At 38.3% G+C, this 288,358-nt stretch overlaps 1 protein-coding gene across 5 annotated transcripts; it reads left to right on the top strand.

Annotated features, from left to right (window-relative positions):
- The first annotated feature begins 54,170 nt into the window (after positions 1-54,170).
- On the top strand, positions 54,171-220,630 carry ADGRG6 (adhesion G protein-coupled receptor G6). 5 transcript variants are annotated; one of them, XM_063443609.1, is made up of 32 exons: positions 54,171-55,069; positions 80,027-80,127; positions 124,751-125,092; positions 126,493-127,110; positions 139,713-139,781; positions 145,598-145,678; positions 147,462-147,542; positions 149,173-149,250; positions 150,375-150,458; positions 153,182-153,256; positions 154,786-154,860; positions 159,325-159,402; positions 170,451-170,539; positions 171,939-171,991; positions 173,950-174,006; positions 175,652-175,708; positions 176,164-176,306; positions 179,056-179,170; positions 179,364-179,425; positions 181,109-181,313; positions 182,375-182,540; positions 185,241-185,381; positions 188,312-188,443; positions 189,321-189,366; positions 191,475-191,584; positions 193,947-194,074; positions 195,130-195,398; positions 197,905-198,010; positions 200,068-200,351; positions 201,145-201,246; positions 203,895-204,050; positions 217,337-220,630. In XM_063443609.1, coding segments are annotated over exons 1-32 (4,284 nt in total). In that variant the 5' UTR covers positions 54,171-55,067; the 3' UTR covers positions 217,516-220,630. The 5 variants fall into 5 exon arrangements, with proteins under 5 accessions (XP_063299679.1, XP_063299680.1, XP_063299681.1 ...); XM_063443610.1 differs by lacking the exon at positions 153,182-153,256; XM_063443611.1 differs by lacking the exons at positions 153,182-153,256; positions 154,786-154,860.
- The last annotated feature ends 67,728 nt before the right edge of the window (positions 220,631-288,358 follow it).

The following is a 288,358-nucleotide window of genomic DNA, read 5'->3' as shown; positions in this document are numbered from 1 at the left end:
GACATACTGTTGTACATGTTCTATTCTCAATAAAAAATTAAAAAAAAATTCTGTACATGTATTTACATACTTCATCACAGTATACAGTAGACTTTGAAAATATATCAAAAAACATTAAAAGTGACTTCCTACCACCAACAGTTCAAACTTTAAAGTCCAACAGTGATAATAATTAATTACATGATTTTTGTTATGATACCTGGTCAGGTTACTTTCAACTCTAAACTGTTGTTGTTTTGAAGTTGTTCTGTTTTATTGATGTATCCCCCCCCCCCCCAACATTAGAACCCCATTAGCAGATTATGCAGTTACTAATAGCTTGGGCAATGACCTGTACTGGTTGAAAGGCTTAGCTTTGGCAATGACCTGTAATGGTTGCAAGGCTTAGCTTGGGCAATGCCTGTTCTGGTTGCAAGGCTTAGCTTGGGCAATGCATGTTCTGGTTGCAAGGCTTAGCTTGGGCAATGACCTGTAATGGTTGCAAGGCTTAGCTTGGGCAATTACCTGTACTGGTTGCAAGGCTTAGCTTGGGCAATGACCTGTACTGGTTGCAAGGCTTAGCTTGGGCAATGACCTGTACTGGTTGCAAGGCTTAGCTTGGGCAATGACCTGTACTGGTTGCAAGGCTTAGCTTGGGCAATGACCTGTACTGGTTGCAAGGCTAAGCTTGGGCAATGATCTGTACTAGTTGCAAGGCTTAGCTTGGGCAATTACCTGTACTGGTTGCAAGGATTAGCTTGAGCAGTGATCTGTACTGGTTGCAAGGATTAGCTTGGACAATGACCTGTACTGGTTGCAAGGCTTTGCTTGGGCAATGACCTGTACTGGTTGCAAGGATTAGCTTGGGCAATGATCTGTACTGGTTGCAACTTGCAAGGCTTAGACTGCCCCTTCAAATTTGATTGAAATATTAAGTTCCACCAAACAAGCAACCTCATTCTGACAAATGTTCATATCTGATTAATTCTGGAGGAAAACATATTCTAATATGATCCTGGAATTGGACCATATAAAAAAACAACAACAACTCTCAGGTATAGGAGGTACTTATCCCCCTTGTTCCACTTAAACAACTTAAAAAGATAGATAGCCGAGTTATGTAGAGTGCCCAATTCTCATTCTTCAGAGGTGAAGGCTATTGAGTATTAAAAGACCAGCTTAAGCACTCTATGCACCAAATCGGCTCCATCTTAATGGAGTTGTTTTGCTTCATAGATGCTATCCCTTTTCATCTCACAACATAAAATATTGCCATTTTTGTAAAATGCTAGTGTTTACATTTTGCCTAAATCACTCATCTAGCAGGTTTCAGACTGACAGCCTCAAGAAGCATTTCTACATTAATAACCTTCAACTTTGTATCTGACATAATAACGCACAGCATAACGTTGCCAAATGCATCCAGTGTTTCTCTCTGTGGTTGCTGCACATGCTCCCCATGTCCCAATGCATCTCTGTAGGAAGCACTGAACTAGACAAAACACTGATGACATCACCGGGGGTACAGGCTGCAAAAAGGAGTCTATGCTGGTGATTTATAAATAAATTAAAGTTTTTATGACCATTGTGCCAAAATTGGCATATTTATTAGTTATAACTAGATCTGGCGATGTACCAGTTATGTAAAAAGAATACCCACAGATGATATTATTCCTTATCGTCACAGTTATTTATTACTTCTTCTTGAAAACAAGAGACGGCCCTGTTAGTCACCAAAAACAGTAAGGAACACTCGAACGTTACATATAAATATATTTTTTTAAAACAGAGTTTTCTTTTAATGGCATTCGATAGATGTACATATTACACATAGATAGATACATCTTTGAAGTTAAACATGTATGAGAACTGATTTTAAATAGTTACTGCATTAACACAAGAATTGCTTAACATTAGGCATATAAGAATTTGAAAATAATAATTGTAAAATAGAATTGTATTATTAGAAAATAAAAATATGACACTATCTGATGTTAAAAAATCCATATACTGGTGAGATAGCTCAGTGGGCTAATGCATCATCAGTAGAATCTGTTCAACCCTTGGGTTGCTGGTTCTGGACTCAGCCCTTCATTCTTCTGAGGTAGATAAAATAAGTACCATTAAATTGGGTAATAGTAACCACCCCTGGATGTTTGGCTAAGGTAACATTTGCAGGATCTATTTGAAAACCAGAGTAATCTGAATTTACCTTTCCTCTTATTATTTAGCAATGACTTTAGTATTGCACAAAAGCCCTCAAACCCGGCACTCACTAATTTAGCATCCTGTATTTCATTAAAATTGGCTAACTTGAGCGCAGGAAATGTTTAATGCTTAAAACGACACTTAAGACCATACATGTCTAGTTCCGGGAGCAGATAACCCCCACCTGAGCTGTCTCTCCTAAATCAGTCTGTTCTTTCCCTGTCTCTGAACTTATCTGCTATATGTACACGACGTTCATCCCTATGTCTTATCTGTACTCCCTACTTACTACTGTTCTATGAGTATTTGCACGTAAGCACTTACTTTTTAATGTATAAAAACACAACTGACAAAATAAAGGTCAGAGGCTTATTTTGAATACCAACAGGTGTCTGGTGTCTAATTCACGCTCCTCCAAGTGCACTTGAAATAACAATTTGTGCTCCCTTGAATATACCAAAAGATCACATTTGATCTATATCAATGACTGGGCCTTTTGCTTTTTATATCCATGTAACACCTCTTGATCTCTTTTTTTATTGTCATTCTGATTTATCGGATTTTATAAACTTTCTACACATACTGATTGATAGCAAATAACAGGTTTGGAAATGCAAAACAACGATGTGGTGGCATTCGACTGATAGGAACCTGTTATCTCCAACAACAAATGCTTAAAACTGTCATGTGGAGCATAATTAAAAAATAACACTTGGGGGAAAAAAGGATGAATGTGAAACAAGTCATTGTATCACTGAAAGTGTTTGTGGCTTGGACTGTGTCGTTACACAATACTGTTGTTGAATGTTCCTTTTGTTTCTGTTTATTAAATGGCCCTTTGTGTATGGGAGCTCCATAAAATAGACTTTGCTTCTCTACGTCAGGGAAGTTTTAATTATTTTGTAGCATAACAAAACATCAGTTCGAAATGTGTTAACATAGGTTTAGCTTGAGTTACAGTGATCCTTCCAAATTAAAAATTCAGTTCGGCTTATTCACTAAAGTGAGAACTGTCAGGAATCCAAAGTAAATTTGGAATTTAAGACCAAAATAGCTGAATTCGAAAGCATAGTTGATTTCAAAATGTTTTCCTATTCTATTTATGCCTTAAATGTGAAATTCTCTGTAAATTCACTTTGAACTCCTGACAATTCTTGCTTTAGTAAATAACACTGTTAGTCTCTCATATCCACAGATTAGACTCTTAGAAAACAATGTCAGTAGCCTCTTAAGACTCTTAGAAAACAATGAAACAAAGGCAAATAATATAATTGAGGAAAATGCTACCTTTGTTTGTTAGTGTACCTCATCATCGTGATTACTAATGCTATATATGGATTTAAGGGACAATGTTGCGTCACTTCTCTGCAAACTATTTAAAGGATCACTATAGGGTCAGGAACACAAACATGTAATCCTGACCCTATAGTGTTAAAACCACCATCTAGCCCCCCTGGGCCCCTCATGCCTCCCTAAATATAGAAACATCTTACTGTATTCAAGCCAAAAGCTATAGATCTGCATGCTGTTTGCCTAAAAAAAAACAAGCAGTCTGCTGACATCAGCAGAAGTGGTAAAACAGAACATCCAATGGCACAGTGCCATAATACCAATGGCTGATATTAAAGATACTTTGTTTATAAATGTATGTATTTCTTAATAATATATACTGCACCAAGGGGTTATTAAGCGTAGGTACCCTGGAGGCCTTTGATTTGTTATGCATTATTTTTCGGCTAATTTTGTAGTCTCAGCAAGGCTCTGCAAGGTGGGCACCCTCACCCCAGCATAATCTACAGCAGTCTCAACAACTGCACCAAAGAAAAGGCCTGGCCTGCATTAACAGAGGATGATTTACGAGAGATCCTGGAGCCCACACTACTGACCTTCACTGGAAGAGCCTTTGGGGAATTCATCTTCCCGTACCACCTCTACTCCAAAAATGACTACACAGAGATATATGGCTTTAAAGGAACTGTGTCCAATGGACGTCCTGGGCAATTTTATTTATCTGCTGCACCCATGGACTCCAGATTGAGTGCTCTCACCATTTTTTCCTGTTAACTAATCACTTCTGTTTGTTTAGTGGTTATTGTGGCCCACTAAGGTGATTGTAGCACCAGCACTTTATTTACTTTTAGGAAATTTCCCTTGTGTATTGTATTTTATTCATGGACTCCAGATGCCTATCTACGGAGATGTAGGTTTTGCATCTAGATCAGGAATCAGTCAACCTACCTGTGTCTGGAACTGTTCCAGGTACATCCACTGTTCAGAAACTGTGGCCTATGTTGGCCTCCTGCTGATTGTTCTGTTTTATTACATTTTTTTTTATATTTTATATATTTCACTTTTAATTTTTGTTTTTAATAGTCCATTGGGTTTATGTGAAAATATGTTTTAGTTGAAATTATAAGCGCCAGTTGTATAATCTGTACTATGCATTACCATGCATTATCATCAGTACCGCAGTATCATATTTGTCGTATGTGGGGTTATAGCATGTGTTTTATAATGCTACATTCACAGTAGTATGCAATTGTCTATTTTCTTACTATTCTATAAAACAGTAAATCCTTTACTTGCAGACATACTTGCAAGCTGTAATGTGTATACTTTTTGCTGATATTCTGATGTTTTTTAACATTTTTCATCTGTAATATGCTGGCATCTCAATGAAAAAGAATGTACAATAAAAAGTAGACTTATTTATTAATGATTTTCAGCAGGTACGATCAATACAAATTCTTTTTAATCTACACCCGACTAAAATGATCCGTGGAAGATTTACCTGTAAAGTCTGATTCATTGATTCTTTCGGGCAAATATTAAAATGCAACCGATTTGTTTGTATCAGCTGAAAATGAATGTACAAGTCTAATAAATAGCTTTTGATACCAGTTATACTTAGAAGTCATTTGGAAGATCCATGATACTGAGCTCCGACACGTGATCTAGTTTACAACCACAAGCGCTAACAAAGCTCAACGCTAGGAAAACAAGTGGCTTAATCTGTGTAACTATAACTGCATGCAGTGACACTTTCAGGGTTATTCACTACTGTGAGTATGAGAAGTAAATTTAAAGTGAATATTACAGTTTAGGTCCAAGTAGCACAACTGACTTTTTTACCTTGAATTTAAAATTCACTTTGAATTCCCACTTTAGTGAATAACTATTTGCAACTATTATTATTTTTTATTATTACTGGCATTTATAAAGCGCCAACATATTCTGTAGCGCTGTACAATCAGACGATACTGCTATAACAGGCTTATTCACTAAAGTGAGAGTTCAAAGTAAGTTCAAGGTGAATTTCAAATTTAAGGCAAACATAGCTTAAATGGCAGCTCAGCTATTTTGGCCTTAACTTTGAAATTCACTTTGAATTATATATATTTTTTTAAAAAGTAACACTTTAAATTCCAATTTCTCTGCTGCAGCACTGAAAGGGTTGATTTTAATTCTACTGGGGGCACTAGTGAAGTAGTGAGTCCTTATACCTGGTCTCACAGGGTGTAACGTTTTTGCTAGAACAAGGAATTTTCTGAGACCCTAAAACCCCAGCGCTATTTAGTAAAAAGCAAATGGCGTCGTGGTTTGTGTGGTTTACTACAGATTGCTCGCTCTCAGGACGCTCTCAGGACGGAACCCTTTAGTAATTGTCTTGCAGCAAACTTACGTTAGTTAGGTAGCAGCATTTTTGATGAAACTTTGCTTCACTGCCAGAAAGTGCTGTCTGGCTTTAGTGAATTGAGCTGATTGTATCTGTTTCTCCTTCTTAACTTTGTTGAAATACAGGAAATAGCAGAAGTTGGTTGACGGGGTCTAGATGGAGGTACTCCATCCAGGGTGGAGGTAAATATACCATTGGAGATTTCTACATTTTATTTTATCTTTCAGATATAGTTCTCGGGGGAATATGACCACCAGCTGGCACAAATACAAGTTAGAAACTAAGAAGATTCTATTATTATAGAAGGTTCCATTATAGAATGTTGTAGAACAAGCATGTCAAACTTGTGGCCGACCATGAATATATTTTCAGCCCGCTTGCCATGTGACCAGCCGCAAGACAAGAAAGATATTTCCTGTCTGATTCTTGTCTTCAATCCCACAGCCGCAAGAAGGCAAAGTGTCTGTCTGTCTGCAGAGCAGGCCAGTCACTCCCCGTTCCCTCCTGCTCGCAGTGCCAAAGGAGCGCCTCATCTTAAGGAAGAGGAAGAGGGGCTTGGGGGACCTTCCTGTGTAGTGTGTAAATTGGGAAGAGGCTGATGTGTATTAATTTGAGGGAGGGGGGCAATCTAATACATTGGGGGAGGGGCCAGTGTATTAGAGTGGTGGAAGGGGGGCAGTGTGTTAAATTGGGGGGGGGGCAGTGTATTAATTTGGTGAGGGGGCAGTGTATTAAATTGGGGGAGGTAGTGGGCAGTGTATTCATTTGAGGGAGGGGACACTGTATTAATTTAGGGGAGTGAGGGGGCAGTATATTAAATTGTGGAGGGGGCAGTGTATTAATTTGGGTGAGGGAAGGGGCCAGTGTATTAAATTGGGGGAGGGAGGGGAGCAGTGTATTAGAGTGGTGGGGAGGAAAGTGTATTAATTTGGGGAGGGAGGTGGGTAGTGTACTAAATTGGGGGAAGGAGGAGGCAGTGTATTAGAGTGGTGATAGGGAGGGCAGACTAGATGGGCCGAATGGTTCTTATCTTCCGTAACATTCTATGTTTCTATGAGTGCTGGGAGGCGGATCAGTGTGTTTAATTGGGGAGGGAGGAGGGGCAATGTATTAGATTAAGATGTAGTGTATTAGATTAGGTGGAGGGCGCAGTGTATTAGAATGGAGAGAGGGGGCAGTGTGTTGGATTTGTGGGCAGTGTATTATAATTTGGGGGGGGACAGTGTATTAGATTGTGTCTGCATGGAGGTGATGAACGCTCCCCACGGTATTGCTGATTGGCCGCGCATCTTTTTGCCACACATGCACAATAGCCTCCCAATGCTTTCCTATGGGAAAACATTGGATTGGCTGAGATCATCAAGTTTGATGATCTCAGCCAAAGTGAAGAACACACTCATAGAACTTCAAAATCAACAAGATAATGTAATTTGTTTTTTGCAGCTGAACAACAGTTAATACATTTGCTCTTTTTACTTTGAAGGCCTATGCGCGTGACGACATCAAGTGTCAGTTAGGCACCTTTTTATACTGTACTTTTCTAAATAAACCTACGTTTCTATGAAAACTGAAGTTTTAGTTTTTTTGCGGCCCACATAAACTTAACCCCTTAAGGACACATGACATGTGTGGCATGTCATGATTCCCTTTTATTCCAGAAGTTTGGTCCTTAAGGGGTTAAACCTTGTCAATTTGGCCCGTGTTAGCCTTTGAGTTTGACATACTTGTTGTAGAAGATGCAACCTGTGTTGAGAGTGCAGAAATACAAAAGTTGTGAATTTGATTTAACACACTGAAAAGTTAATAAACATACATACAACTTATTCTGCTTCCTCTACAAGTCAAGAATGTAAGCTAGGACAGCTAGTGAGAGTTGCAAGGAGGGAACACATTGCAGTGAATGCAGTATTCACAATGGAGAAAACATCTGGAATTGCAGCTATCGTCAGTAACCATAAAATGCACAGATGGCAACGAATTAATAGCAGCCCCTAGAAAACCATAAAATACATACTTTCTGGAGCAATAAAATAAAAGTAGACACACAGGATAGATAGATAAATGATAGACAGACAGACAGGCAGACAGCTGTCACATGCTTGTGTCTGCATATACTTAAGAAAAGGAAAAATGGTAATAAAAATAAATACATCAATAAACAGTTATTTTGCTATAATGAAAAAAAAGAAGTAGGGACAGGGTTATGTAAAAAAACTTTTTTTTTTTAAATCCAGTAGATACTAAAGTCTGTGCATGTGTGTGTCTGTGTGTCTCTGTGTGTGTCATGGAAATTTGGCAAAATTCACACCGTTTTGCATATGTTTAGTATTTAAAATAATGCAAAACAACTTGTAACAGAAACAAAATGAATCATTGCTGTGTAAAACAAAACTCTTATGGCGATTAGAAAAAAATTAATTGTTAGTTTATGTATATATAAAGAAATCTCATTATGATTATAAACCAAATGGATCATACTGTATACTATGTAACAATGTTATTTTTATGGGCCATTAAAGTCCTGTACATGTGATGAGATTTGGAGAAAATGCTTATCTTTGTTTGTATGTATTAAAGTGAATGAATGATGACTTACCTGACCCTTCCCTCCCGTACTGCTTTTGGCCTTACAGAGGGAGGTGTTACACTTCGGTAACACCCATCTAAAGTCCATCCTGGCTCCTCGATCCAGGGTCAATTCTCCTCATACATGACACCGACACGCTGGCTACATTGCCGTCTGCATTGAGTGATGTGAGTCACTGTGTTCTTATAATAGCTAGCCAGTGCTATTAGCCTTTGCTAGGGAGTTTCCATAGCAACCACGGCGCTGTGGCTGCTATGCATGGAGAAGGACCGTCTGAGAGAGGTCTCTTCTGCTCTCCCTGCCAATCAATACTTTGACTTGCCAAATAATTCATTGTAAGCAGGGAGAAAGACCTGTTTTTAAATAGGGTTTTCTCCAAACTACACATTTTCAGCAAAACTGCTAGCACAATGTATAATGCTCTTTAAAAAGAGCAAACGTAGTTTTGGCCATGACAGGTTTCCTTTATTCAACTTTATAGCAAGGCAATAGTATAAATAAAGGGTTTATCCAATAAACTGTGCAAAGATGTAATTTTGGCCCCAAATAACTGGTTTCTGAACATTTGTCAGGTTTTTTTTTTTCAGTACACCACAATAATTTTTTTAGTGAATAAACCCCAGTGTATATCACTTTAAATATTTTCTAAGAATATTGTTAGCATGAAACAGTACACGCAGATGGATTCTATAAAGGAGCTGCAATACGTCTTTCTATCACTCAAAGCGTTAGTCACTACTGTCTGCCTGACCCTGTACCAAATTGGGAAGGTGGGGGGAATGATGCAGGCTCTAACTGTGACTCAATTTGGTCGAGATTATAGTCGGATCAAAAGCTGCTGGAAATCCAGACCCGGGCATGGATGCTTAAAATCAGGGCTCAGGTTTTAAAAATCTGAACTATGGTCCAGTCATTCTGAAGGTTAATCATGTGCTAGCTGGCCAGTACTTGCTAGCCAGCCTCCACATTTAACCCCTTAAGGACACATGACATGTGTGACATGTCATAATTCCCTTTTATTCCAGAAGTTTGGTCCTTAAGGGGTTAAAAAAAATTACAATAAAATAAAACGCCTGTGGGGTTCAATATGTAAGTCCATCCACTTTGTCTATTGATAGAAAGAGAAACAGGGTGATAGAGAGATAGAGAGAGAGAGAGAGCAAAAAAAGGGAAACAGACTGAGGAGGGAGACGGAGAAAAATTTACAAAAACACAAAAATACACAGAAAGAGAGAGATAAAGCGTATTGCTTATAGAGATATGGAAAAGGAAGAAGTACTGTGATGTTGAAAGCTTGATAGTAAAACCTCCTGTGTTATTGTTTAAAACCTCATGATTCGCTCCAAGAATAACACAGGAGGTTCATTTATCAGTTTTTCATTTGGCAGAAAATAACTCCCCTGGGCAGGGAAGGCCTTGCAAGGGTGTCAGGGGGGATAGGGGGCATTTGTCCACTGGGCCTCTAGGAGACTTGGTTAGGGGGTTATGGGCTGCAGGCTCTCACCATTGTTCGGTAAATTAAAATTTCAGGGAGGTGTATTGGGATATTTGTACAGCTCTGCAGAAGCATGGCAGCAGGGTAGGAATTGTGCAGTGCCTTTGCTAGCTTGGCATTTGCCAGTTTTTGCTTTGGCTGGTGGCCTCTTCTTAACAGACCTGGCCCACTGAGGTATTCACCTGGTGCACTGTGATATCTGAGGCTGACCAGGCTGTCATACTACAATGCGCAGGTATGATGTCCCTGGATGTATTCGCCCGTCTCTTCAGAATGAAATGAGACATTTATAAAAAGGCAAGTTGTCATTGGTAGCCATGGATTCAGTGGAAATCAGAGTCTGTGTCTCCTAAGCATACACAGCCACATCGCACAAGTATTTCTATTTCGAAGGAACAGTCCCAATTTTAGGTCCAAATCCCTCTGTCACACTTTTCTTCCTAATGTTTCTCTTTTTTGTTAGTGTGTCTGAGTGTATAACAGAGCTCTACGTCGATTATACTCACTGTAATGTATCTTTAAACTACAATACATGTGTTTAGAAATAAATCTGTTTAAATGGAATAGATTGTTCTTGTTCTAAATTACATTTTAGTAAGTTATTAGACTCGGGCCACACCTTACTGTGCAGCTTATATGGATGGATGTTCTAGGGATTATATAACGACACTCCTTGAAACTCCAACATCCTTCAAATCTTTATACTGTTATTTTTGTTAAATAAATCGTGACACGGTGTCATATGTCATGTGTTGTTGTTCATTTGAGGTTGCATTTACCTAATTTTAAGACTTGCTAAGGAACATATAATTGTTATGTCCTGGTATGTAAAACCATAGAATTCAAAGACAGTGTACTTTCTTTTTCTCAAAATAAATGTTGCATGATCCATGTGAGAATGACCATCCACACCTGTGAGTTTTACGTAAAATATCTAGCTCAAGCATTACATATGAGGTTAAGCTACATGAAGCGCTCACAAGTTCCCCCTTTTTTTTTTATAACTGGACATTTGTGCTATAGAGGTGATGTGCACTGAATGTATGTTTGTTTGTTTGTTTTTATCACACTACTCATTTTTAAATTCTTCAAATGAAGGAAACGGGGGCGAAAAATCCAGATCACTGATTTTCGAGATGCTTAAACCAACATGTCCGGCATCAATAATTATACCATTGTCAATATTGTTTGGATCATGTCTATTCCCAATAAAAAGAGCTATATCTGACAACAAGACTGTTTCCAAACCCTACATATGCTGTAGGCTTAGTTTAATGTTGGTTCTTGCCTCACCCCTATGATTGCAATCCAGAAGGCAATCTTTAAGGAAGAGATACTTTACAAAAAGAAGCAGGCCAGCTCATATTTGGTACATCTCCTCTATTATGTTAGTTGAAGCCAGATATATCTGGCCATTTTCAGTGTTATTTATTCTCATCTAATCGGTTATTGGGTAAATATTTTTCAACTGGTGCCACTCTGTTACCAGTTTCCATGAGATGAAAAACAATGTGGATATATGATTAAGCAGTTGCTCAGTGATACCAAATAGTAGTTGTACAAAGGCAAGCTTCAACTGGGGAAAAATATTCAACACACTTTTTGTAAACTTTGTCAGTGGCTTTTAAACATCATATTTTCTTTCCTAACTGACCTGCTACTTTCAAACTATTATAGACCTGTAGTCAATATGTTCATGTCACACTTTGAGATGGCTTGTGGCACACCACTGTGCCATGGCTCACTGGCTAAAGCCACTGCGGTATTTGAATGGATTGTGCTAACTCTACACTGAGGCTGGAGAAAATCTTGTTGAATCTCCCCTCATTTTTACAGTGATGATGGGTTTACATTGTGATATATATACTAATAGTAATGACTAAAAATTATATTAAAACCAATTTAACTTGTGAAGCTAAACTTTCATGAACATTTATACTTAGTGCATTCACCCAATGTGTGTAACACAAACGTTCACTTTTTTCTGGTCTCTGCGATGTGTAGCAAGTCTTTGTCCAACTCAAAAATTATTTCAGTATGCACTAAACAAAAATAAACAAATACAAATCTGTATGTATAGGGGGCCATTTAACTCTTTAATGTCCAATAATGTGACAGGCACATCACAGAGCATGGTTCTCAAATAACCAGCGATGTGCATCATGCTTTAAAAAAGATCTTAATCAGTGCGAGCAGAGAGATGCAAGGACACTGATTCCTCCCCACCAGTTCGGTATCCAAATAAAAACCAAAAAATGTCCAGCACTCTTTATAATAAAAATGATATCCCTTTAAATGCAACCCAAAGCAGCAACATTACCACTGTGTGTATTCTAGATACAGAGACACAGACGAACCGTTGCTGCTTGGGTTGCCAATAGAGGAATAGCATTCTTATCATAAGGAGCTCTGGACATGTTTTGTTTTTATTAAAAATATCTCAGACATATATGAAAGCCTTATCAACATGGAAATATTAAGACTAAGCCTCATCAGCATGGAAACAGTGACCACACCATGCCAAGTGTTTCCTGCAGAAAAATGCAACAATTGTTAAAGCTGTATTCCTAACACCATATGACCCCTTGTTCCTCCCCCTCCCCCCGGATCCCCATTGTTTATTTATATGGTTCCAGCACTTATGTCCTTCTGAGCTGGTCGGGCTCCTCCTCCACCAATGTCAGCCGATGGGTGGAACCTAATGACTCAATGCTTCCCTATGGGGTTTTTCAACACACCGGACCTCCTCATGCAAATGCTGTGAAACTCTTGGAAGCATCTCTAGTGGCTGTCTGCTAGACATGGCAGGGTTAAGGGTACAGGACCCTGCACCCAGACCAATTCAAAGAGAGTATTATGGTTGCCTATAGTGTCCTTTTAATGCTATCTAAACCTTAAAATATTGAAAGTATGGAATTATGGTTATAAGTAGGTCTATGGAAACTATAATGGAGGTTTCATCTGCATATCACCCCACGTTGCCCCTTGTACAGAGCATAAATTCCCTGGAATATCCCTGCATAGCAACAGGTGTTTAGTGATGGGAATCAGCTATGCTTATGATGGTTTTTATGGTGGTAAAGCCTTAAAAGACTGGTAAACTTGATTTATCAAGCAAGAAGCAGGCATTTTTCTGCTTGACAATAATAGACTCTCAATCAGGCCAAAAATCCATGTTCTAGGGTTCTGCTGTATCACGTGTTTGGTCTTCCAGATCTTAAAGATGAAACATTTCTGTTCCTCTTAGAAATTCTTCTCACCATTAGTCTTCTGATTCTATGGCAGGGAGAGAATCAAAAAAGAAGAACCACCATTGGTAGGATCCATGTTATGCCACTTTATTTATTAAGATAAAATGTATGCTTACAAGAATATCAGCATCATATCATCAGACACTGCTAGGAGTGGTTCTTTTCCAACATCCACTGAGAAGATGGCCTGCTAAAATTCTCTGCAATTGAGATATACAGCTGGCATTCTCCACTGTCTGTTTGAAACAAGACATATCTGTAATGTACATGAACAAAGTCCTACAGCTTCTTAGCTATTGTCAGAGAAGTATTAAGGTCTCGCAGAGCCCTAGGAAGGTTGCACCCCTCCTTCATTATTCACATAAGGATTGTAAAAGTCTATGAGAGACCTGAACTGAGTGGTCACAGGTATATCCAACAACTTTTAATTCCTAACTTAGCTATGGGTAGAATATACATCTTTAACACTAGGCACCAAAAGCTCTACATCTAATTGACAGTCTGACAAATTTAAACATATGTCCTGTAGTACTCCGATGCTTCTCTTCTTCTTGTCCTGAGGTCATCACCTCTGATAATCTCACAGAAGACAGAGTGGCTTCTGCAGTAGTATTCTATCTTCTTTTTTACATTTCGAAATGGGGGACTCTGAATCTAATTGTTTAAAAAGAACACTCTAACATAGTGGTTCCCAAAAGTCCTCACGACCCAGCAACAGTCCAGGTTTTGTCAGTATCTCCAGTGGAATAAAAAAGTCAAAAATACATAAATTCTGAATTGTTGGTGGGCAATAAGGACTGGTTTGGTTTGGGAATTACTCCTCTAATATTATGAATACATATATTTATTCATAACTTTAGTGTTTTCCTTTAAAAACATGGATTAGTGTGGCGAGATAGCATGAGCACAGGATGTTTCTGTGCACTTTGTTAAAAGAATACTGCTAAAAATGACAAAAACCTGACAATCTTTGTTCTTGTGCATTTTAGGAAGTGACACAAATTCATTTTAAGGAAGTTTTAGAGTTTCTGTGCATGACAAAAGCCTCACTTTGTTGGCAATGCCAAACTAAAAGAAGAAGCATCAGTTGTTCTCACGTGTGTTTAGGACATTGCATTGCTGCTAGTCATAAATCAAGCTTGCCAACATCCATGAATCTGCAATTTTTTTTAAAACAGATTTTATTTAAGCAGTTATTGCTTCCATTGTACCTTTTGAGTGGCATGGTACCTTTCGATAGGTAACAGCATGTCGCCAACTGTACGTTATTTTTTTTAGACACCAACCTCTGTTTCACTGTAGATGCACATCAACGTGGTGTCATTTTTGATGATGGATGCTCTGTACCTGTGCTATTCAGTTTTATACACTCTCAAACCTGCATCAAAATAAAGACGCATGACAACGTACTTGCACGTATTGGGCACACAGAAATTATGCAGAATATCTTGTTGTGGTTCGTTCTTGGTCCCAACATTATCTTGCTTCTAAGCGCAGCCTTCCTAAAAAGCAGTAATAATTTTAAAATGTTCTCATACAGGATAGTTTTGGTTTGGACATTGCATGTTGGGCTATGTATAGTGTGACAACAAGTCAAGTAAATGCAAAGGAAGGAACGTTTACAATTAAATAACCAGTCTAAAACTGACTGGTTATTTAACTCAAGTCTTCATTCGATCTCCACTTGGACCCATTTCATGGCATAGATTCTATGCAGAATACATTTTTGGCTTATTTATAACAAACACATATGTATGTAGTAACCCCTAAGGAAAAAAAAACTGTATAACTTGATCACCTGCTACCATCTAACTAGATATGGATCCTAGGAATTACAAAAAAATCAAATATATCATATAATGTCAAGGTACTACCCCAAAACACAAGTACTTAAATATATACAGCACTCATTACTGGATCTTAGAGTGGCAGGGCTTAACATAAGGTGAATAGAGATATATCCTGATAGAAAATAAGTAAAAAGCTAGAAATAGGGTAAGGTCAAGGATAGAAGAACGTAGGATAATCAAGTACACAAAGCCAAGTTCAGTGATTCCAGAGAAAGAATAGTTGAATAACAGACCCAAGTAAAACCCAGAAACACACTGAATACTATAATGCACTCTTGGGCTACTAACACCACCACAAAGCAACTAAGTGATGTCAGAGAAGCTCCAGTATGTCACGATTGGTTGAGGAACAACTGTGATGTGAGTACAATAATCATCATAGTTGCTTCCTATGTTAAGGCGCATACCCCCTAGTGTGCAAGCGCATACAGAGTCGGCTGAATGCTAAAAATCAGCTGATAAAGATTCGGAGCCGGATAAACGAAGCGGAGCAAGCGTCTAAACGCATAATCTTGTGTCCTATGTAAAATCCTGTTTGTGAAAAGATTTCCACACAATGGTTTGTATTGGCCACGGATATATTTTTATAATGTTATTATATGCCCTCTGAGGCGATGTTTTTCTAAACTAAAGAGGTTTAAATTTGTTAACCTTTTTTCATAGATAAAACGTTACATTCCTTTTTCTTAATTTTGTAGCCCGCCTCTGCACTTTTTCTAGTGCCATAATATCCTTCTTTAGAACAGGTGCCCAAAATTGCACAGCATATTCAAGATGTGGTCTTACCAGTGATTTCTTAAGAGGCAAAATTATATTCTCATCCCGAGAATGAATGCCCTTTTTCATGCATGACAATACCATGCTGGCCTTAGTCACTGTTGATTGACATTGCACATGGTTGCATAGTTTATTGTCGATGACAATTCCCAAGTCCTTCTCGTGTGTGGTTATCTCTAATTCGCTTCCATTAAGGGTATAAGTTGCTTGTGCATTCTTGACGCCAAAGTGCATTTTTCTACATAAAATGTACGCGTGTAAAAAAAAAAGCATTATCATCATTCAAGATAAATTTGCCTCAACAACGTATATATTATGAAGTGTAAGGGTAAGTGAATTAGATGAAGCTAAGGACCCCTGCTGAAAAAAAAATATAGGGTGTTTACACATTTCTATTTGTGTATTTGATGTTTTTTTTACATTTGCCTTTCTGTGTTTCTCCATGTGCAGCTTTTGGAGAATTGCAGTTTGCCAAGCTACATTGCAGCAATGAGAACGTTAAGTCTGTAATAGCTGGAACCGTTGAGAATGAGTGGTGAAGGGTTAGGGCTTGAAAAATTATCTGAGGTTCTGGCGGCTAGAACTGACTAAAACAGGTGGAGAGTTTTGACATACTTTTTATTTTCACGCACCAAACTAAAAAAAAGTGTTTCAAATTGAATCATCATATTTGGTTTTCTGCCCAATAGTTTTTTTTTGTAATGGGTCAGTTATTTATCAGTCTGTGGATGTTTTAAAAATGTAGAAATACTTGTGTATTAACCTTTTATAGATTAACCTTGTTACACCCTGTCGACTGTCAATCTGACAAACAGTTCTGTTACTTCCTGGTTGTTTAAATCCACACTAAATAAATTGGTAGGTCTGTTTTTATAGAATTTATTGCAGAGGGAGTAGGAACCGCTGTGCTTCAGCATTGGAATAGATTTTTTATCTTTTATCTCCTGGACCTTTTACCACTCATCATATTCTGGATGCACTTTTCTTTACATTCTTGATTTTAGACATGCATTGTTTAACAGACAAGTTGATACAGCCGAACAGTGTTACATGAATGTGTATTACAAATTTGAGTTTAAGGTTAACTTGAAATGTCAAGAATATTTAACAATTTTGTATTTATAACAAGGCAACATCGAGTGTAAGTCAGATCAGAGCTGAATAAGTGAAAGAGCTCAAGGCTAGTGTGTTTGGCTAGAAAAGAGTAAAACAATGAATGTGTGTACTTTCTTAGTGGGGAATACATCACTTAAAGCACTGTGGATTGAGCAATCCAGTTTACCCAGTCTCCTGTATGTAGGATTCCTGTTACTAACACATTTTATTCATCACACTGTGCACTATTGTATATATTTTCTCTTTGCTATATCTTCAGTGTGGATTCTACTGACACATATATTCTAGAGTGGGGGTTATACCACTGCACTCTATATATTAGGAGGCACTGACAACTCTTCTGCATGTGAGTGTAAAATTTTCAGAAAAACTCACACTTTTTATTTAAAACATACTACATCATTTTAGCTCTTTATCCCTTCTTCTTTTGAATATCTCATGCCATATGGAGCATTTATAAGGAGGAAGACACTTTTCAACATCCTTAAGAGGGGATTATACCACTCAAGCACACAAGCGAGAACTAAATTTTAGCTCTGAAAAGTGTAATTGTATTTCCTTTTTTCTCCAATCAATATCCTTAAGACATTATCACATTATCACTGTCCCTTGTCCTGTTCCCATTTCTTGTCATTTTATATCACTGATGCTAAGAACTGTGAAGGCGCGACCATCAACCCCATCCTCACACCCCCCCCCCCCCCACCTCTTTTTTTCAAGATTCTCCTACAAGCCAGAGAAGAGAGACTTTCCTGGTTGTGTTGCTACCTACATTAATTTCCAGTGTACATTCAAGTGCTGGACCACTTGTATTGAAAACTGCCATATTGCAAACAGGATAATTGTACTCAATGACCATCACTATTGAGAAACCCTGATCACAATGTTTCCATTTTTGCTGATCATATGTCTGGCATATAATTCACTGAGAAGTTATCATAACGTTTTACAATAGGTAAACCAAATCTATACTGGGAGAAAAAAAGGGAAATGTTTCACCATACCCTGAATACTATTACTTTTATCATTCTCTTCCATCCTGTCTCTTCTACCTCCTTGTCTGTCACGCCTCCTATTTCTGTCTACACTTTTGTTCCCTCAACCTGCCCTTGTCTCCCAATCTGTCTCTCTTTCTTAAGCAAACATCCGGCGTACTGGAAACTGTTGTCTCTTGTGAAATAGAATGTCCATGAGCATGGTGATGACAGTGGAAACAAAACTTTGAAACATAGTATATATTATAAATATACATAGGGTTTGCTTTCTTTTCATCTTTGGAAAAAAGTATTTAATGGTTTATAGTAACAGTATTGAATTACCAGACTTTGAGTGGCGAGAGCAATACAACTCAAAGGAATAATTATTGGCTAAATATACAAGTGGCTGGGGAGAAAAATCTCTAAATATGGAGATCTAATTCTTCATTCACTCCTAATTAAGGTTTTTTGTTTTTATTTACGGTTAATCCGGTTAGAAAAAAATAAAATAAAGGAAGAAACAAAATCATATAAAGAATAAAACTATGTTTTAGAAAAATGAACTGTGAACATTTCTTAAACTGGAATGATTTTCTGTACTGCACACACTGCTCCAAAGTGTTCTCATAACAGTGACAATATTGGCACTTTACCAGTGATGCAAATTTTCTACCCAGTGCCCATCACTCCCCTGTTTTGACCCTGAACTTGTTGAATTGTATCCTCAGACACACTCCAATCAGTGCATGCATGCAGTCATGCAGTGTGTGGTGTATGCATATGTGCAGGTCCGGTGCAAAGATTTTGGGGTATTAAGGCGAAGATGCATTCCCCCCCACCCCCACCCCCCCAAAAAAAATAACATCTTCACCTGTGTGCCTCTTAACCTCCCTTTTGTGTTTCTTATCCCTTCTTTTAAAATGTCTTACTCCCTTTAGTGTATCTTACTCCTATTTTCCCCCATGTCTTACACTTCCCTTGTGTGTCTCTTAAAACCCCCCTTGTGTGTCTCTTATCTCCCCTCTTTGTATGACTTTTATATCCTTCCACATTTTGTGTGTCTTACTCCTCTCAGCCCCTTTGTGTGTCTCCTTCTCTCCCAGCCCCTTTGTGTCTTTTACTCTTCCCAGCTCCTTTGTGTGTGTCTCTTTCACCTCCAGCCCATCTGTCTCCCCCCAGCCCCTCTGTGTATTTTTCCCCTTCTCAAGCCCGCAGTGTGTTTCTTTCACATCAAGCCCCTCTTCCCTCCCTGTCCCTTAGTGGTTCCCTCCCGTTCCTGTCCATTAGTGTTTCTCTCCCCTCCCCCCTCCTTTCCCTGTCCCTTAGTGTCTCTCTCCCCTCCCTGCCCCTCGGTGCACCTCCCACCACCTAAGTGGTCCCCTCCCCTTTCTGGTGTGCCTCCTACCTCTCTTGTAGCATGGCTGAGCGGATACCAGTACAGGAGCTTCAGTTTCCTTTACCTGGCTGAACTGACAGGAAGTGCTCTCTCAGTGAGGACTTCCTATCAGTCCGGCCGGGTACAAGAAACAGAAGCTCCTGTACTGCGGTCCACTCCGCTTGGCCACGCTACACTCAGGGGTGTATACACACTGACAGTCCCACACACTCAATGACGAACACACAGACGTCACTGACAGACACCGACTCACTGATTTGACACACACACATTCCCCAACAGACGCACACTGGCAGATACGGACTGCGGCAGGCTGGTGCGGCTCTGTGCAGCCTCACTGCCGGGTCTATGGGGGCTGCTCAAATCGCTGGGCACACAGGGCAGCTGTTCTGGGGCCCCCATGAGTAACTGGGCCCAGGGAAGCTGCCCCGTTTGCCCCACGTTAAATATGGCCCTGCCTTAACCCTTACTGCCAAAAGACCTGGGTCCGGGGTCCGGTCATTGCGACCTCAAGAGCATGTTTGGCGAGCTACGCACCAACATATCGGCAAATATGGCTCACTTTAAAAAGGCCGTAGAAAATGTGGCAACAAAAATTGCCCAGTGTGAGGCCGTGACCAGCGTCCATGACACTAGTCTCTCTGAACGTGGAGAGGAAGCTGAAGGAACTCCAGCAACAACAAATACGTATGGGGAACAGAGTGGAAACTCTTGAAGATCACAGATATAACCTTAAGATTAGAGGTATACCCGAGTCAATGGGGCTTGACGATTTGCCACACTGCATTAAATGGCTTATCGCTGTTTACCTAACACCAAAACAGGCCAAGAAGGTCAAGTTCGACCCTAATGTTCAGTTTACCCAAACCAATGGGGGCACCCCCTACAGTGACACATGACCTCATCATCCGCTTCCAGTATCTGCAGGACAAAGCCCAACTTCAAGCAGCAGTGAGGGGTAAACCTCTGATATCATTTGAAGGCTTGACACTGCATTTGTACCCCAATCTTACAAGGCATAGATAAAATTGGCGCAGGTCCCTGAGGCCACTAATGCAACTACTACGAGAGAAGAACATCCTATACAGGTGGGGATAACCACAGACCCTCATATTCACAGCACAAGGGGTCACTCATAAGCCTGGAACTTACCAGGAACTCAAGGATCATCTTTGGAAGCTGGGCCTTCAAACAGCGCCAAAAGTAAGCAGGAGTAAGTTGGACCCAATGAAGATCCAAGAAAAACTCTACCTCTGGCCTAGAATGTTCTGTGACTACACGGCTATTACCTGGGAGAATTATCGCATCCCAGGCACGAGTTTTATAATACCCTGAGACCTACTCTTTTCTCACCAAATAGTTCATTTTTATCTTGTTTCTCATTATTGTTTTGTAACTTTCATGATTTTTCCTTCCATTTGTTTGTTTTTTTGTTTATCTTTTACTGCACATTTTAAGACTTCCGCACCTTCATCCTCTGATTTAAATAGACCTCACACATACATGCCTATGGAGCAACACACACCACACACTTATCATACTGAGAAGCAATTTAAAAGATCTGACTCACACTCTATGCAAATAATAGATCTACCAGACCGGTTCCCCATTTTTGGCATAATGGTTATAATAAGCATAGGCATCAGTAACGATGTTATACTCCTCCCTCCCCTAATATCTTTTCCCAAAGCTAAAGAAATATCAATATATTCATTTGCGAGTATTCCCACAGAAGGATAACATAATTTAGTAATCCTTACCCCAAGAGGGTAATATCTTGGACCCCTGTGGTACTCAGCTCCTATAGTACACACTACTAACCTTACTCTAAAAACACAAAATACCCAACCCACACACTCCCTAGGAGTCCAGCAGATTGAACTCTATTGTTCTTTACATTATTATTATTTTACATGTTATGCTGTGCTCCAATTGTTGTATTGTTGCAATGAAAGTGCTTGACTTATCACATTCTCACGAATACCCTTTCTTTACGGGGGTTGAGAAAAATTTAGAATTAAATTTATTTATTTTTTTATCATTTCTGCTTTGTAGATTAGTGACAATACTGACAATGATGAATAAGTGGGTACTGATTGGGGCAATTGTCTTCAGTAATTTTAATAATTAAATATTATTCCGTATTTATAATTTATTGACAGAGTCACTTAAGTACATTTCCACGGTTAAGGCAAATGATTTCATGCTTTATCAGTCGCATAGAAAACATGCTGGGCTTGCTGTATGAGCCATAGCGGCTAAATGCTAAAATATTAATATAAATATTGCTTTGTCTACTAGTCTATACAATTATTGATTTTCTTTAATTATGAAATATAGAACATGTCATGATATCAATATCTTTGGTCTTTACATTTTAAGAAGCTTTGAAAACAAGCCATCAGATAGTGAAAAAAAATCTTATCTTTATCATATGACTGCACATTTAAAAAATGCAAAAGCAGTGTTTCAGTAAATTTTCAGAAGAAAAGTGTTTCACTAAAATCTTAATATGTTATCTTTTACATACTTGAGTAATTTACACAAAATTTTGAAACTTGGTTTCTAATTCACAAAGTTAAACTTTCTGTCCTTTTTTTTAATATATTTTATTTTGTCATAAAATATATATATATGTTTAGGAAAATGTAAGTACCAGAAAATAACAATTGTAACATTAAATATGATATGAATTAAGTTCATATTACTATGTGAATAGTATAGTAATATACAATAGGTTGCTTTAGTTAAATCGTAAAACTGTACCAGTAACAAATGAATCTATCAGCATATAGATTTTCTAACCTTTTTGACAATACCGATAAACACTACTAAATAGGACAATAGTTAAATTCTTTAGTTTTTGATTTAGAGAAACGTGTCTGGAAAGGAAACATTGTGTAAAGGGTTAACGTAATGGAAAGGTTTATGTTAAAACGACCTACTAAATGGGGGGCAAGGGTCAATATACTATGTTGAAATGGAGTATAGGCAAGGTTGGAATATAATATTATTGTTGTTTGAAACTTACTATATTTAAACCGAAATGGGAAGCATGGAATGTAGACTCAAAACAAAAAAAACAATTAAAAGTGAGGGATAGAGTGTGTCACTCTGTTGAATTTGAGGAAAACCATCCTACATGCATTGATTTCCGCTGACAAGCCAACTATGGCTCTATGCAAAGCTAAGTTGTCCCATGTGTTGAAAGGACTGTTTTGAAGCCTTCAAAAATGCACAGTTTTTCTAATACTGTCTGGAAACCTTACATACAAACTTCAGACACTGACAGTAAAGTTCTCATTGATAAAATGTTTCAATGTGCTAGCTAGTACTACTTGATTATACTCTATTGGCAGCCCCCAGTCTGACTTGAACTGCTTAGAGCAGTGGTTCCCAACCCAGTCCTAGTCCCAGTACCCCCTAACAGTCCAGGATTTAGGGATTACACAGTTGAGTCTAAGGTGTTTTTAGAAAGAAAGAAAAAAAAAAACACTTGAGAAACAGGGTAATCCATGTATCCTGGACTGGTAGGTGGTACTTGAGGACTTCGTTGGGAACCCCTGGCATAGAGGGATGGATAAGTTAAATGGGTCTTGACAGATACGCTGTCTCAATTATTTATTCCCAGACAAGGGAAACTACCCTTCTACCTCCATTGTGGAACAGTGGCTTTTGCTCCTTTTCTTTGTTTTGCATATTGTTACCACTTTGTTGTTTTCTCTAGTGTTTCCTTAATGTGGGCCCCCTCTTTTTTTTCTTTCTTGTTATTAAAATTGAATTGGTTTGGGTATGAAACCCCCGACAATCATATTGTTGTTAACTTTATGCTCAATTTCCAATAATAACAACAGCAGATTTTAAGATTTTTTTTTTTAACTCAAATACAAGAAACACATTATACATACTAGTCTTTGAGTACTTGCATCAATACAGCGAGCCCCTGAAAGATTTTTAAACGGCAAACTTTGCAGGGAGCAACATCTTTAACCTGAAACATAGACATTTCTTAGAAATGAAAACTGAGGTCCACAAAACAAGGTTCTCATAGTTTAAGTACGGAATGTAAACACTTTTCTTCTTGAAGACCATGTGGGAATAATACTTTGAAGTGCCTAATTTTTAAGTGGCAGTTTCCAGTAAATTCAATTGATAATTGCCATATGGTACCACTATAAATTTACCACAAAGTCATCAAATGTAACTTAGAGGAAAAGAAAGATCTGATGGTAACTGCATCTTTGACACAATGGAGAATTGTTTGTTTACTGAGTACCATAATTCACTTGATTTAAGACAGTTTCACAGTAAACCATTGATGCTCTGATTTATTTATAGATGGATTTCTGGGTGGTAGGTTTTCGTCTTTGCTTGTTTTTTTTTCTTATTTATGATCCATCAGTTTATTTAACTTCAACGTTTTGCATCATCATCTGCTTTTAAACAAGGAGATGACTAAGTATAGCATTTTCCTTTATGCTTTGAAAATATGTCAATTCAAGAAATTAATTATAGATTAAGAAAGTTACAGGACACAATCATTTCTCCGGGACACCTTAACAAATATTTGTTCCTTGCAGTTGTTGCACTGCAACATATGGTTTTAAACGTTCCGTAAGTTACTAAGTGTATTGAATGCACAGATGTTGAGCTAAGCACAGCACAGAGAAATCTATACCCTTACAATCACCCCCTTGACGGATTACATATCACTGTAACTCTCATTTAAAGGGCTTTCAATAACTTTTGGTCATGGTAATTCTCTCTGCTGTGAGCATTAGAATAAAAGGACATCTTTAAACACTGGAACTTCTACTGACAAAGAATACATGACTTTTAGAACTTAATTTCAACAATAATTAATTTAAAATGTCCTTAAGATCTTGCCAATAAGATTAGTCAACATTCCCCTTGGAAGAGGTGGTGCTTGGAGCCAGTTTTGTATGACTGTACAGACTATAATTTGTCCACTCTAAATGGATTTGAATCTGACAAGGTTCTTAGAGAGGATAACATCATTGTATTAGTTATATTGGTGTGTTTAAAAGATTACTAGTTAGAAATGAATCCACTTAGTTTTAAGTATTTAAAATCTTTAATAACCTACTGCCTCTCCATCCTCCGAGACAAAGATAATATCAAATTCGCAAGCTGCTTCCAGTCTTCCTGGTGCTCACTGCTTTTAAAAGGAAGCCATTAATTGTGAGTTCCTATTAGCCGTGGAGTCATCCAGGGTTTAGTAAGCTGATTCTACAGGTCATGAGGAGGAGAGGATAATACTGGGCTTCATAGAGTGATAGTCTCTATTATTTAAGCTGAGATGATGGTATTCATTGTCCTGAAATTGAGCTAAAACTCAAAACGGATACTGCAGACACTGTAACTACTACAGGATGTTGTTAGGATTATGGTGCCAGAAAGACCCTGGTGCACTAAGATGTTAAACTGTTTTAGCAGAGTTTAACAACTTGCCTGGGTTCCACCAGGTGCATCTTTCACATCAAGTGTTCTCAAGAAGGAGAAACCAAATGTCATGTTAGAGCAAAGTAGGACTAATGACTTGTAATCATTGCCTTGGAGAGCTCGGCTGATGCTCTTAGCCAGTAACTGTCGTCCTACTTTCTTGTTAAGTGACAAGTTCTGGAGAAGATTAATTGCAGCAGATGCAGTATGTGCTTAAATGGTTTGGCATTTTACTGTGGGATGGTGCCAGGGCACTTCTGGTACCATAACCATTACAGCACACTGTAGGGGTTATGGTGTTTATAATGTTCCTTTAAAGGGGGCACTCCAAGCACAGTAACTAATACTCTCTAGTAAATATGGTGCCAGGAGTTGTCTGCAGGTACGGATTTCCCAAAAGGCCACCAAGGACGTGGTCTTCCGGGCGAGAGGGATGGTGGCACAGTAGCCATGGACATTAAAGATCTCCTCTCATGCCAAGCAGGCTCCTGTAGCAGTGTATGCATTGGCCAGCCCACGTGAGGCTGCTGAGCTGCTGTATGAATAGGAGGAGAGCGAGCGGGACTGTGACATCTCTGTCATAGCCTCAGCTCAACCTCCTCCATGCATCTAAGGGAGGGAGAGGGGGCCAAAAAGAAGGCAATTTAACAAGAGCATTTGCCCTTCCCTACTCTACCCAGTCCTTCTAACTCTCCATTCAAGCTAGGGGCCAGTGCCAGCTACCAGCCTGCCCAGCAAGGAACCTGCCAGGCCAGCAGCACCCTGCCTTAACCAGCCCAGTGGCCAGCCACCCATGACCATCAAGATGCCCTGCAAGGGTCACTATGAGTGTGTGTGTCTGCACAGGTCAGTGTTTGTCTGCTTGGGTCAGTGAGTACGCATGAGTCTTTACCAAAACCAATTTTAAATCATGGTAGAGTATTATGCATGTTTATATATGTAGGCATGTATATTAGTATATGTGTATAATATTAATATTTATATGTATTGTGTATATATATATATATATATATATATATATATTTAAAAAGCAGAATATAAAATTACAATAACACACATATACATATATACGTAAAGGGACTGGAGAGGGCATATTGAAGAAACTAGACTTGGGGCAACAAGGACAGTAAGTCCTGCACTTGTTGTCTGTCCCACATACCTACCAAAATATAATATAATTTAAAAAAAGTATCATACTATGTCCAACATGTAACGTCTAATGGTAACTTGTGTTTTCTGTTAATACGTTTTGTAATGCATGAAAACTATATAATGTAATACCTATCCAAAGCAGGTTGTTTAGACCTTTTAATATTTTACAATTGATTAGCTGAGGATCCAAGAACCCGCCACCTTTTCTTTGGTCACCCACCAAAAGCATGATAAAGTGGATTAGATTCTTGTGTAATATTTATTTATTTGTTTTGAACTCTTTTGTGAAAATGAACGGAACCACACAATGCAGTTCAAAACAAATAAATAAATATAGACATATATAGAGTATAAGCTTACATTGTTTTTTTTTTACTTTTACATTGTTTGTTTTTTTTTACATCATCCATTTTTGGAGCCTCAATGCGGTAAAAGGAGTTTTATGTTAAAATCAGATTTTTTATTAACAATAGATGGGCATTTGCTTATGAATCACACTTTTTATTATTTCACTGAGCCCGATATGAGAGTGTACAATCCTGCTAATTACCAACAAATGTGAATACCTATGGATCCACATAGGTTATTACAAATCGATGCTTAGTTTTAGTACATTTTTGGTCCTGAGATCACAGGGTTCATAGACGCAACTCAAATAGTTCCACTGTCTGTCTCCTTTCTGTTCCTCTTGTTAATCGTTTAAGAATGTTGATGGTAAGTTAAAATGTTTACTGTACACCCAGAAGTGAGTAACAGACACACCTTATTTTAAAGTGTTACAAAGTTCACACAAGCAAGAATCACCTTTGTCCACGTTAGTGTGGGACCAGACACATGAATATGTACTGTTTTCCATCAAAACTGAATACAAAGTTCAAGAGGGGTTATATCCCAAAAGTCATTGTAAGAATTCTTGAATGCTGAAAACTGCTATTGGATTTAAAGTACATATACTACTCACACCCTTTCCACTGACACATTTTGTGGCTTAGTAGTGTGATATATCCCCTGGCACAAGGTGGGAATATTTATAAAGGGTGTGAATTGTATTTATGTAATATCTGTAGTTTAAATACGATAACAGTTCATTAAATACAACATCTTTAGATTCACAACTAATTTTTAATTCTGTGCAACATGTGTAATTACTGCACTAAAAATATAAAATGGGTGTAGTTGTCTAGGGTGAAAAAATACTAAAGTCCATCAAGTTCAACCACAAAGCTCTTTCTTTTAGGCTGTTGATCCAAAATAAGGCAAATAAATTGTATCCATTTACAATTATGCCAAAAAAGGGGGGGATGGGGTAGATTCCTTCTTGACTCCACAATCCGATTTCTCATTGGATCAACAACCTGTTTACATACATATCAATTATATCCTTGAATATTCTGCTTATGCAAAACAAAAAAACAAGCTTTCTTTACAATTTGTCTATAGAATCTGCTAACACAAACTCTTTAGGCAGAACATTCTACATCTTTATTGTTATTACTGTAGAGAATCGTTTCCTCTGCTGTAAACAAAACCGCCTTTCTTACAGTCTCAATGGGTGACAGCTTGTCTGTTTTATATTCCTCCTAACGAACAGGTTAGCACATAGTAGTTTGTATTGATCCTGAATATATTTATGTAGTGCTAACATATCTCCTCTGAGGCACCATTTTTCTAAAGAAAACAATTCCAGTTTTTCTATCCTTTTCTTATATGAATGTTTTCCATCCTCCTTAGACGTTTTGTAGGTCACCACATATTTAAGATGGGGTCTTCTCAATGATTTGTAAAGAGGCAAAATTATATTTTTATCTCGTGAAGTAAAAGCCCTTTTTATATTCGAAAGCACCTTACTAACTTTTGCACAGCAGACTGGCATTGCATTCCATTGCCTAGTTTGTGATCAATAATTGAGTTTAGTGTTATCCCTACTCAACCCATTTAATGTATAAGTGGCTTGTGGGTTCCTTATTCTAAAATGCATGACTTTGCATTTATCTGTATCGAATCTCATTCTCATCTGCAACTTGCCTGCCCAGTCACACAATTTATCCAAATGTATCTGTAGAGAAGTTATATCGTGTTCAGACTGTATTTTCTTACCTAGTTTTGTGTCATGTACAAACACAGCAAAATGACTTTCAATGTCCACTTCAGGATAATTAATGAATAGATTAAAGAGAAGTGGACCCAGAACACCACTTACCACATTTATCTGGTTATAAATACTCTCAGCACTCTATCGTTAAGATCAAGAACTCAATTGTTCGTCTAAACCAACTGATTTCAGTTTTACTTGTAACTTTTTGTGAGAACTGTATCAAATGCCTTAGCAAAATCCAAGTAGATCACATCTACTGGAACTTCTTGATCTATATTTCTGCTAACTTCTTCATAGAATGCAATTAAGTCAGTTTGGTATGACCTTTTCTTTTATAAAACCATATTGATTCCTGCTAATGATATTTTTGTTCAAAATTAATTATTGGATATTATCCCTTGACAGCCCTTCAAATAGTTCCCAACCACAGATGTTATGCTCACAGGTATGTAGTTTCTGGATTGAGATTTTGAACCCTTTTTAAAATATAGGCACAGCATCTGCTGTTTTCTATGAATCTGGTACAATTCCTGAAAGAAAAAATTCCTAAAAAATTTAAAACAGTAGTATTGATATTTTTACACTAAGCTCCCTAAGCACACATGGGTGAACACCATCTAGCTCTGGAGCTTTGTTTACATTAATTTTATTTTTTCATTTCTGAAGCACCTTATCCTGTGTTAATCAATCACCTGTTTGCTGTAAGGCTTTTGTAACAGGTGTTTGTAAATCTACAGCCACAGATTCTTCTTCCCTATATACTGAAGAAAAATACTGTATTTTTCCATGTTTTTTGGGGGGTCGTCTTATACATGGAGTGTCACTGCAGGGGTTAAAAAATAACACTTGTGTGCGGGCCTAAGTTAAGATAGCAAAGATAACACCCTACAAGTAAGGTGTATAGAGTCCAGGAGCTAGCTTGTGTAGAGAATTCAAGTTCAATAATTAAGATAAGTGTAATAGGTTAACAGATAAGAAAAGTTATGAAGTGTTAAATATATGTAAAAATATGTAAAAATATGGGTACTGTGTCTTTAAAATTGTATTTTAATACCTAAGCAAGCCTATTAATGTTATGCCTATTTTCCCTGACATACCCATGTAATATCTCGACTTTACGCTTAATAGAAACTAAAATGTGAATGCTCTAGACAAATCGCATACTAACTATAAAATTGTGCAAGTTCTAACATACCCTTACTGTTATAATTGTGTGAAAAAGCATGTGGATTGCCGTCGGGGTACCCCATGTGAGTTGTTCCCGCAAATGCACTACAAAAATAAAGAATTATAAAAAAAAAAAAAAAAAAAAAATTGTATTTTAAAATATAAAATGCAGCATATGTATGCGGTGTTGATATCCTAATCTCTGTAATAATACAGGATAGATGATATAATCACCAAATAATATACTTTGATAACTAAAGATAACAATTACTAACTGTAGAAAAACAGTATATGGAACTGTCTTCTGCAATACAATACAAATAGTGTATTGCTAAAACCACTTTAAAAAATTATGATGTAAAACTGGATAAATTAAAAAACAGTTTATTCAACATAAATAGCTAAAAATAAAAGTCAGGAACAATTCACAGGAATATTACCAGCATAGTAGAGATCAATAGTTGGAATAAACCTGAAGGTCTGGCTAGGATGGATGTGGATGCTGTTATTCAAACTAGTCCTCTGGATACTGGCTGCCTGTGAGGACGGCGTGCGTCTCGGCGTGCGTCTCAGCGTTCCAGCACAGACCTCACTCTGAGCGGCGGACACTGAAGACTGATTCGGTCCAGGGATGTCAAAGGTTTCTGTGTGCGATGATCTTCTGCTGGCTGTTAGTCCGTGTCTGTATCCTGCTTGATCTGATTGGTCTTACGCGTTTCGTGGCTGTAAGACCCACTTCTTCAGAGACTTGATATCATACAGTGTTCAAGTGGTCGTCTTTATACACATTTGGCTAACTGCCAATAAAACTACTCGTTACATTATAATTACAGTTTGTAAAATCGTAAAATTGTAACATACATTTTGATACACTAACAGAAAGATTTGATGTTTAAAAGTAATGGTGAAGAATAAAAACATGAAATTTGTACAATTCATAATAAATTTATATAATGCTGCACATTAAAATCTTATGATTAAAAATGGTATCCCAATTATATTCTGTTACATTGAGTAGGAAGAAATTGTATCGATAAAATATGTGAATAAATATAAAGTGTATTGTTAAAATGTGGTATGAAGGGTAAAAAGATGGGTATGGGAATATGGATGAATAGGTTGCGATTATTTTACGAGAATAAATGGATTGAATCTGCATCGTATAACAACCTTTGATTTCATGTTAATGAGTAAAGATCTAGATCGACTTTATAGATAAATTAATTTCCGAATATATTTGACTAATCAAGTTCTATAGAAAATAACACTGTTTCTCCTTAATTCGTGACATTAATCACATTAAAATTATCTTACACTGACACTTGTTGGTAAAATAAATGCATATTCATAAGAGGGTGATACATAAAAATTGAATGGAACAAATGGTACAGAGGAAATGGATAAAGGTACATTCAATAGTTGAACATAAGTTCACAGTGTTATTACTTATCTAAAGTTACATAGCATTTATGTATGCACATTAAGCACATAATTTTTTATCTTGTTCGTTATTTGTTCTGAAATATAAACACATATGTTAATACAATTCTTGTTTTCAGACCTTTTAGGAAATATTAGAAAATACATAGCTGCTCCACGGTGCTAGGGGTTAACGTGGACATGTGGTTGTTTTATAAAGGTGTTGGACGTGTTGTTATTACTGTGATTCTATCAAAGAAAATGGTGATGGATAATGTCTTAATTATGTGTGAGTGCTTATAGTCTAAAAAGCAGGAGGTGGTGGCATTAACCAAGGGTATGGGTATTAGGATAGATTGTATCACAGAGGGTATGAGGGTGGCAATACTATAGGTGGGTGAAGTTGAAATAGTGGATAATACATGATCCTGATGTAAAGAAAAAAAGAGAAAAGAAAAGAATAAGGGTATAATATAGTTAGGAGTGGGATAAACATAAGTAAAATGAGTATGGTTCTGGACAGAGGATACATGTCCTGTAGAATACATAATATATGAATAAATAATGTAAAAATAATGTATATATAAATCACTTAGACTTAATGGACATAGAACCAGTATGAAGAATATAAATTATTCTAAAAATAAATATATCATTCTAAAAATATATATCATTCTAAAAAATATATAAGGATAAGAATATCTAATGTGTCCATGTAGCTGACGAGCTCTCGGAATATGGGGCTTTTCTGTCAACCACAGGGAAGCCACATACCACGGGGCTTGTCACAGGTATACTGTCTATACAAGCAGAGATTGAAAAAAATGTCTAATGTATGTATATTATTGAGTTTGAAGTGAGAGGACTATGGAGACACAAACCCCACGTGACAAGTCAGTTGCTTAAATGCCCTGCTAGTACATGAACAAAAATTAATTATAAAGGTTGAGAAAACTTTGAACATGGACACATAAATTGTTGTTTGTTACAGTGGAAAATATAGGGCATCCAAAAAACCCTTGAGAACCATTCAACAGTTAGTTATACCCATTTAAGCAAAAAAAGAAAAGATAACGAGAGGGGCTCTACGTAGCCCAAGTGAGCAGAGCCCAAAAGTTTAAACCCCAACGGTACTCACCATAAGTACCAAGCCCACGTCAAGGGCAATATTGTGCATAGTTCAGCCAACAAGCAGGTTGTTATATCCCCTCACATATTCCCTCAACCACTCTTTCCACCCCTCTATTCCCACAAACTCACGCTACCGCCAAATCAAGACACAAAACCTGCTCACAGTTGAGGCCCACCAAGATCAGAATGACCCAAAGTTCAAACGATATTGCAGGTGGACTTTAACAAAGTTAAAACACCAATTCTTCAACCTAAATGCACTAAATACCTCCCTCAAGCTTAGAAGACCAAGACTAAATGCCCCAATTTACACAGGGTTTATACCCAAGATGCTCTTGGGCATAAAAGGGAAAATAAAAATAGCACAAACACAATCCAATTTTGAAACTCTATTCACACAATGTTAAGGGGCTCAATACACCCCCAAAAATAAGCACACTACTCACAGATGTGAAAAGAATGAGGGCAGATATTCTCTGCCTCCAAGAGACACACTTTAAAAGAAACAAAGCACCCACTTTTGGTATACAAGACTTCCCAGTACAATGTATGCCTCCAAGGCAAGAAGAGTATCTATTCTGATCCACCACTTAGTGACCTTTGAACTTCTGAAAGTGGTGACAGACAGCCAAGGCAGATATCTTATTCTCATGTAAACTTAGCAACGTAAGCTACACGGTCATCAGTACGTATGCTCCAAATGACAACCTAAAGCTATTTTTACAAAAACTCCTTTCTAAAATTTTGCATGTGCAACAGGGAGACCTGATTCTGTGGGGAGACATAAACCATGCACCAGACCCAACAGTACACTCTAACAACCACCATAGCGCACACAGTTCCCCCACCCTTAGATCTAGAAGCCAGGGTCTAGCGACACTATTCAAAAAATTAGACATATACGACACATGGTGACTAATGAATCCAAACACCCGAGACTACACCTTTTATTACCATGTTCATAACACACATTCTAGAATAGACCTAATCCTAGTGCAAAGCTCCGCGATCCCAAGGATCAAATGCTGCACTATAGGTAATATAATGTGGTCGGACCACGCTCCAGTAATACTCACGATATTAGATAATTACACATACAGAGGTAAAGAAATGTGGAGACTGAACAACTCATTGCTACAATACAGAGCCTTTACATCAAACATTGAACGGGAGTTAAAGAATTACTTCACGACTAACAAAACACAAGAAATAAAACCATCTACATTGTGGCAAGCATACAAACCAGTAATTTGAGGCCTACCCCTTAGTAAAGCAGCTCACATTAAAAAAAAAAAAGCACACAGCTGAAACATATGCCCCTACTGAAAGAACTAAGAGACAAGACACATAGTTACCACTTAAACCCCTCGGAAAGCATATTGGAAGAAATAAAAAACAATCATGAAGAACATAAATGAGATAAACTTAAAGAAAACAGCATATATGTTGGAAAGACTAAAAATAAGACAATATTCACAAAGTACAAGGCAAGAAAAATATTAGCATCCTTACTATGCAAGCAGCAAGCTAGATCCAAGATACCACATATAATTACAGACAACAACACAAAATTACTAAAACCACAAGATATCAACAATGAGCTAGCTAAATCCTGCAGCAAGTTATATAACTTACATAAAGACCAAAGCACATATAACCCAACTTTCCAAGAAATGAACGCATACCTGGACCCAATAGCACTACCCAGACTTGATGAAGAACAGAGACACATTTTAAGCCAACCCGTAAGTGAACAAGAAATAACAGAAACCATCAAACAACTCCCCCCACGTAAATCGCCAGAAACCAGATGGACTCACAAACCATTACTACTAAACATTCTCACACATACTAGTGTCACACATGAAAAATACCTTTACCCAAATAATGAGCAAAGGAATATCACCAACCGAAATGCAACTGGTACATGCCCTATCTCCCTCCTAAATACAGATATGAAACTTAGTAAAAATATATTCCAATAGAATAGCTCCACTATTACCTACAATCATACACGAAGACCAGGTGGGGTTCATAAAAGGCAGGCAATGGATGACGGAACTCATCCTTAACCTAATGTACAGTCTCCACAAACACGGCATTGGCAGACTTTTTTTTATCCCTGGATGTGGAAAAAGCATTTGACCACCTCAACTGGCAATTCCTGGAGGAGGTCCTCCACAAATTTAATTTCCTCTCTGAATTCCTGACCCTACTAAAAGCCCTATAGAGCTCACCCACAGCGAAAATTACCAATGCTGGGTTTACATTAGACGCATTTCAAATCTCAAATGAGACACACCAGGGATGCACTATCCCCTCTCCTTTATGTCTTGGCATTGGAGCCCCTTACAACACTCATTAGAAACCATCAAACTACAGGAAAAAATCGCTACCACACTTCCAATCCGTCTTAGCTGCATAGAGTAAAATTTCATACTATAAACTTAATGTAGCTAAGTCGCAAGCACTAGATATTGGCATTGATCAAACAACTCTTCGCTCCTTAAAATGGACCACATCACATTCCTAGGGATCGCATGCAAGAAAATTCAGGTAATATATACCAAGCAAACTACGGAAAAACCCAAAGAGAAATCCACTCTTTAGTGCACAAATACAGAAAAGTTAAAAAATTTGTATGAATGGGGAAAAGATTCAGAATAGCACTACAAAGATTACAACGACCACTAGCAGAAGGTGGAATGAGCCTGCCAAACTTTAACCCCTTCAGGACGGAGTCAATAGTGCACGTTCTGATCAAAACAAAACGTAAACAAAAACTGGAATTTGCGTTATATGTCTGTTCACCCGTAGTTCCCCTCTTTCAAATTATATGCACCCACACTTATTATATATCATTTTGTTCAGGAGAAACAGGGCTTTAATCTATCATTAACTATTCATATATGGAACATAATTTATTATGAATAAAATAAAAAAAAAGGTGAGAAAATAAGATTTTTTTTTTAATTTGTATTTCCGTCTGCCATTTTAGCTGTGAATGTCATAATACTGTTAGGTTTTACTGCAAAAAAATGCACATATTTGTAATCAGCGATGTCTCACGAGTACAACAGTACCCCCCATTAACAGGTTTTATGGTGTTTTGGAAAGTTACAGGGTCAAATATAGAATGTTCCATTTTCAAATTGAAATTTTCCAGATTGGTAATGTTACCTTTGAGACGGTGTGGTAGCCCAGGAAAGAGAATTACCCCCATAATGGCATACCATTTGAAAAATTAGACAAGCCAAGGTATTGAAAGTGGGGTATGTTTAGTCTTTTTTAGTAGCCACTTAGTCACAAACACTGGCCAAAATTAGCGTTCATATTTGTTTTTGTGTGAAAAAAGCAAAAAACTAATATTTGGCCAGTGTTTGTGACTAAGTGGCTACTAAGAAAGACTGGACATACCCCACTTGCAATACCTCGGGTTGTCTACTTTTGCAAATGGTATGCCATCATGGGGGTAATTCTCATTCCTGGGCTACCATACGCTCTCAAAGGCAACATAACCAATCTGGCAAATTTCAATGTGAAAAAAATGAAATGCAAGCCTTATATGTGACTCTCTAAATTTCCAAAACACCATAAAACCTGTACATGGGGGGTACTGTTATTCTCGGGAGACTTCACTAAACACAAATATTAGTGTTTTAAAACCGTAAAACATATTACAACAATAATATAGACCATAAAAGTGCCGTTCGCTTGTAAAAAATGCGAAAAACGTCACTTTTACTTAAAATATCATTGTTGTAATACAATTTACCAGTTTGAAACACTAATATTTGAGTTCAGTGAAGTCTCCCGAGTAAAACAGTACCCCCTATGTACAGGTTTTATGGTGTCTTGGAGAGTTACAGGGTCAAATATAGTGCTTGCGAATTAAATTCTCTGCACTTTCTCCCTGTGTTGTCAGGCATGTCAATCAAATTTTAATTAATCAAATCACATAATTACGTTAAAAGATTATTTAAATATACACGTAGAATTTTAATATATATGCATTTATAGGTATTTAAATTCTACGTGTATACTAATGTAATCTTTTATGTAATTATATGTATTTATCTATATATATATATATTTGCGGTTATTTGTATTTTATACATAGATAGATAGATATAGAATGTCATTCTAAGTGTATTTTGTTACCGATATATATATATTAATAACAAAATACAGTTAGAATGAAATTACATATGCATATATAATTTATATTAAATTTTGTTTCAATATTTTATTTATTTATTTTATTATTTTATTTATTTATTATTTTAATTATACGTATTTATATATAATATATATATGTACATCTATTAAATATCTAATATATATACATATTATATATATGTAACGTCATTCTAAGTGTATTTTAATATTAATTTATATACTTATATTAATATTAAAATACACTTTGCATGACGTTACATATATATAATATGTATATATATTATATATATAATATATATACATATTATATATATATTAAAATATATTTAATTTATTTTTAAACATGTTTATTTTATTTTTTTTACACCTCCTACCAGCAGGGGGACTGTCTGATATTTCAAACAGTCCCCCTGCTGGCAGATCCATAGCCAGCTATAGGGGGCCATGTGATCGCTCTTTGAGAGCGATCACATGGCCCCCGGGGTCCTCATTTGCCGGAGGGGGGCTGCCTGGGCTCTCAGGCAGCCCCCCAGAAGAGGATCGCGGCGGAGGTGAGTAGTTGCTGGCTCCTGGGGGCTTAAACCGTTACGGCGTTCCATGCCGCCGCAACGGCTTTAAAGCCCATTTAAAGCGCGACGGCATGGAACGCCGTAACGGCGTTAAGGGGTTAAAGCATATTATCATGCGGCTATAATGTGCATGATCGTACAGGCACAAACAGCAAAACAAGAACTACAATGCAATACTATAGAAAAAAACTGGACCCAAAATGCAGACATAAACTTCCTGGCCTGGTTACCACAGCACCTAAGACCTCTAAAGCTTGATTGGCTAACCTCCACAACCCTCACACTGAATATATGAGATTTGCATGAAAAGAATCTTACAGCTAACACATTGTTGTCTATGGCAACACCCATAAAAACCCTTTCACTGATTATCCATGATTTTAATTACAGAATATGGGAAAGGCACGGGTTGAAATACCTACACCAAATACATAAAGATCACAAACTTGCATCATTTGATTTCTTACAAAAAGAGTCACACTTACCTTCGATAGCCAAATTCTCGTACCTACAAATGCACTCCTGGCTAACAAAGAACAACCAGTGCATACATAAACAAACAGAGAATAACAACTTGACAGACATAGAGCAGGCGTATATGGCTTCTAAAAAACCAACAAAGTTAATATCCAGGATCTACAAATCTATGCTCCCGAAAGAAGACTTACGAAAATACTTGTTCATCCAAGCTTGGGAAAAAGAAATGGGAAAAATGCTCTCAGAAGAACAATGGCTAAATATACTTATGGCTCATCAGAAACTTTCCTTATGCACCTCACACAGAGAAATAGCAAAACAATAAATATACAGATGGTACTTCATACCCACGCGACTGGCTCAAATAAGCCCAATTAACTTTAACAAATGCTGGAGATGCCACAAAGAACCTGGATCAATGATACATATATGGTGGCAATGCACCAAACTCAAAGCCTTTTGGCTGAAAGTAGCTAGGATAATTAAAGGGACATTCCAGGCACCCAGGCCACTTCTGCCCATTGGAGTGGACTGGGTGCCAACTCCCACTACTCTTAACCCTGCAAGTGTAATTATTGCAGTTTTTATAAACTGCAATAATTACCTTGCAGGGTTAAGTCCTCCTCTAGTGGCTGTCTATCAGACAGCCACTAGAGGGACTTCCGTGTTCTTAGAACACGAAAAGTATTTTAAGCGACGCTGGACGTCCTCACGCTATGTGAGGACCTTCAACGATGCTGAAATCCCCATAGGAAAGCATTGAATAATGCTTTCCTATGGGGAGGTCTAACGCACGTGCGCGGCCAATGCCGCGCATGCGCATTAGGTGCCCCCTGATGGCTGACATCGGCGGGGGAGGAGAGTAGGCGGAGCTATACCCAGTGTTGAGGGACATCGGCGTTTGACTCTGGTAAGTCACTGAAGGGGTTTTAACCACTTCAGCAAGTTGTGATGGTGAGTGGGAGGGAGAGGGGCACTGTAATATGTTTTCCTGGCACTGGAGAATCCTTTTCAGAAGAAATAGCCAAATCCGACACTTACTTGATATACCACATTATAATGGAAGCTCTATTAAGCATAGCAAGGAACTGGTCTTCACCAAACATACCCTCTATGACAGACTGCATACAAAACATTACGCAGTCTGGCAAATACGAACAAAGCGTCAGGGGACAAACTGAAGCCTAATATAACACTAACCTAAACACCAAAAAGTTTTGGGGAAAAGCATGGGATAAATGGGAAGTCTATATAACAAGAAGCAGCGAAAAGGGACAATAAATAAAAAAAATAAAAAACGACGCACACCTGCTTTAAACCAGTCTTTTTTGCTCAGTCTCCAAGGTAACACGGAGAGCGCTCCCACTACCTGCAACGACCACGACTAAGTAATATTTATATCACCTGAGTCGAAAACTCAAGCGAAACATGCTTACCAAACACAAAACACCAGCACACACATACTGCACACCTAAAACACTAGCACGTTTGACGAAAGCTACCACGAATGCACGCAGGACAGCGATGATGCATATAACCAGAAATAGAGCAGCAGCACGCCCAATAGCCCATTATTAGTGATGCACCGAACTGTTTGCTGGCGAATAGTTCCTGGCGAACATAGCGTGTTCGCGTTCGCCACGGTGGACGAACACATGCGCGGTTCGATCCGCCCCCTATTCGTCATCATTGACTAAACTTTGACCCTGTGCCTCACAGTCAGCATACACATTCCAGCCAATCAGCAGCAGACCCACCCTTCCAGACCCTCCCACCTCCTGGACAGCATCCATTTTAGATTCATTCTGAAGCTGCATTCTTAGATAGAGGAGGGAAAGTGTAGCTGCTGCTCATTTGATAGGGAAATGTATAGCTAGGCTAGTGTATTCAGTGTCCACTACAGTCCTGAAGGACTCATCTGATCTCTGCTGTAAGGACAGCACCCCAAAAAGCCCTTTTTAGGGCTAGAACATCAGTCTGCTTTTTTTTTTGTGTAATCTAATTGCAGTTGCCTGCCTGCCTGCCAGCTTCTGTGTCAGGCTCAGAGTGGATACTGTGCCCACTTGCCCAGTGCCACCACTCATATCTGGTGTGACAATAGCTTGCATTTAAAAACAAAAAATGCTTTTTCACTGTAATAGATTAATTAGCAGTTAGTTGTCTTCAAGCGTCTGTGTGTCAGGCCAACAGCGTGTAATCTGCCAGTGTGCACAGTGCCACTCATGTCTGGTGGCACAATAGCGTGCATTTAAAAACCCACAAACTTTTTTTCACTGTAACAGATTGAATAGCAGTTGGTTGTCTGCAAGCGTCTTTGTGTCAGGCTCACAGTGGATACTGTGCCCACTTGCCCAGTGCCACCACTCATATCTGGTGTCACAATAGGTTGCATTTAAAAACAAAAAATGCTTTTTCACTGTAATAGATTAATTAGCAGTTAGTTGTCTTCAAGCGTCTGTGTGTCAGGCCAACAGCGTGTACTCTGCCAGTGCACATTGCCACTCATATCTGGTGGCACAATAGCGTGCATTTAAAAACAAAAAACGTTTTCACTGTTATAGATTGAATAGCAGTTACTTGTCTTCAAGCGGGTGTGTCTGGTCTCACAGTAGCTTGCACGCATAGTACCACTAATCCCCCAAAAAATGAGAGGCAGAGGCAGGCCACCCCGCAGGGGCCGTCGTGGTCGTGGTGCTGTGATTCCCTTTTGCACTAGAATAATGTCCAGTTTTCAGAGGCCACGTACCCTGAACTTGAAAAGTTTTGAGGACATAGTTGACTGGCTAACACAGGACACCCAATCTTCTACAGCTTCTGCTCGGAACCTTGACGCACCATCCTCCTCCAGCTTAGCTTCGGGTACCTCTCAAGATACCACTCACCCGTGTGCCGCCACTACCAACACTAGCACCACAGCCGCTTCACTTGGTATGTCAGAGGAGTTATTTACACATCCGTTTGAAGAAATGAGTGATGCGCAACCATTATTGCCAGAGGATGTAGATAACAGGGATATGTCTCAGGCAGGCAGCATTACACACATGGACGTACGGTGTGATGATGATGATGTTGTACCCGCTGCTGCTTCCTTTGCTGAGTTGTCAGATACAAGTGAAGTGTTTGATGATGACGATGTGTCCATGGATGTCACGTGGGTGCCCGCTCGGCAAGAAGAAGAAGAACAGGGCAAAAGTTCAGATGGGGAGACAGAGAGGAGGAAGAGGAGATGAGTTGGAAGCAGGGGGAGGTCGTCGCAAGGAGCTAGTGGCACAGTCAGACAGCATGCATCGGCACCTGGGGTCAGCCCGACAGCAGGCCAATCAACGCATGCTGTGTCCACCACCAGAATGCAGTCATTGCAGAGCTCAGCAGTGTGGCATTTTTTTGTGTGTCTGCCTCTGACAACAGTGATGCCATTTGCAACCTGTGCCAAAAGAAACTGAGTCGTGGGAAGTCCAACACCCACCTAGGTACAACTGCTTTGCGTAGGCACATGATCGCACATCACAAACGCCAGGGATCAACACATGATTACAAGCAGCACACAAACTCAAAGCCGCCATCCTCCTCCTGGTCCAGCATCTTCAGCCACGTCAACCACTGCTGTCCTCCTTGCCCCCTCTCAACCATCCGCCACTCCGTCTCTCGCCTTGAGCAGTTCCTGCTCATCTGCCCACAGTCAGGTGTCTGTCAAGGACATGTTTGAGCGTAAGAAGCCAATGTCAGAAAGTCACCCCCTTGCCCAGCGTCTGACAGCTGGCTTGTCTGAACTATTAGCCCGCCAGCTTTTACCATACAAGCTGGTGGAGTCTGAGGCGTTCAAAAAAATTGTGGCTATTGGGATACCGCAGTGGAAGGTACCCGGACGAAATTTCTTTGCACAAAAGGCAATCCCCAACCTGTACTCGATTTGTGCAAAAGGAAGTAATGGCATGTCTGGCACACAGTGTTGGGGCAAGGGTCCATTTGACCACTGATACCTGGTCTGCAAAGCATGGTCAGGGCAGGTATATCACCTACACTGCGCATTGGGTAAACCTGCTGATGGCTGCCAAGCATGGAATGCGTGGCTCTGCAGAGGAGTTGGTGACACAGCCACGACATGCAGGCAGGCCTGCTGCCACCTCCTCTTCTACTCCTACTCCATCCTCTTCCATAACCTCCTCGGCTGAGTCCTCTTCTGCTGCTGCGTCTTGCTCCACATCAACAGCACCCCCCCAGCTCCCCAGGCACTATTCCACATCCCGGATACGGCAGTGTCACGCCATCTTGGGTTTGACTTGCTTGAAAGCAGAGAGTCAAACCGGACAAGCACTCCTGTCCGCCCTGAACGCACAGGTGGAAAAGTTGCTGACTCCGCAGCAACTGGATATCGGCAAAGTGGTTTGTGACAACGGAACAAATTTGTTGGCGGCATTAAAGTTGGGCAAGTTGACACATGTGCCGTGCATGGCACATGTGTGTAATCTGATCGTACAACGCTTTGTGCATAAGTACACAGGCTTACAGGACGTCCTGAAGCAGGCCAGGAAGGTGTGTAGCCATTTCAGGCGTTCCTTCACGCCCATGGCGCACTTTGCAGATATCCAGCGGCGAAACAACATGCCAGTGAGGCGCTTGATTTGCGACAGCCCGACACGTTGGAATTCAACACTCCTAATGTTTGACCGCCTGCTCCAATAAGAAAAAGCCATTAATGAATGTTTGTATGACCGGGGTGCTAGGACAGCCTCTGGGGAGCTGGGAATTTTTTTGCCATGTTACTGGACGCTCATGCGCAATGCCTGTAGGCTCATGCGTCCTTTTGAGGAGGTGACAAACCTAGTCAGTCGCACCGAAGGCACCATCAGCGACATCATACCATTTGTTTTCTTCCTGGCGCGTGCCCTGCGAAGAGTGCTGGATCAGGCCGTAAATGAGCGTGAAGAGGAAGAGGAAGAGTTGTGGTCACCATCACCACCAGAAACAGCCTTATCAGCATCGCTTGCTGGACCTGCGGCAACGCTGGAAGAGGATTGTGAGGAAGAGGAGTCAGAGGAGGAATGTGGATTTGAGGAGGAGGAGGAAGACCAACCACAACAGGCATCCCAGGGTGCTCGTTGTCACCTATCTGGTACTCGTGGTGTTTTACGTGGCTGGGGGGAAGAACATACCTTCATTGAGATCACTGAGGAGGAGGAACGGGAAATGAGTAGCTTGGCATCCAACCTTGTGCAAATGGGGTCTTTCATGCTGTTGTGCCTGTTGAATATAAAAAAGGCTGAAGGAGAACGACCTGTACTGGGTGTCCACGCTACTAGACCCCTGGTATAAGCAGAAAGTGGCTGAAATGTTACCAAATTACAACAAGTCAGAAAGGATGCAGCATTTGCAAAATAAATTAAAAAGTATGCTTTACACAGCGTATAAGGGTGATGTCACAGCACAACGAGAATCTAACAGGGGAAGAGGTGAAAGTAATCCTCCTCCTCCCACGACCACGCCGGCAAGGACAGGACGCTTTAAAGACGTGTTGTTGATGGAGGACATGCAGAGCTTTTTAAGTCCTACGCATCGCCACAGCCCTTCGGGATCCACCCTCAGAAAACGACTCGACCGACAGGTAGCAGACTACCTCGCCTTAACTGCAGAGATCGAAACTCTGAGGAGCGATGAACCCCTTCACTTCTGGCCTACCTGTGGCCTAAGCTATCCCAATTTGCGATAGAACTTCTGGCCTGCCCCGCTTCAAGTGTCCTGTCAGAAAGGACCTTAAGTGCAGCAGGAGGTATTGTCACTGAGAAGAGAAGTCGCCTAGGTCAAAAAAGTCTAGATTACCTCACCTTTATTAAGATGAATGAGGGATGGATCCCGAAGGGACTGAGTGGGCGATACATTCGACTAAAAAAGGCTTGATGAGATGAGCTGCCTTGGGCTAAAAATTGTGACCCTATGTAGGAGGAACAGTCCCTATTCTGCTCTGTGTCTGTGTGTATCAGGGTCCCTGAGGACAGGTGTCAATCCATATCTGCCAACTGACCCTATGTAGGGGGAACAGTCCCTATTCTGCTCTGTGTCAGTGTGTATCAGGGTCTCTGAGGACAGGTGTCAATCCATATCTGCCAAGTGACCCTATGTAGGAGGAACAGTCCCTATTCTGCTCTGTGTCAGTGTGTATCAGGGTCCCTGAGGACAGGTGTCAATCCATATCTGCCAAGTGAGCCTATGTAGGAGGAACAGTCCCTATTCTGCTCTGTGTCAGTGTGTATCAGGGTCCCTGAGGACAGGTGTCAATCCATATCTGCCAAGTGACCCAATGTAGGGGGAACAGTCCCTATTCTGCTCTGTGTCAGTGTGTATCAGGGTCCCTGAGGACAGGTGTCAATCCATATCTGCCAAGTGACCCTATGTAGGGGGAACAGTCCCTATTCTGCTCTGTGTCAGTGTGTATCAGGGATCCTTAGGATAGGTGTCAATCCATATCTGCCAAGTGACCCTATGTAGGAGGAACAGTCCCTATTCTGCTCTGTGTCAGTGTGTATCAGGGTCCCTGAGGACAGGTGTCAATCCATATCTGCCAAGTAACCCTATGTAGGGGGAACAGTCCCTATTCTGCTCTGTGTCAGTGTGTATCAGGGTCCCTGAGGACAGGTGTTAATCCATATCTGCCAAGTGACCCTATGTAGGGGGAACAGTCCCTATTCTGCTCTGTGTCAGTATGTATCAGGGTCTCTGAGGACAGGTGTCAATCCATATGTCAAGGTGTCAATATGTCATATGTCAGGTGTCAATCCATATCCATTGTGATTTAGGAATGTTAGGTGATTTATGCCCTTTATGGATTAAAACCAGACTCTGCATCAACTGTGTAATTTTCCATGGGAGTTTTGCCATGGATCCCCCTCCGGCATGCCACAGTCCAGGTGTTAGGCCCCTTGAATCAACTTTTCCATCACTATTGTGGCCAGAAAGAGTCCCTGTGGGTTTTAAAATTCGCCTGCCCATTGAAGTCAATGGCGGTTCGCCCGGTTCGCCGGTTCGCAAACGTTTGAGGAAGTTCGCGTTCGCAAACCGAAAATTTTATGTTCGCGACATCACTACCCATTATGGGCCAAAAGCAACAACGCACAAAAAACACAATATATGAGAACCAAGGTATTCGAATATAGCAAAAGTCACATTGAAGATGATGGACACGAAAGGCCATAACAAAGACACCCCAGAAGATGACACATACATTGCAATGCAGTACAAACACATAGGCCATGTCAGCCACAACAAACACATAGGATTCTGCCTCAATAAAGCGTTCATGTAGGCAGGATCCCTTATGAAAATTGGAGAAGATAAAGGTTAAATGCTAAAACTTATGCAATACATACTGTAATTGCTGTAAATGGGATGACATCCATTGTGAGCGAAACTCGATGTACCCCCCGTTCCTTTCTGTAGCCCCTTGTTTATTCTTTTTTGTGTCGCATTATACAAAATAGAAAATACCAATTATAAAAAAAAACAAAGCATAGAAAAGCTGCGATCTTGTGTATGTTTGTGATGGTGGTTTCTGATTGGAATTTTCCCTGGCACACTGAAAATCTGTGCTGGGGAAAGAGGGGAGTGGTTGCAAAGGTTGCAGACAGCAGCTCGGTAGCTTTTCAAGCTGTTTTCATACACCCGCCCCCCTCCAAAAAAAATAATTTCAATGGAGTGTTATTTTAATCCTCTTTTGTATTGTAAAAGTAGCATGTGACAGTTTACTTGGAAATCTGTTAATACTAAATTACTATTTGCTAATAAAACATTGCCAAACACAGAAACTAAATATAAACGGGCAAATTGAACAATGCACTGATAAAAGAAAGCTTAGCAGTAGATTCTTGTATGTACTAACATTATGCCACTGATTACTCCGACAATTTACAATAAAGGCATGCTGTTGTTACTATCCCAAAGAAAGGAATTTATTAAAAAAAAAAATTAATACAGGGACTATACTCAGATGCCAATAAATATCCTCACATGCAAGATAAATGTAAGAGAAATACAGGCACAAAATACAAAATATTGCAATAGGGGGCAGAGTTTTGCATCGAACCCTGCGAGACGCCATACTGTGTAGCTCTGGAAACTTTTGTCTAACTGCCAAATACTTTGGTTAAAAAGCCCGATAGTGATTCTCATCGTATCTCAGCATATTGCTCTACACATCCTCAGCAAAAAACCAATGCCTTTTTTATTCACATCAACAAACAAGAAGAGATGCTGAATCTCTGGGGCCTTACCTACCAGCCTGGTGGAGCCAGATATCCTGCCCGAGATGAGCCCTGCTCACAGTCCTTGCTGATACCATACATAGGCATGCGCAGCCTATTGCATTAGGGTGTGCACCCTCAAGACCAAGCACACGCGGCGTGTGTATATATATATATATATATATATATATATATATATATGTATATGTATGTATATATATATACACATATATACACACACACACAAAGCTGTGTACTGTGTGTACTGGTAGTGTACTATGTGGGTGAGGGTGTTTGTGTGTGCGTGCTTGTGAGGGTGCTGTGAATGTACTGTGTGTCAGGCTGCTGTTTGTGTGTGAGGGTACTGGTAGTGTTTTGTGTGTGTGTGTTTGTTAGGGTCCTGTTTGTGTTTGTGAGGGTGCTGTGTGCAGGGGTGTATCCTGGTTTTGTGCTGCCCTAGGCAGGACAAAACTCAGGCGCCCCCCTCACCCCCACCCAACCCTTCCCCCGCCACCCCCACCCAACCCTTCCCCCGCCACCCCCACCCAACCCTTCCCCCGCCTTCTAAATACACACACACTGACAGATACGCATCCATTAGCTAACTGTTAGCTAATGGATGCGTATCTGTCAGTGTGTGTGTGTGAGTGTATGAGTGTGTCTGTGTGTGAGTGTGTCTGTTAGTGAGTGTGTCTGTTAGTGAGTGTGTCTGTTAGTGAGTGTGTCTGTTAGTGAGTGTGTCTGTTAGTGAGTGTGTCTGTTAGTGAGTGTGTCTGTTAGTGAGTGTGTATGTTAGTGAGTGTGTCTGTTAGTGTGTGTGTCTGTTAGTGTGTGTGTCTGTTAGTGTGTGTATGTCAGTGTGTGTGAGTGTCTGTTAGTGAGTGTGTGAGTGTGTCTGTTAGCTGCTAACAGACACACTCACACACTCACTAACAGACACACTCACACACACCGACATACACACACTAACAGACACACACAGTCAGACACACACACACACTCTAACAGACACACTCTCACACACACACTCTAACAGACAAACAGACACACTCACACACACTAACAGACACACACAGTCAGACACACTCACACACACTCTCACACTCACTGACACACACACACACACACACACACACTAACAGACACACACACACACTAACAGACACACACAGTCAGACACACTCACACACACTAACAGACACACACACACACACACTAACAGACACACTCACTCACATTAACTCATTTTTTTTTTTAAATTTACCCCCCCAGCCTCCTTACCTTTGGGAATGCTGGGGGGGTTCTCCCTCTCCCTGGGGTCTAGTGGGGCTGCCGGTCGGGCTGCTGGGCTGGTTGCTGGGCGGGCGGCTGGCGAGGGAGCACTTCCTCTGAGCTGTCTGCTCAGCTCCCTCGCGCGCCGCAGAGTGAGGCTGGGAGGCGGAGCCGGAATATGACGTCATATTCCGGCTCCCAGCCTCACTCTGCGGCGCGCGAGGGAGCTGAGCAGACAGCTCAGAGGAAGTGCTCCCTCGCCAGCCGCCCGCCCGCCCGCCCAGGAACCAGCCCAGGATGTCTGTTAGCCGCAAGGCTAACAAGGCATTTGCCCTGGGCGTTTGGGGGCGGCTTTTTTTGCCGCCCCCTGGAAAATGCCGCCCAAGGCAAATGCCTTGTTTGCCTCGCGGCAAATACGCCCCTGGCTGTGTGTGTGGGTGCTGTATGTGTGTGTGGGTGCTGTATGTGTGTGTGGGTGCTGTATGTGTGTGGGTGCTGTATGTGTGTGGGTGCTGTGTGTCTGTGGGTGCTGTATGTGTGTAGGTGCTGTATGTCTGTGGGTGCTGTGTATGTCTGTGGGTGATGTGTATGTCTGTGGGTGCTGCGCATGTCTGTGGGTGCTGTGTATGTCTGTGGGTGCTGTGTATGTCTGTGGGTGCTGTGTATGTCTGTGGATGTGCTGTGTATGTCTGTGGGTGTGCTGTGTATGTCTGTGGGTGTGCTGTGTATGTGTGGGTGTGCTGTGTATGTGTGTGGGTGCTGTGTATGTGTGTGGGTGCTGTGTATGTATGTGGGTGCTGTGTGTGGGTGCTGTGTATGTCTGTGGGTGCTGTGTGTGGGTGCTGTGTATGTCTGTGGGTGCTGTGTATGTCTGTGGGTGCTGTGTATGTGTGTGCTGTGTATGTGTGTGTGTGTGTGTGTGTGTGTGCTGTGTATGTGTGTATGTGTGTGGGTGATTGTGGGGGGTGGAGGTGGGGGTACATTACTTAATATCCCCCCTCCCTTCTTACTTTATGTGGGGAGGGGGGATTATTGTTCCTTGTCCCTGGTGGTCCAGTGGAGGTGGGGGCAGATCAGTTATCCCCCCTCCCTTCTTACCTTATGCCTGGGAGGGGGGATCCTGCTGCTGCTGCCATCCCTGGTGGTCCAGAGGAGAGTGAACTCTACCCCCAATTTCACTAGTGAAATGTAGATTTAAGTCATTATCGTTAAGCAGTTGTACGAACTTGTTAAAGTCTTCTGTAGACCCCAGCCACACTACCAGCACGTCGTCAATGTAGCGTTTCCAACAATATACCAGAGTCATATATTGGGTCAGACGAACATCTATTGACAGTCTGTGCTCCCAGGTGCCCAGGTATAAATTGGCATAAGATGGAGCACAAGATGTGCCCATAGCTGTGCCAACGATTTGATGGTAGATGGTCCCATTGAACAAAAATATGTTTTTGGTAAGTACAAAATTCAAAATAGCACATACAAAATCGATATATTCTTGAGCAAATTTGGACTGTTGTTGTAAAATAAGTCTCAAGTTCTTAATACCCAAGTTATGTGGGATGGAGCTGTAGAGAGCCTCCACGTCCAGACTGCATAGTACTGCATCTTTGGGTACTACGAGACTCTCCACAGTTTGAAGCATCTGTTTGGTGTCCCTTACGTACGAAGGAAGTGCTAAAACAAAGGGACTCATTACTTTATCAAGATAGATACTCATATTTTGAGTTAAGTTTCCTGTACCAGAGACTATTGGTCGTCCCGTAGGGTTTGTCATGGATTTATGGATTTTTGGCAAACTATAAAAAGTTGATATCGTAGGGTGCCTAGTAAACATAAAATCAAGCTCATCTTTAGTGATAAGTTTATTGTCAAATGCCAGGGACAAAAGGCCCTTCGCCTCAAGGATATATTCCCCCGTGGGGTCCGTCTGTAAAGTGCGATAAGTTTTAGTATCGCTCAATAGTCGGTTAACCATAGTTATATAATAAGGGCGGTCCATTATTACAATGTTACCGCCCTTATCCGAGGGTTTAATGATAATATGCGGATTATCACGAAGAGATTTAAGGGCATTCATTTCGGCATATGTTAAATTACCGTTTGTTTTAAAGTCCAAATCGTTAGGGTTAATACATTCAATGTCCCTGCATACCATTTCCAGAAAAACCTCTATGCTTTTATAATCCTTAAAATGGGGAGTAAAAGTGCTCCTGGGTTTCAAACCAGTCTGGGGTACGTCAGGCTGTCCACCTTCCTCGTTGCATTGCAACAAATCGACCAGAGTAAAAGTGCTCCTGGGTTTCAAACCAGTCTGGGGTACGTCAGGCTGTCCACCTTCCTCGTTGCATTGCAACAAATCGACCAGAGTGTCTAGGCATTCTAAGTCTTTCACCGTTAGCCCTAAATTCTGTGCCTTATGCTCTTTCCTAGTGGTGTGATATTTAAATAAGGCTAATTTACGGGCAAACAAATTCAAATCTTTAGTCCAAATAAATTTATTGAACGAAGGGGTAGGTACAAACGTGAGGCCTTTCTGTAAGACAAAAAGTTCTATTGCTGTTAAAGGGATAGAGGACAAATTGACCACTTTAAGATCATCGGAAGCTAGTTTCGGTACTTCCGTTGGCCCCTGCCCCTTTGAGATTGTCTGGTGTTTGGACCTTTGAATTCCTCGGCCTGTCTTAGGCCTAAAAAATCCACACCTTTGCGTAATTAAAAAATAATCTTGATAAGTTCTCATATCAAATTAAGATCAAGAAACATCAGAAATTCTTAAGAGATACTAATGATTTCGATACCGGTAGAATATACCGTCATTTCAATAAAAGAATAAGAACGGATTCTGACAGATTTAGTACCTCAGAATATGAATCAACTGATAATGAGTCAGACCCGTCCACCTCCTCTAGCCAGACATCACAAACCCAGTTCCCAAAAAGTATATTACGCAAAGGTGTGGATTTTTTAGGCCTAAGACAGTGACATGACAATGCAGCACTGCAATGCTCCGAATCTCGCGAGATTGAAATCAAAGGTAAGCAGGGAGGGGGGATATTAAAATAAGAATTATTTATTTTGTATTAAAATTGAAAAACTTTTTATTAATTAAAATAAAAAATAAATAAAAGTATGTATTTATCTGCCCTCCTACCCCCACAGACCCACAATAACTCCCCCGATACACACAATTACCCCCATACACATACACTGCCCCCATACACACACACACATTACCCCCCATACACACACACTGCCCATCCATACACACTGTACCCCTCACACACACACTGTACCCCTCATGCAACCTGCCCCCACACATACTGTACCCCTCACGCACAAACTGGCCCACCTACACACACACTGCAGCCCTCACACACACACATACTGCATTCTTCACACACAAACTACATGCTTCACAATGCACCCCATACACTCACTGCACCCCACACACACACACACACACACACACACACACACACTGCACCCCTCACATACACACACTGCACCCCTCACACACTGTGACTTTCACACACACACACACACACACACAAACTCACTCCACCCCTCACACACACACATATTGCACCCCTCAGACAAACACAAATTGCACCCCTCAGAAACACTACTGACCCTATCCGATACTACAGTCCCTATCCGGCAGATCCCAGGTAAGTTGGCAAACTGTTCTTAAACAGTTTGACTACTTACTCTGGGAGGGCACTACGGCATTACTGGCACCATTACCACTACAACGTGCTGTAGTGGTTATTGTGCCTGGATTGTTTATTTAAATAATCTACCAGTGCCCCTCCCTAGATTAGATTCTGGACCTGCGCTTGAACAACAAACATTTCTGCCGAACAGGGGCCCAGTATATGTTGCTACGCTGTACATATATACAACCTAAGAAATTATTTTAACTTGGGGCACCTTGGAAAAATATTGATATATTAAGTGCGCCTTGAATCTAAAAAATGTGGGAACCACTGATCTAGAGAGAAGCACTGATGGATTATTATGTGGTCGTGGGAGGGATTTTTTTTTTAAAAGCTATGCACTTATCAATTTTAAAAAAACATTTTTGTTGTGAAGCTTTTACGAACAGATTGTGGAGCTTTGCAATATATTCATACATGTTTTTATTACTGTGAAACTCTGTAATACTTATACATAATGCACATTACTTTCTGTTTTTGCCATACTTGTGACAAAAATGCAGATTTTGCTGCTATGTTAATATTTTGCCTAAAATTCTATATATTGTAACTTTTTATGTAAAGGATTAATTAAAAATTGCAATTTCAATTTGTGTAATTAGTTTTTTTTTCTGATATTTTACAAACCTTAATTTGAGAAAATAGTATTGTAGTACTGTAGTTAGGCATCCCAGCTTTTCAAATAAATGTCATGCTATTTTGGGGAAAAATAGATGGTAAGTTGAGAAATAAAGACCCACAGATCCCATGGCACCGGCAAGAGAGCCTTTATTTATGGTGTGTATTTATGCCTATGTGCATACATGTCTGTCTAAGCAAGCATGTGTATACATGTCTGTACCTGTGTGTACATGTGTACCTGTGTGTGTGCCTCTCTGAGTCTGTTTTTGCATGTCTGTGCCTGTATCTGCCCATCTGTGTCTGTTAGCCTGTCTGTGGCTGCCTTTGTTACCTGTTACCTGTTTGTACCTGTCTATGCCTGTCTGAACCTGTTTGTCTGTCTGTGCCGGTGTACTTCTGTCTCTGCCCGTCTACCCATCTGTTTGCACCTGTGCCTGTTTATGCCTGTTTGTGTTTGCATGTGTCTATCTGTGCCTGTATTACTGTGTATATGTCTGTGTTTGTACATGTATGTCTGTGCCTGCTCGTCTGTGTGTATCTCTGTGTGCTTGTAATTAACTATAAATGTGCTAAAATACATATTAAGGGGTGAGGTTAAGGAGAGGAAGAGGTCTCTGAATGGTCAAGCAGTAGAAATGTAGGAAGAAGTCTCCAAGTTATTTTGGGGCCCAGACAATGCCCCTGCCCTGGGACCTCGGTGGCCACACAATGTCACATTAGGGTTATTCCTTAGGAAAAAAAGCTGTGGAGGAATATAGTTGGTGAAGGAGAAATATACAAATGATAGGTTAATTAAAGTAAATTTGCCATGTGGAATTAAAGTAAATTTGCCATGGAATTAAATAAATTTGCCATGTTTTTATGTATTTATTTCTATTGTTGACTCAATCCACAAGCGTAGGATATACAAAAATGATGCCATGCTTATAGAAAAATGCAAAATAGCATAGAAATACATTAAACTCAATTGCATTGGACAGAAGGGTTTTTGTGTTGTATGAGTAAAATAGTGCCCATAGATTAAAGCATAAGGAGGTAGACATTATAGTATGCACAGATATTAGCAATAAAGCTGAACAACAATAAGTAGTAAGAAACATAAAGCTGCAGCAATGTAGCAGAGGCAAAGCAAACAAATATGTATATATAGAAAAATATAAATTGCCTAAAGCACATAACATAAAGAAAACAACAAGGAGCATAAGCAAATCTAGGTGACAAGGTTAATGTAGTCCAGTGCAAGCAGGATCAGGCAGAGGTATGCCTGAAATATAGTAAACCGATTCCCTCTAAAGGCAGAACATTGTCCCACACAAAATCATGAACCGTGGTCCTCTTGTGAGAGGGCTAACTATTTTTGTGGCATCCAGGGTCATGATGGAGTATGCTTCTTCACCCTCCTGTGGATAAACCTCTATTAGATGGAACCACTGGGTTCTCAGGGAAGGTAGGTATCAGCTGTTTTCATACAAGGAGTTCAGAAATCCCAGACAAAATCTGCGAACAACCAGTCCAGGTTAGTCAGAACTTGAGACGATTGGCCTCTGGAATTGAGTGAGCACTCTGTGTCCGCCATTTTAGAGGAGACACCACTCTCGCTGCTTGCTCGGTAAGTTGTATCGCTGGACACAATAGCAGTATGTGCTGGGATAAACCACACGGGCGGTGGTGAAGGAGTCTAGTCTCGAACAGATTCTGCTAAGTCTGAAAGCAGAGCGATTGGCCACCTCCCTTTCACTCACGTTGAGTAGGCCGCAGACCTGCCGCAATCAAGATCTGTCAAATGTGATCAAAGCTGCTTCCAGAGTGCCATTTATCAGCACTTAGTGGTAAGACAATATATGCAGTAAAAAGGTTGATAAAGGTGTAAATTAGAGAGTGTTTCTTCCTGAGCACTTTCGAGATGTGTCCGATCAGCTTGGCGGTTTGGCCCCACTCACCAATTTGCCATATTTTTTATATGACACACATAAATCTTCTTATTAGTCTTATCCATCAGCTCCAGATGGCGTGATCCAGGAGGGGTAATATTTCTATTGTGTATTAACACATTTGCAAGAGTGCAAAATGGGGCATTATGGATCCACCGGATCTTGCAAAGATGTTTTTGGTTATGTGCAGTGGTATGTCCTAGGCATCTGTTGAGCATCAGATACCACTTTTTATCACAAAATCTTCTTATATATAATCCATAATACTGTCCTCTGATATATTTTGATTGCATTGGAATTACAGTTAAATCCCAACGCAGTCTTTGCAAGAGTTTCTTAAATTCTTTTATTTTTTACGAAGAATTACAGTGCAGCTTTCACAGCGAGAAAAAGTGGTAGGTGATCCTGGAAAACATGGTGAATCTGGAAACACTGTGGTAAGGGGAGGAGTAAAAACTGGATTCTCTGTTAGAAAGAGATCTCAGCATTCCAGCGGTAGTCATTCTACTGGATCAAAATGGATTTTATATGACAGATAAGCAAAGCAAGTCCTGAATGGGCTCTCAGTTTTGTAAATGAACATGCTTAGTTTTGCATTTTATTCAGCCTACTTTACATGTGTGCAGTGCGTTAACTGAATGCCGCAGAAGAGCCACATTGATAATTTATTAGCAATTACTTAAGAAATAAATGCAATACTTTAGTGGTTTCTAACAGTTCAATAATTAAGAGCTGTTTTAATTTCATTTATTAACATATGGTAATTGACTAGAAAAGGATCACAGAAAGCTAGTGCTCTAAAAAGACACGTTTGTTGGTAAACAGTTGCTAAAGCTTTAACCCTTAATTGCTGGTGTGACGAGTTGGCAGCAAAAAGCTTAGAAATCATCTACAATGAGAAATGAAATGCTGTTTTGTACCTTACCAATATATTAGAAGCAAAACACGAATAGGTCAGTTCGAAAAGATGAAAAAAAGCCAAACAAAAACAAACAAAAATTCTTGCACCAAAAAGCTTCTCAACCAATGAGTTAAATAAAATGTAAAAAAATGTACCTTAACAATGCATCACACACACCAAAAATAAACTTTTTTTTTTTTGTTAAGGCATAAAATGAAAGATGTGTGCTTGCAATATGTAAAAATAAACTTTTTTTTCTCGATGAGGCATATAAATATGTGTGTTTGGAATATGTAAAAATACACTTTTTTTCCCCTTGATATGGCATAAAATGAAATATGTGTGTAATATGTATTATGTTGTGCAAGGAGTAAAAGGGGGTTAATAGGAATTGAAACTAGGAAATGTGGACGTGCTGTCTACTCTGACACAGAGTTACAAGTTGCTGGAGGGGTTACTTTGAAGGGTGGGGCAGAACTGTACAGTGTCTCCTAGAAAAACTCTTAGCAGCCCTATTCAGCAGTCACTCATACACACACACACTCACACACACATACAGTAAAAAGAAACAACTGTATGGTGGGAGGTGCAATCTCTAAAGTTCTGAACGTGAGGAAAGCTTTCAGAGAAAAGGCTTATAGAAGGGAGAAAAGTTTGTGGGCGTAAAGTACTGGGAAAAAAAAGAAACAGAGGTACAATATTGGGGGTAAAAAAATCTACTGTCTGAGAACAGAGGAAATAATGTTACATTGACAGATTACACACAGAGCAGGGAGAAAGAGAGTGAGACTCTTCTTCAAGGAAAAGAAACCTGATCGGATTATTGAAAGAGAAGCACAATAAACAATGAGACAGATACCCTTCAGGAGGAAGAGATAAGCCAATGAGGAGGAGGCACTGACTGTCCCAGTAAGAACCTGCTTGGACCAAAGAGTAAGTACTTGGCAGGGATCTGAGAGCGACTGGCACTCTACCCCCCCAGCTCCCCTCCTCCCTCACAGCATTTAGGGGGTCAGTCTAACAGTGGATCTACCTTGCGTTCAGATAAGGAAGTTCCATTCAATTATTATTCATTAACCTTCGCTGATCATTGGACTCCTGGGCTGCACTTGCTGTGTGAGTCAGCCGGAGCCAGGAGCAGGTTTTACTCTGACTGAGCTGCACTTGTTGTGGAAGGCTGCAGGCAGTGAGCTGTAATACCGTGCGGGATCTCCTCCACAGCAGGACATTCCAGGCAACTTGTCCTTGTATCAGTGGACACCCAGAGCTGGACAGCGACTAGTTCACAAACTTCACACCAGTGATCCTCTCTCCTGCCAGGTCAGATGATTGAACAGCTAATCACCCAGAGGATTTAACTTTGTAAAAGCACCAGGTTCCTAGTGAAGAATGGTCTCTTGGACCTGAAGAAACCAGCCTTGAGATGCCAACATGTGAGTATGTCTTTTCACACACATTAATACGGAAATAAATGCATGTTTTATGGTAGTGAGTGAAACTACTGTTTGTACTGTAGTTAGAAAATGCCAGATGTTTTTCATACAACTGTGTGAGCCCTGTGAAATCAACACCCACCACTCACAGCCAGCTTTGCGCTGCTGACTGAGTTTGATGGTGGAGGCGATCAGCAACAGCTGGCGTTCTAGAACGCTGTGACCGAACGCACGTTGGATAGGAATGGAATGTGGGTTCCAGACAGAATAAGCCGATATGGCTGAGATTGGTGGGTGTTGCTGCTTAGAGGAACGGAGTAAGTTTTTGTGCCATGTACTCGATAACCTTTTAGGTTTGGTTTGAACGGGGCGCCCGCCATTATTCATGTAAAGAAACACATTTTAGCCAAATGAATAGTCAAGTACAACTTGTTTCCAACTTGCATTATCCCTCAAGGGAATGCAGCCCAGCTCTTAAAGCTCACAAATGGCTTGATCACACAGAGTGCAGGTTAGGTGGATTCATGCAAAGGCTTGTAGGTACGTTATAATAAAATAAAAAAAAAACGTGTCGTTGTAGAAGCAGGAAATTAACAGGAAGGATCTCATTAAATGTGCCATGCTGTACAAGTTTTGAAACAAACAAAAAAAAATATATTATGTGTTCTGCCATCTAGACTAAGGCAGACAGCATCCAGATCAAATATTGACATTTTATTCCTCTTCGGTATAGAGCTTGAAATTATTCTTGGATGGTGCAAAGTGCAACATTTTAACCTCAAAAATGCTTCTGTTTGTTTTATTAAAGGGGGCCCTCACAAAGTGTTGATACATTTAACCCCCTTAAGTACACATGACATGTGTGACATGTCATGATTCCCTTTTATTCCAGAAGTTTGGTCCTCAAGGGGTTAAAGAGGGTATCTGGGATTATGGAGTCCAACATATTAATAGAGTCGACAAACAGCACACGCGTCAATGGCTTTAATAAGAACACGTCCAGACCTATATAAGCCCCTTTATAATAGATGGATACTAACATTATATGACATGGTTATCAAATGTAACCTCAACTGAGTGCAGGATACCAGAAAACAGTCTCTGCTTTAACCTGTGATGATCAGTGACCAAATGTTCAGGCTAACCCCTCCACTATTACTGAGCGTCGATTTCCATCACTCTAAACCAGCCTTTGAGCAAGACTGTTTGAAGATCAGTAACATCTGGTGGGTCACATTGCCACAATACACATCTGCAGAAGGGTTAATTTATCATCCAACTTAAATTCAGTTTATCCCAACTTTCTCTTAATCTTATGTTTGAGTATTTTATATATATATTCTCATTCCCCCCCTTCCTTCCCCCATCCCCCTGTTCTTGTGACTTACAATTCTACAGGGATTCTTAAGGAGGAAGACTGAGTTTTTCGTTTCTGGATTTAATTGATAATAGGTTTATGAGCTCTGTTGGTGGCCCAGATTAGAAGCCAATCTGGACCTATAAAAAGGGACAAACATACCATATCGCCTATCTACTACCCAGGCAAGGATCTTACACACCAAATTACATCGATATGATTATTTTATCTTCTACTTTGTCTTTGTTTCAGAGGGTTAACATAATACATCAACATACTTTTAATATTCCTTATCCTAAGTCACTTGTTGGCTTATGACATATATGATGTAATGTATGATTATTGTATATGAAATATTTGAAAGTCCTCTGATAAACTGAGTAATTCTAATGTGGTCACTCTCTTAATATTCATAGAATCTGGATAAAGGCTATCAGAATCTATTTTGAGATTATGTGACATTTAATGTTATAAGAGAACTGATTAACACTTGCACTGCTATGTAGAATTCTTTGGGAGAGGTGAAATTGCAAAATATACCACAAACAAGTATTGCATGTTAACAAGCATTCATACATATGAATAATAATTATGACAGCATAAAGGAAGTATTGTTATGGAGAAAATGAGTTTCTTTCTGAAATACAAGATGAATTTAACATTTAAACAGCTGTCCGTTCTTAAAAAAGTTTGATGTACAGAACATTTTTTGGTTGGAAATATTTATTGGCCAAATTAAAGTTTATATTGGAATAAATATGTTTTGTAGTTAAAATCTGAAAATGTGATTAATATTATTATTTTTTAAAAAACATCAAATGGATTACCGTATGTAATTTTTAGTCATAATCTTGCAAAATTTAGGCAATAAAAGCAGATGTGAAAAAAATGTGATTGGTTAAAATAAGAGAGAGTTTATCTAATTCATGACCTGCAAACCAACTTGCGTAATATATTTAATCATAGCTTGCTGTTTAGTAAACCAACCAACCTCCTATAATTTGTGGTAAATCGAAGATGAGCTTAACATGTAAAACAGCTGTCCTTCCTGAAATGTTTTATGTACAGGAAGAATTTTAGTTGGAAAGTGGTTGTTAGCCAAGGTAATGTTTGTATTGGAATAAGTACGTTTTGTAGTTATTGTTTGGCCTCTTTTTTAACCAAAACTTTTTAGTGTCAGGAACTCAGAACAAATATATAACAATATGATTCTGGTTTGCAAACAGTAAATGGATTGTGTAATTTTCACGTGAAATGTTGGTCATAATCTTGAGAACTAGCTTGCAAAATGTAGGTGATGAAAATACATGTGAAAAATATGCGATTGGTTATAATTAGAGAGTTTATCAAATTCTTGGTCTGCAAATCCACTTGTGTAATGCATGTAATCATAGCGTGCTGTTTAGAAAGCCAACCTCTTATAATTTGTGGTAAATCGAAGATGAGCTTAACATGTAAAACAGCTGTCCTTCCTGAAATGTTTTATGTACAGGAAGAATTTTAGTTGGAAAGTGGTTGTTAGCCAAGGTAATGTTTGTATTGGAATAAGTACGTTTTGTAGTTATTGTTTGGCCTCTTTTTTAACCAAAACTTTTTAGTGTCAGGAACTCAGAACAAATATATAACAATATGATTCTGGTTTGCAAACAGTAAATGGATTGTGTAATTTTCACGTGAAATGTTGGTCATAATCTTGAGAACTAGCTTGCAAAATGTAGGTGATGAAAATACATGTGAAAAATATGCGATTGGTTATAATTAGAGAGTTTATCAAATTCTTGGTCTGCAAATCCACTTGTGTAATGCATGTAATCATAGCGTGCTGTTTAGAAAGCCAACCTCTTATAATTTGTGGTGAAATAAAAAAGAACTGTCATTATTATTCAATGTGTGAAATGTCAGGGATGTTAGCTCAAAATATCTGAATTAAAAACACAAATTAATTTGAGAACTTGGCTATTTTGGCCTTGAGTACTTTGATTTTCTGGCTATTCGCTCTTTATTGAATAAGCTTTGTTTTGTCACATGTGTGCTAAAATAGAATTGTGTTAGATTGATAAAGGAATTGCACATTTGAGCCAAAACAGCTGACAGGGAAGTGCCTAAAATTGAACTATTCTTCTGACTCTGCAAGCTTGACTCCAATTTTGTGAACAACCTATAATTTACTATAGTTAAATATTTATTGTTTAAACCACACTGGTTATATAATCTTGATAGGACAATAATTCATCTTATGGCTAAAATATTAAAATAAAAAAATAATAATTTGAGGGTCTTAGACAATTGATATACGTAACTAGTTATTTTATTAGCAATTATAAACACTGTTATTTTTAATTTAAACATTCATTAATTGTGACATTTATCAGAATGAAAAACAATTTAGGAAAAACTTTGGTTCTTTGACTTGGGCTGCAGCTCATGATTCAAATTCCCCTCAAAATATAATAAATTATGCTTGAGGCTTTATCTATGTGACATAGATCTACGTAACATTAAGCCCAAATCAAATAACCAAAGTTTTTCCTCAAATGTTTTTCATTGTGGAAAATGTCATGAAATTTTAAATGTCACGTATTAAACAGTAAACTGAGGTGCGTTATAAACTGAATTAGGGGAATTAAAGTGAAAATAATTGTGGTGCAAATTTACTTTCAATTTAACTATATTTGCAAGTTGGCTATTTTGGCCTATACTGTACAGACAACGTTTCCATCACTAAATCATTTTCTGCTTACTGTATAAACACATTATGTAGTATAGCATGAGATTAATCTTATCAGAGTATAAGCAACTGTTATTGATTCCTCAAATGGATTTCTAGGCAATGGAAAGATTTTTGCAAATTGAATTTTCTGTTGAGAACCTCCAAGTTCCACTAAAATTGCCAACTTTACATTGTTGAAGCATCTCTCCAAGGACAACACAAAAACCCACTTGTTGTGGAAAAAGCAAAATTTAACTTTTCAGATTTGGCCAGACTACAGCTACCATAAAACTCTGCAAACCACACTTTGGCTGTGAATGATAAGAGCTGTAATTCAAACAGCTCATAAATGGGATTTATTTAGGATTTGCTGTGAAATGGCTCCCGAATTGCATAGCGTGATCTCAAACAGACAAATTGATAAAACGGCTCATTTTGAGAATCTTAAAAACAAACAAAAAACTGTAGTCAATTTACTATTTTAGACAATACATCTTTATGTCTTCAGTGCTTGTCTATATAACTTTGTGTAGTACTGAAATATAGTTATATTCATTAAAATAAATAATCATATGGATATAGATGATTGATTCAAGCAGTGTACAAGTTACATGGTTATATATTTGTTTATCTTTATTGACCTAATGGTCTCGATAGACAGGAATTTCAAATAAAGTTTTGTCTGGCGTGAGCCTATAAAACACTTTTTTTTTCCGTACAACTCTACATAGCAGTGTGTTTAAGTTCAATAGCAAAGGCTGTGTTTTCTTTAAAATTAGTGACATTGGATTCTAGTTCCTTACCAGAATTATTAAGAAATCATTAGGGAAAGGTTCTGAGCTTTAAGCAATGTTTAACTCTTTGCTCACTGAAAAAAGTTACGAACGAGAACCTCTTGACACCATTTACTAAAACAGCTGAGACTGTTTTGCAAGCCAACTGTGGAGTTAAGATTCTTTGCCACCTCTGCATTGGCGGAGGAACCTAGTGAATACAGAGGCGCTTTGTGCACCTTTTCAGAAAATACATCGAACGCCAGACTTCCTGTCGCAGGTGTCATGTCAGAGAGTCTCGAAATGCTGTGTTTTGGTACTCAAAAGATCAGGAATGAACTTTATAATTTAACCATTTGCTTCATTTTCCAGCTTAGAACACTCACATACATTTGTTTCTTTTTAGTTTTTGCAAAACAAGTGTTTGCATCTAATCTCATTACAGCTTGGCCTGTTCTTGATTGATTGATTTATTTGTATTTTGATGGCTTACAGATAACTTGTATTTTATGTCATGATAAGAAAATGATATTGTGTGGGGTTTGCAAGACTGATTGTATGGATACTAACAGACTTCCTTTGTTTAGCCTTAAGCTATTCAGAGATATTTCACACCATGATAGGAAACCAATGTCGCTTTTCCCTACAATATACTATATACAATAGAGTAACTAAACAAGTCTATTTCAAGAGAAGGATATTGGGACAAGGCATTGTTTTATGCCTTTTTTGTATGTATTGTGTATTAATATTGTTTTTGTATTTTATTGTACCCTATTGTATCAATGCAATGTTTTGTAGGCCCAGGACATACTTGAAAACAAGAGAAATCTCAATGTAACCTTTCTGGTAAAATATTTTATAAATAAATAAATAAATATTCAATATTTTAACAAGATAGAAGATAAAATTAAAATGTTTTTTTTTTTTTTTTTTACATATCTTAAAAACGTCGACACAGGTTTCAAATATACACGTTTTTATGTTTTATAGTTTTAATATACATATATATTTTGACATTCCAATAATAAGTTGTTTTGATGTAGAGTTTTCATTGCCAGGGCAACTCAAAGTACTTTAGGGTTCACACTCAGGTTTTACCCATCTAAGCAGCTTGATGATGCATGGCATTAGAAGGAACGGTCCGGTTTAATATGACTTTTATTTATACGTATTATAAGACAATTCAAACTATATTGCATCATACTGTGGCGGTAATAATTAAAAAACAGATGCACGTTTCATGCACAACTAGTCAAAGGATCCTTATTGTACTAGGCTAAACATTTTTCTGCATATCTAAACACAAATTCAACGAAGGAGTAAAATAAATGATATGGGTTAATTATTTTTGTAGATCAGAAATTTACTAATTAATAATTAATGAGTTGACAATCAATTTGGATTCCATTTAACGTTTTCTTTTCAATAGTCAATATAAAAAGAAATCTTCAACCAAGCTATTTTAACAATTCTTCACTAACTCGCTGTTAAGTGGATCAACATCTAAAGAATTGCTTAGATTTTAACTTTTAAAAGTAGCCTATAGCCACTCTCCCATTACCTATCACATGCCCTGATACTAATGTAAGATCATGTGATCTGGTGTGTATGGCTTTCTATCGGACTATGTCCTACATATAATCTGTCCAATTATCTGCAGTTATTGTGTATAAGTAGCCCCAGTTTTTTCCTAGTAATGATATGTTTCGGGATTTAGCATTACTCTTGCCGATGATTTCTTTGCCAATCATACTGCATATGAAAACGTACAGGTGTGTATGGGAAAGCACAGATTGGTTAAATGTTTTTCATAATGCATTAAGAAATAGTACATCAATCCTAATCTCATCTCCTCCCCTGGCTCTTTAAATCTCTCCACTCATACCTTTTCAATCTTCAATAGTTAATATCCTTCAGATTCTAACTTTCACACCTCCTTGCTTCTTTATTATCTCATGTCTCTGATCTCATTTTTAAATGTTATGACTACTGACTTAATATATATTTACATATATTATTTAGGGTTACCATATCAACCATGGTTTCTGGGACAGCTTTAATTTTGTCTTATGTATTAAAATGCAAGAAAAGGGTTGCCCTGCAGTATGTCTAATGCATATTCTGCAGGATTCTTTTTTTTTAAAAATTCTTTATATTTTTGTGCAATTGAGTAACAGACAATCTTGCAATGCCCCGACAGCAATGTTAAAACTATTAACTTGACAAGACATAACAGTTGCAAGGCATTCGATTGTACTGCACAATTTTTGAATGGTTTAAGGTACAGGCTAGGCAGAACATGTCTAGAGTAGGTTGTGAGAAAACACAGAGTTAGAATACTAGAGTTGTCAGTAGTTAGGAGCACTAGATAATGCAACACTTCGCTATACAGGCTATCCGCTTGGTTTATCTCAGTGACTGAGCTAAGTATTCTAAGTGGACATGAATAGTGCAAATGAAGGGGAACCTGGCTGACTATGTGCATGAATCTCACAGATACACATAAACATAAACAGCCATTTGCTTTCCCTATAACTTGCTGTGTGTACCGGATTCTAGAGGGGCTAGCTGTGACCTGGGTTGCGTTGTTACAGTCCCACACCGGATCTAGCCAATTCCCCGCTGGGGCAGCACCGAGTCCAGCTGTGTGAGTCCCAGTGTCAGGCCTATCCGCCCACTGCAGTGGAGACTGGCATTGTAATTAAAAGGGGATGGTGCGTCCATTGGGGTCTGTTAGGTTCTCTGTGGCTTTATCAGGGTCCGGTACCATAAAGGATGGTGACCTCTCGGCAGCTTATTACGGGTCTTGGCTGTAAGCTGGGGTTCGAGAGGACCTGCATTGAGTTGCGTTTTGGCATAGCTGCCTGATTCAGTCGTGTGAGTTTATGTGAAAGCGGGAAAGATCTGTGTCTGTGGGAGTGTTACGCAGGCATCTTTCTCTGTGAGTTTACTTGTGCTGTAGACTGCTGCCCTCTGCTTGCTATTTTGGCCCAGAAGGCATTGTATATGGCATTAAGCCTTGTTAAGGTGTCAGACCTTTCTCCGCAGCATTTGGAAGGGCATGTGGTGTCCGCCGTTGTGCAGGTTTTTGCCTCTGGAAGCTGCACGTGTAGCCTGTGACCATTGCAGCCGGGTTGCCTCGAGGTAGTGGACCGGGGGGGGGGGGGGTGAGGGGGCTTGAAATCAGTGGCTCTGAACATTCGTTGTTATGGCGAGGAGAGCGGCCGCCTCTCCCCGGCTCCATCCATCGCAGACCGCAGAGTGCCATTTCAGGTTCACATTCGTGGAAATCCCTCAATTATGGTGTCAGGTGATTCACCAGGGCGCCCCCAACTTGGGTAGCGTACCCTGGTATATTGTCAAGCTTTGTGTTGAGAAGAATTCCCATAAAATCAGTATGTATATTGTTAGCCCCTCTAACATGTGACTGCTCAGCTTGCAGATCAGGCTCTGCCCCTATTCTGCAGGATTCTTTATGGCTTAATTACTTAATCTGATACATCTTCTTCTTAATTCTACATACTACTGGAAAACCTTTTTCATGTGCTGCTTATCAATATGTATACCTCATATGTAACATGGTGGGTAGGATAAACCAATATATACCTTCCCCCGTGGACCACAAAACACAGACATAAGTAAAAAGACAAGGGCAACTGCCACAGCTTTATTGAAAATATTTAACATGCGAGTCATAAGCTATGTAACGACCTGTCAGCTTTTGGAGGTGAGTTACCCTACAGACAGTTCTATTTCCTGATTACAAAAGTCCCTGGCTCCTGCCATCAGCCCTTAGCAGGCTGCCACTCCCCAAGCCGACTTGGCAACCACCTCTTTTTTTTTGACTGAGCTAGCCAGTACAATGTAACCCCTCTATCCCAGCCCCCTACCCATGGGTAGCAGTCATGTTCTCCTTCCCTATCTGTCCAGGGGAGTTTTTTTTTTACTAAAATAAGAATTATCAGAAATTCAAGGTGAATTTTAAAATTGTAGACCAAAATAGACAGACTGGAAGCATAATTGAGAACTTTTGCCTGAAACTTGAAAATCACTTTGAGTTACTGACAATACTCTGTTCCCTCACTATGCATTTATTCTCCATATTGTTTTAAACTCCTGTCTTAATTGAGTCTCCTATTCGTCCCCAAAGCTGCTTCTCTATGCTTGAGAAGGTTGCTCGATAGGAACGCATGTAGATGGAAGGTATACTCTCTGTGTCTGTTAACAGAGTCAGGGTTATTCACCAAACTATGAACTGTCAGGGATTCACCGTAGAATGAAAATGGCATGTGTTGGGCTTTAGGGAAGGATTGATAAACTCTAGCTCAGAAAATTAATGTTCATTCTCTGCATTTTGGGGTGAAGAAATTTGGAACCGAACTCCAATTAATAGGTGCCTCTGCAACCCCTGCTTTTTGTTTTTCATTATTTCCTCCCTTACCTCCACTACCTTGGATACAGTGAGACAATTTCAGTTTCGGTGGCTACTACTTTCTTACTTTCTCTCTCTCTCTCTCTCTCTCTCTCTCTCTCTCTCTCTCTCTCTCTCTCTCTCTCTCTCTCTCTCTCTCTCTCTCTCTCTCTCTCTCTCTCTCTGTTTCTTTCTTTTTCTCTTAAACAGTGTATTAATTTTCAGGTAATGTAGCACCAAAGCCAAGAAATGGGATAAAGAGCACCAACACATACATAATGCCAACACATAGTTTATTAAAATCATAAAATAAGAAATGCTGCTCATTTTGAAGACCCTTTGAGGGATCTTTCTTTTCTTTCTATCTTTCATTTTTGATGGAGTTCTAAGCACCCCTTCTAACTTGGGAGTCCAGATGTCATATTGTGTGAACACTGAAGTCTTTCATTTAACAGTTCTATCTCAGATTTATTCTGAATGAATCTATCTTCAATAACCATCCTATAATAAGGAGTCTTGTGAACAGTGAGAAAACGTAGTCCGGTTAAAAATTTACTTACTATATAATTTTTTCGGTCATGAAAAACTGATATGGGAAACAATCTGAGAAACCAAAGGGGCACGAAAATGGGCCAATCATATATAAATAGAATGTCAATAATTTGCAGTACACTTATAGGAGCATTATCATACCATTTGGTTCACAGATCGATGTGAAATTGTAACCAATAGAGAGAAAAATAGAAGGAGCAATAAAAAACAATATATATATATATATATATATATATATACATATATATATATATATATATTACATAGTTAAATAGTTACATAGCTGAAAAGAGACTTGCGTCCTTCAAGTTCAGCCTTACTCACATTTGTTTTTTGCTGTTGATCCAAAAGAAGGCAAAAAAAACCCAGTTCGAAGCACAATTTTGCAACAAGCTAGGAAAAAAATTCCTTCTTGACCCCAGAATGGCAGTCAGATTTATCCTTGGATCAAGCAGTTATTACCCTACATTGAAAGATTATATCCTTTAATATATATATAAAATTATATCCTTGAATATATATATATATATATATATATATATATATATATATATAAAAATCCTTGATATCCTTGAATATATATATATATAAAAATTATATACTGGATTTCAATGTTATATTTTTAATATATATATAGTATATATATATATATATATATATATATATATACTATATATATATTAAAAATATAACATTGAAATACAGTATATAATTTTTTCTTCTTTTTACTGCTACCCCATTTTTGTCATTTCTCGCTATATCACTAAATTAACATTTTGTAGCCATGAGTGGAACTCAGAAACACAAATCAAAGTAAACATGCTCAGCCATTGCGCATTTTCTTTGGTTCTTCATTTGGCTACATTATGGCTTGGAGTTCAGGAATTCGACTGATCACCCAATCAGCCCAAATTTGGCTGACTTGTAATTCAGAATAAAATTGGCCCAGTTGCGATTTTGGAAATTAAAAATGGGTTATAAGATATATGTTTGACATTGATATTTGGAGTGCAGACAGCTAGTTCAATAGAGTCACTTCTCAAGTTTTTTTAATATTAACTTTACTTATCTCTTATATTTAACAAATATGTATTTTTGAGATGTGTAAAATACAATTAAATCTAGAAATCTGCAGCTGGGTGCTTCCATCTTGGCTGTCTGTCAGTCACTGTCATAAATTCTTCCCTTTGCATCAAGTACTTAAAAGAGACAGCTTGCAGAAAACATGAGAAATTAAATTTTTATTTTTCTCTTGACAATTCGAATGCGTGCCCTGGCTGTGCCTGGACTGAACTGAATTTTGATGTAACTTGGTAAATCTTGAGTGTAAATTTTAAAAGAAAATCAGATGTCACTATAAAAGTTATAGATGACTTTTAATGTTTTATTCAATGGTGCACTATCCAGAAAAGTGACAGTTTCTCTTTAAATAAGTTGGTATATCTACTACAAATCAGAGATTCTTACTGCAAGCATAAAAGTAACATAAAAGTAACTACCCAATATTTTACTAGTATTGTAACATCTGGCATATTTTTCAAGACAGCACCTGTAATTTTGTGCAAGAAAGATGTTCATTTTTCCATGGCTGTTTTTTAGGAAAATTCTGGATTTCAAGAATGAGACTGAACGATGAGTTGATTTCCATAATGAATAGATAGACTGATGCAAACTCTAAAAATAAGAATATGGTTAGAAAAGAGAGTGAGAGAGATAGAGATTTCTTCTTTTGGAGAACAGTACATGGAGCAGATCGTCAGTAGAAGGGAGATGTGTGCTCCTAATATGGACAAATCAGGGGGCAAAGCCATCACATGTACATATGGAGCAATCGGTTTTTGAACATCAGTCAAATATGACAGTGGATTTATCAGTAAACTTAGGCTTTGGTTTACTATTGTTGGATAAGTTTTTCAAATTATATAATTTTAATATTCTAAAATATATTAAAAACATTTAATAGTTAGATTTTTTTTCATTTGTTGATATTTTTTTATATAACTTTTGATATTTTGAAAAAAAAGTTTTAAATGTTTAGCCAAAAATATAAAGGGCTTAAGGCCTTGATTTAATATTGTTGGATACACTTTTCAAATATATATATATATATATATATATATATATTTAAAAATAATATATATTTAAAAATATATTTAAAAAATAAATCTATATATATACTATATATATATATATATATATATTTTTTTTTTTTTAAAGGAACTTTTAAAATGATTTTAAATTCTAAAATATATTAAAATTTTTGAATAATTAGATTTTTTAAAATATATAATATATTATGTGGTATTTTAATATTTAAAAAAAAAATAATTTTAAAAGTTTATCCCAAAAATATTAAATAATTTGAAAAGCCTTAATGGGGGTATATATACTGTATGGGAACAACCCTGAAAGTTATACTTATTTAAGAGTATTCTTACTCGTGAGAAAGTCACAATGTGTTAGATTTTTTTTTGGTAAAAGTGTCCTTGGCAGACTGAATTAAAATATATTGTTTCAAATACCTTATATTCCTGAAAAACTAAATCTGTACATGTAGTGGGAGATTTATACAAGTGTTCTGTTCTTAAAATGGTGCAAAAACAGAGGATGAATCACAACTTGTGTCTGACGGTTCTTTTGGTGATTTACCCAGTTGTAGTACTTAACACTTTGATAAATTCTCCCACTGATAATCTTATGCTCTAAAAAATAATAAACCATTTTTATGTAGTGTCCTTACTTAAGGCGGTCAATATAGCTAGTAAAGTGTTTAAGAACTATGAAATCTATGTCCTTGACATCTAACCTTGCACTCCACCAGCATCTGTTGGACTATTACTTATAGAATTTATAGGACTATAACTTATAGAATAAACTATAGCTGACGGAGGACTATGAGACTTTTAGTTCAAACACAGTTAGGAGTGGCAGTTAGTCTTCCTAAATTTCAGTGAACACATATTTCTAAAAAGAAGACTAACAAAATTCTTTAAGATAAGCTGGATTCTGCCTTGATTAGTGAAAGCTGCCTTCTAAATGCAATACTTCAGACTCTCATTTGTCTTTTTAGGAACTGTTTTCATCCAAATGTAAAAAGCTTAGTACTGAATGTATAAGAGGGTCTTGTAACTTGGTTCTCTACAACAACCGCAACCTCCTTGTGGGCAATAAAACCCTGGTACATAGAGTTTTGGCAGATGCAGGATACTGTATATTACTGTCATGTCACTTGTTTCCCCTCTGCCCATTAACACCCAGAGAAACAGCCAACAGGATAGCCCTACCCACAATGTTGGCACCATCACTGTGAATCAGAGGGAGGTCGAGAACATCAGGGTCTGGCAGACGACACCATGAATAAATTTAAGCTTGAAGAAGTGGTGTTTAAAAAGGGAGCACCCAACTTGGTCGTTCTTTACCCCACTGCTTGTTGACTTTATGGAAGATGTACAAAACATTAAGTTCTGCTTTAACAAAAAATTACAGTCCACAAATGATTTGTGTTTAGCATAACATGTGCAACTGGCAGTTGAGTTGGCACCACCAGAAGCTGCAAATGTATGACTTCTTTCATGGAAGACTTGCAGTTTTGGTTTTGCCTCACAAGTGAATAGCAAGCACTGTGTTCCGTCTCAGAATCTATTATCTCCTGCGTCATAAGAGCTGGTGCCAACCATATGATATAAAGACACATTAGCTGCTTAATCTGCTTTGGCATTTAGCAACCCTGTCTAACAGAAAAAGGTCAGCAAACCTCAAAAAAGAACTCATGCTTAACAAACTTAACTTGCTTTAAAGTCAGGTATAAAACTTAATATATTTATTGGTCTTTCAGATTATCTGGTTTATGATTGTGTTGTCAGATTGAGGTCATGAGTTCAGGGCTCCCAGTTTTAAGTCCTAAGCTGTTAGCCGGGCCTAAAAATTACTAGCCAGTATGAGTCTGAAAGTCCATCGCATAGTTGACCAGTTCAACCCCGATGAGATTATAGGAACGATTTCAATTCTGCTATCAGAGGCCTATGCATTCTTTACATTTTAAAACAGAAGAATGCAACAATTAAGGCCTGGCTATGGTTCCTTTAAATTCCCAATTTAAGGGTAATTTACTAAATAAATATTTCATTAGACAAACAAAGGCATAAATAAACAAACAAATAGCTTGTAAGGCTATAAGATCAACAAATATCTTATTTGACTATGTCAAAAACATTAACATGAGACAGAGCCGGACTGGCCCACCAGGATACCGGGAAATTTCCCGGTTGGCCGGTGGACTTGGGGCCAGCAGTGCAGCATTTGACACGTTTATTTTTTGTTTGGCGGCTGGGGCAGACAAGTACTGAGGTGGCTGCTAGAGGCTGGTACGCTGACAGAGGTGGCAGCCAGCTGCAGCAGTGAGGAGTGAGAGTCTCTCACACATTGCCAGCTTCTCTGCAGGCCAATCTGGTAGGGTTAGGGTCCAGCCCCTGCACTGGAGCTCCGCCCCCCAGCCTCAGCCTGGTGAACTTTCACACAGGAAGAGGAAGCAAAGGAAGCACCTCATTAAGGATCCACACTGCCAGTGACAGGTAATTGTATGATTGATACTGAAAGAGTATGAGAGAGAGAGAGAGAGAGTGTGTATGTGAGAGAGAGAGATATAGCTTGTCTTTAGTGTGCTTCTGTTTGTCAGTGAGCTTGTAGTAAGCTTGTGTGTTATCAGTGAGTTTGTAGTAAGCTTGTGTGTTTGTCAGTGAGCTTGTAGTGTGCTTGTGTGTATCAGTGAGCTTGTAGTAAGCGTGTGTGTGTCAGTAAACTTGTATGTTGTGAGCTTGTGTATGGGGCAGGGAGCTTGTGTGTGTTGGTGTGCTTGTCTGTAGTGAGCTTTTGTGTGTCAGTGAGCTTTCCTGTAGTAAGCTTGTGTGGGTCAGAGTGTTCTGTGTTTGTCATTAGTGAGCTTGTGTGGGTCAGAGAGGTTGTGTGTGTATTGAGCTTGTCTGTAGTCAGTTTGTGTTTGCCACTGTGTTAACCTGTAGTGTGCTTGAGTGAATGTTTGTCAGTGAACTTGTGTGCAGCAGTAAGCTTGTCTGTAGTGAGCTTGTGCATGAGTCAGATAGCATTTGTGTGTATCTTTGAGCTTGTCTGTAGTGAGCTTGTTTGTGTCAGTGAGCCTGTCCGCAGTGAGCGTGTGTGTGTCAGTGAGCTTTTCTGAAGTCAGTGTGTGTGTGTGCCATTGAACTAGTGTGATTTATTAATGTGGAACATCCTTTTAATATATATATTTGCTGAAATTATACAATTGACACACTGATGCCGATATGCTGATATCGGCATGGAGTATTTCCCTGCTTAAAGAATTGTCCCCAAGCAGAGCCAATCACAACAGACAGGGGGGGGCCTGGAGGATGGGGGTTACAGCACTGTAACACCAATGGATTATCTGGAGTGAGGGGCTGCAGATAAGATAACATTCTTCCAAAGCACATAAATATAAACAATACAAGCATACTATGTGACACAAAAAGTTAAAGGGGTGGAATTATTTTTTCCAGGGCTGCTTTCTGTTCCCAGCCCGGCCCTGTTCTCATGCAGAATATTAAAAACAAGTAGGAAAGTATTGGACTGGCTGAGATTGTCAATTCTGATGATCTCAGCTAAAAAGGCGGGGCATAGGGCTGAGCCAACTTGCTCAGGCCAATCAGCATCTTCTCATAGAGATGCATTGAATCAATAAATTTATATGGGGAAAGTTCAGTTTCTCCACGAGGAGTGGCTACTATAGGTGTTCCTCGGCTGTAATGTAAACACTAGGAAGTAGTAAGGGGTCAGCGCTCTAGAATATTGCAGGAAAAACAGCAAATAACAAGGCAGCACACCTAAATAGTAAGGCTCCCTCACAGGCCTTACAAGTAGACAAAGCAGTAGAAAAAAAGAGGTGGGAGGTAGGCGTCGCCAATAAATAAGTACTATAAACAGATAAAGCACATATATAGTATATAGGAATATAAAACGTAAAAGGTAAAATTAAAACAGAGTGTTTCAAAGATAGAGTTCAGGAAAGTCTTTTGAAGACTGGACGTAAAGTCAGCGATAGTTCTATGAATGGGAAGCCGCTCTATGAGGTAGGGGTGTTCTTAAAATCTGTATGTGGAAAGAAAATAAATAACTAATGGTGCAATATATTCAACAAGCAGGTAGCAGCTGGTAAAACATGTTGTCAATATATCTAAGATAGGTAGCCAGGTTTGCCCTCCAGGGGTGGTCACCCCAGATTGCCAAAGACTCCCAGTCATCCATAAAAAGATTAGCATAACTGGGGGCAAACCTGGTTCCCATCGCACTACCTTGTTTTTGTATATAAAAAGAATCTAAAAACCAGAAGTAATTGTTTGTTAAAATTATAGTTATGCCTTAATTAGTTTGTTCATCTGGGATGTTTTTGTCTATTTTTAATCTATTTTGTACCGCTGTGCAACCTTTTTCATGGTGAATAATAGTGTATAAGGATTGAACAACGCAGGTGACTAAAAAAATTTGGATGCCAGTTAAAAAACGTAAAAGGATAATTGAGTCTTTCAGATAGGATGGTTGAAGTAAAATATCAATGTACTCTGATAAATTAGATAGTAAAGACTTTATACCAGATACAATGGGTCTACCTGTGGGGGTTGTCTATGTTTTTGTGGATTTTAGGTAGGCAGTAAATGACTGGAATTTTAGGGTGATGAACATTTAAGTATTAATACTCTTTTTTTTGTTTAGAAATTTAGATTCTAGATTCTAGATTCTTTTTACGAGGAATTGGGGTAGTGTGTTTTTGATGGTGTGGTAATTTTGTATATACATTAGGGTCATTCAATTGCTTCGTTTATATACACAGTTTTTTAAAAAAAAAGTACAACTAGGCCTCCTCTTTTGTCAGCTGGTTTAATGACAATGCTTTCATCTTTTTGGAGTTCTTTTAGTGCAGTTTGTTCTAAGTATGTAAGCTTATGTTATTTATATTTGTGCTTCTTCTGTTGTTTATGTTTGATTTTGTTGAGGTCTTGTAGTACCAGTTTTTCAAATGCTGTTATGGGGCCTGACTTAAAACCTGATGGGAAAAATTATATTATTATATTAAAAAACATATTAATGTTAGATGTGTTTGATTTATTGATAACAAATTTGTTCACATCTAAAAATGCCTGAAATGGGTTAATAGGGTTTGTCGAGGCAAATTTGAGGCCTTTGCTTAAAAGTGAAATTTGAGTGGAAGTTAAAACTTTTTGTGATAAATTAAAAATTCCATGTTCTTTTTCATTAAGGGTAGTTAATGTCTTTCTAGTCTTTCTCATTTGTATTCTTCTTCCACTTCTCTTTCCTCTACACTTGGACTTCTCTGTTTTGCTCTTGATGGATAGGGAGTTTGGATAGTAGGGTTTTTGAGGGTTCTGATCTCTAAAAAATGGTCATCAATGTCAGTTTCAGAGTCTATGGATAGTAACTGATATCTATTCGGGTGAAAGTAATTCATAGGAAGGGATTGGTGGGACTGTGGTTTTTATAAAAAATATCTGTGCCTTTGACTTTAAGAACACCCCTACCTCATAGAGCAGATTCCCATTCATAGAACTATCTTTGACCTTATGTCCAGTCTTCAAAAGATTTTCCTGAACTCTATCTTTGGAACTCTCTATTTTTATTTTTATTTTACCTTTTACTTTTTATATTCCAATATACTATATATGTGCTTTATCTGTTTATGGTACTTCTTTATTGGCACCGCCTACTACCCACCTCTTTCTTTTCTACTGTAATGTAAACACTGCCTTTTCTCTGAAAATGCAGTTTTTAGATGAAAATGCCTGCAGGGATTGTCTATATTTACCAGAACAGCTACATTAAGTTGTAGTTGTTCTGGTAACTATAGTGTTGCTTTAATGCACAAAGAACTAAAGTACTCTCTAATTAAAATTTAAATAACTCTTCTTTTGTATATTAACTTTCCACCTGTTGGCAAAATGTGTAGTTTAAAACAACAAACAAAGAAAGGGATTATTATGCTGATCGGCTCCACAAACAATATGTATGACTTTATTATAATATGCCACATTACATAATGTTATGTTATGTATGTATATAAATTCATTATATCTAATTTTAACTAATACATTATTTTAAAACATTTGTATTATTTATATATGAAACAATATAAACACTGAAATATTTGTGTAGGATACCAAGCAATAATAAATTATAAGCCTGAAAAATAAACATTGGCCTTTGCAATTAAGTGAATAGTTATCGAACATAAGATAAGTTGTGTGTTGCAAAATTCAAAAAAAAAATATATATTTTGGCACAATCATAAGTTGTTGACTAAAATGATTTCCATAACTCTTAGGGATCAACCGATATTGATTTTTTAGAGCCGATATCGATACCGATAATCTGTGAACTTTCAGGCCGATAGCCGATAACTTGCCTATATTCTGTACATTTACCATTTTGAAAAAAATAAACTAATTTTAAAGGTAAATGCACAAAATATACATGCCACATGTAGTGGATGAAGTGTGTTTAGACAGGGAAGCTGTGTGTGTTTGTGTAGTGTGTGTGTAGTTGATGCAGTGTGTATTTGTGTAGTGTGTATAGTGAATGCAGAATGTGTTTGTGTAGTGTGTATAGTGAATGCAGTGAGTATTTGTGTGGTGTGTATATATAGTGAATGCAGTGTGTGTTTGTGTGGTATGTGTATAGTGAATGCAGTGTGTGTGTTTGTGTAATGTGTGTATAGTGAATGCAGTGTGTGTGTGTTTGTGTAGTGTGTGTATAGTGAATGCAGAGTGTTTGTTTGTGTAGTGTGTATAGTGAATGCAGTGTGTGTGTGGTGTGGGTAAAGTGAATGCATTGTGTGTGTGAAGATAATGCAGTGTGTGTGTTTGTGTAGTGTGTATATAATGCACTGTGTGTGTTTGTGTGTAGTGTGTGTATATAATGCAGTGTGTGTGTGTGTTTGTGTAGTGTATGTATATAATGCAGTGTGTGTGTGTGTGTGTGTGTGTGTTTGTGTAGTGTGTGTGTATATAATGCAGTGTGTGTGTGTGTTTGTGTAGTGTGTGTGTATATAATGCAGTGTGTTTGTGTAGTGTGTGTGTGTGTGTGTGTGTTTGTGTAGTGTTTGTGTATATAATGCAGTGTGTGTGTGTTTGTGTAGTGTGTGTATATAATGCAGTGTGTGTGTGTGTGTTTGTGTAGTGTTTGTGTGTGTGTGTTTGTGTAGTGTTTGTGTATATAATGCAGTGTGTGTGTGTGTTTGTGTAGTCATGCAATTTGTGTAAAATGGGGGGGGGGGCATTTTTTTATTTTAGTTATTTTTTTTTAATATTTAAATGTTTTTAGTTTTTTGTTTAGTCCCCCCTCCCTGCTTCTTACCAGGGAGGGGGGGTTATAGTATTCCCTGGTGGTCCGGTGGCTTGTTAAGTACTGGGGGGGCTGCAGGAAGCTGTTTCTTACCTTTCTTGCAGCTCCTCCAGCTCTCCAGTGTAAATCTCGCGGTCCTTAGTGCCGCGCGGAGCGTTGCCATGGTAACCTGTGGCAACGCTCTGCGGCCGCGGGACTCGCGATATTTGCACTGGGGAGCTGGAGGAGCTGCAAGAAAGGTAAGAAACAGCTTCCTGCGCCTCACCCCAGGATCGCCGGGCTTGTAATGAGCCTGGCGGTCCTAGTTGGTATTATCGGCAATATCTGTATCTATATTGGCCGATACAATATTGTTGAAAATACCGAATATCGGCCGATAGTATATGTACAACCGATAATCGGTCGATCCCTAATAACTCTTATTTATTTGACATTTTATTTTCTAGTTGCATAATGTTTTAGTGCAAAGATGTTTCAGATATATAGGCTAATAACAGAAAACTGTCTATAGGTCGATTTCGGTTCCGATTGGTAACCCAAAATCAAAAAATGGCAAGTCACCAGGTTGTACTGATACACAGGGGGTAACCCTAATTGATTAATTGAAAGGAAGAGAAGAAAAAAATACTAATTCACCGACACATATACCCAAACAGGGATATAGTGCCAGGGAAAAAGTAGTACAACCCTTTAAAGCGAGCTAAATCATTAAAAGAAAAAATATTTATTAATAAAGCTTAAAAACACTAAGTCTCCTATCAAATAGATGCTAGAGTTAGGTGGACCTCAAGGCCATAGCACAGCTGCAGGTAATTCTCAGGAGTAACCCAGAAATGCGGATAGAGAGAGGTAGATATAAACCCTGTGTGTGTATATCTTTAAGCGCCGAGGCGCTCAGTCTAAGTCTGAAACACACAATCTACGGTAATCAAATCTCACTGTCTGTACCTCATACTGACTACTAGATTCCTACCAAGGATCCCTGATTACCTCAGCAATGCAAAATGCCAATGCCTACCATATTACTCCATCTAACGAGGGACTAAAGAGAATACAAAATTCCAAAAGTGCTACCACCCACAACCCCAGTGCATGGTGAGAGAAATCAATTAAATTAAATTAAATTAAATAAGAAAGCCCGACGCGCGTTTCAGCGTATCTAGACGCCGTCGTCAGGGGCAAAATGCAAACAATCATAGGGCTGCCTCCAACTCCTTAAGTAGCCGGTACAAAATTAAGCCGACCCATATCAGCTGGTTCGTATCCTCAGTGCTTACTTGCCATTGGTCCGGACGGGAAAAGCCCGCCCAGCTGTCAGCAACTCTGCCGACCAATCCACTTTCCTGCAACCCACGTGGTAATTACGTCATCCTTGAGTCACGTGAGCGGGGAGGGAGATGGGCGGGGAGTAACCACCGCAACACCCCCTACGTTACTCGCCATTTACAATGCATCCAATAGGACGTCACAAGATGGGCGGGACTTACTCATACACCACTGACAGTATCAAGCAAAAATTGCGAGGATGTCACTAAGTGGGTGGAGTGTCAAATCCCGTTATAATGTTTAAGGATAGTGAGAAGACAAGGACGAATAAGTCTCTCATAAATATATATATATACACTTGTCCCATCGAGATCTTTATCGCCGATATATATCCAAGGTGATGTAAAATCCTACTGGAAGGTGGGATTATAATGAAAAAGTGACAAGTAAGAGGGTTCAATTACGGGTAACCCAATAGGTAACGCATGGTTTGTACGGACCAACCGGAGTTATCAATAGAGATATGCCCTATGATTTGATTAAATGACCCCTAAATAATATGCACAAATGAAACAAGAAAGGAAAAAATTCAATTAAAACTTTAAAAATAAAAAATCAATAAATCATAATTTAGCATTTGATAGCCCACATAATTACTAAATATGGATCATTAGTTAAATAAACGGGGTATATGAAAACCCCTCATTAAGACCGTTTGGTGATAAAGTCTGGAGTTTAAAGATCCAGTATGCCTCCCTCTGACGGAGTTTAGTATCCCAACCGCCTTTCCGTGGGGGTTGAGGGATATGTTCTATCCCCATAAAGCGTATCCCCATAAAGATGTAGATGTCTTGATATGGGGGTTTCCAACCGTCTCCTTACCGAATTTACATGCTCCCTAATTCTGAGTTTAAAAGGTCGGAATGTCTTGCCCACATACATTAAGCCGCATGAACATGTGAGTAAATAAATCACCCCAGTGGTACGGCAATTAATGAATGAGCGAAGATTAAATGTCTCCGACTTAGTACTGTTAGTACAGACCCTGGAATTCTTGTTGATATATGGACAGGCACTACAGTGGCCACATCGATATGTGCCCATAGGTAGGTAGTTACCAAAGGGTCCTGACTTAGTTGGTAAGGAAAGGTGACTTGGAACAAGTAAGTCTCGCAGATTCCGTCCCCTACGTGCCGTAATGGAGGGGTATGTGGGCACTACCTCCTTAAGGTGTTTATCCGAAGATATGATGGGCCAATATTTCTTAAAGATTCCCATCATCTTAGCCCAGCCTGCATCAAATGTTCCTATGCACCTTATTGTTTGACCCTCCTGTTTCGCGGTGTTATCGTAAATAAGAACTTGGCGTTCTGTTGAGAGGGCTCTAGCGTAAGCTCTTTTAAGGACCCTATTAGGATAACCTTTTTCCCTGAATGACAGCCTTAACGTTCTTGCTTTGGATTTAAAGTCATCCAGAGTTGAACAATTGCGCCGTAACCTCAAATACTGGCCGATCGGAATTCCAGCTTTCAGTGGGGTAGGGTGGTGACTAGACCAGTCTAAAAGACTGTTAGTAGCTGTCTTTTTACGAAAAAGGGTAGTGTGTATTTCATTCGTGACTCCTATTTCTAAAGACACATCCAAGAAGCTTAAGCTAGAGCCCCCTATCTCACTTGTAAAGCGTAGATTTTGAGTATTATCGTTAAGGGCTGTAACGAAATCCCCAAAGAGCTCCGAGGTACCCATCCAGACAATAATGACTTTAAATCCAAAGCAAGAACGTTAAGGCTGTCATTCAGGGAAAAAGGTTATCCTAATAGGGTCCTTAAAAGAGCTTACGCTAGAGCCCTCTCAACAGAACGCCAAGTTCTTATTTACGATAACACCGCGAAACAGGAGGGTCAAACAATAAGGTGCATAGGAACATTTGATGCAGGCTGGGCTAAGATGATGGGAATCTTTAAGAAATATTGGCCCATCATATCTTCGGATAAACACCTTAAGGAGGTAGTGCCCACATACCCCTCCATTACGGCACGTAGGGGACGGAATCTGCGAGACTTACTTGTTCCAAGTCACCTTTCCTTACCAACTAAGTCAGGACCCTTTGGTAACTACCTACCTATGGGCACATATCGATGTGGCCACTGTAGTGCCTGTCCATATATCAACAAGAATTCCAGGGTCTGTACTAACAGTACTAAGTCGGAGACATTTAATCTTCGCTCATTCATTAATTGCCGTACCACTGGGGTGATTTATTTACTCACATGTTCATGCGGCTTAATGTATGTGGGCAAGACATTCCGACCTTTTAAACTCAGAATTAGGGAGCATGTAAATTCGGTAAGGAGACGGTTGGAAACCCCCATATCAAGACATCTACATCTTTTCCACAACCACTCCTCAGAGGGAATACGCTTTATGGGGATAGAACATATCCCTCAACCCCCACGGAAAGGCGGTTGGGATACTAAACTCCGTCAGAGGGAGGCATACTGGATCTTTAAACTCCAGACTTTATCACCAAACGGTCTTAATGAGGGGTTTTCATATACCCCGTTTATTTAACTAATGATCCATATTTAGTAATTATGTGGGCTATCAAATGCTAAATTATGATTTATTGATTTTTTATTTTTAAAGTTTTAATTGAATTTTTTCCTTTCTTGTTTCATTTGTGCATATTATTTAGGGGTCATTTAATCAAATCATAGGGCATATCTCTATTGATAACTCCGGTTGGTCCGTACAAACCATGCGTTACCTATTGGGTTACCCGTAATTGAACCCTCTTACTTGTCACTTTTTCATTATAATCCCACCTTCCAGTAGGATTTTACATCACCTTGGATATATATCGGCGATAAAGATCTCGATGGGACAAGTGTATATATATATATTTATGAGAGACTTATTCGTCCTTGTCTTCTCACTATCCTTAAACATTATAACGGGATTTGACACTCCACCCACTTAGTGACATCCTCGCAATTTTTGCTTGATACTGTCAGTGGTGTATGAGTAAGTCCCGCCCATCTTGTGATGTCCTATTGGATGCATTGTAAATGGCGAGTAACGTAGGGGGTGTTGCGGTGGTTACTCCCCGCCCATCTCCCTCCCCGCTCACGTGACTCAAGGATGACGTAATTACCACGTGGGTTGCAGGGAAGTGGATTGGTCGGCAGAGTTGCTGACAGCTGGGCGGGCTTTTCCCGTCCGGACCAATGGCAAGTAAGCACTGAGGATACGAACCAGCTGATATGGGTCGGCTTAATTTTGTACCGGCTACTTAAGGAGTTGGAGGCAGCCCTATGATTGTTTGCATTTTGCCCCTGACGACGGCGTCTAGATACGCTGAAACGCGCGTCGGGCTTTCTTATTTAATTTAATTTAATTTAATTGATTTCTCTCACCATGCACTGGGGTTGTGGGTGGTAGCACTTTTGGAATTTTGTATTCTCTTTAGTCCCTCGTTAGATGGAGTAATATGGTAGGCATTGGCATTTTGCATTGCTGAGGTAATCAGGGATCCTTGGTAGGAATCTAGTAGTCAGTATGAGGTACAGACAGTGAGATTTGATTACCGTAGATTGTGTGTTTCAGACTTAGACTGAGCGCCTCGGCGCTTAAAGATATACACACACAGGGTTTATATCTACCTCTCTCTATCCGCATTTCTGGGTTACTCCTGAGAATTACCTGCAGCTGTGCTATGGCCTTGAAGTCCACCTAACTCTAGCATCTATTTGATAGGAGACTTAGTGTTTTTAAGCTTTATTAATAAATATTTTTTCTTTTAATGATTTAGCTCGCTTTAAAGGGTTGTACTACTTTTTCCCTGGCACTATATCCCTGTTTGGGTATATGTGTCGGTGAATTAGTATTTTTTTCTTCTCTTCCTTTTAATAACAGAAAACTCTCTGTAAATGTAGCTTGAGAAATCTTACTGCTTTAAAGCCAGTGAATTTGGATGAATTTATCATGACGCTAAGGCTGATTTCTGAGATGAAATACGCATCGCAAAATCCTTATTACGTGCAATAAAAATCACATTTTTTTATTCAAATGCTAATGGTACTCAACTTCGTATGAACATTTTTTAAAACATCTTAATTTTGTTTCTACAATAAGTTCTTGTTAAATTCTATAATTTTTAGGAAATATATAATTATGTAGATTACAATTAAATAAACATGGCACCGTACATAAATGCATTATAAATCTAACAAAACTAATGCAAAAAACACTATCCCCATTTTTGTTTTTGCCTGTAGTGGAGTAATAAATAATTAAACAAATCTTATTTGTTTAGATCAAGCGCTGTCTCCTTGGTTTTCAATGAGTATATAGTAAAACAGAGTTCCAGCGGAGTGAATGAGCAGCTGACAGAGTGTTAATAGACCTTCATAAACACCTTATTTAAGTAATGACAAGATGTGCGATTCTGGTGAGAGAAATGTTCTGTAAACAGTCTATGTTTTTTTTCACTCCACAGGACACCCCCCATGAATGAAATGTGGTGTAAACACTGGAAAAGGAAGATGCAGAAGGTTCTGTGTTTTATAGTCGTGTACTTAGCTTGCACACAGCATTCGGGTAAGTAACTTTATACTTCATTTACAGACTTTTATTTTTTTGTTTTGTTGTCTCATGGTGTATATGAAGTGTTATAAAATAGTTTTAACACAATAAGCTGCTTGCCTGCTTTAGTTTGGCATGTACATAATTATTGTGTTAAATAATTCTAACCAAATAAGTTATAAGCCTTCTTTGGGTTACATGTATATGCATATGAGCAATACATGTCTGTCTTCTATATAGCCATCATCTGCAGTAATTCCCTACTTTGCTGGACCTTCAGTGACTCAAACCTATATATCCCTTCTGTTTAAACTCCACCTTAAACTACTTGAATCATTCATACATTTGAAGTATTCTTTATCTGTAACTCTTATGTTTCCTGGAATGTCACTACTCTGGTTTTTCCTGAGTCAGTTTTCCTTTACACTTATTCAAGTTTAGTTCAAAGTCATTGTGTAAGTGGCTAACATGTTAACCTCTAGTTATGAGTCCAGAATACACTATTGTTACCCGAAACTATCATCTCCAGGTATACACTCAGCGGCTGTCTCCTAGCCATCAATCATCTATTTTTTTTTGGGTGGAATTCTGAATCACAAATCAAAATGAACATGCTTGACCAGTGCACATTTTAGTTGGTTCCTGATTCGGCTACATGTTGGCTCAGAGTTAAAAAATGCAAACGATTACCCGATTGGTCCAAATTCGGACAAATTTTTGTTCTTTGCATTTTTCACACAAACGGCACTTACACTAATTGTTGTGATACGTTTTACTGTTTTGAGTCCGTGTAATTACATTGCCAATCTAGAAACTTGGAATAACCTAGTTATGAAAGTTGGGTGTGAGAAATCTGCATCTTCAATGCATACGACCCATTTACGTTTTCAATTTAAATTCCTTAAGCAATACCTCTAAACCATTCCATTACAATGTTTTAAGAACTACAGACAAAAGTAGCGTTCTCATAATCCTATATCAGAGCATGTGACATAAAAGCAAAACACCGGGCTAAGGAAATCCTGTCTGAGATAGCTTACATTCTAGAATGAAAAGGACTTCCAGATCGCATGTCTACTTTCACCTTAGATAAAATTACATGAACTAAAAGTATGAATTGTTTGACACATATACAAAGAATTTCTCCCAGACTCCAGAACAGGACATGCCATATTATGTTCTCACCCTTAAATAGTGAATCACAAATGGAATTATAACATGATAATTTAGCATTTTCTTATTAAAACACAGCCTTAAGTAATATAATATAAATTCCTTAGTCCGATAGGTAACTAACTGTACATAGCAGTAATTATTTTTGGTTGTTGTAGTTACTTTGTTGTGTGGTTAACAATTCTCATTTCCGCATTTCCTCAACCTCCCTAATTAAGTGTCACTTGCCAAGATAACTACTGTGTCTAGAACACGTTATTTTCCTTGGCCCCACTTTTGACAACATAGTTTCTGGATTGTAAAATTGCTTAATTTTCACTCTTCATTGTCTCCTTATTAAATATAGATTACCTATTTATCATTTTTATTTATATTTATATTTGTGCTGGCTGTTTTGTTTTGTGTAAACTAGAAAACTATTAACATGTAAGAATTTGCTGGATTTCAGATCAGAGTTAGTACAAGGCTATTTATTGCCCATTTTATCAATTGTAACAATTTAGTGAGTTTTTTATTTTTAAAATAAAAGTTTGTGTACAAGTGTGTTTTCTAATAAGATTTGATATTCATTTATAATTATGATAGGGATCTTTAAAAGGGACACTATAGGCACCAAAACAACTTTAGCTTAATGAAGCCGTTTTGGTGTATAGATCATGCCCCTGCAGTCTCGCGTTTCAATTTGCTGCCAATTAGGAGTTAAATCACTTTGTTTACACAGCTCTAGTCACACAACTCTAGTCTTGCACGGCCTTCCTAAATCATTCCTGAAAAGGAACCTAGATATTTTAGGTTCCTGTAGTGCACAATCTGCATAACCTAGAATTTTTTTTTTCTCAATCTGTTTTTTTTAGGCATGAGTACAAAAAAGAAACAGTGCAAAGGTGATGCTTGTAAAGCATGAGGAAGACTTAGCATACATATGCAACTTCGTATGACAACAGAAATACAGGATCAGATATTGTAGCATGTGTCTATCACCCATGGAATGAAGGCTCTAGCCTGCATCTTTTGAATATAGAATTTCTTACCTCCTACACTGTTAATAGCTTCCTAGATCCTGCAGGAGATGTCTGATTAAAAATGAAACATTTTGTTAATGTAGGCTGTATTAGTCACAGGAAGCTAAGGTGTGGCTAGGACTGTAAAAACAGGACCAAAAGTAATTTAACATCAGAATGGCAGATAATTGAGCAGTGAGACTGCAGGGTCATGATCTGTACACCAAAACGGCTTCATTAAGCTAAAGTTGTATTGATGCCTATAGTATCCCTTTAACACAATTTTGTATTTCCCTTTATTACATTTGGTGTATGTGTTTGAACTATTCCAGTAGATTAAATTGTCTCTCTCTATATATATCTTATGGATTATAATAAAAATGTGATGTGTGCATCACAAAAAAAGAAAAAGAAAAATAACTTGAGTTTCATTTACAAATGCATCACAAATAATGTAATGGTTAAGACATAATAAAGTAAGCCCTGCACTCAAACTCCTATTCCTGGGTGGCAGCAATTGCTCTGAGCGACACAATTCTAACTGGATATGTAGCTCTAACCATTAGCTGCCACCTCTGTATACTTGGCTGTCCACAACTTTTTTCAGATATCCCCATCCAAATTAATGGGCAGTGTGTCTCCTTACAGTACCTGTTGGGGGAGTCCTCCAAGTATTGGGAACTAAACCACCCAAATTCGCATAGAATTAATGTAATTTGTTTTACTCACTCATTTGATTAAACGTCTCGCACGGAGAGGTTTAAAAGCACTATATGCACTTTTTGACAGGAGAGATTTTTTTGTTTCACACCATAAGTCCAAATTCCAGTAAGTAAGATACATCTCCTTTTTTGTTTCGGAAATGTGGAAAATATTGAAATATGTCAGGCTTTTTTTGCCTGTTCTAATATCTCTAACTGATACTGGCTAAGAGACAAAAAATGGATACATTATAATTTAAAGTAAGTAGCTTTCAATGAATGATACATGTATAAACCCTTTTACCAAATGCAATTTAAATAAAGTACAATGATAAGTTACCTTTAGCCAATATCACATAAAGAGATTCTGAGGGATCCTAAATACAATTAGCTTTTCCTTTTATTCTTTGAGGTTTTCTTGATTCCATGTTGCTTAGATAGCTTTGGTCTGCACAGGACTGCCATCAGAAATTGTGGGGCCTCTGACAGCAGCTCAAGGTCTGGGCCCATAGGGCCTGCCCCCGAGTCCACCCAACAGGGCCTTCCCCCGAGTCTCACCCACAAGGCTGTCCACAAGGATAAAGTGTGTGTGTACTGAATGTGGGGTGTGTACAGTGGATGTAGAATATGTGTAATGGATGCAGTGTGTATAGTCGATGCAGATTGTATGTTTGTGTAATGTATGTAGTGTTTGTGTGTATTAGATGCAGATTGTGTGTTTGTGTAGTGGATGTAGTGTGTGTATAGTGACTGCAGAGTGTATTTTTGTTGCATGTGTATAGTGACCGCAGAGTGGGTATTGTGAATGTAGTGTGTGTAGTTAATTCAGAGTGTATATAGTGACTGCAGAATGTATTTGTGTAGTGAATGTAGTGTGTGTGTGTGTGTGTAGTGAATGCAGAGTGTGTAGATATGTAGTGTGTGTATAGTAACTGCAGAGTATGTGTATAGTGAATGTGTGTATAGGGGGAATGTAGTTTGTGTTTGTATGGGGAATGTAGTGTGTATAGTGACTACATAGTTTGTAGTGACTGCAGAGTGTGTTAAGGCATGTCATGTGTATGTGTAGGGGGGAATGTAGTGTGTGTAGTGACTGCAGAGTGTGTGTTTGTGTAAGAATGCAGTGTGTGAGTAGTGAATGTAGTATCTGTATTTACAGTCATAACATACACACTACATCCTTACACAGAGAGAGAGAAAAAGAGAAAGCGAGAGAGAGAGTGTGTGTGTGTGTGTGTGCGTGCGTGCGTGTAAAATAGGGGCTGCATTCTGTGGGGAATAAAGAGCATTTTGGGGTTTTGTTTCTACATTTATTTGATTATTTTTTATTTTATTCCCCCCTCCCTACTTCTTACCTGTCTAAGGAGGTGGGAGATGTCCCTGGTGGTCCAGTGGTATGGTGGAGGGAGCCAGCACACACCGTCTTAACACTCTAGCAGCTCCTCTGACTATCGCGGGTCTTGCCTGCGTGCCGCGCAGAGCTTTGCCATGGTAACCCATGGCAACACTCTGACTCCCGTGGAATTTGCGAGATCACGTGGAAGGTTAACACAGTGGGTGCTGGGCCCCCTCTTCTGTGTACAGCTAGCTGGGGGCCTGCAGTGCACATATAGATAGCGATAATCGCTATCTATATGTGCATATAGAGAATGTGGGGCCCGGGACTCCCAGAGCCACCGGGCCCATGACAACCATAAACATATTTAGTACCTGTTCAAGGCTAGAGAGCAGATAAAGGATGTAAAATAAATTTGAAGGCATTCCATATATTGTTGGGCAAAAGCTCATTATTAAGGCATAGATTAAAAAAGTACTGCAAGGGCATTGCAGATATTAGGACCTTTCTCCTGTTCTTACTGTGCAAGTACAAAGCTCAGAAAATAAAAAAGCCAACAGGTCCTAAAATTATAAATTCAACCTGTTTTGGAGGTTGCATATCTACCTATCTGGAATTGGCACTCCGTATTTCACAGGGCAAGTCCTCAGGAAAATAAACAAAATGTGTTCTAGACATGGATGCTCTAATGAAGCATATAACTATAAATATATTTCCACATAATTGTTTATATCTAGCAATACATAAACAGTAAACTACCAAAAGGAAATTCAGGGGTGGTCTTGAGTGGATGGACAGAGGAGGTAGTGGTGGATATTCACCACTATTGATATTGTGATATTCACGTTGAACCTCACTTGATTGTCAACTATTCACTTTAAGCACATTAGTAAGGAAGATTCAAGTTACATCATATATCCTATCCACCACTACCTCCTCTGTCCATCCACTCAAGATCAACCACAGCGTATCTATTCTTTATATTGACCAGGGTAAGTCCAGTAGACATGCCCAGAGGCTTCTTATGATACCTGCCAGTGGGCTTCATGCAGTGTGTATACAGAAAGCTAAGTGCAGCCCTCTTGAGTGGGTAAATTTGACTTTTCTACTTACCAGCATCAGGACCGCTACTTTGCTCTCAGGGCCTATTTGGTGTTAGTCTCCATCGAGGGGCTGTCATTAGACCAGTTGAGTTGAGGTTCAGATGGTGTCAGAATGGGATAAACAGACAAGGAACAGAGCCTGTAAATTCTATTGCGAAAAAAATATGCTAGCTTTTTTTTTTTTTTTTTAATTAATGAATTCACTATAATTGTATATTATAAAGTTTATATGTTGACACGAGTCAAAATTAAATATATGTTATAGCATGTGCCAAAATGGTTAATCTGAAAAAAATAAAATAAGAAATACAGTTACTCTGTATTATACTCTGTTACAGTTAACAAAACTATATTTTTTTAGGACACATTTCTGTTTAAATACTTAATATTCATAACTGACCTCATAGAATCTGGGAAATATCTGGAGCTTATTTTTTGGTATTTAGTTTTTTTCCCCCTAGAATCTATATTTCATTTATTACAATAAATGCGCAATTGAATTTAACAATCAAAAGTTCCAACAACTCCTAATGTACTCAATGCGGATACATGAAAGAGAAATCGTATTATCTATCTATTGTTTATGTGTTCAGTAATATGCCACTCCTATAGAAATTAAGTCAGAGAGTGTTTCCATAGACAAACTCTGCTAAATGTGTCATTCATTTTGCTTCTGTTTTGACTCATCAGCGTCACACAATTGAATGAAGCCGTGTAAGTTACTAAATCAATCCCTGCATCTTGTATGTGTAAGTAGGGATTGGCAGGAACTCCCTTTTCCTTTATATATTTTTGTTAAAATAAATGGAATGTTTAAACTATGAGAATTGTTTTATGGTACTGTTAATGGGAAGGCTTGGCCTCGTTTGCCCCCATTCACTGTGCTCTTTGATTCTTCTTTTGTGATCATATAATGTATGTAAAGTGGCCAATACCTTTGTGCTGTGTTTTTGTGCCTGAAAAGGGACATAATGTAACATTGCACACATGTAATAGCTACAGTAACCTTTTGCTTACACGGGCACAAAGTAGAACAGGGGGATGTAATTGTATCCATTAAAAACATTGCAATAAAAATGGCTCATTAAAATTATTGAGTATAGTTTGAGTGACACTGTAATGCTGGCACAGTCAGAGCACACTGTCCTTACAGTGTTGCTTTTAATGCCACTGTTAGCATTAGGTGTTTTTTAGGGTTAAGCTGAACATAGGACTACTCATTGTTTAGAAGGTACCCGCATATCTACTTTCTAAGTTTAATTTCTTTTTAAACGATTTGCTAACGTATGCTGGAAGAGAGCAAAAATCCTTGCATGCCTCGTTGCAGAAGAATAAGTGAAATATAGCTCAAATGTTCTCACTGGGACAGACAAGACAAGTTTAATTACTGGAAAGTGAGTCGTGACAATTACACAACTAAATTACAAAGCAAGCTGAGTTCTACTGACAACCAACTTACTGGATAATACCATTATGTAAAGGGAGCTATTATTAACTTTATTAACTGGTACTATTTAAAATAAAAGATTGCATGCATTATAGCCTCCATGTATATTATTTTGTAATGCATTCATATAAGAAAACCCTTCTTTTCAATGCATTTCTTGTTTAAGCGAGCTCAATAGGGCAGAAGGTCTCTTTGGTCAGAAGCAGAGGTTATCTGATCATAGACTGTGATAATGATGAGCTAGTGGATGTTCATGAATCCTTACATCATGGACAAATGCTGGCCTGTTGTGCATTTAAAGGAACACTCCACTGATTAAGTAGATAAACCCCTGAAAGAAATCATGAAAGTATTTTTTTTCCCAGAATGTTTAATTTGGGGACTATGAAAAAAAATGACATGCAAATGCTGCAGATATTTACAATCGAACCAGTTCAGTGGATAAGAACAGACAGGCAGTCATCAACGTGGCACATGCATAACAGACCGATAGTTGCATTATTAAGAGCAGTGCTTTCTCTCAGGAAAAATAAGTTAATATTTAAAATGCAGGAAGCGACTGGGTCCTCAGACTATGCATTTCAGGAGTGCTACATCCATTGTCTGTCTTGAGGGGCAGACTGTCATTCAGCCTGATGACTCTCTATGGGGCAGACCCGCCCCTTTAACAGGTGAGCCCGCCCCTTGCACAGTGCCCTGTGGAGCCTGCTCTTTTCCCTGCCCAGTGCCCACCACTGTACTGGTTTGAATGTGACTACATATTTTCTAGGTTCCAGGGAGACATATTTGTGAATGACAAGCTCCCAATGAATGTGTTTTTTTTTTTTAACTCTTTGCCGTTTGTTTACTAAAACCGGAGTTTCAGGTCCCTAGTTATTCAAGAAACATTAGTAAGAGCACAAATTCATCATATATAAGTACCATGAACTGTGCAAATGCATGTCAGCATTTTCAGAATGCTCCGTTCAATCTGTAGAAAAAAACAAAATACCGCAAATTTTTTTTACAGTAATGATCCTTTAAGGAATGCCCCATTAATTCCACACCTATGCATACTAAAAGCTAGTTCTCAACTGATTTAAGGAGAATTGCTATGTCCTAACATTTGTAATATCGCATATACTTACTGTGACGGACCCGCTGGTACTCCGACTGAGTACCTCCGCCAATCGATGCTCCTAGTGCTTGCCGAGGACTCCATTTAGCTCTATCCTGGAACTAACTGTATCACTCCATATTAGCTCCATGTCAGTCACTTTTATAAGCTCTGCTTTTTTCGTTTCTTTATTTCATTCAATAAAGCACGGGGCGGTGGAGAAGCATAAACTATACTTATTTTCCTATTCCTCCAATGCCTTGTTTGCCCTGGCTCTGCCTGCACTTTAATCGATTGCAATATAATTTGATAAATGTTTAATATACATTTAACATGAAATGCAGGATCTTTAAATACACATCACAATAAAATGCAGCATTGCATAGAAGAAGTCAACACAAATTATAGACAATTTTCAATATTTTATTTAATTATGTGATTTCCACCTCTAATTGTGCATAGCTAATATGTTTCAGGATATGTTTTTACTACACATAGTGCAACTAAATGAAAAATAGCAGAATCCTATAAACAAGTGACCTAATTATGACTTTATTAATTCAAATAAAAAATATATATATATATGTATGTTACAATGTGGGAACAATAAAACGAGATGGATTAAGTCTATTTATTACTACTTCAAATTAATTCAGTTTTAACATATTTGGTTGTTGGCCTTTACTTTTTGTTACATCATAACATGTTCTCATGTCTCGGGTGTAGCTGGTACAAGAATCTCATATTACATACCATTATAACTACATTCCTCATAAATAATAATAACAAAATATTTTACCAAGAAAGGTACTTTCAAATTACTTAGGTTTTTCAAGTACGTCCTGGGGATGTTACCTTAGCCCAACATCCAGTTGATGTTACCATTACCCAATTTAATAGCACTCATTTTATCTACCTTGGAAGGCTCAGTCAGCCCTGGCAGGATTTGAACCTGCGACCCAAGGGTACAACAGATTCTCCGGATGGTGCATTAGCCCAATGAGCTATCTCACCAGCAAATATCACAAAGCAATGAAGCATGCATAAAAACAGCAATGTTGTACATTATAGACAGGATTTGTTTGCAGTGTGTACTTACATAGAACTGTAATGTGGCCCATCCAAAAATAGCAGTGGGTGGGCCACCCAAAGGACCCGCCCCTTAATAGGGTGGCCAGCCTGCAAACCTTGCTTCTGAAGAAATTCTGGACTATTGATACCTATGCTAAGCCCATCCATCCTTCTGTAGTCAATTGCAAGATAAACATTGAGTTCAGTGATAATATCTATACCTCAGGGCATAGTTGATATTAAAGGACCACTATAGTGCCAGGAAAACAAACTCGTTTTCCTGGCATCATAGTGTTAATAGGTCCCCCCCACCCTCATGGCTCCCCTCTCGCCAGGATCTAGGGGGAGGAAGGGGTTAAACACTTATCATTCTCCAGCGCCGGGCTCCCTCGGCGCAGGGGACTCTCCTCCCTCTTCCGACGAATGCGCATGTGTGGCAAGAGCCGCGCGCGCATTCAATCAGTCCATAGGAAAGCATTTCTCAATGCTTTCCTATGGACGGAAGCATCTTCTCATTGTGAAAATTACAGTGAGAAGCGCGGAAGCGCCTCTAGTGGCTGTCAATGAGGCAGCCACTAGAGGCTGGATTAACCCTAATGTAAACATAGCAGTTTCTCTGAAACTGCTATGTTTACAGCTGTAGAGTTAACCCTAGATGGACCTGGCACCCAGACCACTTCATTGAGCTGAAGTGGTCTGGGTGCCTATAGCGGTCCTTTAAGTATCATTCCTGGTCAAATAACTTCTGTTATTTAAATAGCAATTCTCTCTATTGCTCCAACCACACCTTGAATCCAAGAACTGAAGCAAAGTCTTAATTTTCTTTCACCTTATGAACATAGAATATTTACAAATGTCTCCCAACTTAGTTTATCACTCAAACTCTCCTATTATTCCAACATGGCTAGCCTAATTCACCCGCTACATTGTTGTGCCATATTGGCACAGGGGAACTGCTTTCTGTATCCACTGTAATTGGATTAACTATTGACTCCTTAATGAATAACTACCAATGTTTTGTTGATGGCAGTTCTGTTTTTGTGCAGTGTAGACTATGTATAAACGCACAATCCGTTCTTTCATAACTAGTTAGTATATGACCCTTTCTTCATCTTCCCATAATGCCTGCTTGCATATTGTACTTCCCATTATACCAGATAATGCCTTTTCTTCCTTTCTTCAATATTGTGCGCATGGGACTTCAGTAATTTGCACTGATTGAATATGAAAAAACCTTAAACTTTTTTTGTTAAAGGTACACTTCAAGCACCATAACCTCCTCAGCTTGTTGTAGTTGTTTTAGTGCCACCAATGCCCTTGCTCCCACTATTCTAATTAGTCACAGTTTTTTTGAAGGACTTTTTGCCAGAGGTCTGGTGGTCTGCACCTCCACTACTAATGCCAGAAAGCTCCCTTGTGCTAAGCAGGGTTAGTTCACTGGCTGAGAGCAAACATGGTTTGTCTACTTACAATGGTAGAGCACCAGGGCACTTCTGGCACAATAATCACTACATTAAACTAAAGTGGTTATGGTGTCTACATTTTTTTATCAGCTTATCTGGCATGCATTATTCATTTTGACGGTCTGCTTCACCATTTATTATTTACCCGAATTTTACACCTTTTGTAGAACTCATCCATTAGGTAATATTTAAGGTTTTTCCTTCTAATAAAGACAACATAAAGGTTGAAACGCAAAAAGCTGTTCTAATATACAAAGAGGAAAGGTGATACTTTTCACATTACTTTTAAAACACTTCATACCCTTAATACCCCTTCTGGTACAATGAGCTGAAGTGTTCTGGGTGCCTTCAGTGTCCCTTTAAATAAATTGGAATATAATTTTAAACCCTCAGAAAAGACACCTTTCAGCACATGATAAATCTCCCCAACTGAATTAACTCAATTGAATTATATACTGCTGACATTCAATAAGGAACATGGAGAGATTTGTGGTTGTCGGGCAATCCACTTGTGACATCTCCACCAGATGTCTGTCTGCTAAAACCAGGGAACCAAGTGCTCAGTTTCTAACAATATTTTACTACCCTACCCAATGATAAAGAGATAATTAAAAAAACAAAACTAAATAACAATTTTCACAAATGTTCGACTACAGAATGTCTAAATGTTAGTTCAACTACAAACTTTACTAAATTTTTAGGAGACGATGCCTGAATCCCACAGCTAACATTTGTGATGGCTGCTGAGATTGGACAAAAATTAATGATGAAACTCAACCTTTTCTTAATTTATGTCAACCTCCGACTTGCCCATAACATAATGTAGTCCCTAATCTGGTATCTTTCAATTGCGTTGGAATTTCATTGAACTTGGTATCTTTGGGTTGCGTTTAACCCCCTAAGGACCAAACTTCTAGAATAAAAGGGAATCATGACATGTCACACATGTCATGTGCCCTTAAGGGGTTACATTTCATAATTAAATTTTTATGTAATGTTTAGAAGTCACAGAACTGCTTGCTTTAAATGTTTCAGATTATACAAAGCTGAAATCTAGGAAATATGAGAAATCGCAGAAAATGTTCCACATGAACTGTTTCAATACATATGATTTGTGGCATCATATATCCTAACATCAATTCAATATTTATATCTATGCTTGTGGCTACTCTAGTAAAGTCCCTTTCTCTGTATAAATATGCAGAGATACCATGTTGTTTAGGAACAATAATCCCTTGTCAGGAAAATTCTAAACTCCATAGCTACATATGGTTAGAATGAGTCAGTAATGTGCTGGTTATCTGGGTTTCAATGAAATTGCTTTGTCCTATTGCACGATGACACTATACTGATCTTTTAATGAATGATTCAATGGCCTGTGGGTAATGGAATATATCCAAGCTGCAATCTTTTTCAGTAAAGATATACAAAAAAAGGAAAATAATTCACAAAAGGCAGTTCCATTCATCCATCTTTTTTTCTGCATACTTCCTAATCAAGAGGTCTATTCACAAAAGATGGGGGTTGTGAGCCTTGAGAACCAACTTTTTAAGCAAAATAGCTGAGTTGGGAAAAAGCTGCAAATTGCCCGAGGTGAAAAATTAAATCTAAAGCAGCTATTTCCACCTAAATTTTACAATAAGTTTATAACTAACCTCAACCCCCAAGAGCAATTATATATAGATAAATAGATTGCTGAGCAAAAGTAAGGCATTGGCATTTAGACAGAAAAAGGATGAATTAAATAGGGAACCTGACTTGTGTGTGCCATCAAAATCGTATGCTATGTTTTTAGTGTATGCTCTTTTAAATGTTTTGTTGTATTCTTGTAAAGGTTTTAAATACTAAACTTGCGCATTGTGAGACAATTCGGCTTGGCCAAACATTTTATTGAAAAATAGAAACATTTCTAGGACTACTGAATTTAAGTCAAATGTTGGTTTGGCTTGGCAGAATCTCGGTATCGAAAAACTGATTTGGGAAACTAAGTGGACAAACCAAAATGGCGCAGAAATTAGCCAATTAGTGTACTGCTAAATATATGCATCATATAATGTTCTTATTTTCTAAAAAAAAAAAAGCTTAATATTTTGCAGTATACTGAGATAAGAATGTTCCCACCATTTGGTTAACAGATCAAGTGAGGAAAAAGTAACCAAAGAGGTAAAAAGAAGTAGAAGCAGTAAAAAAACAAAACAGTATATATTATATATTTATTAAATATATACCATGTAAATGTAGGTATATTTTTTTTACTGATTTTATTCCCTATATTGTTAATTTCTCACATGATTTGTAAATAAAACATAATTTAGTGACTGTCACCTAGTTTTATTATCCCATCGATGATCTCTTTTTTGGGGGGCATCCAGAATCACAAATCAAAATGAACATGCTCAACCACCCACATGTTCTAGTGGTCCTAGACTGACTAATTTCAGTTGTTTTTTAAAATATTTTTTTTAACAGTGGAATAATTGTAAATAACATCATCCGATGCTATAAAATAGACACATGTACATATATACATACACACATACATACACACACACACATACACACATATACACATAGACATACATACATACATAACAAAGTAATAGAATGAACAACTAAAAAGTAATGGTTAAGAAAGCCTTGTATATATAAAAATTAAAATAAAAAATAAACAATTTCAATGCTCTTATATATGAATCACTTTATGATTTGGATATAGTACTGTTTGGTTGGATGTGGTTTAGATGATACTTATAAGCCAAAATGGCCTTTGACGTCCCTTTGCCAGCTCATCCAATCTTGTATCAACAATACTAAACACACAGAGGGAGTCTTAAAGGCTAGTTTACAACACTTTGACTCGAATAGGCTACGCAAGACCTCTGTCATGGATGGAATGGTGTCAGACTTCCAGTACCTGGGAATAGCTGAATAAGCTGATATTAATAGATGACTTAACATAATAAATTTAACTTTAGGTAAACCCTCTGGGAATTTATTTTGTTCTATGCATACGTCATGTTTGTCAGTTGTGAATTGCAGATATACCTGACACTCCACTGCCCAAAAACAAAATAAATACAAATCACTGTTTAATAGATATACGCCAAATAAAATCTTGCATGCATTTAATTTACGCATTTTTTTTAATTGGGGTATATCTAAAAACAGCTTGTAAAACCTGCAGTTCTCTTGTCTGCTGCTTTTTCAATCCTCCCCTTTTAACCTCACCCAGACTTTATGTGGCTGTCCAATCACAGACGTCCCAATGCAGCTCAATGAGAACTCTTTGCAAGGCAGGTGCTCTGAGCAATTGCTGCTTCTTGGGTTTAGCTCCACTGAGCAAACAAAACCAGGAACTAACATTACCTGTTCTCTGCTTGAAAGACAGGGAGGAGTAACCAGGTTAATTTATAAAAGTATAAATTTCTATTGAAATCTGCACTTTTTGCAAAATGAAAAAAGATGACACTCTTCACGCATAAAGCATTCCAGCAAGCTGGAGTGATTTAGGTTCTAGGTTCTTTTTGCCTAAAATGTTAAACTCACTTTGAATTCCTGATTGTGTACACTTTGATAATTAACATTGTAAATGTAACTTCCAGGCTACTACACCTTTCGTATCATTAAAATCACATATGATAGATAGACCAATGATAAATAACATGAAACACACTAGTAAAGGTATGTCTTATTAGTCTGTACATTTTGTAAGTGGTGTTTGCTTATTGCATGTGAAAGGATGTTTTGTAACATTCAACTGACATATTGCTAGGAAGTCTGGGTTAAGTGTTGCTGACACTTTTCTGGCATCATCTATTACATTTTATTGCTGATACCTCTTTGGAGGTTGCCTGTGGTCGAAGTGTTTACTCATAATCAGAAGCTGTAACCTATTTAAATGTAGCACAGTGGGGCATCATTTACATATGAGGTCAGTCTGTGATTTCAGATGCTCTAAAAAAATAAATAAAAAATAAATAAAAATAATAAAAAATAATAAATATATTATATATATAGAGAGAGAGAGTTATAAAATAAATTTGCACATTCATATATGACATTAAAAGTCACATCTGCATGGTATTGGTTCTGGTCTGGAGGATAAAGTCTCTCTGGGAGCATTTAGTTATGTGCCAATAAGATTGTGGTGAGGCCAAACACAATATACCCTCCATAGTGCAAATTAATGAATTAAGAAACTACTTTTGTACATCACCTGCATATCTCAAGCTGGATTTTGGAAAGTCTTCCTTGGGCAGATAATCTCAAGAAATCATATTTCTACAACTACCCCACAATTCTCAGCTTGACATGCAAATGAATACTGACAAACGGAGCTAGGTGCCATGAATATTGTGGTGACACCAAGCACAACAACATTTGAGTTTCTGTTTTGCACTCACTGCAATCTTTGTGACACCTTGCTATGTGCTAAATAATTTGTGATGTCATGTGTGTAGCATTGTATTGCGCATACATTTATAGGCCTCACATCTATCCTTAATCCGTTAATGACCTCTGATTTGCCCTAGAAGCAGTCAATGATCCCCACCACCCTCATTAAATGTCCCCAAGTAAACTATGGTTCTCTCATCATTGTCCCCCAGTTATGACCACTACTTAAAGAGCTCAGCCAAGTGGAATCACATTAAATGCCTGTCTGTGCAGCAGGTACTCATTGAGATTCCGGCACTCGTCAGTGTTACTCTGTTTGTTAGCGGACAGACAGGAATATGTCAAGAAAATCTTCCACTAATATCCTGACACATACACTACTACTACTACTACGCATACACTACTAAATGTAGGAATCTACTAAAGAGCAGTATGTAAGTTGTTCCCCCAAATGGGAGCAGAAATAGATTAAAAGGTCCATATTAGAATTATAAATGAATATCACATTTTTATAGAAATAAAATGTGTAGCTCATAGGACCAGGGAATTTTTTCTTGGCAGTTACTTGATATTAGGCTTAACCCTCCTAAGCAAGTGCCAAATTAGGAGTCTCCTCAAGGTGATAATGCTTGAACCTCTCAATATCCTAATGTCACATTAAAGTATCTACTGAAAACTTGATACCTTGAAGAAAGAGCTCCCTAAAGCGTAAAAACAGGAAAAACAAAACAAAACACTAAACAGTGTTTAGACCAGGCTTTCCCAAACTCCGGCCCCCCAGATGTTGCTGAACTACTGAACTCCCATGATTCTCAGCTTATATATTTAATTTATAGAATCATGGGAGTTGTAGTTCAGCAACATCTGGAGGGCCGGAGTTTGGGGAAGTCTGGTTTAGACCATATGTCTCGTTTGTCATGCACCCATCCTGCAGCAGGCTGCAATCAACTTTTAATTCCCAGTATAATTGATTTCTGAGTTTTAGACAGGTAGATAGACACTGACTTTGTATTAACGCAGAAAGGGGAAGAATCGCTGCAAAAGCAAATTAAAACTACCTTACCGATAAGAGATCTTAGCGCTGCCTGATTTGTCATATGCTATTTAAATAGCTGTCGTTACGCAGTAACACATTTAAAGAAATAATGTATCCTGGTCGATCACAATAGAGGACTTTGAAGGATAAGGAGTACAGAGGGATAACCTCAGATAAGCAATGTGCCTTCATCTGGGGCTAAATGTGAATGATTTACCATTCGATGTTTATAAGGGGAAGAGGAGTGCTCGATATCTCCCACGGGACTCTTAATTCAGCACTTGCGTAACAAAACCCTTTAATCAAGGGTTAAGCCTAATATCACATAATTGTTCCCCTAGTCAGGGGATAGGCAACCTTCTGCTCTGCAGATGTTTTGGACTACACCTCCCATGATGCTTTGCCAGCATTATGTGTGTAAGAGCATTATGGGGGATGTAGTCCACAACATCTGGAGAGCCGAAGGTTGCCTATCCCTGCCCTAGTCCTACCAGCCTACACTTTGATTTGTAATCAGTGTTTTCTGTTAATGTTTGTATAGAAGTATATTTTCTAATAACATTTGATATTCACTTATAATTCTAATAGGGACTTTTAAATCTATTTCTGCTCCCATTTGTGGGTATGTTACATACTGGTGTTTTTCTTCAATTTTTTGGGTTAACCCCAGTTCCCTTTCGCATTACCTTATCGGCTCCCTTTTAAGTGATTAAGAGCTTCCAGCTTCTAAAACCTACTCTAGCAAAGCCTATGTAACTACATTCATAAAAAATACTAGGTAAAATACAAAAAAAAAAAAAAAAACACACAATTGCTGTAACTACATAGTATTTGTTGTTATAGGGAAATTCTATGTCATATTGCAATGATATGTTGCAATATGGATTATGTAAAAATATAATTTTCCTCTTTAGTTTTAGTATATGTATTTATTACACAACTTTTGCACAATGATCCTCTTTTTATACAACAACACCAATCTGACGCCCCCTTTTTTTTAAAGTTGTATGACTGACAATTTATCTGGTGTCATTAATACTTACACTAAAGTCATGAGAGGCAGACACTGCATTTTTCGAAATACAACACTTCCAAAAAAACAAAACACAAAAAGAAACCTGTAGAGACCATTGGGTCTAATCTTATTGAGTTAAGAAGGCCACATTCCCATGGGGCAGGAAGTCTGTGATAATGTGCTACTGTTTCTAAAGCATACTTGTGATATATGAAACTCTCAGCAAAGTTCACTATTATTTGTTAGGCTTTTTAACTGGAAGGAACAAGGAGGGGACATATAATAACTGCCAAGCAATCCAAAACATTTTTTTATGTGTGTGAGATTTTTAAAACAAGAGAAAAATGATTGTGATGCAGAGAAATGCTTTTGTTGAATGCAGTTTCATATACTTGGACAAATTATCATGAACAAGTTCATTTAAAGTTTGATAAGAAAAACAAATAATACAAAATATGGGTTATCAAAGGCATTGTTTTATTTTATGACATTGATATCAGTTTGAGGAAGAAGGTTTGCAAGGGTGTGATCAGACAAAGGAAATACGGTAGTGTTTTTATGAATTACTAGCACAGATTGTAATTAGGAAAATTACCACTAGTACTTAGGTGCCATTTAAAATTGAAAACATTCAAACTACATGGTAAATTGTTAGTTCAATTATTGGCTCAGCTCATAAATAATGCACCCTTGTAGGAGTCAACACCAGCATGTGAATTGTGATTTTCAACATAGAGAGTCAATAGTAACATCCTTGGCTTAGGAAATGTCTATATTCAAATATACGTACTGCAACATGTTTAAAGGGACACTATATAGCAAAAATAATCATAGGAACCGCACTCACTCCCAGCGGCCACTGGTGCTCTGGATCAGGACCAGCAATCCCAACACGTTAAGGCAGCAAGAAATATTTCCTTTCAAAGTGTGAAAGCCGCAGGCAGATTTATTAAAAAAATGGAAAACAGCAACGTTTCGACCTACTAAGAGGTCTTTAGTAGGTCGAAACGTTGCTGTTCTCCTTTTTGTTTCAATAAATATGCCTGCGGCTTTCACACTTTGAGTGCCTGGGAATCTTTCTTGCTGCCCTAAAGGAATACTATAGTCACAAACATAACTTTAGCCTAATTAAGAAGTTTTGGTGTATAGATCATGCGCATGCAGTCTCCCTGTCCAATTCTCTGCCATTTAGGAGTTAAATCACTTTTGTATCTGTCCATGTTGCCCTAGTCACACCTCTTTTGGCTGTGAGTCAGCATAAAAAAAAAATGGTTTAATTTTCAATCAGATGTAATTTACTTTAAAAGTTTTTGTCTCCTGCTCTGTAAATTGAACTTTAATTACATGCAAGAGGCTCCTGAGTGGTCTAGCAAGCTATTAACAGAGCAGATGATAAGAAAGTCTAAATTAAATTAAAGTAAGTATAAACATTAGATCTCACTTTGCAGGAAGTGTTAAGGAAGACTGTGTAAGTCACATGCAGGGAGGTGTGCGTAGGGCTGCATAAATACAGTTATTTAACGCCTAAATGACAGAGAATTGAATGGTGACACTGCAGGAGCATGATTTATACGCCAAAACTGCTTCATTAAGCTAAAGTTGTTTTGGTGACTGTAGTGTCCCTTTAATAAAACAGAAATGGTGGTAGCTTTTTTTTTTGTACACAAAATATCACATGAATATATATAGAAAGCACATACACATTTTCAAGTTGTTTTCACTTTGGAAGTTTACAAAAGCAACTAATGGTAGATTGGAGCAAATTATGTATTTATTTACACATGTGTAAAATGAATGCCAATCCATCCATTAGAATCCTACCAACATATTTTAAACATGAGGAAATTATATGTTTGCATTACTCATCAGCACACATGAATGAGAATGAATTCCCCTACTTGAGATTTATTGGAAAGTTCTTTGTTGGCACGATCCAGATTCTTTCATTCGCAAAATGCAAAAGTACTTATTAAAGTATTTAAAACATGTCCATTCAAATACGTTCGAGCTGCACACAAGTGGTACCATTAGGATGGGGGATAGGGATTATGCCCAGGGAGTTTATGGTAAGGTTTAAAGTTACGAGCATGTAAAAGGGACTTAGAGTTACTGTGGTTTGAAGTTAAAGGGGACATTTGACTATTGGGCACCAATATGATTTCCAGCCACATGAAACCATTCAAACAATCGCCATATGCCTTATTTATGCTACCTAAAATATGCCAGCCCAGGCACATACCTATAGGCATTAAGCAATTTGAATCTCACCACATCTAGAATATTATCAGCATTTTAGTCTGCGATGCTCTCTGCTCTAACTGGAAACTGAAATGCAGGGTAGTATTAGAAATTATATTTATCATTAGCACATTTTTATAGACTTCTGCTAAACAGCACCTTCATGGCCTGGTGCACCCACAACTCCGAGCTATAATAATGCGGTTTATTGGAAGTACAGCTGCATATGCAAATGTGATTCAAATACTAACATACAATAATAAGTACACCCAAAGACCTTGCCAACACAAACAGCTATAGGAATAGGGGGGCATGCCTCAACCATGTCACACAAACACAGGGAGTTACAATTCCCTTCCACTGGATCATAGACATCCCTCCATGTGGTGACAAGGATGACAGACCACCACCCCCTTTCCCCACTCCCCCTCCCCCATTTTGCTGCTCGCCAGGCTGTGCAACTGGTGGTGGTTTCTCTATCCTGTACCCCAGACAGACCTTTCTCCCCCTGCATGCTGAACTGAAATGCGGGTGAGGGGCAGGTGGTGCAGGGAGCTCCACCTAAATTTATGATTACAACTGACATTTCAGTTTACAGTTACAACTGAAAAGGTTTTTTTTTAATCATAAATCCCTCTTCGGGAATTCACCAAATAGTGAATTCACAGGCTTGTGAACAAACACACAATAGCGGGGGAAGAAATTTTTCCATTTAGTAGACATGTGCAGGAAGACAAACATATTCAAACGTACAGAACAGACAAAGATACAGTGATGTATTTATCTGTCTGCCTGGGTATCATTTTCAAAACAAACTGCTTATCTCCCTGCAGCTCAGCACCTGGTCCATGCTGTCCATGGCTGACTCTGAGCTGAGGCCGGATATGTGTTAGGTGGGTTGTGTGTCTAAGGAGGCACCCTTGTAGTGCAAAAAGCAGAAAAACATTTACTTTAGCCCTATTTGAGCATGCAAAAATAATTAAAGTTGTTTTAGTGCCCATAGTGCCCCTTTAACTCACTGTAGCAGAATTAGGAAAAATGATTTTGAGATGATAAATGGATGTGTTTACATTTAAAATATATCTATAGCATTACATCAAGGCAAGAATTCAAGAACTGTACTAATAAAAGAGTACATTTTACTAGATTTACTATTGTTTCACATTATTTAATCTGTAATAGAAAGTTCCACCATGATAAGCAAAGAAAATATAACACTTTTTTTCATTTTACTCATCACATTTACGTATATTCATGAGCGGAAGACTTTAAGAAGCATTTTAGTCAGCTAAGGCAATAAAACATTCCAACTAAATGGCTCGTAAAAATGGCAGCTTGTCTCCCATGGGCCTTATAAAAGTTTGAAGCCTTCAATTCTTCCTTTAGACTGATCCTTAATCTTGCAGCATCTTCTGCTCTTTTTCTTCAAACTGTGTTGCATACAAACACACCGTATTCTAGGTATTTTTGTATTTTGAGTAATTCCATTTAGGATATTATGACTACATTATTGCATGGGTTGGCAGGAGGCTGCCACATAAATTAATTTTGTTTGTTATTTATATATTACAATTATATTCTTTGCATTTGTAATTATGCGTTTGGATGCCATTCTAAGCCTGTAAATTTAGACATTTTAAAGTAAGTTGCTATTGTTTCAATATTTACATTTTGTTGTGTGTTCTCTGTTTAACTATAACCACATAACAGTTTATTCCTGTATGAAGAAGTTACATGCTTACTTATGTATGCATGTTTATATATATATATATATATATATATATATATATATATATATATAATGTTGATACACACCTTGGTCAAAACATATTTAATATGTTATCATATATTAACCCCTGAGGCAGTTGTACAAATCTAGCATGTTACATTTTTCTATATATACACACTTTCAAATTTGCCAGATTGGATATGTTACCTTTGATACTATATGGTAGACCAGGAATGAAAATTACCCCAATGATAGCATATCATTTGCAAAAGTAGACAACCCAAGGTATGTCCAGACTTTTTTAGTAGCCACTTCGTCACAAACACTGGCCAATGTCAGCGTTCAAATTTGTTTGTGTGAAAAATGCAAAGAACTAAATTGAACGCTAATTTTGGCAAGTGTTTGTGACTACGTGGCTACTAAAAAAGACTTAACATACCCCATTTGCAATACCTTAGGTTGTCTACTTTTGCAAATGATATGCTATCATTTTCATTCCTGGGCTACCATATGGTCTCAAACGTAACATAACCAATCTGGCAAACTTCAATGTGAAAAAAAGAAATGCAAGCTTTATATTTGACCCTGTAATTTTTTAAAACACCATAAAATCTGTACATGGAGGTATTGTTATACTCAGGAGACATCGCTGAATACAAATATCAAAACTGTAAAACGTATCACAACAACTATGTTTTACTGCTGTGAAACGCTAATATTTATGTTCAGCGAGTCTCCCGAGTAAATCAGTAGCCCCCATGAACAGGTGTTATAGTGTCTTGGAAAGTTACAGGGTTAAATATAGGGCTTGCGAACCAAATTCTCTGGACTTTCTGCCTGGGTTGTCAGGCAAGTCTCTTAAATTATAATTAATTAAATGACTTTATTATGTAAAAATCTTATATACATATATATGTAGAATTTAAATATATATATAATATATATATATATATATATGTATATATATATAATTTTTACAAAATATTATTTATGTATAGCTATATGTATATATATAGATAGATAGACACATATATGCATTTATAACGTCATTCTAAATGTATTTTGATTTAAATATATATGTATATTATTATCAGAATATAGTTGGAAAAAATTAAACAGTTATATAATTAAAAATATATATTTTTTTTTATTTAATTTTTTTTCATTTTTAAAATTTATTTATTCATTATTTTTATAAGTAACATTTTATATATATATATATATAACATAATTCTAAGTGTATTTTAATATTAATATATGTAATTATATATATATATATTATATATATTAATATTAAAATACACTTAAAATAATAGTTTAAGTACTTTTATATGCACATACACATACACAAGTTCTCATTTATATGATCTTATTACTTTTATTTACTTTTTGAAACTTTCGTTTAAGTTTTACAAACTTTTTAAAACTTTTCTGCAGGCATTAGGGGGACTGCCTGAGAGTTCAGGCAGTCCCCCTGCAGGCACTGCACAAGCCGGCTATTCCGGCCATGTGATCGCGAGGACCCTGCAATCACATGGCCCAGGAGGGTCGGATCGGGCAAAGGGGTATGCCTGAGCTCCCAGACAGACCCCAGGATCACGACCACCGGTGTGGGATCGGCGGGGACCTCGTGAGTATGAAGGACGGTGGGGACGTTCTATGCAGCCCTCAGGTGTTTAGAGTCTTCCTAAAAAGGACAGCATTGACCGCCCGCTGTCCTTAAAGGGGTTAATCATATCTTTGACTGTGTTGTCTAGCTGAATAATTTGTGTATACTGTAAAACTGTTATGAGTGTAATATTAATGGGCATCGATAGATATATAACAAAGGTTATTAATGTTTGTGGTAGAACATTGTGAAAGTTATTCATGAAAACATAATGTTCTTCTGCGAAAGTCTGCTGCTTCGTTTCCTGTTCTTGGGGTTTTTCGTGATAGTTGCTGTATTTCCTTAATGTTTTATGTAACTGCGTGTATCTTGGTTTTAACATGGCTAACCTCAGACAGAACATCAACTATAGTAACTCAAAATATGTCTAAGCTGCATTGCCAAACACCAGTGGTAGGCAAACTTAGTGATGTTGTGCCAAAGTAAAAGTAACATTAAAGGGACACTACAGGCATCCATACCATTTAATCTCATTGAAGTGGTCTGGGTGCAGAGTGAGAAACTGTAATGTTTACATTACTGGTTTCAGAATGCCTAGTGGCTGTCTCCCAGAAAGTTTAACTCTGTGAAATGGTGCTGGATATCCCCACGCTTTGCATAAGAACATCCATCGTCTTAAAATCTCCTTAAGAAAAGCACTCTGATGTTGATGCTTTCCTATGAAGAAGGCCTACTGTGCGCAATATGTACCCTTATTGTGACATCGTATGAGGCAGGACCTTTTATAACCCTTTATTCACCAAGGGCGGGCTGTGGGGGCAGAGGGAAACTACAGTGTTAGGAATAGAGTTTTGTATTACCAACACTTTAACATATGTTGGGGAATTCTGCTTGTATTAGGTATGGGTACGGTGGCTGCTTTATAAGGTTGTATGTATGTAGATCTGGGATCTGCATGATTTTAATGTATGTGTGTGAGGGCTGTATACATTGTGCTTGTTATGTATGTATGTATGTATGATGCCTTTGGTGTTATGTAGACTGTGTGTAATATGTTGTTGTTTTTGGTATTGTGTGTGGAAGGGTTTGTTTGAATGTGATTTAATTACACTTGAAACTAATTATTAAATTAGTAAATACTAACGTAATTATCATAGTTTAATGGCTATTTGGAAAATCTATAAATCTAATTAAAAACCTATTTATCTAAAACACTTATGTTCTTTTTTAAATCGGTGTTCTAAAGCGCTAAAAGTCGGGCAATCATCATGGAAACCACCGAAGCCAGCAGTCACATTTCATTGGTGATATCTCTGCTTTTAAATTTTTGCTCAAGTCTTTAGAACAGAACACTTTGATAAATCGTCCTCATTGTATCCAAGCCAATGGTAATTAGTAGTATTACTGAGTCATAATATCACTGTGAGATCCCATGAAATCACACAGAATTAAAGGATCACTATAGGGTCAGGAACACGAAAATGTATTCCTGACTCTATAGTGAAAACCCACCAGAACGGCAGAGCTGCTTACTGTGCAGCCCTGAGTCTGGAAGCCCTTCCAGTGGCCATCTAAGGAGTGGCTACTTGGAGGTGTCCCTAGAGGCAATGTAAACACTGCCTTTTCTCTGAAAAGAAAGTGTTTCCATTAAAATGCCTGAAGGGAGCTATTATACTGATCAGAACAACTACATTAAGCTGTCCCTTTAAGCAAACAAGTTTGAGCCCAGAAGGATAACATTGGATTTCAAACTCATTTTTATCATCATGGGTCTAGTTACGTGAGAACTTTGAAATTTTATACACTTTGGCAGTGTACAGTAAAAATGATGCAGTGAAGGAAGCCGGCCACATTATTGTATCACATGGAATATACTGGGTGCTATGAAATTGAGGTCACATGTCATTACAAAATTGATGAAATCACCATAGAAACCTAGAAACAAATGATTTATTTTGGCTTATTGCTCAATTGGAATGTTCCTGCTGGCTGCTACACTTTTAGAACAGCACTCTAGAATTCCCTCCCCCCCACTTTACTCCCATGTTATCTCTGAAATATTCTCTAAGGGTTCATCTACAAAGAGATCTATAAACTATTGTCATACCATTACATTGCAAATATGCAGATGATGCAGACATACTTGAGAGTTCTTTTCTTTTTATAGAATAAACTTGGTGGGAAGGCAGGTGACATTCCATACATTCTTACTAATTATGTTTAGTCAAATGCATTCTTTATATTCTTTTTTTTTTTTTTTAAACACCATGAGAATCCTTTTCTTCTTGACCGTAAAATTTTTAGATTATTATTAGCGCAGTACAGCCTTAGGCAGAATAGGCACCTGCCCACAGGCATGTCTTTCCTCCATGTTATTAGGTTTGAGTCTGCTAACTCCGTAACTGGTGCACTAAGGTCATCGTTTCACTGTGTAATGGGAGAATGTAGATTAGTACTTTCTGGTTACCCTCCTCTCACCAGTATTAAAAAAGTAGCCATTTGCTTGGTAGTAAATCAATGCTTAAGTCAAGTAAACCCTGCCACGTGTGAATGTTTCTACTAGGGCTCCACATTGACAAAACTAGCCACAGAGTTACATTAACTAACAAGTTTTGTTTTTCATATTCTTATGTTCACACACATGACACTTGCATATTGTGCTCTGCATTCACACACACACATAGCCCCCAACACTGGCATCCAATGAAGCAGAATGCTGATGGGCAGGGTAAAAGGGGACAGGCAAGTGACGCAAATCTCGTCACTTGTGCTGGTCCTGCTCAGAAAGGGGGCAGAACAGCCTGAAGAATAGGCTGCTAAGTCTGTTGTGAATGCACACCAGGCTGCCTGCCAATCACACAGGCCAACAAAGGGCAGATCATGCTAATAGAGCTGTGTCCGCACTCTCTTCATGGAACTGGTGCCCAAAACGTAATGTCTAATGATACTACGCCTTCAGGGGATAGTTCCCCAGCGGTGCCAAAAGTGGGACACCAGAAAGCGAAGTTGTGATGGTAGGACAGAGCTCTGAAATAGGGACTGTTCCACTGAAATTGGGACTCTTGGGGGGCCTACATACATAAACATACACACATACCATTTCTACTGTGCATTTTGCATTCACACACATCATTCACATCATACACTCTGCATGCTCACAATGCACCCATACCCTATTCTTAACACACATCATTTGCTCTATGGCATCTGCATTCACTTTCTGCCCAATGATATGTATATATATATATATATATATATATATATATATATATATATATATATATATATACATACAAAAATTGGATATACCAGCACTCCGACTATGGTTGCAAATATTGCCTGGTGCTCAGTCAAAATACAATACATAGAAAAAAGAAAAATAATACCGGCACTCTAGGTCTTCTAAATATTCGTTGGTTTATTATAGGTCAATCCAGAGGGTCAACGTTTCAGCTCCCATTTGGAGCTTTCATCAGGACACATATATATAAAGTTTACACCCTGCATTCACACTGTCACATTCTCACTGAGGTACCGCGAAAGAACTCCACATACATTCATTTCACTCAGCATTCAGTCACGGCTTCATGCGTACACGCTCTGCACACATCATTCATATATTGTATATAGCATTCACATATTAACAGATCAACACGCTATAACATTTTGGCACACTTTACACAGTTATTCATTCATTCACTGCAAAACACAGCAGTTACACACAGCCTGCTGCATCCACACACTACATTGCTAGAAATTTATATGCACTCAAACACTACACGCACAGATATTCGCGTATGCTTTCACACACACGGTACGTAATGCATTCAAACAATTCACATGATGAAATACTACAAACACTGACACAATTATTTGTCATGTTACTATTTATCTTTTTAACTTTCCAGTACAATTTTATCTTTTTTGGGTGGTGGTGGGTGGACTAAGGATGTGTGAGATTTTTCATTCTACAGCTGCCCGAGATGTAATTTTATCTCCAAGAGGCTCACAGTTATATTTGTTGGCTCACTAATATCTGAACAGTGTCACTTAGAAACATCTTAATATAACATGGTAACATAACAAAAAACAAACTATGTGCTAACATACCAAAAAAAATTATTATATATATATAATATTTAGTCAAATAACTGTTTCATATATGACCTGTAAGAAATACGTACTAATATCCTTTTAAGTTTTATGACCCTTGATATTTATTATTTAATTTTAAATTTTGTGTATTGTTAATAAGTTTAAGTTTGATTATGCATACCAAAGAAAAAAAAATCACGTTTTTTAAGATTGACCCAGCCTTCAAATGCCAATAAAAATAATATGTAGTCACAATGGGTGTAACACAGGATTTTCACCTTGCCCTCTCCCTACGAGGAAGTCCATAAGTTTATCTACTGGCGGTGCACATTGTACCAAATGAACAGTGTTGAAGGGGTCAGAAAAGGTTTATCCAGTTGATATGTTTATTTCCACTACTATTTCTACTGGCAGTATCCCAAATAATCAGGAGAAAGCCCCCGACTTGGCTCCAATAATATTATTTTTGTACTTTATTTTCCAAGCACTAATAGTAAGCCACTTTGTTATCTGTGCCAATGCTGTCACTTAAACACATATATATAAAATAGTTTACTCTGGTTTCACTAATACCATTTTCAAGCATGTTGCAAAGTTCTATCACCTACAAAGAAGACATTAAAGAAAGATTAAATGTCTTAAAAATGCATTCAGTGCTCCATATTACACCATTTGCAATTTTTTTTTACTTGCCCTCTGTCTGTTAGATAATGGATTATCAAAATGCTAAATAGGTTCTTCTTTAATGATGATATTCCATTAGGAGAATGAACGGTCAAAACCGTAGATATTTTTCTTTCCGCTATACATTCCACTATTTGTTTTTGTTTTGTTTTTTACATTTTTTATTTTTGTTGTGCATAGGCATTTAACATGCGCTTGTGATGGTACCCCAAAGGCAATCCTCTAGCGTTTCACATGTAGGTTCTACATTGGGTTACATGAGAGACATGCACATTTTTGTCATTATTAAGATATATGATGTGTTACAACAGCATAATCATATATACAAACAAGTTTACCAATGGCACGAGTGTTTGCACAATTTTACATTTTAACAGGACAGTAGTATCAGGCTTAACATATCAGTTGGGTGCTGCCAAATGATTAGGTATGTATGCAGGTAAGATTGTGTTGTCTCAAGCTAGTACCGGCTAAAACATTTATATTCACATGGGGGACATAGCAGGGGATTTAAATGCAATAAGCATCAGGCATCATACCCCTCATATTATGGAAGCAGATGGCCTATAGACAACCTAAGAGTCGTATTAGACATCCCTCGCATTTCAGCATGATGTCATTGTTTGTTTTTTGGATGGGTTAGATAATGTCGGGTGGGCTAGCCCTTGTTAACATATCGGGCGTAACTACTCAGGGTTAGGGTTAAAGATTGTGGAGCCAACGTAGTATGTCTGAGCACTAGCATGTGTGTATGTTAACAGTGTAAGGAACCAACGTTATGCATGTGTAAGCTCGGGTACATTATTCCCAAGTTTTCATGGTGTGGTACCGTGTTAGTTAGGCATGTGTCCCAGTCTAGCAGTTATATGGTTTCAATAGCGTCAGTCCGAAACTGCGAGCCCTTCTGGTGCTGAAGTTGAAGCATCAGCCTACCCCCACTATCGGCAGACGTGATATGAGATACAGCAGGGCAGTCCAGATCATGCCACTCCAGTGGCCCAAGTCCTCTGCGAGAGCACCTTTGCATTTCCCAGCACTTCGGTCCCGCTTGATTCTGCGAGGGGTATCCCAGCTGGTAGTATGCTTGGTTTGAGAGCGAGGTTGTTCCCGCCTGTGGCGTGTAGCTTGTTTCCAGGGTGCCTTCCGATTAGGCGTACAGGACGGGGTACTGTGTTTCCCAGGACGTGGACGGGCCGTGGTTTGGTGGGCTTTCTTACCTGGATGCGCTGAGCGGGCTGTGGAGAGCTGAGCTTTGCAGGGCTGGAACCTCCGTGCTCCTTCTTCCCTGCTCTCCTCTGCGGTCTTAGCCTGTCTGAGTTCAAGCTTCAGCCAGAAGGCACGAAAGAGCTTGTCTAGCCGTTTTTCAAGCGGCTCCAGTGGGCCTCCGGTAGTTTCTGTAGGTACTATGTTCGCCATTGTAGCTAGTCTGCTTGTCGTGTGCCTCTTGCTGCCCGCCGCCATCTTGGACTCACCATGCGAGGAGCTATCTCTTTGAGGTATTGGTCTAGGCTTGGTAGGCTGTGTCAGTTGGCAGCCCTGGTGTCTAGTGTGGACCGGGATGACCCCCGCCGGTCCTGGGGGGGAGAGAGGCAGGTGCGCCGAGGATTCTATGCGTGGCTTTGTCTTTGAGGAGAGTGGCCGCCTCTCCCCGGCTCAGTCTCTGGTAGGCCTCAGGTGCTTTTTGTGGGATTCCGGGCTGTGGGGTACTCGAGTTTGGTATCATTTTGTGCCCCCGGGTGTCCCCACTCTGTCTCATACCCTCCGGCTGGTGGACACGCCGATTTTCGGGGTATTTACCCTTGTTTTTGTTGCGTTCAGTCAGGAGCTGTTGTTCAGCACGTCCTTCCAGCTCGGCGGTTAGGCTCCGCCCCCCACTATTTGTTTTATATTGTGAATCCAATAGGATGTATCCATCTCAAGCATTATAATGGGTTCAGCACCATCTTTTTCCTTGACTACTGGTTTAGTTCCAGAGTACAGCCTCCAAGCTTTTTTTTGCATGACCCTCATCATTTATTAACACTGTGGTGTCACAATGGGCATTAGAGAAATCTACCATAACATAGTAGTCAGTGATAAGTGAATGGAATTCTGATTTGTCTCATTAATACACTCTTTAAGCCACAAATGCCGCAGTGGGACTGATTGCTCTTGAATTGAACTATTACCCATGTTGTTGCACATAAGGATAATAAATGCACAGCAATGTACTGTGATATACTGTAATACATTGGTGAAAAAGGAAGACTTTAAATGTGTTTTTTGGTGATTGCTATCCTGTAAATGCATGCTTTTTGGAAAATATGATACATGTTCAAAGCCATATTTATGTCTTGTGCCACTGGCCATAGGACTTTTGGTAGCCTGCCTCCTATTATTAAAACATGAATATTTTAACACACATAAAGAAAAGGCAAATATTGCTGTATGAGAGAGGTGCAGGCTGATTTCTAGGTGTCCACCATTTTGTTTTACTTCCCATCACCCCATTGAACACTGAGTGGAGAAGGGACAGTTGCTAGACTAGTTGTTAGTGATAAGTGAAGGTGTCAGTCTAGTCAAGTTTGTAATAGTTTATAATTGTTTTTGATTTGATGTATATGACAAGTGCTAATTAATGCCAGTAAAGCTATAGCTATCATCAGCGGTTTAGAGCAGTGGTAACAAGTAAGTGAACACCTCACCAACAAGTGGTGTTGGACAAAACACCTAACATATGTCCATCTATCTCAAATCCTCTTAGATTGTAAACTAATTTGAGCAGGGCCCACTTCACGTCTAAACATCCCCTCTCTACAACTGTAAATCAGTGTGGCGTGACATAAGTGCTACTACTAGTATTAATAATCGTGAAAGGTGGTTATCACACAATAGATATTAACCATACCTTGTGACACATATTAATCTTTCCTGGAGTATAAACGTTAAATGCTACAAACTAAATATGAAAAATTTGTGGTTGGCAAGAAAATGTAAATACATAAAAAAAAAACCTCAGTTTTTTTCTATGCTGATAATTAATTACCCCCAAATAAAGGAATTGCAGTCTTCCTACGTGCATACTGGGATATCAACAGCAACTAAAGTCAATTCAAAACACTAAAATGGAGATAGGACAGAAAGGAGATGGGCTTTAGAACAGTATAAGGAGGGTGGAGACGGGGGGAGGGGCAAGCTCAGAACAGAGAAGCTATGTAATGTTGGTAATTCACAAAATAAACAAGAGACGCATGATATTAAATGTATGCTTACTAATGCAAGGAGCCTAAATAACAAAATGGGGGAACTAGAGGCATTAGCATACACTAAACAATATGATATAATAGGCATAACTGAAACATGGTGGGATGAGACACATGACTGGGCAGTTAACTTAAATGGGTACACATTATTTAGGAAGGATAGGAAAAACAAGAAGGGTGGTGGGGTATGTTTGTATGTCAACCATGATTTAAAGCCAAATCTTAAGCAAATTGAATGCGATGAGGAAAATGTGGAAGCTTTATGGGTAAATATCTGCTTGGGGGAAAAGAAGGGAAACCAACTATTGGTTGGGATATGTTATAAACCACCTAATGTTAATATTGACGAGGAACAACAGCTGTTTGAGCAAATTGAGAAAGCTGCAAATCTTGGTAACACTTTAATTATTGGAGATTTTAATTACCCAGACATAAATTGGGACATAGGGACTAGTAGCTCAGCAAAGGGAATTAGGTTTTTAAACTTGTTAAATGACAACTTCATGTCACAACTTGTACAAGCACCAACTAGAATGGACGCTTGTCTGGACCTGGTTTTAACAAACAACGTTGATCTTTTGACCAACATTCAAGTAGGTGAGCACTTGGGAAATAGTGATCACAATATAGTGTCCTTTGAAATAAACTCAAAAAAACAAAAGCACATGGGGTATACTAAAACATATAATTTTAAAAAGGCCAATTTCAATAAGATAAGGGAAGCTTTACAATATATTGACTGGCATAAACTCTTTAGTGAAAAGAACACTGAGGATAAATGGATCATCTTCCAACAAATATTAGAAAGGTACATTTCTCAGTATGTACCATTGGGAAATAAGTATAAAAGAAACAAATTAAAACCAATGTGGCTTAGTAGAGAAGTAAAACAAGAGATTAAAAATAAGAAAAGGGCATTTAAAGCATTTAAATCAGACAAATCAGATGCATCTTATAAAAGATATAAGAAAGCAAATAATGCGTGCAAAAAGGCAATTAAACTTGCTAAACTTCAAAATGAAAAAATGATAGCTAAAGAGAGCAAAACCAACCCCAAAGCATTTTTTAAGTACATAAATTCCAAAAAACCCAAAAATGAAAGTATAGGTACACTTAAAACTGAAACGGGGGTGATGGTTAATGAAGACCAAGAAAAGGCAGGAATTCTAAATAACTATTTCTCCTCCGTATATATTAAAGAAGAACCCATGGCAATAGATGTGCAAATGATTGCTACTAAAAACTTGCAGAATAATTGTAATTGGTTAACTCAAGACAATGTGCTGCAGCAACTAAAGAAAGTTAATATAAACAAAGCTCCAGGGCCTGACGGTATCCATCCACGTGTACTTAAGGAACTAAGTGTAGAAATAAGTGAACCTCTGTTTTTAATCTTTCAAGATTCTTTTCTTTCAGGAAGTGTTCCGGAGGATTGGAGGAAGGCAGATGTGGTTCCTATATTCAAAAAGGGTTCAAAATCCTTGCCTGGAAATTATAGACCTGTGAGCTTAACTTCTGTGGCTGGTAAAATATTTGAAAGGTTATTAAGGGATAATATTCAAGAATTCCTTGAGAAGAATATGGTTATCAGCAAAAATCAGCACGGTTTTATGAAGCACAGGTCATGTCAAACTAACTTGATTGCTTTCTACGAAGAAGTAAGTAGAAGTATAGATCAGGGTGTTGCAGTGGATGTGATCTATTTGGATTTTGCCAAGGCATTTGATACAGTTCCACACAAAAGATTAGTGTTCAAACTCAAGGAAATCGGTCTCGATGAAAATGCTTGTTCTTGGGTAGAACATTGGCTTAAAAACAGAATACAAAGAGTTGTCGTTAATGGTAAATTTTCAAGCTGGACAGAGGTGGCAAGTGGTGTCCCTCAGGGGTCTGTTCTGGGACCCCTTCTATTTAACATTTTTATAAATGATCTTGAAGACAGCATTGAAAGTCATGTTTCAGTGTTTGCAGATGACACAAAACTTTGTAAAATAATACAATGTGAGCAAGATATTACTTTGCTGCAGAAGGATTTAGATAGACTGGGGGACTGGGCACTCAAATGGCAGATGAAATTTAATGTTGAAAAATGCAAAGTTATGCACTTCGGCGTAAAGAATACACAAGCAACGTATACCCTTAATGGAAGCGAATTAGGGATAACAACACACGAAAAGGACTTGGGAATTGTTATAGACAACAAACTATGCAACAATGTGCAATGTCAATCAGCAGTGGCCAAGGCCAGTAAGGTATTGTCATGCATGAAAAAGGGCATTCATTCTCGGGACGAGAATATCATTTTGCCTCTCTATAAATCACTGGTAAGACCACATATTGAATATGCTGTGCAATTTTGGGCACCTGTTCTAAAGAAGGATATCATGGCACTAGAAAAAGTGCAGAGGCGGGCTACAAAATTAATAAAAGGAATGGAACATATCAGCTATGAAGAAAGGTTAACAAATTTAAACCTATTTAGTTTAGAAAAACGTCGCCTGAGAGGGGATATGATAACATTATACAAATATATTCGGGGCCAATACAAACCATTGTGTGGAAATCTATTCACAAACCGGACTTTACATAGGACACGAGGCCATGCGTTTAGACTGGAAGAAAGAAGATTTCGTCTAAGGCAAAGGAAAGGTTTTTTTACTGTAAGAACAATCAGGATGTGGAATTCTCTGCCTGAAGAAGTGGTTTTATCAGAGTCCATACAGATGTTCAAACAGCTACTAGATGCATACTTGCAAAGACAGAATATTCAAGGATATAATCTTTCAATGTAGGGTAATAACTGCTTGATTCAAGGATAAATCTGACTGCCATTCTGGGGTCAAGAAGGAATTTTTTGTCCTAGCTTGTTGCAAAATTGTGCTTCAAACTGGGTTTTTTTCTTTTCTTTTGGATCAACAGCAAAAAACAGGTGTGAGGAAGGCTGAACTTGATGGACGCAAGTCTCTTTTCAGCTATCTAACTATGTAACTATGTAACTATGTAGTCATATGCTAACAGCACAGAAGGAGGGAAGGGTTACATGAAGGAAGCTAAAAGAATGGTGACATAATATGCGCAGGCGCCTTGACCGGGGCTTTCAATAGGGCTCCCTTTGTCCTCTACTTTCAGAATGTAAAGACCACTAGATTAATATGTGGAGAAATACAATACCACCATTGAGCCATCTGGCAATTCCTCATTGCAATTCAAAAACACACTCACAGTCATCTAATGCTAATGATGTGATGGGAACAAGCTTGAAATTATATTTAAGTTGGAAACTATTGTCCGTTTGATAGAAATAGTGCTATGTGATGTTATTAATGTTAGACATACAGCAAATTACTTTTGACTGTTGTCATGCGGCATAATAAAAATTAACTTTGTATATGTTTAACTCAAGTGGGAGCAAGTTTTATATTATTGCATGCTGGGACGTAATAGTAATTTAAAATTGTACTTTTTTTTAAAGGGACACTGTAGGCACCCAGTGGTCTGGGTGCAGAAGTGGTCTGGGTGCAGTGTCCCTTTTGCACTTAGTACACTAACACACTTAGTGTACATTGCAGCTCTAAGTCTGCCCTCAGTGGCTGTCTACCAGACAGCCACTAGAGGGCTTCCTGAATGAGGGCTTCCTGAAATCAGCCTGCACCTCTCTCTACATTCCCAAGTCTGTAGGGTGGAGCTTTATAATCAAGGTAAAAAAATAAAAGCCAGAACACACACACACACACACTTAACTTTTTTCAACACCAAGGTTCCTTCAGGGCTCCTTAACTCTCCTCCCACATTGTCTAGGAGGAGGCATGGCCTTCTCCGGAGGCAGTCCAATCCAATGCTTCTCCTAGAGGAGTATTGAGGGAACCGATGCTTGGTGGACATCAATTTTCCTCATAGGAAAGGATAAAATCAATGCTTTTCTATTGGGGCTTCTATTAGTCATGTGACTGAGTTTTACTTACTTACTGAAGCAGGAAACTCTTCTAGTGGCTGTCAGTATGACACCCTTTGTCACTCCGGCCCCAGCATCTCTAAACAGTGTGCGAGGGAGCAGAGCAAGAAGACCACGAAGATGACAGCCGCCACTAAGGTAGAGGATTCCCACTGGACTCTTGGGAAAGGATGCACTCCAGCCCTCCCAAAGGTAGGGAGGCTGGGTGGACTTCAATAAAATAATTAAATAATTTGTTAGTCTGTGTGGGAAAATGTCTATGTGTCTGTCAGTGAGTGTTTGCCAGTAAACGTGTGTAGGTCAGTAAGTGTGTGTCAAATCAGTGAGAGCACGGGTCAGTAAGTGTATGTTAAATCAGTGAGAGCATGGGTCAGTAAGTGTGTCTGTCAGTGTGTGTCATATCAGTGAGTGAGTTTATGTGTCTGTCTTACAGTGAGTGTCTGTGTATGTGTGTGTGTATGTGTGTAAGTGTCCTCTTTGTGTAAAATGTGTGTGCCAGTGTCCTTTGCATATAAATGTGTTTGCCAGTATCCTCTGTGTGCAACTATTAAGTGTGTATGATATTTTCATTTTATGACTTTTATACTTCAGATTATTAGTTCATGCACTCCTCCTTACATACACAATATTCACATTATGTCATGTTTATTTAAAAAATATTATTTACTTCTTTTAATCAGGCTTGTTCTCCAATATGGGATTAACTCATATATCAGTGTCTACAGGTTCAATTTGGAATTTAAATCAATAGAAATTACTTTCTCGAGACAGGGGTACTTATGATTTTCTTTAGACCTGCAGAGGTATTTTTCCATAAATAAAATGTAGAGAAACAATGTTTTAAGGGTTAGGTTAGGCACTTAATTGGTAGTACATTATTAAACACTTTTTGGCATCACTCACGGACTTCACATTAAGAGCCATTAATGGATCGAATTTATACCTTCTTGAAAGTCAAATAGTCACATATACAACTTGTGGATGACAGATTCTCTTTAATTCTTAGAATTGTACAAATACTAAATAGCAGGTTAATCTTATCAGATGAATGAACCTGACATTTTTTTTCTGGTACATTTTATAAAATGGCTGATCTTAATGCTTTGCACACAAACTCTGGAGTAATAACCTGTCATATCTGTCCTTTACTCAGTTTTTCCAATTTAATTAGGAGATGACTGTGACCGATGCATGTTGCCAACAGTAATGACGTAAGAACCCCCAGGGTAGTAATGTTACAATGTCTCAGAACAAGTGTTTCCCAGCAAGTGTTGCGTTTGATTTTATGCATGTCATGGCTAAAGGCTGTTTTTTCACCGCTGCAACAATGACACAGGTAGACACAGTAGTCAAAAAGATATATTGATTGAGAGCATGTACAAGTTGTGCTTCAAGGTGATAGAGTGCTTAATTCACCTTATATTTAATGGAATAATAATGGAATACAATCAATCACAGTAGGTAAGCCTATTATATTTTGACCCAACCCTAGGTTTGTCAGGTTACAAATTTTAGCATGTAATCAACATTACCGTGTTTCTAAACTAACATTTGATGCAGTTTTATTGTAGTTATATAAACAAAATATAAATTGTTTTGGGAAATTTTGATAGAACAATGTCATTTTTTTTTTTTAAATTATCAAAAATTGCACTAAAGTCGATTGTAAGACAGAACCAACCCCCCATTAATCAGTTAAGGGCCCATATTGTTTGGTGTGTGTGCATGTATGTGTGCATGTGTGTATGTATTTCAACTAGAACACAAACATACTATCTGCTAAATCGTATTAAGTTGTGTGTTTGAAGCCGCTCTGTCATTTTAAGTTCACGTTTGCTCCATTTATTATTCTCCCTGCCTCTCAATCCTTCTTTTCTGTTTTATTTTTCTAAAAATACATCAGGAAAAGTAGGGACTAAATAAAGATAAGGATAAGACACACTTTACCAGAATACTTACCTGCTCACGTCTCGTAAGTACCATTGGAGTAGAGAGGCAAGTGGGCATGCGCGAGATCCGTCATGTATGGTAGAGCAAGGCAGAGAATTAACAACACTGCCAGACTGGCAAGAAGATCTGCCATTAAAATAAATTGGAAAATAAAAGGTGAAAAGGGGTTCACTGGGTGCACAAAAAAATAAATTGGGGGGACATTGTGGCCACAGGGAGTTAGAAAAAAAACAGACAGAGGTACTTTAAAATGTGCTGGCATAACATTTTAAATTAGTTTTGAATTTATTTTGACTTCCTGACAATTCACACTTTTGTCAATAACCCTGTGAAACTATGAATTTACAGTACATTGTTGTATTTTTTATCTTACTAATAACCACACAAGCCTGTGAAATACAAGAAAGTATGATTCTGCAACAGGCCTTTGGCTCACTGGTTCATTCTCTATCCCCCTAGAGGTAATTGTTTAATTAGTTAAGCTTCTTATACTGCTTCTAGATATAGGGTACTGTATGTTCTAAACACACGGAAGGCACAAATTTGATTGCCAGGAAAAATATTTGCCTGTGTGTTTATGTCGCCACGTGTTTATGCATGTTATTACTCCCAGTCAAGGCAGCTACTGAAATGAAAATTTAACAGTAGAAATCTATGAAAAGAGATTAAAAAATACTGTTTAATTGATATAACTTGACTGAAGCATTTTAATTGGGCTTGGCAAAAAAATATTTATGTAAAACTTTGATTTCTTTATTCGCAATAGACGTTTTTGCTGGCGGGCAAGGCAGTTAAAAAAAATAATAATTAGACGGGCAAGGAATAGTTAATATTAACGAAGCTCGATGAAGAGTTCCATTTACACAAAAATATGCGATTTAGCGAGTCTCTATTGCTAAAATAGGATTATAATTTCTATCATAAAAGAATGGCGACGTGATCTTTAGAATAAAAACAAAGAGAACGTTACCTGCGCTCTGGCCTAAATCCCCATGTACATTTAAACAAAATGGAGCCTCTTTAGTTTTATTCCAATGGCCATTTGAATATATAAGCTCACCTGCCACGTCAAGGCATACCGCAATAGGGGAGTTCCTACACTAGCCATTAGATATGCTAATATCAGCCAAGAATCTCCAGTGAGACAGGAAGGGGTATTTTATAAACCCTTTCACATTTAACCGTTTATAGGGCTTCTACACATACAATAAACTTTGCTGGTATCAGACAAAGCTGTTGGATACTAAGCTACTGCTGCTGTAAGCGCGGTGCTTTATCTTTGTATTTGTATATGATGTTTGTATCACACAGCTATGTTACATTGCTGCCAGCCTCCCCATGTTTGTCTTATTTTTTTTTTTTTTTTATTTATTTTTTTTTTTTTTAATTTTTTTTTTTTTTTGTCTTATTAAGAGTTTATAAGTATGTAGGGGCATCACTCCATCCTGTGTCAACAGAGAAATTTGCCTTTTAGCTGACACCAGCAAGGTGATTTGTATGTGTTATAGCCCTATGTAGGGTTAATAAGTATGTAGGGATTTATAAAACACCCCTTCATGTCTCATTACAGATGTTTACAATGTGTCTGATACCAGCAAAGTTTATTGTATGTGTAGAAGCCCTATAAAGGGTTAAATGTGAAAGGGTTTATAAAATACCCCTTCCTGTCTCACTGGAGATTCTTGGCTGATATCAGCATACCTAATGGCTAGTGTAGGAACTCGCCTATTGAGGCTTGCCTTGACGTGGCAGGTGAGCTTATACATTCAAATGGCCATTGGAATAAAACTAAAGAGGCTCCATTTTGTTTAAATGTACATGGGGATTTAGGCCAGAGCGCAAGTAACGTTCTCTTTGTTTTTACTATGCATTTTAAGCTGTTGGATACTAAGCTACTGCTGCTGTAAGTGCGGTGCTTTATCTTTGTGTTTGTATGTGATCTTTATAATATTAGCAATATTTAAGGGGATAAGGGAGTGAGAGCATTTAGCAGCTGTTCCAATGACCTGCTGACAGGTAGCTTCTTTCATGCTTTTGTAAATAAAGATGTAGATAGGCGCTGTTTCTTTTTAGAAAACTGAGGAGCAGTCCTTAATTTGAGTTGGCAGCTTATTATTTAGACAAGTATGGGGAGCCATGTTGTCCTGCTGTGATTTCACTGAGTGAGCCGGTGAGCTTATATATGCAGTAATTTACATAATTCCTGTTTACGGGGACAGGGCAACAGTGGGGACCTTTTTGAACTAAAAGTTATGCAAGGACCATATGTGTGACTTTAAATGGCTCATAGAGAAGAATTAGATAATTTAAAGGGAAAGTGCCATTTCTCTGAAAAACACAATACATAATAATTAAATCTAACATTGAAACTCACCTGTAAGTTGAGCTAACGTTTTTTTTCACAAGATGCTCTGTTTTCTTTTAAACTTATAATAAAGACTTAACAAATTGCATCATAACACGGCTCAGACAAGGCAAAGCCAAGGCAAACAATGCTAATGAATCGGAGACATAGAAACGCTATTTAATATCTCCTCTTCTCTGTCTGATTTTCCTATTCTGACTTCCAGGAGCAAAGGACAGAGCTTTTAAGAATGATTGACAGGGAGCTAAGACGGAGAAGCATTGTTGAGGCTAAAGAGGTTGAGGTTAAGATTGCTTAGGTGCTTAGGTATAAGTAAATATAATATTGTGGGAAGTGACAGTACCAAGTAAAATGTGGTAGGGAGTGCCAAAAGTGCTAATAACCTGCCTATTTTCTTCCACGAATGCCTTCTAGTACCTTTGTGTATAGAATCGATTTAGTGATTACTGTATGCTTTGATAACTAATGCCAATATTTATAGGCGTTGAGGGGATACAGCATAGTATGAGCCCAACTCCCTAGAGGACTGGCTATTGCTATCTCAAACATCCTCATGTTCCCCTTCAATTGTGTGAAATATTACAATATTTCCTACCAGATAGGACACTTTCGCTTTCATGTTCCATGCTGTCTGTGCTCACAGCACAGGTTTCATTGCATATTTAAAGCTGGTGGATATCTACGTTCCCATAACTTATATATATGCAATCAATGCCTATTGGGAAATATAGCTGGGGAAAATAGCCCATTGCAAACAAAAAGTGAAATATACCTTTCCATGCTAATATGTACAGTATTATGTCTGACAATTCAACAGGAGCCAAGAATGTAAAGTTTTCATCTTTGCTTTTTGTAGAGCGGAAACCACCTCCTCGACCCCAAACGGCTCCCAAAAGAGCATGGGGTCGAGAAGTAAGGGAGTTAGATTTTTGGACAAAGAAAAAAAGGAGATAACACCTATAGGAGTTTTTAATCTTTCCAACAAAGTTTTAACACAAAATCAAGTGGAAGTCCTTAATAAAGGTTTAAAATTTGCTCCTACCTGCCATAATAAAACTTTTAACACTTTTATTGACATTCACAGATTTAGAAAGTTATGTTTAACAAAATATATATATATATTTAATTTCCATTTCCTAATGAAAAAAAAATGATGAAAGTAAGTTTTATACATACTAATTTCAAAGATAAGTCAACATTCTTTCCTAAACAACAGATCAGTGGGGCCATGAAGGTCTTCAAGAATTTAGAAAGAGGGACTGTCTAAAACTCAAAAATCTATAGATTTTTTTTAATTTATTTTTTAAAAAGGCCCTTTGTGAATGACAGAAAGATGATGATATCATAATTAAACCTGCTGATAAAGGTGGAGGCATCAAGAGTTTTATGTGTTGCATTGACTGTGCAGTGCAAATAGTTTTTTTTTACCACTACTTATTTGTACAGTCTTTTATTTTACTCTTTGCTGTAATAAATAGTTTGCTTTATTTATCGGATTCCTGCTGACCTCATCCCATTTGAATATTCACTTGCCTGTTTAAGACACCCTTGGGCACACTATATAGAGCCTGCGAAGGCTCTATAATATGTGAGTTCCTTTTTTGCTGCATACTATAATCTACTATATATACAGTGTACACTATGTGTTATCTGTTTTTTTCTTTTTAGATTTGCCACGAGGACAACATTGTCACACTGGTCTACATCTTTATAAAGTTTCTGTTAATGAATAATTTTGTGTTTTATTGCACGTTTTAGGGTGTTATATCACTGTGTGTGCTAACACGTTTTGTTTGTTTAGATTTTTATATACACAAGCTATACCTATAGAGAAAAATAACTGGGTGGAATATACCATCGCTCACTTCTGATGAGAGGTGAAGAGGAGATAAAAAGAATGCTTTGTTTATAAACCTAAGTTTAGCTATGTGTTCACTGCTCCATGGTAAACCGTACAGCGTATAGCAGTTTTAAAAGAACTTTATCACATGGCAGAGGAGAGATTAAGTGTTACTCCAAGAGCCATGAACATATCAGTTCATTGAAATGGGTTATGGTGCCTGACGTCTGCAGGTACAGTGTTTTACTATGAAACATTGTACAAACGGAGATTAACCCCTCCGATGTGGAGGTGTAACTCCCCCTCTGGCAGCATCAGTTTGCTAAATAATAATGTAACTTATTACAGCTTATTGTGTTCTCAGTCAGGCAATCACATAGAACACTATAGATAGACAGCTCTAGTATTATTAGATATAACTAAACCAATCATAAAGACATTTGCATGGGGTGTAAGGGTGCCACGTTTTTTTTTTTTGTGTGAAGATTCTATCCAAATAAGCAAGTTTGTTATATGTTGGTTGTCTGTTATAGGGTGTCTGAGTTTTCTAAATGTTGCATAAATTGAAATATAGAAACATTTCCTGGAACAGGGTTCTGAAACTTGGGTTTTGGATTTATTCATTTTACAATGCTGCTGGGTTAACTATGATCATGTTAGTAAGATGAGATTAGATTCTAAGAATATTCACAAAACGTACTGGCATACTATGGCATTTTTTTTTTTATGTAATTGGAAATCGAAATGACTGTATATATATTACAATCTAAATATTATCATTATAAATAATATTTATTAATTATATTTCTACTTGGTCGGATACCATATTCACAAACATGTACACAATGTAAATTTGCTAAATAAAAAATGTAGTCAAATGTTTTATTTTTATTAAAAGCAGTTTATAACATTCTGGCCGACAGTTATTACATTCCGTAGCAGATTTTTGAAACTTTTATATTCTATGGTTATTATTATAATTTAATTTTGGGCAAAAACTGTGCCAAGTACACAATCGGAAAAAAGCATTGTTCCAGAAACAGATTCTCAGTATTACTTTCTCACTTATTCACACTACGTTAATACATATTTTTATTTCATGAACCATATGTTCCCAAAAATGTACATACTGTTACATTTGTGGGGACATTTGATCACAACTGAAGGGGAATCACATGTCACTTAATTGGAACATTCTGTATAAGAAAGATTGGTATTAGTTAAGACTGAGCATTTATTTGAGAAAACACATTGTTTTACAAGTTGACCAGAACATAGCAATGGAACTACACTAAATATATTGTAAATGGTTACTGAATACTTTACAAGGGGTTCAGCAAATTGCATGGATATAGTAATTATCTAAATAAAGTTTAGAATAAAGCAAACAATAGGTATAAATCACTGCTGAGTTGTAAATGTTGAATATTTCTCAAACACGTAAGTTTTAATACATTTTATTGAAAAGGAAATTCTATACTTCTCTTTGAGCTTAGAATTCACAACGTGCAAGACAGACTGTAACGTGTATATCAAGAATACATTATTTAATTCTAAAAGGGTTGTGTGTTAAACATGAAATTGAGGTCTGTTCTGATTTGTTGCATTGTAGTATAATTTCCACCTAAACGTAGCAAATTCATTGGAGTGTACGTCGAAAACAAAGGGTGTAACTACCAGCCTTAATGAATCGAAACATGACAAAAAGATGTCAACAGTGAATGACGGTTCTTGTTTGTTTTCCTATATGAATTGTACAATGCTGCAATATTGCTTATTATTGACCCACCACTTTATGACGTACAGCCATATCCCCTTTTAATGATCTTCTCACTGAGAGCTGGAGAACACCACGTTATCTACCAGACTTTCCCTTCTCCTTCTTTCTTTATCACTCAGTCTATTAAAGCGTAGTGTTCTGTTTTCAGAGCAACACTAAAAACTCCCTAAAACTCCCTAAAACTGTGTTTGTAACAGCAGGGATTGACAGGAGGTACAGATTGGAACGTAACGCTCATTTGTAAGAAGAGCAGGAATATATTATAATTCTTTATTCTGTTAGAAAAAATTGGGGAATTTTTCTGAGATAAAGAGTACAACTTTTCACCCATTTTTGATGCCGTTGTTTTAATACTAAAGCTTTAGCTTCAAATGCATAATTATCCCACTGTGTTAAAGGGACATGCATCACTTGACAATTATTTTTTGAAACCAGCAAGTAAAGACTTTTAAACAAATATGCAAACCAAAATTAAGCAAGAATAACTTTGAAAAGTATGTACTAAACATATATACACTTACTATAAGTTCAGATTTCCTTAGTGGTCCTCCCCCCATTACCAAACCAGCTTAGTTTCAGACAAGTCCACTAATGACAGAAACAGGGCATCATTGTGCAGACGCAGGAGAGAGAAATCCAACACAGGATCCTGCTCTACATGATCGCACTGATCGGATTCCCACTCTTCTCACCTAGTCAGGATGTTGCAAGGTGAAGAGATCTTCTACTTGCACATGTGTAAATCTGTCTGGCATGCCCAATGTTTTTTTTACAGCATTCCTGGGGATAGGAAACTGATTTGTTAGATCAGTACCCCCCTTTAGTCGGTGTGGAAATCATAAGAAAGGAGAAGCAGGTAAGCTTTTGAATGAAACAATTGCCTCATAATGGTGCATGTCCCTTTTTAACAATGTGTTGTCCCTTTAATTTTTTTCTAACTTTCTTTAAAGGAACACTACAGTATTAGGAATGCAAATCTGTTTTCCTAACTCGATAGTGTCCCTCTGCCACAGCACCCCCACCATGGAAATGTAAGTGATAAATAAATCTGCTTCCTCCAACATCACTGCAAGGGGGAAATCTAATGTACATGTGCGGCACTCGCATTAGGCTTTCCCCATAGTAATGCATTGAATCAATGCTTTCATTTGGGTTTTTGTAAGATATTTAATCAAATGTTAATCTGAGGTGCTTTTCCTTTAAGAAATGTATATAATAGATTTTATCTCTTTAATTAATATATAACCTGTGCCGCTATCCTCCACTTCCTCCCAAATACACACTCATACATAAACACACACACACACACACTCATACATACACACACTCATACATACATATACACACACACACTCACACATACACACACACACACACACACTCATACATACATACATACATACACACACACAAGTGATATTTTTAATATCTCCAGCCACCCGCCTGTTAACTTACCCTGTGTGTCCAAGAGGGTGGCTTGGAGTCCTGTTGCTGCTGGTGGGAGTGAGGGTTCTGAAGCTGTTCGTGCTCCTCTCCCCTCATAATGCGGCTGCCTCCACTCCCTCCACTGCGCTGTCTCCCTGCATGACGCTGGGAGGAAGTGACAGGCTGTCACTTCCTCCCAGCAAGCCGATATTACAGGTGTCTGGTCATGGTCTTAAAGAACCGTGGCACCCGACCGGGCCCCTGTTCAGCAGTAATGTTTCCCCGGTGCTATAATCACAGTTTTGGAACCGCTGGTCTAGACCACTTTTTAGAACAGAAAACCCCACCGTCCTAAACCTCTGATTTTACAGCAGGAGCACAAAAAGATCTCCACATCACCTGATCTCTTAACGTTTGTGATAGTTGGTGTATTTTTTCCCTACATACTACTAAACTAAGTTGTAATGATGAAAAATAATACTTTTAAATCAAATTTAAATACTATCTAAACACTGACACAAATCGTAAAAAAAAGAAATCACAGATTGTGTAGTCATTTATATTTTTTTTATAATTTTTAATTTCACACTGAAAAAAGGAATAACATAACTGAATTCAGCAGACAGAAATAGCACATTTTTTTGAAAGAAATATTCTTTTTAACGATATACATAAGGATACTTCATGCTATTTAAATATCAATACATTTATACAGTTTGCTCCAGAAGATAAAAACTTAAGACTGCTTTAATTTTCCTTTGATGCTTTTAAGTAAATACTATTATAATTGCTATTATTGTCAGTCTAAGCATTTCATATGCTCTGCTTTTTTCTTTGTGAAAACTCTCTTTATATTTTGGCATTTAATCACTATTTTTCCTTCTTCCAACAGTGTTATGTTGTTCAAATTGCAAGGTAACATTGACATCTCCCTCGGGATCCTTCACCTCTCCATGCTACCCCAATGTGTACCCCAACAGTCAGGACTGCAAGTGGACTATACGTGCTCCAACAGGATTTATCATCCAAGTGACTTTTGTTGATTTTGAAATAGAAGAAGCTCAGAACTGCATGTATGATTCACTATCGATAAACAATGGGGAAACCACCTCAAAATTTTGTGGTATTACAGCAAAGGGGCTGTCATTTAGTTCAATTGGGAATGAAATGATTATAACTTTTGTTAGTGACTTTAGCATCCAGAAGAAAGGATTCAATCTAACCTATAACCAAGGTAAGCAAGATCATTTTAAATATGTTAAATAAAAAATAAAAAAAATGTCAAAATAATGATTTTGTCCGAAAACGTGTATGTACCTATTATGAATTATGATTGAAGGTGCAAAAGTTATGAATTATTGTCATGAAAGGGTGCATAAATGTATGTAGCTCCAGATTAATTATAGCTCCAGATTTAAACATAAAAGTTGGTGTCAAAATGCAGACGACATTTGACTTTGGAAGTATGTTCAGTGAAAGATTTCCAGCACAAAGCTTGTTTATCATCTATATCTTACTATCCATGTCTTCTACTATTTATTTAAAAAAAAATCTTACACAGATATATACTAGATTTAGATCTATAATTAAGATAGTAAAATGGAGAACAGAAATATTTACGTTTGTACAATTTAATATATATATAGTGTATATAGTCCACAACATGTAAAATGTCATGGTTGTCTACCCTTGACCCAAAATGTCTCCGCAATGCAGTGATGGGTGTTAAATAAATGATATAATACACCAATAAACACAACACTCAAAAGTATCCTAAAATGCTCTTGATTAGGGTGGCCAAATACTAGATCGGAAACTGTTGTAGTGTTACAACCTAATGTACTGCAAGCCTTACTGTTGATAAAATATTGTAGGTTGAAGGATCTACCTCCTGGACACCACTGCTCTGTGTTGTATAAACTTTCATACACTTCATAAACTTTCATACTTTCAGAAAAAGAAAAACAAGGATGTCTGGAAACAAAACTAGACCTGCTTGCACATTTATAATATCTCTAACATTTATAATATCTCTAACATAACATTTATAATATCTCACTCCAGGCAATATAACCAATTCAGAGAGATTAAATGGTTATAGTGACTACAGTGTCCCTTTATTTTTGGACACCTGTCCAGCTGTCCCAGGTTTATACATTGGTGTCCTACTTTTGTCAACCCCCCCCCCCCCAATAAAACTATATTAAATTATAATGGGTCTATTATGCCAATCTCTTGTCTGTGCCTTCTTTTATATACCTCCTCTCACATATTCCTGTTTCCATCTACGTGTGATCCATAACTGAACTGACATAAAAGTTACATGTTGGAATTTTGTTTTTGAAAATGTTGATACTTCATGGAGTGTTGAAAAGAACACACAAAGACAGGCCAGAGGCTGAGCCTGATGACTTGTCTCTTGTCCTTGAAAATTTGTTCTGTACAAGGTGCCACACTGACTGTAACACATGAATGCTGTGTAACATTGCTATTTACTGTGTGCGTATATATGAAGCAATTGTATGTACCTGCTTTAAAAAAAGCATAACAATTGTGAAGAAAACAATGCATTTTTACCTATTTGTTTTGTAATTTTCTATCACCTTCACTTTTTCTTTTACCTTTCTTTAATAGTTGCAGTATCACTTAGAAATCAAAAAGTCACTGTACCGCAGAACCGAAGTTCCATTATTTCACTCTCATCCAAAGTGTCCATACCTACTCTAAACAAATTAACTGTATGCTTTGAGGCTAGAAAAACCCAAAACACCACAGAGGAATGGAAAGCATTTTCATATTGGATTTCCTCAACAGATCATTTCAGTTTTGGTAAAAACTTGAAAGGACATTTCATCTTAATTTCAGGCGTGCTGTGCACGCTTGACTCTGTTTTACCGTTACTTTCCAATCGGGAATTTTTTAAAGAGTCATTTCAACAGCTTTGTATCGTCTGGAACAGCAAATCAGAGGTCCTTGGAGTAAGAACTAAAAATAAATATCAGAATATTTCTTGTCCAGAACTAAAGGGCCTAACTATCCCAGAAAATGGAAACTTCGTACTAGGATCCTATAACAATAAAATGGGGCCACTCCAAGGGGATATTTATAATTTTCGTCTGTGGAACACTGCAATGGATTCCGACTCGCTCTCAAATCTCAGCTGTGATGTGAAAGGGAACATTATAAACTGGGAAAATGATTTTTGGAACATCCCATTATGGGCAAGAAAAGCTGAAAGCAACCTCAGTTGTGGTAAGTTGGCCTTGCAGATGTTTTTCTGGTATTGTCTAAAATGTTGTTGGTTTTTATGCAACAAAGGTAGAGCATATGTGTTTTTATTGGCAACATATGTCTGAATTGCAGTGAAACAAAATAAGGATGTAATATATTCAATCTGCGTATTTAGTTTTTGTAAAATAAAACCAGAGAGCTACAAAAACATCTGAACAGAATAGATGAAGGTATTGACTAAATCATGGATTTCATCAGGCTGCAAGACTGGCCTGTTTTTGCGACTGGCCTGTTTTTGCTTTTGTATTTTGCTTTTAAGGAATAGGCAATCATACATATTTTTAAAAAAATACACAGATAGGATAAGCGCTAGAGTGTCAACTGAGTATAGGTATGATAGTAGGCAGAAAAAAATAATAGTAAGGGTCACCCTCGATACCTTACAGAAAAATATAGAAAAAACAATATATACAAAATATAGGTTGCACCAATATAAAGTCCAATTAGTCCACAATTGCTGAGTCTGTTTTCAAATGGTAACCGTCCAGACTTCAAATGGTGGGAGTATATGAAATTAAAGTAGAAAATAACCAGCGATGGTGCATAGTGTATTGAACTAGGTGCAGGACATACAACTATAATGTATATGGTATATCACTCACATTTGAGACATCTATAACACCAGCTCTGAGTTTAGCAACATGCAACGGTACAATCCCCACTGATGGATATGTAGATCTGGGGGCTGGTCTCTCAATGTGTGGTTTGATATGTAAAATATTAAAATGGCAAACAATAGTACTCACAGTAATCAATATAATGATGGTTGTAAAAGTAAGAATATTTTCTCACATGTGGTGGAGCAGTAGATCCTGCTCAGATGGTAGCGCTTGGGTGGTATAATCCCCATCAGGGATATGATGTTAACTAGAGTCTGTATGTCCATTTATAATGCTTTTTATGCTTTTAGCTGTTTTTATTATTTTACTACTCCTTGGAGAATCTACTTATTATATCCCTGTTGGGGATTATACCACCCAAGCTGCACCCTATTTTGTATATATAGTCATATATATTTAATGTAGGGAGCTGTGTTACGAGCATATACTCTGTCACTATGACTGTGCATTTGTCTATGTTGTGTGTTTACTCTGTGATCATTTTGGATTAAGGGGGAGGCTATTTTTGGCTCTTCCATTATATCCCCTCTGAAATGAGCAGTAAGCAGCAGTTTGATGGGCATTGAATAAACATGCAAAGTATTAGACCTGGCAAATGGAGCAACAGTGTGCCTTTGTGAACCTGTAGCAAGTGGAGTTACTTAAAGGAGCACTATAGTGCCAGGAAAACAAACTCGTTTTCCTGGCACTATAGGATCTTTAGGCCCCCCCCCACCCTCAAGGTCCCACTCCCGCTGGGCTGAAGGGGGCTGAAGGGGTTAAACACTTACATTTCTCCAGCGCCGGGCTCTCTCGGTGCTGGGGAACTCTCCTCCCTCTGCCGACATCAGTGCCGAATGCGTATGCACAGCAAGAGCCACGTGCGCATTCAAACAGTCCATAGGAAAGCATTACTCAATGCTTTCCTATGGACGTCCAGCGTCTTCTTACTGATTTTAACAGTGGGAAGCACCTCTAGTGGCTGTCAGTGAGACAGCCACTAGAGGCTGGATTAACCCTAGTGTAAACATAGCAGGTTCTCTGAAACTGCTATGTTTAAAGCTGCAGGGTTAACACTAGCTGGACCTGGCACTCAGACCACTTCATTGAGCTGAAGTGGTCTGGGTGCCCATAGTGGTCCTTTAAGGGCAGATGACATGCTTTTGCATAAATTAATTCTGCTGCTTGTATAGTGCCAAGGCCAGGGTGTTACCTCCTTTCTTATACTTCTGGTTTCTTAAATGAAAACTGTGACCAAAAAATAACTTCACAGAAAATGAATCCTTGACATGTATTGAAACATTCTATGAAAACATCTAAACCAAGTATATTGAAAATTACCAACCTCTGCTACTCTGCATGTGTCAGCCCTCCAGCCCTCTGTGTCTGCTACACCTCTTATTACTATCCTCATATTTGGCCTGTCAGTCATAGTTTTATATTATTATTATTATGTATTATTGTAACGAATGCTGGTAAAACCTATCCCTGTTCGTCTGTTTCCTCCCGAACTGCCAGAGCACGAATGATTATAGCTTGCAGTTCGGGAATTGAAGTGAATGATTCTCCATACGAAATAACAGCCTCCCAAGTAGACAGGTACCCAGACATCAGCCGAAACTAGATGAGGGGTATAACAGAACGAAATTTTAATGGTGCCACACTGGCTTTTATGCAAGTCCCCATGCAAGGGGACCTCCCACGTGGATTGTGGGGGATAGAGACACAAAGCATACAGCCAATAATAATGCAGGGGAAAACTGTGACACTCCCAGTACAAACATACAATCCCCTCATCTCTGCCTGGAGATAATTGGGTCAGATCAAGTAGTAACTTAATTATCTCCAGGCAGAAAATTAAATTTCCCCAAAACTTGAAATGTACCCTAAAACACACAATATTCTCACAAATGTCATATCTACTGATAGCCCTGATCTGGGTGACCAACATATCCAAAAATCACCCAGATCAGTTCAGGGGTTTTCGAATTCTATGGAAGTCTTAGGTTACTGACCGCACACGAGGCTCCTGCCCAAAAAAGTTCCATAAGTTTTGGTGGTTTGGCCGGTCTATTTCGTGAAGTCTGAAAAACCGAATAAATGCACAAATTTCTCCCCCTGGCTCATAGTAGCAATTGTTTCCGTAGTTCGTGAGAACAAAACTACCGAACAGCGCTCTCCTAGCTGTTTGGGAAAAGGAAGCAGCCGTTCGTACAGTTTGGATCGGTGTTCGTGAAGGCGAGTGTCCGATTTTAGTTCCAGAGACTCGAAGACCAAGTCCCGCTGCCTCCTTTCGTGCAAACAAGATGGCCACACAGGGAGAGTGCTTAAACGACTGTTCTCTTTGAAGTTAATGAGCCAGGGGGGTGGTCGGTGTTCGGTAGTTACAGCTACCGAATGGGACAAAGTAAAATAAACAAAATAACTTGCTGATTTCTCCACAATTATTATTATGTATATTATTATGACTACTAAAAACTATAATTCCATACATATCGTTAACCTCTTAACACCAGGATGCAGGCCTGTCAGCATTTTTCATTTAATGACAGCCACTAATGAGTAGCGATAGTGTTGAAAACCAGTTAGAAACCAGTCTCCATATTGGGAGCCATTAGCCACTACTTTGAAGTCAGGAAATAGCTGCTTACATGCTAGAGGGAGTGACAGACACACTGCCAAGTAATATCTGGTCACTAAACAGTAATGATACGATTGTAAATAAGCCCTTAGTCTTTGTTATTGTCACGTGATACACAGAGACATGCAATGTGCAAACAAATAAAGTAAAAAACGTATAGCAGACCATAGAGTGGTCGGGCTACCATTGCAAGGACATAGAATAGTTAGGGACAAGCCGAGGTCAAGGAAGTCAGAGATCAGAATAAGCGAGTATACACAAACCGAGTCACAGGGAAGAAGATAGGAGAATTGTCAAAACACAGCTAAAGTTAAAAAAAAAGATATAACCAATAATACAACGTGCTATAGGGAACAAAGTAACTTTGAACCACACCAGGGCAATGATCTAAGCTCTATGAGCCCCTTTTATATTGTGGCTCTTCAAATTTGTAGCAACGCCTCCAAACCGGTTGAATTCCTGTTGGAACACCGCTTCATAAAAAGGGACGGAGATACAGTGGCCAGTGTTGGAACCACTGAGTAGAGGCGGTGGGCCTTGAAGAAAGTTCCCCTTCACATGGATGAGGTCCCCAGGCTGTGCCCAGCCTGGCAACTAAGAACAGGTACCCTTACAGTTATATATCTATGTCAGTATCCGATTCCTATCTTGTTTTATGTGCAATACTTTACTTCCTAAGGGAGGTGAAAGAGCTGGTGATATATATAAAACAGCGTGCCTCTGCCTCATACAGTGTAGTTGGCTGCAGACTTGGCACATCACACAAGATAGGTGTCATTAGTTAGGGTTTCAGCAAAGCCCAACATTAAGCAACATTTTAGTCTCTGACTAACACCTAGAACCTGTTTTTCATTCCTTGTCTGGCTATAGATATTTCCATGATTATTTTTTTGCCTTCCATGACTGGCATATGTATGTTCATTATTTGCATATAATGTCATGCTGAGGCTGTAATCCCAAAGGGTTATTTTACATACATAATCATTTCCTTGTAACATTAATATGAAATTGGAAACCCTTTTGCTATGCTAATATACTAGTTCCGGTTACTGGTATATGTAAATATATTATATATACATATTATTATATACATATTATTGCAGTTTACTTCCTTAAATTTGGCAAGAAATTATTTACTATATCCATAGTACCTGCAAATGATAAAAAAAAAAAAAAAAAAACAGGGGGCGGGGCCTGAGCTTAATGGCGGCTGGACGCGTTTCAATAGAGCTCCACGCTAAACTGGAGAATTAACTGACAATACTGCGTCCCAGCAAGCCAAAAAGATAAAGTATGCAACTAATCTCAGCCAGGAACCTGCCGGGGCACCCTGACTCCCGAGACGCTCAGCCTACCTATAACGGAGGTCCCGACGAGGCCTGGAGAAATAGCCGGGCGGGCGAGGCGGCCGCTCTCCCGCACGGCATGCAGCACCTCACTGACATACATCTGCTGACCCGTTCCCCCCCCTCTGGACCGGTGGGGGTTATCCCGGTCCCCAAAGGCCAGCCACAAACCTCACAGAGAAACGAGGACAATGCACCCAGTCCTGCCCGGCACGCAGCACCCCCTTTCAAGATGGCGGCTGCACTCCCACCTAGTGGCACTGAACCTATACTGCCCGAGAGAAAATACTCTGTCAGCGTCCAGCAGACCTTGAAGAACCTGGACAAGATATTCGCCCACTTCTGGGCCTCTCTAGAGGAGAGACATGCAATAAGGGCATTTCAGCTCCCAGCAGCAAAAGGGGAGACGGAGAGAGTGGAGGAGGGTGGGCCTACTCAGGGCCTCAACCTTAAACACGCACGTGCACCTCCGACAACCAGAACCCCTAGACCACGGGTCAAAAGGGGCAAGACCATGCAACGTCGTTCACGCCACCAGCGAGGCACCCGCAGGCAGCGGCATCACCGCACCACGACCACCTGTCCCCCTCCATGCTGGAAGGACAACCTCAGCCAGGTCAGCAACACAGCAAAACGGGCACACTTGCCGACACCAGGCTGGAGAGAAGCTCTACACTGCACCTTCCCTGCTACGGTGTTACTGGACTCTTACACCCAACACGAGCAGATAGACACCGCAGGCATCGGCTGACTTCTGGCGGTCCAACAGGCTCCAGGCGATAACTGATTGGCTTTATCCTTAATTGCCTCTTATGCTTTTACTCTTCTCATAAATTACTCCATGAGACATATTAATATAATTTCTCCCACCTGTTATTTGCTCCTGCCAAAAACGTGCTGTTTATTTCTCGTTTGTTTATGTTCAGTTATGCATTGCCCTGATAGGCACGCTATTCTTGCCTGTTATGCAGCATTTTTACTTAGGGGCAACCACAGTAGTAGTTCTAGCTCGTTTTTATATATCTAGCCTGATATGCAGCAACCTATTCATATCACCTGTATGGCAGTCCTGGTAGGTCAGCATAGACTGTAAATTTCTGTTAGCTTACTTACTAAATGACACAGAATCCCCACATCATATGTGCTCATCCCTGCCATTAGGACATCTATATATTGTAACATTAACAAGCTTAATCCTGTACCTAAGCTTGTTAATGTTAGAATATATAGATGTCCTAATGTCTAGATGCATGAACCTGGCTTGTGGTTTATAAAACACCCCTCTTGTCGGACATACTCTACCAATAGGAAAGTTTTCATTTTGATCAAACAATCAGATACGCATACCTAGCCTATCTCTGATACACTCTGTTTACTAACCTTGTTTTACAAAAATGTGCAAAGTTCTTGATGCCACACTAATGCACTCATATGTTTAACACTGTTTGCACCAGCTACTGTGGCGGCGCAAACTTGCCTGTATACCATATGCACAAATAAAATAAAGAATAATAAAAAAATAAAAAAAAAACTGTGAAATTCAAGAAATGAAACGCAATCACATTAAAAAAATATTTCTTCTGATACAATTGTAGTAAACATACATTGGTTTGATATTCTTGTAAAAGCTTATAAATTGGTTATGAAAAATCTTATGAAAAATAGAAAAATAGAAATTATTTATAACTATCTCCTGTTTCTTATACTGCCTATGCTAAAATGGGATTCCTTGACAGCAGTGCTATAGTTATATTATATAGTGTGTTGCAGTTTTCAAACAGATTTTAATCCTCTAGCTAACTACAGCTGCCAGAGCTCTCTTCTGAATTAGACAGAATTCTCACTTATTGGGTGATTTTGCACTAGAGATTTGGACACTTGCATCCAAAGTTACATGGAATAATGAATATCTAGTGGCTGCCTATACTAATGGTCTATCTGGTGTAATACAAGATGGGGTAGCGGCAGGTCCATCTTTAATTACGATTGGACCCTGGGCAAGCGTTAGCTTGGGACCCCTGGGCCCTGCCGCCCTTGCTCCCCACTCCCTAGCATGCAATCATGCAGTGGCGGTACTAAAGTAGAAAGAATGTTATTGGGACCCACAATTGCAAGGTTGGACTAAAGGTAGAACCCCATCTGTCGTGCAACTCCAACAATGCTTTGACAGCTGGGGCTCTACCAATTTCCCATGTTTGCAGGGTTGTATGTAGCACTGAACCATGTTTGTGTGTTTGAATGTAAGCATGTGTTTGTATAGAGTATGTTTGTGAGGATGTGTTTGTATGTGGTACTGGAGTTTGAATGCAAGTGTACATTTATGTGTAGTGTTTGTTTTTGAATGTAGGGGTGTGTTTATATATAATTCTGGTGTTCAACACAGATGTGTGTTTGTATGTAGTGTTAAAGTTTGAATGGAGGGGTGTATTTGTATTTAAAGGACCACTCTAGGCACCCAGACCACTTCAGCTTAATGAGGTGGTCTGGGTGCCAGGTCCCTCTAGGATTAACCCTTTTTTTTATAAACATAGCAGTTTCAGAGAACTGAAAATCACAGTGAGAGCACGCAAGCGTCCATAGGAAAGCATTGTAAATGCTTTCCTATGCGACCGGCTGAATGCGCGCGCGGCTCCTGCCGCGCATGCGCATTCAGCCGATGACGTCGCAAGGAAGAAGGAGAGGAGGAGGAAAGCTCCCCGCCCGGCGCTGGAGAAAGAGGTAAGATTAACCCCTTCCTCCCCACAGAGCCCGGCGGGAGTGGGTCCCTGAGGGTGGGGGCACCCTCAGGGCACTCTAGTGCCAGGAAAACGAGTATGTTTTCCTGGCACTAGAGTGGTCCTTTAAAGTTGGTGCTCAGGCACACAAGTACACACTCTGACACACAAGCAGATACATGGATACATACATTGACTACATACAGATAAACAGGCACATACACTGACAGACATACTGACACACACACATACACTGACAAGCATACTGACACACAGGCACATACACTGACAGACATACTGACACACAAACACATACACTGACAAACATACTGACACACACAGGCACATACACTGACAGACATACTGACACACACATACATACACTGACAAACATACTGACACACACAGGCACATACATTGACAGACATACTGACACACACATACACACACTGACAGACATACTGACACACACAGATACATATACTGACACACACACAGACACATACACTGGTAGACGTACTGACAGACACACACAGGCACATATACAGACATACTGACACAAAGACACAGACACATACACGGATCAACATACTGACACACATACACTGACAGACATACTGACACCAACACACAGGCACATACACTGACAGACATACTGACACACACACACTGACAGACACACTAACACCCACATACACTGAGAGAAATACTGACACACACACAGGCACATACACTGACACACACAGATACAAACACTGACACACACAGACTGATATACTGACACACACACACACACACACACATACATACTGGCACATACACAGAGAGACATACTGACACACGCATGCACATGCACTGACAGACATACTGACACACACACAGATATACTGACACACAGACAGACATACTGACACACATGTAAAATGTACATTTTTAAACCCACCCTCCAGTTTCCTACCTTTTACTGGAAGGTGGCTTCCCTGGGGTCCAGTGTGGTGCCTGAGACTAATGGGAGTGAGGATCCTCCATCCTCACTGCAGCCTCGTCCTCCCTCCCTCGCGACTCCTCCTGCCAGATTCCGTGCAGCTCCTCTCTTTATGGGAGGAAGTGACTTACGGCTGTCACATCCTCCCAGCCGGCTGCCGGAAAGCAAGGGGCCCCGTCGCGGTGTTAAAAGGAAACAGCGCCCGACCGGGCCCCTGCTGATACAAGCCCACTGGGTGGCCCTAAGTGCATGGGCAGAGGATGGGGAAAAAAAGAAATTGATGAGGGCAGCGGGGCTCACGGGGCAGGTGCCTCGGGCCCCCCAGGCGAAACAGGGCCGGGGCAGCTGCCCCTTTGCCCTGCGTTAAAGACGGCCCTGGGTAGCGGCTAGGGACCATACCTGCTTACCTAAGGACCTAGAAGATCTCAAGACACAGATTAATAAGAGGTTTAGATATAGAAAGATTAGGCAAAACTACATGTTTTTCTGGTCAAATTGGCTCTGATATTTCCTAGTACTGGAAAATATGATGCCTCTGCCATCTTCCAGATATATGATATCCAAGTGTATTCTCTGGATGTACAAGCGCATCACAAACATATCCGAAAGGTGCTATTCAGAAAGTTAGTATATGGGTTATTTTTTAAATTGGTGCTCATCTTCTGCATGAGTCGTTCATTAGATTATATATGACACGTTGGCATTATTGCATTGAGATGACCTGCCAATCTAACTAAATTTGGACAAAGTGCAATTTGGCACGTAAACTAATACACAAGTCGATTCTGGTGGCATTATCTGACATCAAGCTGCCAACCTGGACTTTTCACGCACACTTGTGCCTCACTTGGCATCCTTTTTAATCTGACCCATATCTAAATCCCTTTGAGGGAACACTCTGGAACTTTAGAGCACAAACATGTACTTCTAATTTTAGAGCGCTTTCTACCAGTTTAGATTATTTGTCACCCCAAAAATAGATGGGATGCATTTGGCGTCTGCATGCAGAGTGTGAAGATGCCGAACGTTAATAGGACCATACCAAGAAGGACTTCTAGTGGCTGTCTGAAAACTACATTGCTGAGACTACAGGGACATTCTCTTTGCTGCAGAACTATTACATTAAGTTGTGATCTGAGTGTTCCTTTATTTGCATATAGTTTTTGCCTATCTAAAAACCTTCAGACATTACAAAATCCTTCATATTTTATTTTACGTAACATTACCAAATCCTTTTTGTTTTTTTTGCACATAAGGGCCCTTTTACTAAATTATGAAATGGGTTCACCAGGAAATAGCAAATTTAAGACCAAACTAGCTGAATTAGAAACACAGCTTACTTGCATGTACTTTCCAGTTCAGCTACTTTAGAATAAAATATACAGTTTTCTAGGACAATCTCTCAACAATTCACAGTTAAGTGCATATCATTAGCCAATATAAATACATTTTTTGCTAGAGTAAGCATAAAAAGTACGACATATTTTATAGATGTACATATAATTATGGCAGCATTTACAATTGTGACACACCTAAAAAAAACTAAAATTTTGCCAGTTTATTTATATATTTATATATTTTATTGTCAAGTCAGTGAATAACATTATTTTTATTTTAGGTTGATTTACTGAATGCAAGATTTGATGCCAAGAGCACCATGTCATGCATAAACCATGACAAATGTCAATATATTTTTATAGCAGTACTGGGTTTGGTTCCAAATTACTAAATAAAAACATGGCAACCATGACATTTATTTATTTTGCATATACATGCAAGCTGAACAATGAAGAGTTTGTGATTACTTATTATTTCCCTCTTCGAGTCTGTACACCCTCTTGCAAAATAAGTTTATCCATGACAGCCAAATATATGTAAGCAATTATTATTTGTAATAATATATTATAAATAACCTTTGTTTTGCCAAAGGGTGTGAGCAATGCCTTGTAACCATGTATGTTCCTCTGCACTCAAAGGTGTTATATTTTAATTACATGCAAATTCAACAGACTGAAACAAATCAAGACCTTTATTACTACTCGGAGATTGTGAGTTCAGAGTTTTTGATACCGGTAATTAACTCATTTCCTTACTGACACGTTCCAGTACAGGCACTGATTTATTAAACGAATCAATCATCAAAAATCAAAATGTTCGGCCAGTGTCCACATGCACTTCAATATACATGCATGTTCACGCATCATGTATGTCCTTTTGCATTCTGTATGTAGAGTGAGTTCAGCTCTGGATCAGTGCACGAGCCTGCCCATTGCAAGTGGCAGGGAGGACTGTTAGTGAGGGCTAGGTTATAACACAAAAAAAATATTTATACCTTATAAGCCATTTCATTTAAATGGCATATAATGCAGTGCAAACCATTGACTCCTACAATGTGATATGCTCCTTCTCTAAAAAAAAATAACTCCATAAAACTATGTACCGGTAATTTAGTATAGAATTTGCAGATTTTATTTAGGAAAAATAAAATAGGTTTCTTCAGTCTAACTCTACCCAAAAACCATTCTCAAAACATAAATGTTTTTAGAAGTATTAGTTCCCTTTTTATAAAGCACATTAGCAAACATAATTTTATTGGGCAGACTAGATGGGCCGAATGGTTCTTATCTGCCGTCACATTCTATTTTTCTATGTTTCTATCACAGTATCTCACAGAAAATATAAAGCAGTTTGTTGCAAATGACAACTGACTTACCAAATCTTGCCGCACCCTCAGTTTAAAAATCATACAAAAGCAAGTAGCTGAATATTACCTGAGAGGGATTAGAAGCACTGTAATATTCACAAATAAAATATTTATTGCTATTGTGTCTTCCAAACAGGTTTTTGCTTTGTGTCTGTTAGACGCCTAACAGGTTATAGCACATTCGTGTTTTGTCATGTTTTTTGTTATTTTTAGAAAACGTTAAAAAAACATGTTACCAAGATGTACACCTGTGTATACAAAATAGAGCAGTAAATCATAGCAAAAAAATAATTAAGTGTTTTTGGAATGTGCACAAGGATACCCTAAATTAGAAATAAGTACAATAATTGGTAAATTAAATTTGTGACTGTATATTGAGAAAGGGCTGTTGCCCAAAACGTCTGTGTAAGATAGCTTTCTCTGCATGTAATAAATGTAGGATGACTTTTTTGCACCCATTCAGCAAACTTATCTGCCTCAATCAGAGCCGGTGTAATATGATTTTTTGGCTACACAGGTGAAGATGCATTTTGCCACCCTCTGGAAAAAAATGCATCTTTACCTGTGTGTCTCTTAAAGAACCACTCCACACCCCAAAAGCACTTCAGCTTGCTGAAGTGCTTTACGGGTGAGGAGTACCCTCATTTAACCCCAGTTGATAAAAATGCTGATTTCTATGAGCAATCAGTACTTTTATAAATTAACTGGGGAACTCCCCCCTGACTGTCAACCAAACAGCCAGGGAGGATTCCTTCCTACTTAGCTCCCCTGAGCTAACGGAAGTGCCTGCCTCCCCCTCCTCCCCTAACAGATCTCAGACCAGCTTCAGCAGTGCACAAGCCACTTGGCGAGTGTTCATGAACATTGCAGGCATAAAAATAAAATCTCGAAACCATACATTTGTTCAACTTCATATGTATATTTCTGCTTGTGAGTGTGTGCAGCTGTGTAAATGCATGCTGGGTTAAAACTAATGTTAGAAGTGATTAGGGTAAAGGGGGTTAAGGGTGGAGTTAAGGTCAGACTTAGATTTTATAGTATATAAATATGATTCATCTCCAGTAGGAGAAAGTGTGCCCAATATTTGCCGCCTAAAGTGATAAATATTGTAATAACAGCTCTAAAATACACGTGTGGGAATACACTCTTCCTCACACACCAACATAATACTCTACAGGTGATAAGTGGTAAACTCATACATAGTAGTGGAGCTCACCTTATTTGATGTGAGATAAATCAGCTTGGTGCCAATTTGGAAGGGTGGCACTTAACTCTTTTGTAATGGTTCCTGGAATTTCACAGGACACAGAAAAGTGCTATGCATGTAATTGTTAAACTACAATAAAACAAACAACAGCTATATAAAAGGTATAGCTGAAATAACATGCTGCACTCGTTTAAAAATGCCCTTTAATTGTCAAAACATGTTTCACTTAAGCAATGAGCTTCCAGCTACCTACTTATAATATCACTTATAAGTAATTGTTTATATGTTTAAATCATAACTCAGGTACACTATATTATATGATATGATACATAGATACTTAAAATAATTCTCAACTTTTTTTCCGTAGGTACCTCTTTACCAACCACACCATCGACAGAGCCAACTACCTGTGAAAAGCTGGCAGGTTTATGTCAAGGTAGAAATTAAAAATGAGTTTGGTTCTCTACTTTAATAATATATACATCTGGTGTTTCATGATAATTTTGTACAAATAATGAATGCAGTAGATTGTTTATAACACTTACCTCTCTCCCACTTCTGGGAAGGGGTCATTGCTTTGGAGATAATGCTGTAGTTATAACATCTGTAGGTAACGGTTAACGAAATGGGAAATAATTTTTGTATTAAGCTTCACATATGAACCAGTGGGTATAAAGAACAGATTTAAAGAAGTTCCCTAATTTTGTAAATGTATCTGTGCTTAACTGGATGCTAACTACAACTTAGATCGTCTGCAGTTATAGTTATGTATCTGACATATATAGAGTTTATCCTTAAATGTCAGACTTTTAAATGAATGTCAGTTGAAAACAAAGGCAAAATTAATCTGATACAAATAAGATGCTCCAAGATAGCCCACAATCACCTTTAGAAAAACAAATTAATGCAATTTTAAAGGGTTACTTTAGGCACCAAAACAACTTTAGCTTAATAGATCATGCCCCTGCAGTCTCACTGGTCAATTCACTACCATTGTTGATACAGCCCTAGTCACACCTCCCTGCGTGTGACTTGCACAGCCTTCCTAAACATTTCCTGAAATGGAACCTAGATATTCTAGGTTCCTTTATTGTACAGTTTGTTTAATATAAAATGTCTTATCTCCTGCTCTTTTAATTGCCTTTTAGAGGTTGTGGGTACCCCATTTGTTTTATTAAAATGTTATTTTACAAAGCAGGAAATAAAAACTTCTAAAGCAGGTTAACATCTGATTAAAATGAAACCTTTCTTTTTTTCATGCAGGCTGTCACAGCCAGGGGTGAGGTGGAGGGAGAGAGGGTAGTAGGGCTGAGGTCTGCACAAACAGAAGCAAAAGTAATAAAGTTATTTATTAAGTGAGAATTGAACAGTGAGATTGCAATGGCATGATCTGTACACAAAAAAAAGGTCTCGTTAGGCTAAAGTTGTTTTGTTGCCTATAGTATCCCTTGAAATTAAGTTTAATAAATCCATCTTGTTATAGTTTTGTTGATGCCGACTGGTTGTAAACATGACTGATGAAATTTTCATATGTATCAATGTCCAGTTCTATATTGTAAGGTTGTTGAAATCTGGAATTCAGAGGTACCCAGAAATGACTCCATCAAATGATTGTTCTGCTTCATCAGATGTTTTAGATTGGATATTTTTTTTTTCCAACTTGCTCTGTAAATGTCAGCTTTGTTTGTAACTGAATTATGACTAGTGAAAGAGAGCTCATAGAGAGCTTATACTTGTTATCGGTAGCTATTAACACCTATAAAAAGGTCTGTATACAGTCAAACCGTTATGGGTTGACCACTTTATTTAAAACTTTGAACCTTTCAGAAAAATGTTGGTTTTCATAGTTCCTTTTAAGTAGTCTTTCTGCATCTTTCTGTGCAAGCAGTGATATTTATGACAATGAGATTATAGCTAAACTAATGAATGAATTACCATTTTTAATGACCAGGGAAGAGCATCAACATTTTACATAAACATATTTTTAGGGCAACATATGTCTACCAAGAAATCCTGTTTTTCTTTAACGTGATTGGTTGTCTATAGAATCATTTAGAAGGTTGGAATATAGATATTACTAACTTACAAACTTTTCAGAAAACCAAAATAAAAAAGCACCTAGTTTATGGATGCATTTATGTACTGTGTATGTGTATAGACTACTGTAGTTAGGTGATCCCCCCCCCCCCCCCCCCACCAAAAACTAATGACAAGTTCCCCTATCACACTGGGCTTGTCATTTTGTCCATTGCATATTAATCAATAAATGTTATGATTCAATGTTGCATAAGAATCCAATCAGAGAGGCAGGAAGGAATTAACTGCTGATTGTGTAGATTGTATACAGTCACCAATGGGATGTTGAAAACTGAACATTTTAGGCTGAAATCGCTAGATGGACGAAATAGCTCAATTAGCGGATTTTCCTCGTCTAAAATGTTCAGTTCATTTAGCAAATAAAACCATATGTTTAAAACAAATAAGAAATACAGGGTATTACAGGTAGAGAGAATTTTACTTAACATTCAATTGTATTTCTTCTCGAGAAAAGGCTGTCACGTGCTAAACATATGCGCATTGTATATGTTTACTAAATGATGCCAGAGATATTTTTTTTACAATATCAAAAATCCTTTTACACAATGTGTCTTTGACCTTTTATAAATATTTGTATCCTTCTTTTCTTTTGAATTTCTTCTGAATTATCGTAATACATTTTTTTCAGCTGAATATTTTTCTGCATTGACATAGTTGTTTTTCAAGACTGTTTGGTTTTCATAGGATATTAGGAAACCATGATAACTAGAATGCTATGTTCATGGCAGTAGATAATGAATCTGGCATGATACATTTCTGGGTACCAACAAAAAAGACCCAATTTACGTGGTAACCATAATAAAAGGCATCGTATCCACTATGGAACACATTGGCATTGGGGGGATAAGAAAAATTAATTAATTTATTTATTTCTTTTATATTGAGCTTAGAAGGAATATGAAACAGTAGCAAACTTTGTTGAGGATTGACTAGCTGTCCCATCTGATGAATAGGAGAAAGTTTTTCCTCAATCCCTCTGAATGAAATGCGTCTCATTTGTGTTTAGTTGGCATCATAGCATAACAGGGTTCAATGCGATGGTGGTACCAACAGGCATTTCTAAAATAATTTACGTAAATGTGATAGCCCAGTGGATTATGCCTTGACATATAGTGTTTTGCAGCTGCTGATGTGAAGCTTTGCAGGGTCGACATAGCTTTTAATTCTTTCAAGGTTAATAATAAACTTTTTAGTTGGTAATAATAACATCTGGACCCCCCAGTATGTACTTACTAGGAAAATTAACGTTCCTGGTTGTATAATTTAATTAATCCTTAAACACAATTTGTATGAGTTTTGTTTTTATATATTTTTTTGTTACCAGTAAGCACGTTCTTGCTTTCCAGTGATATGGTGCAATTGTTTCCCATGTATATGTGTGAATATATGCATCAATATCATACAAACAAATGTCACAGTAAAAAAACAAATAACAAATCTCCATGCAACACCCACAGTTCTAAAAATGTGTTCTGTTATTGATAGCCAATATTCTAATTACCGTGGTGAAATCCATAACATTATAGATTTGAGCATACAGAAATCCTATATGTTTCGTCATTTCTGTTTAGTATTTGCTTCCTAACAATCATGTGTTTCTGCTGCACAAATGTATTTTTGTTTGTGCTGTTTTTGTGCCTGTTATAAAGTGCTGGCATGTTTCACTGCATGCAGCTGCTTTTAACTATACCAAAGTAGCTTTATTTGAGCTTAGAGCACGCAAAATGAAATATAGAACATACATTTGCAAAGTGCTATTATATGATGCATGTTCACTGTTTCAATGTTTAGAGAATTTAAAGTTTAAAATATATATATCTATATTAGCTATTGGAGATATTTAAAGCGGCACTCTCATGGCCGAATCCCTTTTTTTTTTGTAACCTCCTTCCCGACTCCACTATATCTAATTGACCCCCTAATCACCCCCAAATGCCCCTAAGCACCCCATATTACCTAGTTTTTAAACTTTATCTTCTGCCCAGACCTAGGTTCAGGGCGCCGCCATCTTTGTGTGGGTAGATGAAGTCCCTGTGGGACACGTCATCTGCCCCCACTAGATAGCGCTGTGAGATTCCCGCACATGCACAGTTAAACACCTGGGCATGCAAACGGGAATTTAATCTATTCATTCATCCATTCGTCAGAAAGACGAATGAATAGAAATGTCAGATGAACAAACAAACACTGAATATCAGTGTTCGTTTGTTCGTTCAGTTTATTACAAGGAGGGAGTTACCGGCGCGCAACTCCCTTCTTGTAAAATTTAAAAATAGAAGCGACAGGGAGCAGTGCTCCCCACTACTTCCTAAGCCCCCCATGTCCTCCCTCACTCTATGGGGGTCAATAATACCGCAAGAAGGGTATGTCTACTAAACAGTGAGCAACCTGTGGCTGCTCACTGTTAAAAAAAAAACCCCACAAAAAACCCTAGTACCCCCCCACCCCTGAGCGGTGGGTGGGGGCCATAAATAACAATAAGGGTCGGGATCTATTTTCCTCCACCCCTGCCCCCACCCCTGAACTGTGAGTGGGGGCAATAAAGGAACATGGGGGGGGGACCTATTGTCCTCCCCCTGGCCCACACCCCTGAGCGGTAGGTGTGGGCCATAAAGGAAAATGAGGGGACACACACCTATTTTCCTCCCCCGGCTCCCACCCCTGAGCGGTGGGTGGGGGCCATAAATAACAATAAATAACAATAAGGGGGAGGGACCTATTGTCCTTCCTCCCCGGCCTCCACCCCTATTGTCCTCCCCCCCCCCCCAGCTCCCAACCCTCAATGTTGGGTAGGGGCCATAAATAACAATAAGGGGGGGGGAACCTAGTGTCCTCCCCCCTCGGCCTCAACCCCTATTGTCCTCCCCTCCCCCAGATAGCTCCCTGATACCGTGCAGCCGTGGCACGAATAGGATCGGAGTTTCATTCATTATAAGGAAAGTTCAATACGAAAAAAGTCCTGAATTGTGTCCTAACATGAATGAACAAAATGTTCTCATTCTGTTAGGACTCAATTCAGCAGTTTTGCCGGCATTTTGTCTTAGTGACAGGACGTTCGGCAATACTGACAGGAAACACCGCGGGATCATGGAGGAAAACTTAGAATTGTGGGAAAATTTCTCTGACCACCGGAAATGAAACACACTTTGTTCCTTCCCTGGTCAGAGATGGTCAGGCGTAGGAAACCTCCATAAGACAAATAGTCTACTTTGTCTTATGTTTTAAAGAAAACTAGAGCAGACATGAAGAAATTAAGAACAGATCCTGAGAAAGGGAGAGTAGATGAATCAATTAAAGAAAGGAAAGTTCGGCATGGCAGTGCCGCTTTAAGGGAAAATGTAGATTGTAGTTGTGCTATTCATTTCATATAGTCAGTTCCATTTCTCATATCTGAATTTACATGTAGGTGACTGTAGCCACATAATTCCTTGCTCCCCCTCCAGAAAAGGCAGATAAAGTGAGTTTAATATACGGTATTTATTAATTGGACATTGCAGGCATAAAACATTATACTCTACACATATTTGGCTTCAGGGATGTTAATTAATATTGGGTTCAGAGTTAGATTAAATATAGTACTGGGGTACATGGGGTGTTTAGTTTTTTGAGATTTTTAGGTTTTAAGAATTTAATTCAATGAATCTAGGATTAAGATAAGGAGTGTTTTTTTCAGGTTAAACTTCGAATGCTTACGTTTTGGAATAAGGAAAATAGTTTGTTTAGATCTGACAGGGGATACAATTAGGGTTAGGGAAAAGGGGTGTTTATTGCACGTGGAGTTTAAAGGGTTACTCACAAAGTACTGAGCCTCCTATGTATTCCAGTGAGGTTAGAATTTCCAGTTGAATTACAATTTCCAGAAAATCTGCACTCCTAAAGCACTGCATGTGTGGTAAACTCAACAGTGCTAAAGAAAGTGAGCATGAATATCTGAAACACTTCCTGGTTTAGTGAGTGTTTACTGCACAAGCTTGCAGTTTGTCAGCAAATGCATGAACTTCAAATATGAGTATCTATTTTATTTTCTATTATTTTAAATGTATAGTTTTACATAGTATTACTGAATAATCTATATAATGCACAAAATAATATATGTATTCCCATTCAAAGTGATTGCACAGTATTCATTCTTACAACTCTCATTTCTATCATCAGCTACAGTAAGATCTACTGTAACTCCATCAACCATTGTCACCACTAACACGACAGCTTTGCATGCCACCAGTGTCACATATGGTAAGAATTTATGTCTTCCATATACTAAATAATAATTCCTTAGCATATTTTATATTTATCACAAAAACGCTTTGCAACATATTTTTGGGTGCAAATGTTTAATCCATGAATGAAATGCTGGTTACTTTGTTACCTGTTCAAATTTTTTTTTTGATTAATGTCTTCAATACAAACGTATCAATCAATTATTTAAGACGCTAAATTAAACATATTTTGTATTGTGTTAAGCTGTGCAATAATTTGTGCGACATTTGTCTCTTTTTGCTGTTTAATACTCTCCACTATTAAGAAATGCATGCCTCGATATGAATTTTATTTATGGATTTCTTTTGCATATAACATTAAAGGGACACTGTCAGTTTTTTTTTAATAATTGGAACACGATTTGAAAGTGGGAAGTTTCAGTTAAGAAAATAAAAATATAAAAAACGGTTTGGTGTCAATTAGCTTTAGTTAGCGCCGTGATAAATGTGTAATTTTAATAATTAGCCATGTGTGAATAAAAATGATAGAGTATTTATTTATATTTTAATGTGATATTTGAAGGAGCACTCTTAGCAACATATCCGTAGTGGTTATGGTGTCAGGAGTACCCTGTCATTGTGCCCCAGTAAGAGGTCTGACCGTTTATGAATGTTTTTACGCTTTTCTGGTCCCCCTCCCCGGTGCTCACATTGTTTCTCGTCTTCACAATAGAGCTGGAGTTTTCATTCTGCTTTAGCTGTATCAATTTTGTGCACATTTCCAGATCATTGGCTTAGAGTGTCAGCTGACACTACAAGTAACATATATGGTAAAGATTTATGTTTTCCATGGTAGTCAGGGGCCTATGGGTAGCAGGGCGACCCAGGTAGGTGTCAATCCATTAAAAAATGAAGGGAATGATGCCGGTAGGCTTCTAGTACCATAACTACTTCAATGGTTGGGGTGCTTAGAGTGCACCTTTAAGTTAAAACATAGTGCAAAGTAAAACTTTTGAGGCTCTAATAAATAATAAAAAAAAAGTATTTGCTACAAAAATTTTACTGGATATGAGGGCAATATGTTTTTCAAGTTTTTAGATTTGCTGGCCATTTGGCTTGCAAATTGCATACTTTTTTTTTGTGGACTTTGCTATATTGTGACTGACAGAGTCCATTTAAGTTGTCAAGGTTTTTAAGAAGGGTATGATGTCAGGGTAATATTATAATTTTAAATAATAATTATGATTTATATCAGTTATAATAGGCAACTATAAATAACTCATGATAGTTATAATAATAATAATAATAATAATAATAATAATAATAATAATAATAATAATATTATTAATGATAATAATAAAATAACTTCAATATAAATTTAAAATTAAGTAAATGCAATATAAAATAATAACACAAATAATTTCATGTTTTATATAGGTTTGAAATATTCTATTTTCCCAAATCTTGTAAATCCTCCATAAGTGTGCCGAAGAAAAACAACTAACTAAAGTGAACATATGAGTCTTTGTACTACATCTATCCTCCTAACCAGGCATTGTGTTTATTTTGTTAATTATTTCTACACGCTTGTTAAATGTTTACAGGATAAACACTATGCAGCACTGATAGCACTAAAATTGGAAAGTTTTATTGAAGCGTCTACATTTAGAATATATATATAGGTGTTCATTTGTTGTACACTAAAAAAATCATTTCCTGACAGTGTTCCTTTAAAGCTTTGAATGCCCAACTCATTGCAAAGTATAGTCAAGGGTTATCTTTGCATTGCCATGCATGTTCACATTTTCATTATCTTTCAGCAACTCTAGTTTCTTCTTTATCACCTACCTTGAGCACTGTTAACACCACCGATAACATAACCACCTATAGTGTGCAAAATGGTAAGAATCCTATCATTCTTTATATTAAGAGTGCCCTGTAAACATCTATAGATGAACATGATAGTACTATAGAAGGGGGTTTAACTATAATATCGTTAGTAATAAATGTTTAATGATACATTTTTTATTAAGATTTTCATCTACTACAATTTTGCAAGATAATTACCTCCAGAATCCATTTTCTGGGTTTTTGTTTTGTGTTTTGCATAACATCTTGTGAATACCTTATAAACTAAATTAAAAACAAAATATACAGTACAAGTATAGAATAAAACAGAATGTTAAGTAAAGCTATTGTATATGTGATATTTGACTTTGTTCCTAATGTATTCTACAAGTCACTCTATGTGACACATATTATCGCACCTATCCTATAATTCACTAAATGATCAGCACTTTATTGAGACTATATTATCCTATTCCTAAAAATGTCAAATTTGACAACGTTGCCTCCTAGGCAAACAGGCCAGATATGCTACGTCGCACTCCTCATCTTTACCTACCATCCAAAGTACTGTCAGTAGGATCTCTGTTGGTGCATGTACTTGCAGCTCAATGTGTCTGTTATTGGATATCCCTACTCATGGGCTGGATACAGAGAGCCTCTCTGTATTCCGTGCGCTACTGGAGATCCAGCAATGCACTGTGGGTAAGATATCCAGCAATGTGCTAAACAAAGAGTGATAGTCTCTCTGTATCCAGCCCTTGATCAAGGGGTCTTACACAAGGCACTGCTTTTGGGTGAATGCTTTCAGTGTAACGACAACTTCTGCTGTGAGCCACCGAGATACAGTACGGGCATATGTTGCAAAGGAAATTAATTTGCAATGAACAAACTTCATTCACAGCTTTAGAGAATGGGTTTGTATGTAGCTTGCATGCAAGTTGAAAGTACATCAGTGGTAACAGACAACTATAGTAATGTTATAATGACACTGCAGGGTATGGTCCTCTTTCTAGCTTGGATACAGAATATGCTGTGGACCATAACACCCACCACTCTCAGCCAAGCAAAGGAATGCCTTGTCCACAGCATCTTTATAGTGATTATACTTATTTACCACAGAGAAGTTTTAATAAACACTTTATTTATCAAAGTTGGGTTGTAGCTTTATCATATTAACAACATTTTATACGCACATGGCCATTAACATGAGCATTTATGATTGATTTACTGTTAATCATTTTCATCATTAACCTTTGTGAATGGAAAGTCAGTTATTTGAATCAATCATTATTAGTGTCATTTAAAGTTTTAAGGTAAATACATAAAACATGACATTACAGTACGAGTCAATAACAGTAGTATAAACCAGGATTAGCCTGCATACTATTACTTAACTCTACTGAATAGTAACATAGTAGAGCGATTCAAAAATTGCTACACTAAATAAAAATTATAAACAATTAAAAAAATAACATCTTAGTGAATAAAAGGTGATTAAAGCAGCCCATTGTTTGTTTTGCTGTCAGGACTTATTTCAGTTCATTAGATTTATTTAAAAGTAATAGTATTTTTCCTTCCAGTGTTCTTTACCTGTGTGCTGTGTTTGAATGCAGAGTTCATTGCATTCAAATGCCTACCTTTCTTTGCCAAACATGCTCTCATTTTCATTATGTCTTTTACCAGAAGTAACTACTTCTTTACCACCTGCCTCGAGCACTGTGACCACCACCGATAGCATTACCACCTATAGCTCACAACCTGGTAAGAATCCCATAATATGTCCTTGTGTGGAGCCAGAGCCAAATTAAGACTTCATAAACATACACAGCATGTTATGCAAAAATAAAGAAAAAAATTAAAAGCATGCTATATAAAATCCAAGATCAAGAGGCGTAATATAGATAGATGCAGTACAGGTATAGATTAAGAAATGAAATTACAGTAATCACATCTATTGCAAAATATTCTTACCCATGAGCAATCAAATCAAAATCAAAATGCTTGCATGATGTAACATTTGCTTTGGTGTACATAGTATAAAGTGCAAACCTTTAAGCTAGTTACAAGAAAAAAAAAGAACACACTAGCATAGGAAAATACTATCCCAAGTTTTTTTTTTAACATTTTACAACAAATGGTTTGCATCAAATTGCAATTAGATAAAAGCCACCTCGCTCAGCCAGAGCTAATACAAAGCAGGGAGTATGGAAATGCATACTATTAACCACCGCTAGCTTGTTAAAATGGGGACCACACACACAATTGACTAATTAACATCACCTTACAATATTTTACCAACATGATAGCAATCAAAACACAGCAAACAAAATACAAAAAATAGCCACATATATACCCACCAGCAAACCTAATATCTGTACTCAAATATGCAGCCTCACTGTAATCAGTCTTACAGAACATAATATAGTGATAGAACTGAGTGATGGGTTGCTTACTCTTCTGACATTTTAGTATTTTAGTATAATTTACAAATGGGTATATAAGATGTTTTGCAAATATACCAAATACCAAATGACTGCTTATATTTTACTGGCAATTCCTTATTTTTCTTTCTTTGCTTTTGTTTTTATTTTTTTATTTTATTTTTCACATATCTGTGTGCTTTTTTTTTTTTTTTTGGTCTACCTCTGTTTTAACTCCTTTATTCCATCCATCTTGGTCTATAGCCACGATGTGGCTTTTCTTGACCTGTATATTCCTTCCTGAGTCGATAGGTTATGGTATAGTAGTTGTATAGTAAACAGTTATTTTGTTTTGTCTCTTAGCATGGTGCTTTTCTGTCTTCCCATGCACGATTTATTGCAAAGCATTCACGAGGTTATCTTTGCTTTTGCATGCATGTTCACATTTTCATTGTCTTTTTTTAGCAGCCACTGTAACTTCTTCTTTATCACCTGCCTTGAGCACTATTAACACGACTGGTAGTATGTCCACCTTTAGCTCTTTACCCGGTAAGAATCCCATAATTCACCTGTTCATTAACTGTAGACAACAATCGATCATAGCCGAAGACAAGTGATTATGCTTCTATGGAATCAATATGTACTTGTAATGTATTAATTAAAGTGAAGGTTTAGTTTATTTGCAAGTTTTTAAGTAGCGTTTAAATGCAAATCTATAAACTTTGCACATAAGTGTACAATCCCTGCTCCCTGAGGCCTTAGTTTGGTAGTTTTCTGAAGCACTGTGAATGGTTAGTATTTAAATGTATGCAAAGTTAAAAAATCTTCAAATGTTTAATAGTTTATATCAATATAATGTACCTATCAGTATTGTGTAGATAATAAGGAGAAGCTGCCCCAATAACATAAATTGTGTATAGCTTTTAGAAGTTTGTTAGAGCTTTCAGATGGAACAGTGTTTCAACAAGTAACAAATGTAACCACTATGAGGTAACCAGATTGTAATATATAGCAGATGTAACTGATGTCAAATAAAATCATTTTTTTTTAGGAAAGATTTGATTATTATATGAAAATTTTCATTATATGAAAATGGATACTACATCAAGTGGCTCAGAAAGTCTTCTAACCTTTATTATAAATTAACCATGTCATACTCCCACCCTCCCCCTCCCCCCCCCCACCTCCCCCCTCCGGCTGTCAATCAGGCAACCGGTCCTGTTACTTCCTGGATGTTTAGCTCAGTGGAGTAATACAAGAGGCAGAAATTGCTAACAGCACCTGACTTCTCATTGATATGCATTGGGAAGCGTGTGATTGGACAGCCACAAAAAGTATGGCCTTGTGAAGTAGGGGAGTGCTTGCAAAGGCTGTAGACGGCAGATCTTCTTCTTTATCTCCTGCCTTGAGCACTAATACTATGGCTGATAGCACCTATAGCTCTTTATGCATGCATGATTTAATTGGGGGTATAGTTACTAAGTTGTTAAAAAAATAAAATAAAAATCCATTGGAGTCGCAAGAACATGGCCATTAGCATACACAGTTATTATGTTTTGCTATTTAACTATTGATAATGTTGAGGTATTAACAATTTAAATTGCAAAGTCATGTATTTGAATAAGATAGTATTATTTGGAGTTCAAAGGTTGAAGACGTTAATGTGTAAACTATGGCATTACACCATGGGTAGTAGAAACCAGGATTAGCTGAACGTACTTAACACTGTGAAGGAATTTCCGAGGTGTACATATATGGAAATAATGAATAAAAACATATAAAATAACCGTACTGTGGCAAGAAAAAGTATGTGACCCCTTTGGAATAAGTTGGTTATCTGCATGAATTGCTATAGAATGTCATCTCATCTTCATCAAAGTTAGAAGTATAGATAACACAATGTGCTAACAACACACAAATAATTATGATCTGTCATGTCCTTATTGAACATATCACATTAAACATTCACAGTCCTGTGGATAATGGAAGGGAACACTTGGATTAATAGCTAGGTGATTCTCCCAACCAAGAATTTCCATTAGCTGCTGAATGGAACTGCACAACGTTCAGGAATAGTTTTGGAATACTCTTCCTTACGGAACTGTTTCAGCTCAGTTATATTCTTAGGATGTCTGGTATGAACAGCTCTCTTGAGGTCATTCCGCAGAATCTCTATGAGGTTAAAGTCTGGACTCTGATTGGACCACTCCAAAAGGCACATTTTGTTTTCTCTAATGGATTTACTTTACCATGTTTTTAATCATTGTTCTGCTGTATCACCCAACTTCTACTAAACACCACTTGGCTACAGTCACTCTGATATTATTATTCATTTTATTCTTGGTAATGACAAGTGGTCCAGGCCCTAAAACAGCAGAGCTCCCTACATCGTGCTTAATCATTGGTATGATGTTTTTAGGTTGGTATGTAGTGCCCTAATAATGCCATACATCGTGTTGCATGTTTTTTAGGAAGCAACTAAATCATCAGTCCACAATTTTTTTTTGCTAAATATTTTACTACACATATATATGTGTATGTGATCGTTGTCAAACTTCAGGCTTGCAGACATGTTTTTATTTTGAAAAGCAGTGGCTTTCTTTATGGTGTCCTAGTATGGACACCATGTCAGTTCAATGATTTACGTGTAGTAGACTAACGGAAATGTTTGCCAATTCCAATGCTGTCTTCAAGTCTTTAGTTATCAGTTTAGGGTTCTTTCTTAATTAATTGAGAATCGTGGGTAGTGCCATTTGAATCCTCGTGGATTGACAGCCACTTCTAGGGATAGTAGCCCCAGTACTAAATTATCTTCATTTATAGACAATTTGTCTAACAGTAGACAGATGATTATCTAAGGTCTTTCGGGTGACTTGGCAACCCTTTCAAGCTTTATGCAGCGCAACAATTCTTGATCACAGGTCTTTTTTTGCAAAGAATGGTTCACGTTAAAAGATGCTTTTTGTGACTTTTTATAAGTGAATGTAGCTCTAACCACAGCTCCAATGTTTTATTAACTGAAAACCAGGTTTGCCAATTTCAAACTCTAGCTTAATTTTTCAAACCTTCACTGTGCATATATGTACAGGAACAATAGAATAATGTGCGTGTTATTAGTTAAAACAGACAGTAGTTGTTGATCACTGTAGCTTTCTTTGTATAACACTTGTTATTTATATTTGATAGTGTTTTTTTCCTAGCAGTGTTCTGTTTGAATGCAGAGTTTGTTTCTATCCCACACATGCTCTCATTTCCATTATCTCTTTTACCAGAAGTAACTTTACCACCTGCCTCGAGCACTGTTACCACCACCACCAATAGCATCACCACCTATAGCTCACAACCTGGTAAGAATCCCATAATATCTCCTTGTATGGAACCAGAGCCAAGTTAAGACTTCATAAATATGAACTGAGTTGTGAAAAAGTAAACAAAAAATTAATAATGCAGTAATGAACATTAAAATGAGAGATGAAAAAGCAGGAGTTGCATAGAAGCAAAATGAGCAGCATAGGTCAGGATATTAAATTACAATAATCACATGTTATAGAAACACTATAGTGTTAGGAATACACAAAACTGTATTCTGAATGCTATAGTGTCCATCTGCCCATAGATAAATGTCCAGTGTCCCCCCCACGCAGAAAGGGTTAAAAAGGCTTTTATCACTTGCCTCTTTCCAGTGCTGAGGTTTCTCGGTTCTGTCTCCATCCCCACGTTCTCCGTTAAGGGATATGAAGACGCTGCATCTCCTCATGAAAAGCATGAGGACATCCAGCATCGATTCACAGAGTTAAATTCCATAAAGCGTCAGGAAGCACCTATAGTGGCTGTCTGAAGTATTGCTAAGGCTATACCAATTCATACCAGCAATTAGCACTGTGATGCTAAAAGCGGTCAGATGACACTCTTAGACAATCTCAGCTGTCAATTGCTGCTCAGGCTAATGTTTCCTCATTAATACAAACACAAAGGGCTGCTGGGGACACTTCTCTAGCATCAAATCATTAAAAACAGTCTAACATTGAATGGAAGATTGGCAGCATGGAGCTCCAGGCACTATAACCACTTCAATGAGATGTAGCAGTTACAGTTTCTACAGTGTCACTTTAACCCCTTAAGGACACATGACATGTGTGACATGTCATGATTCCCTTTTATTCCAGAAGTTTGGTCCTTAAGGGGTTAAACATCAAGGGGAAATTTAGACAACACATTGTCTAAATTGCAAATTTGAGTGCAAAATACTAAATGTTGAGAGACATTCTATACATCTCATTTGCGATGACTTCATTTTTAGCTATTTTTCACAGAATTGAAACTCGTTTTGGAACGGGTTTTGGAAAGGGGTTTACTCACTAACTACTGAATTGTAGCAAATTGAAAAATAACTTACAAAATTCAGGCAAAAATTTCCATTGTGACTTAAGCTGAGAATGAGAATATTTCCAAATTATTACTGTTTGCATATAATTGTTCTAGTCCTCCTTCTCAGTTTTTTCCATTTAACCTCCATTCTAGTTGTGTCCTTCAGCCCGTATGTGGCTTTTCTTGAGCTGTATCTCAGTTGTGGCTTTTCCTCACCACTTATGTCTGTATGTTTCAGTTGTGGTCTATAGCCCCTCTGTGGCCTTTTTTTGTGGCATGTCGGACACCCTTTCAAATTCTTTCACTTGCAATGGCCTGCGTAGATGAGATGATAGCTTAGGTTATGAAATGCAGTGTTTCTGTATAATACTTGTATAGTAAACAGCTGTTTTGTTTTGTGTGTATCATTGTGCTTTAGTCTCTTTCCATATACAATTTATTACAAAGCATTCATACGGTTTTATTTGCCTTGGCATGCATGTTCACATTTTCATTGTCTTTTTACCAGCAACTGTAACTTCTTCTTTATCTCCTGCCTTGAGCACTATTAACATGGCTGATAGCACCTATAGCTCTTTACCCGGTAAGAATCCCATAATTTACCTCTTTATTAACTTTAGACATCAATCAATCATAGCTGAAGATAAGTGATTATACTTCTATGGAATCAATATGTCTTAATGAATTGCTGTTCACCGACAACCTGGGTTGTATGTAATATTGATTATACATAATAAAGTTTAAATATGCGTAAAAATGCAGGATTTTTATGCAAGTGCATAGCTGGATATAGTTGGATATTTGGAGGTTTTAGTACATAACAACCAAATCGTAATAACATTAAAGGGACACTATAGTCACCAGAACAGATACAGCTTAATGTAGGAGGCACTGAACTTTCCTCATAGAGATGCTTTGATTCAATGCATCTCTATGAGGATATACTGACTGGATATCGCAGAGTTTGGATCCGCCCCTGGCTCAGCCAACGACTGATGATGTCAGCCATGGAGGCGGATCAGGGGCAGAACCAACACCAGCAGACTGGAATTAAGGTAAGATTTTAATATATCTAGAGGGCAAGGAGGGTCAGGGGGAATAGTTAGTGTTTTAACACTGTAGGGTCAGGAAAACATGTTTGTGTTCCTGACCCTACAATGTTCCATTAAGTAATTTGCATATTTGCAATTCTTCTATTTTAGGCATGCATTTTATTCTATATTTAAACATTGTTGATTTAGATGGATACATTACTACTAAAACCTATATCCAAATATCATGCAGTAAAGGATGTATAGCATGTGTACTACTCGTTACAAGCTTAGTTTGAACATATTCCCTGATGGACTGTAGTTTGTTAATGCCATATTTAGACGCAACACATGACAGCTTTATAGATGAGTGATGTCTTATTTTGTGGTTGTATTACTTGAAATATGTAGCTTGAACTGCATTTTAGTGATATTACAGTTTATGCACCACCTCCGATTCACCACCAGTTGAAGTTGTGCACATAAATTTAAAATGGTCTGAAACCTTCGTTTTTTTTAGTTTTGTATTCGATTTTAGATGTTTTATATTAAAACAAGTTGTTACTTCAGAGAAAAGGGGGTTCTCAGGTACACACACCTCTATCTAGCTTGCTGTGTGCACTGATAATAAAGAGAAGTTTATTATCTAATACAAATGAGCTGCAAGTCGTTTTTGGGATGAACAGCTTTCAGACGAACAGTGGTGCAATAGGATGCCAAAGATGAGCCATCAGTATTTAACCAGAATGCAAAACTTATGCAAACTTATGTTTTAAACGTTCACTCAACTTACTTTTTACTTTTTGACTTAAATAGGATGGACATATTCTGACCTGAGCTAAATAAACAAATAAATACCTTAAAGGGACACCATCAGCACCCAGACCGCTTCAGCTCGTTGAAGTGGTCTGGGTGCATTGTCCCTGTCAAACTTACTGCTGCAGTGTAAAACATTGCAGTTTTAGAGAAACTACAATGTTCACATTATAGTACTACAACAGCCTTTAGTGGAAGTCTACCAGACCAGACTAGAGGCACTTCCAGGATTGTATCAGAGAAAATCATTCAGGAAATAATTAAGTCAATGCTTTTCTGTGGTGAGTGTCTAATGCGCCTGCAAAGCTTGCTGCGCATTTGCCTCTTCAGGTGACAATGGGGAAGGCAGAGTGCTGACCCAGCGCCAAGGGACATCCGAGCTGAAATCAGGTAAGTGTTACAAGTCTTAGTCCTTGCCATGTCGTGGGGGATTTGGGAGTGTGGGGAGGGTTGTTGCAAGGTGGGCAGAGAGAGCTATAGTGCTAGGACTACAATTTTGTATTCCGAGCACTATAGTATCCCTTTAAGGTCTACTGCACTTTAATTCCTTAAAATAATACAATTATTGCAAAGGCATATCCTTACATACTAAGTATAACTACTTAAGCAGCGCACTGAGATATTAACAGATATTGACTTGCAGACAGTTTTGTAAGGCAAAACCATTCTGTGTTTTATATATTAATATCTCTGCTGAAAACCTTAAGCAAACAATCTAACTCACGAAAACGCAGGCGAATGTTGACTATAAAATTAACCTTTTCCTTGGAAACCCTAGTGCGTTTGCCTCCATTTACTAGAATCCTGACATTGCTATAGACAATTTAAACCAAGACGAATAATAAAAAGAAAATACAATATTTATAGTTATAAGGATAGAAATAATAAAAGCAATACACTACTATATGATATATATGTGGGAATATGTTTACTCACTGGGGTGTGGTGTTAATATCTGTCAGCATAGTTTAGGCTGAACTAGATGTTTGGCTATAATTTAGGTTTTAGTTTTAGTTTTTTTTTTTTTTTTACTTTTCAAGTCTTTTGCCAGTTTCCCATAGCTGATTGTTTAAAGAATAGACAACATATTTTAATAGACAAGATTTTGATATGTAATATTTATTGTAATACGTGATATTTCTCACATTTGTATAATTTTATAATAACATCATATTTGCAATATGTTTTTTAACATGACTATGCTTTTTAAACAAAATTTCTGAACTGTTAGAGGATTTTCTAAATAGTTTCCACAAAATCTCTCCCTCCCAAGCTCTGTGTACACAGGCTAGATTTTATTTTGGATTACAATGCAATGAAAACCCACCATCACATACTTTCCTGTATACATATTCCCACATCCTATATTCCGCAAAAGGTGAATGACTGCTTGTTAAAAGCCAGAGGATTGTGGAAACAGGGCCCTATGCACACTACAGGACATATACACATGCTGCAATAACTGCCTACAATGCCCTTATGGTAGAAAAGTCTGGATTTTTCAGAGCCTATTTACTGTATTTTAACATTTGCATCATTACAGGGACTCTTTTTACTTACTTGGTGGCATAGACACTGCATTTTATACCTATGAACTTTATTTGTTTAATTTTAATAATTTTAGTCACATATACTATATAAACTGTATTTGTCTTTATGTGAAGAAAACATGAAACCAGTTTTAAATCATTACCAGATAAAGAATACAATAGCTGTCAACGAACAGATATTTATAAACAAACACGTCTGATTTTTAATAGGTTTTAGTGTTAGTTATTAACACCTTGTTTAAAAAAAAACAAAAAAACATGTAGGAGTGAAGGGATTAATTATATGGCCGCCTGTTTCTGCTGGAGTATATAAAACCCATTTTTCTGCCTCAACCCACACCATAAATGTCACCTTGCAATGGTCACTCAGTTAGCAGACACCTTTTATTTTATTATATGTTTTACTCTTGCCTATATTTGTTCTTCCTACATTAGATATCCATAACGTGTGTTTTTTATGTTTTACACCAGCAATTAGTGGGAGTGGATAACCTGTTTTTATGGGAACTTCTAGTGCTCACACCTTCATAAAATACAATAAATTGCTCTTTAAAACATGAGTGTTGCTCACTCTCTATAACAACATTATTCATGTAATACAGAATCACATTACGGTCAAGTACATTTGCGTACTTGATTTTTTTATGTTAGGATTTATAGTTCAAAGAAGAATGTCAAATTGAAGTGGATACACCTTACCATCTGTAATGAAGAGGATGAAAAGCATTATATGCATCTTTTATATAATATTGTGTTTAATATAATTTCTCTAGTTTTTTTTTTTCTTTCTGTAACACACTTTTATTTTTGGTGCATCATTTTCTGTTTTGGATAATGGCAAATATACTACTGATTAATGCAATAATTAAAGTGATACTGTAGTATTTTTAGTCATCGTTTATTTTAAAGAAATAGTAAACACACCATAAACACTACAACCTGCTATAGTGTTTATGGAGCCTGACGCTATCCTACAGTTATCTGTCAAAACATATTATCAGGCCTCTCCTGAGTCAGCATAGTTTGACAGATTATTTTTGGATAGCACCAAATTACACCTGGCACCAGTGGGCTGTAGTGGTGATTGTAAATGAAATGTTTAAATAATTTTAAATAAATATACCATATTTAAGATTTTTCTGATTGTCAGTCATATGAGTCTGTGTTACATAGCCATCATTTTATATTCTTCTGAATAATATGCATGAATTATACTGTTCCGTAAATTTGTGTCATATCTTAAAATGCTTATTTCTTGCAATAAACCTGTCACATGCAAAAGGATATTTAAATGTCCATGAATATGTCCCTGTGGATAATGCATACATGTGAAGAATTGTGATTTTATTGGGATTTAAATTGAAAATGGTTTTGAAAGATATTCCGGTCTTATTCACTGTTCATAGGGAAATATAAAGTTGTTTTTTGACAAAATCAAGTAAGATATGCCATATACCTTGGTTGAGATGAAACAAATTCTTGGTGCTTCCTGCACAAGAATTTGGTAAAAGGGATAAACCATTTTTATCTCCAACCAAGCAGCGCATGTTGATTGCATGACTTAGTGATAACAATTTCCCCAGCAAGTTTTTAACTCTAACATTTAAAGTGGTGCCATTTAAATTATCTATTTATTATTTTTTTTACCAGTTACTGTAACCTCTACAACAACTACCATGATAACCACTAACATGACTGATACTAACAGCACCGATACCCCAAAACCTGGTAAGAAATGTAATTTTTAATCTCTGTTCAATAACAATGCTCTGAAATATAGTATAATATACAATATAGCCTAATAGTCTCACAATGTTTTGCTATGATATCCACAAGTGGTTTTGTACTATTTAACTATTCAACCAAAAAAGCTAAAAAATATATATTAAAAAAAAATCTAAAAGTTAATTATATACTATGTACTAAAGTATTTATTTAAGAAAATGGAACCTCAAATCATGTGTATTAACAGAATTCCTCTGTAGCATGCCGTGAACTCTGATAAGTTCAATTTTAAGTCTTTGTTTAGATGAAGGAGTCAGGTAGACTTGGTATGAACTTGCCAAGCAACTGCCAGGCTTAATTGGAAACCAAATGTCACAATATATTGAATGAATATCTTATAAGGCCCATGTTTGTAGTCCCTTTTGGTAATTCATTGAATGTTGAGTTATATTCCATAGATTTCATGTGAAACCCAGATTGCACTAAGCTGAAGAGTTTGACTTTCACTGGATCTTCCCGTTTACTGTTGGCAGTGATATCCTGAACATCTAGCCCACAGGTGCCCAAAAAGTAATTCCCCAGATGTTGTATGACTACAGCTTCCATGATGCTTTTTCATTCTACAGCATTATAAAGGCATGAAAAGTATCATGGGAGTTTTAGTTTTTTGAGCACCCCTGATCTAGCCACTGATCGCTTATTTAGATAGAAATTCTCAAAATATGTATCAACTGAATAAAAAGGAAACCTTAGTTTAATTGAAAAGCAGAGTTGTCATAGCAGGTCATTGATGTGTCCTAGAGTATTATATCAATTGAGTTAATGCAGTAGTATTTACTACATATACTCATCAAATGAGCTTAAAAGTAATTTCCAAAGTAATAAGACTGGATTCTAGGCTCTTGCAATTAAGAAGCCATTTATATACAGAATACTGTTTTGGAATATTTCAATATCTACGAGTATATTTCTTTTGTATTCGTAACTGGAAACATCTATTGAAATGTGTAATGACTTTATTTATTTAATTGAAAAACTGAAAAATGCAATGCTTATAATTTAGTGATTTTATTTGTATTTAACATAAATAAAATTCAATATCATCTTACAGGAAACCACTTGATGTTTTTAATTACAGAACAAATGTATATCAAGGAAAACCTATTGTCTGCAAAATAACAGTCACTTACTCCCAGTGATTTAGTAACAAAACATATAGATGTGTGTGTGTATAAACATCTAAAGTTCAGTTTGATAAACTATTCTAAATAAGTACAGGCATGGAATATTTTGCTTTTCCATTGGCTATATGTATTTTTCCAGAACGTATCTCTGGCACTTATATGTTTATAAATACTAGTTCTTTCCACTTTATGTATTAATGCAAAATCAGATAAGTCATGATTTAGGTGCTGTAACTTTATGCAAGTTAATACAATAGAGAACTTTGTTCATTTGGTATTATTCATTGATGTCATTTTCTCATAAGTAACTGCTTTTTTTTCAATCCACTTACTTTATGGCATAACACATGCAGATTTGCAGGAACTCAAAGTTCCTGCTACATTTCCCATCAGAATGAAGAGAAACCCAGTGACACACTCCTGGACAAATCTCCAGATGCAAATACAGGGCTCAAAAATAAAAGGTGTGAAAAGCATAGGAATAATCTCCACACCAATTGTTTGGCCAGTGAAACAAAGACCTATGGTTTCGGAAAAGGATACCAAAGTGAAAGGACAGGAAGAAATGAAAAACATAGACGATTTTGTGTTTATACCCACACAGCCTTCAATTTCCTCTTCAACAAATCATAGAACAACTTTGCAAACTAATAACAGTGACACCTTTAATGACCAATTCAACCGAACAGTTGTCCCAAGCCATAATCATGTTTCACCTCTTTCCTTAAATAGTTCAAGATTGCTGTTAACAGTCACAAATAAGGAAGACAAATTCTTACATCTAGAAACAGAAGGGTCTGGAACTGAAAACAGTCAATCTTTTCTTTCACGTTTAAAATTGTCCAATGGTTCTCTAAACAGTACACCACATAGCAATAGGAACAGGACATGGTTGTTACAGTGGAATTCACATTTCCACAATGCGTCTACCTTAGAGCATCCTAAGGAAAACATTATTACTGAAATTGAAAGTGGGCAAAGTGAAAAACAGACTTCTGACATAGTGCATGTTCTTCAGAGTGGAAATTCCATTGTTCCTCCCAAATCTTCTAATGGATTTCTTCATCATCAGTTGTTATCAGCCAAAGAGGAACTTTCCACAACTAGTTTATTCACTGGTTTAACCAATAATGAAATGACAACTGTTGGAGATACAGCTTCCTCTGAGGACTTTACATCATTTAAACCAAATACAGATGAAACAGTCAAAATTGTTGAAAGACATGATCATATTGTACCACCAACAATTTATGGACATGGGACATATAGTTTGGAAAATGCCAAAGAAGCCAACAACTTTCCCGATCTCTCCACTAATTTAGCCTCCATTATGCTAAGACATAAACATATACATTCAGCATCCCCACAAGAAAAACATGCAGCATTGATACATTCTCACAACTGTGAAAAGCACACCAGTTGTACTTTTGTGAAATCTGAATTTGAGGCTAGTAAATCCATTCCCATATTGCTAACCCCTCTACCAGTAAGTTTACCAGCTCATCGAGCAAATATGCAGCACCACAGTGCCAAGTTTATGCAGGCACTTCTAAATCCTTCTCAAACTGTTGAGGATCAAATGCAGGGACCAGCAAAAAACTCACAAGAGTCAGAACAAGAAATCCTTAATAACGAATTTTTAATACCACTTGATTTTTCTAATAACTTGCAAAGTACAGCAGTTTCACATTCACTGATAGTAAGCACTGATACACTAAATTCACGTTTGCATGGCCACTCTTCACATTATGATTTTTTCTATAATAACTTACATTCAAGTTTTGAGGTGATACCCCAACAAAGCACACCACTGACATCTGAATTAAAACTGGACCATCTGAATTTTCCTTTTGATGGCCCAAATTTCACACCAACTGCAAAGTTGCCATTTGACAGCTCCTCTATGAAAATTCTTTATAGCCCCTATCCTTCTTCTGTTGCTAATAGTGAAGAAAATAATGTGGCAGATGTACAGTTTTCAGGTGAGGATGACTTTTTGAAGGAAGAAAAGCTGTATTTGGTTTCTGTAAGATCTGTAGATGTAGAAAGCATAACGAGCTATTCAGAGAATTTAAATACAGGCATGAACATTTTCCCAACTAAGACAATTTCTTTAAATTCACCTGCAGTATTTAGTTCAAATGACCCACCAGACATACTCTACGGTGGGTTTTCCTCTTGGCCACAGATAATTCCATCTCCCCTCACCAAAGCATATGCATCGACTGTAATTAAAAGTTTTGAATACACAGAAAAATCAAGCCTTTCTAGTGAATTAACTAATGGTGAGGTAGATTCTTCTCCTGATTATGTGTCCTTTGAAAAATGGAACACCCGTTCCTATGTGCCATGCTCTTTAGAAAAGTTATTTAATCTAGGAAAAAATCATGAAAGAGATAACTATGGAGCAACTGCTAGTCAAGAGATTATACAATCTCAAAGTAACTTAAAGAATCCTCAAATGTCTTACTTGGAGCACAATACAGGTCTTCTGACTGAAAGCACTGATAATCACCACTGGGGTTCATTAAAACCAACACAAATATTTTTCAGCAATTCTGATAACACAGATTTGGACCTCAGCAGATATGTTGGAACTCCACCACTAACACAACCCTTCAGTAGTTCATTATCATTTACCTCTGAAATGGATTTCGTGCCAGTAGCAGAGAATGTAGCACTTAAACAAACTCAAGAGGACATTACGAATCCAAGTAGGACATCGCCTGAGTACATTGGCAGTAGTAAAACAAGTATGAGCCAAGGACAGATTTTCTTGGAACTTGGGTCTAATTCCAAACATCACAAAGGAAATGTCAACAATTTTAGGATGTCTGTTGTAAGTACTAGCTCATTTGTAAGCTCTGAGTGGTATTACTGGATGATCACAACATCAGTTTTTCAAATGGATAATTCCGCTAGCTATACACAAGCCTATCCTTTTGTTTCACTAGTTGGGTACTCAGATACCTTAGAAACTCACTCTTCTAGTATTAATAAATCAACTGAAGAAAACATAAAAAACAGTCTTCATGGGGATAGCTATCTGCCATTGCATGCACCTGAAATAAAGGAAGAGTCATTCAACAAGACTGCGTCTCAACATGACATTGACCATCAGCTACTGAATGCAAATATTTGGCCTCCTGTAGTCCTGAATTGTTCCTGTGGTTCAACCATTTCTATGGTCTGTTGGTGCGGAGAGGAGGTTAACAGCAGTATGTGAAAATATGCAACTAGTGTTAGACAGTAGTGAATAGTTGGGCAGCTGGTGACTTTACAGCTCTTTTTGGACTTCGACCTCTATCATTCTTCAAGCAAATCAGTTGGAGTTTGATGGATGTTTTAGTTCAACAGCCGTTGGAAGCCTTGCCCTTCAATAGTGCTTTAGAACAAAAGTATTTAGATACTGACTATGCAATATCATATTGCTTCTGATAGATATTTATATAGCTGCAATGTTGATTATAACTTAATATGTCTAACAATAATCATTAGTTTGTTGGTGGATTTATATGGGGCATTTATCTAAGTGATTTATTTTATTTTATTTTTATTTGGAACACCAAAACATTTTCCCCACCCACTTCTATTTTTTCAAGCTGCATAAATTAGTTGGATAATATTAGAGTTTTCACAAGAACTCAAATAAATCCCCCAACTTCAAGAATAAACATTTCTAACTGTTTTTTTTTTATTAGACTCTTAAGAGACTGCAGAAACTTGAGATGATTTATTTTAAATATGCGTTCTGTTTAAATTAGCTATTGTTTGCAAATAAGCAGAGGCCTACCCAGGTGTTAAACATTCCTAGTGGGTGGTGATTTTAGGAGTATATAAGGGTTGTTGTCATTAGCTTGGTTGCTTCATCTAAGTGTTGCTTCTAAGTGTGTGTGGTTGGAGATATTCTGGAGATAAACTGGAGGTAATCTGAGGTATTCAGAAGGATAAATTAAAAGTTAAGATTTGTTTGATTTAAATTATTCGCCTTATTGGAATGGCAGACTTAGTTCAGTGTAATAGTTGCTATGCATTTGTTTCACGTTCCACTTTTTGGAGGTTTGGTTGTTGTCTAATCTGTAGACAGTTCTCTATCTTGCGGCAGGAGATTGTATTTTTGAAGTCTGAGATTTGTAAATGATCTGGTAAACAAACTCAGGCTGGAACTGCTGCAAAGCCACTGCCGCAAAGACATAATAGGAATGGCAGATGGATCACTGTAGGATCTGGTAGACTTAGAGTTGTGGATAAAAGGCATATTGCACAGTCTGTTGCTCTACATATTTCATTTTCTGCACTTTCAGAGTGTAATGGTGTTATGGAGACAGGCACTGAGGGTAGTGGTGTTGTGGAGAGAGGCACTGAGGCTAGTGGTGTTGTGGAGAGAGGAACTGAGGCTAGTGTTGTGGAGAGAGGCACTGAGGATAGTGGTGTTGTGGAGAGAGGAACTGAGGCTAGTGGTGTTGTGGAGAGAGGCACTGAGGCTAGTGGTGTTGTGGAGAGAGGCTTGGAGACTATGGTGAGGCCCAATAGAAAGCAGTTGTTGTTGGGGGATTCCATCATAAGAGGTGTGGAGATGGACAATGGTGGTCTTGTGAGGTGTCTTCCCGGAGCTACTGCTCACAGAGACAGGAGACGTATCTGTAATATTGTTAAGCGAGCAAAGCAGGAAGGGGAGTTGGATGTACTTGTCCATCTAGGGACAAATGACTTGGCTTGCAATGAGGTTTCAGAGGTTAAGGAAGCTTTTAGTGTTTTTGCCAATGATATACGGCAGGTTGCTTCCACACTGTCATTCTCTGAAGTTCTGCCTGTGCATAACACTCAGAATGACAGGCGGATGCGTATTAGGGACTTTAACTTGAGGCTTGGTGAATGGTGTCGGGAGCAAGGATTTGGCTTTATTTCTCATGGTAGCTCTGTTTGGAATGGAAATAAACTGTACAAAAAAAGATGGTTTGCATCTTTCTCAAAAGGGAACAAATGTTCTCAGTGAGCAGTTAAGAGGTTTTGCTAGGATGTATTTAAACGAGGAGGGGGAGGGCAAAAGGGTGATAAAACATCAATCCAATTGTCCACCAAAACAAGGACAGAAGGAGCCTGTAGCAAATGTGTTAAAAAATGATAAGCTTAGAGTCATGTCTACAAATGCTCGCAGTTTAGGGAATAAGAACTATGAACTTGTATCAATAATGGCAACTGATAGTGTAGATTTAGTCGCTGTTACTGAGACATGGTATAATGAGAAAAATGACTGGGACATAGCAATACCAGGGTACTCTTTATATAGTAAAGACAGGGAATGCAGAAAAGGGGGAGGGGTGGCCCTGTATGTGAAGGATAGCATAAAATCTAGCCTAATAAAAGTTAGTGAGGTGAACATAGAGTCCGTTTGGGTTACATTGGAATTTGGTAATCACACAGTAATTCGTGTAGGTGTGATTTATAGGCCCCTAGGACAAGTTGAAGAGTTAGATAATCTACTAGTTGAGTAAATAGCTAAAATGACAATGAAGGGGGAAGTTATCATCATGGGTGACTTTAATCTTCCTGATGTGAATTGGAAAACAAAAATAGCTGCTTGTGCCAGGAGCACACATATTCTAAACTCCCTACTGGGATTGTCTCTAAAACAAGTCGTTGAGGAGCCAACTCGTAAAGAGGCCATACTAGATTTAGTGTTAACAAATGGAGATTTGGTATCCGATATTACTGTAGGTGAAAGTTTAGGATCCAGTGATCATCAATCAGTGTGGTTTATTATAAGAACAGTGACTGAGTCACACCACACAAAAACAAAAGTTTTAGACTTTAGAAAAACAGACTTTTCTAAAATTAGAATGTGTAAAGAAGTCATTATCAGACTGGAGCAATTTAAATGGCGTCCAAGAGAAATGGGATTATTTAAAAGTTGCACTACTGAAGGCAACAGAAAATTGCAGTAAAAAAATGTCAGTAAAAGCAAAAAATTCAAGAAACCACTGTGGTACTCCGCAGATGTGGCCAAAATAATAAAAAACAAAAAGTTAGCATTTAGTAATTATAAAAAAAAAAAACAGAGTGAGGAAGACAGAATGATCTATAAGATTAGGCAGAAAGAGGCTAAGCAAGTTATAAGAGCTTCCAAATCACACACAGAAGAGAAAATAGCACAGTCAGTAAAAAAAGGGGACAAAACTTTTTTTAGATACATAAATGAGAAAAAAAAAGTAAAACAAGGATTAGTTATATTAAAAACAAAAGAAGGAAGGTATGTAGAAGAGGATAAAGGTCTAGCTGACTGCCTCAATTAATATTTTTGTTCGGTATTTACAGATGAAAATGAAGGAGAGGGACCTCAGTTAAGAAAAGGGATAAATGAGTTATACAGAGGAAGAGGTTCTATTTCAACTGTCAAAAGTAAAGACAAATAAGTCAATGGGACCTGATGGAATACACCCAAAGCTATTAAAAGAGCTTAGTGGTGTACTAGCAAAACTATTAACAGATTTATTTAACCAATCATTGATAACAGGAGTAGTCCCAGAAGATTGGAAGTTGGCGAATGTTTTGCCCATTCACAAGAAAGGTAATAGGGAGGAGTCGGGCAACTATAGGCCAGTAAGCCTTACTTCAGTAGTGGTGAAAGGTATGGAAACCATGTTAAAGGATAGGAATGTTGAACATCTAAAAACACATGGATTTCAAGATCAGAGACAACATGGGTTTACTTCAGGGAGATCGTGCCAAACTAATCTTATTGATTTTTTTGATTGGGTAACTAAAATTATAGATCAGGGTGGTGCAGTAGACATTGCTTACCTAGATTTCAGTAAGGCTTTTGACACTGTTGCACATAGAAGGCTTATTAATAAACTGCAATCTTTAAGTTTGGATTCCAATATTGTTGAATGGGTGAGGCAGTGGCTGAGTGACAGGCAACAGAGGGTTGTAGTCAATGGAGTATATTCGAAGCTTGGGCTTGTCACCAGTGGGGTACCTCAGGGATCTGTACTTGGACCCATCCTCTTTAATATTTTTATTAGTGATATTGCAGAAGGTCTTGATGGTAAGGTATGTCTTTTTGCTGATTATACTAAGATATGTAGCAGGGTTGATGTTCCAGGAGGGATAAGCCAAATAGCTAATGATTTAGGTAAACTAGAAAAATGGTCAGAGATGTGGCAACTGACATTTAATGTGGATAAGTGCAAGATAATGCATCTTGGACGTAAAAACACAAGGGCAGAGTACAGAATATTTGATAGAGTCCTAACCTCAACATCTGAGGAAAGGGATGTAGGGGTGATTATTTCTGATGACTTAAAGGTCGGCAGACAATGTAATAGAGCAGCAGGAAATGCTAGCAGAATGCTTGGTTGTATAGGGAGAGGTATTAGCAGTAGAAAGAGGGAAGTACTCATGCCATTATACAGAACACTGGTGAGACCTCACTTGGAGTATTGTACGCAGTACTGGAGACCGTAGGATATTGATACCTTAAAGAGAGTTCAGAGAAGGGCTACTAAACTGGTTCATGGATTGCAGGATAAAACTTACCAGGAAAGGTTAAAGGATCTTAACATGTATAGCTTGGAGGAAAGACGAGACAGGGGGGATATGATAGAAACATTTAAATACATAAAGGGAATCAACACAGTAAAGGAGGAGACTATATTTAAAAGAAGAAAAACTACCACAACAAGAGTACATAGTCTTAAATTAGAGGGACAAAGGTTTAAAAATAATATCAGGACTAGATGGGCCAAATGGTTCTTATCTGCCGTCACATTCTATGTTTCTATGTTTCTTCCAGAAGAATTCCATAGGTTTTACTCGCATTTGCTCTGCAAAACTGATTTTTAATGTACATAATTAAACATTACTTAACATTTATAAACAAGTGAATTTGTTTTCACCCATGTTTCATTTATGACTTTCTGTTTACAATTTTTGGAGCCATAATGAGCAAGAATATAATAATTTGCTGTGCTCCGTTGCAGTGGCACACGTCTAAATGACTTTTGCATAATTTAAACATACAATTTTTTCTACAGTAAGAGTTGTAAATGAAGTTGTTTCTACATTGTGTGAGAAATCAGGTCATGTAGACCGGGGTTGATACATGTAAGCGTAGAACTGGCGTCAATTTTTGTGATGTCTTAACATACTCAGTAAACATGCGTGACTTAATGTCATTTTAAGCCTTGAGGTAACATTCTGAATTGAGAACTTAATTTAACATAATTACAACCACAATTTAAATTTTACTTTACAGAAGAGGGAGAGGGTTCTCGCTTAACTCTTTAGTTACTTCTGAATTAGAAAGATAAAAAGTAAATACACAAAGGAAGGATAATTTGAAAATCTCTTCAGTTCTTCAAATAATACTAATCATTAAAAAAACTAGACTTTACTCCCAAGATGAGAGGCAGAAGGTGTTGACAAGTTATAGGAAAGAAGATACTTAATTATTATTTTAACTGTGGGATCAAAACATTTGATGGATGTGTTGGACAGAATTTAAACAATGTTTATGGTATAGATAGCATTAATTGTCCATTGATTGGTATATGTATATGATAATCACATAAACATTTTCTATTAAACAGTGAATGAAAAAATATGCATATTGGGACACTGGCACATTCATACACATTTTTTATATTTTATTTTTGTACGCAGCCTCCTGAGCTTGTAAAATTGTAAAAAGTAGTCTAGTCTCTTGATAATATTCACAATATGATTTTGTTAGTGCCACCTAGTGGTAGGTTTCAAGCCTAATCATATTGACCAATTTGAAACACAAGTGAGATTATTTGCCAACGTCTAGTGCACCTCACCATTGTGCAGTTTAGGAAAAATCTCTAAACTCAATTTGGCCAAAGATTGCAACTCAAACTTTCATTAATGACAATTTGCGGTTAAAGAAATAAACCTCAAATGTGGATATGTATCGACCATTGTATTGATACAGAATTGTCCTGGAATTGCTCAAGCAGCAATGAGGAAAACACCTAAAATGAAATAAATAACTATATATGTTTAAAAATAAATATTTTAATATTCAGGGATAGTAGGATGCCCCCCAGTAAATCCCATGTGCAACATTTGAGGTTAGTAAAAATAAGTTTATTTTTCTATACCTTTATTGAATCCAGTAGATGCACTGTTTAGTTAACCTGTCCGCAGTTCCCAGTAATTCACTCACCTGGGACAGATGCTCTACTCAGGTGGATATTTATTCTGGTGTATGGGATTTATTCTTATCCCAGACGCATAGGGCAGTACCTGTGATGGCATGGATGTTAAGTTGCATAAATTAGTTGACCCACATCTTGGTTTAGTTACTTGTTTAGCAGCAATCGACAGAGTTCCATCTGTTTAGTCTGCAGCTTAGCTCTTTCTCGGGAAGTTCTGCTGAAAATGCTTGTGTAGCTTGTATGCATCCCATATGGATTGGTCAAAATTGATATCAGGAACAGCGGCATATTTGAAGAGCTGAGTTAGAGCTGCTCTACTAGGACACTCTGAGAGCTGAGAACGTATGCAGTGTTCTCTCTGCACCATCAACGTAATAGAGTTATAGAGTTGTTATGGTCATTTAGGTGTATCTGTTTAGTACCACCACTTCCATGAATGAAAATCTCTAAAATAATACGTTAGACTGAGCTTTTTACTGTCACCCAAACAATGCAATGATATATATTAAAGACAACCAGCATTCAGGACATTATTTATGTTAACTGAAGGTCGGCTACAGTGAGAACTGTAATACTCCATGGTGGCGGGTCCTACTTACATAGGAACCAATCGTAGAAATAACACTAACTGTTTTTTTTTTCTGAACTCACAATATTTTAATATTTGTTTTGTTCTCCTATGCAGCTGGGACATTTTATAGGATTTCCATTCAAATTGAGAAAAACAGTAATGCCAATAATGAAACATCAGTGCAGAATCTTGTATACAGTTGGGTAAGTACTATTTGTATTTATATTTATTCACAGTCTAATTGAGGAGCATCTTTAAGACAATAATGCAAATAATCTTAGAACATTAGTGTTTGAAATAAGCTACAGACAAAGTAGCACTTTCACCATTACAAACTACCCACCCTGTGTTGATCGTTTTAAGCTTTTTGAGCATGTTTTTGTTTTATACAATTAAAAATGTTTGTGGATTGCAGGAATATTTGATGTGATTACTATGAAACCCCTATCTTTGGTGCCATTTTTACTTCAATCATTACATAAATAAATTTATGTCCATTTGTGTACAATTAAAGCATTATATGATCTCAACATAAATACACCTGTTTCTAGAAGGCAATCCGAAGTATTCATCCACAAAGTGCTGCTTAATTATAAAGGCCCACTAGTGCAGCCCAAATTTATTAAAAGAGCATTCAAAGTACAGACGTTTTGGGACCCCTATCCTTATATCAATGATAAATGCCCCTGTCCCTTTATCAATTACAAATGCCCTCCATTATAAATGCCCTTGCAGGGCATTTATCATTGATAAGGGGACAGGGTCCCGAAACATATGTACTTTGAACGCTCTTTGAATAAATTTGGGCTGCACTAGTGGGCCTCTAAAACTAAGCCGTGCTTTGTGGATGAAACCTTTGGATTTCTATATTTTGCTTGCTGTTGGGGCTACATCAGCTTATACACAATAGCTGCACTAGGTTAGACTATTTGCCTTTTGGTATTGTGCTATACCACACTCCTAGATCATATTTTTGTTTCTAGAAGGCCCAGAAGTTTTAGAGAGTCTATATCAATAAATTGCATCATGAAGACCATGAGGTTATAAAGTTATATTCGGTATAAAGTTCTGGAGAAGCACCAATCAAAAACTTAAAAAACTTAAAAACTTAAAAATAAAGAACTGTGATGCTAAATAGAGAAGGCCTTCCACCAGTAAAGGGCAAAGGAAGACATTAATCCAAGATGCAGCCGAGAGACCAAATAGAACGGTAAGGGAGCTGGGGGGATCTTGTCCAAGGGGTGAATACCTGTGCACTGTAAATTCCAAACTACATTATTTAATATGTTTTTTTGAGTCAGCCTAATACACGTGATACAAGTTACTGAGTTTCTTCTCACCGATACTTTATAATGATCCCTAGTGATTGTGCAAATGCAGACAGCTTTGGAGTGAACAGACAATACGTTTGGAGGTCAAAATATCCACAATTGAAATCCACAATTATTTTAATATTTAGTATTTAGTATTATGTTAACATGTATTGCTTTCCAACAATTTCAAAATATATATTTGTTGTACAAATGTGAAAAGTGCACCATTTAATAATTAATGTCATTACATTTGCTAATAATATCATTTATTTATTTATTTATTTTTAAGTTAAACCGAACATTCCAAAACTGGAACTATACAGTCTTTGTAGTGAATATAAGGTAAGTAGTTCTCTTGAACAAATAGTCAATAGTGAGCATATTTGTTACTTGATTAGAACTTGTTACTAATAGCTTACTTTGCAGCAAGATATTTGTAAGATAAATATAAAGCAATTTGGTAGACCAAGATAAAGGGACACTATAATCACCAGAACAACTGCAGCTTATTACATTTGTTCTGGTGAGTATAATCAGTCCCTTCGGGCATTTTGCAATAAACTCTTCCTTTTCAGAAAAAATGCAGTATTTACATTACAGCCTAGGGATAACTCCACTGGCCACTCCTCAGATAGCTACTAGATGTGTTTCCTAGGGCAGTGCTGCACACTGTACAGCACTGCCATTCAGTGTATCTACCCTCTGCATAGAGACAATGAACTTTCCTCATAGAGATGCATTGATTTAATGCCTCTCTATGAGGAGATACTGATTTGCCAGGGCTGTGTTTGGCTCTGCCCCTTATCTACCTCCTTGACAGTTTCAGCCACTCCTATGAGAAAGCATTGTGATTGGCTCAGAACAACACTTCTGATGATGTCAGCAAAGCAGGCAGGCATCAGGGGCAGAGCCAGCAGCTGCAGACTTGCAAAAAGTAAGATTTTACTATATTCAGGGGGTAAGTGGAGCCAGGGAGGCTAGATGGTGGTTTTAACACTATGGGGTCAGGAATACATGTTTGTGTACCTGACCCTATAGTGTTCCCTTAAAATAAAATGTACTGAATATCACCTGAATGGCGCAAAGCATACTTTGAATTCATGTAAATTGAAATCCTCTCATAATTGATACAAATTACTCCCAAATTAGTTTAGACTTAAGTCTGAATAATTTAGGAATTAACTTCTGAACTAGCCTCAGAATGATAACTAGGTCTGATATCTGCTTGTCCAGCCAAGAGGTGCATAGTTAAAGATAAATACATTTTAGGAATAGACAAGGAATTATCAGGACACCATTTCCATCCATATGGGTATTGCTTCAAATGGACCAAGTATGTGATAGATCACAACCAAAGAATAACACCAATGTTATGCAGTAATATTGATTTTTTCTTGAACGTGGCCCTAATTCTGAAGGCCCCAACTTGATATGTTTTGATACATTTTTTTAATAATATTGGATACACTTTTAATATTATTTAATATATTGAAAAATATTGATATGTTTGATATATATATATATATACATTTTTATCTATATAATATATATTTTTTGATCTTTTAAATTTATTTTTTCAAAATATTAAACTCTTATCCAAAAATATTAAATTGAGGCCTCAGTTGGCTTCCTGGGCATGTTAGAATGAACTGTTTTTATTGGCAAATCCATTGACACATGGCTGAACTTGCCATCAACCTGGTTGTGGTGAATTGAATTGTATTCAGTTTCAGTAAAGAGTTCCTGAGAACTTCATAGTCCCGTGAACACCCAGTAAAGGCCTCAATTTAATAAGCTTTCCTACTGATTCAATATCATTGGAAACGTTTTGAAATTATTTATCCAGAAAAATTCCCAAAGACTTTAATGGTGACTTTTGCAGATTAATAATTTGGGAGCTTTTTATAACAGTTGTGAGTTATTTGTAAATCTTGTTATGGCCTTGATTTAATGTATAAGCTATATATCGTTATTTGATATTTTGAATACAAATAATTTTACATTTGTAACCAAAAATATTGCAACTTTTGAAAAGATTATCCAAAGGTATTAAATTGAAGCCCAAATCAAGACCAACAATTCAGCAAGTGTTTAACCCTTCAAGGACGCATTCCCTTTTATTCCAGAAGTTTGGTCCTTAAGGGGTTAAAGTAGGGGGCAAGACTGGAGCTGAGCTTTAGCAAACTTCTATAGCAACAATTGGAGCTACAACTGTAACTAGTAAACTGATTGTACAGAGCTGACATTTCTGTGCTTTTAGTCACAATTTAGGAACGGTAATATATATTTTCCTGTTCCAGCATTCAGCAGATTAACGACAGACATGCTCGAGATGTTGAAAATTTCATTATCAAAAGGTAAAGAGGAGCATTCTGTTTGGATAAAGTTAGAAGCTACAATATTATCTAGTTTATAAATTGCAATCTCCGTTGCTATGATTTGCTACTTATTGGTTTTGCCCTTGTTGAAGACTATGTTTTTCATTTTAGAAAGATGTAGAGTCTCTACTTTGTCAATTGATCATACTGTGTTAAAATACAGTAAGATATGCTAAAGTACACAAAAACAGAGAGATCTTTCCTATTACATGTAAAATGAAATACAATGTTTATTTTGCACATTGATTCATTCTGTTCAAAGGCCAAAGAGTTAAAAAGATTTACCATGGAGGATAATTTCATATTATATATTAGGGTATTTTCTCTCATATTTGTATTATTGATTTGATTACACCTGACTGTTAGAAATAGACACATTTACGTACTACAAATAATCTGCATCTATACTACTAAAGGGCAATTGTTGGCACATTTTAATGTCTTACTTTTTAAAACTTTATTACATTTAATGATTTTAAAAAAAAATGATATTATTATATATAAATATTATTATTATACATAAATAATTATATTATTTTTTTGGAGAATATTTCACATTTTGTTTGACTGACTAGCCATGTTGGGTCAGATTCTACTGTTCTTTGACCAACTGCTGCTCAACTTAACTTGCCTGCTGCTGCAAGTCCACACGCTACAATTACGGCAGCAGGCAAGTGAGGTTAAGCAGCAGTTGGTCAAATAACAGCAGAATCTGATCCAAAATGGCTGCTGAAGCAGAGAAATAAATGAACATTTCTCAGAAATATGTAAATACATCATTAAAAAAAATAATAATAAAGTAAAAGGAACACTATAGTCACCAGAACTGCAACAGCTTAATGTAGTGGTCCTGGGTAATATAGCCTGCCCCCGCAGTCTGAACACTTTAAATGCTGCCTTTTCAGTCATCTAATCCTGCATTCCAGCACTATAGTGTCAGGAATACATGTTTGTATCCTGACACTATAGTGTTCATTTTAGGGGACACTCCACTGCCAAAATACATAAATCAAAATCTATGTTTTTAGATATACCCCAAATGAAAATTTGCTTGCATTTAATTATACATTTTTATCATTGAAGTTATATCTCAAAATAGTTTGCAAAAACTACAGTTCTGTTGTCTGTCGCTTTTGCAAGCCTTCCTTCTTGAACCCCACCCAGACTTTGTGTGTCTGTCCAATAACATACTTCCTACTGCAGCTCAATGAGAGGTATTTGCAAAGCAGGTGCTCTGGGCAATTGCTGTCTCTTGAGTTCAGTATAACTAAGCTAAGCAAACCAGGAAGTATCAGGATCTGTTTTTTGCTTTAAAAGCCAGGGGGTGTAACCAGTATGAGTTATAAAAAAAAAGTGTCAATTTCTATTGATATCTGCACTATTTCCAAACTGAAAATAAGAGGACACACTCTTCACATATAAAGCTTTTCGACAAGATCAAATGTTTTAGGGGTCTGGAGTGTCCCTTTAAGTTACCCTAGATGTAACAAACGTAACAAAAAAGTTGAATTAAAAATTTGATAGCAGTTGTCCTTTAATAAATATATTAGATAATGGGCATAAATCATACAGAATACCTGCATCATTATTTCTGGTCTTCTAATTATGTTCTACTATTTTCTAGCATTCAGCAGAATCGGAGAAGGTTCTCCAGGGATGTGTCAAGTAGCAACAGTCAACGGTAAACATATAGAAAACATGTTTAATGTGGAGAGTCCTATATATAAATCCTCAGTGACTTTCTGTTCACCAATTAGTTAAATCACTGGAATAATTATCATAATATACCAATTAGGAACCACACTCAATCCACAGAAGCTAAGGGTGCTAAACCAGGCCATGGGCCAGCACAACCCCAACAATGGTGCACCCTGTACTTGCATTCCATGAATAATGTGTAGCTCAGCCAATATCTGGATATTCTATCCTTATCTTCTCAATGTATGTATTTGAAAGGATGCCAAACTCCAAATAGATTGAACAATTTGTAGTTACAAGTCTAAAAACATGTTGAATTTCTTCTTCATGGTTTGAGTAGTAATAACAGACAAATTGTGTCATATATTTGGGATGTACATTATTTTTATTTGGGTATAAAGTCCTGCTAGTGTGACTCTACATTTGTTTTTATTGCAGATTTTCTGTTTGGGCACTTTTAGTGTACAACAATACTAATAACATCACGTTACAAAATGAGACAATTTACCAAAAACTTACAGAACAAAATACAACATTGGGAGATGAACTTCAAGTGATGCAAGTAACAGTTTACCAAGTTGGTAAGTTTACTAATACTTCCAATAAAGAAAAAGAAAGTCACGATTTATTATAACCCAGGATTAAGCAACAGAGCAAAGTCTCATTGTTTTTAACCACTATATTCTAGGACTTGGGGAGAGTTATAAGTAAAACTGAAATTGAGAATGGTAATATTTTTGGTACTTCTTTACATAGCTCCCAATTGGCCCTATTTAGAAGGAAAAGTCCCTATTTTGGGCCCAAATCCCTCTTTGCCTCTTTTCCATGCCAATGGCTCTCTGTTCTAGAAGCTCCATATTGCTTATGTGTTTCTGTGTATACCAGAGCTCCACAGCAATAATCACAATAATGTGTCTGTAAACTACAATACATGTGTTAAGAAAATAATCTGTTCAAATAAGATACATTGACCTTGTTCTATATTACATTTGTATTGCATAGATTGTTATTAGTAAGTCCCCTACAATCTGTTTTTTTGTCCATTGGAAATGTTTGGAGGTATGTCCTTAACCTCCCAACATGTGTCAATATAATTTTGTGTGTATACTGTAAAACAGACTCTATTATCTATTGATTTTAATGAGCCTAAAAGTGGTAGAAACCAAATCTTAAACAATAAAACAACCAAATCTTAAACAATAAAACTATTAAACACCTACTAAACTTTGGTGACAGTGTTTGATCACTGCACTGTTTCAGTTGCCCGCAGGCATAGGGGTCCCACCATGATACCCATGGGCTCTTTTCAAATCCCCTGCTGGCCCATGTGGAGCTGGCCTTACTATCTGCCTTCTTGAGCCTTTAGGAATATCAAAGATCTTCCTCACTGGCCTCCAGGTAGTTCCCTCCATGAGAGGAGAGAGCTGGAGGACCTGGGAGGATGTGTGTTCCTCCCGCGAGTAGGCCGGTCGGCGCCTTGCCGCACAGCCAAAGGAGCTGAAGGCTGACGTTCACTACTCACCACTGGACCACCAGGGCTTTCAGCGTTAGAAAAAAATAAAAATACCTTTGCTCCCTTATCATCTCCCACACACAATATAGACCCTTTGCACCCCTCACACACACACACACACACACTGCACCCCTCACACACACACACACTGCACCCCTCACAAACACACACACTGCAGTCTGTGAATGTATTCAGCATTCTGCTTGTATGTATTGTGTATATATATATATATATATATATATGTATATATATATATATATATGTATATATGTATATATATATATATGTATTTATATATATACAGTTGGGGGCCCAGGACCCTCCATGTTACACCTCCAGCAGCAGGTCCTTTCTCCTGCGGTCCATGTCAGTGTTGCCACGGTTGCTATATCAATGTTGTACGCGGCATGCAATGCATGCTGGAGCATTGGCAACCTGCAGCAGCATTCTCTGCTGTGCCACTTGACCACCAGAAATGTGGTACCTCTGTGTCTGTATATGTGTATCTGTATGTGTGTCTGTGTGTGTAACTGTGTGTGTGTATCTGTTTGTGTGTTTGTATCTGTGTGTATGTGTGTCTGTGTATCTATACCTGTGTGTCTGTGTATCTGTATATGTGTTTGTATCTTAGTGTCAGTGTTTGTATCTGCATGTCTGTGTATTTTTTATGTGTGCGAGTGTTTGTATCTCTGTGTCAATGTGTCTGTATATGTGTTTGTATCTGTGTACCTTTGTGTGACTGTTTCTATGTATCTGCATGTGTGTACCTGTGTATTTGTATGTATGTATGTCTGTGTATCTGTATATGTGTATCTGTAGGTGTGTCAATGTGTGTATCTGTGTGTCTGTACCTGTATGTGTGTCAGTGTTTGTGTCTGTATGTGTGTTTGTACCTTTGTGTCTGTGAATCTGTATATGTGAGTGTGTATCTGTGTGTCTGTATGTGTGTCAGTGTGTGTAGCTGTGCTTCTGCATGTGTGTAAGTGTGTGTGTCTGTGTATCTGTCTGTCAGTGGGCACCTGTGTGTCTATTTATCTGTATGTGTTAGTGTGTGTATATGTGCATACATCTCAGCATCTCACCAACACTACAAATACACCCCTGCATTCAAATGTCAACACTATATACAAACACACCTCTGTATTAAAACACCACCATTATATATAAACACACCACTGTATTAAAAAACCACCATTATATATAAACACACCACTGTATTAAAAAACCACACTGCACAGAAATGCACGCCTGCATTCAAATGCCAACACTACATACAAACACATCCCTACATACTCCATACAAAAACATGCTTACATTGAAACACACAAACACTGCTCAGTGCTAAATACATTATAAAGACATAAAACAATATACAAACATTGCTCAGTGCTAAATACATTAAAACATTTTGCGGGTGGTTTTTACATTTAAAATTTTGGAGGGAAAAGGGGAGTCAAACATATGATCCGCCCGGTGCCAAATGTTCTAGCTTTGCCCCTGCATGGGCTCTATTACGTTTGTATAAACAAGCAAAAATAGTTGCTTTCTATTTGTCTAAATAGTTAAATATGACTAAATACTAATGAATTCAATAATAATGATCGCATAATGTTAGATATAAAGGATATTTGTATTTGCTACAATAGGGAGACATTTAATTGTGAAATCTTTAGATTAAACAAATAATAATCGTACAGTGAGATAAGCAGTGAGATAATTTTTTTCAGTTCTCACTAGGACTCTGTCTTTCTGAGGAAATAATTCTTGGTTTCAGTTTGTTATCATACTCAATGATTCTATATCTGTATCCATTTAAGAACAATGTCAAGCTGAGGAAAGTCCGTCAACTTATTTCTGGCCTGCTACAAGACCAACAGTACTTCAGAGTATACCTTGCCCTACAAGTACAGGAAACTTTGCCTCAAGGATGTGGTAAGTTATATCCAATTTGACAATTTGCAATCTCTCTCTTTCTCTCTCTTAAACATTGCTTCATAAAATACAAAACTCACAACCAAAATGAACAGTTTATTATTAACTTGATGAGCTTTTCCCTAATATTTTTATATTATCTATGTATGAAAATGTAGCCCGTTTGTGCTCTAAAATATTTTTTTTTCTGTAGCTTTTTAGGCTCATCAAACTATAATTCTTATTGGGGCACTCCTGATCTCTCAAACTGCACAGGTATGTATAGGAAAACCTTCATGTTTTGGTTTAGTTAAATGAAACATTGATAATTAGACAATGCTACACCTTTAGGCACCCCTGACAAATTCACGTGGTTTGTTGATTTTTGTAAGTGGAGAGCAGTTAAGAGAAGAGATAAGTTAAACTACATATTTCTTCTGATTTTAATCCAGTTAAACACAGTTGCTATTTATTTGCTAAATCTAACTGTTTAAAAATGTTTTTTTTTTTTTAATCTGTAAATGTGACATGCAAACGTTTGGCCCTGCTGTCAGTCAGTATTTAGTAACAATGCATTTGGCAGATTTATAGCCTACAAACACTTCCTGTAGTCACCAGAAGTATTTATATTCTTTCTTTCGGAAAATTCCCCTCTCTTTTTTAGCAGAATAAAGCCAGTTCAGAAGGGTTGTCTTTCATGCACTGTATGCTGGTTTTCAGTAATATTCAAGCCCAGAAGCTGCAAAGGCCATTCTAAAATCGTAATGTTTTCTTCCTTGAACAAACGTATAGTTTATTTAGAGGTGTGCTTTGGATGATTGTCTTGCTAGATTTAGAATATCGAACCATTTTGAGGTTCAGTATCTGCACTGACTGTATACATTAGAACCCATGATTTGTTGATGTGTAGTACTACTTTTACTATATTCCACTCAATCTCGATTCCACTCAATCCCAAGGAAAAACAAATTCACTAAATAGATGCAAGGTTCATATGCTTTTTTCTCCAGATATACCTTTAGTGATTGCAGCTAAAGAACTACATAGTTCACTGGTATCTAAATCTTCATGTAGGTCAATTTCAGTGATATCGGGGTATTTATTTGCTTTCCTGAACAGTCCATTTGTTCTATTTGATACTTTTCTGGGTCTGTCAGATCTTTCTGCGAGTTCAACAATTTCTTTTAAAGGAACACTGCAAGCACCACTGTAGTGGTTATGGTGTTCGGAGTGACTTGGTGTGCCATCTGTTTAAGTAGCCAAAACATTGTTAAATGCCCTTAGTCGGGAGCTCAGAGGAGCTGATAGTATTTGTCCACTACAGAGGTTGTGGTGACTTTGTTTCACTTAGAACAAAATATGTTATTTGGTCAGGATGCCAAAATATTTGTATGTAATTGTGAATGCACTGAATTTCCTAGTAAAAATAAAAAACATAATAAACTATGGCATAAGAATGATTTTTCCAACAGTGTTCTTTAGGTCCCACTTTAGGTCCCACACTACCCATGAAAATAAAGCCCTCATACAGCACTACGGAACTTGTTGGTGCTTTATAAATAATAATAATAATAATAATAATAATAATAATCATAATAATCTTCATATACATGTTTTTTTTTTTTTTTGCTGGAAGGTGACCCTTCATCACTGTTGATCTAGTGAGTTAGCTAATGTGTTGTTTATGTTAGTATACTGTGCTGTGTTTTCAACATTACTATCTGCAGAATGAGCAAAACATGATGGATCATTTGCCATACTCATTCTATAAACATTCTCACCATGTCACAGATTAAAAAAGACATTTGTGCTGTTTTAATCACAGTTCTTGGATCCTTTGTAGTTTTGAAGGCTTTTGGCACACATATCTGCTATACCATTGAAATCTCAAAAGAATAATGATTGTAAAATAAATAAATGATTCACATTTTTTTTTTCTTATGTTATTTTTCTGTGCAGAAACTGCAGGCCAGTTAGCAAATGAACTCCTAAATTTAACTGCTCACGGTGAGATGACGCAAGCAAAAGTTGATGATGTCGTACAGAAACTAAAAAAAATTGTCAACGGCCCCGACATTGATATCTCTCTTGGTTCAACTGTTGTTCTTGTCTTTTCCAACATCTTAAATAGTTCCGACAATGCTTTATCAAAATCATCTTCTGAGTAAGTAAGCTGCCAAGATTTATGTCTGTAAAAATTTTAAACAATTTATTGTTAAGAAATTCATTGTTTGCTTCTCTACTATCCATCCCATAATTTACAAGGAGGGAAGAGGTGTTCGTTCATCCATATGAAATTTCTATTAATTTATGACGAATGAATGAATAGATGAAATTCCCGTTTGAATGCCCAAGTGTTTAACTGGGCATGCACAGGAATTTCACAGTGTTATCTAGTGTGGGCAGATGACGTGTCCCACAGGGACTTCATCAACCCACTTAAAGATGGCGGCGCCCAGGACCTAGGTCCGGGCAGAAAATAAAGATTAAATAATATGTAATATGTGGGACTTATGGGGCATTTGGGGGTGACTAGGGGGACAATTAGATGTAGTGGAGTTGGGAGGGGGGTTAAAAAACAAACTGGATTCGGCCATGACAATGCCGCTTTAAGAGATCGAAGCACTGAAAGCTATATTTATCTTAAATGGCTTAGTTCTCATTGACAAAAGAGGAAACATTTTTTTTTTTACTTAAGAAATAAATTTAAAATGTAAATAACTAAAAAAGAAAAAAGGAGAGCCTAGATATAAATATGAGGCACGAATATAGGTAGAAAAAAATGGGGGGTAACCCCTAAATGGTGAATTTATATGAATACAGAAAAGAAAAGAAAAAAACTACCATAAGGTGTCTCAACATTTTGGTAAATATAGTCACAATGAAATGAGCATAAAAATTAACTAGTTATTTTTTATGCTCATTTTTTTGTGACTATATTTACCAAAATGTTCAGATACCTTATGGTAGTTTTTTTCTTTTCTTTTCTGTATTCATATACATTTAAAATGTAATACAAGTGGTAAAAAAACGAATAAAAAACACAATATATCGTCAGATATTAGTAAAAATGATTTAAAAAATAAAATATGCCAAATCTTACCTAAATGCCATATATGCGAAAAGGAATTATTACAAGTTTGATAAAAATGCTGTCTATACAAGTTAGAAAAAAAAACATTTTGTACTATTTCTGTTTTACATGACCATTCTTGTTCTTTTCAGGGCCTTAAAAACAATTGAAGCTTTGGCACTGAAGCTTCAATTCACAGGACCGTCTTTCAGTATTGTGTCACCTAACTTGGCTCTCGGGATTTCTAGAGTAAACTCTACATCATATCATGGCTCCTCATTCAGCGTGGGTTCACAGAGCAATAGTTCTGATTTTGAGGTAAATATTAAAATTCTGTCTGTCTGTCTTCCTGTATATTTGTGCGTCTGTCTGTGTCTGTCCACATCAGAGTGATAGTTGTAGTCTGAAATTACGTTCCCAATTTGCCAACAGCCTCGAGAGCATGTGCTGTGATTTATAGCAATACATAAATATACATTTTAAAACTATTTAATATCGATAATCATATTCCTAACACGAATTTTACTTATTAAACATGTACACTATTGTAAGGCCAAATGTTTAAAATTCATGAATAGACTATAAAATTTACCCATGTGGCCTCATAACTGAATGTAGACTACAATGTTGATAATCTAGTGTAAATCCCTCCTGTGAATTGTACGAAATCACAATGTGCAAGAAGAAAAAGAAACTGTTTATGCTGGATATCAAGAGTACACAAAAGACATTTGTATTTAAATCCATGCTTTGAGTTTTTACTTGCAGTTTTCTATCCTTCTATTGTTCTTACTGAAACTGAACATGCCGATAAGACCTTTACTACTCATGAGAACGAGAATAGAAGATTACAGAAGAATAGGGTGCTTGAATTCAATAAAATGTTACCAATGGATCTAAAGAAATTCTTTAACTCTGTTACTGGTTCGTTATCAGGGCCGGAGCAACCGTTAGACATTCGCAGCGCTGTAAGAACAATTAGACATTCGCAGCGCTGTAAGAACAACTCTTGAGCCGCCCCCAATGCAGGGCCGATCCTCAAGGCACCCGAATGTGGGGGTGCCGAGCGGAGCCCTGTAACAGGGGGGCCAGGAGGTGACCATCTGACCACCTCAGGGCACCCCAAAAGCTGTGCTAGGTAAGGCAGAGTGGGCACCTGCTTACCTTGATGGCAGGTGCCTGCTCTGCCAACAAATGCCGGTGACCAGAGCAGAGGGAGATGGAAAAGCCCGGTGGCGAGGGAGTCTGTCTGTCTGTCCTCGAATCCCTTCCTTCCTCCCTCTCGCACCCTCTGTGATGCCGGGAGACGGAATATGATGTAATTCGGGCCCCGGTATAATAAACAGCGGGCGGGAGGAGTGAAGAGCTGCCCCACACTGGACCCCAGGGAGGTGAGTGTTTGACTGTCAGTGAGTGTGTGTGTGTCAGTAAGTGTGTGTGTTTGACTGTCAGTGTGTGTGTGTGTCTGTCAGTGAGTGAGTGTCTGTCTGTCTGTCAGTAAGTGTCTGTGTGTGTGTGTGTGTGTGTCAGTGAGTGAATGAGTGTATGTCTGTCTTTCAGTGAGTTTCTGTGTGTGTGTGTGTCAGTGAGTGAGTGTATGTCTGACAGTAATTGTCTGTATGTGTGTGTGTGTCTGTCAGTAAGTGAGTGTATGTCTGTCAGTGAGTTTCTGTGTGTGTGTCAGTGAGTTTCTGTGTGTGTGTCAGTGAGTTTCTGTGTGTGTGTCAGTGAGTGAGTGTATGTCTGTCATTGAGTGAGTGTATGTCTGGCAGTAAGTGAGTGAATGTCTGTCAGTGAGTCTGTGTTTGTGTGTCTGTCAGTGAGTGAGTATATGTCAGTGAGTGAGCGACATGAGGGGGCGGCAAAATGAATCTTTGCCTAGAGCGGCAGAAATCCTTGCACCAACCCTGTACGTAATGTAGTGCAAAAGACTGAAATGTGATGTTTTAATTTAGCCTCAATTTGTAAAATGAGTTTTACTTTTTAAATGCAGCATTTATTAATACATTTTGTAATCATAAATTGTACAGAAATCTTATACAATTCAAGCTGAACTGATCAAGATGTCCAGGTTGAAACCTTGGGCTCTTCCTCTACAAGAAGACCTACTGGTTCAAGGGGTCGTTCATATGGGTGGTATACCCTAAACCCAGAATAAACTCAACGCAAAAACACACAAACCACCCAAACATGGAGGACATGCACAGATTAAGAGAGCTAAAATGTTTACAGCTCACTTTGAAACTGTGGGCGCCCACCACTTTGGGGTGGTTTGTGTGTTTTTGTATTGAGTTTATAGTTGTTATGGTTTTATGAGTCTTTAGGTACCATCCTTTTTTCTGTGGAACTAATTTTGAGTGTTTTGTCAAATACGTAGCATTAACCACTCAAAACCTGGCACTTCTTAATTAACTTTTGCATCATCCATCCGAAGCATATGCTGATGACAGATTAACGCGGCACTAACAGCCTATCACTGTAGTCTAAGGTTGGACTGTTAATGCAGAATATAAATGAGTTTATTTATAAATGATATTGTTTGTTTGTGTTACACATATCAGTGGTACCAGGTTTGCAATGAAATAAAAAGATGTGCAGTGTTTCAATGAGTAGGGTTAGCTTACGTGCAAGTATAATCTTGTGAAATTCATAATAATTAGATGTATACTGAATATTTTGATGTGTGTCTCTTGAAATCCTTGTATGTTAACTTTAATGTTAATATGCCGGACTGGAATAAGCATACAGCTGTAAAAAAATGTCAACATTTCAAGAGGGTCCATATAATCAGTGATTTGTGGTCTTTTATCTGTAACTAGTACTGGTTATAACTTGTGCTGTGATAATGATCTCTACTGCATATAGCTAAAAGAAAGATAAGAGTGGTAAGAACTGATTTTAGTTATCAGCAGAATAAAAACTGTGCACTTTAAAAAAAAAAATATGCACTTCAAGCTGCTTTACCTGGAAGGCATTTTTTAATGGTTTGGTAAATATTTTTTTTAAATTTATCAACAGATTGATATGGAGAAAAATCAGGGAAACCATCTGGCGTCTGTTGTGTTGCCTTCAAGCCTATTGTCCAGCTTAAGTCCCAGTGACTTCTACGCGATTTCAAGAGCTCAGTTTACATTCTTTAATAAAGTTGGTCTTTTTCAGGCAAGTCACTTGTATGCTAATGCACTGTTACTTTTCATATAAATGTTCATCATTATTATCACATGCCTAAATCAAAACATCTTAATTATGAAGTGTCCTGATTTTAAGTATAAATAATGTGATCTTGAAATATTTCGTTTGGGAAACTGAGATATTATGAGATATTAATAATCAAACTGGGAATTTTGTAGAATTTTCAAAGGAATGGCATATTTTAAGACACCATGCCCCAAATAGAAAATGTATGCATTCAAGGTCAGATATTTTTTCCTGAAGTTTGCTATTCTATTATCAATTTCTACATTTTGTGGTTTCGTGAACTACACCCGACTATCTACTGAGTGAATCTCAGTAACTAGTATTGTTAATGAGTTGATATTTTATTATTTATTTCATATGTAAGTGAAGTTGTTTAGATTGATTTTTATGGAATTTATAAATATGAATTATCTTTTACCAGTATGTATGCTCATGTTATTTTTTAATATTACCTTTTTGTTCGTTGTTTTTTTTTTTTTTATTGTGCATTTTTTAAATCAAATAAATCATATGCAATTTTCTTGGTAGTGAAAGGGTTAAACAAAGTTTCACATGACGTTCTAGCCTTCTTAAATGAACCTTAAAGTATTAGGAATACAAATGAGTACTCCTAACGCTTTAGTGTCCTGATGGCTGTTAAGGTGCCATACCCCCACCTGTAAGATGTTAAAGGGGTATCTTACTTACCTTTTCTTCATCGCCGGTCTCTGTGGTGAAGCTCTGCCTCCTAGCGCTACGGAATCTGTTGGCGCTATATAAATTGCAATAATAATAATAATAATAATAGACTGAGATTATCGAGATCAATGATCTATGACAGTCTGATTGGGAGACTATTGCACATGCATAGCAAAACGCTGCTCTGTGCCAATCAGATATAAATAACAAAGTTTTACTCTATTCTATACTCGCTATTTCATCAGAAGCGCCACTGGTAGCTGTCTGGCAGCCACTAGAGGCATTTAAACCCTGCAATGAAAACATTGCCATTCTACGGAATGGCAATGTTTTTTTTACTTGTAGGGTTGAAATGGGGGTCACATGGCACCAATACCACTTCATTGATATGAAGAGTTCTGGATGTCTATAGCTTCCCTTTAAGAAATGTACAACATTTTAAGCACAGCAACTTCTCATAAACACACTAACTTTCCTGTACAGCTAAGTTTACTTTAAGATTCTTAAAAAAAATGTTGCTGCCTTTGCAGTTCCAAATGTTTTTGGAAGTAGGACAGGCTGGAAGTGTTATAAATTAGAGTACAGTAAATATATTTTTTTTACGGGCATCCGTTTTAGCAGAGAAAATATTCGCTTTCCCATTTCATCCATGCACTTTTTTTCCCATAGCCCATCAGATTAGAGAAGTTATTCTTCATAGGAAGTGATCTAACACTATTGTAGTATGTTTGCACCAAGTATTGTTTAGACTACAGCTTGTGATATCGTTAGGATGATTAGCTGGAGGAAGTGCAAGGAATTTATCTGTTTTGATTCGCTCACACTTTCTATGTGTATTTTATTAAAGGAAGTAAAACATATGCTGACCAAAACACACTCTCGGTGCTCCTAAATTATAAACAGGACATTGAATTTTTAAAGTAGCAAGTGTTTTCTACATTAAAACTCCCATTTGACAGTTAGAATGAGAACAACACATGTATGAATTTGAGCTGTGAGAAACTGTTAAAAAGGAGTAACACAAGTTACAAGTCACCAACGCCCAAAAGCAGATTTGTAATGGAGGGTTATGCCTAATGCGGTTCTCCACTTCTGATTGAATTTCTTTTTTTAACTATTATGAATTTGTTGTGCCCTAGCTCCGTTCCTGGTAGGTGGGCAAACCCTTTTAGCAATTGTTTGTCATCTTACCAGGGTTCCCACAAGGCTCAGAAGTAATCTGGTGGTCACGTGACATGCTTTTGGCTTCTGCAGAGCTGCAGTACCCCAAAGCTGCGGTCGTTACCATGAGTTGGCTACGAGCGTCAGTTGACCGCTGGCAGCCAATGACTGACATTCTGTGTAATTAAATTTGTACAGAATTGACATTAGCAGCTGATGACACCTCAATGATGCTGCTTCACGTGGAGTTACACATTACTGAATGGAATACTTACAGAAATTAAAAATACACTTACAAATGTGTACAAAATCACATTTTTGCAGATTGTTAGGCTTCACTCAAGTGGGAATTTAAGGTAAATTCCACATTTTAGGCTAAAGTAACTGAACTGATTCAGATATTTTTCACAGTTTGGCTATTTTGACCTTAAATTTGAAATTCACTTTTAATTTACTTTAAATTCATAGTTTAGTGAATAGCCATGAGACATTCTTGCCATGTAGGATGAATGAAAGTGCTGAGAATGGTTTTAGTTCATACTATTTAATATACCTAATTCTTCATATTGGTTCTATAGAAATAAAATGTGGATTAAATCACAAACTTTTCAACATGTTACTCTATATATTTATGTAATGATTAATTATGGTGACATTATGCATATTTAAAGGAACACTAAAGTGTTAGGAATACAAACATGTATTTCTAACACAATGGTGCTGGGCTGGCTGCTCTTTGGTGACAGCCTCCTTCCCCCACCTCTGTGCAGTAAAAGGTATTTCAACTCACTTTTTTTCCACTTACGTGCCGGTCTGGCTGCTACTGGCCCTACCTCTATGGCTGAGATTATCAGTCTTGATGATCTCAACAAATCCAATGCTTTCCTGCAGGAAAGCATTGAGAGGCTATTGCTCATGTGCGGCAAAACACTATGTAGCGCCAGTCAGCATTTCCTCTGTGTGTGTTTATAGAGACCATTAAAGAAAAAGGACATTGTTACATAAAAGGCTTATACTGTATTTAAAACATTCTATATTATTGTTATATACAGGACCCACAACTAAGTAGTTCAGCTGCAGAACAGAAACTTGGTAGCTACATTGTAGCATGCAGCATTGGAAATCTTTCTATTAACAATCTCACAGATCCAGTTAAGATTACCGTAAAACACACAACACCACTGGTAAGTAAATATATCTAAAGTATATAATGACCTTATTTTATGTATTATTTGTCTTTTAAAAACGAACATGCAATGAATGGTGGGTAAGATTTTTATTTTTTTTTACTTGTTTTGTTATTTGGTTTTTCAACAGCACTTAATGCAAATGGAAGCATGTAGAAAAGATTATTTGCCAACTATTACAATAATATAATTTTTTTTTCCAATTTGATAACAATCTTCGACAGACTGTTACCCCACTGCAATTAAGTACATGTGATTACGCATAAATTGCCTATTAAATTATATTATTACATAGTTATATGTTTAAACCTCAGGCTGTTTGACAGCTATTTATATCATGGGTTCTAAAAATCTTTGCTCACGCAAGACAGTTTTTATTCATTGATTTTTTTTAAACATGGGGATAGCTTTCAATCATAAATCCGCTCCCCTCGATTCCCACCTATATAACTCGACTGTTTCAATATTTTATTTTTAATATATCATTCCAAACCATACAAATTTTATGTGTTATAAATATATTTTATGTGCAAATTATGGTTTGCCATACTACAGCTGGACTATTCCTAAGAACTGGCTTACACAAAGCCGAGCACTGTATGGTATGTTCCAATCCAAAATAACATTCAATGTTTTTTTTAATAGGCCTATCCTCACAAAAAAACTATTTCCATCTGTGTTCTTGGCAGATCAGTGCTAAGACCTACCTCAGTCAGTTATGGTGATTGAATTAACCATATTTAAATCATAATGCAGGGACCTTCAAGATAATTGATTTAGGAATTCTCAACATAAAACATAAAACCATTCAGTTTTGGTGTATGCTTTTGAAACTCTTTATATTTCAACCATCATTTATTTGTGGTTCCTTTAGAACACATCTCAACCGACATGTGTCTTCTGGGATATCAATAAGAACTGTAAGTATATTGACAAGTATTGTTAAATTACTGATTGGCCATTGTAATCTCTATTCTATTTTGTTTTCAAGTTATATGTTGTATCACCCGTACGGCCAACTCACGCTTGCAGGACTTCTCGCAGGCGGCTCCCTTCCTATGGAATAGCCTTCCTACCGCCATCAGACTCTCCCCTAGTCTTGCATCTTTTAAGAAGTGCCTTAAAACCCATCTCTTTAGGAAAGCTTATGGCCTCCCAGAGTAACCTCTACCTTACATATCTGTCTCTTGCTCTCTCCTAAAGGGCAGCACTCTACTCTCTCCTCCAGCTCTGCTTCACTCCCACCTTATTTAATTGCTATTTCCTGCCCTAATGTGTTTTATACCCCACCTCCTATAAACTGTAAGCTCGTTTGAGCAGGGTCCTTTCCAACATATCATTCCTGTAAGTTTTCTTGTAATTGTCCTATTTATAGTTAAATCCCCCCCTCTCATAATATTGTAAAGTGCTGCAGAATCCGTTGGTGCTATATAAATGGCAATAATAATAACAATAATCCTGATTTAGTTATCAATTAACCTTTTTTAGGAAACAAACTAACAAATGTAATAGAACAAATAAGTAATAAAAGATTAATCAATAAGAAGAAGCAATTCTTTAAATAATTAGGCATATACACTGAACAAAATTATAAATGCAACACTTGTTTTTGCCCCAATTTTTCATGAGCTGAACTCAAAGATCTAAGACTTTTAGTATGTACACAAAAGGCCTATTTCTCTCAAACATTGTTCACAAATCTGACTAAATCTGTGTTAGTGAGCACTTCTCCTTTACCGAGATAATCCATCCACCTCACAGGTGTGGCATATCAAGATATTTGAGAGAAATAGGCCTTTTGTGTACATAGAAAACGTCTTAGATCTTTGAGTTCAGCTCATGAAAAACGGGGGCAAAAACAAAAGTGCTGCGTTTATAATTTTGTCCAGTGTAGTTTGGGTATGTTGCTTTCTCTGTTAATCACGTTGCATTATGTTATGCTGCATTGCAACTGCAATCAACATCTCATCTAAAATGTTAGGCTCCTATATTGATGGCAATAAAGACTTTATCATAATTGGAGCGTGTCTGGAGGAGGATTCATGCATTGGTGAAAAGATGTAGTGGTAGAGTGGCTAGGCTAAAAGCAGCATGTACCAGGTAATGCAACAAAGCTATAGACTAGATGGCATAATGATCCATTCAAAACCATCTTGGAAATTGGAAGTGCCACAGAATCACCATAACAAACTCTTTACCCAGAGCCATATTGGACACAAACTCCATTCTTCTGGGAATGCACAAAAATGCGTCATCGTTTATTTTTCAAGTAACGTGGCACATGGCTGCTTGCTTTATTTAAAATAAAAAATATAGTAAATGGTGCAGTGGCCTATGTGGAAATAATGGGCTTGTGTTAGGTCAAATAATTAATGATCCCTTATGTATTTTGTGCTGTAGCAGCTCAACTACAATAGCCTGACACAGCAAATCTTTGTATACTTATGAAAAATAAATACACATGAAAACAACTAGATGATCACTTCCACTTTAGCCAAGTCAAAGCAGAACCGCAGTGCTTTAGACAAGGAGTAAACAACCTTAGGCACTCCAGATGTAATGGACTACATGTTCCATAATGGTCTTACAGTCATATTTTCGGCAAAGCATCAGGGGAGATGTAATCCACAACATCTGGAGTGCCGACTGTTGCCCACCCCTGCTTTAGACACTGTGAGAGTCCTTGTTTTTGTCAAACCATGGCCTTAAGATTATTTGCACCAGAACCACTTCTATGCTTTACAGTAGTTGGAAGGAGTTACTTAGAGCCTCCTATCAACCAATACATATCCTATTTTATCTTTAGTCTAATTTTGCAATATCCCCCTATTTACAGACAGCTTTTTTAAGCTCACACACAGGGTCCTCCATTTTTTTTGCATTTATTTTTTTTTTTGTATTGAATTCTGCATATATTCCCTAAATTGTACAGCACTTGGACAATGTTAATGCTACACACTACTTTGTTTGGCAATATTGTATTTTATTTTCTGTTAATGGTTGTTAATTTTCTGCTTTGTTCTTGCAGTAGGAAATGGTGGCTGGAGTGACAAGGGCTGTATGGTATTAACAAATGAATCCAATGCTAATGAGACAGTTTGTCTATGTAATCATCTCACGCATTTTGGTATACTGATGGTAAGTCCCAAATTAATATGAATACGTACACTGCAGACCCATGAGAACGGCGTATCTTTGTGTATTTTAATGTATGCTCAAATCAATAGTGATGGACGATAATCACTTAATAAATCCGTTGATCAATCTTCAAGATTTATACATGTATCCATAAAACCAATAATGTATTTGTTCGAAATAGTTAAGATATGGGTACTCTCAATAAGGCATTACTCGAGAGAGCTATCACCAGCTCTCACATTGTTTTTTTTCATAAAGTTATATTCTTACCAAATGTCCACTAATCACCCATATTTAGGAGTGAATTCTGTTTTGTTGTTGTTGCTGTTTTTTTCTCCATTACTTAATTTGGGCTGTACCCGACTAATGGAAACTTTGGGGTTTTAATCAATAGAACTCCTTAGCAAGTTCTCAGATTCATATGTTCCTTTGATTTCTATTATTTTAGCAATAAATAATAAACTATATGCTTCTGAACCTTCCACCACTCACAATATCCTGCTCATCTCCAGGATATAATGCAGATAGCCCAAACAGATAAAGCTTGCCTGTATTGTGCATCCATGACAATATAATGTAATGCGTATGACTGGTAAAAATGTAAAAGCATCCACGTGTTTCTAATGGGAATGGGTATGGGGTCATTAGGGAACTATTTTACACTTAACTCTGAATTTGGGTTCCTCTGCCATTGTATATATTTTTATTTAATAATTTGTTTCAAGGTAGTCTCTAGTTCATATATGTGACTTTTAGGAAATGATAAAAGATATTTTAATATTTGATAAACAGTGCAGAACTAAAGTCATTAGTGTTTTACATGTAGCAGTTATTAATATGGCTTAGCTGATTTAGCCCTTTGAGTTTACAAGGCTATGTAATGCAAATTTTACTGGATATTAAATCTGTTAAATTGTGCAAGTGGAAATCTAAAAAGATTATGAGCCAGAAAAGTAAACAAGTCACTGCTATTAGATAAAGGATAATACACTGTACAGAGCTGTCCCAGAATTATATATAGTCTATCGTTAATTTCTTTCTTCTTTCTTCTGTTGTAACAATGCAATGTTTTGTGGACCCAGGACATACTTGAAAACAAGAGAAATCTCAATGTATCCATCCTGGTAAAATATTTTATAAATACATAAATCACAGATTGGATAGTGATATTTATTGGTTATCCCTCATATGTTACATTATCCCTTCAAGGATAGAGGAAGATGTCTAAGTTCTGAACCACATATTCATATTATTATTGTTTTTAAACGACAGAAATGCTTTTTTAAACTATCCTTTATATATATAAAACATGAAGTGTGAATAGAATGTTAAAAAACACATTTTTTGGTTCTAAAAACGTTTTACACATCTACTGCAACAAAATAAAACACTTTTAAAATAGATCTACATATCAGTCCAGACTGTTAAATGTCTCATATGTTTAGGATCTAAATTAATTTTAGGTAGTTAACCTAACCCTATAACGCCCACCAAATGCTATACCCACCCTACCCCTAACCCAACACTTACACTAACGCTAACCATATACCTGCCCTAACCTTACCTCTAACCTCTATCCTACACTATCTACATTAATACATTCATGTAGTGTGGATGGACTTTCCTTACTGCCATTACCAAAATTTTTTACTTTTGTTTAAAAAACAAACAAAACAAAACAAAAAAAACTTTAACAATTCCTTATTAAGACGGGATTTTATCAAGGTCGCCGAGTCACCGGAAGTTTATTATTTGTGTCAGAACAGTAATAGATTAAAGCTGTGGAGCAATAGTCCAATTTTTGTATTAATGCCTATGAAAGCAAAACGTAGATTTTTTCTAATCATGACTTGTTATTGAAACAATGTGTCTGACAATTTGCCTGACAAATATTCATATCTTCCATTACTAAATGCAGACCAGTCCTGAATTGCATTAAGCTATTCTGGCTCAATGTGTGACACAACTGCTCTTTCTTAATAAAGTGATATTGGTGCATAGATCTTACTACTGCACTGTCACAATTGACAACTGTCACTTCCAAGAAACAGCACTGCTTATTGACCTGTTGCAATGTCTATGTCTCTAGTTGCTGTCATTCAGACAGCCACTAGGGGCATTATACTAAAAGGAATTCAATCATTAAGTCTATTTTACATCCAGTGCCAGCATGCACTATTTTCATTATTACATATGTAAAACAAGGTCAGTTTCTACAGTATGTACCTTATGAATAGTTAGTTATATTTATATCATATAGAAAGCATTGTGTTGCCGTGCACAGATCAGACATTTACAAAGAAAAACTTATGAGTGATATACCAAAGCATTTTACTAAAGCACAACACTTTTTATTTTGTAGGACCTTCAAAGAAATGGGAACTATCTTGATAGTAGAGACACAAAAATCCTTACCTTTATAACATACATTGGCTGTGGAATATCGGCAATTTGTACAGCTGCAACTCTGTTAACATATATTGCATTTGAGTAAGTATGATACGTTACTATAATGTTTTAAAGCGCTTTTATTTGGTTACCATCAGTTGGAAACATCTGTCTGGTGATGCCGCTTATTAATAGTGCACATCTTTGATTTCCGTAGGGTAGGGTAAAAAGGAACCCTCATCCCTCTGCAATTTAGTTCCCAGCAATGCTGATATAAATATAGTAGATATTGGGGCATCATATGGAAGCCCAGAGAGGCCATGTATTTTTTTTTTTTTATAATTTTCTGACTTCTTACCTCTTGAATACAACTTGTTTTCTCACGATAGCAATTTGTAATCGTGCACGTTGTTATCTAGAAAAAACAAGCGGTTTCCTCAAGATAACGGTCAGAAACAATTTAAACGTACATGGCCTCCGTAGCATCATATGTTTATGGTACTGGTTTTAGTGAGCCTGTCTATTAATTTTATTCAGCCTGTAATATTTTGGACATCATTGCAGAAAACATTGAGTGGATCCCCTTAGTGTTGGTAACCTGCGTAGCGTAGAAACAATGAAGAGTTACTGTTACAGAGTTAACAAAATTCATGGTAAAATCAGAATTAAAACCAGATCATACATAGTTTAAAAACGAGTTGGAGAAGCATCTATTAACCTTTCAAAAGCAATGATTGGATTCTATATCTTGATAATGTCAGAGAACAGCAGGGTAGTGATACTTGTATACGTACAATATTCAAGGTTCTAGAGTGTCAAAGCTCTTCTCAGTCTATTTGAATAAAATTACTATAATAGACTGAATATTTGTTTCTATCAAAAATGCTGCAACTAAAGTAATAAAAGGGGACAATATAGTAAGAATATAAAAAAAGCTGCAAGCCACTCGTCATGGGGAATCTCATTCTCTTTAGAAAATACGCTTTGACTAGAGGTCACACCTGGGGCTTTCATAGAGAGAACGTTTCTGGGTACGCCCATTCTTCTTTAGTGTCAGTTGCCTATTATGTACCTATAGTTTTTTTGCTACCTAGAATAAAGAAGTCCTATATTTTGAAATACATATATTTATATATTTTTTATTTATTTTATTTCAGGAAAATAAGGCGCGATTACCCTTCGAAAATCTTAATGAACTTGAGCACTGCCTTGCTTTTCCTCAACCTTTTCTTCCTTCTGGATGGCTGGCTGGCTTCGTTTGATATTAATGGACTGTGCATTGCAGTTGCTGCCTTGCTACATTTCTTTCTTCTGTCGACATTCACGTGGATGGGGTTGGAGGCAGTCCACATGTATATTGCACTTGTCAAGGTTTTCAACACATACATCAGGAGATACATTCTGAAATTCTGCATAATTGGTTGGGGTGAGTTGTTATAGAAATCTACAGGTTTTTACATATATAGATACATTTTATTGATTATAGTGGGTTTGCAAAATGATACATTTTCTTCCTATCCAATTCACATAAAATTAGACTGGAAATCCTAGCAAATTTAACAGAGAAATGCCATTTTGAGTCAGTTATTTTGAAATTTGGGACAGTGTACATTTAAAAATACATTTGAAAATGTAGAAAAACAAAGCTTTTCTTTTTTTCATGTTTTTTCTTTTTAATTTTCTGGTTAGTATCCGCTGTCTTTTGTAACTGTTTATTTTGGATTTATTCCATATAGGTGGTCTCAATAACTTGCACCCTTAAAAAAGTGATTTTTGAAAAATATAAGGTGTAAGATTCATTTTAAACATGGGATGGCAAAATTTTTTGCAGGGTTTTTTTCATTCGTAATTTGCAGAAAGATTATAGAGAATTATTAACATTTGGTGCTTATTTACATGGTGTGCCTGGTACTCATACTTTATAACGGGCCAGAAAAATGGGCATCTGTAGGTGACAAGCTAAATATCTTATGTACTTTCTCATCAGATAAGACAGGGGTAGGCAACCTTTTAGCAGCACTGTGCCGATATAGGATTGTGATGTCCCGTAGCGTGCCGATCCTATTTTTGTAAATTGAGGTGTGTATGCTGCCGTATTCTGCTTGTTATTTTTACTGTAATTGCTTTGTATCGTGGTATTTGTGCATATGTGAGCTATTATATTGTATATGTTCATTAGCAGTTTATGGTATCGTGTATGATACATATGAATGTGGGCTGTGTATGAGGGCTGCTTGTGGAATTGTGTGTTGATGGATATGTCACATTGTGTGTTTAGTAGTGTCTGGGGGCTGTTTGGGGTATTGCGTGTGAGAGGCTGCATGTGGGGTTGTGTGCATGTGTGTGGATTGTTTGTGGTGTTGCGTTTGTGGGGATTGTGTGTATGTTTGTGTGTGGGCTGTTCTGCATTTCTGTGTATATCTAGCAGTGTGGGTGACTTCCCTGGGTTCCAGTGGGGACCAGGCTGGCCAGGTACAGGTCAAGGACAGGAGCTGCAACACCAGCTGCGGGCTGCTCTACTACAGTGTGGATTCCCATTCACAAGTGCTGGGAGGAAGTGATCTCAGATGTGCTGTGAAGTGATCTCTATGTGCTGCCATGCATAAATTGAGGATTGTCCTTCACCACCTCTTCGTATTAGCAGATATCTGAAGTTTTACTGGGACTCCTGATAGGCCAGAGCGTGTTTGGTTCTAGCAGCCTCGAGTGCTGTGCAAAGACACCTCGAGTGCCGTGCATGGCACTAGTGCCGTAGGTTGCCTACCCCTGAGATAAGATATGCTTACAGTATAATGGGTTTATCATCCTGTCTATCCAATGTAATAATAATTATAATCTCCAATGCATAGATAGGCAGACTGACAGACAAATGTTTTGTCTACTTTTACTCATTTATTGATATACAGTTGCAATAAAAAGTATGTGAACCCTTTGGAATGATATGGATTTCTGCACAAATTGTCATAAAATGTGATCTGATCATCATCTAAGTCACAACAATAGACAATCACACAGTCTGCTTAAACTAATAACACACAAAGAATGAAATGTTGCCATGTTTTTATTGAACACACCATGTAAACATTCACAGTGCAGGTGGAAAAAGTATGTGAACCCTTGGATTTAATAACTGGTTGAACCTCCTTTGGCAGCAATAACTTCAACCAAACATTTCCTGTAGTTGCAGATCAGACGTGCACAACGGTCAGGAGTAATTCTTAACCATTCCTCTTTACAGAACTGTTTCAGTTCAGCAATATTCTTGGGATGTCTGGTGTGAATCGCTTTCTTGAGGTCATGCCACAGCATCTCAATCGGGTTGAGGTCAGGACTCTGACTGGGCCACTTCAGAAGGCGTATTTTCTTCTGTTTAAGCCATTCTGTTGTTGATTTACTTCTATGCATTGTCCTGTTGCAAAACCCATCTTCTGTTGAGCTTCAGCTGGTAGACAGATGGCCTTAAGTTCTCCTGCAAAATGGTGTGTTCAATAAAAACATGGCAACATTTCATTCTTTGTGTGTTATTAGTTTAAGCAGACTGTGATTGTCTATTGTTGTGACTTAGATGATGATCAGATCACATTTTATGACCAATTTGTGCAGAAATCCATATCATTCCAAAGGGTTCACTTACTTTTTCTTGCAACTGTAGATTGATATAGTTCTCTGTTCTTATCAAACATCCCTTACTACTTCAGTTGGGGACATTTGCTAACACAAGGCAGTATCAGTGCAACAACCAAATTCATGCGTGTCTTTCCATTGTGTATAAAATTCAGTACATGGTCATTTTCTTTTCTTCTGTTTAGAATTAATGTAAATGTATCAGATATGGTTCTTATTTTTGCTGTATTTAAAAATCACACGGCCGTTCTTATACTAGATACTAGCTTACTTTGAAAGTTCTCTTTAAATTGATTTATCTATTATAGGTGTACCTGCTGTAGTGGTGTCTATTGTTCTTATCAGTACACACAGCAATAGTGCATACGGAAGTGCAACTTATGGGCAAGATGATTCATATGAAGGTGACACTTTGTGAGTAATGCAACCTTGTTTTTTTTTATTCTAATAATATATAATCTATATTATGTTTATTGTGCATTAAAATATGTAGAATACAATCAATTTGTATGTATCTTACCTTTAATGTATAGTATTACAAGTTTACATTGCTTATAATTTCAGTTTATACAGTAAAATAAAAAGTTATGGAAAGCATTGGTAAACTTTAAACCCACACACATACCCATACACATGACATGTTGCAACCTGTGCATTTAACTTCATAAATGTTTTATAAATATTCAGTTTCACAGAAAACACACAGTTTGTCTAATACATTATATGTGTCAAAAACAAATCCCATTCTGCTTGAGTTTAAAAAAAAAAAAAAAAAAAAAAAGAACAAACAAACTGCTAGTTTTTTGGGGTTTTCAACTTCCTTACAATGACCCAACAATGAAAAACATGTCCGTGTGTGGGCATAATGTTCCCATTAGTAAGTATAGTTCACCAAGTATTTAAAGGGCAGCTACAGTGCTCAAAACTACTGTTGCTCATTTTAAGAGCATGCAATTCCATCTCCATATTGTGCTGGCAGATTTGCTAGCAAATGTTTAGATTGGTAGAAAAACCTATTTAAAGATATATTCCCCCCTCCCCCGTCAATACATTTCTCCCCTCTTCCTCCCCCTAACCCCCTGCAATCAATTCTTCCGCATGGACTTAATGCTGAAAAATCAATTGATAAAGGAGAGCAGGAGAGACCACTCACAGGCAGTATAGATTAACACAGTGAGGGAGTTTAAGCATGCGTGGGATAGACATAAGGCTATCCTAGACTTAAGATAAGGCCAGGGACTAATTAAAAGTATTTCAAAATATTGGGCAGACTAGATGGGCCGAATGGTTCTTATCTGCCATCACATTCTATGTTTCTATGTTTCTATTCCCTTAACACTGTTGCAGCCTGAAAAAGTATTCTTTAGCCTGAAGCCTTGATTTAATAAGTTTTCAAATGATTTAATAAGAGAAACAAAATTAAGCCAATATTTTTTTTTCTGGTGAAAACCAGCACCAACACAAATACCCAGGTAAATGGTAAATTAATCTTGATAGGTCAGATTTGTTTTTGCTTTACCATACAATGCGAAATGAAAGTATGTGTACACATGTGTTGGGAAGAAATGGGCTATAAAAGCTGAGCTAATTGCAATTAGAAAAAAACATGTTTCATAATCAAGTATGCATTGGGATTGTGTATTGCTGGCTCAACTAAACGAATTGCTGAAAGTTACTTATTTGGAATAAAGAACAAAAAAATGATATGCCTCCACATTTGAAGTCAGTCCTGAATTGCTAGGTCAATTGATAAATCTGAGTAAAACTGCTGAGTATTTTTACAATGCAAAGTGTGTTTTTCCCTGACTTTTAAACGTCTTTATTTCTGTGAATTGATTTAAAATAGCTGCTAAAATATGATGGCTCATTAAACGCTGTAAAGTGTTGAACCTTGTATTTGAGGGACTGTTACTTCTTATTCAATAACTTTTTTTTTAATAATAATAATTACTTTCACTAAAAAGGCCACCAGAATGTACACATAATCTTTTCATGCAATAAGTGCACCAAGCATTGTAGGATGTTTTTGCACCCTGTAAAACAAACCCTTAGCCATGAAACTATAGATGGCAAGGTGAACCCTACTGAGATGTAGACGGCCATAATGGAGCTCTGGTAGACAAATTAGCTTCTGAAAGCCAGCATTGGAAAAGGGGGCAAACGTTATTAATAAAACTATTTAATTTCTTCACAATTTGTAGATGCAGTTTACAAACAATTAGTACTTTTATATAATCAAGAACATATTCACAGAAACAAAGTTTTATTTAAGGAAACACATTATTCCTTACTTTTGTTACTTATCTATGTACTTCCTAAAGAATTGTTTAAAAAATGTTCTTGTGTTCCAATGTTGAATTCCTTTGTTTCTAAATGTGTACATTATACGTCAATAAAAATGTCAAACTAAATAACTAAATGGTGCCTGCTGTGAAGAATTTAGTAACAATGGTACATTCTCTTTTTTTCAGCTGTTGGATAACAAACAACACTGTTTTCTATGTGACCTGTGTTGCCTACTTTGTGATTATGTTCTTGATGAATGTCGCAATGTTCATCGTTGTGATGGTTCAGATCTGCGGACGAAATGGGAAGAGGACCAATCGCAGCATACGAGAAGAGGTTCTAAGAAACTTGCGCAGTGTCCTCAGTCTCACTTTCCTATTGGGAATGACTTGGGGTTTTGCCTTTTTTGCCTGGGGTGCAGTGACTCGTGCATTTATGTACCTCTTTACTATTTTCAACTCCCTACAAGGTAAATTATTTGAAATAGTTAACAATAGTTCACTCTTTTATTTCAGTGCAAAGATTGGGAACGTGGAACTTTCTATTTTATGTATAACATGACGGAACATTTCAGTCACAATTCCCTTTTAGTTCTAAAGCAGTCCCATGTAGACTTTATATTCAACCAGACAAAGTTTGTTGAATTCTAAAAAAACAGATCAAAGATATTTACTCAATAAACTCAATAATTGTAGGGCCTAAAAGAGAAAGTTGAGTGTCACTTGAGTACAACTTGAGTAGGTACATTTTCCTATTAATGCTTGTGGAACTTTATGTTTTCGTATTTAGACAAACAACTTCCCTGTTAGCACTAAAGGGGATATTATGCGTTTACAGTAGTTTTAGGATTTTTTAAAAAATGTAGTGGATCAACTAAAAATATGAACAGATTTCTTAATATAAATGGCAACATTTAAAATAAATCAGATAATGATTGCAATTCTGCATGGTCCCTCTTTGCTCGAAAGGAACATTCCGCTTCTCCTTCTGGAGAAAACCAGATGAGTCAGATGTGAAGAGGGCATCTACCAGCTCAAATTGCATCATAATGTGGAACTAGGACCCTCATGGCACAAAAACTGCTACAGCAGTCTGTAGTGGTTATATTGCACTAAGTGTTCCTTTAAAAACTGTGTCATTTCATAAGCATCTTGAAATAATAAACCCATGATTAAAAAAAAAAAAAAAAAAAAAAACATGAGAAATTATGATTACGGTATATTCACAGTTTTGGACACTAATTCTGTCTGTCTGTCTTGCAGGCTTATTTATATTTGTTTTCCACTGTGCATTGAAAGAAAATGTTCAAAAACAATGGAGGCGTCATCTCTGCTGCGGAAAACTCAGGCTGCCTGATAATTCAGGTAATTTACAATCTGCAATTTGAAGAGCTTAGAAATTTTTGTTAAAGTTATTTTCTATAACTACAGACTATGGCAAAGCGTGGACCATGGGCAGAACCATAGGAACCACTGAGATAGCTTAAGCTGCTCTATCAGGTGTACAGTTTAATAAAATTGTTGTGAAATCTGGATACATGTCATTTAACTTTTTTAATACAGATAGGGAGGGTAACATTTTATTTGTCCTTTTTTTAGTGCAACCGAGGAAATAAGGGGCTTACTCCAGCCATAGAGAAATAAAGTCTGCTGTAACTCTAAATGAATAAATGAATGTAGACTTTCTTAAAGGACCACTCTAGGCACCCAGACCACTTCAGCTTAATGAAGTGGTCTGGGTGCCAGGTCCAGCTAGCTTTTACCCTTTTTTTTTATAAACATAGCAGTTCCAGAGAAACTGTTATGTTTATACTGAGGGTTAAGCCAGCCTCCAGAGCCTCTAGTGGCTGTCTCATTGACAGCCGCTAGAGGCGCTTGCGTGCTTCTCACTGTGAAAATCACAGTGAGAGCACGCAAGCGTCCATAGGAAAGCATTATGAATGCTTTCCTATGCGACGGGCTGAATGCGAGCGCGGCTACTGCCGCGCATGCGCATTCAGCCGATGACGTCGCGAGGAAGAAGAAGGGGGAGGAGGAAAACTCCCCGCCCGGCGCTGGAGAAAGAGGTAAGTTTAACCCCTTCCTCCCCCCAGAGCCCGGCGGGAGTGGGTCCCTGAGGGTGGGGGCACCCTCAGGGCACTCTAGTGCCAGGAAAACGAGTATGTTTTCCTGGCACTAGAGTGGTCCTTTAAGAATAAGGAGCTAAAGTATTCTGATAGGGCTCGCTACCTTGTCAGAAATATCTCCATTAATCTCCTTATACTTTACTGCACAAGTCTAGAACTGTATGCCTTTTTATTTGTTATTCTATGTATTCACTAGGGAAGAAAATTGCATTTTTTAATGACGACTGTAAACTATAAATAAAATGTTTCAGACATTCAGATACCAACATTTATATGCAGGAGTATCTCATTCACTTTCAGGCAGTTTTAAATTCAGTTTACACTATAGTAATTTGCATAGTCTTTCATGCCAGTCATGCCAGTTGGCACCTGCTTGATTTCTTCTCCAGCACTTATTATTAAATTAATTCCATGGTAGTCATGCCTGAATTATATATGCACAAGCAGACAGTTATTGATTTGTATAAGGCCTTAGATCAGGGTCTCTCATTTCCTCTCTAATGAACGTCCCTTCTTCACAGCAAAAGGGGGATCACTAGAGGTTATCATAGAGCTGAGGTCTCTGGGAAATAGAAATTTCTCAGCTTCTCCCTCTCTTCCGAATGTAAGCAAGTGTCGAGGGTAAAGGTTCTATGGTTTAGTTGTTTTTCTGGTTGCTGTAAAAATGAAGTTATTTCATAAAAATCATTCCACCATCATATTCATCACAAAAAACAATAATACAAAAAAAGAAAATAATTTGGATGTTTGTAAATCTAATGCATTCTTACACTTGAAGGCTGATAGCTATGTTATTTTATCATCAGTTTTAATATTCATCAAAATTGCTTGCTATAATGAGTTCGTTGTTAGTTTATGTGTAAAAGGACACTGTGCTACATTTTATTCAGCCTTTGATAAAGTGTTTAGACACACAAAACATGCCAGGCTGCTAGTGCCCATGCTATTTTAGCTGTTATTTTGATTTTTTTGGTGTGTTTTTGACTGTATGCATGATATTTTTAATGTGATGAAAATAAGCATCTTATTTTTTTAAACCTTTGCAGTGCTGAGCTCTTAGTACCCGGATATATCATTAGTAAGCATACACCTGGGGATATCAGTTCAAGTTGTCCAAGTGTCCAAAGTTCCTTTTTAATGGTGTTTATCACTATGGAATAACTGTTAAAGGGATACTGTACTGCCAGGAATACAAAGTTGTATTCCTGGCACTACCAATCCCTCTCCTTCCCATCCGCCCCTCCTACCCAGTAAATAAAGGGTTAAAAACTCTTTATTTACTTACCTGATCCCAGCACTGATGTCCCTTGGCGCTGGGTTAAAGCTCCGCTCCCTCCTACATGCCGCAATGAGTGGGGTCTAATCTGGATGCGCGGCAAATGTATTGTTATGGGAAAAAAATCTGACGCTGGAGGTCCTCATGCAGAAAAAGTCTGTTTGGATTCCGTAAGTGCCCCTGACAGCCACTGAGGGCAGACTTAGTGCTGCAATGTAAACTTTGCAGTTCTGTGGAACTGCAATGTTTAACATTGCAGCACTAAGTGCAAAAGGGACACATTACCCAGACCACTTTAACCCCTTAAGGACACATGACGTGTGTGACATGTCATGATTCCCTTTTATTCCAGAAGTTTGGTCCTTAAGGGGTTAATTAGCTGAAGTGGTCTGGGTGCCTACAGTGTCCCTTTAATAAGCACATAACAGTTCATTGGTCCAAACCGTATACAAATAAATACAAAATGTTTAGCATATACAATTGATACAATTCTGTCTTTATGGAAATACAGTCCTAAAATAAAAGTCATGTTTTCGAGGTCTTGGCAATGCTTTCAAATAATAACTTGTTATCTGTTGTGTTCTGCAATTAATAATGACTTTGTTTTTCAGACTGGAGCAAAACAGCAACTAACAATACTAAAAAGGTCAGCTCAGATAATCTTGGGAAATCCCTTTCCTCCAGCTCGATCGGCTCAAACTCCACTTATTGGACATCTAAATCCAAATCCAGCAGTAACCCTTTCTTTAAGAGAAACAGCAGCACAGGTAAATAATGTATTTTCTTTAATCACTTAGTGCCATTTGAAGTTAAACAAATGTTTCCCTTTTTAAATCACAACATTATTAACACATACAGGGGCACACAAACGGTGCACATCCTTCACAAATATACTTATGTTACTGTAGAATTGTTATATGTATTTATGAATACAAAGTGGCATGAAATGTAGGTAGGCTATATTTCTAAGTAACATAACATTTTTATCACTTTCTGTAAAACGTGGTTTAATGTACCTGTTGTCATGGAAGCCAAATAAATATTTTTCAGACCTGGGGAACGAATGTCCTAATGCTTGGAAAGCAAGAGAAATTAGCAATATATTTTCTAGAAAGCAAACTAATAAAACATGCCTTATAGTGCCTTAAAGACAGGGGGCCATGCATTTTCTGCATGCAGTAATTATTTTGCTTTGAATTATTCCAAGTAATCATATGTTGTTAAGTTGATATATTCTGTTATAAACCTTAACAACCTTACCTAAATCTCATTGTTTAAAAAATTCCATGCTTACGTTGAGTCCATTACCTTTTAGCACCAGCAAGGCTCTGTGGAGTTTTTGTTAGTAAATATGCAGAGTGACCAAGATGTTAGTTTCTCTCTAAAATTCTGAACATCAGTAATCCCTGATGTGTTAAACAAACATGCTATGAATATGAGGGTTGTATGCCAAGATTGAGGTAAAGTGGAAATTGAATTTATACAATTTAAGCCAACATAACTAAGTTGTAAAAATATCTGATTTGAGATACTTTTTGACCTTTGAAATCTGAGTTTCGGTTCACCACAATTTGCTGTTCAGTTAATATGTTGTTCCATTACTGATATTTTGTTGTTATTCTCCTCATTGGTCCTTTCAGAGTTAAATACACATTTAATCATCTTATTGTGTGTAATAAATGTTGTGGTAAATGTTTCTATTTTATGCTGCTTCTACAATTGACCAGACATTCATGTTTATGGTATATATAGATAATGGCTTCTAAGAGCATTCCTTAAGCAGAGATGGAGACTTCCAGGTAATGTTCAATTAAGGTTTGTCGAATGCATGATCTTTCAGGCAATGGGTTGGGTGCTCTTGCATGGTCATGCCAATGAAACAAGAAATGATGCTCATCAGACATTTCCAATAAGAAAACTCTATTCATCCTGTTCTTCACTTTTGGGCTGTGGTTCTCCTTGCTATCGGGTGATAATGGTTTTGCACCTGCTTTTCCTGCTGTACTGCATCAAAACAAGCTTTTTTTCCTCCAAAACATAACTTCACCAGTTTATTGCTGCTATATATATTCATTATGTGATAGCAAGAAGACTGAGCACCATCTCACAGCAACCATATAACAGAAATTCTGTGCACCATATATTTCATCATGTATAGAAAACATTCAAAATAACCAATGGTTCTGAAAAATGTTGCATGCAAGTAGCTCTTTGCATTTCCGTTATGTATAAAACATACGTATTAAACCTGTGCTGTATTTAAAACAACCACAAATGTAAAAGTGTATGTGAGTTACACAAAAGTGCATAATTGTAACATTCTAATGGTACTTTCCATCTATGCCATAGTTAGATTTACAATGTTAAGGCTGTGGAAAGAAAACCTGGTATTATCTAAATACAGGGTGGGCCATAATTCAGAGAAGGATGTGACAGGTAAATAACTTATTTGTTAGTAGTTAAATTGTTTGTTGTCAGTACATATTAGAACGAAATCTTGGGAGATTCATCATGGGTAATTTCATGAAGGAATAACGAGCAAAAATTGTGGATTTTTATTTTTAAAAGGGCAGGTCCACTATATTGATGCAAAGAGCTTACCTCCGTCCCCTTAATGAAATAAATTTACCCTCAGTGACTATGATTTGGAAACTAATGCAACAAAGCCCCCTTTTTATTTAAATGGCTTCATCAGTAAGCAAAACTATCATTTCTGGGGTATAGAAAATCCATGGATCCCCCCTACGAAATGAGCCATCTGGTGCCGACTTTGTGGGGGGGCGGGCAAGGGGAGTTCAATTAAAAGATTTCAACTTCTGTACCTGGTCAACTAATTCTCCGTACTTTAAGCATTCATTGTATGTAATATCATTGACTGATTGAACCCTACTCTGAATTGTGGCCCACCCTGTATATAGATAACATTGATAACCAGTATTCATCACAAGATTGCATAAGAGAACACACGCATAGCTCCCAGAGATAGGAAGAAAAAAGCTGATTATTAAAATGTTAATTACAATAATACATGATAAACAATTATTGATTAGGTATGACATAAGCCCAAGCCTGGACAAGCTGTATAATGATTACCTATAAAAAGAAGCAATGTGGAATGCTTACATAAAATACATACAATGTAGGAGATGATTCACACTTCTAGAATGGTTCTGTAATATAAAAAGCAATATAGTGTAATATGCTAGTACAATTGTATCAATCGAAATGAGCGTCAGGTACTCACAAGCCTAGAGCCAAATTTCTGCATATGGCTCTCATGGATAGCGCTGTGGGACTTTTCAGGATGTCCCTCTCCTATTCCCAGATCACTTATATGATGCTCCGGTTGGGTAATAATCCAGGTTCCACAACTTGACTTGAATTAATCAGGAGAAAACTTTATTGCTCCCCAATGTGGAGTAAAACATGGATAAAATTAAAATTTCGATAAAATAAATAAAAAATAGAGTAACTATATATAGTCCTGCCAATTGGCAAAATGTCCAAATGTCCGAAACGCGTTTCGCCCCGTACCAGGGGCTTTTTCAATCGGTGTATGGGCTTCCTTCTCTGTTTGGCGTCTTCTTAATCCCCTTGTGTCTTTTCACTTCCGGGTTCCCGCTATCGCACGTATGGAATGCAACGTGCGTTCCACCGCTGACGGCATGCGTTCCACTTTCAGATGGCGCCGTCGCTATCAACTGACGTCACTGGAACGCATGTCGAGCGTATCGTGCGTTCCATTTCGGAATTAATGGGAATTTAGATAGTATTAGAGACATAACATAAAAGTGCTCAATTAATAAGAATTTAAATAGCATTAGTAGCATTAAAATGCTGGTGTTATTAGCATAGCATAAAAGTGCTGGTGTTATTAATGGGAACCTAAATAGCATTAATAGCATAACAATAAAGTGCTTAATTAAAATGTTGTTGTTGTGCAAAAAGTGATAATAGCCTTTGACTTTGATAATATTAATCACCTTGAAAAAAACATCATATGCTGACATCTTATATTAAAGTGCTAGTGTTGTGCCAATGGTGATAATCCTTCTTAATCTTAATACTGATATCTTTAAGGTGCTTATAGTTGTAGGGTATTGTTAACTTTCATTATAATATTAAATGTATATCACGCAGGTGTCTCTAGGTGGATAACAAAGTTCTTTCCGTTTTAGAGGATTGCAAGTATATCAAATACTTTTAAAAGCCTGCTCTATATAGTAGGAGGTTGCAGCATTTTCTTGATATTATTCTATTTTATTCTAGCATAAAGATGTTTCTTACAAATAGGCATTTAGAAGAAATGACAGACCTCAAAGTCTGAATTTAGTCCGTGGGGTATTAAAGTGTTAAAGTTGTAGATGAATTTCATTTCCTCTATTCCGATTTTTTTGTTAAAGTCACCTCCCCTCCAATCTTTTTCTACAAGTTTAAGTGGGCAAAAAAATAGGTTCTCAGATTCCTGGTTATGGTGGGTTTTAAAGTGCTTTGATAAACTGTGTGTCTCTAGACCTTTCTTTATGTTGCGCACGTGTTCCGAAATTCTTATGTGCAGGCATCTTATGGTTCTGCCTATGTATAATAGGCCACAGGGGCATTTTATTACATAAATGACTCCTTTTGAGAAGCATGTAAGTTGTTCCTTAATGGTAAATTCCTTATTTATGAAATCTTTAATATCAGTCAAGTGTCTCTTTTTGCTTTTGGTGGTCCTGCACGCCAGGCAGGTCCCACAACCATAGAAACCTTTATTATAGTTTAGAAAATGTTTTATTTTAGCTGGGCCTTCACTACTTCGAACTAGGGTTTTTTTCATATTAGTGGCACCTATATAAAATATACGTGGTTGGGTCGGTAAAATAGTTTTTAAAACAGGATCTTCTTGTAAGATATACCAGTATTTCCTGATGGCTCTATTTATTTGTTTGTGGTTACCATTAAAATTACAAATAAAAGGAATATTCTGGGTATACGTAGATTGTGTGTTTTTGGGTTTGTAGGTTAGTAAATCTTTCCTTGATGTATTCATTACTTCTTCCATAGCTATGTTCAATTCAGTTTCTTCGTATCCTTTTTCTTTAAATTGTTCTCTTATTCTCCCTGCTTGTGTCTTAAAGTCTTCGTCATTGGTGCAGTTTCGCCTTATCCTCAAAAATTGTCCTTTAGGTGCGTTCTTGAGCCATGGTTTATGGTGGCAACTGGATTTCTCGATGTACCCGTTTGCATCTACTGTTTTGAAGAAATTTTTTGTTTTAATTTGCTCATTTTGTACAAAGATGTGGAGATCTAAAAAATGGATTTCCTTCTGACTTTGAGAGGTGGTGAGGATAATCCCCCAGTCATTGTCGTTTAAAAAGTGTTTGAACATCTCTAAAAGGTCTGTCGTGCCTTCCCAAATTAAAAAGATGTCGTCTATGTATCGGTGGTAGGACACCAAATTCGACACCCAGGGATGGATTGAATAGATGAAATGTTCCTCCCAATACGCCATAAAAAGATTTGCGTAACTGGGTGCGAATTTGGTGCCCATCGCCGTCCCTCTAATTTGTAGATAAAAAGTATCGTGATACCAAAAAAAGTTGTTCGTTAAAATGAGGTGGATCCCTTCTAAAATGAACTCTATTTGCTCATCTTTAAAATTCGCTTTAACTAAAAAATATTTCACCGCTCTTATTCCTATTTCGTGTGGGATAATACTGTACAAGGATGTAACATCACTTGTAACCAAATGATAACTGTGTTTCCATTGGATCGAGTCTAGAACTTGTAAGATATGAATTGTATCTTTCAAGTGTGATAATGTCTTAGCAACTATCGGCTGTAGTAGTATATCGATGTACTCTGAAATTCTGGAGGAAATGGAGTCTATTCCTGATATAATTGGGCGTCCTGGTGGGTTTAGTGGGTTCTTGTGTACTTTAGGTAAATAATAAAAAACCGGTAATTTCGGGTGTGCTGTCTGTAAATATTTACCTTCTTTTTCTGTGAGTATTTCTTTTTCCAATCCCTTCTTAATATATTCTTCAAAGAGTTCCTTCACTTTGTTAGTGGGATTAGAATTAAGTTTTTGGTAAGTGCTGGAGTCTGAAAGGATTCTTTCAGATTCTTCCATGTATTTCAGTTTCGATAATACCACTATCCCACCCCCTTTGTCGGCTGGTTTTATAATCAGGTCTTTGTTTTTTTTTTTTTTTTTTAATTTTGTTAAAGTATTTTTTTCTTTTCTAGACATGTTTTTTTGAAATTTATTTAGTTTTTTAATTTTGTTTATTTCCCCCATCACCATGGTCTCAAATGTTTTCATTCCATCAGAGATCATGTGTCTGGGAAAAAAAGTTGATTTCTCTTTCAATTGTGTTTGAACAAAATTTTGTTCGCTTTCCGGGGGTTCATTCGTCGGGCAATCTTTGTCATTAAAAAACTTTTTTAAGCATAGATTTCTCATGAATTTATTCATGTCAATAAAAAAGTTGAATTTATCTATTTCGGCTGTAGGGGCGAACTTGAGGCCTTTTTTCAGGACTTGTATATCTCCATCAGTAAGTGGGCAATCAGTAAGGTTAAAGATTCCATTGGAGTCTATAACCTTCCCTTCTTTTCTTTGTTTCCCCTTTCTTCCTCTTCTGATTCTTGTTCTCTGGATCTCTGGCGTTTGCCCGGGGATTCCCATGATGTCGGTTTCTCTTGCCATTTGAGTTTCCCTGTTGTGGGTTCCCTCCGAAAATCCACAGGAGTGTCTCGATATTTTTCTGTGTGTAGTGGTTCTAGATTCACAGTTTTTCTCTCTTCATATCTTTCTTGAGACTTGATGTCTCTTCTGGATTCCTTTTGTTGTCTTGAGGGATCTCTTTCTCTCACATCTTCTGGTCTGAGGGCTTTCCGGCTGTTCCTTCCATATTCTCTTGGCGTAATTTCTCTTCTTATGTTTAGATCTGGCGAGGGGTTCCTCTTTTCTCCATATCTTTGGATATTCCTTCTATATTGTGGGGACTCTCTCCTTATGCCTTCTTTCACGACGTCTCTATAGCTCCTATTTGGGTCCCTATAGCTCCTATTGGGATGTTGGTATACTGAAGTTGATGCCTTTGGTGACCAATTGGTTTTTGGGGGATTGTTGTCAAGTGTTTTTTTAGATTGCCTATTCCCTCTCTGATCTTGTCTTATTCTCTGAGGGGAATCTTTGAGATATAACTCTTTATTGTTCCAATTATTTGTTCTATGGCTCGGGGAGTGACAATCTCTGTGATTTCTGTACTTTACAAACTCTTTTTGTGGTCTGTACCTTTCAATCTGATTTCTCTGATTTTGCTTTCTCATTCTTTTTGGATACCTGATGTTACCTGTTTTATAATCGTTAGTGTCTCTCAGGTATTTCTTTTTTTTAATTGCAATGGTTTCTTTTTCTATTTTTTCTACTTTTATTCTGACCTCTTTTATTATTTGATTAAATATTTCTGGGCTGGAGGTGTCGCTGAGTTTTTGTTTCCATTTATTTATCTCTTCATCTATTTGTACTAGGGTTTCTTCCCTTCTAGATACTATGTACCCAATCACGCTAAAAGAGAAACCTTCAAGCAGCTTATTCCACCCTAACATAAAGCTGGGGTCTTCTCTATCAAAAGTAGGATCTTTTTCAAATCTGAGACCTCTCGGTGTTATTTGTTCTTTAACGTATTTTTTTAGGGTAGCTACTTCCCATTTTATTTTCATTTCACGGGTCAGTGTTTTTTCCAGATTATTTTTACATTTGTCAGTGTTGGTGTATTCTATATTATTTGTTGAATCTTCAATTTCTACAAACATATGGTCAGCCGAAATAGATAAATTCAACTTTTTTATTGACATGAATAAATTCATGAGAAATCTATGCTTAAAAAAGTTTTTTAATGACAAAGATTGCCCGACGAATGAACCCCCGGAAAGCGAACAAAATTTTGTTCAAACACAATTGAAAGAGAAATCAACTTTTTTTCCCAGACACATGATCTCTGATGGAATGAAAACATTTGAGACCATGGTGATGGGGGAAATAAACAAAATTAAAAAACTAAATAAATTTCAAAAAAACATGTCTAGAAAAGAAAAAAATACTTTAACAAAATTACAAAAAAACAAAGACCTGATTATAAAACCAGCCGACAAAGGGGGTGGGATAGTGGTATTATCGAAACTGAAATACATGGAAGAATCTGAAAGAATCCTTTCAGACTCCAGCACTTACCAAAAACTTAATTCTAATCCCACTAACAAAGTGAAGGAACTCTTTGAAGAATATATTAAGAAGGGATTGGAAAAAGAAATACTCACAGAAAAAGAAGGTAAATATTTACAGACAGCACACCCGAAATTACCGGTTTTTTATTATTTACCTAAAGTACACAAGAACCCACTAAACCCACCAGGACGCCCAATTATATCAGGAATAGACTCCATTTCCTCCAGAATTTCAGAGTACATCGATATACTACTACAGCCGATAGTTGCTAAGACATTATCACACTTGAAAGATACAATTCATATCTTACAAGTTCTAGACTCGATCCAATGGAAACACAGTTATCATTTGGTTACAAGTGATGTTACATCCTTGTACAGTATTATCCCACACGAAATAGGAATAAGAGCGGTGAAATATTTTTTAGTTAAAGCGAATTTTAAAGATGAGCAAATAGAGTTCATTTTAGAAGGGATCCACCTCATTTTAACGAACAACTTTTTTTGGTATCACGATACTTTTTATCTACAAATTAGAGGGACGGCGATGGGCACCAAATTCGCACCCAGTTACGCAAATCTTTTTATGGCGTATTGGGAGGAACATTTCATCTATTCAATCCATCCCTGGGTGTCGAATTTGGTGTCCTACCACCGATACATAGACGACATCTTTTTAATTTGGGAAGGCACGACAGACCTTTTAGAGATGTTCAAACACTTTTTAAACGACAATGACTGGGGGATTATCCTCACCACCTCTCAAAGTCAGAAGGAAATCCATTTTTTAGATCTCCACATCTTTGTACAAAATGAGCAAATTAAAGCAAAAAATTTCTTCAAAACAGTAGATGCAAACGGGTACATCGAGAAATCCAGTTGCCACCATAAACCATGGCTCAAGAACGCACCTAAAGGACAATTTTTGAGGATAAGGCGAAACTGCACCAATGACGAAGACTTTAAGACACAAGCAGGGAGAATAAGAGAACAATTTAAAGAAAAAGGATACGAAGAAACTGAATTGAACATAGCTATGGAAGAAGTAATGAATACATCAAGGAAAGATTTACTAACCTACAAACCCAAAAACACACAATCTACGTATACCCAGAATATTCCTTTTATTTGTAATTTTAATGGTAACCACAAACAAATAAATAGAGCCATCAGGAAATACTGGTATATCTTACAAGAAGATCCTGTTTTAAAAACTATTTTACCGACCCAACCACGTATAATTTATAGAGGTGCCACTAATATGAAAAAAACCCTAGTTCGAAGTAGTGAAGGCCCAGCTAAAATAAAACATTTTCTAAACTATAATAAAGGTTTCTATGGTTGTGGGACCTGACTGGCGTGCAGGACCACCAAAAGCAAAAAGAGACACTTGACTGATATTAAAGATTTCATAAATAAGGAATTTACCATTAAGGAACAACTTACATGCTTCTCAAAAGGAGTCATTTATGTAATAAAATGCCCCTGTGGCCTATTATACATAGGCAGAACCATAAGATGCCTGCACATAAGAATTTCGGAACACGTGCGCAACATAAAGAAAGGTCTAGAGACACACAGTTTATCAAAGCACTTTAAAACCCACCATAACCAGGAATCTGAGAACCTATTTTTTTGCCCACTTAAACTTGTAGAAAAAGATTGGAGGGGAGGTGACTTTAACAAAAAAATCGGAATAGAGGAAATGAAATTCATCTACAACTTTAACACTTTAATACCCCACGGACTAAATTCAGACTTTGAGGTCTGTCATTTCTTCTAAATGCCTATTTGTAAGAAACATCTTTATGCTAGAATAAAATAGAATAATATCAAGAAAATGCTGCAACCTCCTACTATATATAGCAGGCTTTTAAAAGTATTTGATATACTTGCAATCCTCTAAAACGGAAAGAACTTTGTTATCCACCTAGAGACACCTGCGTGATATACATTTAATATTATAATGAAAGTTAACAATACCCTACAACTATAAGCACCTTAAAGATATCAGTATTAAGATTAAGAAGGATTATCACCATTGGCACAACACTAGCACTTTAATATAAGATGTCAGCATATGATGTTTTTTTCAAGGTGATTAATATTATCAAAGTCAAAGGCTATTATCACTTTTTGCACAACAACAACATTTTAATTAAGCACTTTATTGTTATGCTATTAATGCTATTTAGGTTCCCATTAATAACACCAGCACTTTTATGCTATGCTAATAACACCAGCATTTTAATGCTACTAATGCTATTTAAATTCTTATTAATTGAGCACTTTTATGTTATGTCTCTAATACTATCTAAATTCCCATTAATTCCGAAATGGAACGCACGATACGCTCGACATGCGTTCCAGTGACGTCAGTTGATAGCGACGGCGCCATCTGAAAGTGGAACGCATGCCGTCAGCGGTGGAACGCAGGTTGCGTTCCATACGTGCGATAGCCGGAACCCGGAAGTGAAAAGACACAAGGGGATTAAGAAGACGCCAAACAGAGAAGGAAGCCCATACACCGATTGAAAAAGCCCCTGGTACGGGGCGAAACGCGTTCCGGACATTTGGACATTTTGCCAATTGGCAGGACTATATATAGTTACTCTATTTTTTATTTATTTTATCGAAATTTTAATTTTATCCATGTTTTACTCCACATTGGGGAGCAATAAAGTTTTCTCCTGATTAATTCAAGTCAAGTTGTGGAACCTGGATTATTACCCAACCGGAGCATCATATAAGTGATCTGGGAATAGGAGAGGGACATCCTGAAAAGTCCCACAGCGCTATCCATGAGAGCCATATGCAGAAATTTGGCTCTAGGCTTGTGAGTACCTGACGCTCATTTTGATTGATACAATTGTACTAGCATATTACACTATATTGCTTTTTATATTACAGAACCATTCTAGAAGTGTGAATCATCTCCTACATTGTATGTATTTTATGTTTGTATTTTATAGAGTGGTGTAAGGGGTTTCCACTCAGGTGATCTGTGGCATTTATTGCCACCACACTTAATCCCACTTTGTTTGTATATTTTTGTGTTTCACTTACTAATGTGGAATGCTTAGTAGTGAACAGAACTTTTTATCCAAGACATTCATAAAGGCCTTCTTATTAGATTGATGTCGTAAAAAAACAAACAAATTGAAGATGGTCAGGAAGGTCTTTAGACAGGATCAGCAAATATGCACTATTCTCTTTTATGTAGTTTGGAGGCATATGGCAGAAGCTAAATGGGAATGAGAAGCTGAGAGAATGGAGGGCCCAGAGAAGGTTTCTTAAAGATAGGTTTCAAGTTCAAAAGCAGTGATAGAAAAAGTTAAGATTTGGGTTAAGTTAAAGTTTCATTGAGGAAGTAAAGCAGATGTGCATTATATGTGTTGACTGATTTAATGAAGCATACACCCAACTGCCAAATATTCCCAGCTGTGAAAATAGTTTATGCTCTTCTAATAAGCACTGTAGGGTAATTGACAGTGGTCGATCTGTGTTACGATTGACAGGTCTTTCTGTGAAACTCCCTCTTTTCAGGATGAGGAAAGAGCCATTTAAAACAACATATTCACCTTCTTCCTAAAACTAGTAATAACTATGCAGAGCTACACATTTCTCATCAGCACCGTTCTATGTGAGTCCCACTTTATATTGACAAAGTCTGTATATTCTCGGATCCAAATGTCAATGTTTATAAGCATGGGGATCTGAATGTTATCCAGCTATCAGAGACTGTTGCCATTGCACAGTTAGAAATACATGTCAACTTAGTAAAGTTTAGTAAACAAATTGGTTTAGATAAAGAAAAATGCGCAAGTGAAACAATTTCGGCAGTTCACTTTTCACTGAGTTGCCCAAATCTCGTTTGAGTTCTTTTTCACATGTCTGCTATTCACCTCAATTTGCCTTCAGGGACTAAGTGAAGATGGTAGCAATTCCTGAGCAATCTTGATATAGGTGAACTTTGCAACTCCTTTTATCCATGAAACTGCGCTTCATAAGGTTCAGAGTGGTGAGGGATTGTACAGATACATTCTACAGACCTTAAGGCTTGACAGTCCACTTATACAGGACAAAAGGCTGATAACCAATATTAGTAGCGTTTGATTTTACAAATATCATTATAGATAGACTAATCTCCCACCATGAGAAGTGTATAATAATATGATAAAAAAGCAACAACTTGCAAGACATAGTAAGAGTGGTTTAATCAAAGGGCCGGGGAATCTTCTATGAAACTTTGTTTGGAAAAACACCATCTCTGCTTGTCTGTCAATGTTTTTACATTAATTGTACATTGGATTTTTCTTCGATTCAACCTTTACTTCACACCTCACATTTTGTCAGTTTCCAAGTCCTGCGACTTCTATCTTAAAAATACAGCTCGCATCTGTTCTATTGACACCAGATGCTACTAAGTCGCATGTCCATGCCACAATTACATGAAGTCTTCCAGCTACTGCAGTGCTCTCCTCACTAGTCTTACACATTCCCAGATCACTCCATTACTGTTCATGATGAATGCTGCAGCCAGACTTATCTTCCTGTCCTCTTGCATGTCTCACCCCCCACACTCCCCCTGTCAATGGTTAAGTTTAAAGTCACAGCCTATACTTGGAAATTACTTCATACCACTGCCCTATCGACTGGTCTTCCCTGTTAAATAAGTATGTCCCATCCAGACACTTGCACTCTGCAAAAGACCTGCGGCTGTTCTCTGCTCACATTTGAACATTCTGCTATCACCTTGAATACATCTCTAGAACCGCACCATTCCTAGAAAAACACACTCTTTTGTAAATAAGGATATAGCTTACTCTTCTATAACTGTGTGGTATGACATTTGCGTTGTCATTTTATTGTTGACTTTCCTAGCAACCAATGTTTGCATTGCATGAAGTCCATTTTATCTTTACATTTTGTGTAATTATACCCCAATCCTTTAGAATGTAAGTTCATTTGAGCAGGTCCCTCAACACTCTGTTTCTTTTTGTCCAACTTGAATTGTTGCAACAACTGGTTTGTTAGTCCACCAGTAATACAGTACTCCTGAATATGTTGGTGTTTAAAGCACAAAATAATATTGGGACAACTGGTCATTGTGAAAAACGTTTCTCAGCCTCAGCACTGGAAATAGATAGATATTGGACCTGATGACTTCTGGCTGCACGTATTGAACAACTCCCTGGAATGGCCCAAGTGCATTGGAATTTATAATGTTTATTCTGTACAAAAAAAATTGTCATCTGATTCTCGCTGCCATCAAAACCATTACTTCTACTATCAACAAACTGCTTTCTGATTTTATTTGCACGTGCTATGTCCTTAAAGCTATACAGTTATATACATATGTATATATCTATACATGCATAAAAACATGCATATATTTATACTATGTATATAATCTATATATAAATAGCTATATATTGTATTGCATGCGCTCATTTCACACTGTGGCTTTACAATATAAATGGTATCTTTCTAATACAAATTTGCAGCCTTTTTAAGACACAATATTTTAGCAATATTAAGCAAACAAGTTGTGTAATACCGTTGTGATTTAATAATAATATTAAGACACTTTTTTTTTTTTTTATATTTTAATTTTCAGACGGTGTAATACCTTAAAAATTACACCAAATACATGGCATGGTATATATTCTTATAAAATAATATATAGTTATATCAAAATATTATGGCCAACTGTTAAGTCTAAAAACAATTCAGTCCTTTACTAAATATATATGTTTAGCTACCGAGTTCAACCATAAAATGCAATTCTGAATTATGTGATGTAAATAAAATTATACATATTTTGTTTTAACAGGTTACATTTTTGGCGATAGACCTTCTGTCAAATTTGCTCCGGTGGATGGTGAACAGACATCAATTCTTCAAGTTCATCATGTAATTGACAAGGTCAAAGGATACTGCCATTCCCATTCTGACAATTTTTACAAAAATATCATTATGTCAGATTCCTTCAGTCACAGTACCAAGTTTTAGTCATATTGGGAGCAAGCATCGGTTGAACTTATGTAAGAAGATGCTGCTTAATAAAGCTAAAAGGGAACATGCTCAGATAATCCCATGGTTAACTGGATGCTTGGATTTTCTCCTACAAAAACTATACTTTAATCATGGAACCTTCACAACTTTCGCAATCAACCACCGAATGACTGCAAAGAAAAACATACAGATTTTATTTTGGTGCATTTGTAACTTTCAGGCCAGTCTCATGCTTCCTTGTGTTGTATGTCACTGGGAATTGAAATTGAGAGCAATTTACTTTGTCATTAATCCTTCATCTGCACCTGTGTTAAAAAGAAAATCTCTCTGTTTTAATCTGGCACATCCGAAGAATTTACTTGTGTCCATAAATCTGGGTCCCAATATAAATAATCCACATTCTATAAATTCTTTAAATACATGTAATCCTGCAAATGGGAATTGTTTGAGCCAATACACTTCATTTTGAATGTGTAAGTGAACTATGTGTCTAAATAATTTATTGTTGAAAATTGTAAACATTTGTTTTTACTGTCCTGTAGCTGTCCACAATATCCCATGTTGGAAACCAATGCCGCTATCCTTTTTACTTGTAGAATTTATAAGTGTTGCTAAATTTCACACTCAACCTTACCTTAGCAACTTGCATGTTATTTATATTCTTTTCTTTCTTTAAATTCTTTTTGTAAATAATTTAGATACTTGTCTACATAAAACCATTGTAAACAAAAACAGAAAGCACTATTTCTGATTGTTCTGTATTTATAAGGGAATCGTGTCACTTTGTGAATTATATTTTATTTTGGCTGTTATCTTTTAACAAAGGCATACTTATAACCTTATTAGTATTTCTGAAAAGGGAAATTCTGCATGTAGACATCCAATTTATAGGAAACCCGAGGGAAATAAAAGACAAGTCCATGTCCCCAACATGTAAGCATGTTTTCCTGGTATGATGGAGCACTACCAATACTATATTCCCATAACATTTGTGTTAATTCTCCTTCATTATTTTTTACGAACTAAATTTTCCTTTGAAAGGGTTTCAGCAATAGAGGAAAAAAACACATTTTAACAAATGTTGCAGGTTCTTGAAAGGGGTTTATCATAGTATTTGAACTGCTAAAGCGGCAAGTAATGAGAAAACAATATATTAATAAACATCCGCACATGCACACAAACACACACATAAACACATATAACATGTTAAATTGTAAAAATATTAATCCTCTAATCCTGCTGCACAACACAACTCTACAACACTATGTTACTAAAATATGCATTAGGCATACACTAGTGATTATTAAATAAATACCTTATTTTATTTCACTATTTTATAATGTATTACATTGATTTTGAAAATTTTAAATCACAGCGTTTGTAATCTACTTTAGATTTATTCATATGGATTCTCATCTATTTATTTAAATATTTTCAGCTCAAAATATCAAGTATTAAGCTATTAGCCAGACCTACAACTCCTCATAGTAGGGCTAACCAGCTGATAGTGTTTTGCCCATGACCCAGCCCTGACTACATTTCCACTAGTTGTTTGTGCGGAGTGAGTGGAAATTGCTAAACTCTGCTATAACTGTGAAGCACCACATTCATTAACAGTGCTATGTAAAAAAGATATATACAGCATAAATACATACTTTATTATAATTTTGTCTACAAGTTCCAGTTGATAATGCTGATGATTACACATAAATACATTTAATGAAAATACATCTGGCAGTCTCTTGCCTCAATACATTACATTGATTGTATTTACAATCGTCTTATCTCAATAACTTTAGTTAGTAAAGTTATCTTTGCCACCAGAAGCCATCTAGCTTGTATAGAAATCGTGAGCATGCTTACTGCAATGCACAGAAAGAGAAACAGACCACATAAGCAGGGTATTCATCTTAATGAAGTGGTTATTGTGTCTGGAGTCCCCGAGCACTTTTTCTCCATTTAAAGTTAAACAGTTTTTAGCAATTGACATACAACTAAGGCACAAGTTACAATCTGCTTCAGTCATATCAATTCATAAAAGCAGTAAACAGCTCTGATTCGCTTTGAGTGGTAAGCTGATAATCATGGCAAATCACTGCCACCAATTGCGGAAGAATAAGTCCGAGTGGCACAAAAAAGCCAGGTCATGGACTGTTGGGGCCCCTTATGCAGTGTTAAAGCATTCAACAACAGTTTCAAAAGTTAGTCCAAACACTATGACCACTTCAGTGATTTGATATGGTCATGGTGCCTGGAGTCTGTATATGCAACTCCACCTGTGGCAGGGTAATTAGGCCATCATCAGCCAACCCAGAACAATATTCTGTGCAGATTTTGATGCATTGATTGGCTGAGAGCAGTCAGTTGACACCCACCCAATCAGTGAGCAGAAGGATCAGCATTTGACAGAGCGTGAATCTTCCTACAAAGAAGATAAGGAGCCCTGATGGACCCTAGTAAGAGGGTCAACCATTAGAAACCGTTTTTCTCCATTACTGGAGAATAGGGCCAGGGTATTCCTGGCATCATAATCAGTACAGCTGGCTGTAGTGATTACTATGGTTGGAGTAAGCCCCTGACACTGAACAGAGAGACGGAACCAGGGAGCCCCAGCCATTATAACCACTTTTTTCCCGCTGAATGTCAGATTTGTCTTTTTTTAAAAGACATGTTGGAGAACACACTTATTTTTGGCATGTAATTTCCTTTACAGAAGTCGTTATCTACGCAAATCCATTGATATTCACTATTTGTGTGAAATATAAAAAATGTCAGATTTTTATAATTTTATATATTGGGGAGCAATAGATAGAGCTCTCATTGCCACCAACTAATCTTTCAGTTTTAGAAATCAGATTGTTGCGTAAATATCTGCATTCTGGGACATATCTACTAGAAAACAATCAATATATTAATCCATAAGAATAACATGGATCTATGTACACTGCCTGGGTACGTCTCACTTTACTCTTAAAATGAGTCGAGAGATTGATACCACTTTACATTAAAACAAAGAATACAATTCAATTTACTGTTATTTTTTAAGTATTAAAGACATATAAATAAATATTAACACGGGGATTAAAAGACACCTCCTAAATTCTGGAAAATGTTACATGTTCGTTACATATATGGAGGTACGTCTGTGAATTATCTGCATTTGAAATGATAAATTTAATTTTTACTCTGTTGTAGAAAAGATGGTTCTATTTAGAAAAAGCAATTAGATCTATGACCGATAAAACTGTTAAGGAAAGGCTCGATAGTGTACAATAGTAATATATAGTATTGATTGCATGTCGTAAACATACTGTTGTATGGGTTTAATACTGCTGTTTCATGAAGTGAATTATGCGAGAGCTGCCAAAATACAAATAGAGTCAGTTTTTCCGTTACCTATGCAATCGTCTTCACCGTGCTTCTTCTAAACATGTCATTTCAAAGTCAGTTGAGGAAAAGTTGCAGAATAATACAAATTTTACTTGTTAGCTTTGACAGTGTTTGACATGTACGCCTTAGGCACAGGACTGCGTATCCTGGTTTTAAATCCAGCTCTATGCCTGTTGAATTTATTGTAAGAAATGTTGACTTAATTCTAAAACTATGGAATTATTATTACAATATGTATGTCACTCAGACACAACGCCTGTCTTACCTGTATATTTTTTAAAACGTATGTTTTTGTTTGTTTGGTTGTTTGTTTGTTTACTACCATGTAGTAGAATTTTAATCTATTAATGTCCATTATTTGGTTTTCAACCTTTATGCCCGTGCAACTCTCAGCACTCATTGTCAGGTATTTTTCAAGCTCCTTAACACTGATTTTATTAATGTGTATCAATTCAGTGTACAGTATCATTTATTTTCAGAATATTGCTTTCATGGCAACCGCAGTTCAACTTTAACTGGGGTCAGCATTGCGTTCCATGTATATATTTATTTATTTGTCTGAATGTCTTAAATCATGTTGGATTCTCTAATCTTTGCAATATTCATCATATAAAACACTCGTCATCATTTGAAGAAGTGTAGTTTTTGTGTGGTATTCTGTTACGTTGTTGAGAGAATTGTGAGCAATTTATACTGAGTGTGCCTTTCACTGTAGTACAATTACTGTGTGAAATATAGTCAGTAGAACTTAGAGCGGTGGATGTATCATTTGCTCTAAGCAGAAATGCTATTTTTAAATAAAATATGAATTTCTTTAGTTTACTTTGGCTTTAATTCTATTTGTTTAACACATATGCATTCATTCTTATTATGAAAATAGTGATAGTTAATTTGGAATATTTCCTTTAGGAAGATTGTACCTTAATGTTAGAGGGTATAATATTCTGTGCTTAAATCTATGGGCTTATTTATTTAAAAATGTGTGTTATTTATTTATTTATTTATTTCTACATATATTTTTCCAAGCAGAGTCTTTATGCTTCCTGTATAATGTTTTTCTTATGCTAATATTATACCTTACACCAGGGGTTCCCAATTAATTATTCCCGTGGAACCCTTTGACATAGTGTATCAACATCGTGGAACCCCCACTCATCCATTGCATAAACCTTTTATTTTGTATGTGCTGGTGTGTCTGTGTGTCAACATGTGTCAATGTGTATCTGTGTGTGTGTGTGTGTATGTATCTGATACACCGATACACACAGACTGGCACATACTGACACACAGATACACAAACCTTGACACACAGATACACACACCTTGACACACAGTGTGTATCTGTGTGCGTGTATGTATGTATATATGTGTCAAAGTGTGTGTATCTGTGTTTGTATGTGCCGGTGTGTGTCTGTGTATCAAGGCGTGTGTATCTGTGTTTGTATGTGCCAGTGTGTGTGTGTGTATCTGTGTATCAGTGCATATGCATCTGACACACAGATACACATAGTGGCACACAGATACACACACCTTGACACACAATTACACACACCTTGACACATGGTATGTATGTATGTGTGTGTGTGTGTGTATCTGTGTGTCAAAGTGTGTGTCTGTGTTTGTATCTGCCAGTGTGTGTCAAGGTGTGTGTGTCTGTGGTTATATGTGCCAGTGTGTGTTTCTGTGTGTTAATGTGTGTGTGTGTGTGTATGTATCTGACATACAGATACACACACTGACACATAGTGGCACACAGATACACATACACTGTGACACACAGATGCATACACCTTGACACACAGTGTGTATCTGTGTGTGTGTATGCATCTGTGTGTCAAGGTGTGAGTATATATGTGTCAAAGTGTGTGTAACTGTGTTTGTATGTGCCAGTGTGGGTATATATATGTGTCTCAGTGTGTATCTGTGTGTGCGTAAGTATCTGACACACAGCTACACACACTTGCACACAGTGGCACAAAGATACACACACTGACTCACAGATGCACACACCTTGATACACAGATATACACATCTCAACACACAGTTTGTATACTATGTGTGTGTGTATGTATCACGGTGTGTGTATCTATGTGTCACAGTGTGTGTATGTGCCAGTGTTTGTATCTGTGTGTCAGTGTGTATCTGTGCGTGTATGTATTTGACAAACAGATACACACATACACTGGCACATAGTGGCACACAGATACACACAGATACACACACTGACACACAGATACACATACTGACAGATACACACACCTTGACACACAGATAAACACACACTGGCATATACACACACTGACAGATACACAACATACACAGACACTGACACACACAGACACCGACACACATTTATACACACCCAGTGACACATACACACACCTTGACACACAGATATACAAACTGGCACATACACACACACATTCACACATATTGGAAGATGCACACACTACCACAGGTACACACACCAACACTTACAAACACACACACATGTTTACATTTGTTGTTCACTTACTTTGCTGGCTGAGGTCAACAGCTGCTCACACCCCACTGCTCCTTCTCCCTCCAGCCAGCGTGCTATGTCTCCGAGGAAGTGCTGACACTTCCTGCCAGCATCCAATACTCCAGAGGTCATCTTAGATGACCGCAGTGCCTGACCGGACCCCTGTTTAGTGATACCTATTGGGTGGCCCTAAATGCTTGGGCGACCCGACGAGCAAATCACTGCGGAACCCCAAATTTGTTCTCTGCAGAATACTAATTGGGAAACACTGCCTTACACCCATTTCATCCGAATGAACAAGTCTTCTTGTTTTACTTACTTCAACTCTTGGGAGGGGGGTTACCTTTCATGTGTAAAATTCCCTATTGGGCACTATGGAAAATGCTCCCTCCCTTGTCTGTCAGGGAAAAGCTTAGCTCATCTGTTGTCATTACACTGTGTGCACTAATGACATATGCTAAATATGCACAGAATTGACATGGCAACCCGGGACAGAGTTCTGGGCTGCCAATGCCATGTGTGCTGGGGCTGCAACTTGCCCACAGCATCCCACTAAAACATATCTCAATATGTGCAGTTTTTCAAGCTTAAACCCTGCACATACATACTTCTACGACCATGATCACTTCAATTGACTAAAGTGGTCATGGTGACTGTAGACTAATCTATAAGACTATCATTATTAATCATTTTTACCATATCATAGATACCAAACATATTTCACCACCTAGAAGCAAAACAGGACCATATATAAAAGTTAGAACAATTTGTATGATAAAATGCAAAAAAATTGTATTTTACAGAATTTCAGATTGACAGACCTACACATACATGCAAACACACACATATATCCATACATACACATACATATATAATGACACATACATACTGAGACACACACACATGCAGCTAATTTTTCAGCCACCCTTCTGTTTGTTACCTTTTGGGTGCAGGAGTGTGGCTGGGGCTGATGGGAGTAGGCTGGCTCTCCCCTCCTCATGGTTTCCACTCTGTCTCCTCCCTCCCACAGGGAGTAAGCTAGAAGTGACCAGCTGTCACTTCCTTCCAGCACTAAATCCAGCTGCCTTTTTTAAAAGGGGCCAGGCTGCGCTATTAAATGGGCGCAGCGCTCACCGGGCCCCTGAAACCATATGGGTCCTGTCAGCATGCGGGTAGTCGACCAGTGTGAGGTGCACAGTAGTCAGGTGACTGTCAGGGGGGGACCTCACAGCGCACCCATCCTGCCAGTCACTGAATGTAGTGTTGCCAAACGGACCACAGTCTGACAGGAAAAACTCACTGAGAGAGCACTTCCTGTCAGACTGGGTACTTTGGTCCGCTTGACCATGGAGTTAGCATGTACAGGAGGAAAGGGAGATGGGAGAGAGACACATGGAGGGACTTGGGGGTGAGAAAGACACAAGTAGGGGCTGGGGAGTGGGAGAGACACGGAGTGGCTGAGGGAGAGAAACATGGAGGTGATGGAGGGGTGGGAAAGACGGATTGTGGGGATGGAGTAGCAGAGAGACATGGACACGCTGTGAGGAGAGGTAGAGACACTTGAAGGGGCTGGAGGGGATGGAAGAGAGACACATGGAGGGGCTGGGGTTGGGAGAAGCTCATGGACGGGCTGGGGTGATGGGGAGAGACACATGGAGGGGCTGGGGGGATGGGAGAGACATATGGAGGGGCTGGGATGGTGTGAGAGACACTTGGGGGGCTGGGGAGGGAATGAGACACGGGGTGGGGAAGAGACAAATGGAGGGGATGGGGAGAGACACATGGAAGGCTGGGGGAATGAAACACATGGAGGGGCTAAGGGTGGGGGAATGAGACACATAGATGGGATGGGAGAGACACATGTAGGGGCTCGGGGGGTCAATAAGACACATGTGGGGAATGAGATACATGGAGGGGATTGGGGGGATTAAATACATGGAAGAAATGGGGGTATGAGACACGTGGATTGACTGGGAGGGAACTGGAGAGGGAGAATAAGACACATGGAGGGAATGTGAAGGGGAGAATGAGAGGGACTGGGGAGAATGAGATGCATTGGGGAGCTGTGTGGGAATGAGACACATTGGAGGGCCCAAGGGCAATTTCGCACTGGTGCCCAGTGGTTTTTAGTTACACTTCTATATAGGGGAATATAGTCTAGCACAGGTGTCAGCAACCATGGCTGCTAGCGCCAAACATATTCTGGCCTATCATAGATCTGCTAGTGCAACCTGAGTGGTGATGGCAGCTGGTGAGAGACAATCCTCAATTTACGTATTGCAGCACTTAAATTCCTCCCAGAATTTGAGAACAGGAATCTGCACTAGAGGAGAACAGCCAATAGCAGCTTTCGCAGCCCATGCTATTGACCTGTCCATGGCCAGTCCGGTCCCAACTGGAGCCAGGGGAACACACTGCTAGTTGTACACAGAGCTGCAGAATCAGTCTCCCTCTCCCCCAAATAATTCAAAAAGCCCTCACGCACAACACCACTGAAAATCCACATACATGCTCACATACATGCTCACAACCCCACAAGCAACCTCTCACATGTACACCTGTCACCAAACAAACAATGTGACATATTGTGACAAACTGCCATTTGCCACTGGGCATTGGAGAGGACTTATTGCTAGCCTCCTGCCCTGCAACTATGGCCCTGGAAGGTATTGCCCTTTGAGACTTGCATTTGGGCCTAATGGATCTTGGTATACTGTTTCTGGCCCTTTAACTGTGTTGTACAAAGAAAGGGTTTGTACTTTTAAACTGGCACTTCGAATGCAGTCAAAGTGCCAAAGCCATCGAAGTGCCGAAGCCGTCGAAGTGCCGAAGTCGTCGAAGTGGCCGCCATTAGACAGTCGAACACGTGGCGACGGCCATTTTAATCCAGTCGAACGCGGTGACCTGTACCTTCCCCTACCCTTCGACACTGCGGCTGGAGGCTAAGTCCCGTTCGAAGATTCGAACACCCGTTCGAACTGGACTTTGTCATTTTGGTGTAAGATAGACCTCCATTATACTATTGAACATGGCTGGAACGCAACCCCGGTTCCACTTCGACACTTCGACAAAAGTCGAAGTGAGTTCGACGATTCGAACGCCGCCTTCGGATGGGACTTTGTTACTTTTCAGGGCAGAAATAGACCGACCGCACAGCCTGAATCTGTGGAACTGTTTTGGGCAGGAAAATGTGCTTGCGGTCGGTCATAAAGGACTTCCAGCGAACTCTTTAACCCCTGGATGGAATTGACTGCATTTTGGATATGTGTGTAAGTAAAGTATGCTGATTAATAATATGTGGTTTTTATGAAGATTGAATGTATAGTTTTAAAGTTATAAAAATGTATAAAAATGTATGTTTAAATTGTATGTTATAATTGGATTACCTCTCAGGCTAAGGGGAGGGAATCTGTGGGATGTAACCATTGTGTGATTGGGTAATGTTTAATTGGATGTGGGCATCTTCCTTGCAGGGGAGAATTGCATAAAAGCAGAGTGTGTGTAATTAAACACCAGAGATCTTCTTGACCCTCAACACGTAGTCTTGTCTCGTGATTGGAGGGGACAGCTATATTCACAATGGGGATGGCTATGCGCTGCATACTCCCTTGAGCTTTAATCACTTAGCTCTTTTGAGAGTTGTTCCGGTTACGCTCTCCTTGGAGGAGAGGTCTTCCCCACACGGTCCTGGATGCTGGCGGTTCATACAGGGTGGAAGGAAGACGATGAGACTCCAGTCAAGCTACGGCGGTTGCAGAATCTGCGGTAGTTGTTGTGTCGGGTGGAGCACTTGGAGCCCCCTGTAAGCGCTAGGAGCATCCTTCAATGGAGGTACCCAGTCGGGGTGCCAGGTGATCCGTTACACATATCATCCACACAATTCCATAAGCAACCTCCTTATACAGCCCACATTCATATCTAACATGCACAATACTACAAACTACCCGTGACGATATACAATATAATAGCCCATACACACAAATACAACTCTACAACGCAACTGCAGCACCCAGAAATAACACAAGCAACATGCACACCGCAATTTAAAATAATAGGACAGGCATGCCAAGGGACTTCAAGATCGTGTTTTGGCACAGTACTTCTAAAAGGTTGCATACCCCTGGTCTAGCATAAAATCAAAAGAGAGAACACACAAAACATTATACATGATGTTTTAGAATCAATGTTCTTTCACAAAATAACAAAGTATTGTCTGTGAAGCTCTGAAACGTTGATAAAAGTAATTTACATTTAATGGGTTACTCCAACCACCATGAAAACATCTGCATGTAGAAGTGGCCATGATAGGTAGAATCTGTATGTGCAATGTTTCTGCTTGAAATGCTGCAGATACGTAGAAATATCCACTTTTGAGCTGGGGGCTAGTTCCAACCTTGGCAAACATGAATTAGGCAACCAGGAGCTTAGTTCTAGGTTTTCTTATGTTAAATCTGTGTGTAAAAATGTCTGTTGTCAGTAAGTACAGAACCCTGGTGACAGAGCATGCTTGTAAGGTGAAAATTCTATCTCCCCTCCCTCTTTCATTTGGGCCCTCTCTGCCATCGCCGCCTCCCTATATTTCTAATATAATTTCTAACCCCTAATTTCTTTCTTTATATTCCCCTTTATAAAAGGGCTTTTTTTTCTTAATGTTGACCCATCAGCTGTTTAGAAGGTTGTCTAACTTTTATTTTTCAAGAAGCTTTTTAGTAGATATCACCTTAATTTGGTAACCTTATATGTAATTACTATGTAATTACTATTTGTAAGGTTAGCAATTAGCGAGCTATCTGCTAAACAGCATCCTTATTTGTTAACCTATTTATAAATCGCTGGTAAGACCACACCTTGAATATGCTGTGCAATTTTGGGCACCTGTTCTAAAGAAGGATATCATGGCACTAGAAAAAGTCCAGAGACGAGCTACAAAATTGATAAAAGGAATGGAGCATTTTAGTTATGAAGAAAGGTTAAAAAATTTAAATCTCTTCAGTTTGGAAAAACGGCGCCTTAGAGGGGATATGATAACATTATACAAATATATTCGGGGCCAGTACAAACCATTATCTGGAAATCTATTCATAAACAGGGCTATACATAGGACACGAGGTCACACATTTAGGCTTGAAGAAAGGAGATTTCATCTAAGGCAAAGAAAAGGTTTTTTTTTACAGTAAGAGCAATAAGGATATGGAATTCATTGCCGGAAGAGGTGGTTTTGTCAGAGTCTATACAGATGTTTAAATTGCAATTGGATAAATACTTGCAAAAACATAACATACAGGGATACAATTTCTAATTAGTGGGCTAATAGCTGCTTGATCCAAGGAGACATCTGACTGCTATTTTGGGGTCAAGAAGGAATTTTTTCCTAGTTTGTTGCAAAATTGGAAGCGCTTCAGACTGGGTTTTTTGCCTTCTTTTGGATCAACAGCAAAAGCATATGTGAGGAAGGCTGAACTTGATGGACACAAGTCTCTTTTCAGCTATGTAACTATGTAACTATGTAACCTTTGAAATAATTGGGAATAATGCTGTCCAAATTTGGTTGGTGCATTTTTATGAATTTCGTTTCAATTCAAATCAATAGTTCCCAAATTTCTGACTAGACAAAATTAGAAAATTAACAAATTGAAATGAAACAATGTTTTGGCCATGCTCATCTCTAATTTGTAACTTTTTGGCTAGTCACTGTCTCCACTTCCCACTGCTGCCACCTGCTGTGCATGAACAGATAGCAAAAATACACATCCTAATATTGTATATTTTAAGTGGGGCTTTCTCTTGGATTCATTGTTTATGTATTCATTACATTTTGTTTTCTAATTTCCTTTAATATAACATTTCTAATAACCAAAATGGATGCCCCTACTTCTCAATAATTGATCATTGAATGCCAATTACGTAAGTAGTGTCCTTTGTAAGTTAGTTCCTTGTACTAGGCCAGTTGAAAATTACCACAAATGATGTTGCAGTAGAATCTAGAAGTATAATACAAAGAGAGAGACCATAGTGTAATACAGTACAATGATAAGTAAAAGCACTCTGCTGGTCCCTCTCACATGCTTCTAAGCCACTTAAAAAAAAGCTGGCTCAGACTAGATACATGAAAGGAGAATAGAGTGGATCTTGTTTTAGGATCTGGATGTTGTTGCTCCCACTTGGTATTTCAGTATTCCACTACATGCAGCCAGGATGCAAGTTATAGGTGATAAAATGCAATTTATTGGAACAAACAAAATAAAACCAGACTGAATAAAATAAAGAAAAGTCCACTTGCCACTTGACGCATTTCAGCTTATTTGCCTTCATCAGAAGTGGTTGTGTTCTGCTATCCTCCATAGTTCCATTTATAAATAATAAAGTTTGGTGTCCTTTTTTTAATTGGTGTCACGGGTGGCAGTCCGTAGACTGAGACCCCTGTGCCTGATTTAGTTGATGAGGAGTCTTCAGCGTGGCAGTGGATAAGTAGGGCCTGGTGCAGGGTAACCACACACACCCTGGTGTTGAGCACCAGCGTTTGTGCGGCCACAAACCGGAACCCTGTTGCAGCTTATACGGAAGCCAGAGCAGATGAATGCCGAGATGTATCCAGTACTAGAAACAAGGTAAGACTAGAATAGGCAACAAACAAGAAAACAAGACAAAATTAGTAGAACCCAGATCCAGAGAAGGATAGAAAGCAAAACCCAGAACATGTACACAATACATAAGGGAAACATTAACAGAACAGAGGCAGGACAGGACTGTACATGGACTGGGAATACAAAATAAAACAAGACAAGATATATAAGGCAAAACAAGAGGAGAAATAATTAAGTACTATATATGTAAAACATTGGAGATTTAGACATACATATATGGCCAAGATGTATGCAGCCCACCACTGCGCCAAAGTACTCCAAGTACGGTGGGTCCTAACTGCCTAGATATGCATGACTAAATAAACAATAATAAAACACACACATCACTTACCTGCAAGAAAGGACAGAGGACTTGGAGCAACTGCCTGCAGGAACCAACTGAAACAAAAGGATTAATGGAAAAAGAACGGGTGTGGCAACATAAAAACAAACATTTAAAGGAATCCAGGAGACTGGGAATTCCAGGAACAGAATAAAGTAATGAACCCAGAAAACCCAGCATAAAGAAAACCAGACATAGAATAGGAAACCAGAAAAAGCTAAACAAGAATTGTAAGAAGAGTACTGGATACCAGAAGCCATGGTCAGACATCAGAACAGAGCAGCGCAGGTCCTAACAATTGGTTCCCATTGTGCCGATGTATACTTACGTTTTCGTCATCATCCAGTTTCCGGCGCTTACGTAGTTGTGCATTATCGGGCCATGACGATATTGGCGTGATGACGTCAGCCCAGAAGTATGTGCACCATTCCCTTTTCCAACTTTCACAGTTGTAAATACTTTCATAATGTTATTGAAACCGCCATTTTATTGAAGTCCGTTTTTACATCGATAAGGCTACATTATAAAGGCAAAAGTAAAAGTTTATCGATAATGTATCAAAATATAATAATATTAATCCCCAAATAAGTACAAAAAACTATTTACCATCCCAAAACAATATCTGAATGCAGAAAAAAGGGAAGGGGAGCGAAAAAAGATATTAAAACATCTATATAACTTAGCAAAGGTAGCTTATAAAACCTGTATAAAAAAAGAGAGAATAAAATAGGGTAAGACATTCAAAATAATTCTTGTCAAATTTCCTAAAAGTCATTAAAAACATTTTATAAACAGGAGTTTATTTCAAAATCGTCATTCAAGCCGTGAGCTAGTAAGGTGTCTATATTAAAAATCCACCTAATTTCAGATTTACTGAGGAGATGTTCAATGTCCCCTCGTTTCCAATGTATCTTCCAATGGTGTACCTTTTATACCCATACAATCCAGTCCACTAGCATCACCGTTATGGGCCTCCAAAAAGTTTTTGGATACACTACGTTGGAGAAATTTCCCTAATGTTCCCTATTAAATATCTTTAGAGGCCTCAATGTTTTCCCTATGTACTGGAAACCACAGGGACATGTTAACATATATATGACATTCTTAAAGTTACAGGTTATAAAGGGTTTGATATTAAATTATTTTTGATTCTTAAATGAGATAAACTGTTTACATTTCTACTTTTGTTTGTTCTTAAATTGCACCCTATACAATTCCTGCAAAAATAAAAACATTTTCTCCTGTAAGAAAAGAATTATGAACCCTATTATTGTCCTCTTTATCTAAAAAACTCTTAGTTAAAACACATCTAAAATTATTACCCCCTCTAAAAATGAACTTGGGTTTCTTTACCATAAATTTCTGAATATCTATATCTTCTTCTAAAATATGCCCATTTTTTTGGGATGATTTTTCGCAAAACAAAATTATTAGAACAGAAGTTAAAAATCTGAGGAATTTCTCTATCTTCATGTGGTGGAACCAACCTCGCCACTGTGCACTGGAGAAGCCTGGTTGCTCGCCTGATCCCTTTAGACTGCGGCCCGGCAGTTAAAACCTTTTATTTTCCCTGCTGGAAGGCTTATTCGTGCCTTTCTGCCGGGGTGTTCGGTAGATTCAATCTACCGAACAAAGGACCGATCGATGGACCACCTGGGAACTGGAGTGTGCCGTCAATTGACCGCCCAGAAACTGCGGTTAATCGCAGCTTAATTGACGAACTCTGGGTGGCCTTTGTTCGTTTGCCGAACACGTGGCAGCGGTCATTTTAGCTCCCGAATGGCCAGCGGTGTTCAGCGCTCAAATTATGGAACGGAAAACGGACACTTAATTGCGCGAACACCGCTGAGCCGCCAGCCTCCTTACCTCTGCATTCAGTAGTAGAACCGACTGACTGTTCATTCGGTAGTTTGACCGTATGAACAGCATCACCCCAGATAGCCATGCCATGGAGCCTATTTGTGTAACGAAAAACTATGGGAAAGACTTTGGCTCCATGGCGATTGAACTGTATGTATGTGATCTGAGCGCTATTCGGTAGTAATGTGCGCTCAGATCTAAGCTTCCTGGGGATATGTAGAATGTATGGGTTTTATGTGATAAAAGCAACCGTGTGTAATTTTATGTCTTTTTTTTTGTAATTCTTTATTTGTAATCGACATGAGTAATGTATAATCGGTCATCAAGGGTTACATACGTGTTATGATACAGATAATAAGTTTGTGTACATTAACATATTACAGCTTTTGGCTCAAACAACATGGTATTACCGAGTACATATGTCTGCTGCGTCAACTGATCGTTAGGTTTTAGCAATAGGTGGTTCCCAGGTTCGTTTGATCTTATTGTCTACCGTTCCTGCCATCTATTCTCAGTGATCGCCTGTGGGCATGGTTAGTGCGTGGTAGATTACTGGGTTCATTAATCGTGTTATTTGTTCACCCTGTGGGACCGTCCCTGTGGGTAAGATGGCCCCGCTGTCTCAATGTGTCAAAAGAAATAATCTCTGTCCCCTCGTAGATGTGGCAGATGCGTTGTAAGCCTATCCTCTCTAGATTTCTGAAATCTCTAGCTGACATCCTGGGGGTGAAGGCCTTGTTGCGTAGGTATGGTGTGAGGGGGGACGGGTCTGCTGCTAAATGGAATTTTAGTTTTAAAGTGTCCCATATCTTCAGGGAGTTTATGTGGGCATGTGATCCTGATAGGTAGCCTGTGCTCCCTAGGAACCCACATTAGTAGCTGCGGTAGGTCCGCACCTGTCATTAAGGATTCTACGTCTGCCCATTTTCTGTCGCCGGGGGGTGAGTGCCACATTGCTACTTGTGCCAATTGAGTTGCTATATAATAGTAATATATGTTTATCAGTCCCAGTCCCCCTCTCATCTTTGACCGGTATAGGATACATCTAGAGACTCTATGTCTTTTATTTTGCCACACAAAGGACCCCACCGCTCTCTGTAGGGGCTATAGGGAAGATCTGGGGAAGTGGATGGGCAGCGCTTGGAACAGGAACAAAATTCTTGGCAAAATATTAATTTTAACGGCGTGTAGTCTCCCTATCCACGAGATAGGCATGTCCACCCACGTCTCCATCTCCCTCATCAGTTGTTTCAGCATTGGGGTGCAGTTCTGTTCATATAGGTTTTCTGGGTTTGCTGTCAGGCGGATACCTAAATATTTGAGTGTTTGGTGCCCTATTTTTATCTGATGTGTGTTGTGTATTTGATTTGTTGTCGTTGCCGGTACCCCTATTGGGAGAACGCTAGACTTTGTCATGTTTACCCTATATCCTGAAAAGGTCCCAAATTCATTTAACACTTCTCGTAGGGCCCCCATTGAGTTCACCGGGTCGGTGAGCGCTAGGAGCACATCATCCGCATAGGCTGATACTAAGAAATCTCTACCCCCCACCTTGATACCCTTCACTCCTGGGTGCTTCCTCAGAGCTTGTAGTAGAGGCTCTAGCTATAGGACAAATAAGAGGGGGGAGAGGGGACACCCTTGTCTGGTACCGTTGGAAAGCTGGAAAGGCCGGAGTGGGGCTCCTGATATTTTCACCTGAACTCTGACATTGCTGTACATGGCTCTTAGTAAAGTCATAAACTGTTCGGGGAAGCCTAAATGAGTTAGGAGCGTGAACAGGTAGGGCCACTTCACTCTGTCAAACGCTTTTTCAGCATTGAGTGATACGAACATCGTCGGGTTCTATGGTTATCGGGTGCCAGGGGGTCCCTATCAGGCTTTGGTGTTAGCACAATGGTGGCTAATGACATATCAGGGTTCGGGGTGCCTCCCATCCGGAACCTGTTGAATACCGTCGTTAAGTGTGGCACTAGTTCCTCGCGAAAGGTCTTAAAATAGCTACCATCGTAACCAATGGGTCCTGGGGCTTTATTTCCTTTTAAGGTTGTTATCGCTCGATCTAGTTCGTCGGGGGTGATTTCTGTAGCCAGGATCTCTACTGCCTCTCGTGGGAGCTTCGGTAGTCCTAGATCCCTAATAAACCTGAGGGTTGCGTCTTCGTCCCTTGTCGTCGTCGTCTCCATGGTTGGGGACTGATTGTAAAGGGATTTATAGTATTCAGTAAATACCTCGGCTATGTCCTTAGGTATGGTTTTAATTGATTTATCTGGGTGTCGAATGGCTTCATGGGATGTTCGGAATGTGTGGTCTTTTAGCTGGAGTGGGGCCTGTTTCGGTAAGTGGGTCTCCTGCATTCTTTTCAGTTCCCTGAATAGAAGGCGTCTCTTGGTCGGCGTATTAATAACCCCTTTACGTTTAAAGAAGATAATTTCAGTGACAAGTGTTTGGATTATGAGTACTGCCTTCTGGTATGCCCACCTCTGTCCACATCAGCAGCATTGTGTCCCGTAGTGCAGGTCTCCACCCCCAGGATGTGAGGGGGGGAGGAAAACCGGGAGAGGTTAAGACGGGGTGAGGAGGGATAGAGAAAGGAGGAGAGGAAAAGTGAGAAAGAGAACAGTAGGTGAGTACGCAAGGTGTTCGTCTGGACTTATCTTTTGCCAGACTGGTGTGGGGTGTACATTTCCCCATCTCGTCTGTGCACCGCGCTAGAGAGAGGTGGGAATGTATGGATTTCTGACCATTTTGCGCTGTTTGAGATATGGTTCTGACATGAACGATTTTGCATTAAAGAACATAAAATCTAGAACATTTAAAAAAGTAGAAAAATGAAAACTACTCCTGACCGGTTTGTGTGCCTAGTGTGAGTAAGGAAGTATGCCTGGTTACTTTTAACTGTGTGTGACACAGGCGGATATAACACTTCGCGAATTCCTGTATAAGAAACAAGATGCTAGCAACTTACACATAACAGTAAATTCTTAACTTTAAAACTTGGTGGTTGGGAAGGGGGATCCCCTTCTGACCCTATATATCAAGGCGGGGACCTACAGCACTCGAAGCAGGGTGGAGGGGGGATTCCCTCTAGGCTGGGTGTGAGTGAGACAGGTCTATACACCAGAGGGTGGGCTCCGCAGGCATGGTCCACGACCGCCATAAAGCATGGGGTGTCCGCTTCTCGGTAAACTAACGTGTAATCTCAGGGGTTAATTTTCCTTCTTCAGCTCTCCTCTCCCTCCCCTAGCTCTCTGCTCTTCCTTCTTTCCTTCTTTTGTCCCTTTTTTTGGGGGGGGGGGGTGGGTGGGGAGGTCTCTACCCTTGTGGTCTTCCATACCACAAGCTTTTTTTTTTGCCCCTCTGAATATACCACCTTTGTTGGTTGCTGTTTGGGGTGTTATGCTTTAACTGTACATTTGCCGCTTCCCGCCATCTAAAGTCACCCTCCCCTCTCACCTTTGGTATGCTATATAATGACCATTATTTTTCTTATGTTTGCCTCCCGCCTCTGTCAACTACCCCTCGTGGCCTGTGGCCATAGTTCTATAGGTCGGTGTGGCGACCAAGCCCGTGGCTCCGTGCATGGCCATCTCTGGTCACGGAGGACAGTTCGGCACTCCGTGGTCGTGTACTTTGTGGTGCATAGCCTCCGGCCATCGGTGCACCATCATAATACATAGAAAAATGCATCCAAATACATAAAAAATGACCCAAAGAAATAAAAAATAAAAAATATATATAAAAAATATAATGATAAAAATGAAAATAAATACAAAATCAGAAAGTGGTGGCAAAAGGACCCATACATATCAAAGTTGATAAAAAAGTGATAAAAAATGACCCATATATACTGGAAAGAGAGAAAAGGTAGACGATGATCTTATAGGGTCCCAAAGGTTTCTCAAGCTTGATTAACATCTCGTCCTTCACTTCGACAACCGGGACCAAATGGAGAAACAGAACACAGTGGGTTAATATAAACATAAACAACATGCCAATTTAATCGATAAAAACAAGTATATCAGTGTTAAGGCCAGAGGGAACTGATGACTTCATTTTATAAATCCATTCGGTTTCCCTCATGGCTAGCATCTTCTCAGTATTTCCCCCTCTCCAGTGTGGTATAACCAAATCAATCCCGATACATTTTTTATGTATTTGGATGCATTTTTCTATGTATTATGCACCTTATCTATATCTCTCTCTCTTTTTGAAATTTTTGAAATGCTTTAGAGTCTTTAAATTTTATGGTTCAAAGTTTGGAATACTAAATATTAAAATATGTTGTCTTCAAATACTTACATTTTTTAATGTAATAATCGTTATTATCATTACTATTTTTTAAGAGAAGTCTCAGTGTTCATCTTTTATCATTTTATGTATGTATTATGCCATCTAAAGAACTTTGTTTAGAACCGTTTTGTATCTCTTTTGAAATCCTCCATATCTTTGTCACATCATACTGACATATTGAAGTATCTCAGTGTCAGTTATTTCTGGTTAATATTAGATTTCTCTGTTAGCCTTACTCATATATATATATATATGTAATCTGTATATTGCGTTTCTAGCAATGCAAATGAACCTTATTGTCCTTTTTATGTCCCTTTTTTAGTACTCATTCTTTCTTCTTTTTTAAGTTTAGATCCTTCTTTTATAATTTTTATATTTTTTATAATATATTTTTTATAATATATTTGCAGAGTGCCTGCATACCAATTTAATTTTAGCTTGGCCCCATTAGCCAATTCCAGTTTGCATGCTTTAATTTGCCAATCTTGTGTATTTTTTTCAAAGATTGTACGATAGGCAGGTCTGTAAATTCAGACCGCATCCATATCGAGCGCTCGATAACTTGGGCTGCTCGTTATGCGGCTGTGTAAAGTATACATAAAGTTGTTTTGCGTTCCAGCTTGGTTTGCGCATGCGCACATCGACCGGCCGTGCGTCATTACGTATGATGGCACGTACGGCACGATCTGCGCATGCGCAACCGGGGAATGGCGGCCGGACCGGCAGATTTAAAAGAAGAAGAGGACCAGTGCACACCCAGCAAGCTCCTTGAGCACCTACAAGATCCCTGCACTTTCGGCACAGCAGTTTTTTTCTGTCTCCTGTAAGCACTTTTGTTGTTTAGTATTGGTGTCCAATTTTGAAGTTACATCAAGCACTTTGCATTTCTGCACTTTAGCACTTGGCACCTTATTACACTTGAAGGCTTCTGTGAGTTTATAGCTGCTGTCCTTAGGGGTTCTTGGCCAATTTGGCTGTTAATATTCTGTATTGTTTTTTCCTGCATATATTGCGCAGGTTATATTTTATTTATTGTTCCTAATAAAGTGGATTATTTGGATTTCCACCCATTGTTATTTATTCATTTTTGGCATTTATATATACTCTAGTGGTTGTGGCGCCCTGTAGCCTGGAGTTATATTCAGGCATTGTGTTCTGGTGATAGTAGAACTTTGTCTTGAGAAAGTCCTCTAGTAAGGACGAAACGCGTAGACAGTCTTCTATCTGTTACTCTGTGCTGTACCTCCTTTCCGGTCCTTCATTTGCGGTCCGGATGTGATTTGTGGTAGCTGTCGAGATTGGATCGCTTACTCGTCCACATTTCGTGTCAAGGGGTTGGCGTGCTCCCCTCACCTCGCTCGGAGGTCGGGCGAACAGGGTAAGCTGCTCTGGCTGTTCCCCAGGGTATTTATACAATATTTTGTACTCTGAGTTATCACCATTGCTACCCCCCTTAGCCCGGACCCGGTAGCCTGGTTGGTTTATGAGCTCCCCCCGACAGGGATAGTGCAGGAGCTGGGGGACTGTTTATCTTTCTTTTCATTTTATATATTTTTTATATGTGCACAATTTTTCACCAGTAGCCATTTTACCAGTGTTTAGGGGGCCCCACACTGTGTCTATTTTTTCCTAAACATCTGCTCTGGACTTTTGTGTTGCCGGTATATACATTTTTGCAGTATTGATTTGATGCTATTACATTGTGTCTATGTTCAATAAATAATGTTTTATACTTTTGACACACGGCAATATTATTAATGCTATTCACTTATTAATTTATATTAACCCTGTGTTGCTACCAGGTCCTATTTTGTTTTTATTGATATATTGATTGAGGTACAGTGCTTCAGTGGTCACTATTTTATTGTATTTTACTTTTGGAGCGCTCACATACCATTTTGTAATTTTTAATTTGGTGTTAGCACTTATTCACAAATACATTATTGCAAAAATATTTATTGCCATGTTTCTCATTTCAATGGGAGGATATTTCCTGCCTAATTACTGAACCAGGAAATACCTGACCTTAGGTCACTGATATTATTTCCGTAGACGGAACAAAAATAAAGATACAAATGGCAAGTTTGTTTAGTAACAGTGTCATTATCTAATGGGTGGATAACTCGCCGTGGTACAAAAATAATAAGAGTTTTAAGACATTAAATATAAACAATTATTTGCCTAGAATCCTAAATGATGTGTGACAATGCTTAATGTAAATAATTAATGTATCAATGATAATTTAAATACAATGGTGTCACTCAAAGCACCACAACTACTTCAACTATTTATATAGTGGTTATGGTGCAAAGGTCCTGTCCCTAAAGCTATCTGAAATCCCCCACTGCTAAGACAGATCAATTAGCTTAGCCAGATGTAGTTCTACTCAGAGGCTTGCCTGTTACACAGCAGGAAGTACTCTTTCTCCAAGCCTGCATGTTCCCCTCCTTCTTTATGCAGGGATTTAGCACTCTTTGACACTCTGGTGAATGTTGTGAACAGATCAATTCACAAAACAAAATGAGGGAATCGTAATCCCAGGAAAGGACTTAGCTTAGCTTGCACAGATTGTTGGGTACACTTAGAAGTGCAAATGATTGCTACTAAAAACTTGCAGAATAATTTTAATTGGTTAACTCAAGACAAGGTGCTGCAGCAACTAAAGAAAGTTAATATAAACAAAGCTCCAGAGCCTGATGGTATCCATCCACGCGTACTTAAGGAAATAAGTGTAGAAATAAGTGAACCTCTGTTTTTAATCTTTCAAGATTCTTTTCTTTCAGGAAGTGTTCCGGAGGATTGGAGGAAGGCAGATGTGGTTCCTATATTCAAAAAGGGTTCAAAATCCTTGCCTGGAAATTATAGACATGTGCTTAACTTCTGTGGCTGGTAAAATATTTGAAAGGTTATTAAGGGATAATATTCAAGAATTCCTTGAGAAGAACATGGTTATCAGCAAAAATCAGCACGGTTTTATGAAGCACAGGTCATGTCAAACTAACTTGATTGCGTTCTACGAAGAAGTAGAAGTATAGATCAGGGTGTTGCAGTGGATGTGATCTATTTGGATTTTGCCAAGGCATTTGATACAGTTCCACACAACAGATTAGTGTTCAAACTCAAGGAAATCGGTCTAGATGAAAATGCTTGTTCTTGGGTAGAACATTGGCTTAAAAACAGAGTACAAAGAGTTGTCATTATTGGTAAATTTTCAAGCTGGACAGAGGTGGCAAGTGGTGTCCCTCAGGGGTCTGTTCTGGGACCCCTTCTATTTAACATGTTTATAAATTATCTTGAAGACAGGATTGAAAGTCATGTTTAAGTGTTTGCCGATGACACAAAACTTTCTAAAATAATATGTGGTCATGTGTGTGGTCATTAAAATCGGATCATCTTGTACCTTTCTTGAAGCCTTGGCTCATGTTTGGGGGAAGGGATACCTACACTCGGGGGATTGCTATAATCACTTACTCCCCAGAGTAAGCTCTTGCAATAGCTTGATTTGTTCCTGTTACGCTCTCTGGATTTAGGAGAGGTTCACCCACTGGGAGCTGGATCCTGGTCGTGGATCCAGGGTGGGTGGAGACGGCAAGACCCCGGCGCAGCTGTATCGCTGGAAGTGGGGTCTGGAGTGCTTGGAGTCCTCAGCGAGCACTAGGCGCATTGATTGGCGGAGGTACTCAGTCGGAGAGCCAGCGTTCCGTCACAGGGGAACTGGGCACTCAAATGGCAGATGAAATTTAATGTTGAAAAATGCAAAGTTATGCACTTCGGCATAAAGAATACACAAGCAACGTATACCCTTAATGAAAGCGAATTAGGGATAACCACACACGAAAAGGACTTGGGAATTGTTATAGACAACAAACTATGCAACAATGTGCAATGTCAATCAGCAGTGGCCAAGGCCAGTAAGGTATTGTCATGCATGAAAAAGGGCATTCATTCTCGGGACGAGAATATAATTTTGCCTCTTTATAAATCACTGGTAAGACCACATATTGAGGCGGGCTACAAAATTAATAAGAGGAATGGAACATATTAGCTATGAAGAAAGGTTAACAAATTTAAACCTATTTAGTTTAGAAAAACGTCGCCTGAGATGGGATATGATAACATTATAAAAATATATTCGGGGCCAATACAAACCATTGTGTGGAAATCTATTCACAAACCAGACTTTACATAGGACACGAGGCCATGCGCTTAGACTGGAAGAAAGAAAATTTCGTCTAAGGCAAAGGAAAGGTTTTTTTTACTGTAAGAACAATCAGGATGTGGAATTCTCTGCCGTAAGAAGTGGTTTTATCAGATTCCATACAGATGTTCAAACAGCTACTGGATGTATACTTGCAAAAACATAATATTCAAGGATATAATCTTTCAATGTAGGGTAATAACTGCTTGATCCAAGGATAAATCTAACTGCCATTGTTGGGTCAAGAAGGAATTTTTTTCCTAGGGATAGCCTTTGAGAAAGGTGCTTGTTTAAGCGCCGAAACGCATTAGGCTGATTATGATTTTTTTTAAATCACTTCACTATTTAATTTAAGCACTTTGTTCTTTGGGGTGTTTTATTTCTTTTATGGGGAATCTTAGCTGTTATTTCTAGGCAATCTAGCTATGGATGTAGCCTGCTCTAAGAGTTCTTGAGAGATCTATAAGATTAGTAATGGCTAGTTCTTCACTTATGGATGTTACAGGATAATAGGGACTTGTTTCCTGACAGCTGTGCATTAGTACCTATTGCTATATTTGACTCTGCTAACCCTTGAGCCTGGTCATAATTGAATAGGAATTAGAGGTTTTTATATATATATAGATATGCTATTATAGTGTAGAAGTTGGTTTATGCAAGTTTCTAGTTTACCTAGGAGATCTATCTATATGAGTTTATAGGTCGTTTAGATTTAGATCTGCTTTCTATGCTCTAGTTCCATACTATATAAGAGCTATTTACCTCTTCTTCCTCCTTCCTCCTATATATTCTGGCTCTCCTTTTCCAATTTATTGAGCTTTATTCTCTTTCCCCTTTTTGGGAATTTGTGTGTGTGTGTGTGTTTTATTTTTATTCATGTCTATGATGTCTTAATACAATTATGTTTTTTTTTATTAGTAACTACTAACTCTGATATATCCAATTGGTGTATCCTGGACATTGTGTCTCAGGATCTCCTTTTCTCCTTTTTTTTTTTCTTTTTCAAGTATATGTATAGGGTTACCCCCTTCTACTGGATATTTTCAGGACACACTCTATAGCCCTGGTTTCTCAGGGCTACTTTTGTCTTTAAACTATGTAACTATGTAAGTATATGTCTCGAAGCTGTTCTAAGAGAAAAAGAATCCAATCACAAACCTTCAACTTGCTCTCTGATATTTAAATGTCATATGTCTCTCTGAGATGTTGAAAGAGAGGGTCACTGAAGAAAACCAGTGCCTACAGTGGTCAGATAGGATTTCTTCCTCTGCCAGAAACTTTAATCTCTTTAAATTAAAACTGATTTCAAATGGGTTACATAAGACATGATTTAATTGAAAGCCAGGAGAGCAGAGAGTCAACATAACATAAGAATTGAAGACCGTCGGAATGGAAGAGGACTGGGGTCGTTTTCTACTTCTAATGTTTGTTTATTTTTTATTTTTGCTTTTCTTGTGAGTGCTTCTAGGAATAAGCAAATGATTAGTGAGGATTCCATTGACAATGGAAGGACTGAATTCTGTCTTGGTACATAGAACATGGTGATATTTTAATGGACCAGGGGATTGTTTTTTTCACTGGCTCACAATTCTACAGTGGAACAACAAAATATTTCCTGTTAGGGGTTTCAGCTCTACTTTTACTAAACATTCGATAGTGGAAGGACCTAAGGATGCCTAAGTTGTTCCCTGTTTATTTGAGAGAAGGAGGGTGAGAATAGTAAGTAGCATGCCATGAGTCTTTTTTTTTCCTGGTTAGTATTGGATTCCCACACCACCACACATGGTGTGAGGAAGAAAGTGTGGCAGCTGAACAGGCTAATGCATGGTTTAGCATGCCAATATTGTCAGTTACTAGCCCGGTGCTATGTTATCAACAAATATTTCTTCAAGTCAGGATGTGAAAAGCTTTAAAAATGATGAATTAAAGACTTTCCTGGATCAGGTTGTTTATGTGCCAGGTCAAGTCAAATCTTTGTAGACAGCTACATTTATATTCTTGTATTACTCGTAAGAATTTATCAAATGCTTTTTTTTTTTTTTTTTTAGAAAATAATTCCCATATTATTATATGTTAAATGACTTGTCCATCTACAGTTTTAGCACATCTCATAGAATTTCCTAGAAAACTTGATATGACTGACAGTGGTAGTGGTAGTTTTTTGTTATGTAAGAGAAAAAGTAAGGAATATGTTTTCTTATTGGGAGCATGGTCTTTCGCCATCTTTTTACAATAGGCGGGTCATAGTTCCAATTAAGTTGCTAGGCTAATTTACCCATCAGTTTACCCAAAATAATTCAACAAAAGGGAAAATAATAGACATAAGAGATTCTGGAGTGGCTGTGGAATCACGACCCATCTCCTGCATTGTAAGTAGTTAAACCATTTTAGAATGGTTTGACTTCTTATCTTGGGCCCACTAGGCACGGTTATCTGCCTTCACTGCTTCAGACAGACAGCTGCAAGCTCTCTGTATAAACTACAGTTGTAATCAAAATTATTCAATCCCCATTGAAAATCAGGTTTATTGTCAAAATTACAGACTTTCAGCTGTTTGCAATCAACAAACCAAACAAAAGCAATTAAAATAGTTCAATGAATGCTTCAAGTGGTCCCCCCAAATTCAAAAGAAAATGCAACTTATAATGACTTCTTGGACTTAAAATTATTCAACCCCCTAAACGGAATCCCTCACAACAGCAAAAATATGCAAAACAGGTGTCAAGCACACCTTATACAACGAATCAAGGACTTTATTAATTGCACCAGGTGTGCTTGGAACACTTGACCTGGCTAGGGGTTTGTTTAGTGTCACATTTGACTGCATGTTAGAAATGTGGCTAGGTCAAATGAAGTCCACAAAGTCCACAAAGTTAAAAAAAAGTGATCATCGCCCTTCACTAACAAGGTTCAGGATACAAAATGATAGCAAAGGCACTGAATGTTCCTAGAAACACAGTTGGAAGCATAGTTCGCTTAGCAGGAGCTTCTTGCTCTCGACCAGAAGTAATGGAGGCAGGGAGCTGCATCTGGTGTGCCCCAGGTAAAAAATACTTTGACACATTGACTACTTACAAAGGTGCCAGGGAACTCAAGGCATCACAACCACTAGAGGGCATAGCAGATGTTAGTTAGTGCTTGGAGTGTTCCTTTAATGAAGAGTTGTTTTAACCACTACAACAAATGTTAATGTTGGAGCACGAAATACTAAGGTATATTTATTACACTAATGTTACGCATAATATTGTTGCTGTAGGCATTTAAATATAAATGTTTTCCAAAATCTGTCAGTAAAGGAAATTGGAAATAGGAGGCATTTTCAGCTACTAGAGGAAAAACGTTCAACATACATGTGGAGTTGGTTCACTATGCACCTTTCAAAGGAGACATGACCTCTCCATATAATGGGGATTCAAAGTAGGGTCACACTAAGTCAACAATATGATTCCTTTTAACATCAAGCTGAAAGGGAAAGCAACTAAAGGAAACCACTGTATTTCATTTAAACCTGGTCATGAACAACACAAACCTACTGAAAGCACCAGGAAGAGAGGTCCAGTCCATTCACGTTACATAACAATTAGGTATGTGTGGAGATACACAGATTTTTACAGCCTTACACAGATTTTTACAAATATATATTTTTTTATTAAAATAGTTAAAATAAAGACTTTCTATGTCCTGAAGGATCTCCTAGTACTGAGTGACACAAAACGTGGTAACCCATATATGCAAAACATTAAAACAATTTAGAATGAAAAAATAAATAAAACAATTAAAGATTTGAGTGAGAATCTTGCATTTGGTCTTGGTATTAAAAGTTAGATGTGTCTATCTAAATTTCTCAGTTAACAGGATTCCAATTTCTTATGATAGTTAGAGATGTCTTACTGTGTTGAAATGTGCATTCTAAATACTTGTGTTGGGGGGAAAGAGGACAAGAGATTAAAAAAAAAAAAGATTTGGCAAGGGGAACAGCATTTTTTTTTAATCAGGAAAGTATAAATTACTTAAAAAGGAAATTTGCTTTTGTGAGTTATTTCCTTAAGGGATGTGTAACAGTGTGAAAGCACTTCAGTGGTAACAGTTAAGAAAATGTATAGTGGATGTGAAAAGAACTATTGTAATTATTTTGCCAGGTTTTGATTTGATAACAGTTTGTTCTCTCAAATATTGTTGGTATGGGTCAATTGCAGGTAACGATAAAATAAGAACAGTTTAATAGGATAAATATTTAATTTGTTAAGAATACTTAAGAAAGATGAGATAATCTAAGAAAAATATTTTATGACGATATATGTTATATGACTTTTTTTTTATAATAAATTGGTTTTGAATAAATACTGGTACAGATTTGTCCAGCCATCTGCGTCTAAACATGAAATATTTCCTTGAAAAATACCTTAATCAAGTGTTTGTGATCCCTCAAAAAACAGAAATAGCCAACAAAAAAATAAATATCCCAATGGATATTTTAAAACAGGTTTAGACAGCCTGGTCTAGAACAACCATAGAAAGCAGAAAAAAAAACAGGCAATAATGCCACATTATATACAATTTAATTTAGGCCATGGCAATAAATTGTAGAAAAGAACAAATAGCCCAGCAAGAAACAAACTTTTTTATATTTCTGGAAGTAATTTTACAAATACAAAACAAACAAACAAAAAAAAAAGCACAAGGTTAAGTTAATATTAAAGGGACTCTCCAGTGCCAGGAAAACAAACCGTTTTCCTGGCACTGCAGGTCCCCTCTCCCTCCTACCCCCCATCCCATGATGCTGAAGGGGTTAAAACCCCTTCAGTGACTTACCTGTATCCAGCGCCGATGTCCCTTGGTGCTGGTTCAGGGTCCGCCCACGCTCCCCCCTCCACCGGGGGAGACCTATTGTGCATGCGCTGCCGGCGACGGGGGAGACCTAATGCTCATGCGCATTAGACCTCCCCATAGGAAAGCATTGAAAATGCTTTCAATGCTTTTCTATGGGGAATTTAGCGATGCTGGAGGTCCTGTGCTATAAACCCGGAAGTGCCCTCTAGTAGACAGCCACTAGAGGAGGAGTTAACCCTGCAATGTAATTATTGCAGTTTATGAAAACTGCAATGTTTACAGTTGCAGGGTTAAGGGTAATGGGAGTTGGCACCCAGACCACTCCAATGGGCAGAAGTGGTCTGGGTGCCTGGAGTGTCCCTTTAACCTAGTAGCCAGTTGGCTGTGAATTTGTTGAAAACCAGCCTAACTCTTTCCCTGTTTTTGGGCTGACAGGATCTCTGTGGTTAAAATTATGTTCTGCCTAAATCTACATTGGAAAAAGAACAAACTTAGCACTCATAATTAGGCACCGTTATAATATGCTAGAGAGCCATTATGGCTAAACATACAAATAATAACAAATAATACATTGCAGACTATTTAGCAAATATGTATGAGCAAATAAAACAGAAGCAGTCTCCAAATACAGAGGTTTTCTGTCTGAAGAGTGTTTTTTTCTAAACCAAACTGCAACATTTGCTAAAAAATAATCAAGATGTGATTAAATCTTCCAAATCAGGACTTTTTGCCTAAAATTTGCTTGGGTCCCTTGGATCCTGCCCTCCTCCCTACACTACTACCCCCCTGGCATGTAATCACATCCTCCACCTATGCCAGCTGGGGGATCTACCATTTGGCCATTCTGCAGGGCTGTATTCGTGAGCAGTGTTTGCGCATTTTGTTGGATAGAGTATGTGTGTGCATGTAGGGTGTAGTATTGGTGTTTGAGTGAAGGGGTGTGTTTCTTTTTACTTTTTGAGTTTGAATTTAGGGGTGTGTTTGTATGTACTGTTTGTGTTTGCAGGGGTCTGTTTGCATGTTGTGTTTGATTGCTGGGATGTATGCACATTCATTCACAGACAGAGGCATAACTAGAAACCACAGTGCAAAATTTCCATGCCCCCCGCCATACATCTACCCTCCGCCACCTCCCATACGTCTATCCTTCCCCTTCACACCTCTGCCCCCCCCACACATGCACACAAACAGATACAAATGCAGACACGCACATAGACACATACACACACATACAGGCACACATACATACAAACACACACACACACACACAACGTTTTTGTGATATTCTTTATTTCCTCTCTTTTTTGCTTGAACTGCCGTAATTGACCTGTTAAGTCAGGCAGTCATAGCTAGGGTTTTTGTGTATGTTTCTCTGTGTTTTTGGTTTTGATTAATAAAGTATTGTTTAGATTTTGATTAATTGTTTGTTTTTTACCGCATGTCAAACTGGACAGTGGAAGTTAGAACAGATTTATGCCTCCTTTTTTTGTTACATACACACACACAGTCAGATACACACACTGGTGCACATACACAGAGGTAAAAATACTGGCACATCCACACAAAGAGATACACACTCACACACACTGACACAGACATGTACACACACTAAGATACACACAGACACACACACAGGTACATTTACACAGAGATACACATGCAGGGGTGTATTTTTGTGCAGTGTTGGCGTAGGAATGCTGGGATGTATGTATTGCCACACACACAGATGCACATTTACACAAACACTGAGATACACACAGGAACACAGATACACATGTAGTGGTGTATTTGTGTGCACTGTTAGTGTTGTAATGTAGTAGTGCATTTGTGTGCAGTGTTGGTACTGGTATTATGGGATGCACAGATGCATAGATATATACTTACACACATATACACAGGTACACATACACAGACACGCAGGGACGCATACAAGCTGACACACAAGTACATATACACAGACACAGGTATACATACACACAGATACACATACACACTGACACACATGTACACATAAACACAGACACAAAAGTACACATACACTGACACAAACACAGCCAGATACACAGTATGAAACACACACTGACACAAACACGTGCGTTCCACGAACGTGATCCGGAACTCCATATATGGAGTGTATGAACGAACTGACACCCAGCTGTTTGAAATTGAACGATTAGACCAAATGCCGGCGGGAAGACCTATAAAAGGAGATTGAAGCCCCCAGAAAGATTGAAGCACTCCACTACTCCTGAGGAAGTCTGGTGATCCAGACGAAACGCGTAGAGACTTATATTGATTGCCAATTTTATTATTTTATTATTGTGTATCTGTTATGCCTGCCTGACATTTCTACAAGGACGTTTGGCTCCATACTGATGGGAGAAACAAAATTGTTTTGATGGGCCTTTTTACAACTGTTATATTGTAAGTGCAACCATTAAAGCTGATATTTTATTTTATAACGGTGCTATACTATGTTACTTCTTATCTTTTACATGTCCAACCTACCATTCTAACTCTGAGGAATTTGGGGAAATGCATCAATTTGATGTGCCTGAAAACCACATAAATTCTGTGAGTGTGACATAAACATAAGGGGTACCTGTGTTTTTACGTTAATCCCCTATGAGCGTATTCTTTCTTTTATTCCTATAGGTCTAGGTATACTCTACTCTGTTTCTATATATTGTGAGGATTAAGAGGAATCCTTTTGTTTTACCTGACCAAAAAGGAAGTAACTATCCTTTTTTTCATTTTTATTCACTGCACCTGGGTGGTCTGAATTTGTATTTGTGTATTATAACAGATACACACATACAGACAGATACACAGACTGACACACAGCTAGATACACACACACAGCCAGATACACAAACTGACACACACACAGCCAAATACGGACATACTGTCAGATACACAAACTGACACAAACAGCCATATACACACACTGACACAAACACAGCCAGATCCACACACTCTGACACACACAGCCAGATACACACATAACGACACACACACACACACACACACACACACACGGACACACATAAACACACACACAGAGCCAGATACACACATACAGACAGATACACACACTGACACACATACACACAGCCAGACACACACACAAAGCCAAATAAACACACAGTGACACAAGCACAGTCAGATACACAAACTGACACAAACAGCCATATACACACACACACGGACACACACAACCAGATACACACACAGTCAGATTCACACATACAGTCAGATACACACACAGCCAGATACACACACTCTAATCTGGTCTAGCACCGCTCCTATGTGCCCCAAATGCTCCTCCCAAGTCTCGCTAAAAAGGCCAAATGGGGTGACAAATGGCATCTGGGGCTAGGGAAATCTGCCAATAGCCCTTACACAGATTGCTGGTCATTAGGTATTGACCTCTGGCCATCCTATCTAAGAGCTTATCTCTCCTGGGCATGGGGTAAGCGTCTGATACCGTTTTGTCATTGAGTCTCCTGTAATCTACACAAAAGTGGGTCGTTCCATCCCGCTTCGTTACTAAGACCACTGGAGAAGCCCAAGGACTATCAGATGCTTCTATGACCCTGAGACAGAGCATCTCTTGGATCTCCTGTCTCATGTGTTCCCTGACAGCCTCAGAGATTCTATAGGGTGTCTGTCTGGGAGGTGACTGTTCAGAGGTGTCTACTCAGTGGGGGGCCAGCGGAGTGTATCCAGGTACATTTAAAAACATTGCCCCTTTCGTGGCTAGCAATTGCCATACCTGTGTGTACTCTTGAGTGCTTAGCCGTTCTTCCAGCTGAACCTCATCTAGGGTGCCTATCTTATCTTCGCTCTGGAGGTTTGGTAGGGGAAGGTTTTCAAATTCATCAGAGGCGGGCGCCATATTGCAGCCACATCCTCCGTCCTCTCATAATAGGGTTTGAGCATGTTCTTGTGGAGCATTTCCCCCCGCTACCAGAGCAAGGACCGATGACATAAGTGGTGTCACATCTCTGTGGGGTATGGGCCCTGCCAGGCGGCCTGTAGCTTGCTGTGGCGAACAGGTTTTAAAATCAAAACCTTTTGGCCAATCTGTAAGCTACGTCACCTGGCACCCCTGTCATACTATGAGCGCTGGCGGGTCTGAGTCACCTGGAGGTTCTGCATCAATTCCACCAAACGGTCGTGGAACTCCAGCACATATGGTATAACAGGGGTACCATCCTCACCTACGGCTCCCTCCCAGTGTTCCCGGATTAAATCTAGGGGTCCCCATACTCTCCTTCTGAACCGTAGTTCGAAGGGTGAGAAATCTGTAGATTGATGCAGCACCTCCTGATACACAAATAGGAGATGCTTTAGGAATCTCTCCCAGTCCCGACTTGTGGCCGTGAAAGTCCGGAGCACTTATTTTCATGTTCCATTGAACCTTTCACATAGGCCATTTGTCTAGGGGTGGTAGGGAGAACTAACCATCGGCTTAATGCCACAAAGTCTCCAAAGCTGTTGGGTGACTTCTGTAGTGAACTGAGTGCCCTGATCGAGACTATCTCCCTGGTAAAAACCCATACGGGAAAAGACCCACATCAGCACCTCAGCCACTGTCTCTGAGTGTATATTTTTAGAGTCACAGCCTTAATTATAATTTGTTCTCCATTCACAATTCCATTCGTCTAACTGAATTGGTACAAAATAGGGATGTGCATGGGCAAGAAATTTGGTTCGGAAATTCGGATAAGTAGAAAATTTGTCTGCTTCGGTTATTCGGACCAATGGCATTCGGTTCGGCACTTCGGCATTTCTGAACTTTGGCAATTCGGACCCTAACTCTAACCCTAAACCCTGACCCCTAGTTTTGCCACTTTTCAGAAATCCGAAGCACTTCGGAACTTCGGCAATTCGGTTCGGCACTTCGCCAATTCGCCAATTTGAACTTTGGACATTCGTAAGCATCCAAATGTCCAAATTGCATGAAATTCATCCGAATGTACATTCATCCGAATGTACGAACTGCTGCTTGAGCACGAACTGCTGCTTTCACGTTGCTGTTCGTATATACGAACACATACGAACACATACATTGCTGCAAGGCTTGTATCCCGCTGCTTACCACCAATTGTAGCGGAGCTCCAATACCTAGCATAGGTACATTCGCTGTATAATCCTTATTGCTGAAGAAGCAATAAAATGTCCAAGACAAAATTCCCCAGTAACTGGATGACACACAGTTCTGGGAGTGAACTGAACTATTTGGCCACACACGGCTTTTATGCACTGACCACTACATGGGGTCTCACACAACACTACAGGGGATTTCCTCCCAAGAAACTCTGTGCATGAGATAATTGCATAAAAAAGCATATTTTCATATTTCAGAACCCCACAAAGGTCACATCATCGAATAGCTTGGATCTGAGTGCACAATTGTACAAAATATCACTCAGAGCCCTTAGGTAGTTTGGGGATGCCATTCTAGTGAGGTTTTTACCGGAATTGAGGCAATGACCGGTCATCTTTCGGGGGTTCTCGCACGAACACAGACAGCTGTTAGCATACTAATGTTCCCCCTGTTTGGTAGTCTATGTCTCCCAAACGCCATTCTCCTAACGATTTGGGAAGTTGGATGGACAGCGGTATCAGTTTGCAGAGTGTTTGCGGGGTCGTGTAGCCGAAAACAGTACCATGCTGTTGATGACCATGTACCGCTGCCCGCGTTCGAGAGACAAAATGCCCGCCATTTGCTTGCACATGTGCGTTCGGTTATACAAACAACGGCCACACAAGGGAAACACTTACCTTAACAAGCAATCTGCGGTTAACAGCTTGGGGTGGTTGGTGATTAAAAGGTGTGGACACATGGACAACACAAATGAGGTTTCAGTTAATGAACGGAGGGGGGAGAGGTACAGGCCATTCTATACTGCACAGTCAGTATAGAATGGTGTCTGTTCGGCTACACACACTGGCCAGATACACACACAATGACACACTTAAGCCAGATACACAGATACAGTCAGATATGCACACTGACTCAGACCCAGATCAGACCCAATTGACATAGTTTAGCCACCCTCCAGGCTCCTAGCCTTTACAGCAGGTTGGCTTCCCTAGGAGCTGAATGGGAATCTAAGGAATCTGGCTACCTCAGTTCCTCTCCTCCTCCTCCTGTGTGTGCATCCTCCTCCCCAGTGGCACTCTGTTACTTAGGAGGAAGTGCTCTCACTTCAATTCCTCCCAGCAGGCAGACAGGGGCCCAGTCCGGAGCACTCTTAAAAGAATCAGGGGCCCCTGATTACTTCACCTGCGCAGCCCATAGAGAAATTTCGCAGTATCCCAGCGGGCTCTTCAGTCCTGGTTGCTGGCAGAGAGCGCACGGGGCTTTGGGCCCTGGACTCCAGAACCTCCTTACCTCCAGTTAAAATGGTGATTTCTTGAGGATCTCAGCCAATGCTTTCCCATAGCAAAGCTATCATGCATGTGTGACGAAAAACAATGTACCAATCAGCATTCACACAATGCATATCTATAGGGAAATATCTGTGTGAGTGTTATACTGAGACATATTGACATACATTCATAGATGTCTGTGAATGTATGTCAATATGTCTCAGTATATCTGTCAATGTGTGCATCAGTATGCATCAGTATGACTGTGTGTCAATATATGTGTGTGTGTATCGGTGTATCCAGACAAGGTCACCCTAGAAGTGCCCAACAGGGGATTTGAACCTGGTAGCTTTTTCTGCTTCTGAGCCACTTCAGTTCTTGTTTGGCTTGGAGCTTATCCTTGCTATATCTCCAGCACTGGGGGCTGGACTTAACCTGTGACTGCTTAACCTGTGACTGCTCCTCGTTTGAGCAGGGCCCTCTTCAACCTACCATTCCTGTAAGTTTTCTTGTAATTGTCCACCTGTAAATTATCACTGATTAGCCAGGTATAAGACACTGTCTCCCACTAAGGGCAGTGTCAGTTCATTGACTCTGGTTCATGTTTGTGGTTCCTGTTTCTATGTATCCAGATCATGTGTTCTCCAGTTTGTTCCTGGCTCCTGACCTTGGCTTTTTTTCTTTGATTTCTCTGACTTCAGCTCTCCACGATTACACTTCTGCTTGTCCTTGCCTGTACTGCGACTTGGAGTATGTCCCTGCACAGCCCACATGCACAGACTCACAGGCCAAGTGAATTCTTACCTGACCACCTTGGTCTGTGTTTATTTGCAAGGGTGAGCATACTGGACTCCCACCTCCTGACAGTCAGTATGTCTGTCAGTGTGTGTGTGTATGTGTGTGTCTGTATCAGTATGTCTGTGTGTGTCAGTATGTCTGTCAGTGTATATATCTATATATGTTGTCAGTGTTTATTTGTGTATCTGTATGTTGTCATTCTGTGTTTCTGCATATCGGTATATTGTCAGTGTATGTATCTATATGTTGTCAGTATGTGTATCTGCATGTGAAGGGATGCCATCAGCAATTTTGGGGCCACTGACACAGCTCAAGGTTTGGACCCCTAGGTCACACCTCAGACTCTGCTCATAGGGCTGCCCCCGAGATCCCTCACAGGGCTGCAATGTAAACTGAATGTAGTGTGTATTTAGTGGATGTAGAATATGTGTAGTGGATGCAGAGTGCGTGTGTAATGCAGTGTGTATTGTGGATGCAGATTGTACATTTGTGTAATGTACGTAGTGTATATTAGATACAGAGTGTGGGTTTATGTAGTGGATGTAGTGCGTGTCTAGTGAATGCAAAGTGTGTTTGTGTGTATTAGGTGCAGTGTATGTAGTGCATACAGAGGGTGTTAGTGTAGTTGATTTAGTGACTGCAGAGTGTGTATAGCAATTGCATTGTGTGTTTGTATACAGTGAATTAAGAGTGTGTGTTTGTGTAATAGATGTAGTGTATGAATAGTGAAGACAGTGTCTGTGTAGGCATGTAGTGTGTATAGTGAATGCAGTGTGTGCTTGTGTAGGCATGTAGTGTATAGTAAAAACCAAAGGGGGGCAAAAAAGGGGTGTATATAAAAAAAACACCCCTCTGTCTCATTAGAGATATCTTTGCCAGAAGCTCAAGGAAGCAAGGTGAATAGTTAGTGTAGGACCCACCTAAGAGGTTTGCCTTGACGTGGCAGGTGGTCATTCCTTTTGATGGCCATTGGAGTAACTAAATAACCTCCATTTGTTTAAATATACATAGGGATTTGGGAAAGGGCGCAGGTAACTTTTTTAATTTAGTTTTTACTGTATGTACTGGGGCTGATGTGTATTAGGGTCGTTGCTGCCACCCAAGAGTAGTGGGTGTTTGAGCACAGGGCTTGTGTTTTGTTTTGTTTTTTGTATTTGCTTTTGTATCACACAGCTATGTTACAATGCTGCAGCCCATTCCATGTGTTCCCTTTTAAGGGTTAATAAGCATGTGGGGGTGTATATAAGAAATACCCCTCTCTGTCTCATTAGAGATATCTTTGCCAGAAGCTTAAGGCAGCAAAGTTAATGGTTAGTGTAGTGATATAGATTATTTTAAGCAAACAAATATGTTTGAATGACTATCTGTTCCTGTCCAAATCTGAGATGATTAAATTGTGTATACGCAGAAGTAAATTCACACTGACACATGGAGTTCAGGTTAAAAGAACTTCGAGAAAATGTAATGGCATCTGGTAAAAAGTGGGCGCGCAGACCCTTATAAAGGCAAAATTACATCACTACAGAATTCAAGATAACATAGAATTATAAATCAGTAATTGGTTAAGTGTTAAGTGGTTAGTTCAAATGCCCTTCCTACTGGGCTTGCCATCTTATGTCATTACTGTCGTCATAAAGTTCTCCTCCAGATTTCAGCGCCATCTTGCTAGCACGAGGAGTTCACTCGATGGGAGGGGGGCTTTAGCAACCATTTTGAGTAACTGGCACGTTAGTTTCTTCAAGGTTAGTTCTCAAGGCCTTTTTAGTGAATGGACATTTCATTAGTGCAGTTTCTCATGATCTAACTAGGGCATACAATGTTTCATATTACAGGAACTTGACAATTCCGGTGTTAGTCATATTCTTCTAGAAAATACATTCTCTTTCTAATATTCTAAATGTTGTTAGGAAAATCTGTCATATAATGAAGTTAGATGGAGTTAATACAGAAATTTAATACAGGTTTTAATAATTCTACAACAGTCCCCCCTATGAAATGTTAGGCACTAAAAAGATAAACTATATATGTTAGTTCCAGAAGACATGTTAGCCCAAAGGTACAAAACCCTATGAAGTAACGGTTCTTAAAGTCTTTTTAGTTCTTCAGAGGGACATCATAAAATAGACACGCTTACATTATCATATGGACCTGTGTTATCTGGAGTATAGGCACAACAAGTCATGGTGACAGGTAGTATTTTACATGTCTAAGGCCATTCTGTTCTGGAAGGTCATCTTGGATGTGGCCTGCAACTGTTCGGCCAAGCCCTGGAGGGCATCTCTGGTGTAGTTGACAAAACGTTGTTGGTTGCAATAGATATAATAAATGCAAATCAAAATATTATTATTAGCAGTGACGGTTGGGAAAATGGACTCAAACTTTTCTTTAACTGCAAAATCATCTGGTACCCCCCTTGGCACACCTATGGCACCAATATATACGTATATATATATATGTGTCAAACTTCCCTTTAGAGGGGTGCTCCTTTTTGTGTTCTGAAGCATGAATGTGGTGTGTCAAGAGTACCTTGTCATGTATTATGTGTATGGACATAATAACCTTGGCTAGGGCACATTTACTTATTCATCATAGTATTAAACCTGTCCCACGCTACATCAGTGTAGGTGGACTCGGATCATTTAGTCAATATTAATATCACCACAAACTCAGGATGGGCAGATAATCCTGAGGAAGCTTGGCGTTTGAATCTCTTTAGCTTCACGAGGTCTCCTTTTGGGGTCCTCGGCTTTCCATCGATGGCAGGTGGTCAGGCATTATTATGGCCATCAAAACACCTACTTGTTTTATAATTAAATTTATTTTTTGTCTTTTAACAAATAATTTTTCCTTTAGAGTCAAAGGTTTGTCAAGATCAACAAATGTTACTTCCCATGTTGCAGAGAGAGTCTTGAATCTGGAACAGTGAATCCACTGAGTGATCTCTGCAACTTTCACAATGCACTATTGGGTATATGGTCTTGGTTGTCACATTGATGACCGACTAGGCCTCTGGCCATCCTGGCAAAATGTCTATTATAACTAGTGCATATTTGAACCGGCAGCTCTTTGGCACCTGGATATAGTCACTTGGATTCTTGAAAGGGATAGTGAGAGTTAGCTAGATGCTTAGGATTCTCCTCCTCTTCTGCCTGAGCTGTCCTTGGCACAAATGACACAGGATCGGCAGTAACTGTTGATTAGAGGAGTAATTCTAGGTGCTTCAGAGTATTTAGAGATCAAAGAGTTCATGAGGGTCTTGGATAGGTATAAAACTCCATGGGCCCACTGCCCAGTACATGTTTTTGGGTAAACAGAACTTGAGAGTGTTGGAGTACAGCCCGTCTTCAAGGGTTGCCCCTTTCTGTTTTCCAGCTTTGTATTTCTTCAGGGTCAGCAGCTGCTTGTCATTCTTTCAGGAGCTTGAGATCTGTGGATAGGATCTACATGGTGAGTATAGAAGTTTCTTCAGCGGACACCCTTCTGTCCACTTCCCTTGGTGCACTTGTGGCTTGGTTGGCAGCTTGGTCAGCTGAATGGTGCTTCTTCTAAATTCAGTTTTCCGTGGGCCTTCACCTTCAGTATGGCCACTTCTTCAGCAGGAGTAGGGCATCCACCAACTTCTTAATAGCCGTGCTATGCTTAACTGGCGTGCCAGTCGCTGTGTGAAATCTTCTTATCTTCCAGTTTGACATTTTGTATGCCACTGAGAAGGCTGTCAATTCGGCGTCTTGAGCAGATGTGGGTGAGGAAAGTGAAGATGCTTGACGTACCTGATCTTCTGTAGCAACAGCAAATCCAGTATGGTACCTTTCCTCTTCATCCACAAACAGAGTGGAGTCAGGATCTGGCAAAGCTATTGCATGACCTGTTGAGAGGTATCTTGTTTCTTCTTTCATCTGTTCAAAGCAACCATGAGGAGCAGTAGAAGAGGTTTCCTCACCTATTTCTGTGTGAGATTGGGGGTATTTGTCTTTCTATTTACAGTTCTCTTGCTGACCCCCCCTCTGTAGAGAGCTGATATCGGTTTTTAGTGTTTCATGTTTTTTGTTCTAATGAGTCAGGTTCCTTTTATGAGATTTCTGGGGACTTAGTGAAGAAAACATGAGGGACAGCCACCTCCCAGTGATGATACATGTGTCTTACTTCCATGGGTATCTGGGTCAGGACCGCACTATTTCCTTGAGAGTGATGAAGTGTACCTCCACCAGTCTGAATAATTTTTCGTAGTGTGGTATTCCCCCCTGGGAAGTGGCGGAAGAGTGGCCGGAGCAACTTTTCTTCAAAAATATCAGGTTGTCAGGTAGAGGCAGAGTTGTCTGTGGGCGTAAATGTCTTAGAGAAGTAAGGTGCTTTGGCTGGATGCAGTAGAGAATAGAATTAATATCATGAGGAGCAGGAATTATTAGGACCGGCACTAGAGGTGCCACACCACTGGGGGCTGCCATATTGGATGTGGGCACAACTTGAGCAAGTTGAGGCAGGGTAGGCGTGATCGGGGTAGGGGATGTGACAAAGGAAGGTACATGGGAAGTGGCAAGTGGCTGAATAGGGCGGAGTTGCATGGTAAGGGTAGGAAAATGGCCAGGCCATTTGGGCAGATGCCAGGGCGGGGCACGGGTAGGGCGGAGGAGATGGGTAGGGATTAAGAAGAGAGGAAGCATATAAAGGATATAGATATGGTGGTGGGGAGATGGAGGAATGAGTAGCGGATGGAGTGGGAGGAGGAGAAGGTGGAGTAGGAAGGACAGGAGAAGTAGGAAGAGGAGAAGGTGGAGTAGGAAGGACGGGAGGAGTGGGAGGAGGAGAAGGTGGAGTAGGGAGGAGTAGGAGGAGGAGAGGGTGGAGTAGGAGGAGGAGAAGGTGAAGTAGAGAGGAGTAGGAGGAGGAGAAGAGGAGAAGGTGGAGTAGGAAGGACGGCAGATGAAGGGGAGGGATCGGTGGAAGGAGTAAGAGGAGGTGGGCAGGTAAGGGAGCAGACAGGTGATGAAGCAGAGAAGGTGGGCAGGGTTGTGGATGGGTTTGAAGGGAGGAAAAGTGGACGGGAGAAATGGATTGGAGGGGGAGGGTGGTAAAGGAGAGGACGAGGGTGAGGAGATCTATAGGACGGACGGACGGACGGGGGGAAATAAGGATACATCAGCATTCAGGACCAGGTAGAAATGAGGAGGCAGGTAGGATTCTCTTCCGCTATGGAGGCCGCAAATAGCCCATGTACAACAACTGTTAACTGATCCTATGCTTTCCCTAGAGAAAAATAATAAAAGGCTTACATGCTCATCTTGTCTGAACAGGCCTCGAACGCTTCACTCCGTGGGTATCCCGCAGTGGCTAGCCCACTACATCTCCCACACCAGACTTGTGCCCGTGGAGACAGACGCTATCCCTGACTCTCCGTTCTTTATTTTATTTATTTATTTATTTCTAACATATCTCAAAATATAATTCCTACATACATCACAAATATACATTATCACAATTTTATGTCTCGCAAAAGGGATAAAACTTATTCTACTCTTCACTGATAATGTATTAAAACATACAAAATAGACAAATAACATTGTCTTCTGCGAAATAAATGAAAAAGATAATGGAAATTTTGTTAAGCTTTATAAACAGCTATACATTAATTCACCTTTCTTGTTTTCCAGTTTCTGGCTGTTAATGACAATGTACAATGTAATAGAGCAGCAGGAAATGCTAGCAGAATGCTTGGTTGTATAGGGAGAGGTATTAGCAGTAGGAAGAGGGAAGTGCTCATGCCATTGTACAGAACACTGGTGAGACCTCACTTGGAGTACTGCATACAGTACTGGAGACCATATCCTCAGAAGGATATTGATACCTTAGAGAGAGTTCAAAGAAGGGCTACTAAACTGGTTCATGGATTGCAGGATAAAACTTACCAGGAAAGGTTAAAGGATCTTAACATGTATAGCTTGGTGGAGAGACGAGACAGGGGAAATATGATAAAAGCATTTAAATACATAAAGGGAATCAACACAGTAAAAGCGGAGACTATATTTAAAAGAAGAAAAACTACCACAACAAGAGGACATAGTCTTAAATTAGAGGGACAAACGTTTAAAAATAATATCAGGAAGTATTACTTTACTGAGAGGGTAGTGGATGCATGGAATAGCCTTCCAGCTGAAGTGGTAGAGGTTAACACAGTAAAGGAGTTTAAGCATGCGTGGGATAGGCATAAGGCTATCCCAACTATAAGATAATGCCAGGGACTAATGAAAGTATTTAGAATACTGGGCAGACTAGATGGGCTGAATGGTTCTTATCTGCCGTCACATTCTATGTTTCTATGTAATGCACTTGCTGCTAGTAACAGATCTGGAATCAATACATTATAATGCCCAAAGTCTCGACTTATATGCATATGCAATAATAAAATATCTGGGCTTACGTCAAAAATTATGTTAGTCAGTCTTTAATCTTGGAGGCAAACATTATCCAATAAAGACAGATTGGAACACACCTTATCCCTTTGTTAATAGTTAGGCTTATAATGTTTTCTGGTTCCTTTATAATTAGATCAAAACATTTTGAGACCAATCTTTAATTGTATTACCATTTGTTCAAGAAATCTTTGTTTATTAGAAATTTCTTTTAGTAAATATTCTTTAAGATAACCCTTTTTCCAGCATGTTATCAATTTTTGTACACAAAGTTAAAACACATTTGTTACTTACACGTGAATCGATATATATATATTTTCTATCTACATATTAACCATTCACTTGTCACAGACACTTTTCTGATATAGGGATACAAATAGCAGGATTATTTTAGTAATTGTAACTTTCCTGTTCATAATATGTGGGATTCAAGGAAAACAGCATGTCTTAAGATAGGATGAGCATGATAGGAGTAGGTCTTATGATCCAGGCAGCCATGACAGAGGCAGGGCAGGAAGTGACACGATATAAGGGCGGAAATGACTTCACTGATATGGTAAGGGCAGAAGTAAGGGCAGAAGTGATGTCACCTTAGGGCCAACCTACTTTTGTACTAGGGGCCATTTTCTTTTAGGGTGTTTCAACATTACACTATATTATAGCTTAATAAAATAAATCAGAGAAGCAACATTCTGTTCAGCAAAATGAAATACTAAACTATGGACAGACTTGACGGATTAAATAAGACAGTTGTGAATATTATACATTTAACAGCCCGTAAAGCTGTCTCTACAAAACATGTACTTCAAGATAACATGATGCAAAATAAACTCACGGAATGCAACCAATCTCTCCCATCATTAATTCCATTTCTAATTCTTATCGGTAGCTATGAATAACTTTCACTGAAGAGACAAATCTGAATCGCAAGCATGCCACCCCCCTCCCTCCTCCCCCCCGAACCTCCGCACACGGAGACCAGAAGCAAGAGAGGGAGGGAGGGGGAGAGAAGCAAGAGACAAGAGAAACTACAGGCACAAGATTTAACCATGTCAGCACTGGAAGGACAGTTACGTTACAGTTATTGCAAAAGCAAAGAGACACAAAAACACAACATTTAGACAATACACCTAGGGTACCCATACTTATAGCAATAATTGAAATAATCCCTGATCCAGTCAGGGCAATCACAATATAGTAATAATCTCAGTGAAACTCAATACAAAACCCCAACCCTCTACTAGGGTGATCTTCTACCATCTAATGGCTAACACAAAATACAAAAACCCCACAGCATTTAAGATTGGGGGTAGGGTGGGGACCAGGGATGGTGACCGTGGTCAGCTACATTTCGGTCATTACTGACGGGATGATGGGAGTCCCGGACCTCCCGGACGCCATTTTCTTCACCCTCTCTATCTTCAACTAGATCACACGCTAACCAGCCCTTACTGGGCTTATCTAGCCCCTGACCCATTCCCCCTATAAAAGGCGTCCCAGATATAGAGTAAGAAATGAAACAGAGGGTCTACAATGCTCGACTGCCACGTGAGAGGTGGGTCCCTACGTGCGTCTTCCCAAAACGTAGACTAGTCACTTATTCCGCCTACCCGAGGTAGCCACGGATTGGAGCGAGGTGAGAAGTGTGTGACCACTCACTTCTCTCACAAGAGAAATAGGAGGGGAAAGTGTAAATAACACAGGAAGTAGAGTAAAAGTAAAAAGTGAAAGTAGAGACAGACACAGGAGTTTGAATGACTCCCAATTAAGACAACATTTCAATTGAAATACAGTGCATGCATCACAGTTCAAATAAATTCAACAGTAATCCCTTTCCTTTACTCATGTGGCCAAAACCACCCCCCTCAACCTCGTAGTGTCCCCGCTCGGAGAACGACTTCCTCAAGTCTCACTACCAGCGGCCACGGAAAACAGCTAACACCGGCCCGAGATCCGTATGCCTCCCCCGTTACAGCGGTCCGATAAACGTGACCACCACTTCCCTCACTCCCGTAGCGCCCCTACGGACCCACCCGTAAATCTCACTACCACGTGGTGATGGAGACAGCAATGCCTGCCCGAATCCACGCACCACAAATAAAATTGGAATGCCACCAGCCTCAGCGCTTGAGGCTGGAGGATACCACCTCTCTGCAAGCAGAGCAATGTGCACAATGAGGCTAGCTAGGCTATCAAAGTGACACCATGGGGAATCCCCAGGAAGCAATGAGTCTACACCCCTCCACAGATTCCCCCACCTCTTTTTCCATACTGCTGCAGCTACCCAGCACCTAAAAGAGGTAAACAGGCAAAGAAGAGCCCCAGGAAAACTTCCACAGGTCCACCCCCCTTTTTCCTTACAGCCACAGCCACGCGGCTCCTAAAAGGGGTAAACAGGCAACAGAGGACCCCCAGGAAAACTTCCACAGGTCCACCCCCCTTTTTCCTAAAAGGGGTAAACAGGCAAACACTCTACCCGGGCACTAGGCTAAAGACAGACCAATACAAACACACCCAGGCAACAGATAGTCAAAATGCAGGTAAACAGGTGGGTAACAATAAGGCACCGGGCAAGTTATTACCTGACTTTGATGTCCTCCCGGCAGCAGTCACAGACACTGGGACGGGTCAATCAAAGGGTCTGGAACATACCGGCTAGGCTCTGCAGCAGTCTCTACCGTGTACTGGGAGGTGATCAGTCTCCTTTCCTTCCCCCAGGATTCCCCCGTCCAGCAGCGTCTTCACAGGACGGCTTACCGGCCAAAGGCCATAACCCGGTGCCCCACGTTGGATGCGCCAAATTGATATAGATTATTTTAAGCAAACAAATATGTTTGAATGACTATCTGTTCCTGTCCAAATCTGAGATGATTAAATTGCGTATACGCAGAAGTAAATTCACACTGACACATGGAGTTCAGGTTAAAAGAACTTCGAGAAAATTTAATGGCATCTGGTAAAAAGTGGGTGCGCAGACCCTTATAAAGGCAAAATTACATCACTACAGAATTCAAGATAACATAGAATTATAAATCAGTAATTGGTTAAGTGTTAAGTGGTTAGTTCAAATGCCCTCCCTACTAGGCTTGACATCTTATGTCATTACTGTCGTCATAAAGTTCTCCTCCAGATTTCAGCGCCATCTTGCTAGCACGAGGAGTTCACTCGATGGGAGGGGGGCTTTAGCAACCATTTTGAGTAACTGGCACGTTAGTTTCTTCAAGGTTAGTTCTCAAGGCCTTTTTAGTGAATGGACATTTCATTAGTGCAGTTTCTCATGATCTAACTAGGGCATACAATGTTTCATATTACAGGAACTTGACAATTCCGGTGTTAGTCATATTCTTCTAGAAAATACATTCTATTTCTAATATTCTAAATGTTGTTAGGAAAATCTGTCATATAATGAAGTTAGATGGAGTTAATACAGAAATTTAATACAGGTTTTAATAATTCTACAACAGTAGGACCCACCTAAGAGGTTTTCCTTGACGTGGCAGGTGGGCATTCCCTCTGATGGCCATTGCAGTAAATACATAAGAATATGTCTAAATTTCTCTAAAACTGAGCTCCTTGTCTTTCCTAATACTTATCCTCCTTTTTCGCTCTCCCTTCAAGTTAGTGGTATCCACATAAGTCCATCCTTGCAAGTGCGTTGTCTTGGCGTCATACTGGACTCTGGCCTCACCTTTGAGCCTCACATTCAGTATATTGCAAAATCCTGTAGATTCCATCTAAAAAAACATAGCCCACATCATCCCCTTTCTTAAGCAAGATGCTACCAAGGAGCTTGTCCATGCTCTAGTAATTTCCCGCATGGATTATTGTAACCCTCTCCTGATTGGTCTTCCCAAAAGTCGTATTTCCCCTCTACAGTCTGTAATGAATGCTGCTGCCAGACTGATTTTTCCCTCTAGTCGGTCCTCTCACACCTCACCCTTCTGTCAGTCCTTACATTGGCTCACTGTAAAAAAAAAGGCCATAAATAAGAATTTGGGGAGGGACCTACTATCCTTTCCCCCGGCCCCCACCCCTGAGCGGTGGGTGGGGGCCATAAATAAAAATCCCCCCCCCTAGGTTACTAGGGGTCCCCAAACCCCTGGTCACCCCCTTCCCCCCAAAAAAATAAGCCCTAACTACCCCCCATCCTAAAAATAATGAGGGGGGACCCTTGTCTAAATACCTGTAAAAAAAAAAATAGACTTACCATTTGATGTCTTCTTTCTTCTAAAATCTTCTTTTTTCAGCCCCAAAAAAGGGCAAATAAAAATCCAGAATAACCGATGCACTTAAAAAAAAAAAAAAACGAGCGCAAATAATCCTCCTTCACCCATGGAGGGCTCCGCGCAGACTGAGCTCTGCAGGGCGGGGAAAGGCTTTTAAAGTTCTTTGGAATTTTCCCACGCTGTGTAAAATGACACAGGCCACTATGATTGGTGGATTTCAAGCCAACCAATCAGAGTGCTGTGACAGGTAAATGTAGAGACTTACCAGTCAGTCTCTTCATTTACCTGTCAGAGCACTCTGATTGGATGGCTTAAACCCACCAATCAGAATGCTCTGAGCCTAATTGCAAGGCGGGGCAAGGCTTTATAAACCTTCCCCCGCCCTGCAGAGCTCAGTCTGCTCGGAGCCCTCCATGGGTGAAGAAGGATTTTTTTGTTTTGCGCTTGTTTATATTTATATATATTGCATCGGTTATTCTGGATTTTTATTTGCCTTTTTTTTGAGACTGAAAAAATAAGATTTTAGAAGAAAGAAGACATCAAATGGTAAGTCAATTTCTTTTTTTTTTACAGGTATTTAGACAAGGGTCCCTCCTCATTTTTTTTTTTAGGATGAGGGGGGTAGGTAGGAGTAATTTTTTTTAGGGGGAAGGGGGTGACTAGGGGTTTGGGGACCCCTAGTCACCTGGGGGGTGGGGATTTTTATTTATGGCCCCCAGGGCTTGGGGCTGGGATGGGGGAGGACAGTAGGTCCTCCCCATTATTGTTATTTATGGCCCCCACCCGCCACGCAGGGGTGGGGGTTGGGGGGGGACAATAGGTCCCCCCTTTAGTTTAAAAGCCCCCACTTGCACGTTGCAGGTGGGGGCTGAGGAGGGGGGACATTTTTTGTTTTTTTTACAGTGAGCCGCCACAGGCTCGTGTTATAGCGAGTAGGGGCATAATTTACTAATACTAAGTAACCAGCTTCTATAGAGGCTGGGTCACATGCTGCACTGGCCAATCACAGCCATGCCATTAGTAGGCATGGCTGTGATGGCTTCTAAGGGCACATGAGTCAAACACTTGTTGACTGGCTGCCCTGCAGCCTTTCAAAACACGCCATTAAATCGCTGAACTCCGAACTCCAACCCGAACATACAGTGATATGTTCATGTTCGGGTCCAGGGTTAAAAAAACTTAATGTTCAGTACGAACCTGAACTTTTCAGTTTGGGTTCACTCAACTCTAAACCCCAACTTACGTAAAACCAATCTAAAAACCCGAAGAAATTGGAAGTACAAGAAAGATGACCCGTCTTCATTCACAAAAAAGGAGCCCGCTGCCCCCAGAACGAATCCCCAGAAATGCAGCCACGCATGAAACAGGACATAGAGCCGAACCTGGCAAGGAAAGCAAAGTGACCCAACACCCTTTTCTGAACATGTCTGTCTTGGACCTTCGTAAAAGAATCTGTACCTCATTCCCTGACTGCTCAACATCTGCCAGCTGGATCCCTCCAGCACCCATCCTGCTTCTATTCACCAGTTTGCCAACTCGGAACGCACCAAAAAACGCCCACACAAAGGCCACGGTGAACAGCACCACCTCAAAACCTGAATAACACACTGTAGGTAAGGCCCCTACCAACCATTTCAGGACCTCAAAGGATACTGGACGCCTACTTTCCCCTGAAGACCAGCCCTTCCGAAAACCTTTAAGTGCCTGCCTAATGACGAAATATTTTGTCAGGTCTTCCCATCCATTGAACTTAAAAAGGAACGCCGATGCTGCCATGGTTCAATTAACCACCGATGGAGACACCCGACCTACAAACAAACGGCACAAAAACCACAGCAACGAATCCAACCCCCCATCCCTGAATGCTGTCCCCCACAACCTCATCCCATGTTTGCCATACTTTGACGTAAGCTGCCAACGTTCCAAGTACCAAAGACTTACTTATTAGCCTTCCAAACAGGACGTCCCGAACCGCCACATCCCTGCCTGTCCTGCTGAGCCCCGGGGCTGCCATCCGAAAACATTCCCACTGTGAACGAGACAACGCATCAGCCACTACATTCATGGGTGAGCGTTTTAGGTAAGTATCACTTTCATCTGCATAATGAATGGAAAATGTCACATTTGGGGGTCTTTACAAAATATGCAAATACCCCTGGAGGTGATAGTCACTTTAAAACATTGCTATGGGAACTGCAGGTTTTAAATGTTAATGCTGCTTATTGTGACACAGCAATACCACTCTGTTCATAAGATTTTAGCATTATTACAGTGCTGTTAACAATACTGGTATAGTGACAATAGAGTGTATTTGTGTAGTGTGTGTGTATCGTGAATGTAGTATGTATAGTGAGTGCAGATGGTGTGTTGGCATGTAGTGTGTGTGTGTGTGCGTAGTGACTGCTGAGTGAGTATTTGTTTAATATTTAACATTGCACAGTTTTGTTGAAATCTATGTGCACCTATAAAATTTTCTATAGAGCACCTACGTTGTGCAGCCCATCTATTATACTTGGAATCTCCCCCTTTTGTATAACACCCTGAGTTCTGAAACTCATAGACTTGGAAAGCCGACATCTAACAGGGAACCTCACTAACAATAGATGCTATGTTTTATGTATCCTCCATCTATCTCTCTTTGTCTTCCATTTGCTATTTGTAACCCAACTTATAGTCGCCCTACTTAGAAAAGACTTTGGAGGATGGAATTGGTAACAATTAATATTTTACATTTTAATTCACATATTTGCGCTGTGGGATTTCTACTGCTTAGCACATGTTAATGTAAATAATAAAATATACAAAGCTTATTTTATTTAACGGTTCTACTTTATAATGTAACTATAGTGAATCTTTTTTTTTTGTGGAAAAAGTTAAAAAACATGATGATATAATAATATAAAAAGAATTACATTATATGTGCTACACGTTTGCTATTTAAGTATCTAGCATGACAACTGTATTGAATAAGCAGTTTAATTTTCTTTGTAATCATTTTGCAGGATAAGAGTGACCTCTAGAGTTGAAAAGAGGCATTGAGTGGGTAACAATGATTTCAAATGAAAGGAGATATAGTAAAATAATCTTCACTAGGCTTGTATGAAATCTGCCATCTGCTGTGATATGTAGCAGTTGTAAATAACAAAAAATAAATAAAAATATATCTACAAGAATATTGCAATTTTGTAATAATCGTCTTTCTTATTTTCCATAATTTAACCCCTTAAGGACACATGACATGTGTGACATGTTATGATTCCCTTTTATTCCAGAAGTTTGGTCCTTAAGGGGTTAAAACTCTCTACGGCTAATATAGCATTTATATGTACACAATGGCTCGATATTTCACCATTTATGGTCATCTTTTCTTCAGGCTATAGTAAATCAATGTTTAATTGCGTGTTTCTAGTAAAAGAAATCCGAGCATTGACTTCAAATGGACCTTCAATGTCATTTGCCATAAAAAATAAAATAAATGGAAGGTATGCATAACTGAAGGCATCTTGGAATAAGTTCCCCTTTTATTTTTTTCAGTTGAAATACTCAATTTCATGTTAATATAGCATTTATATTTAGGATTATGGTTAACGTAAGGGGTTATTTACTAAAGGGCAAATGGCCCCTACTAAGCAAGGCAAAACCATTCACTGCTGAAAGGTGTCATTCGGACTGCAAAATCCAGGCATTAATCAGAGTATTTAACAATATCTGGAATTTGCAGACAACAGTCTGAATTTGGTCCAGATTTCAGCCAGACAGAATGCCAGCAGACAACGGAAATCCAGACTGAATGCTTCATATCCAGACCCAGATTTAAAAAAAAATAATAAAAATTATGTACTATTTACCTGCTACTGCACAGGCCTCGTCTAGCCTTAGTGACTGCTAGTTTTAAATATTAACTAAATATTCCCCACCTGCTGCATTGGCAGGTGGAAGTTTAAAATCTCCCTTTCTGTAATATTTTTTGACCCCAATAGGATATTTATTTATTTTTACTTTTTGTAATGTGGCGTCTGGCTGGCTAGCTAGCACTGGCCAGTCGTCACATAATTAGCCCTAACAACAAAATCCATAAATTGTAAAATTCATGCACAGTCTGATTGGCCCTGTTCAGACTTTAGAGAATTACCCTGAGTGTGATCCTTAGCCTCCTAGTGGACATTGTTTAGATGCCTATATCTAAATTATTTATCATTTGCATGTTCAAACCTAATTTCTATGACAAACACAATAATGAATAGTGCACTGATAAGTGATATAAACCTTACTCTGTGTGAAAATATATTAATACATAGGTGATTAAGAGTAAGATAAAATATACTTGAAAACAAAATCACATGAATCTGAAAAATAATGTGCTCGCAATAGTCTGTACTAGTAAATGAATGAGGTAAAATACCTATGATATCCCACTCACATCTTCATGAGCCCGTGAATCACTGGCTCAAGTATAATGGCTCAGAGTGGGATGTAAATCTCCTCAAATTCCTCCACCGATGAAATGCTTCAATTTCTCCCATAGAGACAAAGGAATGATAGGTACCAAGCTAGAAAAAAATACATCAACCTTTTCAATAAAAACAAATAGTAGTCTTGCATATGAATTCTCTTGGTACAGCAAACGGGAACAATCTCCATAAAAAACACTGCACAACACGTTTTGGCTTTTTTTGCCTTCCTCAGGTGCATATATCCCGCTTGCACAGGAGCCCTTTTTAAATGAGTTCAAATGGTGCCAAATGCCAAAATGTGGCATGCCCCCCGATGTACCTACGTGTTTCCGGTCTTTTCTTCCTGGTCCTAGTCAGCACCGGAATCCCCACGTACAAGCGCATTGTGTTGTTTCTGGCGTGATTTGTGGTGATGTCCTTCCATGCGTAGTGAGCTTCCTCCTTCCAGGTTCCGCTGGAAATATCTTGGTGGCCATATTGTGGTTGGCCATATAATAGCTGATAGTTTATAGTTATTATAGTGCCTCGGTTAATGAAAGTCAATAAAGTGCCTCATAATTTATACCACATAGATAATAAACGAATATATACATAATAATATATATTGAAAATAAGGAATAGGGGAAAAAAAGATGTAAAAGAGAAAAGTCATTATTGAATATATTAAAAATAGATATTTCAGCAATAGTAATATATTAGAAAGACACTAAAAACAGCAACAAGAATAAGTGTTACTTTTTCAATTCTATATAATTATAGATCTCAAAATCAATGTTCAAACCACCTGGAGATAAAGTCTCCAGTTAAAAGATCCATCGCATCTCAGACTTGTTGAATTTTTTTTTCAAAAAAATCTCCCCCTCTCCAAGATTTCCTAACTTTTTGAATTCCTATAAATTGGAGACTTTTTGGGTTTCCATCATGTTTGTGTGCGAAATGGGCGGATACAGAGTGGTTTAAAATGTTATTTTTAATATTTTTTATATGTTCCCCTATTCTTATTTTTAGGGGTCTAGTTGTTCTGCCACCATATTGTAATCAGCATTCACAAAAAAGGAGATAGATAACACTGTTGTTATCACAAGTAATAAATAGTCTATACTAGCGTTTCCCAATTGGTGTTTCACGGAACCCTGGAGTTCCACGAGAACACAATTGGGGTTAACTTAAAAAAAAAAAAGACAGGAGACAGTGAAAAACGTAGACATAGGAAACTTCATTATACTAATAATTTTTTTCCCGTTTTGTTTAATTATACTAATAATGCCTTGAAATAACATTTCCCATAGATTTAACTAGGAATTTATCTCCTTTTGTTTTTGTAACATATTCTTCCTCACCGTGCGATCAGTGTCCGTGCATCTGCATGACTAACACTTGCGGCATGTTTATGAATGCCAGCCGCTGCGGATTCATGGCTAATTATACCCCCACATCCGCTCACAGGATTGAAGACGTTGGCGTGCATGTGACGCTTGCGCACGTTTTGGAGTCAAAGCGCGATCTCAGCCAATCGAAAAGGTAAAGCAGGTATTTAAACCTAAAATTACCTTTCCTCATTGCCCTGTCGTGGTTTCCCTATTGGTTGTCCGAGAGGGCGTTCCTGATTCAAGTTTATTCTGTTTTTTTACTTTGGCTTTGATTTTGACTTCCCCGTATTCTGGTATCTCTGACCTCTGGCTTTCCTTTATCGTTGTGTCCCTTTCTGTGTCCCCTGACCTCAGCTATTGTCCTGACTATTCTTTGGTACGTTAGTCCGGCCAATCTAAGGCCCTGTAATACGTTTCCTATTAGTCATCTGCATGACACAATACTACGTGCTGGATCATATAGTAATCCTGACCGTTTTTTATCTGACTCACTCATTGCTCTATAAGTAATCTTCAGATATCTCTTAGTGCTGAGCTGTCCAATACATGCCCCCCTTATCTTTTACTTTCTATCTCCATCCTCTCTGCCACTCTCCCCTCCCCCAAACTTGCTCCTTAAGGTCATAAAGCATATCTTAGCTCTTATTTCTTAGCTTGAAAACTCAAAAAAAAACATTAAAAAGGTATTCTATTTTCCTATCCTCCTCTCTTCTCCCACCCAAATCTTTCATCTGTTGATTCCTCTCTTTTTTCCATGTATTTTACTTCCGTTCCTTTAAATCTTTAAAATTCTGTCTCTATCTTCCATCCTCCTCCTCTATCTCTTCTTCTCTTGCTTATGCAGGGGATTCTCTAACCATATTTTTCCTTTTGAGCCAATCTTCATTTTGTTTTAAGGAATTGAAAGTCTCTATTTGACCCTCTGTTATAATCCTAATCTTGTTAGGGTAGCCCCAGGAATATTTTATATTTAGATTTCTTAGAGTGCTTGTGACCGGAGTGAATTTTTTTTTCTCTGTTACCTTGTGAAGAATGATAAATCTTATAAATAGAAATAGATAGAAATAATATATAAATAGAAATATAATTATTTGTTTGAAGTCTTCTTCTATAGTTATTTTGGCTCGACTACCACGTATTATTGCTTCTTTAAACCAAAATGATCCAAGTTTTATTATGTCTCTTGGTAGCTGTTAGGGTATGGCTTTTGGTTTAAATAACCAATGGTATCTTTCCATGTTGGTGTTGTATTTTGATACTTCTATCTTCAGTGCTAACCATAACTTATCCAGAAATTCTGGGATTTTTTTCTTGTGTAACCACCTCTGGAACATTTTGGGCTCTGAGGTTATTGCGTCTTGTACGGTCCTCTAAGTCTCCTATTTTAGCTTCCATAATTCTCAATTGATCAGTCAATTGTTTGTTTCAGTCTTTCAGTATATTTTCATTATGTTCCAAAGCTGTTGTTTTTTCTTCATTTACTTGTAATCTTTTTGATAAATCTTTCAATTGTGTTTTAATTACGTCTGAATTTTTGCTAATTTGGTTAGTTATGGCTTCAAGTTGCGTTTCTAAACACTTTTTCAAGTATGCTGTAATATAGTTTTCAGTTTGACTAGGAGAACTTTGCATTGATTCTTCACATCTTGATGAAGAAAGAGATAAATTGTCTTGTTTTCTTTCTTTTGTAGTCTTGTTTATTGGTGAGAAAAACCTTGATGTTTATTTTTCTGTTTTCTGTTTTCTGTTCCTTTTTCTTTTCGTTTTTTGCAGGCATTTTCACTGTAGATTAGGTTGTAATGTTTTATAGTTTTTTTTACTTAAGATAAAGAGGATGGGGGGAACGGCGAGCAAATATGGACCAAACAGGAGGTGAAAGCAAAAGAGAGAGAGAGAGAGAGAGAGAGAGAGAGAGAGAAGCCTGCAACTAGCAATGATTCACCTTTAATTCTTGGGTCTGACTCTTTACTTTCAGCTGCTATAGCCTTTTTTACTTTTTTTTTTTTTTTTTTTTTCAGACCTGGAGCTTGGGAAGCTTATTTAGTTGAAAGCTTAAAAAGCTTTTTTAGTTCACTTTCCCCTAATTTTCTACAGTTTCAATCCTCTTTCCCCTTAATTCCCTTTTTCTCTATCTCCCCTCTCTTTTTCTTCAGGGTTCAGTACTATTAAGTACTGATTATATCCTGGTAAATTTTCTCTTAATTTGTTTTTTATTATTTAATTATCCAACCTAAATAATCCTTGCAGTTTTTCCAGTATTCACCTTCTGTTCCTTTTAATTTCTTACTTGAAATTTTCCAGCTGTATGAATTATATTGAATATTTATTTATTTATTAATTTATCTTGACAATTTTTCCTGCGCTCTTTAAATCTTGCTAAACTGACAATAAGCAGCAGCTTTTGTTATTTAAAACAATTTTTCACTTTGCATGTACTTATCTTTGAAGAACAGCTTGTTGCTGCATACTTCTTACTAGCTTTATGCTGATTTATCAACTCCACGCTAGTAGTTCACTTGTATGGTGAAGATGTTTGGAGTTTCTCCAGCTCTGCATGAAGTGATAACTTCTCCACAACACTGCCGGCCTGTCCTTGTGCTGCTTGTGGCCATAAATCATCAATCTGGTCACCGACTCGTGCAGCCTGATTTCCTTGCTTCTCAGTCATTCTTTCGCCTAGGCTCCGCCTCCCCACCTCAGGATGCGTGCATGCTCCTCCTACGTCATCACGCAACCTCACTATGTATTCCTATTGCATCAATTACCCCATCCTGGCTACCTCTCAATAAATATCTATTTTTAAATTCTTTATTTTTATTGTGCATAGTTTGACATCAAGCGTGTCGAGCCACAACAGCATCTTCACGCATTTCCATGACATATCAAGGTGTGACAGTTTAAACAGCACATTTTTATATTACATGAGTGTATCAGGCTTTTAGACATCGCTTTTGTGGTATAACATGCTTTAAACATAACTAGCTGCGCTTAAGGTGATAAGTATGTGATTAACATGTATCTATTTTTAATATGTTCAATAATGACTTTTCTTGTTTACCTTGTTTTCCCCCTATTCCTTATTTTCAAATCATATTATGTATATATTCATTTATTATCTATGTGGTATACATTATAAAGGCACTTTATTAACCAAGGCACTATAATGACAATATACTATCAGGTATTATATGGCCAACCATCAAAGGGAACCACAATATGGCCACAAGATATTTCTCGAGGAACCCGGAAGGAGGAAGTCACAAGTCACGCCGGAAACAATGTAACGCGCTTGGACGTGGGGATTCCGGCGATGACTAGAACCAGGAAGAATAGAACAGAAACACGTAGGCACGTCAGGGGGAGGAGAGTGAGGCTGCCACATCTAGGAGTTTGGTGCCATTTAAACTCATTTAAAAAGGGTCCAATGCAAGCTGGATATATGCACCTGAGGAAGGCAAATCAAAGCCGAAACGCGTTGTACAGTGTTTTTTATGGAGATTGTTCCTGTTTGCTGTACCAAGAGAATTCATATGTAAGACTACCATGTGTTTTTATTGAATACATTGATGTATTTTATTCTAATTTGGTACCTATCATTCCTTTGTCCCTATGGGAGAAATTGAAGCATTCCATCGGTGGAGGAATTTGAGGAGATTTACATCCCACTCTGAGCTATTATCCATGAGCCAGTGATTCACGGGCTCATGGAAATGTAAGTGGGATATCATATGTATTTTACCTCATTCATTTATTAGTACAGACTATATTGCCCTATTGTGAGCACTTTATTTTTCAGATTCATGAGAATCCTGTCTGTTTTTAAGGATATTTTATCTTACTCTTATTTACCTATGTATTAATATATTCACACGAAGTAATCACTTGTAAGTGCGCTATCCACTATTGTGTTTGTACATTTTGCCTGTTTGGTGGGATTTAGTGATTGATTTCATTGTGTAATTTTAGCAGCACTTGTATTAGTGCTGGGCTATATCATACCTTCTAGTGTGTTCTATTCATTTCTATGACAGTTTTGGCTGTGGAGCTGCTGGATTCCGTTAAGACCTTAGAAACAAGCTATTGAACATGAAGAGATTACACTGACCTCATTTGGATGCATACGGTTGCATTACACAAATAAGTATTGATTCGGTGCTGTTTAAAAAGTGATGTTACATTCCATATGAGCAGAGCACATACTTTGATTAAGAGATTGGATAAATGCTCGCTTTTCTCTTTAGCTGAAGTGGAGCATACAAACATTTAAACAAATGAAAGTCTAGCTAATGTTCCATTAAGTGCGATAATTACTAGATTTGGGCATTCCTTTTTGTATGAGTACATTTCCTTCAGGAATGTCTGGCAATTTTGGGACAGATGAATGGCCGAACGCAGGACACAACTGATTAAACAAAAACAGAATGGCTTTTTGAACAACATTTTATTCATTCAATTCATCCGTTAGTTTATTCCTTTTATTCCAGCTCTATCTTGTAATTTGATTATTGAAAAAAAAAAAAAAATCCCCCCTAATGTTACAGGTGAAGGATTAAATACATTTATAAATCTTCAGTGAATACTATTCTACCAATCTTCTTCTTTCCACTCCTCCTCTGGCCGGGAGATAGGACACTGCTTTATGCCGGTACCTCTGCCCAGTGTCAAGCAGTGTCAGATGTAGGAGAAATACTAAGACAAAGTTGTTCCTACTTTATAAATATCAATATTAAAACAAAATAGTAAGATTCTACCTTTATGAACTACTCATTTTACATGGAGGAGGTGGGTGACGGTGCTTCTTTAATGTAAAAGCTATATAATGGTAAAGCGTATATAAGGGGAAATGAATGACCTCTGGAGGTTCTGGAGACATTCATATGCCACATGAGCTTTAGCATCATGCTTTTTTCTGATGTCTTTAGAACTCCTATGTATGCAAGGTTTGGACATAGACACAATTTCATACTAAACAAATATTTTTTCACAACTGTAAAAATATAAAGATTTGTCATCTACCTATCATATTAGTGCCTAACTACATTATATGTTTATCATGTTTCATACCAGGGAATTTTACAATACATCAACTTCATGTGAGCGTGTAGTAAATTCTAAAGAAACATTTGTGCAATGAGTCAGAAAAATATCACAGGAAAGGTGAAAATAATGACTAAAACAAAATAGAAAGCAGAATATATGAAAGTCCAAGGTCCTTTGAAGCTAGTGGGGAAAAAAAGGAATGGGGTCCTGTAGTTCAAACAAAATACATTATTTAACAACATCAGTCCAAAAAAAGAGTGTCAAATGTGGAGGAAACAATATAAAAGATAATTTTCTAATAGTGTTTCTCTAGAACAGGTCAAAAGAGCAAGTCTAAAGTGAAATAAACAGAATAACAATATTTTCCTGGCAAACTTCAAACCATTGAGCAGGCCATAGGGATGTGTTGGCACTTAGCAAATAGAAATACGATTATAGTTATCATAGCCCAGTTTTGTTATTGAGTGAAATAAAGTCAAGTCATGTATAGTGCAAATGATCAAATGTCTGTAGCATAAAGAACCAAAAAAATTCCAGTTAAAATCAAACTTAAAAGCAGACATAAACTTCAAATACGCAATGAAATTAAAGAAAAAAAAGTTAATTCTTTTTAAACAATTTAAATATTCTGTGCGTATAATTTTTACAATTATTCATACTCTGTGGAAGAAGATCAGGGAATTGCAGATCATATTTAGACAGGTGTTAATATCCTCAGATGTTTCCTACTACTCTGTAGCCAGATCTTTCACAGAATGTAGACACAACAAGTACCAACTTGGGCTTAGGTGATCAATCAAGTGACAGATGTCATAAGATTGGAGACAGCAAGACAGCATTAAATCAGAATGATACAAGGTAAATAAATAGGATCAAATGTTTATACCAGCATGTTTAGAAAATAGTTTAGTTTAACCTTTTCAGTATGGAGTTGTTTTTTTTAAAGCATATCATTTATTTGAAATGTATGTTTAGCTGTCACATGAATATGAAATTAGAAAAATACATCCATTTTGTGTGAACTTTGGTGTCTAACTGAAATGCTAACATTTTGTACTTTTACAGATGTTTTCCTTTTTACATAATTCATTTTTTCTTTTCAGACATAATAATGGTTATAATATGTGAAAAAAAATGTAGCAAAGTGTCTAACAGGCTCAGACAAATTACTGTAAGTAGAAAAATAATGTGTGTTACAAACAAAAACTAAAATAAAAATAAATATGTTCAAGCACCCAAGTTATGGGTATTTGTAAGGAATAGTTTTATATTTTAAGAAATACATATTCCCCAGATGGCAATATACTAAATGCATCATAACAGGGGCCAGAGCTTAATCACGAGCGAGAGCAGACGCCATTTCACAGCGCTCCGTCTGTAAAGCCCCAAAAAGATTGATATTTGAGGGCTAAACCCCTCTTCCACCCTACTCACGGCTAACACTCCACAGAGAAAGCACTGCAGAAGCAACCTATGCCATTTGTACAACCCATGAGGGTAAAAAGGCAGAAGAGCAGGTCTGGGGCCTACAAGTCCACTCAGAGCCTGATTTGGTCGGAGCTGCTGGACAGCTTGGAGCCTCACGGGGACCCAGAGGTGGAATAGTACCCGGCCGCTCACCAAACATCTCTGGCACCAATGGGCAGACAGTCACAGAAGCTTCCTCTGAATTCACCTTCACACACAGGGGCATTACTGCAGAGACAACAGCTGCCCAAAGGTGGACTGCGGAACTGCAATGGCACCAGCAGAACCCGTACAATGTGACCCACCTCCTGAGCAGGTACCTATCACTGCAGAAGGACCAGATGGGTCTGCCCTGGTCACACAGCGGGACTTTCGCAACTTGGTCCTGTAGATCAAGAATCTCCTGGCAGCTGACGTGGCAGTTATTAAGGCAGACATACAGGCAGTTGATAAAAGGGTGAAGGCCTCAGAAGATGACATAGCTGATACCAAACAGGGTCTTTCAGCCCTCCAAGAGTCAGTCCTAACTATGCAAGCCCACCAACAGGCTCTCTCACTTCACTAGATAGCACTGGACGACAGGTCACGGCGCAACCACCTCAAGATCAGAGTTGTCTGACACAATCACACCTGACAAGCTCCCTTCTTCTCTCCTTCTATCAGGATCTCACTAGGTCCATACTACAATGGCGAAGCTCCCTGAATCCTGTAACCAGCCACCTGAGAACAGCAGAAGGAGAGTACCACTGGAGACCTCCCAGCTTCTTTGTGGCTTCTCACAATGAGACTGTACATAAAATCTTCTACCTATTTGAGACACCTACCTTCTTCAGAGCTATGGGCATTCCTGCCCTGAAGACCCCTCCAGACCACACGCCGGTTCAAGCAGATGGGACTATGGTCTGGCTGCACCCACTACATCTACAGATCACCCGATCCTACAACCAGAAGCCTGACTACATTGAGAGTCCTAACACCAATCTGCGGCTCAAACTCTTATGTTACGTTGTATTTTTGTTTAGTAAATTGCTTCACATGAAGCCTCATAAGGTTAATTTGTTGGCTCTTGAACGGAGTATGTTTACCTGCAAAAACATGCTCCGGCATTCAGATGATAGGGCACTGCCCATTAACTAAGATGTGATACCACACACAAATCTGAACCCACACACACTACCCCCGCCACCTTCTTGGTTAGGGGTACATTTAGAAGACGGCCTGACAATATCACCCTGAACGGGATACACTGCTGTCCATAGGCACTATATGGCTGATCTCCCTACGCATTACATACCTTTTTGAATAAATATCAATGTTTAAGTTGTCTATTCTGTGATACATGCCAATATCCTGACAAATGATAACACCTATGTATAACCTTACGTGTAAACCCACCTCTTTATTTTTGTATCCAACCATGTATTGATATAACAACAACAACAACATTTAAATAAAAAGAGATTGACAAAAAAAATGCATCATAACAGTGCATGGGCATAAATTAGATGTAAAATAACTTATTATTTAAAGACACACTATAGTCACCAAAACAACTTAAGCTTAATGAAGCAGTTTTTGGTGTATAGATCATGCATCTGCAGTCTCACTATTTAATTATCTGCCATTTAGGAGTTAAATCACTTTGTTTATGCAGCCCTAGTCACGCATCCATGCTTAACTAAACACTTCCTGTAAAGAGTCATCTAATGTTTACACTTTTTTTATTGCAAACTATATTTAATTTAGAATTTCGTATCTCCTGTTCTGGTAATAGCTTGTAAGACAATGCATGAGCCTCCTGTATGTATTTAAAGTTACATTTACATACAAGCCATTTTGTTTTCATGCTGGCTGTGTGAGTCAGGGGAGGTGTGGCTAGGACTGCATAAACAGAAACAAAAGTGATGTAACTCCTAACTGGCAGAGCATTGAGCTGTGAGACTGCAGGGGTATGTTCTATACTCCAAAACTGCTTCATTAAATTAAAGTTGTTTGGTGAATGTAGTGTTCCTTTAACAAATATGTATTGGTGATGTGAAAAAAAAGAAACAATATAAATGTAAATATTCACACCTGTTTATTCTGCAGCTTGGTACCTCCAATTTAACTCCATGTTATTAAATATAAGGTCGCTCCTTTGAACATGACAATCAGCATAGAGAAAGCATACATAGAAGACTAGAAATTAAACAACGTTTCTATTCCTTCTCTTCATTTGCAATATAGACTCTGGTTTTGCCTGGACTGGATGGATTATGATGTCATTTGCTAAATCTTTAATATATCTTTAAAGAAAACAGAGCATTAGATGAACAAAGGTTAAAACATTTTACAGATGATGTAAATTTTTTATTTAATGTTGTGTTTTTTTTAGTGAAGTAACATTTCTCCTTTAAGACATTAGAACTAACTACAGCAGTAAAGGAAATATCAATTAGGCCGAGATGATACTATTTTTATATACCTTAGGTTTATACTAGGTTAAAAACAACTTTTTTCCTGAACTAAAGCTGTAATTGTAAAATAGATGGCATGAAAGAAAGATGGCATTTATATAAACTCATATATTATTGTTGCTCTAAATGTAAGTGATTTTGTTGAGATTAACTGTGGGGGGGAGTGCTTGTATCAAATTTTATAGAATTTATACTTATGATGGATAGAAGATCTATTTTGCTTAAGGCCCAGCTAGCCAGGGCCGGATTAAGAGCACACTGGGCCTGGTGCTGACAATTATGATGGGCCTAATTACGGAATCATATTGACCAAAAACACTAAAACAGTCATTCCTCCCAAGCGTCATGTATCTGATAGAGATGGCGCTGGAGGGAAACTCATAGGATGCGGCTATAAGAAAACACATACTCTATTCTAATCTCTCTCTTTTTGCTTTCATCTTTCAAGTAAATCCATAACCCCTAACAGCAGTGTCCAGTGAAGCAGTCAATGGGCGGGGTAAAAGGTGGGCCACTGGTGCGAATCACGTGACCAGACCTGCCAAAAGGGGAGAACATGCCCAAAAAGGGGGCATGTCTGTCCAAAGAATTTGAAGGACAGCCTGGCATGAATGCCCGCCAATCCTGCAGGCTGTCCAACTAAGGGCATACTATACAGGCAGCACCCTAAGCTTGACATAAATGCGTCTAATGTTGCGCTCACTCCATGCTTTCTAAGGACTGTCCCCTAGCACTCACATGTCCACTTTTCTCATTATTGTGTTATTAGCAGGCAGAAGTCCCTGGTATATAGTCTGAGACAGAGGAAAGGTGTATGTAGTGAGTGTAGAAGAAAGGGGACATGCCACAGTGTTAGAGAGACTAACGTCTGCAGTACCTAAACCAATTTTATTGTCAGCCAGTATTGTCAGTTTTGTTCCCATACATCCCTCTTAAGCTTTCAAACTTAAAGGAACACTATAGTCACCATAACAAGTACAGCTTATTGTATTTGTTCTGGTAAATAGAATCATTCCATTCAGGCCTTTTGCAGTAAACACTGTATTTTCAGAGAAAATAACTCCACTGGCCACTCCTTAGATGGCTGCTAAAGGTGCTTCCTGGGGCAGTACTGCCTAGTGTGCAGCACTGCCATTCAGTGTCTCCACCCTCTGCATACAGACACTGAACTTTCCTCATACAGATGCATTGATTCAATTTATCTTTATGAGGAGATGCTGATTGGAATTGTGCTGGCTCTGCCCCTGATCTGCCTAGTTGACAGTCTCAGCCAATCCTATCAGGAAGTATTGTAATTTGCTCAGACCACCACTTCTGATGATGTCAGCAGACAGTCAGTTCAGAGGCAGAGCCAGCAGCTGCAGACTTAAATACAAGTTATATTTTACTATACTTAGGGAGGCAAGAAGGGACCAACGTGGTGGTTTTAACATAATAGGGTCAGAAATACATGATTGTGTTCCTGACCCTATAGTGCTCCTTTAAGCAAGAGTATGTGAAGAGTAGTTAGGGTTGCCACCTTTCTTGGAAAAAAATACCAGTCTTAATCATTTGTTTAATCACAAGGAGTGACATCAGAGAAAATTCTGTAAAATCACCAACAAACTACTCACAGTTTGATTCTGCTGTATAGATGGATTGCTCCCAGTGTCTCAGTCTCGCAAGTCACCCAGTGTCTCAGTGTCCCTATGTATAACAGTGTCAGTGTCCCCATGTCGCCCAGTCCCCTAGTGTCTCAGTGTCCCCATTTCTCCCAGTGTCCCAATGTCTCAGTGTGTCCCCATGTCACTAGGATACTGGGGACACTGAGAGACATGGGGACACTGAGAGACCCGGGGACACAGAGACATGGGGACACTGAAACATTTAGGGAAACTGGGAGAAATGGGGACACTGAGACACTAGGGACACAGACACTGGGATACATGGGGACACTGAAACAATTGGGGACACTAAGATACTAGGGACACAGAGACATGGGAACACAGACACTGGGAGACTAGGGGACACTGGGAGACATGGGGACACTGGGCACATTGAGACACTAGGAACACAGACACTGGGAGACATGGGGACACTGAAACATTTAGGGACACTAAGACACTAGGGACAAAGTGACATAGGGACACTGGGAGACTATGGGACACTGGGAGACTAGGGGGACACTGGCTGGGAGACAGACACTTGGGGACACTGGGAGACATGGGGACAGTTGTGGACATAGACATGGGGACACTGAGACATAAAGGGACACTGGGACACATGGGGACACTAGGCACACTGAGAGACATGGGACACTGGATGGGAGACATGGGGACACTGGGAGAAATGGGGACATAGTGTCTCCGTGTCCCAATGTGTCAGTGTCTCCCAATGTCCCTATGCATCCCCATGTGTCCCCTAGTGTCTCAGAGTCCCCATGTTTTCCAGTGTCCCCAAGTGTCTCAGTGTTTCCAGGTCTCCCAGTGTCTGTGTCCCCATGTGTCCTAGTGTCAGTGTCCCCTAGTGTCTGTGTCCCCATTTGTCCCCTAGTGTCAGTGTCCCCTAGTGTCTGTGTCCCCATTTGTCCCCTAGTGTCTGTGTCCCTTAGTGTCTCAGTGTCCATATATGTCCCCTAGTGTCTTAGTGTCCCATAGTGTCTCAGTGTCCCCATGTGTTCCTGCTGCCTTTCCCCCCATCCCTCACTTACCTGAGCTGTAGAGCTGCTGTCTGGACTCTGCTGTGTTGCTGCTCCCTCACAGATCAGTAAGTAGTAGAGAGAGGCAGGGATATGCTGTAACTTCCTATTCCTGCCTCTCTCCACACACAGTGACCCCTACTGGCCGGTGCTGGTATTGCAGAGTAATCTCCATTTATTCTGAGAAAAATACCTGCATTTGTATTGCAGGTATTACTGCAATACTGGCACGGCCAGGCAGCCTCAAATACCAGTCAGGTGGCAAACCAGTAAAATACCAGTCAGGTGGAGGTGGCAAACCTAAGAGTAGTGTGTGTGTAAAAAAAAAATAAAATTTTTTTTTTTTTTTTTTTTTTTTAAATGGGCCTATTGCATGGGCCTGGGCCTGGAGCTGCAGCTCCATCAGCCCCTATGTTAATCCGGCCCTGCAGCTAGCCTCATAACCACCTAGACCCTGTCTGTAGCAAGAACAAAATACTAATTTATTAAAGTTTAATAAAGATTATCCCTAAAAATCTAGATTTTTAAGGATTGCACTGATCATTTCATTTTTCACCATGTATTACGTATTGTTCTATTTATCATTTATTTATAATGTGTTTGAACTATGTTAACATAATAATGCCAATACCACATAATTACATTTCATATTTTATTAAGTATATAATTATGAATACATATGCAAAACAAAGTCTGTTTTGTGTAACGTCGTATTTTACAGAATTGTTCTATGTTTCTGCATTTGCAACCTGTAGATGGCACTGGTATGTTAAGTATGATATACATAGTGATTAAGATTGAAGAACACTTTAATCCTAAAGAATAATGTGTTATCCTTCCGATTGTGATAATGATCATATCTAGGAAAATGTAGATACATATTTATAAGCTAATTTATTTTTTGTAGGTTTTTAAATTAGTGTTCTTCTATAGAATGTGTCATTGATATAAAATGGTTTAAAGTTTTTCTATTTTCTATAATTTGCTGCTAATATTTAATATCGAATTATATGTAAAACTAATTTGCTGCTAATATTTAATATCGAATTATATGTAAAACATATTTAAAAGTAGAAATAACATATATCATCATTTTAAAAAGTGTAACATTGGTATATGATATAGCCTCAAATATTATTAGTTTATGTTGGATCTTCATTAGAGAACCTTTGGAAAACATGCCTTTTGAAATTGTGCTTTTTCTTCCCATCTAATGGCTTGAGGCAGGTAATCAATATAATTGCTAAATGCGTGGTTATGTTTTTACTATTCGTGCTTGCTCATGTATGTGCCTATTTTTTACCTTCTGAGTAAGACTAGGTAAACAACATTTCTTGATATTTTCAGTTACACACATTTGCAATAATTTTTTATGCTCATGTTTTACTGCAATACATTTCAAACACAGTGCTGCTGGTATTTTGTTTATTATTTCATGATTTTTGCCCCAATGCACCCTGTTCTTTTGATGTCTAGCACATATCTCAGTGACTGGAGTCCAGACCTGAAAGGAATATAACCTTTAAATACGAAGAGCAATAAACATACTCTGTATGTGTATCTGTCCGCTTTAGACAGTTGCAACTGATGACTTGACGACACTCAATCTTAGACTTTGTTTATAAAAGGACAGCTTCATTAGTGGATTGTTCAATATTCAAAATGTGTGAATTCAGAGTGCTTGGTTAATTAGGCTTCAAACCTTTATATAAAAGTGCACTTAATGAATTTGTTAAAGGCACCTATCCAAGGGAATACAGGTTTCTGTACTTATGTACTTATATTTATACTTCACATGTTTCAATTAAAGTTTTATTTTTGCATATGCATGGAATGTATGATATATTGGAACATATTACATGCATTATAATATATGTTTATCTACCAGCAAAGCTGCCCCTTTAGAAATTTTAGAGACACTAAAAAAGGCCCTAGGGCCTGCCCCTGAGTCCGCCCACAAGAATGCAGTGGGTATGTGTGTGTAGAGTAAATTTAGTGTGTGTAAGAGGACATAGTCTTAAACTAGAGGGGCAAAGGTTTAAAAATAATATCAGGAAGTATTACTTTACTGAGAGGGTAGTGGATGCATGGAATAGCCTTCCAGCTGAAGTGGTAGAGGTTAACACAGTAAAGGAGTTTAAGCAAGCATGGGATAGGCATAAAGCTATCCTAACAATAAGATAAGGCCAGGGACTAATGAAAGTATTTAGAAAATTGGGCAGACTAGAGTGGCCGAATTGTTCTTATCTGCCGTCACATTCTATGTTTCTATGTATAGTAGATGTATTGTGTGTGTTGTGTATGCAGTGTTTGTATAGTAGTTGCAGTGTGTGTGTTTCTGTAGTGGGTGCATTGTGTGTGTAGAGTGGATGCTGTGTGTGTAGAGTGGATGCAGTGTGTGTTTAGTGGATGCAGTGTGTGTATAGTGGATGAAGTGTTTGTGTGTAATGGATGCAGTGTGTATAGTGGATGCAATGTGTGTTTGTGAAGGGGATACAGTATTTGTGTAAATATGTGGGGTAGGATATGGGCAGCAATCTGGTGGCCAAAAAAAAGCATTTTTTCTTATTTTTAAAATTTTGTAAAAAAAACTGTTGTCTTTAATTTTAACTGTTTAACTACTTCACGAGCTACTTAGTATTTAAAAAAAAAAAACTTAACACCATTGACAATTAATTATAAGAATATAAATATTATTATTTTATAATACTGCCACACAAAGACAATTTATAAATGGGGTGCCTTGGTCTTCCAAGTAAAACAGAATAAAGCCCACCAAATACAATTTAGTTCAATATTTATGCAATTTCAAAATACCAATAAATTGGTCTAATCAGGTAACTTGAATCTTTAGCAAACAAAGACAGAACCTTATAAAGGAATATTAATTATGAACAAAAAATAGTCACAGTGCATTTAAAAAAACAGATGACAAATTATTTACATCAACAAAGAAAGATGGCGTCTTACTCAATTAGATCTTGACCCTTAAGCACACCAAACATTTGCCCTTCAAATAGGAACACATAGAGGAGCAATCGGTGACCTCACTCTTGTGTTTCAGATCAACATCAATCCAAATAAAATGTACGTCTTTGACTTTGTTGCACTTTTTCCATTCCATTTGTCACACTTCCTACTTATAGGAATTGGGGATGGTTACAAATCGCTATTTGTAACTGGCCCTTTAAATGGAAAATTGCCCTGCTTCCCTGGATTGTGGAGAAGCCTATTTGCCAGCCTCCTTCCTCATGACTATGGCCCCTGGAAGATTGTGCCCCTGAAAACTTATTAACCTATATTGGGCTGCTGCTGGCCCTTTAAGAAGTGTCTGGGGCCATATTGAGACTTTGGGTAACAATACCCTTTAAGACTATGACCCCTGGAAGGTATTACCTGTTAAAGACTCTTTTAGCAGATTGGATTTTATAAGACTGTCCCTTTAAATAATTTGGAACAGTGCTGCAGCTTTAAATGGGCACTTCGGATGCAGCCGAAATGCCGAAGTATTCGAAGTGGCCGCCATTCGACAAACGAACACGTGGCGGCGGCCATCTTTGTTCATTCGAACGAGGTCAGCGGTATGTGTAGCCAAATTCATGGAACTGAAATCGGCTACACATTTTACCGAACACCGCTGACCCTTACCTTCTTCTACACTTCGTTTTTCAGCTCCAGAGACTAAGTCCCGTTCGAAATGGGACTTAGTCGTTTTTCGGCATGAAATTGACCGACCGCACAGCCCAAATCTATGGAACTGTTTTGGGCAGGAAATTGTGCTTGCGGTCGGTCATAAAGGGACCTCCAGCTAACTTTTGATCCACTGGAGGGATTTGGCTGATTTTTGGAAGTGTTTATGTTTGATGTATGCTGAGTCTGAATATGTAATTTTTTATGGAGATTGAATGTATAGTTTTAAAGTTACAGTGTATGTGTGAAAACTGTATTTTTACTGTATGCTATAATTAGGTTATATGTTTATCTGAGGGGAGGAGACGTGGGGGTGGTACCATGTATGTGATTGGTTAATTTCATCCTCCCCCTGGGAGTGTCCTGTGTGTACCTTTTTGTAATAAAAAGCAGGCTGGGTGTCCCAGTCCTCAGTTCTTCTTGACCCTTCAAAACGTAGCGTTGTCTCGTTATTAGAGGGAATTGCTGTATCACACTGGGGATTGCTATGCTCTGCATATTCCCCTGAGCTTTAATCACTTAGCTCTTTTAAGAGCTTGTTCCGGATACGCTCTCCTGGAGGAGAGGTCTTCCCCACACGGTCCTGGAGGACAGAAGCCGATCCAGGGTGGAAGGAAGACGGCGCGGCTCCAGTTAAGCTACGGCGGTTGTGGAGTCTGCGGTGGTTGTGGTGTCGTCTGCAGTGCTTGGAGTCCTCTGTAAGCGCTAGGAGCATCCATCAACGGAGGGTACTCGGTCGGAGTACACGGAGCTCCGTTACAGGGCTCATACCTGAAACATGCATTTTGCATGAATAGTGCTGCCGTAGTGAACAAAATTAATTTTTAATACAGATTAAGTTACAAAGCACACATAAAAATGCATTTTTAATTCTTAGAAGGCTACTTAAAATGGTCTATCTCAGTAAACAAATATGGGTATTCAGTTCCACCATACACCATATTTTGTTAAGCCAATCACTCCTACAGTAATTCTAAACATTGGAGACAAATTCCCAGATTTTACTATTAACATGACGTAAAGTCATGATTTTATTAATGACACGGAGGCGAGTATTATGCTATCTCTTTCTTACTTTATTCCTCAGCAGCAAAGAGAAATATAACTGAAAGAGAAAAATATGTAGAATATTAATATATAACAGATACAACCATATCTGCCTAGTAACAGGGCAGCCAATCAGTCTCTAGGAACAGTCCATAAATCTCTATCCTTGTACTTCCACTTCCTCTTCTTTGCCTTCTGAACCGAAGACCCAAACCGAAACATCCATTTTAGCAACTAGTAACTTTCAAACTGGTAACTTCCACATAATGAAATCAAGCTGTAAAACAAAGAAATATGTGGTAAACTCCAAACTTAGGATCTGAGTGTAACATATCGTATACACATGACCTGTACATAACGAGCATCCTAGTTAGAATAGTATGAATATATGTCACACCCTACAAGAATCATGCACTCAATACAAGTAAACCAAGTGTACTCACCGTGAGAAAAAGAAGATCACCCCGATTGAACCATAATTGTAAACTTACCCCAGAGCCACGGGCCGGTGGGTGGGAATAATACTCGCCTCCGTGTCATTAATAAAATCATGACTTTACGTCATGTTAATAGTAAAATCTGGGAATTTTATTAATGACACGGAGGCTCCTATTATGCTAGTTTAAAGCTGAGCCACAACCAACAAAGAAACATGTTCAATCGGGCGGAAATAGAAATCACGGAACGTAGATTCCTTAGACCAGTCCGCCGCTTTCAAGATATCGTCCAGGCGACATCCCATCGTAGAAGCCTTCGATGCCATGGCACCCCTAACCGAATGAGCCGAAAAAATCGAAGTATCAATTCCTGCAGCGGAAAGTAGACCCTTAACCCATCTGGCTAACGTAGTCGAGGAGACTGGTAGAAACGGTGCCTTAAAGGAAATAAATAGTGGAGGCAAGTCCGTTGACCTCAACTGTCGAGTATGAGCCAAATAAACCTGGAGACAAGCCACAGGACATAACGCGGGTCTGACGGAGCATCTAGGGTAGTCCACCGACTTGGAAGCCTCCTTGAGATATTAAACGACACACAGTCCTCCTTGAGATATTAAACGACACACCTTCGGGGGTGAACGAAATCGCGTTCCAATCCAGAGCCCTGACGTCTGATACCCTTTTGCACGAAAGTAAGCACAGAAGCATGACCAGTTTCCATGACAACTGTTTGAGAGTCAGGTCCTCATTACAGGGCCAGGAGTCCAAGAAACCAAGGACAACGTTAACATCCCAAAATGATGAGTATCTAGAGCTTGGAGGCCTAGCGAAACGAATACCCTTCACCAGTCGGCACATAACAGGATGTTGTCCAATCGGAGATCCATCTATCCCTCTATGTCCGGCCGAAATGGCCGATCTATAAACATTAAGGGTACGATAGGCCAAACCCGAATCGAAACGTTCAGTCAGGAAACTGAGCAGTGCAGTTAGAGGAGCAGAAAGTGGATCCAGCAATCTTCCCAAGCACCAGCTAGACCACACGCGCCATGCGGACTTGTAAGCCTGTCTGGTACCTGGTGCCCAGGCATTCTCCAAGAGTCGAGCAGTCGCCTGCAAAATGTCCGTGACACACCAGGGTCCCCTGAGATCAGCCAAGCCGTGAGTTGGAGCAAGTTCTGATCCACCAATTCGTGCGAGTTCCCATCCGGGTCCAGAAGCACATCCGGCCTCATTTCGATCATCCGTGGTAAGTCTATGGCCATTTCCAGGAGACGGGGAAACCATGGTTGAGATTGCCATAGGGGAGCCACTAGTACTAACGTGCAATCCTGTCTGGTCGCGTACATCAGCGTCCGGGATATCAGATTGAACGGTGGGAACGCAAAGTGGCGCCCTTGCGGCCACGTCTGTAAGAACGCATCCACCGCAGCGGCTGCTGGGTCCGGCCTCCAACTGAAGTACTGGGGCAGTTGGGAGTTCAGTCTGGACGCGAACAAGTCCAGGTGTAGAGGACCCCATAGCCGATCTATCCTTTGGAAGGTCGAGGATAGTAACTGCCAATCTCCTGAATCTTTCAGGTAACGCGAATTCCAATCCGCTCATTCGTTGTCCAGTCCCGGAATATGTTCGGCTGTAACCGATATAGCGTTGTGGAGGCAAGACTGCCAGAAGTCCCTTGCCAGGTTCGCCAGCTGTTTCGATTTCGTACCACCCAGGTGGTTTATGTACCTGACTGCGGACACATTGTCCATGCGCAGGAGTACGCAGCAATTCCCTTGAGTCGGAGATAGGCTCCGAATGGCGAACGAACCTGCCAGAAGTTCCAGGCAATTTATGTGTAAAGTCGACTCGACCTCGGACCATCTTCCACCGGTGGAGACACTGCCACAGCGAGCGCCCCAACCGTGTAGGCTTGCGTCCGACTCTATAATCATGTCCGGCGCGGAGCCGAAGATGGCCCTGCCGTTCCATGCCTCCATGTGGTCCAACCACCACCGTAGCTCGTCTCTGGAGTCGTCGTCCAGGGTCAATACGCTCTCGTACGAGCCCCCGGCTCGAAGATGGGAACCTTTCAAACGTTGTAGGGCCCGATAGTGTAATGGGCCTGGGAAAATCGCTTGAATTGATGAGGCCAAGAGGCCGATCACTCTCGCCAGTTGCCGGACGGAGAGAGAGGTGCGCACAAAGGAGCCCAAATCCTTGACAAAACACTCTCCAAAGAGCATACCTTTGGCCAAGGCACCCGGCTCCTTCACAGCAAGGTTTACTAACTTTGGCTCAATTTTGAGCAGAATCGCCTTGCGGCGTTCAGCCGACATGGCTGTATTCGCGTTGCCGAGGAGGCAAA

The sequence above is a fragment of the Pelobates fuscus genome, chromosome 2 (assembly GCF_036172605.1).
Source record: "Pelobates fuscus isolate aPelFus1 chromosome 2, aPelFus1.pri, whole genome shotgun sequence".
Taxonomy (NCBI): domain Eukaryota; kingdom Metazoa; phylum Chordata; class Amphibia; order Anura; family Pelobatidae; genus Pelobates; species Pelobates fuscus.
The sequence above is the reverse complement of the archived record's forward strand: the minus strand, read 5'-3'. Positions and strand labels throughout refer to the sequence as shown.

Coding starts and splice junctions, on each gene's coding strand:
- ADGRG6 (XM_063443609.1), top strand. Junction 147,543..149,172: donor CACCTATAGTGTGCAAAATG/GTAAGAATCCTA, acceptor GTCTTTTACCAG/AAGTAACTACTTCTTTACCA. Junction 149,251..150,374: donor CACCTATAGCTCACAACCTG/GTAAGAATCCCA, acceptor GTCTTTTTTTAG/CAGCCACTGTAACTTCTTCT.